The sequence below is a fragment of the Mustela erminea genome, chromosome 16, assembly GCF_009829155.1.
Source record: "Mustela erminea isolate mMusErm1 chromosome 16, mMusErm1.Pri, whole genome shotgun sequence".
NCBI classification, from domain to species: Eukaryota; Metazoa; Chordata; class Mammalia; order Carnivora; family Mustelidae; genus Mustela; species Mustela erminea.
In genome coordinates this window covers 75,487,597-75,731,389 of record NC_045629.1, presented here as the reverse complement: position 1 = coordinate 75,731,389, position 243,793 = coordinate 75,487,597, and the positions used below count along the sequence as shown (strand labels likewise).

Sequence of the window (243,793 nt, the reverse complement as noted above, 5' to 3'; positions counted from 1 at the left end):
GGACGTGGGTAGAGGGGAACATGGTGAAAAAGGAAACAGACTTTTGTATCTGAAAGACGGTGGTTGAAACACAGTACTTCCACTTAGGAGCCATCGGACCACCAGCACAGGATTCCACCTTTGATCCCTGGGCCCTGTCCCATATGATGGGAATATCTTTGTCTTTCCCAAGGGATGCTTGAGAAGGTAAAATACCAGACATGCTGCCCCAAAATGGAGGTTCCACAAGTTATACTGTTGGAAAGGAAAAATATGTTTTCTCTACCCTCTTAGGTTCATGGACTGGGGCCCTGCAAATTGAACTGACAAAAGACATATTAACAGGGGAAAAGGTTTATGTCCTATGCATATGGTGGGCCTCCCAGAAAGGAAATGAAAAGATCTGGTCAGGCCCTGAGGCTTGCCTATCATTTTAACAGAAGGATGATAAATTTGCGGGGAAGTGACAAGGACAGGGAAAGGGTTTTGAGCTCCTAGGGTGCTAACTTGTGGGAAGGTAAAGCTAGGAGGAAGCAAATGGAAGATAGGAATTATTTTGGCGTAAGATCGTCTTTGTGTGTGCAGGCCCGTTTTGGTGTAAATTTCTAGGGAAAGGGGTTTTATGACAGTCCTCATTTTCAGAAGTTTGTGGTCTTGGGGCACTTGGGTGACTGAGTGAGTTAAGTGTCTGCCTTCGGCTCAGGTCATTATCTCAGAGCCCTGGGATTGAGCCCCATGTAGGGTGCCCTGCTCAGAAGGAAGTCTGCTTCTGTTTTCTCCCTCTGCTGCTCCCCCTGCTTGTGCTTTCTCATTCTTTCTATCTCAAATAAATAAATAAAATCTTGCGGGAAGAAAAGTTTCTGGTCTTAATCAGATAAGAGAGGCTCTGGGAAGGCTTATTTCTGCATCTGCTCATTCTCATTGGCCTTTGGTGGCATCTTTGGGGGCAGCATGTTCTGATCTTTGTCAGCACATTATTATTTTTGTCAAATTGTCATATGACTAGCTTTTCTGCCAAAGCCACTAAAGAAAACAATGGTTCATGAATAATTACCCAGTAAGAGCCACGGGGAATGCACTGAAATGGTAAGTTAGTTTGAGGTTAAATTTTTGGGGATCTGATCCAGTCTTTGTAGGATAGAACTTTGAGGACTGTATTTCTACCAAATGAGGAATCTGATCTGTCCTGCTGTGGGCATGCCGACGTCTTTTAAGACCACACTTCTGGTTAAACGTACAGGTCGTGCTTGTTCTGTGCCAGACACTGTGTATTATGCTTGACCAGTAACAGATTTTAGTTCTCAGGATAATGTTGGGGAGAAACTGAGGCACAGAGAGGCTCAGGGACTGGCACAGCTAGCAAATGGCAGGACTAGGAAGCAAACCCAGGCAGCTGGGCTCCAGGGTCATGCTGGTCATGCCCTGCACTCCGCAGCTGCTTTTGAGTGAACGAAGGTCAAGTGCCTTAACCCAGACAACATCAGTCAATGGCCAACTCAAGATTAAAATCAAGTGTCTATGACCTAACCCCAGCCCCTCCTTCTTCCCTAGAGGGGCCCACGGTGGCCTAGGCTCCCCAGGGGTCATTGAGAGGGGATTGACCTTCTTAGTTTGGCTTGAAAGGCAAAATCCAGCCAGTTCTGCTGGTGTAAGCCATAGAGTGAAAAGAGCCTGCCTGGCCCCATGAACCACTGTACACAGCCTCTGTCTCTCTCCATCTTCTCATTGTTCCTTTCTGGGGTCCGATGGGGCTAAAAGCAAAGAGCAGCTTAGATGGGGCACTCAGCAACGTGGAGGTGCTTGAACAAGGAGAGAGAGCTGTCTGCAGGCTAGAGAATGTGACATTCACAGTTCTCAGCTCATGTGTTCAGTCATCGACCTCTGTTTATGCAGGAGAGACTTCCCCAGACAGTACGCCTGGGTCAGTGTCACATCCAGCCTGTGGTAAAAGCAAGTTCTCTTTAGGAAAACTCTCCCACTTTCCAAACTAGGGTCATTCCAAATATTGCTTGAGATATATTAAAGAAATTATTCATCTTTTATCTCAAATTCAAATGTAACTGGGTGTTCTATATTTTCATTTGCTTGATTTGGCAACCCCACCCCAAACACATAGCTGATTGAGCCAATGGCCAAAAATAAAAAACTAGACAGAAGGAAAAATACATTTTTCTCCAAGAAAAAAAAATCAATAAAAAATGCATCCTTAAGATAATAACTGTGTATTTACTCTTTGTAAATGGAAGACAGTGGTTAACACAGTGAAGCAGGAGTCAAAAAAAGGAAATGTATACATTATATAGATAGAGATAATTATTTTTCAACTATATATTTTTACCTGTTCAAGCCTCTGCTACCAAGTGGGGCCCCAGATAGAGATGGGGAGGGGGAGGGAGAGCAAGAGGAAAGAGAAAAAGATAAGAGAACAAAAGAGGAATTAAGATTCCCAAGTATCTACCCTAGCCCAGAGATTGTGCTAGGGACCATATTTCTTGATCTCATTTAATCTTTATGAAATATCTTCAAGGTGGCTAAGACTCTGTCCATTTTCCACACAAAGCCCAGAAAGGTGAGGTGAGTTGAGGTACAAGGAAAGAATCTTCACGAGTTCCCCATGTCACCTGCCCACCTCACCGCCATACCCCTTTACTGGAGAATGTGCTAAGTCCTGGACTCACCAGTTTGTCTCTCTGTCTGTCTCTCCCTCATCCCCATTATAAATCTCTCTGTGGAGAACATAGCTCATTTGGCCTTGTGTGTGAATTAATTGCTCATGTGTCTGTCTCCTCTAAGCTATAGATCAGCTTGAGGAAAGGGGCATGTCTGATCTGTCCTTGTATCACCATTCTGCACACAATGACTGGAATATGTATTGAGCACCTACTATGTGCCTGACGCTGGATAAAATGCTTTGGACTCATTAGCTTAAATCTTCACAAAGACCCATTTAACTAAGTTTCTTAGCCCCATTTTGCAGATGAGGAAAGAAGATTCAGAGAGTCAACAGATTTATGAGACTAAGAGGACTCCTAGGAATCCCTGGTCTCTTGCCCCCTGCTAAGGACTCTCTCTGTCCAGGGTGGCATTTAGAAAAAATGCCATTCTAGTATCTACCCGTAATTCAAAAGCATTTTAAATGTTTACCAGGATGTTTCAAGAAAATTCTAAAGGTGATTCCATCCCGAACAGACAGCAGAACTTCTTCAAATACATTTTGCTAAGAAGATGCTCAGTTCCTGGGACATTTTCCCAACCCCAGGACATTTTCTCTTGACTTTGCTCTTTCTCTCCAAAGTCTATTCCATTGTCTACCAATGGCAAATTTCTGCTCTCTTCAGAGCAAGTCTGTGCAGTCTGTATGTTAAATGGGCATTACATGAATATTTATATATGCAGATACTGCAATTACTAAGTGGTAACCTCACTTGCATGGGGCAGCATTCTGTGTGGTGTCCGACACACAGAAAGCATTCAATAACTTTTCACCATTATTCTTATTACTCTCAGCTTTGCAGCTTGAACTCTCATGCTGGTTCTGTAGAGCAAATGCCTGTCACACTGTGTTGCAGACAAGGAAGGAAAGTGAATACTCTCATGCATTAGTATAATATTTTCCTATTTATAAAGGAACAGTGATGCTGTATTTAGAAGGTATTTCCCAGCTAAACAGCCAGAAAACCCATGGAAGATACAGTGATGGGCTGTGACTATGCATACATCCTCCTCCCAGATTCTCAAATTTCTGCAGTTATGCAGGGTCACAGGCATAATTCTGGTATGGGTTCTAAAAAAAAGTGAGTATGTCACTTCCTTCCAGAGCATATATGAGTTGATGCATAATCTTCCAGCTCTGTCCGTTCCACAGTCACAATGAACCAATGAGTAAGGAGCCCACAGGGACCACACAGAGAACTACAAGGCAGTGAAAGTCCATTAACCTGGTTCCTGAGTGACTGTGTGGAGCAGAGTTTCCCACCAATTTGCGGAAAGTGTTAATATAAACAAGAAATCAACTTCTGTTGTTAAATTAAGTCAATGAGATGATGGAGTTAATTTGTTATCTCAACATAACCTAACCTATCTTAACTATCGAAAGTCTTCTACAGATTGTATTTCTAATGACTCAAGGACATTCTGCATTAATGTGCCTAGCAATCCAACCTGTTTCCTCCAAGGGCTTGCTTGCTTGCTTCTAGGTGGGCCAGAGTATCACAGACATGGCAGGCTTCCTGGTACCCTGTCCTCCAGTGAGGCTGTGTGTGGGTCTTACATGTGTCCTGTCCCTTTGGAACACAGGTGGGTCCACTCAGTGTTCAAAAAGTGTCTGTTCCGTATGATGAGTTTGGATTTTCACTAGGCTTCAGAGAATGGCAGCAGCCAATGTCTCAGGCCAGAATCCTAAATGAGTTTGATTAAAATGGCGGTGATGAATTCCCCATTTCTGATTTTGTCCTCTGACTTTTTAAACTTGAGTCCCATTTCTGCAACAGAATTATCCTCACCTCCACTGCTACAACTCTTGTCCAAACCTCTGTCTTCTCTTTTCTGGATCACTAAGAGAGCTCTCAAATCAGCCCCTGCTTCTCCTCTTGCCTCTCCAAGACCTATTCTCCCCTCATCACCTTGGGTGAGCTTTTCATACATCTCATTACGTAAGCTTCCAGGCTTCTCCTTCATTCCAGCCACCCCAAATTATGCAGTGACTTCCTACTTCTCTTTGGACAGTATCCCGAATCCTTCACATGCTGTGCAAGACCCTGCCCATCTTGCCATCACCAGTTCCTACAGTACCCTGTCTCCTCCATTCTTTGTGCTGTATCACTATTGGCCTTTGCTCAGTCCTTTACAATAATTGTGCTCACCTCAGCCCCTGGGCACACACTGTCATCTACACTCTGAATCACCCCTCAGCTACTCACATCTTATCCAAATACTGTTCAGGCTCCAGATCTCAGCCACACATCACCTCCCATGGCCATGGAAATGAATCAGACTTCTTGTCACACACCCTCAAAGCCCTCCAAAGTATTCAACATCATTTGTAGTAATATCCTTGAGTCTTCTTTTCCTTCATGTCTGCCTTAGACTATAAGTTCCATAAGAATGGAATCTGTGCCTACTTGTTCATCATCTCATCCCCAGCACCTAACACACACAACGCTTATCAAAATCCAGCCGTCAAACAACAGTCAATCATTAGCGTTGTTAGAGTTGATCAGTAAATATTCAATGACTAAATTGAATGAACAAACTATGTGTGGGATTGTAAGCAAGACATATCACCACGTCAGATCATAATTTTCTCATCTTTACAATAAGTATCTTGAATTAAATACTTTCTGATGTCAAATTTGGGTTATAATTCTCTGATGAACAAACTCTTCTTTTAGTGTCTGCTGTTAAAGGAGAATCCAAGAAGGAAAAGTTCATGACAGTCCTTCCTACAACAGGTAAATGGACAGGTGCTCCTGCCCAGATCATTCTGTCTTGGGCAAACTCCTTGGCTTCTCCTGGTCTCACTTTTTCCATCTGTAACACGGAGATTGCATCCGTAGCCCAAACTCTGTCATAGGAATAGTTCCTGGGAGTTGTTCTTGCCTTATGGTTCATGGCACACCTGGATTCTCATGATCTTATTAAATCCACAAAGATCATGACATTCTATGAACCGTGGAAGATTTCATAATGGGAAGTATTGTCATATGCCATCAACACCTTAGCAATAATTTCATCTTTCTTCATCTTTTCTTTTTTCTTTTTGATGGTATGAAATTGGCTTTACAGCAAGACAATGAATGCACTGCAACATAAAGAACACATAGGAGGCGGGGGCCTGGTTGCTTTTCCTAACTTGGTGAACAAGCAGGATAATGAGGGGGGGGCGGGTTAGGGGATTACTCTTCATTTTTAATTTTTTTTTAGTAGAGCTCGTGAGACAGAGTGTGAGCAGTGGGGAGAGGCAGGGGAGAGACAGAGAGAGAGAGAGAAAAAAAAAAAAAAACTTTAGCAGGCCCCACGAACAGCACAGAGTCCAACTTGAGGGGCTCAATCTCAGAACCCCAAGATCATGACCTGAGCTAAAATCAAGAGTCAGATGCTCAACTAACTGAGTCACCCAGACGCCCCTAATTTTTATTTAACTAGTATGCTCATGTGGTTCGAAAGGCAAAAGGTACAAAAGTGTATAAAGTTAAAATGGTCCCCAGCCAACCACTTCCCTTCCCCAGAGGACACCAGTTGTACCAATTTCTTGTGTATAAGCAGTGTAATTTTCTTCTTTTTAAAAAGTTTTTATTTATTTATTCATGAGAGAGAGAGAAAGAGAGGCAGAGGGAGAAGTAGGCTCCCCATGGAGCCAGAAGCCCAATGTGGGACTCAATCCCAGGTCCCCAGGATCACGACCTGAGTGGAAGACAGACACTTAAATGGCTGAGCCACTTGGGCACTCCTAAACAGCATAATTTTTAATAAATATTTCCCCTATTTGAGCCTTCAATTTCCTCCTGTTTAAATGGGGGAATAATTTCTGCTCCACAGATAATCATAAAGGATAAAAGGTGATTAAAACAGTAAGCAAGAAAAAGTATAAAAAGTTGCAACACCTTCTATTTTAAAGATGCTACTATGGTGGTCTTTTTTTAAAAAATTTATTTTTTATTTATTTTCAGCATAACAGTATTCATTATTTTTTCACCACACCCAGTGCTCCATGCAATCTGTGCCCTCTATAATACCCACCACCTGGTACCCCGACCTCCCACCCCCCGCCCTTTCAAAACCCTCAGATTGTTTTTCAGAGTCCATAGTCTCTCATGGTTCACCTCCCCTTCCAATTCCCCCCCAACTCCCTTTTCCTCTCTAACTCCCCATGTCCTCCATGCTATTTGTTATGGTGGTCTTTTTATCCAGAAAGAAACCAGTAGTTTTGTATTCTCTGTCTGGCAATTTCTTTGAAAATTGCTTCTGTATGACATTCCATTCAGAAATTTCTGCTTCAGGGCTGTTGAGTTCACACTTCAAATATCATTAGCAAAATCCACCCACAGGTTTGCAATTACAAAAAAGGACTGGTGGAAATGATGTTTCCTTGGTGGAAGGAGCCGTGTTCAATGACAGTTCTTGATTAGGAAGATTGCACAGGGCCCACCATCCGGGCTTTACAGGTGCAGGAATCCTGCAAGTCTCGTAGCGTAGAACAGTAGCCCTGTAACCTGCAGCTCCTGAGCCCACAGGACCCCAATCCCTCACCTGCAAGGAGATCCCTCCTTCCTATCACAGGTGAGGTCAGTGTCTGCCACAAATGTCACTGGGGCTGCGGCATGTAGACTGCTCAGGTGCAGGGCCGCTCACAGCACCAGACGGGAGAGCAGGTTGCATGCCAGCCTTGCACCTGCTTGATCATAAACATTTGTCTCTGAGTTCCTCCTGTTGTAACACAACCCACCTCCTCCAGTAACCATGTGTCAGGAAGAAGAACCATAGCCTACCTCTGACCCCAAGCCTCTGTATTTAACCAGGAAGCTTGATACCTGCTGAAAGGTCAAACTGGCTTAAACAGACAGAAGTTAACTAGATCTAAGTTCCCACAGGCTGCTTGAAAAGCCAGGGAACACCCTAAACATCCAACCACAGATGAATGGATAAAGAAAATGTGGTATGTACATACAGCGAAATACCATTTGGCCCAAGATAATCTGGACACCTGGGTGGTTCAGGTCATGATCCAGGATCCTGGGATCAAGTCCCGCATCAGTGTCCTTGCTCAGCGGGAAGCCTGCTTCTCCCTCTACTTGCTGTTCCCCCTGCTTGTGCTCTCCTTCTCTTTCTCTGACAAATAAAGAAGTAAATATAAAAGAAAAAAATGAAAAGAAAGAAAGATAATCTTGCCATACAGAACAGCGTGGATGGAGCTGGACGACATTAAGCTAAGTGCAACAAGCCGGCCCCAGAAGGATGACTACTACACAATGCCACTTCTAGGAAGTATCCAAAATAGTCAAACTCTTAGAAGCAGAGAGTAGAAAGCTGGTTACCAGGGACTCCAGGGAGGGGAAACAGGACTACCAGCTAGATACGGGATGTAGGTACATCACTTCTCTTTCCTGGGCCTGATCCTTCTAAGGGAATGCTGGACAAGGTGACTTGTAAGGGTGTTATAAATTGTGAGGCTTTGATTTCACGACACTATTTCATTCATGAGAACTTTCCTCTCAGCATCTGGAAACAGAGACGTTAAAAAGGAAAAAAGGCTGTTGTCCTCAGTGTGACAGGTAACTGGGCCAGCCTTCTCCTGACTTGCTCTGGAACTCTGGAACACATTTTTCAGCTTATCTCTGCCTTGGTTTTTCCATTTGTCCAATGGACACAAAGCAATTGCTCCCCCGGAATGTAACAGGAAACAGAATCATGGCAACAAGAATAGCAACAAATGCAGGATGTTCATAATGCCCCCCAGTCCAAAACAGCTGAGCTTTCAGGTCACTGCTTTCTGTCCCCTCCACAGGGAGGCCCTTCCCTCCCCACTAGATCAGGCCAGGCACCATGAAAGAGGAGCTCTCGGCATCCCACCATGCCCTCGTGTGCAACTGCACATGCCTGTCCCTCCTCCCACCCGAGGCATAGACCCTAAGCCCCACAGAGGTGGAGATTTGCCCCTTTCCTTCAATCTCTTTAGACCCGACACCCAGCATGATTGCTTGGCCCTCAGTGAGTGTTTGTTGAGTGAATAAAGACTGAGTGCATGCTTTAGGCATTTCACCAAAATTTCCTATGGTGGTTTCTTTGAAAGCACGAGCCCCACTGAGTGGGCATGTGGCCCGATATCTTGGAAAGGTCACTGCTCTGCCACTCTTAGGAAGCAGATACAGCCCTCTCTTGTTTAGGCAGGTTTCTTGTCCACTCTGAGTCTCGGTTTCCTGATCTGGAAAAGGGGTAGGGTAGCTTAGATCCCCTGCCTGTTTATTAAAATGTAGACTTCCAGGCTAAGATCAGTCCAAGAAGACTAGAGTGTCAGGAGAGGAGGCTGCCTTTTCATAGGGCCAGTGACTCTGACCTTCACTGAGCCCAAGGCCGCTGCATTGAGGCCCCCAAGGTTTCTCCTCAGCTTGAGCCGGAGGTTGCAGGCTCCCATGTCTCCCACGAAGCCTTTTCTCTCCCCAGCATCTGGACTTGGAGAAGAGAGGAAGGAAAAAGGGGTGACTTTTCTCGATACCACAGGTGAGTCTCCTCCCTCAGGGCTCTGTGGGTGGCCCCAGCTGCCAAGGGAGTTCCCCCACTTCTCCAGACACTCACAGTCCCCACACCCTGGTGCAGCATGTCCCCAGTCTTCAGATTGTGTGATCCACACAAGTCTCTGCACATTTAGTAAACATTGAAAACAACCATGTAAGTAAAAATACAAAGAGGAGCATTAACCACTATTTCCACCTTCTCAACTGCTCTACGGGATGTTCCGGGAATTGCTAGGAGATGGACAGATTTTAACCTAACAGTGTCTCTCCACTCAGCTGCCCACTACAGATATCTGGGAGACTGAACAATCGGTTGATCGATTTTGGTGGAGATGTCTGGGCCACATCCCAGATCTATTCAACCTGAATCTCTGAGTGCCCAAGCATCAGAACTGCAGAATAAGGGAAAAAAAAATCTCCCAGGGATGTCGGTGCCCAGTCAGAGCATTTTCTTTTAGATAGTGTCATCATTTCCAAATGCAGTGCTATTGAGAACTCGTGCCATTTACTTGAACTTTCCATTACACGAGAGCATTCCCCACCCATCCTGAATGCCTCCAAAGGCAGAGACAAATTATTCACAAAGTAAGTGTCCCTGTCCTTCATGTGGACATCTCTTATCTTAACTTGTCATGATGTATGCCACTGGCTGTCACCTCCTGAACGCAGGCAGTGACTTTCATCTTTGAACTCCTTGTGCCCAGCTGTGGATATGAGTTCAGTAAATGTCCAAAGAGGAGGCACGTCTGCCTGAGTGTCAGAAATGGGAAACTTCTGTTGTGAGAAAAGCCTGCTGGTGACATTATCTGCGAATCTCTTCCAGAGCTGCCTGCAAGGTCGGTCGATCTGTCTGCCCTGAACCTGACAGAGCTGGTGAATGGAATGCTGAATAGAGCTTTAAAAGGTAACTTTTTTTTTTAATTTAAATTCAATTGTCCAACCTACAGTACATCATTAATTTCAGGTGTAGTGTTCAGTAAATTATCAGTTGCATATAACACCCAGTGCTCATCACATCCCATGCCCACCTTAATGCCTGTCACCCAGTTACCCCATCCCCCACCCAACTCCCCTCCAGCAACCCTTATCGTATGGGTGGATTCCATCGTATTTTTTTAAATATTTTATTTATTTATTTGATAGAGATCACAAGTAGGCAGAGAGGCAGGCAGAGAGAGAGAGGGGGAAGCAGGCTCCTAGCTGAGCAGAGGCCCCGATGCGGGGATCAATCCCAGGACCTTGGGATCATGATCATGACCTGAGCTAAAGGCAGAGGCTTTAACCCACTGAGCCACTCAGGCACCCTGTTCATTATATTTTTAATTTCTATTATCTGTTTACTAATTGATGGTATTATGATTGTCAGGAGGCATCTGTCTGACGGCTTCTTTTATCTCAATATCCGTGGCAGATACCAAGAAGTTCTTCTCCTTGCTAAGCATCACTTCCTACAGCTCCTTTGCCTTCCACAAGTTTTCTGTGGCCGTTTACAACAGTAAGTGCTGCTGGACTCTTCTTGGTGGCCGTGATGGTGAGTAATAGTCCTGCAGGGCCAGGCTTCTTGTCAGGACTGCCCTATGGATCCTGTCTCTTTCACAGTTTCCAACCTGAAGACTGTGGACCCCACCAAATACCCCACCCGGTACTGCTACTGTGTGAACAACAGGACCAATGACTTGTCAGGTGGGTGGCGCTACCCGCCAGGCTTTTGGCTTTCCTGATTTTGCCTGTCCCCTTTCAGATGAGTTTGACTTAATTTTTTTTCTCCTTAGAGTGAAATAAGAAAAGACAGTGGTATCTATTATGCTTAGCTACGTACCCATCCGCTGTCGAGAACGTTCTTTTCTTGGTTTTTATCCTAGAGAAATTGTTATGTCTGAACAAAGGGGCAAGAACAACATGTTCATGCAGCGTTGTTTGAACAGAAAACTCTGAGAACCACGTAAATACCCACCATTAGGAAAATGGTTAAGTAGTCTATACTTCAGTAAATAGACACAGGCCATGCATAAATAAATGGGTGTGGCTAGATTTGGCTCACATCTGGAAACATTTCTATGCCATTTTTAATTAAAAAAAAACAGAGTTACAAAATAACGTGTGGAATATCTCTTGGTAAAGAGATACGTATGTGGGCACCAGGTAGGTGTTCACCCCTGAAAGATCAGGATGCATGTTTTGCGGCGGACGAGGGCATCCCCGGATCCTTCGATGCTAGGATACTCCTGTATTACTTTTACAGTTGAAAGTTAAAATTATTTGATGTTCCTTCTATTTAGAGAATCCCAAAAAGTAAAACTGAAAGTTAATATTTCACCACGAATCCACCCATTCAATGGTTCTTTACTGAGCACATAATATTAGCCATACTCTCTTCTAGGTGTGGGGGTACCACACTGGGCAAAGTGATCTCAGTCTGATCTCATGGACTAGGGTCTATAGGAAGGGACAGAGAATCAATGAATACACCAATAATACATGGTATGTTGGCTACTAACATGACCATGAGAACAATAAAGCAGGGGAAAGGGTGAGGAGGGAAATGGTGGTGGGCATGGCTGCTGTGTGTAGGATGGTCAGGGAAGTCTTTGCTAATGAGGCAGGAAGTAGAGAGACAGCCCTGTGGTACCCAGGGCCAGAGTGTTTCAGACAAAAACCCAGGCAGCAGGGTAAGGATGAGAGAGGCTTGCATGGCTGGAGCAGGTGGGCCAGGGCTGATGGTCATAGGAAATGAGCTCAGAGTTGTGGGGGCAAATCCTCAGGGAAGGCTCTGAGGATCAAGTAAAAGTTTATAGTCCACGGCAAGGATTTTGATTTTCACTCTGAATAAGAAGGAAGCCAAAATGATTATCCACACAGAGAAGTGGTGTGATCTAACTTATATTTTAAAAGGATCTCTTTGACTTTTCATTTAAAAACAAATAGATTGGAAGGGGAGGTGAACCATGAGAGACTATGGACTCTGAAAAACAATCTGAGGGTTTTGAAGGGACGGGGGGTGGGAGGTTGGGGTACCAGGTGGTGGGTATTATAGAGGGCACGGATTGCATGGAGCACGGGGTGTGGTGCAAAAATAATGAATACTCTTATGCTGGAAATAAAAAAAAAAAAACAAATAGATTGTAAGAGAGTAAGGAGTGAAGGTAGAAAAGCCTCCTGGTCTTTTTCTCACTTGACCCAACCTTAAAAATATTTTCTAGGATATTACAAACTCTGCAAACATTTGTAATGACTACATAACCTGGAAACATCAGCATTTTCTTAGCCATATGCTGCTGACTTTTGGATGGATTCTAGGTTTTTCTTAACATAAAAATTCCTGTATTGGACATCTTGGTGCCTAAAACATTTCCCATTTTCAGATTAGTTTCAAAGGATAGATTCTTTGAAGTGGAATTTCTGGAACAAATATTGTGAACATTTTAAAGAGAGTACTTAGTAATGTTTAATGAGTACTGTATGCCTTGCCCCGCAGCAAGTACCTCACAGCCATTACCTTGTTTAACTGGTCCTTCAAATCTTAGCAACAAAATACACGTTGGTGGACAAATGTTGTCCATAACCACAGCTTCCTCATCCTCTCATTAGTCCCTGTTGGGGGCCCAGTTTAGAATGGGCGCTGAGTCCCTGCCCTGAGTGCATAAAAGATAAAAATAAAATGTAAAAATTGGAGTTGCATCTGTAGGGAAAGAGTTTCTAACTCCCCTTGGTGAGCTAAAGCATATTTCCAAACACCTGAAATGTTTATTTGAAAATAATTGATCCATTGATCATTACCATTGATAAAATAGTGTGCTGCTCCTTCTGTAAGCCATGGCAATTTTTTTTTGTGACACATCACAATGTACCATTGTCCACTCCCCTCAGATCACTACCATGAGAGGCTGTACGCAGGTTAGCATCTTGCCTTTGCTCAGTCTCTAGGGGAAGATATATTTGTGGATACTCTTCAGACCTGGATCATTTTCACTTGAATAGTCTCAACTCTGACTTAAAGCCCCCCTGTGAGGGTGAATTTGTGTATTTTTAGTTTTTTTTTAATATGAAAATAGCTTAAATTCTCTTGATTTAAAAAAATAATGTATTATGATCTCAAAATGCCATACAATGGGGACAATATAATTTAAAAAAATCAGAAATACCTAAAATCTCAACATCCATAGGTAATCACATGACCCAAGGTGGTGTAAACCACCTCTCTGATCTACCTACCTAAGCCACCTGTCAACTAGTCATCTAACCTACTTGTCTACTGTCCCACCTGCCCCATTCATCTGCCCATCTATCTACCCATCCTACTCTGTATTCTCTATATAATTTAGTATATAAGCCAGGCTGTTACGACAAAGGACCCCAAAATAATTTGTCTGATGGAGGGTAGAAGGTAAAAGTTTTTGTGTCTGACCATCTGGGTAAACCTACCAGGGCTGCTCTGTTTGATGGTTGAGTGGCCCAGGCTCCTTCTAGTTTGTTGCTCTGCCTCCCATGATGCATTGCCCTTGTTCTCATAGTCCAGAATGGCTTGCCCCCACATCTGCATTCCAGCCACACTGGAGAGGAGAAAGGAACTGATGACATTCCCGCTCACTATATAAACACACTTCGAAACCTTCCACATGGCTTCTTCTCATGCTCTATCATCTAGAGTTTAGTCATATGGCTTCACCCACCTGCAAACACACTCAAAAATGTAGTTTTGTGTTAAGCCACCATCTGCCCAACTGAAATTTCATGTTCTTTCACTAAAAGATGGGAGCCATATCTGGCACATTTTCCATGCAGCTTTATAATCCATCTTTAATCAGTGCACCTTAAAAGCCATTCTATTCCAATGAATATAAATATGTCTCATCCTTCATATGAATTCATAGTATTGTTGAAAGAATGTACTATAATGTATTTAATTTGTCTCTTCTTGATGGAAATTAAGTTTATCCCCAGTGTTGTTATAATTATAAGCAATGCTGTGATGAATACCTGTGTACTTGGAGTACTTGCCTAATTATGCTGTAGGATACAATCCTTGAAGTAGAATTGCTGTCTGACAGGGAAATAATTTTGTAGTGATTCAAATTACCAAAATTTCCTCTAAGACATCTCCCATAAGTTTACACTTTTACTAATACTGTTTGAGAGCACATGTTTTCCACACCTTTGGCAGCACAAAGTACTAAGACACATTCTTCAGTTATTACCAATTGGATAGGCAAAAAGGCTTTTTCCCCTATTTTCTATGCATATATAAAAGTAGTCAGAAATCACTCATCAATTGCTAATATTGCTAATAAATTAGATAATTCAAATGTTCATCAAAACAAAAATGTCTCTGAGGTAATGACAGCTGGTTTACTTCCAAGCTGTATAGACAGATTGTAAAAGCCATTCTGAAGGGAGAGTTCATACAGAATGTTGAGTAAGAAATTGCTTGAGCAGCCGTGGGAACATTAGGAAGAGTGAGAGCTTTGGCCCAACATAGACCTCAGTTCAAATTCAAGCTCCACCACATCCTCTGGGACCCTGGGAAAATTCGATCATCTCTCTGAAACTTGGGCACAACCCAGACTCCGTTTTGGTGCCCTGCCTCCAGGGCCAGGGTCTTGGCTTCTGTGCAATATTAGTAGCAGATTACAGTTTACTTGTCTGCTTATGAGCTTCTCTGCCTCCCACCAATCTCAGCTTCTGGCAGGCAGCGATGGTGTCTCACACAATCCTCCAGTACTGAGCAGGTGTCTGGTGCCCTGCAAACACTCAATGAATATTAGATAAATGAATTAATGAACAAAAAAAGACATTTGGTAAGTAGGAAGAAAATAGATGGAAGAAATAATGAAATACTATCCTTCCTCAGTTTCCACAATGTGACCAAGGACAGACTGGAAAGGAGAACAACCAAGCTGGCATCCTTTTTGCATGGTTGGGTAGCCACACCTGCATGGTGTTCTACCACGCCTCCTCTCCTGGAGATCGACCATGTATCTATGCAGGTGTGATAAGATCACACCATGGCTCTGGGTCCGTAGACAAGTGTCCACTTCCTGTTGGCCTCCTGTGCTGCACGTTCCATTGGTTGTCATACATGGACCCTCTCTGGGCCCTGCATTTTCAATCCTTTGCATTCAATATTTTCAAATCAGCTTGCCCCCAACCTGAGCTCATAGTCCCATCGAGTAAAAGAAGTGTTTTCACAAAGTATGACAGGAAATTATCCAGATGACACCAGAAGCTTCTTCCTTAACTCTTTGGGGCTCCTAGAATTCACATCCTTGTTCTGGAAGCCAAAAACGCATTGGATCCTGGAAAACCATAAATGAACACCGGACAAGGTAGCACCTGTTTGCCTGGAGCTACACTGGGGAATTACACTGGTCGATGGCTCCCACCATGCCAAGCAGTGGCCTTATTCAAACCCCTTTCAGAGAGAAAGTTCACAAAGATTTGATAGCCTGAAATGTGAAATTCTCCCAATCTCCTCCCATCAGCCTTCTTAACAAGGGGGACAAGAACAGGGGTTTCTGGTTCTGTTTTGCGTAGGGTTATAGTCTCTTGACAACCCACCACTAACATTGACATTCCATTTTGAAAATCCAAAACTATGTACATTCATGCTGCATAACTGTTAGGTGGCTTCCTGTCGGGTGGACTTGGTATTCTAAAGCAATTAGAGGAGATAACAGGGGACAACAAATGAGAAAAACCATTATTCAGTAATATGGCTTTTCACAGCCATTTGGTGTTGGCACAGAGTGATTTGGAGGGAGAGGGAAATGGGAGGCAGGGGATTATGACTGTGGATCCGGAAGTTTTCTCCCTGCCTGGAAATAAGACATCTTTATAATTAGTAATATTTCTCTATATGATTGCTAACATTCCTCAACACACTGAACAAAATCAAAGTTGTAAAATCTACTCTGAAAAGTCCAAATACACTATGCTTTTCCCCTCAAGTCTCTGGATCAGAAATTTAAATCTCCTCAATCCTTCTTGCAGATTTCACGGCCCTACTGGTGGATGTCATTGGAAATTCTACCAGCTACCTCACAGAGATTTTTAAGTCAACTTCCATCCTCTCCGGTGTGTTCATCTTGAAAATGTGTGGGATATTGGAGATTTGGCAGATTTGCAGAATTTGATCAAAATCAAAATATTTTCAAAATGTAATCAAAATATAATCAAAGCTAGTGGACCACCTACCCCAAGCCCTGCCACAAAGTTGGCTACCAAGAACCTCGGTGTAAGTTTTATTTAGACAACCAGTGTGGTCCAGTTTCAACCACTAGTATTTGAAGGCTCCGTCTTTCAATCAGAGGTATTACTAAAGGTATCTAAAAAGTTAGAGGAAGAATTTAAGGCTCAGAGTTAGGGTAATCTAGACAGACTCAAGAAAACAGCTTCTACTAGATAGCTATACTCACATTTTAAAAGATGAGAAACTGAGATTTGAAGAGGTTGCCTATTTTGCTCAAGGCCAGATCAGAATTTAGCATTAGATCTATATGCAGCCCAAGCCCATGTCCTATGTGCAGTTGGGAAAGATCTGCCTCATTCAAAAGGAGCCTTCATATAACTCCCAAGCCAGTCACCTTCCCCAAGACACCCACTTTGCAAAGCACAGACCTAGTCAATTGCCCACACATGGCCTCGTCAGAAAGCTGGAGGGCTGCACAATGGAGCAACTACTGTGTTAGAAATAGGGAAAGGAGAGAGGAGAGTAGTAGATCTCATCAGCTGCAAGGACTCTTCCAGAGGCTGTCCGTGTACTCCCTCCCTGGACCCTCACTACAACCTTGTGGAGTGATTACATATTTATCCTGATGTTACAGGTGGGGAAACCATGGCACAGAGAGGTCAAGTAACTTGCCTAAGCTTATCCTGAAGAAATGCAATTTGAACCCAGGTGATCTGGCTCTAAAGTCCATGCTCTTGCTCACTATGCTAATATATATAATAACAGGCCCACATTCACAGTGATAGTTATTATTATTATGACCATTTACTGAGCTCTTCTATTTGCCAGGCACCATACACATTATCTCACTGGGTCATCATAGCTGTCCTTTGAAGGACGTGCAAGTAAATGTCCACAATACTTTGGGAAGCATCTTTTTAAAAATTTTGTTTGAGAGAGAGAGAGAGTGGTACAAGCAGAGGGGGAGGAACAGAGGGAGAGGGAGAGAAAGAATCTCAAGTAGGCTCCATGTTCAGTATAGAGCCAGATGCGGAGCTCGATCTCATGACCCTGAGATCGTGATCTGAGCCAAAACCAAGAGTTGGATGCTTAACAAACTGAGCCATCCAGGTGGCCCCGCTTTGGGCAGCATCTTAAGGGACAAGTACATTTAGTAATTCATTCACTTGCAGACTTTGGCAGGTCTAACAGGGCATCTATACCACAGACGCTGGAACATCGCCATCAATTGCAGCATGCCGTAATCAAACACACTCATTCGTTTAGCAACATGGTCCTTTACACTAAACAGGTCTGATAAAGACTGTGAATAGCCTCCCATCTGTCAAGTCAGGTTTCCCACCAAATAAGTTTTGGTACCAAACTCACACAAAACCTTCCATCTTCCATTTCAGAATTTGGAAATCTCAAATGAGGGACTGTGGAATTTGAATGGTCACGATTTTATAGATGGGTAAACTGATTCCAGAGACATCAAGCAGTTCGCTCATGGCCACATAGCTAGTAAAAGGCAGAGTTGATGTTGTAACACTAGAAGCTGACCCCATAGGCTGTGCCCTTTGCCATTACATTATACTGTATCCCTCCCCCCACCAAAAAAAACCCAGAAAATCAGGGCTCTCTTAAAAGTAAGGAGTTAGCCTTAAATTTCTCTATAACATCCTGAGCTAAGGATTTTTAGCTAAATTTTCATTTCAGCCAAAGACCTATAGCTTCAGACCCATTGCTAAGTCTTGTGTACTGGTTTGTCTTATAGTGAGTCAAACAAACGAATCGGACTGCATCTTCATCTGTGTGATGACAGGAAAGTCAGGTGAACCATCAGACAAGCTCTCGGAGCTGAGAATTAAACAGAACCCTCTAGCAGGTGAACCCAAGATTCGATCCTGTTGGTGTGGTTTTTGTAGGAAGAGATCTTTCTGACTTCTGGGAGATGGCGGAGAAATCTCCTGTTATCAACTACACATTCACCAGCAGCATGTCTGGTGTTCTAGGTGAGTGGAAACCCCCACACTCCTACTATAGTCTCCAAACCAGGGTCCCAGCTAGCAAACTGAAGACCGAATGCTGCCCTCAGGTATTTTATTTAGCTACACTGTGCTAAAACCAAAAGATTTAACAATTAAAATTAATCTCTGGATTCTCTTCCAAGAGAAGATATGGTGACTCCACGGGAGCTGAGCAGGCACTGCTGCCATCCTACCCATTAGGAGAGACACATTCCTCTTTTCCATAGCCCTCTCTGCTCCTTATAGCCTGACACTTGTTTCTCATATTAACTACCTGGCTTTTGTAGGTAATTGAATTAGTGACCCTGTTTTAGACATTGCCACTCTACAATACCCAGCCCTTACCCAAGCATCCTCTCCCTCTCTGTACACACTCCCACCCATCTGCTTGCCTTTTCCCTGGCACAAGTGGTATTTTTGGAACCACCTTTGAGCTCGCTTTTGCCCCCTACACTTAACTGTCACTTTAAGCTGAATAAAGTTTCTAGAATCTGGCTGGTCCTCCAAGATTATTTGCTGCTGCTGTGATTACCTTAGTAATCTACCAGTCCTTGTCATCTACCTTTGACCTGAGGTAGCCTCTGAACTAGTCTTCCTTGACCCAGTTTCATATTTCTTTAAAATGTCCATCCATTGCCACAAGAGCAATAGTCTTTAAAATACAGTTGGGTTTGTCTTCTTACTACTCAGAGCTAAGTCAGGAACAGAGGGTCCAAAGACCTTAGCCTGGAGTATACACTGCTCTGTCAACATGCCTAGCCTCATCTGCTCTCTTTTTCCTTGAATCTTCTGCTAAAATGACATTGAAGCTCCTGTCTCTTCTCGCAGATGGCATCTCTCTGCATGCCTGTGCCACTTCACTCGGCCTGGAACTCCTTCCCTATTTTTCCATATTTCAGAGCCCCAGTTTGTCTGTCAATCACCAGCTCAGCGGCTGCCTCCTCTTTCCTCAAAATCTCCTAGTCAAAATTTGTCTTTTGTCGTCTTCAACTCTATAACACGACACCAGTCCATCATTCGGACTCGGTGTTACTCCAGGTTGGAACACAGGTGACATTCCATGTGTGTCTCCTCACTGAATGGCCCTTGAAGGCAGACATCCAAACTCCTTCAGCCCCCCAGTCTGCTCCCCCCGGGTGTCTGCATGACACTCTGTGCATAGTAGGTTCTTAATTAGCGTTTCTTGGAGTAAAGTAAAATTTACAATAAATCTCCAGTTCCGCTTCAGTGGGCTGCCTTGATTTGAGTTTATTGGAATTACGTTTATTTATCTTAGTTTACCTGAGGAAGGATCCTCAACTTGTGTGGAATGAGGCTTCTTGTTGTGGAAATGAAATGGGCATTTGGTGGGTTCCCTTTACCCACTCGATTCTGAGGACAGAGCCGAGGATTGAGTCAATGTCATTTCTTTAGTCTTCCTGTGACCTTCCCAGACCATCCCAATTGTACCTGCCCTTGGTGCTCCCTTATGAAGGACAGATGCCTGGGAAGAGAGAACACTTGACAAATGGACACGTATTTGTGGAGTACGTATGCTCGATAGCCAGTCACTTGGCTGAGTGATGGTTTGATCAAGCATAGGTCAAGCACTTAGCCCTATGTCCAGTTGATTTGGAAACAACTACCAGACCTCTCAGGCGTGTGGGGACTACTGACCCCGTAAGTGAAGCAGGAGAGAGAGATGAGGCAACAGGACACGACTTGTACAGGATGTGCCCTGCACAGTGATCCGCCAAAGGGGTAAGTAGGGCCTGGAATCCACTGGTCTACAGGCAGCCCTGGTCAACCCAGAAGAAGGGACCCATGGGCTCATGGGAGCCTGTCATCCTAACATGCATCCGTCACCAGCAAAGGCTGCCCAAAGGGAGCTAGAAGCTCAAATGAACACTTGAGCCTCTTCCTCCCTGTCTTCATGGAACGTCCAAGGGCACCGGCTGGATCTCCCTCCAAACTGAGCCTTCCTGTTATCTTAGCTGTGACCTACCTGTCTTTCAGACAGCTTCTGCCCAGCAGCTTCTGATGTCCCTAAATTCTGCTTCTGGTCTCTAGTCACATGCACAGGGCACATGAAGCCACCCTGTCCCTCTTCTAGGAAAAAGTGCCATCAAGGGGCTGAGGGCTGTGAGCTGGGCAAAGGGCCTGGATGAATTCGGGTTCTGTCAGGAAACATGTCGAATGCATGGTACTTTGTGGTCTGACAGCTTTGCATTCTGTTCAGAGCTTCCCCGCATAGTGTTTTTGGAAAATGGTATTTTAGCTTCCTTTGCTGTTCCAAAAGAAACACTCCTTTTTGGTGACATATGGTATTGTTCCAAGTAAGGTTTAAATTTCTGCGTTCAGTACGTTTGCTGTCCAACAATCTTTCAGTGGCTTGACAAGTCTGTACTCCAAGTGTCAAGCATATAAAACCTGCCTTTGACCATCTCCCTGAACGTACAGCTCCCAGGGGCACAGCTGTGACTTCAAAACTCACACCCACGAGCCAGCAGACACTACCGAGGACAAGCCCCCTGCACAGAGCCCAGAGCACCAGGGCACCTGCTCCAGGGACCTCTCCCTGGACAGAGACAACTCCTCCTGCAGAGGGAGAGCCGGCCATGAGCACGATCAGGCTTTCCAAGCTCCACGCCAGGGCCACAGCCATGGCCACGCAGGGTGGTCCCTCTCCCACCCTCCCAGCCTTGGGTAAGAACATTACTCGCCCTTTCCCTTCCTGTCCTGCGTCTCCCTCACATAAATAAGTGAAGCCGTTCCTTTATCCTTTTTCCATCGACCCTTTCTTCTTCAGCATCCCTGAAATTAGAGATCGACATGAGCCAGTGTGAGTTTGATACAGACGAGCAAAGGCAGTGAGCATCTTTGGCATAAGATCCTGCCAACATTTATTTGTATGATTTTTCTTATTTTGAAATAGTTTAAGACTCACAAGACATGATAAAAATAGTACAGAGAGCTCCCTGATCCCCTTCACCCAGCATCCCCCGATAAGAATGTCTTACATAAGTGAAGTGTATTGTACCATGATGCATTTTTGTTTCAGCAAAGCATTTAGCAATGTCTCTCCTGAAATGAACCCTGTGTGGTGGAATGGTGGTGGGTATTAAGGAGGGCACATATTGCACGGAGTACTGGGTGTGGTGCATGAACAAGGAATCTTGGAACACTGAAAATATAAAATTAAATTAAAAAAAACATTTTATGATAGAGTGAGGTGAATTTGTAGCTGGCTAGATAATGATGCCAAGAGTATGTTAATGACTTGAAGCTAGCACGGAGAGCCGCCACACGTGGCAGGCCAGCCAGCGAGTTCCTCCTTCCCCACTATCTTTGTGGGCGCCATCAGTAGTGTTGTCACAGAAGACGAAAAGACATGCTCATGCTATTTGGAAATAAGATACAACAGAGATAACGCTTTCATTAAAAGCCAATACTGTCTCAATGAGTTCCGACAAGGGACCAGAGTCATAGAATTCATTCATTCAATCATTTACTCATCGAGACATGAATTTAATACCAGACTCCAGGCTAGCTGCTAAAAGCACAGCTCTATCAACATTCCCTTTCGTTCCTGAGTGCACAGACAGGGGAGGGAGACACGAGCAAGTAAATTGATAGTTATAGTCTACCCTACAAAGAGCTGTTGTCTTGGTGAGCCCAGCAGGGGGCTTCCTGGAGGAGGTGAGAACTCATAGGAGTCCAGCAGGCAGGAAAACAAGAATGTGGAAAAGCAATCAATGTCACTAACCAGAAACCCCTCAGTACACTCCAGTATCGTGACTGTTCTGCATAATTAGAAAGTTTCCCAGAATAATATGAAAAAAAAAACCCAAAAGATATGATTGCTAGTGGCAAGAAAAATCAAAGAATACTTAGCTATATACCTAGCAGGAAAATTGTTGGGTTTTATATATGAAAAACTCTAAAACTTTAGGGAGAGTAATAAGGCATATTTAAATAAATAAAACAATATAACACATTCTGGATGAGAAACTTGATTTTTTTAAAGATTTTATTTATTTATTTGACACAGAGAGAGAACACAAGTAAGCAGAGAGACAGGCAGAGAGAGAGGGGGAAGCAGGCTCCCTGCTGAGCAGAGAGCCTGATGCGGGATTCCATCCCAGGACCCTGAGATTATGACCTGAGCTGAAGGCAGAGTCTTAACTCAGTGAACCACCCAGGCTTCCCAAGAAACTTGAATATTTTAAAGATGGCAATCTTCCCTAACTTAACATACAAATTTAAAAATTTCCAAGAGGGTTAGTTTTAAAAAACTGAAAAAAAAACTTATTTTCATACCTACTATGGAAATGAATGAGAGAACCTATAGAATTGTTTGAAAGAACAGCCAGGGAAGATTGGCCTTTGTCCCAATCCTGTGATACTGCATTATTGTTGTTAGCAATATGATCATCCCCGTTTTAAGGGGAAAGCTAAAAATAAAAGTGAAGCCACTTGCCCCTAAAGTCACAACATGGGAGAGGCAGGAACAGTTTCCTCTCTGGTCTCTTCACCTCAAACCCCATAACAATTTTACTGGGTCATTTGATGAGAAACGTCCTCTGAACTTTTTTAAAATAAGTAGTTAGGAAAATAAAGTTTACTTTGGTCCATTTATTCTAGCTCAAGGTAGAGCTTAGGTCCCTGAATTACCTGTTTTATGCATGCACAAAGCATTTTCCCTTTGATAACATTTCATTGTTTTGGTAATTTTATACCTGAGTCAAAAGGGTCAAGAATGTAAGTGGCCTGTTACTGTCCCATGTGCAGCTACCAGGAGGGTGGCCAGGACCCCATGGGTGACAACCAGCAGTCAGGCGTGGACTCCCACACTACCCATGCCCTGGGCACCTGCAGGGCCTCCCTGGGAAACACTGTCCTCCACACCGTCATCTCCTGCAGGGACCACGGCCACAAGGAGCTTGCCCAGGCCTCCAGCTAAGACAGCGACCCCCCACGGCAGCCCCTCCCAGGCCCACTCAACCTCAGGTAAGAGAGGATGCTCACTCCCACCTCCCCCATTTCTAAACTAAATTTAGCGCTCTGTCTTTAAAACGTTTTCTGAATTTTTGAAATACAACGCACAGAAAAGTTGTAAAACCCAAGTTAGCTTCATAATTAATAATCATAAAGTGAACTCACGCTTCCTTTTCTTTATTCCAACCCTTTTCTTTCTACCTTGAATGAATGAAGGAAGGAAAACCCCCTCTTTGCAGGAATCTTCCACACCCTTTCTCTGCTAGGTGCCCTCCTTTATGTGCCCATTTAAAAATTTCCGATTTCTTTTTAAAATATATTTTAAAAGCTGTTACTTACTTATTAGAGAGAGAGACAGAGAGAGCACAGGCAAGTGGAGGGGAGAGGGGGAAACAGACTCCCCACTGAGTAGGCAGCCTGATGAGGGACTCGAACCCAGGACTCTGGGATCAGGACCTAAGCTGAAGACAGATGCTTAACTGACTGAGCCACCTTGGCACTTTAGAAATTTCCAATTTCTTTGGGGCACCTGGGTGGCTCAGTGGGTTAAGCCTCTGCCTTCGGCTCAGGTCATGATCTCAGGGCCCTGGGATCAAGCCCTGCATCGGGCTCTCTGCTCAGCAGGAAGCCTGCTTCCCCTTCTCTCTCTGCCTGCCTCTTTGCCTACTTGCGATCTCTCTCTCTTTGTCAAATAAATAAATAAATCTTTAAAAAAAATTTCTAATTTCTTCTTTTCCCTTTTTCACTGTCCATCAAACAAATGACCACTAGGAGCTAATACTGTTCTCTCCAGACTGCCTTTTTGGCATGGTATTAGTATGTATTAATATTATTACATTAATTGCATATATAGTGTATATGCAATGTTATGTAGCATACCTGTTAATTACACACACAAATATAATGATATGTACATTAATACGTAATCATGTACTATAAGGAAAGCCTGAGTTATAAAAAGCAAGAAAAAAGTTGTCAAATGTGATCCCAAGTCTATGTATCTATGTGTATTTACTTGTGTGTAATAAATATACACAGAAAATAGGAAGTAAAACAAAATGAGACTAAAAAGAAGCTCACAACATATTAACCTTGACTACATCTGGGAAGTAGATAAGGTTTTTACTTTCCTTCACTCTGTATTTTCTATTCGTGTAATCAAACAAAAAAGCTTTATTGCTTTTTTTTTACTAGACATCAGGGAGATTAAAATTAAAACTACATTGAGTTATCACCTTACACCAGTTAGAATGGCCAAAATTAGCAAGACAGGAAACAACATGTGTTGGAGGGGATGTGGAGAAAGGGGAACCCTCTTACACTGTTGGTAGGAATGCAAGTTGGTGCAGCCTCTTTGGAGAACAGTGTGGAGATTCCTCAAGAAATTAAAAACAGAACTTCCCTATGACCCTGCCATTGCACTCCTGGGTATTTACCCCAAAGATACAGATGGAGTGAAAAGAAGGGCCGTCTGTACCCCCAATGTTTATAGCAGCAATGGCCACGGTCGCCAAACTGTGGAAAGAACCAAGATGCCCTTCAATGGACGAATGGATAAGGAAGATGTGGTCCATATACACTATGGAGTATTATGCCTCCATCAGAAAGGATGAATACCCAACCTTTGTAGCAACATGGACGGGACTGGAAGAGATTATGCTGAGTGAAATAAGTCAAGCAGAGAGAGACAATTATCATATGGTTTCACTGATTTGTGGTACATTTCTTTTTAAAATCAATTTCTCTGGCACCTGCAGCTAGAGGCCCTTCTTTCAAGCTCACCGCAGTCGTAGATGGTAAGACTCCTTACTACTGTGCTTAGTGTCCATTCCCTGACCGTCCTCCCTCTCCTTAAGAGCCTGAGTCTTTAATCTCCTGTTCCATGAAATATAGCAGGCATTCCGGAAACATTTGCTGAGCCACCTAAATTTCTTAAGAAATAGAGGGTATAAAGGCAAAGTCTTGACTCTAGGCTCAAAATCAATTGCACCAACAGATCTGGGAATGCAATTTTGACAGCTGTCATCAAGGAAATCCCTCTCATGGTTACATAGGAAAAGTAAAAGCTCCCACCTTGGGGTTTGACCGGTAGGATATCAGCGGCCAGCACAGCCCTGAGGCTATGCACTCTGGTCTTTATTCCAGACACAGCAAGGTTGAAACCGTGACTCACCTATGCTGTCTGTCCTTGGGCCCTTCTCTTGATCTCTCTCAGCCCTGGCTTCTTCACCTTCAGAAACAGGGGAGGTGATACCTACCTTCAGAGTGGCTGTGAGGAGCTTCAATAAGGCGTTCAGCTCAGCACGTAGCACCCAGGACACCCTCAGCCCGTGGCAAACACCTACCGCTCACTTGTCTGGGGCTTTGCTTATGCTCTTTGCTCTGCTCTTACGCTCTTTGCCCACCTTGGTAACCGCTTTTCTTGTGTCTCAGAGACGTCACCTGCCCCCAGCCTCCACCTTCTCCCTCCCGTGCAGGTCGGCCTCACCCCTCTTCTCCTCTCCCACCTCATCCCACGAGTGAAATGACCTGTCCCATCTCCCTCTCCCTCAGCCCTACAAGGGGGCTGCTTTGCTGGTTCTGCCAGGGACCAGGATCCTGACAGCAAAGATCACATCCTGAAGGGGTCCTTAAACCAGGACTTTACGAAGGATCAGAAGAATTGCTGAGATGAGCCCATGCTCTATCAGGAAGATGACAGTGTGTCAGGGTGGAGATGGAGTGAGTGTGCGCAGACTCAGATGAGTGAAAAGCCTCATTTTCCTCACCGAGCAGCAGCCGTGCTTGCTCCTTGCCTGGGCCACGCCACGCATCTCCCATGCATTTCATCACTTCTTACAAGGATTAGCTGATTTCCAGTGGCATCCGACACAATGTATCACAGCTACCCCTGGGACTTGCCGGTTTCCTCCTCTACTTGATGAGCCTCCACTGCGGGTTTTATCTCTTAACTCAGTTCTGTATCCTCACCTCCCTGCTGGGTACCTGACTTAATAACCACCACTGGTTAACTAGGGCAGGACTAGTGGCATGGGGCTTCCTCTCCCTATAAGGCACCCCAAGAAAAAATCCCAGGCTTACCTCTCCCTCACTTCTTCCCAGGAACCTCCACCCGTGGCACACGAACCCCAAGCCCAACAAAGGCACCTGCCCCGAAATATCCACAGACAGGTAAGAAGGTTTAGCTGGAAAGAGAAACCCAATACCTCATGGCTTTGGTGTAGGGGCTCAGGGTAGAGGAACAAGGGTGCCAGGAGGCTGACTAAGCTGGGCGTTGGACTTCATTGGTTCTAGCAGGCAGGCGAAGTAGTTTAAAAGCCTTGTTATGTTGTTAAATTACCCCATGATTTGCATAAAGCTCTTCCTTTTCTTGGCTACAATTCCCTATAGACTTTGAAAACGCTTTATCCTTAAACTGCTCTTATTCCTTCGTCCTGTGTTATCACCCAAGGCCAGTTCATGCTGACTTTTGCACGGCCACTCATACCCCTTGCAAGTGACCTCCCTACAACATGGCCACTTACCCCTAAAGAAGAGCCAGCCTTGGTCCTGGGACTCCACCAAGTCTCAAGTACGTACCGGCAGCCTGCTGCTCTGTTGCTCTTGTTTGTTTGGAACAAGGTTGTATCGTGAAATAAAAAGAGGTTTGTTTGATTAAATTTGGATTCAGACTGCTGGGATTAAATTCTAGCTCTACCATTTACTGGGGAGGGGGTCTCCAGCACTCGGCTTCGGGAATTCAGCTTCCTCAACTGGGAAGCAAGAATAATAACAATTATTGTGGGCACTAAAACTGTCTTTATTCTCCCACGGCTTTGTATTGAGTAAGATAATATGTGTGGAAGTGATTTGGAACTACAGAGCTCCACATAACTTAATCCAATCAGCGTTTATTAAGTGAATACCTATTGAGCAAGGCACTGTGTGCTTTGCAAACAGAGGCTGTTCTTTTCATGAGCCTGATGTCAGCCAAGGCAGCAGGAGGAGGAACGGATGACTCCAAAATTCAATCCTCATTTGCTGGGTGCAGTTTACTTTTGTTGCATTTTATTTATTTATTTTTTAAAGATGGTATTTATTTATTGGAGCGAGAAAGAGGGCATGCACGTGTGGGAGCGGGGGAAGGGACAGAGGGAGAGGAAGAAGCAGGCTCCCTGCTGAGCAGGTAGCCCAATGCAGGGCTCCATCCCAGGACACTTAGATCATGACCTGAGCTGAAGGCAGACACTTAACCCAATGAGCCACCAAGGCACTGCTACTTTTTGTTGCATTTTTAAAGGACTTGTTGCCTTCCCCATCCCTGACACTTAATTTCAATGGAATTCTAGAGGAAACCATGTCCTGGGTTTATGGCTGTTTTTTTTTTTTTGTTGTTTTAATTTTTTATTTCTTTTCAGTGTAACAGTATTCATTGTTTTTGCACCGCACCCAGTGCTCCATGCAATCTGTGCCCTCTCTAGTACCCACCACCTGGTTCCCCAACCTCCCACCCACCCCCTTCAAAACCCTCAGATGGTCTCCTCACAGAGGTTGAGAAAAAAATGCCGCTTTTTGTTTTTCCCCCATTTTTGGATGAAATTGATACAGAATGAGTCCTCCAAAGCTGGTTGAATCTTCAGGGCCCTCCCACTCCTGGATGCCTTTCTATCCCGTTTCCTGAATGTTCCTGCACCATCCAGGAGTATGTCAGCAGGGATTATTAAATTCCTGGAGACGACACAGTCTCTTTTTTCATACACTGAAGATTTGCCTTAGCCCTACTCCCAACCTGCAGTGAATGGACCTTTCAGACACAAAGCCTTGATTATCCTGCCGAAAGATATTATAGCCATGTTTCCCCCAGAGGTTGGTGGTGCACAGGGGGGCCGTTTTCAGACCAAGTTTTAGAAAACAAGCTGGGTATATAACTATCTGTATTTATGTCTACTTACACGGCTCTATCTATTGTCTCTCTCTCTTTCTGTCCATCCATTGTCTACCCATCCATCCATCCAATAAGAAATCTAAGTCTAAAATAAAGGGTTTTGACAACTTCCAGCAAATGATTCTTCCCATTCACAAAGAAACCATACCCACAAATCCTTTGAGACTGACTCATTCATCCGTTCTGTGAATGTGTATTGAGGTCCTACTGTTTCCCAGGCCCTGTGCTAAGCCTATTTTTACTCCATAATAATTCCGCAAGGTAGGTAATGTTCTCTTCATTAAGCCATTTCAGTGAGCACTACAGTTAAAAAGTAACTAAATTTTGAGCCTTCGTTTGTCTAACTTCAAAGCTTGTGCTCCCTCCAGCCCGGTATGCTATCTATCCCAAGATTCTTCATTTGTACAAAATAATTGCAATTTGAGGAAGAAACTGGTAATGTTCCTAAGAGAAAAGGCGGTCAATGCTCCGTGCAGCCAGAGGGGAGGAGATTAGCTCCATCTGGAGGGACTTCTAGAGGTTTTCCTTGACAAAGAGAGAGGCATCTGAGCAGGGTTGCCTTTAAATATACATTTCAAGCAGGGCCACAGCTTATGCAAAGGCACAGAGGCAGGAAAGGGCTGAAGATTCCCAGGAGCCGAGAAATTCCTTGTGCCTGGAATTCTGGTGCTACAAGAAGGAGTGATGAGGAGCGAGGGAACAGAAGCTGGTGGGGGTGGGGGTGGGGGCGCACGTGGATCCCCAGGGCCATGGAAGAAGTGTGGACCTCTTCTGAGACAACTGACATGGGCAGATTTGTGGTGCAGAAAACTTTCTCTGGCTGCAGAGTGGAGACCAAAGAGGGGAGGAAAGGAACAGGGACACCGGCAAGGAGACTGCTATATGCCAGAGATGAAGGGAGCTGGAACTAGGAGTTAGTTGTTTGAGACTTGACTCATCAGGGAGACTTGGATGGTGTTCAGCAATCAAGAAATGTGATGGTGGAATGATCAGCAGGAGGTAACCAAACATCATGGCCAAGTTTGAATAATTGAGAGGGTAAGTGCCCTTTCCTGAGTTGGAGAAGCATGGGAGAGGTTGGGAAGGGGAGAGGGGCATGGAAATCAAGCATCAGGAATGTTAAGGATGTCCAAGGAGTAAAGCATGCTAGTATGAGCTCCAGACCCAGATCTTGCCAGAGTCACTACCTGATCAAACCACAGAGTCACTCAGACCCTCAGTGTCCTTTTGTATAAAATAGATACCTACATTACGTGATTTTATGAGAATTAAATGAAATCATGTTTGTAAAGAACTTAGAAAAGCACCTAAGTCCAGGTGTGTAATAAATGTTAAAGTAAAAAGTCATAGCATATTTACAAAAATTGATAAATATTCTGGAGGTTTTACTATTCTAACTGGCTCAGGATAGAATTCAAAATACATTTCCGTCCTACCCTTTTTAACTAATCCTATCCCTAACATATGAGCCCTCTCTCCACTTTAATAAATTTATAACCGATAGACGAATGGATAAGGAAGATGTAGTATATTTACACAATGAAATATCAGTCACTGAAAAGAATGAAATCTTGCCATTTGCAACAACATGGACAGAGCTCCAGAGTTTAATGCTGAGCAAAATAAGTCAGTCCGAAAAAGGCAAATACCATCTGTTTTCATGCCTATGTGGAATTTAAGAAACAAAACAAATAAACAAAAAGGAGAAAAACTAAAAAGTCGACTCCTAGCTATAGAGGATAAGCTGCTGGTTGCCAGAGGGAAGGCGGGGGAGAGGGAGCACAGATGCAGCAGGAGATCTAATGAAGAATGTACTTGTGTTGGTGAGCCCTGGGTGATGTATGGGAGTGGCAAATCACTACATCGTACACCTGAAACTAATATCACGCTGTAGGTTGACTATACTGGAATTAAACATTTGAAAAATAATAATGATAAATATAAAAATAAGTAAATAAATCTTAAACTGCTCAATTACAATTTTCAAAAAAGGTAAGAAAATGATTCATAAAAATATGAAATTAGCACATGTCAGAGAGATTATTCAATCATTAATGAATGAATGAATGAAGACTGGCTCCATGGAGAGTTTGAGGAACAGGGATTTTTATGGTTAGTCCTAGGAATTTGGATATGAATTTACTAACTCATATCCCACAGCAAAGAATTCTTTTTCTTTTCACTAGACAAAAACCAATTGCATCTTTACCAGACGAAATTCATTCACATTGCTCACCGGCAGGAATTATTTGTGTTGCTCTCAGATAAGAGTCATTGAACCTCTTCAGAGTTGCAAAACCACCAACTCAATCAGTCAATCAAAGATACACACTCTTATGGAACCAGAAAATCCCCACAGTATCTGCTAGATAATACCCAGAACTTATTTCCAGGTTTTAGATCATTTTTCTTGATAGTAACTAGTAAAGCTTTGTTGGAAGATCATTATCAACATCCTAATATAACCTTCAGATCACTAGAAGTTGCACCCTGTAAGAGGAAGCCTCTTTTCCTTTTTTTTAAGATTGATTTATTTATTTGAGGGAGAGAAAGAGAGCAGGGGGAGAGGGAGAGGGAGAAGCCCTAAGCAGACTCCCCACCAGACGGGGGGATGGGCTTAATTTGAGGACACCAAGATCATTACCTAAGCTGAAACCAAGAGTCCGCCACTTAACTGACTGAGACACCCAGGCACTCTGTCTCTTTTCCTTGTGTTTATGAGTTGTTGTATCCTTTGGTCTGTGAGCGCCCAGTATGTAGTGAATGCTGAATACATTTTGTTGAGGTGGGGCAGAGTGGGGCAGAGGGAGAAGGAGAGAGAGAGAATCCCAAGCAGGCTCCACACTGAGAGGGGAGTCCACCATGGGGCTTGAACACAGAACCCTGAGATCACGACCTGAGTGGAAATCAAGAGTCAGACATTCAACCGATGGAGCCATCCAGATATCCTATTCAATACATTTTTAATAAATCAGTAATAATAACTATTATTTGTCATTTATTCCATAGCAGGAAGTTTGCAGTATGCTTTGTATACATTGTCTCCTTAAGTTCTCCCAGTGATCTTCAGGCAACTCACACCCATCTACTTGCACAGCCTATACATATGCCTGCCCACACATGCAAAATGCATATATCCATGTGTGCACAGACTTACACATATGCATGCACACATATGTCTACACACACACGCTCTCTATCATCTAATTATTCTCCATTTCCCTATCAGCAAACCATCCCCTTGCTTGATGCTAGGTCCCCACATACCTTATCTCTTCCACTGGAAATACCTCCACCTGACCCACTTCTGTCTAATGTTTTAGATCCCTTTTTAGTATTTGCTATCAGTGAGACCACCTCTGATTTCCCCCCGGGAACTGGACCCCACCTTACTCCCCCTGTCTCTCGGACTCTCCCAACAGCTTTCCCGGGCACTGAAGAAGCAACATTGTCTGTCTGTCTCAGAGCCACCTTGAGATCAGGGCCAGGACTCTATCCATCAAACACGGTAACAAACAGAGGGAAAATGCTTGCTAAATCCTTGTTGATGTCAGTGGTCTGGGATTGCATCTTCCAGGGTGTCCTGAGCTGCTCCTTGAAGAGGGGGCCATCACCGCCGCTCCCCTCACCTTGGCCATCCAGAAGTTCAACCCTTGCCTGATGGAGCTGTGTCGCTTTTTCCAGCAATGCCTCTGCATGAGCCAGAAGAGAGAGGCTAGAGCAGAGGCCATGAGGTAACCGGAACCAGGTGTCCCTTTCCACTGTCAGCATTTTGGGGCTGCTTATGCTATGTGGCTGCTCTGCAGGCCACAGGTGGCCAGGAACAGGCAAATGATAGGGGTACGTCAAGAAATAGACTCTCTGGAGGGTCTTCTACTAGACCATCACCTCGTTGAGAGCCATGATGGAACCTCATTTATTTCTGGGTCCCCAGAACCCGTTTCAGAGCCAGACACAGGAAGTGCAGCTGAGTTGAGTGGAGGTCAGCTAAGTTGATGTGAATTGAGCCCAGCTGAGTACTACCTGGTGGAGTGACCACACAGGACTTCCGGTGATCCTGGAGCCCTCTCAACTTTAGCCTGGTGACATCTGCCAGGACTGAGTAATTGGAGGACAATGTCCATCTATACCCCAGCTCTTTCTAAATCCCTAGAAGTCATTTGCTGGTCAAATGAGAAGATGATAAAACGAAATTTAGAAGGCAAGCCCTGCTTCATATTAGAAGTTCTAGACATGGTAATAGCTTCTTGCCCTCTAGTGAAGACATTCTTTTCCTTCTTCGGCAGTTTGTCTTGGCTGTAAACCCAGAACCAAACAAACATGGATGACCACTTCTGCTCCAGTGGTCTGGGGGTCTGGGGCCAATCCCCCAGATCTTTAATATTCCTTTCCAAGTCCATTCACAACTCTTCAGCTTTTCAAACCTCCATCACCCTCTGGCTCTGAGCCTCAAGTCCAGCTTTAAAACCACTTTACATTACATCCTGGTCTTGGACCTCTCAATCAGTGTTTGAGGGAGTGTTTCCTCCTCCCAGAGAGGGAAATGAGAAAGGTCCATAGACCCAAGGTGTGAGCAAATGATGTGGAAGCATGTCCCCACCACACATAGGCTCATCCTAAAAAAAGAGAAAATTCTTGCAACATGATCAGCCCACTATCAAACCCTCCGCCAGTAACTTTTCAAATCAACAATGACTTGAGTCTCTCCTGGTCACCTGTTATACACAATGCTGAGCCATGGGAATTGAGAGTTGAATCAGACACAGGCCCAGAAATTGAGGATTTCATAGTTGGGAGGAAGAAATGGTCATAAACCCAAATTAAAATATGACATCGTAGGGGACAGAACCAAGTCATACCCAGAGGCAGTACCTATTCCTAGTATCCCCTTGGAGAAAAATCACATTTAAAAAATATATATTGCAAATGCCAGGGGGAAGGATAAAATGGGGAAAGCAGAAGTTTCCAGAGAGGAGTTTTAAGTTAAAATTTAGAGAAATGAAACATGGAGGAACCTGAGCTTATCCCTTTTCTTCCCTATATTTTACTTAATAGTGAACTGCTCTATAATCTCATACTAAACATGAGTACAGGCTCAGAATAACAGAGTGGGAGACTGGCTTTACTCAGTGTGTGTTGAACAGCACAGTCCCTGTGATCAAAAAATCATGCTTGAATGGGAAAGCTGGCCACACAGAGAAATTCCGAAACAGTAGGACAAGCACTGTAGCAGATCCCAGTATGCCCCATAGGACCCCAGGGAACTAACTAATAGGGCCTGATGGGGGAATAGAAGCTTCCCAGGCAGGAAATGGGAGAGGCCACTCCAGGCAAAAGGAACAGCAAGTACAAAGATGAAAAGTGAGAGGCAGCCTGGAATGTCATAGGTCCACCGAGATACGCACAATGTGGCTGCAGCGAAGGCCTAGGTCTGTTTTCAGGAAAGCCTTGCTCCTTCAAGCACCTGGCGAGCTCTTGCAAACAAGTTTGAACTTTCCCCCTAGAGCTCCAGCAGCTCTTCCCGCTGTGCACTTTCTCCTTCATTCAGAATAGGTGGAACCTATATTCCCCAGGGTCGTTTGATATCCTCTCTGTTCTGGAAGCTTTCTAAGCAATTGGTCTGTGGGTCTTAGAACATCTTGTCACACTTGCACACTTCAGGCTAGCTGAGGGGAGATTAAGGATTAGGTCACAGAACTGGGATTTTAAAGCTAGTGGGTAGCTTAGTATACTGTGTGGGGCATAAGGTGAAACCAAGCCGACCTGCGTTTAAATTTAGGCTCTGGACTTACAAGCTCTGTAGGCTAGTCTTGTAGTGTCTCTGAGCCTCAGTTTGTTATTCTGCAAAATGGGTATAATCTTACTAGAATGGCAGTGCGTTCTGGCATGAAGTGGATTACCTGAGGGAAAATCCACACTCTCTTGAGGGCAGTGAGTCCTCAGGCAAATCAGTGCATCTCTGTGCTCTAGTTTCCTTAATTTAACAGTGTCCTGGAAATTGAGGGTGCTGGAGCCTGGGGAATCTTTACAGCTAGCTGTACTCAGGCAGTTTGTTGCTCCCCAGGGGATGCTAGAATCACAGAGTGGTAGGGATAGGAGGGAAATGGGAAAATGTTTAGCCCAACCTCCTCATGCATCTGGCATGGGATAGGCAGGGCGGTGAATTCCCGGAGTCCCACAGGGAGCCAGCGGCACAGCCTGCCCAGAAAGCTCTTCTTCCTAATGATGTTCTTGGTGCTCTCCCACTGAAGCCCTTCAAAGCCATCCCTGCAGCCCCAGCCACGAGCAGGACATTCTTTTGCAAGTATTTGCTTCCTTGTTAACTGTAAGAGCCCTGTGTTCTCAGCCCACCTCACACACAAAAACAAATCTATGAACATAGTCATTGCAGAGCACCTGCCATGACTCTTTGGGGAACTTGACATATGTTAGTTCACTTAATCCTGGTGATAACCTGTGAGGGTAGGTCCTAGGATTGCCTTTTGAGTGCATATGAAAAATCTAAGGCCCAGAGGAGGGAGTGCTCAGCCTGAAGTCACACATCCTGGTGAGGAATGAGGCCAGGACTAAAAATACACTTTTCTCACTCCAAAGTCTAAGCCTCTCCCCACTCAGCCTCATCCTCTGCCTCTTCTCTCACACCCAGTAAAGATGGGAAGGGGGTCCTTGTTGTGAGTAGTTGGCCAGGATGACTTTCTAAATGATGGCTGTCTTCCATTCGCCACAAGGGATGATAATCGCTTTCCACTCTCATTGGAATCTTTAGGTACTGTCTTCAATACTATTCCTGGTTTCTGAAGAATGCAACATACATCTGTCAGAGGGTAAAAAGGGTGTCCCACTCCCACAGTGAGTACACACTTGACCGTGTTGTAGCTTGACAATAAATGCTTTGTATGAAAGGGCTCTAGAACTCACTGATTGTCCTGCCTTCGTGGGGGACAGTCAGAGTGGGTGCAGATCATATAGTCTCATTAATTTTAGACAAGAAAAGTGAAAGGTATTTCTGATTACTCTTCAACTAACAGTTCAGTGTTTGCAATTAGGTATAGAAAAAAAAGAGAGAGAGAGGAAAAAAAGCAGGAGTCAACCCGACCAAGCCATTTTGCTTTTTATATGATCTCAGGCAACTTTTTTATCCTCCCTGATTCCCATATAAGCTAAAAATACAAACAAACAAAGAAAAACCAAACAAATAGAAACACTCAAACTCCTGACCAAAGCAAAATGAATACAAATAATCCAAGAAAAAGCTTATTTTTGTTCTTGTTTTTGTGTAAGATATTATTTTTCAGTAATCTCTATACCCAATGTGGGGCTCAAACTCGCAACCTGAGTCACGTGCTCTCTGACTGAGCCAGCCAGGCTTCTCCAAGTAATACAAATAAAGAAAGCATCATGAGGTGCTAGGAGTAGAGTATATGGTACCCTCTTCTGGACCTAATGGCATCAAAGCCCCATTAACTCAGAGAGGCCAGACATAAACTTTGTTTTTCTCCCACTCCCACAGACTAAAATGGCTGATCGGGCCTGGCTGGTCTCCAAGCTAATGGTCTGACCATCTACCTGGACTATCCAGTCAAAGGACTCTGACCTTCTAAAAGTCATGGAGCTATATGGAACTTACATTACCTTCATTCTGCAGCACAAAGGCCAAGCATTTAGGGGTGGAGGCTTTGGGTGGGGGGTGGTTGCTCAGTTGTCAAAGACAGCTATCCCTTTGCCTGGGATAAGCAGAGGGAGCAGGAAATTTTACAAGCTACTTACACTTAAATAGCTCTTCTTTTGTCCTTGGCGCCTTAAAAATCTCCATGCAAACAACATATTACATTTACTGAAAAACATATTAATGGGGTTAGATTAGCTTTCTGCAAACTGGAGAGATCAGGTAGATATCGGGATATTGGATATCGGGAAACCATCACTGGGCAGCGAATGCAGAGCTGAATGATGTTCTCTCAACTTGGCTGCTAATGAGGGAAGGTCTTGCCCACACCCTTCCCCCTCTCGGACTCCTGAGTCCCTGCCCACCCCACTGCCCTGCCTGCCCCACCCTTGCCTTCCAGAGGAGCCTGGCCCATGGCTGATGTGACCTGACTTTATGCCCCTGTAGCATTTACTTCTTTCTCACTACCTTGAATTCCCTCTTCTTTTTTCCTTCCAGCGTTAAAACAAAAATGCCTCCAGAATATCTGTCAGTCAGTGTGAGACCTTGAAAAAGCGATGGGACCTGATGATACACTGGTGGAGGCTCTTCACCTGGTCCCTGGCCCAAACTGACTGTTTTTGCAGAATTCACCAGACTTCAACCAGATCATCAATCAACCCAAAGAGGTTCTTTCTGGAACTCGCATTTCTTTCTCTCCTGCGAATCCTGGGAAGGTGGAAGACCAAGTATCTGAGGCTGCACTGAGACCTAAATCCATGTCTAGGGAACCCCCAGGACGCTTGCAGCCATCCTGAGACTGGAGAGATGGGGCGAGGGGTGTCGCACTAGCAGGAGCAAACTGGTGCAGGTTCCGGGACTCTGACTCAGTACCCAAAGTGACTTAAACTTGGGATTTTAGGAAGACAGCAAGATAAATAAGGAAAAGTTAACTCATACCATGGAGAGATTTCAAATAGGATTTCTATATACCATTGACTCACACTCAGTTTTGTACAAACTAATCAGACTTGCTGATTATAGGACCCAGATAATGTCCCAAGCCCTCTGAGTAGGAGGTGATGAGAACCTTTCCTCATAAGAAGTGTAGAAAGTTGTGGGTTTTTTGTTGTTGATGTCTTGACTTGAATCCTTATCTGTGGATCCCACTGTATATGGGGGTTTCCGGGAGCATGCTCTAGCTCAGTGATTCTCTAATGGGACTTATGAACTCCAAATAGCTGTCACACTCACATTTACTGCTTATTACGGCAAAGGGAGAGAGATTAAAGTTGGTAAAGGTAAAACAGGCAGAGGACAGGGCCCAGGAGTACCTGGGCACCAGCTTCCAGCTGTCCTCTCTAGTGAGGCTACAGGGGCAGCACTGAGTTCTTCCAGCAATGACACATGACAATACATATGAAGTATTGTCAACCAGAAAGGTTCACCCAAGTCATGGAGTCCACAGTTTTAACTGGGGATTGGCCTATAGGCATAAAGTGCCCACATAGCTGACTTCAGTTACTCAGTCTCCAGGCTCTCCAAAGGAGAGGTCTCCAGAGGACTCCAGAGGTCACAGTGACATGGCGTGACCCAAGCAGCCACTATAAATCACATTTTTAACTTAGACTCTAAGTCTGGCATGGCCCAAATCTCTAGCTGGACAGACACTCTTGTAGGGCAGGAGACTCCAAGGGTTCAGAGGTTAGCCCCCAGGAGCTGTTCAAGGACAAGACTATTCTTTGGCAGATGTAGGGCCCAAACACCTGAGTCCTGCTGAGTCAACACTTGCCTGCACATCCATAGGCGAAGGTGTCCCCTTTAGTCAATTCAGGTCCCTTCTAACCTCATCCAAGTCTCCAGCTGCTCCAACACCCCTGTGAATGCCAAGTCTTTCTGCAGAGCATTCCTGAGCAGGCTTGCTTTTTCCATGGCCGTCGGCAGACCCCCAGTTCCTCACTGCTGTGTCTGGAGGTCTGGCTCCACTTTCTCACATTAGTAGGCTGCCCGGCCATCAGTTTTCCACCTTTGTGATCTATGCCTGCCCCAGTAGAGAAAACTCACTTTCCGTTTACAGTCCAAGTTGAACCAATTTTCCCCCATTGGAAGACACTTGAGCGCCCTTGGTCTGACTCCCTGTGAACAACAAAACTCTTAGAAAGGTAGACCTGGAACTTTGGAGAGAGAAGCCACTAGACACTTCCCTCTCTGATCACACACAGATTTATTTTTAATCTCCAGAATACTCCAGAGACCCTCAAAGTCATGCAAATGTCAAGCTCAGGAATGAGTATTGTCATGATTCTTGGGGCCTGCAGAAGGCCCTCTAGTCTGCAAAGCTGAGAGGGACCCAGTAAATCCACTAGGACAAAGAGACCCATATATGGATAAGAATCAAGAAAACAGCACCATTCATCAAGTATGGGTTAATCTAACTAGACCTTCTCTAATGGATAATGTGGATATTAATGAAGGATCTTTGGCAAGAAAAGATCCCAGACATCCCTCAAAGAGTAGTTTATCATCAGGGAAGGGGGACAATTGACTTGATCCCAACATCCTGGCTAGTCACTTGTGGGGAAAGCCTTAGGGATAATGGCTGAGCATGGCTAACTTTGAAAAGGCCACGTCCAGAGGACCTCGGAGGCCCATGGAGGGGATCTGACCTTGCCGCAAAGACAAAGGTTCAGAGGTCCACACAAGACCAGTTTTCTAGGGTCACACCATCTGTCGTAACAGCAGTAGTAGCAGGACGAAAACAGGACCCAAGAGCAAAGTGACCAGAGCCTGGGGTTCACGGTCTGCTGGAGGTCAAAGGGAGGTTTGACTCCTCCTGAGCTTAATAAGTCCCGATTTGGGGTGTGCTTAGGGCAATGATGAGGCCTCAGGAGGTGCTGCCACACTAGAGTTCTTCGTGATTTGTGCATATGCGGCCATCAGAGGTTCCCTGAGGAGGTAAAAATGATGGGGCAGTTACTGCGTGCCTGCTGGTGGAGGAGACTGCATTTACACGTGTAACATCACCAAACAGTAGGCAAAGGCACAGGTGCATTCCTGTCTGTTTCATTCATGCCCAAAATGCAAGCCAAAGGGGCAGAAGCAAAGGAAATGTGTAGGAAGGAGAAGGGAGGGAGGAAGGGGAGGCAGGAATCTTGGCTCCAAGCCATCTAGCCTATTGACCTATCAGTTTAGAGATGAGGGGTCTCCTGTGCTGGTGGGTGGGTGAAGACTAGGGCGGCGTACCTTAGCTCGTCTTCGGTGCTCATAAGACACTGAACAATAACTAATGACCCATAAACAAAAGCTTCCATGCACAAGGGCGACTAATTATTTGCAGAAGCCTTCTGGTGGATTCTGTAAAGCCTCAGGTCCCCCAGATTTAATGGTCAGCTGAGCCCCTGTGTTCCCGCAGGTGGGTGGGAGGTGAACCATTCGGAGTGCTCGCAGCCAGGCGACCCTGTCAGCCACAAATGATCCCATCACGGTGAGCTCGGACAACCCCCCCACCTTGGCACCAGCTGTCCTGACTGCTGTGAGTGTAGGATGAGCAGATCAGCTGTGGTGGTGTAGCTGTAGGGACGAGAGGGACACAATCCCATAAAAACTCATGTGGCACCTAAGAACACTCAGGAGATGTTTGCTCTCCTTCTTAAGATCTGGAAAGGAAACCTGAAAGTCTGGAGGATCTAGGATCACAAGCCCCTCCACGCACTGGCTTGTCTTGTTTGCACAGTCCCACTGGGGTCATCCGCATGAAAAGCACACGTGAGCCAAGCCTGAGCAGCAACAGGTCAGCATCCCATGCTAATGAGTGGGCGGGGCTAGCACCTGACCCTCGCAGGTCTGATTATAAAGGCCCCATCTCACCCCGCCCACAGCTGGAGCAGGAAACCCCTGAAGGAAAGACGCATCGAATTCCCAGGCCTGAGGTCAGGAGCATATAGGAAGGACACCCCAGAGATCCTCTCGGGGAAGAATTAACGAGAGCAGACAAAGCCAGCCCTTCTCCTTGTGGGAGAGCCCATGCCACTTTCATCAACTTTCATCAGTCTCCCCCCGCCCCCCCCCCCCGAGTTCCCCTGATGACCCCGAGACACATTCCCTGGGCCTCCAGGTCTTTGAGATGAGGTGGGGGATGGGGAACAGGGGAGCCATTGTTCTCTGATTAGAGCCTGGGTCTCCTCTGAGGAGCACGTTGGGCCTCTTAATAGGGAGCCTCACCTGCTCCAAGCCAGAGCATTAGGATGTCCCCCTCCCCCTCAGAGGCCTCCCACCTGCCCATCTGCACAAAAGGCCATCCTCTCCACGTGAGAAGGGGGAGGGCGATCACGCGACCAAGGGTCTTCCCTTGGGGTATAAAGGACGCAGTCACCATCTTGCTCAAAGCTGAGCATCTTTCATCCTCCTGCTTCTGAGTGGACCTTCACGGTAGGCACCCCCTTTCTCCTGATGGGTAGGGAGCCAAAGTGGGCAGGAGGGAGGCCAGGAGGGGGAGAGAAAGGGACGGACGGACGGAGGGACGAGGGAAGGAAGCTACCGACGGCAGAGGAGAGGGAGGGAGGGTGTGCTCCCGGGCACCTGCGACCCGGACGCTAACTCGTCCCGGATGGAGCTGGAAACCAAATGCACTCTGCCCTTATCCGAATGAGGAGATGCGATGCCAGAGGGACATCACCCGCTCAATGTACCGGGGAAAAAATCCACTACATCACATCAGTGAGGGCCCTGCAATCCCGTGTGAGCCGCTGTCTCTCTCTAGGGCGCCTAGTGTGAAAATACGGTAATCATCAGTTATAGGACAGTCTGCCTGAGCTTAGTACACAGCAGGCACGGTGCCCCCTTTAACCCTCATGACTCCATGTTGAAGAACCACCATCTGGGCATTTTGCTGCCCAGAAAAACGAGTTCCAAGCAGCTTTGGTACCTGGCTCAGGGCACTCAGTATGTGAAAGCCAGAGCCTTCCCCCCATCCTCACCCGTGGCCTGTCCGCTAGAAAACCTTTGCTCTTAGACGCTTCCCACACTGCATCAGGATGCATGAGTCGTGCATCAGGAGACAGTTGGACGAGCCAGGACCCCAGAGAGTGCCTGCAGACCAAGGCAAGGTGCAGGGAGCCCTCATTCCCACAAGGACAGTCAGGTTCACTCTCAGCCCCATAGGCCTCCTTGGGTAAAGTAAGAAGAGGTGGTCCTTCCTCTAGGTGGACACAGCTCCACACCCAAGGGCACGTGGCTTGGCCAATAGATGGCTGCTGGACTTCAGCAGAGGCCCGCTGCCTCCCACCTGGAGACGGTGGTGTGCATGTCCCGGATTCGGGTCTCCCTCGCCAGTGTGCGGTGCTGATCCTGAGCTGTCACCTCTGGCTGTCACCCAGATCTCCCTCTCTTGTTTCTCAGCTAGGGACTGTCAACTGCAGCATCACACGACACCTGGCCGGTGGCCAGCCACTCTGAGGGGCCTCCTGAGCAACCATTACCTAAAATCATGACAGCTGTACAGTGAATGACGCCTAGGCTGCTTGTTGGGGGTTTAACGCTCCGGGTAGCGGTTTCTGGTGGGTACCATACGTGGCTCGGAGACTTACGCTGAACCAGAGGCTCGGTTTGAACTCTGCATTTGGGGCTGCCGTGGCCTTCCTGGACCTCTCCGAGCCTTGGCCCCCATGCAGAGAACGAGACCTGTGCCAGGAAGAGTCCTGGCGAGCCAGTCCAAGGCATAAGCTTGGTGACTCACTGACAAAAAGAATGACTCCATAAATGTAAGGCAGTGTTTGAAGGAAGAATGTCCTGGAGTGTATAACTCACTTTGCTTATAAGTGTGGTAAAATATACATACTACAAAATTTAGCATCCGGACGATTTTTAAGTGTGTGGTCCTGTAGCGTTACGTGCGTTCATGTGTTGTCACCTTGATCATCATCTATCTCTGGAACCTTCTCATCTTCCCAGCCGAACCTCTGTCCCCGTTCAGCAGTGACCCCGTCCTCCCCCCCACCCACCCCCTGGAGCTTGCTTTAAGAGAATACGTCAGAGCTGAGTCATGATTTCGTCTGTAATAAGGTCACTTTTGCTCATTTGTCTTCTAATAAATACACACTTGAAAATCCAATCAACATATTTGCAGTTCCCACGAGCGTCAACCTCAGCCTGTCTTCTGGGCCCGTCAGGACAACCTGGGGGGCTGCCTCCCTGAAGGGAGTGTTGCAGGAGCAAAGGAACAGCATCCACTGCACAAAACTGACCACCCTCCTTCATTTCATCAGACAGGGGCTTCCACTCAAACGGGGAACGGGGGCCTTTATTGCAACAGCTGCTGTTTCTGGAGCCTTTACTGTGGGCCGAACGCAGTGGCTATAGTTATGAGTGCTTCTGAGCCACTTCTCCCCATCACGCACTGTCTCCAGTGCCCTGGGCGGAGGAGCTCATTCCGTCCCCACAGTGACCTCAGAAGTAGTACTGTTCTCATAATGAGCTCTGGACATTTGGCAAGTGGGACACTTGAACCATAAATGGCCAGTCTCTGAGGCTCAGTGAACTCACCTGTTAAATGAGTTTGAGCACGGTGGTCCCAGCGCCTTCTCGGAGGTCAGGCATCCTAGCCTTCTCCCCTGGTATGCTGGTGACCATAGCAAATCGGACTTAGTGAGTGTAGGGTAGTGACACGGGTCTGACTTCAGTGGGTGTGACCTGCTGGAATGCCTTCAGCCACTGGCCCACGGGGTTGCCAAGGCAGTCACTCTGTACCTGGAGACGTCCCAGAGCTCGCCCTGCATTTTCAGTCTGGTTTCGTGGCCTTGGTCACAAGTCATTCAGATCCAAATCTCTGCAGAAGATTCAGAGAGCCCGTCCAGCCATTAATGTTAACTGCTTAGGAATTTATGTGGCTACCAAAAGTTAAAGCAGAGCAGCACACCCATCCGATGGTAGCCAGAGTACAAGGAGATGACTGAGCCAAGCCCAAATCCCCGAGAACTCACGTTCTACCCTCGTTCAACAAACATTTGCTTTATGGCCACCAGAGGCTGGGCTAGGCCCTGGGGAAGGTTCACACGGCAATGATTCTACAAGCTACAGATGTCTTCTCCTCTGGGACACCTTCCCCAATATCAATCGCTGCCCACAAGTTACGGTGGCCCACCATGCCCCTGGGGACATCTGCTGGGGCACCAGAACACGCGGCAGCCTTTGCCTCTGGAAGAACAAACTGCAGAAAGTGCTCCTTCCTCCAGGTTGATGCAGCCCTGCAGAGGGCAAGAGGGCAAGCTTGGGAGTTGAGCACTGGTTGCATTTCAACCCATATAGGCTCCTCAGTGCAACGCCTTTGCACAGTGCACAACATATACAACCCTATTCAGCAGCCAGGTGTTCCAACCAGGGTAGTGTGATCATACTGTATTATCATTCACACTTCGTTCTAAAAACCTCCTTTACAGCAGAATATGCACAAGTCAACCACCCATAGGACAGTCTTTATGGAGTTATATTCCTTGGGGAGCTAAGATTATTCTAAGTTCTCTCTGGTCTTTAGTGTTTTTCCTTCCCTATTAAATACATGGTTGGCCTGCTTGAGTGCATGAAGTGCCTTCCGAAGTTAAATATTTGCTGAGCTGCTCAGATCGCTGGGCAGTGACGATTGAAAGGTGGTAGGTCCTTGAACCCTGCCCCCTGGCCCCACACCCCGCCCTGGAAGAATTACCTCTTGAACCCTGGGACTGCAACCAAGTATTCAAACTGCTCCGAAACGTCAGGAAGGGAAGGAAGATGGAGCCCCGGCGGAAACACTGTTTGCTAGCAGGCGGCGCCACCATGCGGTCGCCAAATTTATTCCTAGGTCAAGTGATGGCAGGAAGGCTCCAAGTCAAACTGCTAAAGGTACGTATTCTGAACGCCGCTGATGGCCCAGTGTATGGGGTTTTGTACAGTTCGGTCTACAGGCCAAACTACAGCACTGGTGCAACTGCCTCCCTTCCCCATTAGTCTGCGAACGCCTCACAGATGAGGAGTATTTCCTCCCTCTCTTTGCATTCCCGGATCCTTGCGATGTGCCCGACAGACAATAAATGACCCCCGGGAAAATGAATAACAAAATGAGACCAGATCTGTGTCCTCATGGGGTGCCTGGTTAAGTTTCCCCCTTACAAATGGATGGACTGAATCCCAGAGAAAGAATGTGATCTCCTGAATGTCGTTGGTTACCGCCGGTGAGCAGTAAAGCTGGGACAGAAACCCTTTCAGGGCTTCTTCCTGTTTCTGCACCGCGCGGCGGGACACAGAGCTCCTGGGGGTTCTTATTTCCCGGATCTCTGAAAACATCCTCATCGTATTCCGCTGACTTCTCTCCCAGGAGGCCAATCCAGTCGATGCCTTGGCTCCCAGCCTTTGCCCTCCCGCTATGTTTGTGCTTCTCCTCCTAAGTATGCTGACAGCCCTGCATGGTGGTGAGTAATGGCATTTTCTACGAAATTTCCGGCTTGGTCTATAATTAATATGAACAGTGGGGAGGATTGTCAAATGTCATCTGATTTGCTTATGACTACTTTTATCCCCTTGCCTAGGAGTGATGGAAATCAAACAGTAATGGTAAGCTACGGGTTTAGTTCAGCTGATGCTTCGAGCACCCTATCCAGGGCACGATGAGGTGGGGATCCAACGAGAGCTAAAGGCACCGAAGGCACCGCTGGGTGACCAGTTGGCAGCCATCCCTCTCCCCGATAGTGCATCCCCTCTTCTCTTTGCCACTGTTCTGCATTCGCTGGTTTCCTTGGAGTGAGGGTGTCAGCTTCTTGACATGCAGCAGCTCCCTTTCCCCTATGTTGGTGTGTCTGTTGGAGAGGCAAACACTTCTACCCCACCAAAGCCTGAGGACACCTGAGCAAGCTCCTTGGCAGCCAGGGTAGTCATTTCAAGTTTGCATGGAGTTGTGTCTACAAATCTGAGACTTCTGGCTCCTTATTTTCTTTTTTGTGGGCACATTGGTGCCCACAAAAAAGTCTCAAACACCCCAACTCACTTCTTTCCTTCCTACAGCTGCTCAGGCTCCATTGTGACTGATATCACTCCTTTATCCAGACAATTTCTCTTTTCTTCCTCCTGTCTGGGTCAGCTCAGAACCAACACGCTGAGCCTCCCTCTCTGCGGTTCCCTTCTAAGCTCAATAGTGAGAGTGAGCCACAGTGAATCCACCAATACTGTTGACAGTGTATTGGGACGATGACCCAAGTTAGTGGATTTGCAGAGGTTTCCATGTTCCCCAGAATCTTGTGAGCAGAAATGACAGCACTTCTCAGAAGATGGCAAGTCTTTCCTTCAGGTCCCAGTGCTGCACCCAAACACCATCCCAGACCTTCCCCGCTGGACAGATGGACAGCCACTTCCAGAAGGTGCTGGCTTTCTGTGGATTATTGATTTTTTTCAAGGATGACTTTTTTCCCTTATTAAAACCATTTTGTCATGATGTAGGTTCTCAGGGATGATGCCACCGGCACTGATGTGCCAGGGTCCAATCAAATTCCTACTGTGGTCTTGACTCTCACCCCCCAAAGCCCATTCTTCTAATTTTTCAAACTTACTCTCTTTTATAACTGACCTTTTCCTCTTCCAAAACAATAAATTTCCTTTTGATCAAAATTACCCCTTCAACACCCACCAGACACCTTTTACGCATATCTGTAAGTGCTTTATTTCTCTATAAGATTGAGGCAATGGTCTCCTGTTATTATAAATGGTCGCAAGCATTTATGCATCTGTCCTGGTAGGTTTTATTCTCAGACACAAGCAGCGAGAGTCCGAAAATTATAGCCAAGAAAGTTCAGGTGCAAACATACGCATGTCCATGTGGATTTAAATGTGCCATGCCTGCAACCCCAACTTCGCAGGTCTGAGTGTGTGACCCCCACAGAGACAACACTGCCCACCCAACAAATGCACCACGGCTCGAGCCAGGCACTGCAGGCAGAAAGGGCTATTTCTGAGGCAATGAGATTAGGAAGGGGGAGAGTCAGATGCTGTGCCAGCGAAGGCGGGGCATCCGTGCTCTCTGTTGGGTCTGAGGAGCCCTTGACAAGGACACCAGGGAGGAATCCATCAGAAGATTCCCTTGTATCCCAGGAAGAGGTCCACTGAGGATTACCTGCTGAGACATTGGCTGAGAGCCAGTGCAAACCCTGTCTGGGGCTTCAGAGCCCCCCACCTACAGATCTGGGGCTCTGCTGGACACCTTCTTGCAGCTGTGCCCCAGGGCTATCTGACTCCTATTTCAAGGCAAGGTTTTGGGTGTGTTGACAATGTGGAGCATCTCTGTGCCCTACCAGACCTCTCCCTGGGATGTTTCTTTGTCCCTGTGGTAGGAGTGGGAGCGACCTCTATGTCTGCCTCCTCACACACAGCCAGGCTGCCCTCCTTCCTGTCTTCACTGAGAGCTGGCTCATGACTTCAGAAGGCAAGCATTGCCCCGTGGGATGGAGGTCGGGCCTGTGTTAGGACAGGGGAATCCCTTCTCCCTATCCCACATGCTTCCTTCATCGGAGAGCTCTGCACCAGCCCATATCACACAGCAAAATTGGTTCTCACTCCCCATCGTCCTCTGCATGTCGATCTTCCAGAATCTCTGGGAATAGGGGCTGGGTAAAGGTAGGTTTTGTGTATCTCTGGTTGCTCTTCTGGGTAGAACACTTCACACTATGAAATACCACTCATAACCACCAATACATCTTACCTTTCCACAACCTCAAGAGGACATCTCCTAATTTCGCTTAAACTTTACAAGGCTGGGACTCTGGTTCTAGTGGGCCATCACTCATTGGCTGATAAATTGACCATTGATGGCATGGTTCAATCACTGTGTGCTCATTAAAGCTCTCATTAAAGAGCTGTCTACTGAAGTGTGCTTTAGTGTGTTAGTGGGCTGAGCCTCAATACGTTCCTAAGGTAGTGGGGGAAACGGTCACATAAATAGATCATTCCAACACGGGGTCATAAGTGCACTGAGAGAAGGATACTTGTGCGTTACGGAAGCCATGGAAGGTCTCCTTACCCCGGCCTGTGGTGGGGTTCCAGTAGAGCTTCTTGAACTTTGCATGGAATCCAAAAACATTTCAGTAACGCAGAAGGGAGCAGGTCCCCCAGGCTCAGGACATGGCACAAGCCAAGCCAGGTTGGCAAGAAGTAGTTTAGTGTCTAAAAAATGATAATCATCTTAGAAGCATGAGGTTCAAAGAGGGAAATGGTTTGGCAGAGCTAGGCAGGGCAAGTGGAGGGTAGCCTTAGGTGCTGGGGCAGAAGAAGCTAGATCTTCCTCCAAGGGTCTTGGCTTTACTGCAACAGCAGAATGTGCCCCACAGCACTGGGCACAGCACTGGGTTTGAGGAGCTGTCTGCAAAACTGAGCCTGGAACAGAACGAATGCTAGCTCCCTTCTCTAGCGCAGCACTCCTGCAAAGCCAGAACTCTCCCTTCCCCACAGAATTCTCACCCACCCCCACTGCCACCCTCTGGAGCCAACTCAGTCCTCTGGGATCAGCCATTTCAAATCCAGGGCACTACTTTCATTGCTAATGAAATGTGTGGGTGTCAACACCCTGAAAGTACTATGGGTGGGGGTAGGGGACACACATCCTTCTTAGCTGCTTCCCAGTGAGCAGACCACCTCTACCTGCCAGGATGACAAGGAGATACCAGAGAAGTAGTCACCAAGGACCAGGCGATATTTCACAGTTGCTGCTTAAGTGGATAGTGGATATTCTTAGCTATTGGCTGATATGCTAATTAAATCCTTCCTGAGGCCAAATATGGAATGCACCGGTGCAATTACAGGGACTCTGTGATGGGCTTACTTGGAGCTGAAGGAAGTCCTGGGTCCCCCCAACTTCTGAGCATCAGCAGGGCACGTCCCTGTGCAGCCCAGGGCTCTTGGGCTGGAGGGAATGCCCAGTGGGACCATCCCTCCGTGTTTAATGGTGAGAAATCCGGACCACCAGAGAGGCTGCTCCTGGCCACAGCCACCGAGCACATCCAGCTGGGAGGGAGGCCGGTGCTGGGTGGACGTTGTCATGAGGAAGGACCAGGGTGCAGTGCCCAGAAGGGCGCTGCCTCCCCCTCCAACCTGGCCGAGGAGGGCCTAACAGCAGAGGTCCTGGGAGCTGCCTGGACCCAGGGCGAGCCCACAGGGTTTGTAGGTTGGAAGGGTGCTCTCCTGCAGACAAGCACCTGCTGAAGTCGTCTGTGTCCCCGAGATAAGTCCATGGTGATGAGGAGGAGGTGGGTGAGGAAGTGAGGTCTGGGCAGTGCAAACCACTTGGTAGTATGGACAGGAAGGAGGCAGTGAGTGGAGGAAGTTGGTAGAATAGTCATAACAACAATGAATGGACTAGGGTAACGTTCACGCGTTCACGGCACACTTGTCAAGGCTACTTAATCCACTCTTAGATGCTTCTTTGATCCGTGATGTCAGATTTTTTAAAAGATGTTATTTATTTATTTATTTGAGAGACTGATTGAGAGAGAGAGAGAGAGCGGGCGCACATGAGCAGGGGGAGGGGCAGAGGGAGAGGGAGAAGCCGACTCCCTAGTGAGCAGGGAGCTCTACAAAGGTCTGGATCCCTGGACCCTGGGACCAAGACCTGAGCGGAAGGCAGATGCTCAACCCACCGAGCCATGCAGGCGCCCCCATGTGGTCAGATGTTGGAAGCTCAGGTTCATCTACCATCGCACCATTGCTCCAGCCCCTCCTGATTCCTGCAGACCCCCTGCTTCCTACTGAGCATTCAAGACCCCTGGCAACACAGTCCAGTCCAGTGACCAAGTCTGGGAAAAGGTCAAGTCCCACTGGCCCCCTGTCTGAATATCTCACTCAATTCAAAACTTGCATCCTCTCCCCATGCCTCCACTGTGGAAAAATGCAGGGTAGGGGGCTACTTCTCAGCACTCGTGGACCCCTAACAAAATTGATCATTTTGCACGCTGATAGTGTGAGAAATGTGGAAGTGTGAGAAAGTCCTGTCCTCGAGGATAAGCTCCCGGGGGGCGGGCAGCCTCTCCTTGCCCGCACCATTCTTTCAAGACATTCCAATCAAACATGTGATCTAAATTAAATTGGTGTGCTTCCTATGCAACAACAGCTTCAAGAGGAGTCCCCAAACTTTTCCATCCTCCACCAGAAGGCTACTCTTAAGGCCAACCCATTTGAAATACTGAGTCCACCTTATTTTCATCAGAGACCCAGCACACAACAGGTCCTAGAAATATACATATAGAACTGAATTTCCCTGCATGCCCTCGCCTCCTGACTGCCCCAAGTAGCAGAGCTCCTGCTAACCCTTCTCTCCTCCTTGGTCACAGGGGCCCACCCTTTGGACACCCCACACCTTCCAGGGGAGCTGCCTCCGGGACTCTCAAAAAATATCAGTAAGGATTCTTTGAACGTTTCTTAGGTGACCTCATGGGGTAGAAACTTGTCTAGGATACTGGCAGGGAGAACGACCCCTTCTAAATACAGCACTCACTGCTGGGGCTCTTGTAGGCAAAGGCATTCAAATAAAACTCCAAAGCCTCGCCCTCCACTGTCCTCCCCTGTGTCTACCCATCCCTGCTCTGTCCTCTGAGACAAAGTATTACAACTTCCATCAAAACATGAAGGTCAGCTGAAAGGGGCACAGGGGATGGAAGTAAATGGGCTGGTTGTGAGGGTTAGATGGTCACAGTATTTCAGCTTCAGATCGAGCTGTGAGCCTCCTAGAAGGCAAGATGAAAAGAGAAAGACAATAAACTCCTGGGCTCTACTGATAAGAAAGGAGGAGCCATAATTGTTCCTTTGGGAAGGGGAGGTTTTCCTGGTGATAGACTGTAGAGATTTCTCAGGTGGGTTCCTAGCTGGGTACTGCTAAAGACCATGATGCATAGTGAACCCGCGGGTCGTGTTAGCCCTGAATTTAGGGTTCATTTCCCACCTTGCAGAGAGGCAGGCTGAGTCAACAAAGTTCTTTGTGCATGAACTCATGCAAGCAAAGTAATCAGTCTCACCCAGACTCAAATGACCCTCTGACTTCTCTCAAAATGCCATCGGCCCCGTGGGAAGTGTAACGCCCAGGCCAAAGAGAACTTCTAGTAGATGTTAAGACTCACAGGTCGCACTTGGCACTGGGAAGGATCAAGGCCAGGAAACCCCGGGTGCCATCAGGCCATGCCCATCATTCCTTTTCAACAAGAGTGGCCGTGGGGGTGATCCACAGATCTCCCTGCCTCCAGATAGCAGCTCCGGGATAAGGGAATGGGGCTCCCATGCGGCAGCCACAGGACACGCCCTGGCCTAGAAGCTTGTCTCTATTGGAACTAGTATATCTAGTAACAGTTTCATAGGCATGACTTCTGGGATGCCCAGAAAAGACATGCTTCATTTGCAAGAGTTTTCACACTAAGGGAGCCCCAGACAATGACTTCCCGCCAGGTGTTTATAGTTCGCCTATGGTCCCTGACAAGGCCAGAGACACCTTGCCATCCGGGGTCCTTTGTAGCACTGAGCAATGTTGCCTGGTAACACAGTTCCCGGCTCATCTTCTCGGGTCTCCATGGTAACCTGTGTTACTAGAAAGTTAGTCCAAGGTCAAATCTATCCTTAGAGAAAGGATACTCTTCACAGGGGTGGGGCAGAGCAAGGAATCAGGGCAGGGGGTAGGACAGAAACCACAGCTCTCTGACTTGTTTTCTCTACCTTCCACTTAGATATCACATCCTTCCCTGGCGTGTTTAAAAATGTGGAAAGTGTGGCTGCCATTTTTGGTAAGTTAAATACGAAAGTGCTTCTATCCACCCGGTGTCAGGGCATGGGGTGAGCGTGGGAAATCTAAGCAAACTACTAGGGCCTTGGGCTCCCCTGTTCCCACCACCCCAGCAAACTCTGAGCTGTGGGATCCAGGTCCGACGAGAGGAGTGGTGTCTTTTATTGCAGGGTGAGTCACCCACCTGCCAAGCACCTTCATAGTCCTGACTTCTTTGGTCCCGACTACACCACAAACTGACTGGGAAGGGAAAGGTACCCCTGTTGCACAGCAGAGGTCATAAGGGGGTAGCTCCCCTCTGTGCCCAGACCTTCCAGACCCTCTTAGTCCCTTCTACCAAAGTTGTTGGATTTTTTCTGCCCAACTACTGCATATACATGATAAAATATACATACATAAAGCCTAAGAATGCCAAAGAGTGTCAAGTATTCCATTTCTCAATTATGTATCGATCATGTGGCCAGCGATTGCCAGGCACCATGGTGGGTCCCATCATTGCTTTCCAGAAGTGACCCCCAAGTAAGACTGTCACAGGATTGACAGGAGCAAGGGGTGCCGAGCTGTTACTGGATTAGACAGTGCTGGCCAGAGGCCGCTAAATGCAGGTGCCCCATACGTTTTTGAATGAAAATGCATATTTATATAAACACACACATACACGCGCACACGCACACACACACGCACGCACACACAAACACACACCTTAGAGTGACTTTTTCCTTCAGTACAGAATAATTTCTTCATTTTTCTGATTAAGCTATGTGGAAATAAAACACAAGAAAGGAAGTTTGAATGGAGTAGGAGAAACTAGAACAGTCTGCGTAAAACAGTCTTTGCAAACCAATCCTTGACCTCTCCAGGTTCCCCGACATGTGACCCCAGGCATTAGAATCAAAGCTGTGGGGTCACCCCATTAGCACTTAACAGTCCTCTAACAGTCCTCCGGTCAGAAAGGCCTAGAAGGGGGAGGGTGAGCAGGCAGCTTAAAGTAAAAAAAAAAAAACAAAAAGCAAACAGGAAATCATTCTCTTGCCAGTTTTCTTTGCAAGAGCATTCTTCTTGTTTAGGGCAAATCATTACCACTGGTTGATACTCCGGCAGATCACTGACCTTCAGTTTCCTTATCTGTGAAATAGAAGTGACCAAAGAGCACCTGCCTTGCAGGATAACATGAAGTTTAGGGGGTGGTGGACAAGTGAATGTTTTCTAAAACGTGACTCATTAACAATCTTAACCATTGTGCTATTTTAAGCACATATCTCAGTTTCTGCCACACAGTAGGGGTTCCAAATTACTAATGTCTGTATCCCTTCTCTGCCTGCAGGGGGTTCTAGTTCCCCAGTGCTGGGACTGTATTGTTCGGGATCCATTCCGCAGACCCATAGGGACTTAAATAACAGACATTTAATTATCTCACAGAAGCTGAAAGCACCAGGATTGGTGCAGTAATTCAATGCAGGTATCAGGGACCCAGGCGGCTCATTCTTTCCTCACTGCTATAGCTAAGCCTGCTGGCTTTTCAATGTTAGACTCGGGGACTCGGGGTAGCAAAGTGGCTGCTGCGGTCCCAGCCAGTGTATCCTTACCCATATTTAAGGAAGGAGAAAGGGGTAGCTCAGAAGGATCTCTTTACATGCCATTATTCTTTATTATGAAAGAAATAATTCCCAAAAGCCTCTAACAGACTTCCCCTTAAGTTGACACAGATCTGGGTCACATGCTCAGTAACAGGCCACTCACTGTCATGGAAGCTGGGATTCGCGTGACCAGCTGAGAATGAGCATGTCAAACACCCACAGGGACTTAGGGAGGAGGCTCACCTCCCCTGAGTCCCTTTCAGCTTTGTGGATTAGGGAGGATGATTAAATGACTGTTTGTTAGGGGGACAGCCAACAGGGACCACAGCTTATAAACCTGCCTCCCTTCAATTGTCCAGAATGGCTGTGAGTACACAGTAGGGGTTTAGTAAGTTGCTGAGGTGTGGGAAGTCCCAGACAAAGGGGCTCCTTCCTCGAGCCTGGTTCCCAGTCCCCAACGGCTGTCCCCTCCCTGCTGCCCTCTCCCCACAGACTGCCTGGGCTCCCACTTCACCTGGCTGCAGGCTGTCTTCACCAACTTCCCTGCGCTGCTCCAGTTCGTGAGTGGTCTGAAGTGTGTGGCTGGTCTCTGCCCCCGGGACTTCGAGGACTACGGCTGTGTCTGCAGGTTTGAGATGGAGGGGCTGCCCGTGGATGAGACTGACAGGTGAGCCACACCCACAGGTGAGCTGCCAGAGGCCCGGCTGGGACCTGGGCAGAGCATAGGTGTGGAAAGCTTTCAGGAGTCTTGATTCTCCTTACCTGCAGAGGGACTTGTGGTCTCAGCTTCAAAGTGCAATGTACTTTGTGATCTTCTCACGTCCTGGATGTGTCTGATATGCAGAATGTCTGTGTAGGGTTTCTCCAGGTTGGGGTCTCCAGGGTCAGAACCACCTGGATGTTTGCTAAAAATGCAGATTCCAGGGATGCAAAAGTGGCATCCAAGTGACTAAGCCCAAGTGGCTTAGTCAGTTAAGCATCTGCCTTTGACTCAGGTCATGATCCCAGGGTCCTGAGATTAAATCCCGCATGGGGGTTGGGGGGGGGATCCTTGCTCAGCAGGGAGCCTGCTTCTCCCTCTGCCTGTGGTTCCCCTGCTGCACTCTCTCTTTGTCTCACTCTCCCTTTCTCTCTGGCAAATAAATAAACAAAATCTTTAAAATGCAGATTCTAGGGACACATCCCAGACCTACTGACTCAGACTACAACTAGCTAGACCCTGGAAGTCTGAATTTCAGACAAGCTCCCTAGTGACTCTTAAACATGACAGAATTGTTCTTTATTCAGACAGTCTTGGTCACCAGAGGTAAAGCAACCATGCAGGTTTCTGTTTAATTTTCCACAAACATGGGCCAATAACATTTGAACATTGTGCTTAATATAAGCAGAATACTATCCCCACTTTAAAAAGGTAAACACCTAGCAAGGAATACGGAGAAGGTACAAGGGGTCAGTAAAGATGTGTGTCCTCAGTATTCACAGGGAGGGGAAGTTAACACAAGAGATCCACTTTCACACATCAGATTAGCAATAAAATTTAAAATCTGAGAAGCATCAAGTGACAGCAAGGATCTGGCAAATAGATGCTGGCAGTGGGAAGGCCAGTTGGAAAAATTGGGTAGAATCTGTGTGTTACAGTTGTTACCTACGACCCTGTAACTCTGGCTCTCTGCTCCTTACAGATGGGGTGACCCCTGAGCAAGTTACATCAATTCTCTGTGTTCCAGTTTCTTCCTCTGTTACATGGAGGAATAAAACCATCTTCATAGAATTATTATTTAGGATTAAATAACCAAGTATACAGTACAGTGACTGGAACTCTGCTTGGCTTACTGAGTTCACTTACTGAGAGTATTAGCGATCGGTAGCAACAATAACAGGAATAGGAGGGCTAAGGTAGGTCGTGGTGACAGTGGTAGTAACAGTCATAGTAGCATTCATAGTAGGACTGGAGGAGGAGGAGGAGGAGTAGCAATAGCAGCAGTAACAGTTGTCATAGTAGGTATAGTAGTATTAATACTAACTGTAGCAGTAATTGCAGTAATAGTAACACCAGCAGCAGTATTTGCAGCAATAGTAGAAATATTATTAATGCTATAGAAGTAATGGTAGCAATAACAGCAATAACAGTTATCACAGTGGCTGTTGTATTAATAGTAATAGTAGTAGTGATGGTCGTAATAGCAACAGCAGCAGCAGTATTAATGGCAGTTGTAGCAGTACTAGCAGAGCTGTAGTAGTGACAGTAATGGTAGTAATAACAGTAATTTCAGGCATAGTGGCGGCAGCAGGAGCAGTAGTAGGAAAACAGGAATTTGAACCCATATCTCCCAGTACTCGGACCCATGGCCCTGCCTCACTGTTGTGATACCTATGCCCAAAGCCAGTGTGATGGAAGGTGTGCTCTCATAGAACTGGAAAGGACAGCCCATTGTCCTTTGCAATAGATTGGACAGTGCTTTATCTGCCCTGGCACTTCCCCATTAGGATGCCCTCTTTGAATGCCTTGCACCCAAGGCACAAGGGCAATCTCCATGCTCCCCCAACACCTGTGCTTCCCTGTCCTGTACCTGCCACATAGGACCATGCATGCACACGGTCTGTCTCCTGTTCCACCTAATTTCCTCTAAGGGGGGTTCTGCACCCTGTTATTTCTTTGGACCCGCATCATGAACCATAGCATGGGGCATAGTAGGAACTCAGCAAATTGACTGACTGACTAGACAGTCAACCTCCAATTGCTTTTCAAGTTAGTTAATTAATTGAATAAAAAGGGATACATCCTTGATTGCTCAGGGATAATGGGTTTGGAATCAAGCAATAGACCTCTCCCATGTCCACATCTCCAAGAGAAGGTATAAGTTGCCTGTGGATCAAAACAGCATTTTTCCACGAGCAAACTGCCTCCTGGCCCCAGCTGGTTGACATTCAGAAAGAGAGAGGGTGATCCTGAGTGGAACAGAGTGTCAGGACCATTTCTGGGAATATGTTTCCTTTCAGGTCCTCCCTTACCACTTTCTCTAATTATTAGAATAACCTTGTCAACCTGGAAGTCAAAGAAATGAAGCGGTAATTCACTTTCTGAATGGTGAAAGTACTGATGGCCCCAAACTGGCAGAGTGATGAGCCACATCCAATTTCTATGACTTTTCACAGTTCAGTTGATGGGGTGCAGATTTCCAACAACCTGGAAGACCAGCCATTTCCACCTTGAACCAGATTCAAACAATAGTCGCTATCATTTATTGAGTGCCTGCCTCAGGGCAGGATCTATATAGATGTTTTCTTGAATCTCCCCAAATTCTCTAGTTAGGTATTTTGAGAAATTGAGTAGCTTGCCCAAGGCCATCACCAGCCTGTATATTGGTTCTTCTTTACATTGGTCTCCACTGACCTCCTGTGTGCCCTGCAAGAGCCTCCTGACTCCCATTTCAGTGTCAGCCTCACTCTGTGATGGACTTTGACCTTGGCAAGTTGCTGAGCCCTATGCGTCTCTGTCTCCATGGGTGTAAATTCCCATAATGATAATAGTATCTGCTGTGTAGGTAATGTAAGTCAAAGTGTGTGTGTGTGTGTGTGTGTGTGTGTGTGTGCATGTGCACGCATGTGTGTGCGTGTGTGTGCACATGAGAGTGCTATTTGAAACAGGTCACTGCCAGGAATCATCCACAGACACAACAATCACAGACTCCCCTCTCTTAATCCTCCCGCTGCTCTCACTTTGACCTCCCCTACCTGCCCCAGCTGCTGCTTCCAGCACCGCAGGTGCTATGAAGAGGCCGCTGAGATGGACTGTCTCCAAGACCCTGCCAAGCTCAGCACAGATGTCAACTGCATCAACAAGACGATCACATGTGGTGAGCATCTCCAGGTCCCTGGGACCGAGCTGAGAAACTACAGCTCAGGAATCCCAGGCTTGGGCCAGACCCAGGGCTCTCAGGGTCCCCCCTCATCATCACAGCCATTAAGGACATCATCACCTATACTCTGAGCCCCATGAGGGCTGGATCTGTGACATCTGTACCTTGCATGGAGTAGATGCACAATAAATGCTTTTTGGAATGAAAGAATAGTTGGTGGGCAGGTTATGTGATTTACAGTTTTACACTGCAGCAATCCTGGGAGCCTGGGGAGGCAGATGGTTTTCTACTGATACATTGTGTGATATGGGAGCACTTACTCAACAAGTGGGAATCTCTACATGGGTAGGAGAAAACCTGCTTCAGAGATTTGTCATAAAAATTATACAGTGCTTCAATGTAAAACTGCATTACACTTGTTAAATGGAAACAATGCTAAATGTAAAACAGTTAACACCGGGACTGGCCTATGTGAAGAAGTCAGTGTTGGGAGCGGAAGAGAGGCAGGGATGGATGAATTCGGTTTGTGGTTGCTGCTGTTTGTGAGAATCAGACATGCATAGATGCAAGTCTCAGCTCTCACCACCTTACTCACCATGTGATTCGAGGGATTTTATTTTGAGTCTCTGGGCAATCCTAGCAGAAGAATTAGAAGAGACAAAGGCACAGAGGAAAGAGGCACGTGGCACCTTGGGGATGCTCTATGAGAGCCACCTTTATGAACACCTACCATATGCCATAGCCTTTATACCCTGCACGTGCAATCATCCCAACAATCTTATGAGATGGGGTCACTAGTCCCAGTTTTCAGATAAGGACAGGAAAACTCAAAGAAATTAAATAGCTTGCCTAAAGGCACATAAGCTGCTAAGTGGTAAAGTCGGGGTTTGAGCCCACGTTCAACTGACCCCAAAGTCCAGGTAGCAAGGACTGGCTGAAGTATGGTACATCGGGGAAGAGGTGAGGAGAGGCATGGGCATACATCACTGTATGGTGAACATACAGTGAAAGGACCACCTACCCATCCCTCCAGCCAGCCAGCCAGCAGACACATACTGTGCAAGACAATTGTCTAGATATTGGGGAAATCCTGACCTTCTGAAACCTCCTCCTGGCTGCCAGATGCTGGAAGTATCAAAGGGCTAGAGTATGTTAGACAGTGACAAGAGCCGTGGAGGGAAGTAAGCCAGGGGAAAGGTAGAGAGCGAGCTCGGGGGGAGGGGGGAAGCCCCCCTGAGCACATGCCCAGGAAGAAAAGACTGAGGCGTGAGGCGGAAGCAAGCCTGTGGCTAGTAGGGAGGTACGTACACCCTTCGGCTCAAGGCGCCCAGAATGCTTGGGAAAGAGGACAGTCAGTCAGAAAGGGGGTGAGGGGTGGGAAAGAGAGCAGGGACAGCAGCTTTTACATTGATTAGAAAGTCGTTGGAGGGTTTTGAAACCCCAAAAGGACATGGTTTGCCCTGAGTCTTGGAAGGCTCGTTCTGGCTCCTCGATGCGAGTGGACAGCAGCAGGGGGGAGGCCACTGACATAACCTGGGCACGACTGGTAGTGGCGTGGAGGCGGAAAGTAGATCAATAGGATGGCCTGAAATGTCGGGTGTGAGTGTGGCGTAAGGAGTGGGCACCACCCCCAGACTGCGTCTATGCACCAAAGCTCACGGAGCCAAGCTGGGTAACAGGAGGACGCCTGCAGGAGGAGTGTGGCCTCAGCAGGCAGATCAGGGTCAGTTTGGGAGCTTGCATTACCTCTTGGGATTCCAAATGAGATTTTCCAATCTGCTCTGCTCTGCCCTTGCCCTGTGCACAGAGTCTGGGGACGCTTGTGAGCACCTGCTGTGTGCCTGCAACAAGGCTGCCATAGAATGCTTGGCTCAGTCCCGGATCAACTCTTCCCTGAACCATCTGGACACTTCCTTCTGTGTGGCTCAGCCTCCAGGTGGGAAGAACCGGGCCGTGCATCAGCGGTGGGGCTGACGATCCGGGGCAGAGGCTGCTATGGGGGGCGTAGCTACGGTGCACCTTCAGTCCGGCACCTTCTGACACTCCCCAGACCCGCTGCTCTAAACAGGCTTTCCAATGTGTCTCTCTGCAGAGACAACCAGCACGGAAGAGCTGACGACATCTCTGCCCAGAGGTAAGGTCTTCTAGGGAAGCTGCTTTTACTTGCACCACAGCGGGCCACTCTACAGAGGAAGACACCACTGCAGGGCTTGTTGGCGTGACCCACAGCACTGGCAATGTCTCTGCCTTTCCCTGGCCAAGGGGAGGCCATTAAGTCTGATAATCCCATCAAACACCCATCCAACAGCAAATGGCCCTCATGCAAACATTGTTCTTTGTTACATGAAGAGGTGTGCATTTAATCCAATGAGGAGATAGACCCCCATTCTCCTCTCTTGCTCTGTGGTCAGGCCACTGGTGTACGGTGTGAACAGGACCAGGTCTAGTGCTCTGACAGAGAAAGTCCTCTCTCGTCTGGTGGAGCTACTGACCACCAAGGCCACCTGGGAGCAAACTAGCTGTCTCCCTCCTCGGCCTTCTGGAACCTGTGGCAGAAAGAGCAGCCTGGACCCCAGTGGGGGTTCCTTGAAGGAGAAACTGTTTTCTGTGTGCCTCCTTTCCAGACAGGGTGGGCTTTTAATATCTGTCTACTGAAATAAGTGATCATTTCTACTCTAAGACAGGCATCTTATGGAAAATGTGAGAGTTCTTCTTCTGCCTGTCATTCCTGGTACACCAGTGTTCAAACGATCTCTCAATCCCAACGGAAAGTTCTGGGTGCATGTTGGCAGAGCACTTCTCGTTCCCTGGAGCTGGGGTCTCCTTCCCAGTGCTGCAGCATGTGTTGAAGAAGCTGATAGGAAGAGAAAGAAGCCGATATGGGTGTGTGGGGCGGGGAGCACAGGAGTGTGCTGGTGTAGGTGTGTGTATGTGTATGAGTAGGAGTGTTTGTGTGTGTCCTATCTCTATGTGTCTTCTGAGTCCGGTATTCTTTATTCTGCGCTGTCTGCCTCCTTTAGGACATGCCAAGTAGGGATGTCCTATTCCACAGCCACAAACCCTCAGGGTCTGCGGGCCTTTCACTGCCACAGCCTGGGTCTGCTAGTGTCACCTTCCTGGCCAGAACCCTGCTGGAGTCGCTCCTGGGGACCTGCTGGACACCCCACAACCCGGCAGATGCATGAGGGGCAGGAATCCCAAGACAGAACCAGCAGCCCTAGTCTGGCAGCACCTCTCCTGGCGCTGCCTTTTCCTCCCTTGGTCCAGCAGTTCCAGCCTGTCCTTTGGGACTCGTGGTGCTTGGTTGAGACACTGTGTTCCATCAGTCACTGATTTGGGAGCTTTCTTTTTCAGTGGTTCCTGTGGAGCTCACAGACACCAGTGCAAAGGCCCTTTCAGGAGAAGGTGAGCACTAGGAGACTGGTGTGTAACCCAAATACCCACATTTTGATTGTACTATCAGCCTACTGGCTGGAATTAGCTTTCCTAAAATGCCCCCTGCCTGGCTTCTTATTGAAACTGCCCCGAGATCATTCCAGAGCCACCCTTCGTTCCTTCTGACCCCCAGATCTCTTCTCTACATGCTCTGCTTCCTCCCATACCCCTACTCCTACCTCAGGAGAAGTGCCAGAGGCAAGACATTCATCCTCAACTATCTGAAGGTGATTTCCAGATGTACAACAAACACTTTCTTAGCATAAGTATGTCCCAAAAGTTGCATGGGATATACTTATACCAAAAGTTGATTGGTTGTTCATGTGAAATCTAAATTTAACCAGCCATCCTGTATTTTTATTTGCCAAGCCTGGCAACCTTATGCCTCCAGGAGATCCCTCTGCACAACCACCTCCCCAGAAGTGTGTATATTTCTCTCCTCTGCTGCTGCTTTGAGAACAGAAGCAGAGCTCATGGTGCAGATCCTCCCTGGCTGTCCTCTGTGACCAAGGGCATTGCATCCCCAACTACTCCTAGACAGCCTGTGCCTTGGACTCCATGTCTAGAAAAAAAAAGAAAAGAAAAGAAATGGCACCTACTCCAAGCCAAACCTTCACCATGTTCCCTGCCAGCACAGCAACCATTCCCAGCAGGATTCACAGTGGCCACTTCCATCCTAAACTGAGGACAAATCTGTCCTCCAACACACACGTACTCACACTCATGACCTAGCAGTGCCCACAAACCCCCTCCAGAAAAGGAGGCCACCCCAATGCAGGCACAAACATCAATTACGAAGGAAAAATAGGGCTCGTGATTGTTCTCACCATGTTGGAATGAAATAATTATGTTTTGGACTCAGGCAGCTTTAGGATGGAATCCTGCCTCTCCCATTTTTCAGCTGTAGGACTCTGGAAGCATGGATCAACCTCTCAAAGCTTCAGTTTCTTCATTTTGGACAGCAGGGATTGGCAATTATTTTTTTTCTGTAATGGGCCAGAAAGTAAGTATATTGGGTTTTGTGGACAGTCTCTGTCACAATGACCCAAGCTGCCATCACAGCAGGACGACAGCCAGGACAACCCCTAACTGGGTGGGTGTGCCTGTGTTCAATGGAAGCTTCATTTATAAAAACAGCCCGAGGGCTGGGTCCATGGTGGACCAACCCCTGGAAAGGGATGGGTCCTTCAGGGCAGCAGGGGGTTAAATGAGGGAGAACACGGGAAGACTCTGCAGCAGCATCTTCTTCAGAAATGCTGGCGTGACACTAAAACACAGCAATGCAGTCTTGAGTCACATGCAGGACCCTGGACAACTTGCTTAGAATATGTCCTCTCATTTCTTGCTCCCACAACCCTGGGAAATCATTGCCATAACCTCCACACTGAGACGGTGAATGGAGCTGGAGAAAGAAAGCGTCCAAGACTGGGAGCTGGGTGGCAGGGCTGAGGTTCGAGGGCTCCACGGTGTCTGTCTTTACCGCTAAGCTGGACTCCCTCTTCAGCTGCGCTCCCTTGTGGACCAGCTCTAGCAAAGGAACAGGGTGGACCTTTCCCCCAGAGAGAGGTCTCATCACCCAAACATCGGTCTTATGCTAATCTGGCCCCTTGTCACTGAATCGGGACCAAAGTGTCAATCACTGTTCCTCGTCAGACTGCCATGGGCTACCTCTGCTGGGCCCCCAGTCCTAAAGCTGCCTTTTTGCAGGGGACCCTGCCTGGCTTACGAGCTGAGCTGGGTGGGTAACTGCAGTGGAGTGGTTTCTTTCCACAGTGGCTACTGGGACTAGTGCCGCCCACTGACCAGTTCCTCCAGAACAAGTAAGCAGGACAGACCGCACAGGAGCACAGCACGGAATCCAGTGGAGACCTGCCTTCTCAATACACATGTTTGGCTCTGATGATCACTCTTCGACGGGGCTCAGAAGAAATACCAGTAGACCTACTTTCCAGATGAACGGAGGACACTGAGGCTCTGGGAGGTTAAAATGTACAGGTGGTCCAGCATGAGACCTGCTGGACTGGTCTCGAACCTCACCTCAGACTGCAAGACTGGTTTTGTCTCTGTGATATGGTAGTGACTCACAGGGAACAGCCTCATACCTGAAAACATCTAGGCCAGGATGTCATCAGAAGTGACCTAACCATTTACTTTGCTTATGGCGATGAATAACAATGGATTCTTTATTAATAAGCATAGATCACTCATAATAACTATTTACCAGTTACTAAGAATGAAGAGATAAACAAGTGGATTCCTCGATTAAGAGGCAAGGACACCAGGGAGGATGTTGGTGGACTGGTGTGCTCCTAAGCCCCTCCATATAGCCTCTGAGTTCTTCCCCCGGCCCTAGAAGGCCCATACAACAGATAAAGGAGGCAGTCATTTGCCTGGGGGTAATACAGCATAGGATTCCGTTAGTTACGAACCTGCGCATTTTACTCTGAAGAGAACCATCTGCCTGGCTTAGAACCGTTGAGGTTCTGTCTCTTTGCTGGAGCGTTTTTGTGTGTCCACATCATCCGTCAATTGTAAGCCTGATTTCCACAGAACACCATCATAATCTTGATCTTTGACACATTGAATTCAAGGCAGTTCCTCCCTTCCCCAAGCCTGCTGGAGTAATCATTGCTAGCTCTCTGCGGTATAGTCAGAAGAGAAATGGCACCCCAGCTCGGTGGCTAGGGTGGTCAGGGGTTAGGATGGGTCACTTTAGCCCTGGTTTGCATTCTGCCACTTCCTAGCTCCATGAACAAGTGACCAGTGTGTTCTGTGTGTCCCCTTTCTCAACTCTGAATAAGTGGTGAGCCTGGTGTTAATTCGTGGGGTTTTTGCTGAGTCAGTACAAGCCAAGTGCTTAAAGCCATATCTGGCATGTAGTATGTCTTCATCTGTTCCAGCAGCTACAACAAAATATCACACACTATATCACCTGTGAACAACGGAATTTCTCTCTCGTGATTTCTAGATGCTGCAAGTCCAAACTTAAGACACTGATATGGTCAAGTTGGGCGAGACCCACTTCCTGATTCATAGAGAGCCGCCATCTTGCTGTGTCCCCACATGGTGGAAGGAGCCACAGAGCTCTGTGGAGGCTCTTTCATAAGGACACAAATTCCATTCACGAAGCCTCCACCCTCATGACCCAATTATCCCCCAAAGGCCCCAAGACCACTGACGATTAGGTTTCAGCCAATGAATTTTGGGGAAACACAGACATTCAGTCTACAGCATTGTAGGAGCCTAATAACAGTCAAACAACAGACTCATTTTACCAAGAACCAGGGCTCAGTAGTCTTTTGGGAGCCACAGAGCAAGGAACTAGAATCCACAATTCTGTTGCCTTGTTTCTCTTTGTTCAAAAATATGTGATTAATTTTTTTGTTTGTTTAAACTCTAGAGACGTCTGCTTTCCTAAAGTATTTCAAAGATGCAACTGCTTCTAGCCCAGCAGGCTACAGCTGCCTTTGCCAGCATGTCTGTGTCTGGGGAGGGGAGTCTTTTTGACTTAGCAGTGACCCTGACATCACCGGCAACACTGGGAGGTGATGAGGGGCAGAGCAACATTGCGTTCTGTGCCCAAAGGATGGGAACTGCTTCAGGACACAGGGGTGGAACAGGCTGGGGTCAACATTCACCCTGTCTCTTTTCTTTCATGGACAGAAGTGGGCCAAGACCAGGAAGGCACAGAAGCCACTAGGACCACATCCCCTCCAGGTAAGCACACTTAGCTTCTCCCACCAGCACACAATGATTGTCCCTATATGTTTATGAGCTCAAGTGTGTTCTAAAACATGGAGGAATCATTGAGACCAATTTACTTTTATACCACCTCCCCGCAAAGTAGACAAATGAAGTTAAAAGGTAGATCCACGAATAGGAAGAACTAGAAGCCTACCTGATAAAGAGATGCATTTAGAAAAATATGGAAAACAGTGTTTTGTTTTCTATTTAAATCACCTCTACTTCCATGTTATACAGATAGTCACTTCTAGTATCTGCAGGTGCTCCCTTCTAACGTCTCCCGCCTGCCGAGCATACCGTGAATGTAATTCAAATGCACTAAAGATCACTTGGCACCATGGCTTTGTAGTCTGAGCTGTATCACCTAAAGAGTGAGCTGATATTCCCCTGACATTAAATACCTTTCTATAACATGATTTTTAGTGGCAGCTGTACCATGGTTTCTGGTGTGGAATACCAAAGAGCATGAGCCAATTATTTCCTACTTTGTTCTTATAAATAATAGATAAACGCTTTATACCCATCCACTTCTAATTTGTCACAATAAATGCCTAGAAGTTGGATTACTGCACAGAGGGCGTAATCATTGCATGTATCCATGCAATATGTATGTATCCATATGTTACCAAATTGCCCTAAAGAAAAATCAAAACAACTTATCCTCATACCTCTCTCCCATGGCTGATACTGTGGACCACTATTTAAAAGCAAGTGAACAAAACCTCTACCATGTTAATAGGAAAAAACCCATAGTAGCTCATTTCTCCTCTTTTCCTCTCTGATGGAAATTGAAAGTTGGTGTTTTTTGTACCCAACATGGGCTGGCCTCTCACTCTGGGAGCTTTGGACCAGGCCTGGACAGAATTCCCACATCTTAACTGAATTTATGCTGACGGGTCACCAGTGTCAGAGCTAAGAGCATTGAGACTGGGGCCAACTTTGCCCTCAGGTGCACAGTGACCTTCTCAGCCTTGGGGAGCGAGGGCAAGAGGAATTTGTTCGCCAATGGGGCGGCCATTCAGGCAGAGTGATAAATGCCGCATGCCCTCATCTAAGGGGATGAGGTAGGGGGTCTCATGTTTGATTAGCACCAAGAATCTACAGAGTTCTTTCTCAGAGGGTGAGGGCTTCTGGAAAGACACTCAGACTTGGCAAGGAGCACACACGGGCTTCTGGGGCTTTCTCTGCTTGTCGAGTTTTCCACCTGGAGAGTCTTTAACCCCAAATCAGATGTGTCTTCACACTCACTGAACGATTCTAAGGGCTGTTCTTGAATTTTCCCTCCTTGCTAGGCATTTAGCTAGAGGGATTATTCAAACACCAAAACAAGTATTATTAATATAGTCTTACAAATGGGGAAATCAAGATTGAGAGAGGCGAGAGACCTGTCCAAGGTCACCCAGTTAGTACGTGGCTGAGCTAAAACGCAAACTCAGATTGCCTTACCTCTACAACTGAGTTCTACTCCTCTCCACTGACTAGGTGAGTTCTCTCAAAAAGAAACAGAGCTGGCATTTGTTAATGGTGAAAAGGCTGACTCTACTCGGGTTTCTGTAGCAGGGAAGAGAGACTGTAGGGTAACCATGTTTGACTCTCATCTGTATGCAAGTGACTGGGACTTTTAGAGGGAAAATGGGACGGTGGACAAGAGGCCAGAACTCCAGCAGGGTCAGGGCAGGGGAATATTCCAAAAAGGGGGCAGGGGTCTGTTTTCTGAAAACTTAGGCAAGGCAGGTGTTGGGTCAGCGTGGGTCTCAAGCTCTAAGTTCTTTGGGCTGTCTGGAGCTTTCTTGGGCAGGAAGACAAGGGGAAGCAGGAGGCTGGGTCATCCTGGGGAAACCAGGCTGGGGTTGGTCTACGTCTCCTAGCACAGGGGCAGGGCATTGATGAAATAGTCTGTGCTGTGAATTTGTAGTTCTCATAGGCCACGTTTGAGGCCTGGTTGAGAAGAGGGCCCAGAGGAGCCTGGCTAACGTCTGGTCAAGGAAAATGTCTGTCCGTTCCAGCAGTCTGGAACATGGTGGAAAGAAACCAGTTCATGGGTTTCTGCTGGTGGGATTGGAGAGGAGGTGAGGCATGATGTTAGACCCAGAGGACTGAGAGAACAACAGGGCCTCTAAAGCCTTGCTGCCACCCCCCAGGGAACAGAGCATTGAGCAAAGACTCAGGAGCTCGGATGTATGAAGCAAACCAATATGGTGGGTCTGGGAGAGATTGCCAGTCAGGGGTCCCTGAGATGCCCAGGCTTCACCCTATGCTCTGGGTCTGTAGATGGTGGAGCAGAGCTTACCAAGGCCCCTTTGGCTGGACCAAACAGGGTTGGAGGTGTCACTGCTTCTGGCCAAGAGAACAGGTGGGCCAACACAGAGCAAAGGGAAACCTGGATAGCGCCAGGGAGAGATCCCTGGCAGCCTTACTGGCCTCGGCGAGGACCTGGCACTTAATTCACACGATGGTGAGAAGGTCTTCCAGGATTCCCAGGAATTCGAGGCAGGTTGTGCTTGCCTACATCACTGAGCACCAGGAACCAGCTTCATTTTTCCACCATTCTTATCTCTTCACTTGTAACCACCATGCTAGGGCTCCACTTGGCGGGTGCATGGTAGTAAATATGACATGGGCTGGGGCAGTTCTGGTCGTGAGATGTCACTCAACTGGTCTAGCAGGGGCTCTTGCCCAATGTAACTTTATCACAGAGTATTCATGTATATGTGTTTGGTATATTTATGTTCCATTTACTTAATATTTTAGCACATTTTATTTTTTGTTTTAAATTTTTATTTAAATTCTAGTCAGTTAGCATATAGTGTAATATCGGTTTTGGGGTAGAATTCAGTGACTCCCAGCCGGTGCTCATCACAAGTGCCCTCCTTAGTACGCAGATGCCTTCTAGCCCAGCCCCTGCCCACCCCTGTCCATCAATCCTCAGTTTTCTTCTCTATAGTTAAGCATCTCCTATGGTTTGCTTTCTTCTCTTTTCTTTTTCTTTCTTCTATGTTCATCTGTTTTGGTTATTAAATTCCACATATGAGTGAAATCAGATGGTGTTTGTCCTTCTCTGACTTATTTCACTTAGCATAATACCCTCTGGTTCCATCCGCGTCATTACACATGGGAAGGCTTCATTCTTTTTCACGGCTGATTAATATTCTATTGTATATACACCACATCTTCTTTATCCATTCATCAGCTGATGGACATTTATGCTCTCTCCCTAGTTTGGCTATCACTAATAATGCTGCTGGGAACATTGGGGTTCATATACCCCTTTGAATCTGTATTTTTGTATCCTTTGGATAAATACCTTGTAGTGTAATTGCTGGGTCATAGGGTAGTTCTATTTTTGACATTTTGAGGACCCTCCACACTGTTTTCCAGAGTGGCTGCACCAGTATTCATTCCCACCAACGGTGTAAGAAAGTTCCCCTTTCTCTGAGTCCTAACCAACACCGTCATTTCCTGACTTGATAACTTTAGCCATTCTGACTGGTGTGCGGTGGTATCTCACTGTGATTTTGATTTGTATTTCCCTCATGATGGGTGATGTTGAGCATCTTTTCATGTGTCTGTTGGCCATCTGGATGTCTTCTTTGGGAAAATGTCTATTCAAGTCTTCTGCCCATTTCTTAACTGGATTATTTGTTCTTTGAGGGTTGAGTTTGATAAGTTCTTTATAGATTTGGGGTACTAGCCTTTATTCTGATATGTCACTTGCCATTATCTTCTCTTATTCCACTGACTGCCTTTTAGTTTTGTTGATTGTTTCCTTCTCTGTATCACAGAGTATTTGGAAATTTTCATGTAACATTTGTGGATCCCTGAGACTCTGCCCTCCCATCTGCAAGCCCAGATTGAGGATGCTTTCCTAACACTTTGTTCTCCTGAAATATCTGCATTTGGGCTTGAGTGTGTGTCCATCTGCAAATCTCTTCCCGAACTGCCTATTGAATATAAGCCATGACGTTGTGTGTTTTCAGGATCTGCAGAGATTGCTGCCTCAACAAAAGGAGTAACCATGGTCCCGGCCGGTTTGAAGTCTTTGGGCTTAGCTGCATCATCCACCAAAAGTGGCCTAGAGGAGACAACTGGAAAAGGTGAGTGGGAGCAGGCAGAGAAGCCTCTGTCCTCTCTTGGCCTTGAGATTCTCTGGGTGGGTAGGTAACAAAGGCCTTTAGGCCATGGTGTCAAATTGTGACCTCTTCATATTGGTGCGACTAGAAGGAACCATTCCTTTCCAGGGGAAGTCATGGGACACAGAGGGGACCTGACTTGCCCATGGCCACTCACCTGCTGAGCCAGGGAAAGGGGCCTGCTGGCCTAATGTTCCCATCGCTCTTACTGGCCCCCAAGGGAAGAACTTGGCACCGTGCACATGAAGTTGTTGGAAAGAAGGAAATATCTGGGCTTTCACTCCCTCTCCCTTCTCTCTCCTCTTACCAGGGGTTGCACCGGAGGCCCTGCCCCTGCAAGGAGCTACAGACCCAGGGGAGGGCTTTATTAGTACCAGGCCAGCTCTCTACAGCATGCACTGCAGAGTGATGGAGAAGACAGCATTTGAGAGGGGGGCTGGGCTGAGAGCCCTTCGCAAGGCCCCCGGCTTCTTGGTTCCCCACCCCCCGCCACTGGACCTGTGATCATGGGGTCAGCACAGTGGACTGTAGCTAGTCTTGGCCAACATTTCTGGCGGAGGAGGAGGGGACAGGGGTAGAGAGGGGGTGCAGGAGGGCAGAGGCAGAGGTAGAGAAAGAAAAATCGAGGGCTCTGAAGGCGAACCCAGGCAGAGTGCGCTAACCTGCTGGAGTCAGGACGTCCACAAGCCAGGATGCCCCCAGGACTCCGGGTGCTGCAGGGCCTCAGTGGGACACGGTCACTCTAATCGGCAATCACGTGTGGCTGAAGAGCACCTCTGGTCCCGATCAGCCCCCCACACTTCAGGGGGATTTAAGCAGGAGTCTGGGCAGAGCCACAGACACCTGGCAAGGAAGACATGCTCTCTGAAAGCTGAACCATACTAGACAGGGTGTTAGACGGGGGACTAACCCGCAGCAGTTTTCCCAGAAGGGCAATGGAGGCAAGGACACGGGGTTCCTCGGATGACCAGTACCCATCTGCATCACTGCCTGCCTGTGTGAACTCTGTCCCAGTGTCCCCTCCTCTCCTGACAGCCCTGTTTCTGATCAGCCTGTGACAGGTTCACCTTCCTGCACCTGGGAAGTAGGGACAACACACGAGTGATGCCTCAGCTGGGAGAGATGCTCTTTTGTCTGACATCCCGGTGCCCAGAAGAATTTGAATCTTATGGGTGTTACTGTGGGCAAGAAGGACGAGGCGAGCCAAGGGATACCCTGGACAGGTAGGGATGGGCGAGGGTGGCAGGCCAGGGGTGCTGACACTGCCCGAATGAGAAGTGATAACTCTCCTCTCCACTGGGGACAGCTTCAGGCTTCACACAGAGCACGGCCTCCCGCGGGGCTGCGGCTCAGGGTCATGGGCAGCTGAGGCTCAGACTTGTCTGCAGTTATTCAGTGGCGAAGGAGCAGAGCCAGACAGATGCTGACCTGTGGATATGGTGCTCCAGAGCACCTTCAGCTCTGAAGCACCATAGTACTGCCGATGGCCCCAAGAGAGTCCATCTGCAAAGACCTTTCAGGAGACCCCAAATCTGCCCCAAGTACTAACCCCAAGTACTGCCGATGGCCCCAAGAGAGTCCATTTGCAAAGACCTTTCAGGAGACCCCCAAATCTGCCTATTTTGCAACAAGGAACATGTCGAATTGGCACACCCACCCAGTTTGCCCTGCAGGTGACCACAGGAAAGTTACTTCCTCAATAACTTTTTTAAAAAAAAATTACTTATTTTTTGAGAGAGACTGAGAGAAAGAGAGAGAGAGAGTGAGCGAGCAGTGGGAAGGGGCAGGAGGAGAGGGAGAGAGAGAGTCTTAAGCAGAATCCGTGCTGAGGGCAGAGCCCAACAAGGGGGTTGATCTCAGGACCTTGAGATCACAACCTGACCCAAAACCAAGAGTTGGACACTTAACTGACTGAGCCCCCCAGGTGCCCCAGCTTCTCAATAACTTTTAACTGCTCAATTTTATATCTGCCACTTTTGAAAGAATTTTCAGTGACCTCGTGTCTTGGTGAATCCATTCATTCATTTATGCACCCGCCCCACCCCCCACCACCCACCCCAGGCTGGTGCATTCTACCCACCTTTCTTGAGCTTTTGCTCTGTGCCGGGCCCTATGCTGGGTGGTGGAGACACACAAATGAGCTTACACCTGAACAAAGCAGCTCGCAACAAACTGCCAGTGCCCCAGAGGATCTGCGTGGTGCAGGAGACGGGCATGTCAACCAAAAGACCACCAAGATCATAAATGCAGCGGTCAAAACAGGGAACAGTGGAGGAGCCAACCTAGACATGAGTGGAAGGAATATTCCGTGGGTGGAGTTGATAAGATGTAAAGCCTGATTGCACGCGGGAACTGTCATGGCCCCTGGCCAGCAGGCTCTGCGCTCAAAATGCATATCCCTGGGATGGTGGGGCTGCTGAAGGAAAATCCACAGCTAGAGTAGATACAGGAGACAGGGAAAAAGACAAGGCATGGTGCCATTAACACACAGGCTGGAGGGCCGGCAGGACCACGGCGCATGTCACTTGCAGGTCAGATGGTGTCTGGCTGGCTGTGTCTCTCCCCCAGACACCCACCTCCCTGGCCTTTCTCCCCTTGCCACTCAACGCCTTCCAGCCCTATCATCTGACCAAGCTCCGCAGGGCATCCAGTGGGGAGGAAGCTAGGGGCTCTGCTACACAGGCCACCTTCAAAACTTAGCTCCCGCTGGGTGACAGTGAGGACGCATCTATTTTAGCAGAGTGTACACCACACTGGAATCATACGTGTGTCTACATTACAAGTTCGACAACGTGGGCTCCACTCTCGGAACAGTGTAGATACTCCCGAGGCCACAGCACTCAGGACACAAGGCAAGAGGTAAAAGTCTAGCAGTAGTCACTGTGTCCTGTCGAACCCCATGGAAAGACAGTGGGGTTGCTCCTGACCCCTGGCCATATTTCACAAAAACATGAGATTTGACCAGCAGGCAATTAAGTTACAATATGGCTTCCCTGACCTTCATGGGGAAAAAATTAAAACAAAGCCATTGCCATGACCAAGGAAGAGTTACTCAAATTGATTTCATTTTCTGCAGGGATGTCTTTTCAAAACCATGCATACTTTACATTCTGGGCAATTTGGGTGACTTTTAAGGGTCTTTTGATCATATGTGATTTCTGATTCACTCGCTGACTTCAGATTTTCACTGAGATTAGCTTTTCACCACCACCCGCCCCAGGCAGGTGCACACACAGAGTGTGTGGTTCAGCTGAGCAGGGCGACCATTTGTAACTGACGCAGACCTCCAGCCATCGGCCACTGTGGCAGGCACAGTCGTGGGGCTCCCCCCATCACTGGCAACGGGGGAGGCCGATTCTTGGCTGAGCACTAACTCCACAGAAGGGCAGCCGGTCCTGGTGGAGCCCTGCTCTGGCTGTGGCCTCTGACACCACGTGAGAGCTATCTGCAGATGGATGAGTGGCAGTGAGAGGGTTTGGGGACAGTGGCGGCTCCTCTGGGCTGGCACCGTCACAAGATTCCACTGGGTATCTATGGGCTGGGCACAGTGGAGACGGTGAGGCTTTATCAGGCCCAGATGGGGGCTGTCTATAAAGCAAGACACCGATTTGTTCCCGTATGGCTACGGAGGCCCTGCTTCATGCTGGACGCTTTCTTAGATGTTCTTTATTTATGCTCAAGGTCATTACTCTGCTCTCTCTCAAGGCTAGGGTCCAAAGGGGTGCCCTATGGATGTGAGATTAATCGTTCTATTACGTAAAAGGTCAGAGGGGGCAGGGCCACTGCTAGTCCATCTGGTAGCTTCGTGTAAACTAAAAATGGTAACCTCTTCTCAAGCTCTTTTTTTCCATCTCAACAGATGCAAATTATCATAAATATACAAATCATATTTGCAATCTACAGAGTCATAATAAGAACACAAAGAATTTTTTTAATGGCAGGATGCATTCAGTGTGACTGACACGGTTTCAGATGTGGTATCTTTGTGAAGTGCACAAGCTAAACAACCATACATGGTGGTTGTGTGTGTGCCGGAAACAGAGGCCTTGGCTTCTCTCCTGCTGTAGGGTTTGTGGGAGGGGCAGGCCTTGAAGGAGTTCCCGAGTCCGCTTGGTTTTGCTTGGTCGTAGGTGCTGTTTTTCCCATCACTGCTGCGTGGAGCAGGTGAGACGCCTGGGCTGCCTGCTCGGGAGGCTTCCTCGGTCACCAGTGCTGTGCGTGGACGGTACAGCCAAGTGTAAGTGCTGGGGGCCTTCTCAGAATCACATGGGGTTCAGGCCTCCCGATGCTGCCCCAACCATGTCTTCGTCTACGTGATTTAGTACTCTTCTTAGCCGTGACGCACACTTACTACCGATCCTGCCGAGGGCACGGAAGTTCAAGAGCTAAGTCAGCTGCCAAAAGTCAGAGCTGGGTAGGAGCAGACCAGGAGCAAGTGGCTGTGCTTATGGCGTGCCTGCTGCGTGCCAGCCGCAGCTCTCAAGATGGATGAACAGAGTTAGACGCCCCAGGGATCCTGTGTGGAGGCACCGAGTCCTCCCTTTACAGAGGTGGCGGCGGAGGTCACACTGCAGAAAGAAGTGGGTGGTGGGAGCAGGAGTGGGGCCTGGAAAACCACGTTGCCTCAGACCCAGAACCCAGTCCTTGTGCTGGGGGCTCTCATGGCATTGTGTTATCTCCCTGAGAAGTGGAAGCCCTGTCCTGAGTGATACCTCCCAAGGAGCTCCACAGAAAGGGAGCGGATCTGGCTGAAGGCAGTGGACCCGCAGCCCCCGTCCACCCTCTCCTGGAGCCTCCTCGGGGTGTCTGAGAACCAGCACCCCTGGGAGCGAGTGTGAAGCTCATGCACCCCGGGGCCAGCTTTCCATGTCCAGCCCGCGGAGGCAGTTCCTCTAGGCTTTGCAGCTTCAAGTCCCTGCTCCCTGGAGCAAGTCATGAGAGTCCTGCGAGGGCTTGTTCCCACCCTTGTGTTTCCTCCATGGAGGCCCCTCCCCTTCGTCTGCCCTCCCTCAGCATCGGCGGGCCCCTCCCTGCCTCCTGGAGGTCCGCATGCACCTGTCACGCCCAGGAGCCCCGTGCTCACGCGTCACTCCTGACTCCTGCACTCACTCCGTTATCTATCCCACACACCTCTCTTGGGAACGTGGGAACTCTCAGACACAATCCCTGCCTCAAGTGCCCCGCAGCCCGGAGGACAGACAGATGCGCAGGTTCCTGCTCTCATCCCGGGTGGAAGTGCTCACGAGAGTGCAGGTGCCCTGGGACCCGAGGAGGGGGTCTGAGCCGGGAGAGCAGGGCACAGGGTGCTGAAGAACTGAGCAGTCGGAAGAGGGGGCAAGGAGGGATCTTACAAGACGTTGTCAGGTTCCCAGATGGCTACACTGGGTGTGGATGTTCCCGGAGAAGGGAAAAGAGGAAAACTAGGGTATTTGGGGGAACTTCTGGCAGTGTAGGAACAGAAGGGGGCGCTGGGGGACGGCTGTGGCCAGGTGCGGCAGGGAGCTAGACAGGCACCAGATGATCACCTGAGGTTTGAACTGCTGGGGCATGAGGAGCCGGGACGGGTACAGAGCCACAAGTGACAGGATCAGATTACTGTCATCATTGGCTGTCACCACGCCGTGGGATCTCACCTACTCAGCTGAGGAAGGCTCTTTCGCTATCCCCGCAGCCTCAAGGAAGCCAGTAGCACGGCCTTGGGGGCTGAACTCCGGTGGGGCTCCAGGGACCCAGGTCAGCCCTCCGTGAGCGCAGAGCAGCGTCCTGCACCACACACGGTGCTGGGTCATGAGAACAGGGCAGAGCCTGCTCCGTGCTGCCTCCACACGAGGCCCAGAACTGCTCGGGGGAGCAGGCTCTCGTGTGTGTCCACTCTGCTCTTGGCCCCACGTTTGCCCGCCCCTTCTTTAGTTTCCTTGTGTTGGAAGGCAACAGTGTAGGAATTTAGAGGGTCTGTGTGCTGAGAAAAAAAAAATCTGGCTGATTTTTTACTTCATGGTTAGGTTCAGATGGAAAAAAGTTGGAACAAATACTTCTCTAGCTTCATAGAAAACTACAGGTAAGAAAAGTATTTGCAGGAGGCGTATCTAAGTACCTTCAACACATTACTTATCTGACTCAGATGACCTCCATCCCCACCCCCAAGGCAGGCAACACAAATATTCAAGAAATCAGGTAGGGTTGCCAGCAAATAAAAACACACTAACTAGAATTTCAGATAAACAGAAGTAATTGTTCAGTGTAAGTATGCCCCAAATGGATATACTTACATGAACATATTTATCTGAAATTCACATGTAATCAGGCATCCCATATTTTATCTGGCAAGGTTAAAATAGATTGCACAAGAACTACTTCCGTATGACAAAGGGGAAAGGTCTGGCCCAGAGAAGTAAGGAAGTAAGATATTTAACAGTTCTGTCCAACAGATATTTTCCGAGTGCCAACTCAGGAAATAGGGGTCAAGGACTGACTGAGGTGCTTGGAACACATGGGCTCTGCCACCAAGGCTCTCCATCCAGCGAGAGGGAAAGGTAAACAGAGACACAGACGATTCATGCAGTGTCATTAACACGCAACCTGCTGGAGAGAAGGAGCCATAGGTGGGATCGGATGGGAGCCCAAGCGGAAGGTAGTCCCCTTACCCTGGGGCTCAGGGAGGCTTTTCTGGAGGAGGGGATGCCAAGGGGAGTTTTGACAAACCGGTGTGAATTCACCAGGAGAAAGTGAGACTATTCCCAGCAGGGGGATTACACGGACGCTGAATGCTGCGAGGTTCCCAGATGGTGGGTGTTAGGACAAGGCTGAAGGGGCAGTCGGGCTGGCCACAGGCCACCTTGCATTACATGTCCGCTACTCTGTTCTTGTCCTCTAAGGTGTGGGGCAGAGCCTGTGTGCAAAACTGCTTTGTGCCTGTGACCAGACGGCGGCCGAATGCATGGCCTCTGCCTCCTTTAACCAAAGCCTGAAGTCATTGGGCGCACAAGAGTGCCAGGGGCCCCAGCTGTCCTGTGAGGACGGCATGTCTGGGGCGCCTGGGGCTTCCTCCCCTGGTTCCAGCTCTGAGGAGAACAGTGAGGAGGCCATGCCCCGCACAGAGGCCCTGAGAAGAACCAGAAGATTTCTGGGAAAATCACTTGGCCCTGTGGGGACCAGGCGACAAGGCCCCAGAGAGATCCCTGGAGAAAGCAACAAGCGCCCCCCACCGTCGGTTCCTCCCATTACTGTCCCCTCTTTGCACCTCTGTCTGTCCTCCCGTCCTCAGCAGGGGCTCCACGGCTGAAGAGCCGGCGAGCCCTGTGCATTGTGACGCTTGTGAGCTCACATAGGAATGTGTCCTGTACTTCCTTCGGTGCACACTGGGGGCTAAATAAAAACTCCAATCGGTGTTGGCTTTGGTTTGTTTTGAAGAGATGCTACAGAGACTGGTGTGTGAGTAGATGCCGGACGTACGATGATGGAGCCATGGAGCCAAAGTATCTCCACTCTCTCCTCACTGAAAGCTTCTCTCTTCTGTTGGGGGGAGGGGAAAGGAATGTATTTAATCAATCTTATAAACTCACTAGTGGGACACCAATAACCCAAGGATATGTGCCAGGGACTAATGACAGCTCTAGCATGTGCCCCTAAAAACACACCTGCCATTTGAGTTATTCAAGAGGCAGATTAGTGTCATGGTAATTGTAAGAAGCCTGAAATCACACCCGTCCTTCCACCCACCCACTCAGCGACCCACTAGAGATGCTCCTGTGTCATCAGGCAGAAAGTAGTGTGCTACCAGACTCTCTCCATATTCGATAGGAACACAAACTCGTTGGCTCACATCACATCCTTGGCTCTCAACCCCTATAAATCACAGGTCTGGTGCTGAGATGGGTAAGGGTCCCTGCCTGCTCCTCAGACTGATGGGAAAGCAGAGCTGCTAGAGTTCGGTGTGGCTGATCTTGCGGCAGGAAGATATTCTGAAGTTGGCAACGAAGTTAAGAAATGAAAAGGTGCTGATGCCAAGCCAACAGGAGACATCCTTCCTTGCTTTCCAGCATGTGATGAGCAACTTTTTCCTTTGAAGACTTTTCATTTATCTGAGAGAGAGCAAGCAAGCAGGGGGAAGGGAGAGGGAGAAACGGAGAGAAGGAAGCCTGATGCGGGGCTCCCTCCCAGGACCCTGGGACCATGACCTGAGCCAAGGCAGCTGTTTAACCCACTGAGCCACCCAGCACCCCATGATGAGCACCTTTTGATGAATCCAACACATTCGTACCTTTTTCACCAGGTGACCTTAACTAACAGCCAAAGCTAGGTTCCCCCAGAAGTGAACCCTCTGACAAGAACTCGAGAGCAAAATAGGGCAGGAAAGGTAGCCAGTAAAGGGTGTCTTCCCGAGCCAGTGACAACTAGAATACACTACACGCTGAGAGACTGATGGGGATCAGCTTCTGACAGATCAGCCTTTACTCCTGGAGAGGGGGACACCTCCTTCTGGCCTGCTGCACACAGGGGCAAATCCGGCTCTCGGGCACAGAGAGCCTTCAGGCAAAGAAGTGCAGGTGCGAGCGACCGGCTGTCAGTGGCAGAAGGGGAACTGGCTTCAACTATGGCATGGCTGGCTGGCTCCTCCTACCTGCAGCCAGAAGCAAGGTCCCAAAGGTCCATTCCCAGTGCCAGGCTGGCCACCTGCGTGGTAACTGCGCCTTCACCACATCTTCGCCGGTGACGGCTGGCTGGGTGTTGCTCAAGAGAGCGACAGAGCTGACCTACTCAGCTCTGGCTCCCAATCCGAAAACCTCCTGTGGACGACCAACCTCTTCTTCAAGTGTTTTCTGCTCTCCAAGACCCCGCTGGTGCTTCATCTCCTGTCCCCCAACCCCTGTACCCACAACCTTGTACTCAGCTCGAGACTCTGTAGGAGTGTGAAGAGTCTGAGATCTCACCTTCCTTTCAACTCGTAAATGCATCTTTGTTTATGGATGCTGGCAGAGCACACGAGGCACCCCCAGGTCAGAGACAAAGGCTTTATTGTCTACAGTAAAGGCAGTAGCCAGAGTCTCAGTATTTCTGCTGGTCCCTCAAGCTCTGGGGCACCATAGAGGGCAAAGTGACACCTGACACAAGGTGGGCTTCCTTACCCAGGAGAACCAAGTTTAGGGATCCGAAACTACATACTGGCTGTTAGCCTGCTTGACTGTTAACCCCAGAACATTTCTTTAAAGCAGGCTCCACAACACAGGGCTTGAACCAGCGACCCTGAGATCAAGACCTGGCCACTTAACTGAGCCACCCAGGCACCCCAAAACACATCATCTTTATACATAAGACTTTATATGACTCTACAAAGTGCATTACCTGATCAACTTACTTTACAAGACTCTATACCCCATACTTTATAGGTAAGTGAGGTCTGCCCTTGGCTCCAAAGGGTGACACCATTCCTACTTTCCTAGAGTCAAATCCGTTTGCTAGAATACATGAAGATAGTCCAGAATGAAGGCTGTTGGTGTCTGCATGGTCACAGGACATGCACAGATCCATGGAGAACTGTCTGGCAATAATGGTCTCAGCTAATATTTCACTGAGAAAATGGAAGGTTTCCTCTTTCCTGCTGCCAAAGCTACAAAATTACTGGCAGTCTCTCTTCCTTCTTGTTACAATTAAGTGTTCTTTTCTCAGATCAAAAGTTAATCCCTTCGGGCGCCTGGGTGGCTCAGTGGGTTAAGCCGCTGCCTTCGGCTCAGGTCATGATCTCAGGGTCCTGGGATCGAGGCCCGCATCAGGCTCTCTGCTCAGCAGGGAGCCTGCTTCCCTCTCTCTCTCTCTGCCTGCCTCTCTGACTACTTGTGATTTCTCTCTGTCAAATAAATAAATAAAATCTTTAAAAAAAAAAAAGTTAATCCCTTCAACTGCGCTCTGTGTATAATGAGGGTTCTATTGCCTTCTCTGGTTTGATTCTTGCAAATGTTTCCTTTTCTTTAGTGAGAGAGAAAGCATGCACATGGTGGTGGAGAGCTGGCGGGGGGGGGGGGGGTGGTGTTGGGAGGGAACAGAGGGAGAGGGAGAATCTTAAGCAGACTCCACGGCAGTTGGGGGCTTGATCTCATGACCTGAGTGGAAATCAAGAGTCAATGTTTAACTGATGGAGCCACCCAGGCCCAGTATTCCCTTTTTTAACTAATTTATTCCGCTTCTTCTGTATCAATCTAATCAGCATGGCAAACATACCCTAAAATCTCCAATCTTTAAAAATCCTTGACTCCTTTAGCAAGATGAGGGAAGAGTGGAATTGTCAATCTGATGCTCCTAGCTTTAGTCTCATCCTTAAATGCCAAACTAGATGGTGCTCAGCTGGGTACTGATGACCTGACTCGATGTCATCCAATGTCTACCTCTCACTCCACACGCTGCTGTGCTAACCAGCTACATGGGCTCTGACCTGCCTTGTTCATAGAGGTGGGATTTCACAACGCCTGCCTTCCGAACTTCTGTTCTTCTTGCGTTCTGACACAGGACTTCTCTGAGAAGGAAGCATGGGCAACTCAGCGCTCAGGCACACACAATCCAGAAATGGGGGGGAGGGGTTGCTGCCAACAGGCCAACCTTGACGATGAAAGGGTACATGCTTCCCTGGAGTTCATCACCAGGGCGGCCAGATCAGAGTTCACAAACCTCCTTATTAGAAACATCCAGCAGGGGGCGCCTGAGTGGCTCAGTGGGTTAAGCCTCTGCCTTTGGCCCATGTCACTGGTCTCAGGGTCCTGGAATCAGCCCCGCATTTGGCTCTCTGCTCAGCGAGGAGCCTGCTTCCCCCTTCTCTCTGCCTGCCTATGATCTCTATCTCTCTGTCAAAAAAATAAATAAAATCTTTAAAAGAAAAAAAAGAAACATCCAGCAGGACGGACCTCCAGTCACCTCCAGCGATGGACAGTTCCTACATAAGTCCTCTTCATGAGCCTTTTCTCCTTGCATTTCACAGTTCCAGGCCCTGGCCGGGTTTGCTGGGATCGCAACCCAGAACAATCCCCATGAGTAAGCCTTTTAGTGCAAGTTTGGTGCAAGTTCTCCTAAAGCAGAGACTGTAAAAGTAAAAGCCAAATTCTACCGCAGGAGGAGGCAGCACTTGATGCTCTACCTTGGCTCTTTTTCATTCATATGAACTTGGTGCTTGCAATCAGTACTTCTCAGAACAGCGGACGGGATGCGACAAATGAAGGCTGGAGAGACAGCATGGGGCACAGCACGTAACGCAGACTGCTGCTTCTACACCGTAGCTTCCTGGAGGTGGAATAAGCGAGCCAGGGCGGCAGAGGGAACCAGAGTCGTTCTGAACTCATGTTCCCTGAGTTCCCTTAGAGGCTTTGTTTACATTATACAGGCAGAGAAGACGGAGATGCTAACACTAAAACTGATGCAGAGAAGGCCACTGCACTTTCCCAGCTCACACTGCTGTGAGTACTGAAAAGAAAGCTCTGCCTGCGCCATATCTCGTCGTGACCGGCAGTTAGGGTCTCGAGTCTTCCATGAATGTGCGGACGCAGCCACCTGGAAACTTGCGTTTTACTAAAGCTCTTCATTTTTAACTAAAGCAAAATATTAAATAAACTTAATTCAGTAAATGTCATAGCTATTACAAATATCTGCATGTCCAGAAGTAATCTGATTTTGTTTTATTGCTTACCTATGAACTGCACAGTGAATCTTTACATTTCAAAAATTCACCTTGTTATATTTATTGCATATATTGGCATAACTAAGACAAATGAGTTCCATTTTCAGATAGGAGGAAGAGAAATGTTAATTGCTGGTCAAGTGTGGCATTACTCTATAAGAGAATGAGTTCAGAAGCATTTGGGGGTGTCTGTGTTGTATGCACATGCAGGTAAACGCCAATGACAATCAAATTCTGTATAAACAGTCGAAGTCAACGCAAATATAAGGAATGTTCATATGTTAGCTATTCAATGTCAAGGAAAAAAATGAAGCAAGTGTATGCAGCATAAAGAGAATGAGTAACAGTTTATTAAGAGTTTTAAATATCTACAAAAATATAGCCATATGGTGAACTTCAGCAAATCCTAAACTTTCAGCCTCCAAACTGGCTATAAACGGAACACACAGCCATTACCCAGCAGGAGTCCTGCAATCTCCTGAAAAGGACAAACCAAAGAAAAGACCCACTTCTTAGGAATCATTACTAACAAGACCAGTTCAGTCGTCCAGGATATATAGATGTCTACTGTGATTTAAAAACAACAACAACAACAAGAAAAAAACCTGCAAACCCCACACAACAGTTTACAAACAGACCAAGGGAGAGATGTGATAAACATTAATTCAAATGGTTTTCCTTTACATGCAATACATGCATTTTTTAAACTACAGAAAAACATGAAATTTTGTAAAGTTTGTTTGTATGAGTGCAAGTGAATATAGATCTCCTTTACTTATACTATTAAATTATATATTTTTCATACAAAAGCACACAGTGTTAATTTATAAAATGACATCCAAGTGGATGATGTTTGTTTCTGAATGTCCCCTGCTTAGATTTTTTTAAATGCACAAAAATTAATATACTTCCTTAAAAATACAGAAGGAAAAAAGAGAAATAAAAAACAGAAAACTTGACCTGTCATATGATGACACATTTTACCCAATCAAGAGGCAAAGTTACAGTGACAGCTGCATGAAGGCCATTTAATACCTGCAGTATTATTCTGAAAACAAAGTCTCATCTACCTACATTTAACACACCGCCCAGGAGGGCTGTGTATCATTTCATGGGTTTTAATGACTAGGATCTTTTGCAAGATGTTTCAAGATGCTGTAGTTCAATTCATTAAAAAAATCTGGGGTATGGTTTTTCTTTTGTCACTTCCTGACTTTTTTCTGTTTCTTGTACAGGTGCCTAATAATCATAAACACAAACTTACAACCTGCCAATCTCACTGTAAGTTTTCAAACAAAAACAAAAGATAAAAACTGAATTAGTTTTTGAGCTACAATTTTTGATATGTATTTTGCTCTTTGTAAAAAGAAACTGAATCTGGAGAGGCAATACAATTATAAAGAGGTTATTCTATAAAAATGTCCTATGAGAATTTTATAAGACTTGCAAAGAGAGTTGTTCATTTTTCCTGTTTGATGGAATTCACTAAAATGCACATAATTTTAAGAAAACACTACAGTTCTGTGAGCACTTGTGCAGGGTACATACATGACCTTGGTAGCTTAAATCAACAGAGCTCACAACTGACGATCCTCAGCACACTTGATTGCTAAAGCCACAGGCACTCTTTTCAAATGTAATAGAACAAATCCTAAACAGATGCATACAACTTAACAGTTCAAATCTTACAGATCAGAAGTCCATCTGGAGAATTTTCTGACTATGAAGATTTTAAACAATGCACAATATAAAAATGCAAATAATGTGCTTTTGATAGAACTCAAAATGTACACAGTCTTCACAGGTGAACTAGTAGCAGTTTTAAAGGTCTTTTTTTTCCTACACTAAATATAGATCTGATTTAATTAATGGAACCACAGCAAAATATTACTATAATTTTAAAGTATAGTCTGTAAACTAATACATCTTATGATATAAAAAAATATTGCACAGTTTGGAAAACCAAGAGTAAGCTCCATGCTTCTCTCAAGTAGAATGGTCAAACTCTTGGCAGAAAACACAGTATTACAAGAACTAGACACTTTTAAGTATGGCAATTTTAGGGTTGGTCATATTCTAGGAATATTACTCAACAGATGTCTCATACCATAAACAAGTTGAGGAATGCCTATCACATGTTATTATAGATCACAACATCTAAAACATGGGGACAACAAGCCACAGAACAGTTTTGCAGCCCCAAGATTAGCAATATATTTGTATGTATTTGCTTTTGCAGATAACCAAACACAAAAGCAATTCTATTTCTAAGCAGTTGTGTAGATGTTTAAGAAATACAGTAGATACCTGACACATCTTCAACCCTCTGGAGGCATAATATTTTTAAAAAATTACCTGTTTGTGAAAAGTTTAAAATATACGTTTAACTATGGAATAATGGGACATCAATATATGTCCAACTCTGAAAGCCAACAGGAACTGCAAAAGAAATGATCATGGCAGAAATCCATCTTTAAAAGTATTCTAAATCATAGACAGCTCCACCATTTCCAATGTGGTATGTGCCAAGCATTTGGTTGAAGAGAAGTCTCACTGTCATTCTCAAGAATTATGTTAATACGCATTAAGTAAACTCTGAAAACTCAGCATGGCCTTAATTTTTCGGCTTTAGATCCTACACTGAGATCTTCGTGAGCCACTCAGTACACACACAGATCTGGAAACTTCATCTCATAAACTGGGACGGACTGGTACTGGGCATGCCCAGAAGTAATGGTCAGTGTTCCTGACGGACTGGGAGGAGGGCTGTAAGAGAGAACAAGCCACAGTCAACAGGGACACGGGAAAGCGTTCATTTCTCAGAGCACTCTCCTAACTACCCGCAAACAGCAGAGTGAGACGCCCCGCTTCATTGCGGGCGAGCTACAAGGCCATATGGGGGAAAAGACCACAGTGCGATCAAGCTGTTCTTAAGTTTGAACCAGACATTTTCGTTTGAGCATGTGTGTGTATAATTTTTTCTAACAGGATTACACCATACCCATTCTGGTAAGCTTGCTCTGCTTCACAAGCAGAATGTCCGCATGTCGTCCTTTTCACTGACAGCATGGTATTTCATCATGTGGATACACGGACTGATCTAATCCAGGGGATAAATGCAGGTTCATTTCCACTTTCCAGTATTATAATGTTCAGAGGTCTTCTCTTATATATACATCCTTTTTATCCTAATTGTCTTACAAACACAATTTCTTAAAGCATACTTATAATTTTGACTTTGATACATATTGCCAGAATTCTAGTAATTTATACTTTCAACATTGGAATATACTTGTTCTCTTTTTCTTTTTCTTCTTCTTCTTTTTTTTTTTAAATCTCTGCCAATCTGGTGGCAAAAGGGGATTCATTCCTATTCGTATTTTTAATTTTGGGGTTATCAGTAGAGCTACATATCCCAAAGACATCCACAAAAGACTCAGTATCCTTTTTGTTTCTTTTAAAACAAATTGTCTATTTGAGTCCACTACCTGTATTTGTACTCAGGTGTTCTTCTCTTATCAATATGGGAAACCAACTTTTTTTTTTTTTTTTTTTGGTATGATACTAATGCTTTTCCACAATTGTACTTTTAGAGTCTCAATCCTGTGCTTTGGGTTTTGTTTTGCCAAATGCTTAAAAACTTACCAAAAAATCATTTATGATTTCTTATGACTAAAACTACAAATTTATCTGCAAAAAACTGGTGTCTTTAAGATAATAACTTTCTATTCAAAGCAAGGCATGAGTTTTCATTTGTAAAGTATTCCTATACATATCTCAGAGATTTATAGTTATTTTATATGTCCTATATAGTTCTTTAAGTTTGTTAGTGTTTTATAGTTATGAATATATGGGAATACATTTTCATTACCATTCATACAGTAATGAATTTAACTAATGTATGCACATATCTAACTTCATATACTTGTCTAACAGTAAACTGTTAACCTATTCAGTTGTTTCTGTTTTTCCGCTGGCAATTAATAATTATTTGCAATCTCCATTTCAATATTTGCAATATCCCCCCCCCTTTTTTTACTGAGGGATAATTTTCAGAGTGAAATGCACAGATTTTAAGTATACTGTATGACAAGAATCAAAAAACTTATACACTTATGTGCTCACACCCCAATAAAGATAATGAACATGTCTGTCATTCAAAAGAAGTTCCTTTGTGTCCCTAGTCAATTTCTCCCTACTCCCACAAACCCACATTCAACAACTGTGTTCTGATCTCTATTGCTAATGATTAGTATTGACTGTTCCTGAATTTCACACATTCTATTCATACAGCCTAAAAGAATGGTCCATATAAGCTACACTCTTTTATGTCTGGTTTCTTTTGCTCAAGATGTCTTCTTTCTTTTTTTAAATCCAAAAATATTGTGTTCTTTTTTATTGAACAGTATTTCACTGTATTAAGAATATCACTATTTGTCTATTGTTTATCCACTCTCCTTTGACGGACATTTGGTAATTACAAAAAAAGCTGCTATGACATTCATGAACATATCTTTCTTTGAATGTAAGTTTTCATTTCTCTGGTAAATACTGAGAAATGGGATTACAGGATCAACAGCAGGTATAGGTCTAACTTAAGAAAATGCTAAAGTTTTACAAAGTGTTTGTGCAATTTATATTCCCGTGAGCACTGCAGAGTGTTCTTCTATAATGTCCAAAATACTGTTAGGCTCATCCTATGAAATTCTTTCACACACTGTGTCACTCTGTTTTTACATTATGATCTAGTTATTTTTTAGTTTCCTCTTCTCTCCTAAAAAACGTGTATATTTCCCTTTAAATTCTTCAGTATACGTGTGTGTATTTTTAGGTCCCTGTCTACTAATTCCAATAACTGATCACCTGTGGGGCTGCTGCTTCTTACTGTATTTTCATGCTTCTTTGCATTTCTTATCATTTTCTTTATTGCACAAAGGTCGAGGGAATGAAAGGACAATGGAGACTGAAGGATAAGACTTTGGTCTATTTCTTTTCTTGAGAAAACAAGACCTTTCCTCTGTCTGGTGGTTAGAATGTAAGCAAATGAACAAGAGGAGATATATCAAACAAGAACAAAAAACTCCGTATCATGTAGGCTATCCGGAAGTACTCTTTCCTAACTAGGTGACCTTGGATAAGTTACCTAACTTTTATGTGCCTCTGTTTCTATTCTTGCCTAGCAAAATTAATCACTACCCTTGTTCAAGCTCTGTTATAAATATTAAATAAAATAATGTACTTATATATAGTGCCTAGAAGAGCATAAGTGTTCAATAAATAATAACTATCAGTAGTGAGTGCTCAATAAATGCTATTAGTAGGATCCGCAGTACCCATAAAAGAGAATTAGTCATAATCCTTATTCTAAAATATTCAATCCACATAGCTATGACGGAGTGATTAAATGTAATATGGTGGGTCCTAGCAACATTCCTTTTAAGAACAGTTATAAATTTGAATTTTGATTTTTCCCATTCAGTAGGTGAATGACCTTCAACAAGTTAATTCTCTAAAGCCTCACTGTTTCTACCTAGAAACCAAAAGAAAAGAAAAAAAAAGGCATCTACCTACTTTTTCAGGACTGATGTGAATTAGCAAAAATATCAGATAGAAAATATATACCATAAGATCCATTACAAAGTAGACCATTACTATTATAATTAACAGACACCAAATAAGTAAATGCCCACAGCCATCAATTTTCTCTCAATCTAAGGTATATTATACATCGGATATTAAAGTGTTGATTCTCTGTTCAGAAATTTTTTAAATGAGTAATTCTTAGCTTAGTTGGGGTGGCAGGCATGGTGGGGAAACGCCTAGAATAAGAGGTGTACTGATGAAAACATGCCTTGCATAAAAGGTTGAACTAAGGTTGAAAAAAGGTTGAACTAAAAAAGAAAGTGGACGACAGCATGTACCTGACTCTCCCATTATAGAGTCCTGTGCTTGAGGCAAAACAGACTTAGCTCATCGAGTTAAAAATATAAAAGATACAGCTGATGCATAAAAAAAATTCCAAAAGCTCAGCTTAGAACTATGGCTCCTCCACTGTGCCACCTCAGACAGAGACTACCATCCAACAACAGTCACAGAAGTAAGTGCATAAGCACTTTCCCTAAAGGGAACATGCTCTTGTCTCTCCCTCTGTCCTGTGCTTCCCTACTTCAGCACCAACAGACACAACTACGTAACTGAACACCACTATGTAACTACGCATGCTGAAGTCTATTAGATACCATGTGTCTGGGACATAAAGTTACAACAGGACTGAAATGGGTATGACTGAGGAAAGTTTCATGAGAGAATCCGGCTTGTCCTGGAAAGAACTGTGCGGTTGAACCATATAAAACTGTAGTTTTTTGCAGGTCAAAATGGTGAAGTATGACACCTGGTTGAACATATTATTAAAATGTGAGTCTTCCAAATTACCCAGGTTTCCTTATGGGAGCACATGGAAGGAAGGAATGATCTAGAAAGGCAAGCTAGGACAGCTAGAAGACACTAGAAGCGATACTATCAAGGTCTATCCAAATAGAATGTCCATGACAGAGGCACCTCTGTGATCTTGGGTTTGCCCTGACTGAAAAGCACTATTACTTAAACACAACCAGCCACAAATCCACAGAGGGGTTTAACAACTTCTATTTTTTATTTTATTGCTGTTGTTGTAATAAAATCCTTACCGTATGGTGAGTTCCAGTATTTGAGCAAGTCGATCATGAAGCAGATTTGCCTACAAAGGGGAAGAAAAATGTTTAAGAATGGATTTTCTGATTTCCCAAATAGCCATCTGCTACTAATACAAACGTAATTTAAAGGACAAAGCATGAGTGCTACTACGAAGAAGGCACGAGAGCTTTCATGTTCTGGCTTCCTCCGTCCCAGCCACTGGAACTTAACGTCGAGTTTCTCTTTCATCCACTTTCTCATCTCACTGGGAGAAACAAGCCAAGAGATACATAAACAAAATAACCACAGCTAAGTCCCCGAAAGCCACTGCACAAAAGGCACCACAGCAACTGCAATCCTCGACATTCAGACTGGGAGCTGCTGTCTCCACGGGCTCGTGCTATACACACAGATCACCGAGGACTCCCAGCCAGGCCGCCAGGGTTTTCAGTCCCCACCTGATACATTCCCATGTGTTCTGTGGATCTGCATAAAGTGTGGAACCTACCAACTAATGACCAAGAAAATGTCCACAGAATCAAACTTTCCCCACATTCCCCTTTACCATCTGTTCACTTACTTTGGATTCACACTGTGCTGCTATTTCTTCAAAAGGTGCTTTCTGGAATTTCTCTATCACAAGACGCCTCTTTTCCTTTTCCTGTTCTTCCATTCCACTGGTATCTATATAAATGTTTACAAAGACCCAATAAAGGGATTACAGATATTCACAGAACCCTGCCAGTGACCTTAAAAGCAAACAGTCTATAAATCAAATATAAAGGTAATTTATAGCACTAGTTTTAAAAGGAAAAAAGCAAAAGATTGAACATCCCCAAAATGTTGAGAGAGGCTAGAGAGTAGATACACAAAACATTTTTTCTAATCTAAGGGGTAAAGCTACATAGTACAAGATCCTTTCTCAAAAAACACTCCCTTTGTCTCTCTTCTCAAAAAAGCAAGAGCATGACAGCTTGCTGCAAGGCAAGTAACTTCAAGGCCTCACCTGAAAGATGATTCTTCTATGAATATTCATGCCCTGGTACATGAGATACTAAATTAAAAGTCTGCTGAACTTGATACTGAATGGCACAGCGGAAATAAAGAGCCATTTGGAACCTCCTGTTTTAGCCTTTTGCATTTATTTCCAGTTTGAAAAGACATGTTTTATCTTAAAATGATGTATGGCCTGACCAAAGTTTGTGAGATAGTAAAATAAATTCCTGTCTTAATACTACAGATCTAAGTATGAACGTCTGCTTAATATGGAAATAGGCCTACTTTATGGCTTATTTTTTAATGGTCTACTACAACCCCCGGCAATTCTTCAGGTTGTCTTTCTAGGTTGGTTTGTTTCCTGGTCAAGAATTTCACAGGTTGAAATGCACTGTGTTCAACGTTCTTTAACCCAGGCTGCTTTTCAGGTAGAAAACTGTAGGTTACAAGTAAGTAGTTTAAAAAGGTGAAACAGAAATATCAAGTAGAAAGCAAATAGGCTACTATATATTTTTCCTTTGAAACTGTGACAGGTTAACAAAATTGAAGAACTTATCCACTTCTGAATGACTAATAGAGAATTACGATCACCTCTCTGTCCTTCACTAGACCAGGGTAAGCAGCTGAAATGGCCAGAGGCCAGGCAGGACTCATAAATATTTACATTAGGTCAGGTAAAAGCAGAAGGAAATAAGGGAATGTAGACAAGATGAGGCAGATACATTCTGGTCTTATGTCCATTTCTGATGATACTTCCAACTAAACCTGGCCTGCAGGCAGCAGGTCTGTTTGCCATGTTCTCAAGCTTTTTGGGCTCAAGAGTCCTTTACATACTTGAAAGTTATGAGAAAACCAAATTGTTACATCCACTGATATCTTCCATATTATAATATAAAACTGAGAAACTTTAAAAACATTTAATTCCTTTGAAAATAATTCATTTCAGAATTATGAAAGGATTATATGTTAACATAAATAACATTTGTTTAATGAAAAAATGATCATACTTTCCGAAGTAAAGCTCAGTGAGGAGAATGGCAGTGCTTTATATTTCTACAAATCTCTTCAATGTCATGGCTTAATAGAAGACAGCTGGATTCCATCTGCAAGTGCACCCAACCCACTGCAGTGTGTTATTTTGGGTGAAGTATATAAAGAAAATCTAGCATCAGAGAGAGAAGTACTGGGGGAAAGAGTATTTTAATAGCCTTTCACAGAACGGTGATTATTTTTTCTTGGACATTACAACACAATATGAGAAGTAGTAGTTTTATTAAAAGTTAGCTATAATACAAAATTTGAAATCTTACTAATAAACTTTTTAAACTAACTGGTTATGGTAAAATGTATTGGTCTACTTTACACTTTGAATAATCGGTATTTATGCATGATTCTGTAACATCATGCAGTGGTCATGGGGAATACTGATCCAGTGATTTACGCATGTACAACTAAATGCCGCCGTCCTCGTTAGTATAGTGGTGAGTATCCCCGCCTGTCATGTACAACTAAATGTAGACATGTTTCATTATACAGTATTTCTTCAATCATATTTGGCAGGTACTACCATTGATCGCATTAGAAGAATCTAACATTTATCTCATTAGAAGCATCTAAGTATTTTTTAAATTAACATATAATGTATTATTTGCTTCAGAGGTACAGGTCTGTAGTCCATCAGTCTTACACAGCTCAGAGCACTCACCAGAGCACATGCCCTCCCCAGTGTCCCTCATCAGACACCCCAGTCCTCCCAACCCCCTCCCCTCCAGCAACCCTCAGTTTGTTTCCTGAGATTAGGAGTCTCTTAGGGTTTGTCTCCCTCTCTGGTTTCATCTTGTTTCATTTTCCCCTCCCTTCCTCTGTGATCCCCTGTCTTGTTTCTCAAATTCCTCGTATCAGTGAGATCATATGATAATTGTCTTTCTCTGACCGATTATTTAGCGTACCCTCTAGTTCCATCCCCGTCGCTACAAGCATCTAAATATTTGGGTGCTGCCAAACTCACAGGGACAGACAAAAGTCAAAATTTCAATTTTGTTCAGAGTGCAAATTTTATCATTAGAAGCAAATGCAGTGCTGACAGTTTTGTTTTTTCTCTTGGGAGTCACAGCTTCATTTATTTTCCAGAAAATGCCTGCCAAATACCGTAAGTTTTCTGTCAGTCTTTTTTCTTTCTTTCTGAAGTAAAAATGGTGTTCCTCATCAAAATCGACTAGTTCTGGGCACCTGAATAGCTCAGTTGGATAAGCATCGGACTTGATTTCACCTCAAGTCATGATCTCGGGGTCATGGGACTGAGCCCCGTGCGGGGCCTGGCACTCAGCGAGGAGTCTGAGATTCTCTCTCTCTCCCTCCCTTTGCCCCCTTGACTTGTGCACACTCTTTCTCTAAAATAAGTAAATCTTAAAAAAAAAAAATTGAGTAGTTCAGCTTGCAAATCAAGGCAATCAAATTTTTAAGTAGGCTCCATGCCCAACATGGGGCCTGAACTCACAACCCTGAGATTAAGTCACATGCTTTACCAACTGAGCCAGCCACACACCCCATGACATGCCCTATTAATCTTTAAATGTCTCAAAATATCTTTATATAATGGGTGTTCAAATTGCTTACTGAATTCAATTAATTTTATTTTGGTAAATTTGACACTGTATCACATAATTTAAAAATCCTCTAACGGATTAAGCTGATAAAGGTCAGATTTTATTTTATGCATGATGGGTGCTAGCACTCCACTTTTCTTGATACTAATTTTCTTATTCTAACAGCTCTGAAAATAATGAGAGTCATTTTCCACCATATATTGCTTTATCAGTTAGAAATGAATTGAGAACAAGGTATCATTAGCCTAGCAGTAATTTATATCAATACTTAATTGAAAGAACCATTTAAAATTTTTTAAAAAGAGGCAAATCATATGAAAGTTATTGCCATGAGGGCCAAAGGAGAAAAAAATTAGAGTAGCATTTTTGCAGTGTGAAAAGATTAGTCAGTCAAATGTGGGTATAAAATCTGGCATCAGCATTTACTACCTACGTGACCTCAGGAGAGTTTAATTTCTATGCTCTGACGTTCTCACTGATAAACCTGCAGGAGTTAACGCGGCCCTCTATCCCGTGTACCTGCTAACAATCCCAGCCAGCTCCCTCCTCCTACCCCTTAGAAATATGCTTCTAATTACACTACTGTGTGCCTGTTAAAAGCTACTCTGGGCGCACCTGGGTGGCTCAGGGGGTTGCGGCCTCTGCCTTCCGCTCTCAGGTCATGATCCCAGGGTCCTGGGATCAAGCCCTGCACCGGGCTCTCTGCTCAGCGGGGAGCCTGTTTCCTCCTCTCTCTCTGCCTGCCTCTCTGCCTACTTATGATCTCTGTCTGACAACTAAATAAATAAAATCTTTGAAGAAAAAAAGAGCTACTCTATTTAATTCACTCAGAATTATTCAGAATTTTCATTCCCCCCATCTCCTACAGAAGGAACAATCCTATTTCTCCTAAGTTCGAGCAGTCTGCATCTTGGCCATCTTAAGTAAGTGTGGCATTAAAATACACTGACGTCTTTCATAATTCCAGGAAAGTCACTGTTCAGAGAAGAATGGCCTATGATAAGACAGGACAAGTATGAAAGTCTAAAAAACGTAGCTGAATAAATCAATTACAGATCTATGCAGAAATGCCATGCTGCTTGTTTACTCTGGTACATCACCAAGTACTAAGACAGAGATAAGCTAGCAAATCATTAGGAGAGTTAACAAAAATCTCACCAATTGCTTTCTTCAATGCTTCAAAGGTGATTTCTTCAGTGTTATTTACCTAGAGAAAGGTGATTTTAAGAGTTAAGAAAAGTCGATATAAATAATACCTTCAACTAGTTACAAGTCATCTAAGAACGCCTACAAATTGTTTTTCTTCTTTGTGCTGGCCGGATCTGTGACTATCCTCCAGAGTATCAAATAATCTCCACTTCCTCCTTGGCTGAACCAGTGGCCTACTGCAGGGATTAATGTGGGCCTGGCAGAATCAGCCACCCGTGAATTACAGAACTGGATCTCCTCTCATGGGATATGCAACAAGGTCTGAGTCCCACTGGCTGAACTAGGCTTCCCTAAGTGAAGAGTGCTTTGAGATATTCAAGGCAGAGAAAATATGTAAATATAGTTCAGCTATGTAATACATGAAAACTAAGTACTCTATACCCTCTGTAATTTTGGTGCCAGGTACAGTTTACAAATAAACAATAAACTGAAAACTTTAATGGTTTAAAAGCAAGAATCACTACTTCTTTAGGAAGTGTTCAGTGAGTACAGTTAACATCTTAATCACATTCTGGGTCTTCTAAGGTAAACTTCCTACACTTCCTTTCCAGAAACACCCTTTAATAAAAAGTTTCCCTCCTTCCTTGCTTTGAGATACATAAAAGGTATGAAATCAACAGCTTTATGATAAAAAATCAGTAATAGCTTTTATGGCACCAGCACATTTTCAGGGGGAATAATTTACATAGTTTAACTAAAGCATCTCTGAATAGAAGTTAAGAAATGATACCTGAGTACTTGCCTGGGCCTCTGGTCATCCCTAATTTTAGCTCATGAGCTTCTTTTGCTATGTCTAAGGCAGCAAGACTAACGAAAGCAAGACTTCGTGCTTTGCACCTTAGCTTCTCTGTAATACAAAGGCTTTAGCTGGAAATGAAGCAGCAAGAGTTCCACTACCTCAGTTTTTCTACTGAGGGTTCATATTTCTAGTTGAAGTCAGATTAAACTTGGGAATCTTCAGTTGCTTTGTTCTAGATATTTGGAGCAGACATACAGGATTAGGCTCTGGCTCATTAATTATTTGTACCTAGCAGTAGTCTAATACCTCAATGAAAAAAACCCACTGATTAGGGGTTTTAGACTTTTGAGAAACAACTACAGTACAGCAAAAAGAACACAGAAGAACTATGAGGCCAGCCTTCTTTTTACACATCATTAATTATTACCTATTCAATCCCAGGTAAGTGAAAAATTAAAGTTCTCTCTTCCAAGAAGTCTTCTCTATTCGTTTGTGTTTTCCCTGATGTGGAGGACCGTGATGCAGTCACTGTCCCTCTCCTTTCCTGCTTTTAACATTCTTTCTCAGACTCCCTTTCAGTCACTTCTTGGTCCTGCCCATCCCGCTCCGGCACAGGCTACTGCTCTCCGGCCCCTTTCCTTATCTCCAGCCTGGCTCCTGCAGGTCCTCCGTACGCAAGCTGTATGCTATTACAAGGAGCTATTAGCTGGTCTCTCTGCCTCTGGCCTCTTTTTGCCAGTTTAGCCTGGCCACACTTCCAAGATTCCTTTCACGAAAGCATTGTCCCAGTAATGACACTGCCCAAATTTCAGTGTTTCCTTACTTCCCACCAAATTACACACAAAGCCCTCAGGCAGGTGATAAAACCTTCTATAATTTGGCTTCAATCTTGTTTCCCACTCTTTCCTTTTGTCAATCCTATTTAAAAAGGAAAAAAAGACCAACTGCTTTATATTAGTGTTCAATGATTTGTATTTTTCATAGAGTGCAGCTGTTAAATATAAGACATCTACTTTATTTGGTGCTCAACCAAACTACAGTCTGTTTGCCTCTCTAGAACACCACTTGTGTGTTCTGGAGAAATGATGCAAAGGTGCCAGCCTCGAGGAATTTCAACAATCCTTTTACTCTTGATGACTTTTGCCCTTATTCATGATCTACAACTCTAACCTAGACTATACAACACCATTGAGCCTACATAAGATCTGTTTGCCCTTTTCCAATCAGGCTAGTTGTTATGTTGCTTCCACTGATATCTTACTAATTTTATAGCACCTAGGAGAGCAGCTTCTAACTAATACTACACTAGACTTGTTTTGTTAGCACACATGCAAGCTTCTTTACTCGTATTCGGGAAAAGGCAGGAGTGTATAAATAAATGACAATTTATTTATAATAAATGACAATTTACTGTCCTAGAATAATGACAATTCTTTTTAGCCAACCAGTAACTTAATTTTGTACAAAGAAAAATTCAATATGCATTCAAAATGTAGTATGTATAGCCTCCCATCCATTCCCCAAAATAATTAAGCACTATTACCTTTGAGAAAGAAGAAATGAGTGGTGATTTCAACAGACTATAGTAAAAACCTGAGTCATAATTAGGGAAAACAGAAGTTTGCTATGATCTTATCTAAACATTCTGACTTCTAAAAAAAGAATTTTATAAGCACTAAAAGCAGATATTGGATATATCTGTGGACTAATCAGAATTATGCATTTAAAATTCCACATAATTTTGATCAAATACAAGAGTACTGTGTTTTTTTAAATGAGCAATTCTCTTATTTGATTTATTATAAGCAATAAATCTTACTCAGAGTAAGATTACTTATATATCATTAATAAAATTACTCATAGTTTGATATTTTGTTAAACCATTAACTGGTGAACACTTAACTGATATGACTTTCTCCTCTCCATGCTACGAAATTAATTAGTTCTGAAGGTAATGTTGTTTTGTCTTCTGTATGCAAAATCAGATTACATAATGGTAAATGAGTTTGAAACTCCAATGTGCTCAAGTAAATCTTATAATAAACTATACTCAACTTCTCAAATGCTCAAATATGTGCAGCATATTTGACTTAGGGCTTACAGCAAAGAGAAAACAGGGTCTTTAATAAGTTAAATATTAATGGACTTTTTTTAAAATTTAACTTTATTTTTTCAGTGTTTCAAGATTCATTGCTTATGCACCACACCCAGTACTCCATGCAATATTAATGGACTTTTAATTGCAAAATGTATGTTTAAGAATCTTCTTCCTGTAGTAAGTCTTCATACAAATGTTTTCTTCAGTTCATTTTACCAAAATAGACTAATTTGTTTGCAATAGCTTGAAGTGCTATATATATATACATATATATTTTAAATAAAAATAGTAAACAAAAGGAGAATGGAATACCACTCAATAAAATTCATTGCACTCTCAATAAACTGTAAAAACTAAAGCTTTAGATTAACCCCCCAAAAGTAACAGCAGCAAATTCATAATCATTAAAATACAGAGCTAGTACAATACTCTCCTGAAGAGTAAAACATATATAAATTAAAATGGCTTTCAAGAGGTGCATTTTTTTTTCTTGAGCTTAAACTGGCAAGAAACTACACCCGCCATATTTCAAAATGAACACTAACTGCCTCTTAACTGCTCTTGACACTACGCTGATAATTTCTTAATAAAACTGACAGGTTCTACTTACTGGGGAGTGGAACAGCCTAAAGCATGTAAGCTAGTCCGTTGGAACCTTGCCACCAAAAAGTTGTAATTCCTGAAGACTGACAGGGATTGGGGAGGTGGGGGGGCTGTGACAACATGAATTAAGACAAATTTCTTCCCCTTTTCTTAGATGGATAATCTCTTAAATTATTTATACTATACCATGAGAAAGAACGAAAAACCTAGGAAGGCAAACAATAGATAAACTTCAAGGAGGAGGCAGACGTGACATCTCAGTACTTCCGCATTTCCACTAGCCTATCAAAAAATTCTCTGGTGATTTGTGCAGAGTAGCTCCTAGACAATACTGGCTGTTTTTCTCTTTCTAAAACTCAGGTACACTTTTGTGCTCTATTAAACAGGAGGAGAGCATCAAATCTCTGACATTTCAGATAAGTCACAGTCCTTAAAGAGTAGTAGGGCACTGATACACTGCAGCCTCTATTAAATCCATTATAGCTACTATCAAACAATAAAAAATACACCCTCCCAGATAAGGCTCTGAAAACTTCCATGGAGTATTTGCCTTCATGTGAGATTATACAGTTCTCTTTATTCTCATAATCTGTTTCATAAATCTTCAAAAATAAATAGGATTTGGAGAGCCACCCAGTTTAATAACAGGCCTTATATAACACTTCTTACTGATTTTAAAAAAGTCTGTTTCAGTTCCTTTTATTACACTAAATTACAATATAAAACCTAATGACCTCAATACATAATGTTAAGTTTATGTATCTTTACTGAGAGCTGACATGAGTTTAGTAAACTAAATAAAAAATAAGCTCAAGGCTAAATCAGATTAATGGCTACTAATAGCACTGTTGATCTGAGGGATGATTTACAGTTACATTTGTTTCTGGTTTGAAAGTATGGAGGGGCAAAAAGTTCTTTTAAATTGATGTCTATCTCCAGAAAGTACCCCGCCATACACTTCCAGCAACTTACCACATCATCAGAAGGAATGCTGTTGGGTAAAATATCCACCTGAATGGATACGGTGTCCACAATACTTTTTCTTCTAGAAAGTCGATCTTCATCTAAAATCAAAATCGTTTTTCCCTGTTACTTGCTAGTTAGAAATGGTATGTCATTTAAAACCTCTACTTATTTCAGATTTCAAAAGGTCTTAGAAAATAAAGTTTTCTTTTTTGTTCTTTTTAAATATATAAAGCATTGTGTTCTCAGGCTTTTAAATTTCATCAAGCAGATTAAAAAAATAGAACTGATGGGGTGAACTAAGGTTAACAGTTTTATTTTCCAAAAAGGGAAATATTACCACTTCCCTAACAGTTTAAGAAAAAATAAAACAAAAGTCAACAGCAAAAGGAGGAATTACATAATCTAAAGTGAATATATCCATTTTTACTAACACTCACTATATTGCCCTTGTATCTTTCATTTCTCCCCTGAACAGTGAAAGCTGTGCACTAATTATGAATCTAGCACAGGAACCCATATCTGCAAGAGTTTACCACGCACCACATTTGCGGACTGAAAGGATCTGTTGCTTCAGTCAACAGCTCCTTCTCTACCCTTTCCAGCCGTTCAACTCCACTGGCTCAGCTTTTACTTAAGTCAACCACCAGTCCGGAAAACCTTGCCCTTCAATTAAATGCTCTAGCTAATCTACTTTCTCCCCACTTCTGCAAACATGCTTGATCTGAACCAAATGCTCTACATATGTCTCTACCTACTCTTCTTAATCCCTGCAGTTATAGTCCTGCACTTAACCACTCTTCCCAAAAGAGTGTGTGTCTTCCCACCCAGTAAAGTTCAACAGCTATTCCTAGGCCCACTTTATGCTTAACCATTTTGTGGAAATTTGAATTTTTTTAAATTATAATTTCCTCCCACATATTTTTTTTTAAATTTTGATTTTCTCCTTCCACAGTCAATAAATCTATTAAGTCATTAGACACCACGTTAGGTGTTAGGGACAAACTGCTGAATGTAGTCCATACTAGCTTATAGTGTAAGAGATAAGACCCAAAATAAACAAATAGTTATACAAGTAATGAAGGACTTGGAGAAACACAGGGTGCTAGAAAAACACCTCAATAGCTATGATTTCATCTGAAAAAAAAGGAAGCAAAACCTTATGTATTACAATACAGAGAGTCAGAGATGTATTCAACCACAGTTGAACCTGACAAGTACACTTTCTCTTCTGAGCTCCAGTCCAGTATTTCCAATTTCTTATTAGTCAATTCTACTCAACATGTTCTAAACCCAACTTTAACATCTCTAATAAACCATCTTTATGTCACATTGCCCTATTTTCAAGAGGGCCATCATTAAAATTCTGCATCTTTTTTGCCTGAATTCTTAGGATAGCTTCCTACCTGATCTATTTGCTCTCTCCCTATTATTTTGCTAATAGTGTTATTTTGGAAGTAAATCATTTTTAGTCTTGATTATAATTCAAAACAAATATGGCCCACACACTGATACAGAGAGCCTCCCAAGCTTTTACAATTGGGTTTAGAACACATCAGAGAAAATTGGAAGAGGCTGCTCACACTGTGGGCTCTGACTGCCCAGTCCCCAAAGAGCTACTAGAAGGGCTAAGGGTATCAATATGCGGATACATCTGGAATGTTCCCTACAGCAGCTGGAAAGCTCAGCTCTAGAATCTATGACTGATAGCACAGTCACTTCACAGTCTGGCAACACCCCATCTTTCTAATCCTATTTTATACAAACTGTGATTTTCTTCTACGGCAGGAGTCAGAATGAAGAACTACAAGAAGGCCAGCACAAATGGAGAAACTGGTTTCTTACTGACCACTCTTTTACTCACAGTAGCCATCCATGGTGGTAATTAATGCTGGTGATCAAATATGGTTGTTCACCCTCTTTCAAGGCAGAGAGGCCTGCAGTTGCAGCTTCTCTGTGGTTTAGAAGGACTACGTAACTAGTTCTGGCCAATAAAGTACAAGCAGTATTCAGAGAGCAGCTGTTCCGTTAGCCTGGAGGATGGAGTATCTGGAATATCATGTGTGGAATCTCCATCATTCCAGATACAGATGCTTAAGCCACTAAGCAACAATGATTGTTATCACAACTTAACTTAGCCAGGGTTAAATCCTGACACTACTAATATTTTGGGCCAGATAATTCTTGTGGTGTGTGTGTGTGTGTGTTGGCGGGGGGGGGGGGGGGTTCTGTGTATTACAGAATGTTTAGCTTCTACCCACTAGAAGCCAGTAGGGCTACCCCACCTCTCCTTGCCCCACAGTGATGATAACTAAAAACATCTTCAGGACTGATAAATGTTTGCTGGCATGGGCAAAATCACCCTCAGATGGGAATCACTGACCCCATCCATCCCGACAGCAGCAATACTATAATGCTACAATACTACCTATATGCCATCATCATTATTTTTTTTTTTTGCCACCATCATATCTTAAGTTTCTTAAAACACTAACCACATCACTCCACCAACCTACCTACTTTTTGATGAATTAAAAAACCATTCTGGGGTCTCTGACCAGATCTTACCAACAGCAATTTCAACCACTCCCTAATTTATCTAATGTTCAAGTAAAATGTGCTACTCTCCCATCTCTGAGCACACTTTTGGCCTCCTGCCTTCCATGCTTTTCTAGAAACAGAAACCCCTACTGGGAACGGTTTATTACTTGCCCTTCCTTACATCCTCCCACTATATAAATTCTCACATCTTTTAAGGCCTAAATGAGTATTTTAACACTTCCTTAAAATTTTAAATATTACTTTATATATTATTTCCACTTATCCCTCTTTCTTCCAGACACAAAAACTTACTATCAATTATGACTGATCTTCCCCTATCACCCTTCCATTAATATCTCCCTTCAAATATTTCCTGGGCCTTGTACTAAGACGTGTAAATTAATGCCTTATCTTGGCAATCACAGCAGGAATTCAGTGATAAACTCTCTGCTTTGCACCTACCACACAGGATTCACTTGGATTCTGCTGTAAGGCTTGAGGTATGGATGAATACCTATTCAACTGTGACACATCAATACAGATTGCTCTGCTATGGATTTCAGATTGAAAATACTTCATCTCCTGCTTGTGTCTATGACTACAACCTAGACACTGTATCCTTTGCTTCCTCGTGATCATATGCTTTGATATAAATTACCAAACATAATGACATCAATGGAGCTGCTACAAAGTAGTATATGTTCATCAATGCCGACTTGCTTTTATCTTCTAAGCTGGTCAACTGTCGAGGCCTCATCAGAACTCAAAATGAGGAATAATAGCCTGTTTCTCACACACACAAAAAAAGCCAGCATAAAAGGATTTCTAGGGTAACATACAAAGGCTGATGGGTAGCACAGAAGAGTCAGCTTTAAGTCAAAGATAAAAATAAAAGGGGGAAGAGAGACATGAGGGCAGGAAAGGAATCACTGGGTGGCAAAAATCAATGAGAACATACTCCAGAGGAAGTAGATTTAAGAAGATTAAAAATTTTTAAAGGGAAGAAAATAAAGCCTAATGGGAAACTCTAATGTTATATTCTCAGAACTTTATTCTTTTGACCTATACAATCACCTACTTACAGCAGTCAAGCAGAAAAGCCCAGGTACATCTATAATCAGATATCATGGACATTTACTCGAACATAAGGTTTCTAAAATAGAGCTTATGCACTTAATGCCCTTGGTTCCCATGGGCCACCTGTGTCTGTTCCTGACCTGCTTTTCCAAGCCTACTGAATTCAGTCTCCGTGGACTATACCATTCTGCTGTCTAGAGAACTGCCTTGTCACCATCTCAGTGTCTGATTTATACAACCTCTGGGGAAACTGTTGTTTCCCACTCTTAAAATTGGCCGGGGTCATCCCAGACACTGCTTGCTGTGCGCTCACCACTTTCCCATCCCTCCTCCTGCTCTGCGATCTGTGTCTGCTATTCACAATGGTGACCATCATCTCTTCTTACTGTTTCTAACTAGAACCTGGAGTTTGGAAGCAATTCTTAGAGCAACGCTCATTACAACCTCCGAACTTCCACCCAAACCCATCTCTGACTCTCAGCTGCCTACAAGGCACCCTACTTGGTTGCTCGCTGTCAAAGATACCCAGCAAGAGGCTGATCCCCTAAATAGTCACTTTTTCCTATTCATCTCTGTTAAAAAAAACTCCATCCTTCTATCATCCAAAATCCAAAACAACATACAGACAATTACATCTGTTTGAAATACGTTTTTCTTTCTTCACTTAAACCCTGTCATACCATCCAACTCTACCAAAAAAAAAAAAAGGGAAAAAAAAAAGCAACTGAAGCAGAAAATATACTCAGCTCTTACCCTCACTGGTGTGCCTTCCACCTAAGCATCCAAGGCAGAAACCAAGACAAATCTTTGGTTTTCTCCTGCTCCCTCATACCAATCAACTGCTTATAAATTCTTTCTTGTAGGTTTTCCTAGATTATCCACTTCTCTGCATTCTCACTCAGTGCAGGCCCCGGTCCTCTCTCCTGGAGATTACTGAAGAGCATTCTAAATGGTTGCTCCGTCTCCACTTTGCTAAAGCACCACCAGAGTAATACTTGAACAATGCTTAACCTGACTTAAAATCATTCCTTGACTACCCAGCGTTGCAGAACAGTAAAAACTATGCAACTTCATTTACAATTCCCAACCCTACTCCTCTGATTCAGTCCAAGTACACTAATTTCATACTAATTCCCTGAAGAATCATGTTTTTACCTACATTCATTCTTTCACACGTCATCACACTTCTCAAAGAAACACCAAACACCTGCTTCAGGCTCCTCCTAGGAATTGTTTCCTTTGGAAGACATCCCTTGCCCACCAAACCTGGACCAAATGCTCTCCTACCTGCTGCCTGGGATCCCCAAACTTCTCTGATCATAGCCTTGAAGGTCTGCTTTAACCGTCCAGTTATTTGTCCTATCTAAGATAAACTGTTATGAATTAGCTTCTTTGCTAATTTTGCTGGAATAAAACTAGTAAAACGCCACCACGGGGGAACTGAGAAAATAGTCACTCAAATCATCGGTGCTTTGTGGTCCACATGAGGAACCCAGTTGAGAAAGACTATCAGTCCTGTGAAAGTAGAGACTTCTACCTATTTTGTCCATTCTTGTTTCTATTTGCACAGAAGCTGGAACTGTAAATACTCATAAACATTTAATTATACAAGTTCACTAGAGTCACTGACACCTTGATTGGTCTAGCTGAGACATTACTCAGTATTACTGTACCCCTTCATGGAGGAATACTTAGCACATGCCTAGACCTACACTATTCACTCAAGTTCTAGGTTGATTAGGGATAAACGAAAAATGCTATACCATCTTACATTTATGGGCCACTTACTATATGTTGGTCACTTACTATATGTTGGTTCAATGAACTTTAGGCAGACCACTAACATTATATTTCAATCATGTGTCCATCTTCTCCACCAGATTTTAATCCTTAACATCTTTTTACCCTCAAAATCCACAACAATGTCTGGTATATAAGAGGCACTCAGTGGAGGTTTATGGAATACATGAAAAAAACAATCTGGATCTGTATGGATGACTGAACAATCTTTATGTACATGGAAAATAACAGTGTTACCTAGTCAAATTATTTAATTTCCACTTCATTACTCCCATTTTTAAACAAAGATACTACTACTACCTATTAACCTTCAAGGGTTAAATGAGAAAATGAATACAAGTGCTTGTCTCAGTGACTGGCACTGAGTTAATGCATATGAAGTGACTGCTAATATTTTCATGATGATAGGTATATGCATGATCGAGAAACTAAGTATGTTTTGCTTTTTCTTTTGATATAGTCTTCTTAAATCTCTTATTTTTAAAAATGAATATCTGGTGGTTACACAACAACAACAAAAATTTAATAACCAATCAATTATACCATGACGTATCACTATGTCTTCAGAATCTTTCTGCATTAAAGGCAGGACATATGTACCACAGAGTGATTCTAAACTACTGAATTTTAGAAATCAAAAAAACCTTATTCAAACTGAGGAATTTCTATGCAGTTACATAATTAAATATATACTGAAATATTCAGAATTCCTCCAGTCAGTAATAAATACATCTATGTGGGGGGGGGCGCGTAGAGCAAGCCATCTGTTAAAAAAACAGAAAGTACCATAATTTTCATTAAAAATTGTTACTTGTTAAGAGTCCCATCTGTTAAAGAGTTAAAGGAACAGGGTAAAAGGAAACAAGAAGGGTGAAAATACACTACGGCTACTGGGAAGGTAAAGGGAAATAACCAATGGACTTATAACTACATACAATACAGGCCACTGGCTCCATTTCTAAAAGGCAAATTTTATTAAGCTATTTTTCTAGGGGAAGGTGAGGGAAGGGCAGGCCAAACTGATACTTGGATTTACCTTTGTGCTTGTGCCTGGGTTTATGAGGTTTTCTGCCTGAAGGAAAGAGAGCTAAATCCAAATTATAAGAATGAAATATTTTTAAGGTCTTTTTAAAAAACTGTTTTAAATTACAAAATTGTGCTACTGTTTTGTTTTTAGCTCTTTTATATCCCCAACAAATTCATGAGGTATAGAACCTTTCGTATTCTAGAATGTAAAAGAAAATGCAAAAGCATTCATTAACATCTCAGAGCATTATGAACTATCATTATAATAAACATGTATGTTTTGGATCCATGTTATAAAAAAGATATCTATTTACAAAGACTGTGCTATTTTTAGTGTTTAATCCAGAAAACTACCTAACTCAAACAGTTCTCATATAGTATCCCCAAAGCAAGAACTAGTTCTTCTACCACATTTAATACTTATATGACCATGAAATGACAATAAAGACATAGGACAGAGAAACTCTGATTTTAGTTGTTAAAGTAAATACTGAATGCAAAACTCCATGCAGTTTTGCCTTTAAAAACAACGCAATTATTTGAGGCAATGAAAAGAACAGAAGGAAATACATGGTGCACAGAGGAAAACACATTCTTGAAAGGTCTGCAGGCTTTTAAAACAACAGTCAGGGCTCTTTCCAGTGAGAGCAGTTACCTGACATTCAGCTCAGTAGTCACAAATCACTCATTAAACAATTTATATGTATTTCCATAAGTCAAACACAATGTGGGTTAATGAGGAAAGATTTCTATGGGCTTCTCTGTTTGAAGTACACTAATATATCAAGTATAATACTAACAATTACTTAAGGACTACATTTGCTGATGATAAAATCCATAAGATTTACTAAAGTTTTTCAAGAGCAAAATTTTAAAGTGAAACTAAAACCTCTAAGCATTTGAAAAACTGTGGTAAAGTGTACAAACAATGAATTTTCAATGCTAACTGGGTTAATGGAAAAATTACCGGAAAAGTAATCACCAGAGTTAGAGTTCGAGTTACCCTCCTCTTACCTGTTACTTGCGGTACATATGGTACTGACAATCTCTCAACACTATAGCCGCTTCCGCCTAGTGACTCTGCAATCTTGTTGGTCAAAAAGTATAAATTTTTGTCATGCTTCTCTAAAGATTTTGGAAGCCTGTCGGGTTGATCAAAACAAAAGTCATTCAGCATTATTTAAATTACTGAGCAAAAATAAGTTAACATGCAGGCATGCTAAATCAAAGCCTAAATATAAGTATATATACAATTTAAACTGTAATTAGTGATAGAAAAATCAATGTATTTTTGGTGACCAATCTGACTATAAAAACACATGGTATATAGTCCCATATGTTAGGCATTCTGCTGTGATTCTTTCTCCAATAACGTTCCAACGGGGAAGTGAGCCTTTAATTATTCTGTGGGTATTCACACATTAAATGATGAAGAGGACTAAATTCAGCTTTAACCTTCATGCTAATTAAAACTCCAAGAGAAGAAAATCAAACTGCAGCTCAGTGACTGCTAATGAAACGCATATCAGCCAGTGAAGTGATAGGAAGCACCTGCTCAATCACATGAAGGTCTACTTTCTACTCAAACTCTGATATTATCTTATACTGATGCTTTCACTATTACACTGCTTTTATAAATAACCCCAAAGTCTGCATAAAGTATTGTTCACATATATATTCTTGTTTGAAGAGCAAGGGAGAGTGCAGGTATAATACCGATTTTCCTTAATACAGTCTCTGTCCCAAAGTTCTGTGAATGCTGTTACCTATTACTGAAAGTCTTGACCAGGATATTGTATTCTCTTAAGAAATGCTTATTTACAGATGAGAACACACTATATTTAAGAGATATATCTCCATATTAAAAAAAAAAGGTTAAGATAATTTTTTTCACCAAAGATCGACTATGTGTGTATATGAGTCTACACTTATATTGTATGAGAACTTTAATAGGAAGGGAAAGAAGTCCGATGCATTTGACAGAAATACAAAATATAGGAAAATATGCTAACAACAGTTTACTCCTTTATAATCATCACTGATTGGTTTCTCAAGCCAGTGTCCCTTTCTTAAAATGTAAAGAATTAACATACATGCACTTATCTCTGAAAATATGCTCTGGTAGAAAATAAGGAGCTTCCATAGTTCGGATTTCAATAACCTGAAAGATAGCCAAACACAAAACAAAACAAAAAAATCAAAACCCTCACTCCTCAGGATTTGGCTCTGAAAATTTGGAAAACTAAAAACACAGAAATTAAACATTTATAAAAATATCAGCACATTATTTTGGTATTTAAGCTATGTTTAGAGCCCACACGCGAGTTCATTTTATTTTAACACTTATTATTTTAAAAATTCAGAAGGTAACAAAAACTCCGACAATAAAATAAAACATGCAGTAAAAGAAAAAGTATTATATTTAATTGAACCTACTACAAAAGGATAAGAACATGTATTTTCTCATTTTCAGAATGCCACTACGTTGGAAGCCCCTTGACAAAGCCCAAGGCCGTGAGCACCCTTACTCTCCTCAGCCACCTTCTGTAGCATGTACGTGAGGTCTCAACGCACTTCTGAGGCTGGGCTCCTCTGCGCCACTGTGAGCAACTTCGGGGGGCACTCTGCTTTTGCAATGGCAGGCATCAGACAGATCGTCAGCATTTGTCTAATGAATGAATGAGTTCTAGTTCTTGTAATGCACTAAAAGCCTACATTTAAGCATGCACTAAGAGATGTCCTTCAAATTTCAGAAAAATGAGGTTCTCCTTGACCAATAATCTTTAAAGAATATAAATTACAGTGGACTTTCTCTGCCAGGTAAGTTAGAGGCTCTGAAATGCATATTAAATTGTGCAAGTAGCTACTGAATGAGTTATTGCTGAGGAAAGTTGAACATAGGTGAACGACACAAGACAAATCTCTAACAAATGTTTTCCTGTGAGACCTGGCTCAAGTAGACTGGTTTAAAGCAATAAATGAAATAGTATAAAAACTAAAAATAATTGACATACTGAGATTCATAATGGCTTAAAAGGAAAACAACCAGGTAAGAATTCAAATGACATTCTAGAAGAAAACCGTGCATTCCCTGACCACTATACAAAAAAATTCTAATAAAGGAACAGGCATCAAAGAAAATATACACACTAACTGTAGTTTTAGTTTAGTTTCAAAAGAGCTATTACTGAAAAAGTGATGCACACTTTTACAGCAGTATCTTTATAATTTGATACAAAATCATTATAATTTGATAGAAAATTAAAAACACTCAGCAGTGGAGGAAAATCAGCCATTTTTATATAAAAACCAAGTTGAAAGGTATTTTTAAACATCTTACCTTGCTAACATGTTGGCAAAATGCGGGGACAGCTATCATCTGACTTACAAAATTGAGGTACGCTGCTACCAGCGCCATGATCCCACAGCGATGGAACATTGGCAAATTATCCTCATTGATAATCGCACTGTCCTTTAATAAAAAACAAAAACGGCTGACAGATCAAGGTCTTAGACTCCATTAGCGCTTTCTCTATGATTATACGGAAAAACTATAGGGCGTTTGAAGTGCTGATAAAAATGTTACCTTCTAAGAAGTTGTTTTTTAAAGAATTCTGAAAGGATAATAAATATCCATTTACAGGAGAGTTCAAGCTCTCAAATAGCTCTTTCTTAGGAAAGTCTTTTGGGAGGGGTGGGGTGGTTAAACAAATATACACACACATGTATATATATATATGCACATGTACATATATATATCTTGCACTCAAATATATATATGACATATGGTCCCATCACATACTGTTCTTTGCACACCCCAATGATACAGCTACATATGTAATGACTCTGTAACGACCCTCTTCTTCACTAGACTGAGAGTATGGGTGGAGGGGCCATGCTGCCCCTCTTCAGAGTACTCCCAGGGCTCTGAGCAAATCTGACACATAGCTGATGGTCACTCAGTATTTGTTAAAACAATGAGTATGATCATATCCTGAAGTATTTTTCTATTTAACACTAGACACCTCCCTTTTAAAATTCATGTTCTTGGATAAAGGTAAAACCACTTTAAAGATGGTGTCTAGTTCATTAAAAAAAAGGTTTTTTCACTGAAAGATGACAAAAGCATACCTGTAAAGCAATAGCTAATCGAATGAGATCAATAACCACTTCCTCATTGGCCAATTCAATAGTTATAAGAGCAAGAGAAGTATAAAGTAGTTCATAGTTTTTCTGAACATTGTCTTCCTCTTTACAGCCCAAATATATGTGTCGATACAATTGTTGCCCATTCTGAAAAGGGAAGTGACATTGAAAAAAGATTTTTGCTTTAAAAGTAGTACAGGCAGATTTCATACACATACAACCTCTTACAGAGCAGCTCTTATTACAGAACTTAGCATGGAAGAGAAACCTAAGCTAATAATCAGATGGCCAAATTGTATCGTAAGTTATCAACATCAATAAATATGCTAATATACACAACAACAGCTAAGACAGAATTGAAGCATGAATGATAAATAAAAATAGCAGCTGAGAGTTCCAGTGTAAACAATGAAAAGCTTTTAGCGATCATCTGAAAAGACAAAAGCAAATTATAGACTGATTTGGGAAAAGGCTGAAATGGCTGGCAGAGTTATGGGAGATACTTCTGCAATACAGCCTTGGCAATGATAACAAAACACACATTTGGCTAAGGGGAAATGTAGTCAGGCTTTCCTGCCTTTGGAGGCAATCTCCTGTGAGGTGGGTGAGGAGCTGTCCAGGGATGGGCACCTGCAGGTTCCACTATACTTGGGCTATAGTGACCAAAGGCAAGCCTAAAGCCTTATGCAAGGGAGCGGTTATAGAGATACTCCAGGGACTGCAAAAGGTTTCCCCCAAACCAAACTAATCTAAATATATTAACACAGAAAGGAAAAGCCTTTCCTCCAAAGCATTCCGGGGTACAGGTCCAACTACTAAGTGAGAACTAAGAGAAATAAAAATGTGTTCTCCATTTAAAGTCACTATGTGACTTTATGTGGTTAATTACTATGTGGTAATTAAATCAACCTCTTGCATTGGTTCTCATCACTAACTGTAAGCTACAATCACTGATCAGCTGGAATGACCACCAGGACACCTCCGCACCTCCGCCCACCCTCAATATGATTTAGCTGGTTAGTGGTGAAGCCCAAGTATTTTTGAAGCACAAAGCTCCCCAGGTGATTCTACTATGCAGGAAGGGTTAAGGCTAGGGGTCTATTCACTCATACGTGGAGGGACTTCAGCTTAACCCCCCGGGGCCTGTTTCTCAGCAGGTTCACCTTCTTGTTCACTTTAGGGGAAAGGACTGAACAAGACCAACACAGTCTTCTGAATCCAGAGTTTGCTTCTCCCAAATGGTTCTATACTTGGGTGTGTAACAATGGTCTGTGTATTGGGCCCTCTCCAACCCTATTCTTAAATCCTATGGTTCCTAAACAGTATTAACATTAAAGCTTGCACACATGGGAGTTTAGACGTCAGGTCCCTTAAGTAATTCAAGTTGATTTTGTACCTACTACATACATACCCATCAGGTTAGACAACATTAAAATCTAACTATAATACATTATAATATAATATAATTATAATATTACATTATAATAAATATAATTATAAATAAATTACTATAATAAATATAATTATAATGCATTAAAATCTTACTATAATGATATAGTGTAAGTTGGTGTGATGACTTCACAAAGTGGTTTGGAATTGTCTAATAAATCTGAAAAACCCATTACTTGCCAATGCCTCTCCTGTAGGCCTTAGAGAAATGGGAGTTACATGCAGTACACTACGTGTACAAGAATGTTCACAGCAGCCTGTCTGCAACAATTCAAATGCCCCCAGCAGGATAACGGATAGCTTGTGGTATATTCGTGTTATGCAATACTATAGGGCTACATATATGAATAAATTTCACCAAAATAGAGCTAAATGAAAGAAAACATAAAAGATCATGTAACATATGGTTCCTTTCACACAAAATACAAAAACTGACAAAACTACACTGTATTGTTCAGGGATCGATAGATGTACACTTAGGTGGCAAACTGTAAAGGAAAAAAGGAGTCCATTTTCATGAAAGCATGGGGATGACTACCTGCTGTGGATGACACGGAGCTGTTGAGAGGCTGGGCATGTGGGGGGCCTACACCATTATTCACTTCAGAGTAATTAAATAACCCATGCATTCTGTATTTCATAATAATTGGTCCTTTTTTTTTTTTTTTGCTAAGAGATTCCCTGAATTGCTGAGACTGTTAACAAGAGCCCTTTCATCTGGTGATATTCTGTGAGGATTACAGCTTTGGGAGAGGAGCCCCCCCAGGTGAGACAAAAGAAACTGAGCAGCAGCGGCTTCCCCTGCACCTGCCAGTACAGCTTCCTTAGAAAAGAAGATGTGAAGGAGCACCTCCCAGTGCAAACGGTGATGGCCTCCTGCCAGGACAGTCTTTCAAACAGAGACCTGGTGTCTAAGATATCCCTAAAACATTCAGATGGAGCAGTTTTAGGCTGGGTAGTACTATCCAAAGGGCAGTTCATCATCCCCTGACTACAGAACCCCAACTTTTTTTTGGTTAGGTCTTTGCTGAAATTTCCATAAGGTGCCAGTTAAAGTTGCCTAAAAAAACCAAACAGCATTTTGACTGATAGGATAAATTCGAATGTAAATGAAAAAGGGTGTCCAATTATAAAGATAAAATTTGATTTTAAAAAAATGAACAGATTGCACCAAAAGAAAAACATACCAAAAAGAAGTAGTTTATACTAACAGTAACAAATGCTTAGCCAGTTATTTCAAATTATAAAATCGAAGGATAACTAATTCAGAGAACAACTTTAAGAATTTAAAATTTAACATGGAATAATAGTCCAATATTTTGGTTCAACTGGACCCTTTTAAAATTAGTTGGCTAGCAAAATTAAGGAAAGAGAAGGATTATTTCTATCACTGTCATACCAGATAAAATAAAATGAATCCAGTCTCCAAAATTCAGTATCACTAATGTCATTATATAAAGTCAAAACCTACAAGTTAGTTATCAGTGAGTTTTCAAATTTCATTCTACTAATCATGATTAAAAGTTCTTCAGTTATGAGAAACAACTTCTTTCACTAACTGGATAATATAAAGGAATACTGAAAAAAATAAAAGTTGGAAAGAGCTAGAATTCCTTTGCCCTATTTATTAACCACTTTTTTCATACACAATAAAGCCAAACTTAAAGAAGTATTTTGTTCACATTAATTTAGTAAATGTTATTTTATAAATCATTTTTCAAATGAAGTTTTGAAAGTGTGGGGACATTAACTTGAAACACAGCAATCAATAGTAATAGAGCAAAATAAAAGATGGTGACAGGGACAAATCATGGTCTAGTAATGAGCCAAAAAAGAAAACAGATTATAGATATCTGCACCTGTCTTCCTATGGGACTCTCTATCTGTTATTCCTTGCAACCCTAAAGACCACGGCTCACTTATCCACCATGACTGGGATTATCTTGATACCAACTGGCATGTGTGTTGTGGATACTGCCGTATCTCAATGCTGAGCCAGAATCTGGCAAATACTTAGTGCTCAAGCTTTGGATGAAGAATACACAGAAAGATTATTCAATATGCTAAATTACTTTAGGTATTATGATTTTCTAAATTCAGCCACTTGCCAACAGACGTACAAAATTCAACTAATCATAATGAAAATTTGGCTACATATTATGTTTAAGGGCAGAGATCCTGCCTACCTCATCTTTACATCCCAAATAATGACAGAACAATGCCAAATACAAAATAAAAACATAAAACACTCATTATATTTATATATTTAATGGTGATAAGTATTTTCAAAAACTTGAAGCCATTAAAAGTAGAATCAGTGTGTGCGCCTGGGGTGGAGAGGAGTGCAAGACAGAAATTACAGGAACTTCTTACTCAAAAGAACCCAGAACTATTGCAGCATCCATCCACCAATGCTGAAACATAGGCTGGAAGAGACACTGTCAAGAACATCGTGGTAATGTGAGAAGGCGAAAGACGGCAGACAGATTTCCAATGGCGCAAAATTCAATGGCTTCCTTTTAAAGTCACAGGATCAATATAGAAACTACTTAACAATTTGAACAGCTATAACTTATATGCCTTATTTTTAAGAAAATCATCCTACCTTTTTCATGAAACTTGTATCTTGTCTACAAATTTTTTCTCCTTTTTATCTTTAGGTCAGCTACATCTGGTATTATTCTAGAGACAACATATAATTTTTAATGAATAGCACATTTAATTATAAAATCATGTCTTCTTAGGCAATCATAGTTATACTTAGGAGTTTGAACAATATAACACATTTCAATGAGCATTTGAAATAAGCCTGTATGTAATGATACTACTGAATTACCAAGCTCAATTAAAAGGAATGCATAAATTCATCTTGACTCCTGTCATTCCAAACTTTAAAGACAAATCAAAATAAAATTCATGTAACTAATAACTACTTGTAGATGAGACCTCTGAAAGTACATTAAATGATCTTCAAACATTTGCTATCTTAAAATGTAATAAATTATCTAATACCGATTATTATTATTTTTCCCTTCCAAAGATCTTATTTATTTATTTGACAGAGATCAAGTAGGCAGAGAAGCAGGCAACGGGTGGGACAGGGCAGGCTCCCTGATGAGCAGAGAGCCAGATGCGGGGCTCGATCCCAGGACCCTGAGATCATGATCTGATCCAAAGGCAAAGGCTTAACCCACTGAGCCACCCAGGTACCCCTATTTAATACCAAATAAATAAAACTTTGAATAAAACTTAAAGCTCTTAGATTAAAAAAATTACAATATTTGAATACATTAATGTGGGAATTTAAAAACATTATCACTAAGTCTATTTCAAAATGGCCCAATACCTGATCCCTCGAAGTTTTGCCCTATTGTCATGGCGATCCATGAGATTATGCATGACTTCCAAGACTAGCTGTCTCAGTTCATAGTCTTCCATGAGAGATGGTGATAACAAAGGATCCAGAAAAGATCCAGGCAGTGCAGTAACAATTGTCTTTGCTTTGTATCCAGAGGTCACCTGATCATGGGGAGGAAAAATGAACAAAAAGCCTTTGTCATGAGTCCTTCTTCAGTAAAATTCACAAACCAATTTATAAAAACCATAAACTTAGAGGAACAGCAAGTATGAACATAAGCCTGAATGAAAAACAAGAAGGAAAATTATAAGATAATGAGGATTTTAGGACACCTGGGTGACCCAGTCGGGTTAAGTGTCTGACTCGTCGTTTCTGCTCAGGTCATGATATCAGGGTCACGAGATGGAGCCCCACATCAGCTTCCATGCTCAGTGTGGAATCTGCTTAAGACTCTCCCTCCTTGACCTTCTCCTTCTACCCCTCCCGACAGTGCTTTCCCTCTAAAATAAATAAATAAATCTTTTTTAAAAAGTAATGAGGATTTTAATTTGCAAAAACATAATAAAGAGAATAAAATTAATAAAAGCACATATTTACTGTGCGCCAGGCACAGTCTAGGTACTGTATGAATATTAACTTCCTCTTTAACACATCCCTATGAGGTGAGCATCAGTGTCTATCTCCATTTTGTAATAGAAAAGAGGCTCAGAGAGGTCAAGAATCTGTGGCATAGGTAGTCGGTACTAACTGCACACAAGGTATTAGGTAGCGAATAGTACAGTATAGGTAAGATTGAAAATTTTTAACTTAAATTGTCAAATTATTCTTTTAAAGTAAGCAGTTTGGGTTAATAGGAATACATTTTTAATCTGGAAATCTGTACTTTATTCATTACTTGATTTGACATTTCTGAATATATCCCTATCCTCTAAATTTAAAGCTTTTAAAGAACATATATGTATATGCTAGTAAGCATTTTGACCATACCACAAAGACATTTATTCAGGTGACTCTGGAACAATTAGGAGAGACAAGATGATTTACTCAGGGTATTTGTTTAATTAAAAGGCTTAGACACAAAAGAATTTCATGTGGAGAGTCTGTATTTATCAGGGTTACAAGCAAATATGGGTATTTATATTTGGGCACTTATTACAGGATCGAGGTGATTTTATAAGTGAGCAAGAAAATTGGTTAAACAATTGATACCTGCCTAGAAGAGTTAAAAATGTATCTAAGTCTCACACCACATACAAAAGTAAACTTCAAATATCTAGCTATGGAAAGCCAAATTCTAAAAACTTTTGTAAAAAAATATATAAGCAAAATGTGCTCATAAGAATAGGCAAATTTGCGACGATGTGGATGGAACTAGAGGGTATTATGCTTAGCGAAATAAGTCAATCGGAGAAGACAACTATCATATGATCTCCCTGATAGGAGGAAGTGGAGATGCAACGTGGGGGGGCCTGGGGGGTAGGAAAAGAATCAATGAAAGAAAATGGGATCGGGAGGGAGACAAACTCTCAATCTCACAAAACGAACTGAGGGTTGCTGGGGGGAGGGGGGTTAGGAGAGGGTGGTGGGGTTATGGACACTGGGGAGCGTATGTGCTATGGAGAGTGCTGTGAAATGTGTAAACCTGGCGATTCACATACCTGTACCCCTGGGGATAAAAATACATTATATGTTTATTAAAAATTTTTTTAATTAATTAAATAAAAGAATAGGCAAAAGTTCTTAAAATAAAAAAGCATAAAATACATATGAAGGACTGATTAATCTGACTATATTATAAACTTCTGTATAGCAAATACCATAACCAGAATTAACTATGAAACACAAAATCCCTAGGTATTAAATATTTATTTTTAAAAAAAGGGGGGTCACCTGGGTGGCTCAGTTGGTTAAGCATCTGCCTTCAATTCAGTTATAATTTTGGGGTCCTAGGATTGGGCCCCCCATTGGGCTCCCCACTCTGCAAGGAGTCTGCTTCCTCCTCGGTCCTCCGTCCACAACCCCTCCACGCTCTGCCTGCTTACTCTCTCTCATGCGCTCTCCCAAATAAATAAAACCTTGTTGTTTTTTTCAAAGGGATCATGTACAAAAAAGATTTCCTAAAAGAAATTTTAAAGATCTTTAAAGACTTGGAAAGGACACACATTCCAAATAATTAGCTCCTACTTTGTTCTTGGTGCTATACTAGATATAGTTAAGATATAGTTAAATAAAAGATGAAAATGATTACTGTAAAAGAACCAGAGGACTTTACATTTTAGGTATGCTTTTCCTTTTTGTCTCTTTACAGTTAAATTATTTTCAAAAGGAGAAGTCATTATTTGGGCAGTGTATGAAGGAAATAGCATGATCTGTACAAAGAACATGGTTTCCCATCCAAATTCTAGTCTTCATCTTACTGACCGTGGTGAACCTCCGCCCCTCCTTCCACTCCATGTGTCCGAGCCCAGGCATCTTTCTGTATAAAACATAACACTTTCTATCCTCTGTATATGTCAATCATTATGAAGATCAAGGAAGATGACACAAGTGAGGAATAAATAGTAAAAGAATAAAATATTTAAATATATAAGCCATAGGAAAAAAGCTAACCATAAACAGTATCTTACAATATAGAAAAACCAGATAACATGAAGTTATTTGTTCCTCTTCAGTAATGTAAGTTTATTCTTCACTTATTTTATCTTATTTTTTAAAAGATTTTATTTATTTATATGGCAGAGAGATCACAAGTAGGCAGAGAGGCAGGCAAAGGAAGAGGGAGAAGCAGGCTCCCTGCTGAGCAGAGACCCCCCATGTGGGACTCAATCCCAGGACCCTGAGATCACAACCCGAGCCGAAGTCAGAGGCTTCAACCCCCTGAGCCATTCAGGTGCCCCTATTCTTCACTTATCTTTTTTTTTTTTTTTTTTAATTTATTTATTTTCAGCATAACAGTATTCATTATTTTTTCACCACACCCAGTTCACTTATCTTAAATGACTTACCATAAGTAAAGATCTCAGCAACATTATCTGAATCCTCCTGGTTCCCAAATCCCTAAGGTATATAAAATATTAGTATTATCTTATTGATCATAATTAACATTGACATTATTTCATTTACTTATATAACTACTTGATTTTAAAATTCTATTCATTTTGATTAAATAGATTGTTTCCATACTAGCTAAAGTCATGGCTCACTTTATACTCATCAATTTCATATGAATTTAAGAGTTATATGTAAGAAACAAACAAAAATTCAAACAGAAAGTTAAAAAGCTATTGGCTCTCAAAGAGAAAGATCTACAAATTTAATGATGTGAAAATTCAGTAATTCAATCATGAACACACAACGAAACAACCCCAATTTAAAGACACCGTAAGAATATATTTACCATGAATATAATTGACATAGTATCTATTTTACATTTATCAATATACAGACAATTTTTTAAAAAACTAACAAATGGAAAAGGATTATTTAATTAGTGGTCACAGAAATATAAATCAAATAAGACTATCATTTCTTTATGAAATTAAAAACACACAAAATTATTTCTAAACTAAAGCCTTAGCATGTTTAAAACGAGGGAGCCAAAACATATCTTTAAAATCGCTTTCAGTTCTAGAATTCTAGGAATAAGTCAACATTCTGGCAAAACTAAGTTTAAAATTTTAAATTTCCTATACGATTTTTATAGGAAATTTGAAGCTTTACCCTACCTTATGTATATATACATAAGAGAATGTCCAGGCCAAATAAACCTTCAACCCAGTCATTTTAAGACACAGAAAATTTGAGAATTTACAATATACTGAAAACTGATTCTAAAATCAAGCAATGTTGATACAACTGCTTAGCAATGTAGTGCCATAAAAACGATTCCATAGGATTTTTATTACAAAAGATTAAAAAATTAAAACATAAAAAAAGAAAATAAAATATATTACAACATTAAGATGAAATTTAATCCAGGATTACATTAAGATTTATAGTTTGAGAGCCCAGGAAAACTACATATGCATACCCTAGTTGACTGATATCCAAAGTATGGGTGGATGTTCCAAAAACGGGTACTTTCCCCATAATGAACATCATTATTTCTGACCTCTGATAATCTGGCAGGTTACTTCCAAAAAATCCTATGAAAATATTAAGAAAAAGTTAAGATAAATTTTACAAGTTGAAATTTTATTTTTCCATAATAATCATAATGTATTTTTAACCAAAGCTTTCAATGTGTGGTAAAATGGTGTCTTTAAGTTACATACGTAACTCTAAAGTCCTTTTCTGTTAGCTTACTTGCTGGCCGCACGCGCCCCTGTGCTCCTTGTAGCCATGCCTGGCTGAACTGAAGAAATGATGGGCTTTCTGCTCATGGCCAGGTGAAAGGATGCTACACCCGGCATATCAAGAGAAGTAAGGATAACATGAAGTCTTAAAGCTCAGTGCAGCAGATACCTTTATAGCTCAGTCCTCACAAAGACAGAGAAACTAAAGCAGTCCCTGCCCCCAGGTTTGGCAGTGAAGGAGCTGAAATGAACGTGGCACAGTGATTTGAACTGTATTAAAATTTTAAAAATTCAAAAAACAAAACTCTAAACAGATATTCTAATTTCTTCTGTTCATTTACTCATATATAAGATGTACAGAACAGATTAATACTTGATAAAACAATACATGTCTAAAAATCTTTTGCACATGGTTTATAAGATTTATAAAAATCATTTGCATATGGCAAACCATAAAAAATTTGGGTTGGACTTTTAGAAAAGGGAAAAAAAAAATCAACCCCTCGGTAGCATTTCTGATGAAACTCTTTTTCACATATTGTCAGCCCCAATTCTTGTTCTGGTAAGGAAGTCAGAAATTGGGCCATATTTTGGTGAATAGGTCAATAATTAGGTCACTATTTTGGCTTCAATTGCTGAAATATTGTAATATCTCATTACAATGAGCCAGGTTTACTGTCTAATCCAATGGGTTAATTCAATGTATTATTCAACTAATGCAAAAAAAAACACAAAACCTTATTTACTTGTCATTTTTCTCACGTACTCTTACGTCTTCTGGATATTTTAAATTTATCTGCTCTAACCTTTAATGGTTTACTTCCTAGTCTAGAAGATCTAGAACATTAAATTTTCACTTACTCAAACCTCAAACTGTCATTTCTTTGAAAGATCATAACAGGTATTGAATTATGCTGATTTTGTTCATTTCTCAAAATGCAATATGATCATTATAAAAAACTCATTTTTAATATTTAAGAATAAATTACTTTTTCAATTTAACTCTTAAGCTTCTATGATTGGAATTAATAATCTATGCAAACTCAAACTGTTCTATTTATCATTGATTGGACCTGGGAATAAAAGTCACTTTCCCTTATTGCACACTTCTGTAATCAAAAATCTCATCATCTTTTTTTTAAAATAAGGAAACTATAAACCTCTATCTTTCATGAATACAGATGCAAAATTTCCAACAGATTAGCATCTCAAATTCAACAATGTACAAAAATTTTATGCCACAAACATATGAAAAATCTCATGATCCTAACATTTACACAATCCACGAAAAGCGTACTATTCTAACTAACACTTCAGAAGCACTATCGATGGGGTTAAGAAACTACTTTGTACTGGGATCCTCAAAATAACCATATGAGTCTAGGAACAATTTTTTATTAACCTCAGTTGCCTCTTGTGGAAATGTGGATTAGAGAGGTTAATAGCTCAAACCAAAAAACCACACAGCTAAGAGGCCTGAGGTGAAGGCTATTCATTTCCAAAGCCTATATTATTATTACCCTCTCCTTCCTCCCTGTAAGGTACTTTCAACTTTGCAAGAACCCAATTAGATATGTTGCTAATCACCATGCAAAACTAGACACTGGTTTTCTGTTCCAAGCAAGCCAGTTATTACCACGAAGGCATAGGTTTCCAACATAATCAACTGCCAGGAGAGCCCTGAAGGGAATTTATTTTCTGTATGTTTGTACTTGAACCACTGAGTGGAGGTGCTGAAGAGCCCCCCTCACCCTGAACTGCGAAGAAAGAAAGAATACCGCAGGGGGTTAAGTTCTTGATTACTGTTAAAAAAATGAATTTGGCCAATAGCCTTGTACTGTCAAGTGCCAAAGGCATAGCAGCGCTGCTCCCTAGTCTCCTAGCGATATCTACGTGATCTAGTAACTACCAGAGTACTGAGAATTTCTAAAATACTGAGGAAATCAGAAGGGTGACTAAATAAAAATCTTACTCACTGTGCCACACTGCCCTTCTTTTCTCTCATGTTTTAATTTTTCACATGTTATTTTGAATGTGTTATGTCACAGAAATATTGCTTAAGCCTGTTATATCTATATTGTATATTATAAAAATATATTAACTAAAATAAATAAATATAAAATAAATTAATTAAATGTTCTGGAGTGAAAGAGTACCACTGTATTAATTATAGGTCATGAAAGCAATTTAATTCTCTGAAAACAAGCACAGTTGATTTGATGTCTTATCTTAAAACATCACAAAAATTCTACAAATAATCCAAATAAATTTGAGTCACCATAAAAATTAGGTGTACCACACACAGGTCTAATTGTTTTAAGGAATATCGAAAATGTCTCTGCTATACTGAGAGTCCATGGGAATACTGGATTTCCATTATGCTTTGTCTTTTCACTCTCTCCAAAAATCTTAAGCACCTACTATGTGTTAACAGTACTAAGTAAGAAACACATGGGGCTTTGCCCTCATGAGGATAATTTCTGTGCACATAAGACTGTAGCTAGGTGAAACAGAAGTATGGCACCAACCAGATCAACCACATGCCTCCAACAAGGGGAGAACTACATGCACCACAAAATCCTAGTACGGGGCCTTCCGAATATAAACATTCAATATGTAAGTGTAGAATGCTGATGTATCATGCATATATATATGCATATCCATAAAACTTTACAAAGAATATAAAGAAGAGAAACTTTGTATTACATATTCCAAAGGATGATTACAAATAAGTAGCCTATACATAAGAAAGGTATGCAGATAAAAGACACAAACTGGGCTCCAAAATAAATTTATGCATGACTCTATTTTTTGCAGAAACTATTAGCACCATTAGCACCAAAAACTATTAGCAACCATTAGAAATTAGGTACTAAGCCCCAGAGATAATACTCAATTTTGAAATTATTGTAGCAATCATAATTCCATTAAAACATGATCTGGATATTCTAAAGATACCGGGAGGGGAAGGTTAAAGGGGAATAGGAGTTTGCTTACTTTAATCCGTATTTTACTTTAATACAGTCAGATCATTTTATTTCCCCCCCAAAATTCTCATGGCTTTTTCTTTTTTAAAGAACGTTCTTAACCCTTTTGTTGTAATTTAACCATGTTTTTAAAGAAAAAAAAAAAAAACACGTGAAATTAAAGCCTAAGGTGGTGGTCCCCCCAACTTGGTTTCTAATACCATCCCCCAGTAAAAGAAACCATAGCACTCTGAGAAATGAGATTCCATGGCTGGGACAGGAAATATAAAATGAGCGTCGAACAGCTTAAACCAGTAAGGCTGTGCTCAGAAGAAAGGGAGGGTATTACAGAGACATGAAGGATGGGAGCTCCCGCTGCCCCAATCTGGGACAATTTCAGCACCCAAATACAATAATAAATACAGAATGGATTATGAAGCATAAATATAATAAAGATATAAATACTTGCATAAATATAATAAAGATATAAATACTTGCATTCCTACACATACACAGGGAAGAAAAAGGGACTCCTGCTCATGCAGAACACAAAGTGCCACCTGCCAGCTGTGGAGGGAGTGCCAAGTTTGAAAACCATCCATTTGCAACATTAGTTTGGTAAAGACAGGTTCAGGAGAGATTTATAAATGGTTACTAAACTCAGGGGGAGGTATGGGTGAAAAGCAGAATATCCACATGGTCTAAAAGCATATCCTCAGAGACTGCGTACTGTTTGCAAGGATAAAAACTGAAACCGTACAACAGAGAAACAGAACACTTTGAGAGATCAAAACTTACATCACCAATGAGAAGCAAAAGTACACTGTACACCTCTCTGTATGTAATACCCCAAGAGGAACGTTATCACTTAAGTGGTATCCAGCCAGGAATGAACACCAGACAAACCCAAATGAAAAACTTTTTTAAAAAGGGATTTTTTTTTAAGGGAAATTTTTTTAAAAAGGGAAAATTTTTTTAAAAAGCGTGCTCCTAAAAACTCCCATATCAGAACTGAAATGTTCCAGACTAAAGGAACTCAAGAAATATTACAACTAAATGCAATTTATGATCCCAGACTGAATCCTGGATGTAAGGAAAAACATGCTCTAAAGGAAATTCTTAGGTCAAATGATAAAACTGAAATATGGAAGTCTGATTAATGAATACGCCAATGTGAAATTCACTTATGTTGGTAACTGTATTCTAGTTATGCAAGAATCTTACTCTTTGGAAAAGTTCTCTGTGGTAAAGGACCATGATGCATATGTACTTAATCTCTAGTGGTTTAGGGAAAAAATGAGAATATATGTATATACCTACCTCTTTCTATACATTTATATATGCACATATATGTACACATGCACATACATACATGCACACACAGAGAAATGGGAGAGAAGGAGGGAGAAGAAAAGACAACATAAATGATAAAATAAATGGCATAAAATATTAATAGATGAACCTGAGTGAAGGGTATACAGTGTTCTTTGTCCTACTCTTATGTTTGTTTCAGAATATCAAGTTTTTTAAAAGTCTGAGCCATCATTCACCTTTGACTAATGTACTCTAAGAGACAAGTAACTTTCAGTAAAAGCTCTTTTAATCACTTTCACAAAATAGTTTGGAAAACTTACTCACCTATTGTTTGGATGATAGCATTCTGCACAATCTTCTCATCATTGTCTTTGGAACTTGGGTTTAAATTAACACTGCCTACGGATCCCCCCTGTAAATCATTTGCTTCAAATTCAACACTGAGACGCAGATGCTTCAGGAGGGTGTTAAAGACTTCCAGCACTGTGGGTCCTGTAAACAAACTCTAAATGAGTTTTTCCAATGTTATATAATCAAAACCAATTCTCACATTTCTCAGAGATTTTTGGATATTTCCAGAATCGTAAAAAAGTAAGTGAGAAATCCCTAAGTAAAAAGTCTCCTAGCTATTCCAGCATTTACTGGGCATATCACAGCAACTGACCATTTGAACCTCTGGTACAAACCACACAAATGTGTATTTGCATATAAAAATTACAAAAACTTGGGCGCCTGGGTGGCTCAGTGGGTTAAGCCGCTGCCTTCGGCTCAGGTCATGATCTCAGGGTCCTGGGATCGAGTCCCGCATCGGGCTCTCTGCTCAGCAGGGAGCCTGCTTCCCTTCCTCCTCTCTCTGCCTGCCTCTCTGCCTCCTTGTGATCTCTCTCTGTCAAATAAATAAATAAAATCTTTAAAAAAAAAAAACTACAAAAACTTTCCATCTATATAATCTTATCCACTCAAAATGACATGTAATAGGACAGTATTTAACTTGCTTGTTGGATCAGAACCCACAGAATCACAATACCATAGCTCACTGTAATGTCGGAAATTTATTTTGCATCTTTTGAAGATGAAGAAGGGATAATTTGCCTCCGTTATGAGAAAGAAACTAGCCAATTTATCATATTCAGGTAAATGAAATTTGTTTTCTGCTTTTAGTTCTATAAATATTCTGCTCCTGTTTGTCACACTATCGGTGTTTTTTACTTCTGCTTCCAACTTTTAATTGCAATCTTCTCCAGGACAGGCAGCCATGGTCAAATACTTCTTCAAATGTACAGAGCTTAGTACATAGTACCTTATACATAAGAGACACTAGTGTGATAATTCAACGTAGTATCTGTTTCATTTAATATTTCAGATTAAGTAACTTTTCAGTTAAACTGATTCCATCTCTTTGAGATAAATTATAAGTAATAAAAAGTCCATATGCAAAAGGCCCACTCCTATCTGACACTGAATGAGCACTAGAGTATTTTAGTAGCTAATGTATTTCCACTTTGATTCTGAAGCAAAAAAAACATAACCAGATTCTTCTACTAAGTTTAGTAATTCTATCATGGCCTCTTCCATTCTTCTAAGGACATGCAAGTGAAAAATTGACCTCTGATCTGTCCCTTCTCTTTGTTAACCCTATAGTCAGTCATTATCCAATCCTGTTTACATTCCCATTCCTGTGCTGCCATTAAAGGTCAAGTTCTTTCCCTTGTGCCTACAATGCTGGTAACCACTTGTTATTTCTGAAGTGTCCTACGTTTTTCAGCCAGATGAATTATTTATCCTACAGCACATCTTTGATAAAGATTACATTAAATAACTAAGAATACCAATCAACTGTAGAATTACATCCATGATTTGGCTGCAACTTTAACATTTTAAATTTCTCTGACTTCCTCCACACTACCACACATTCCAGCCAAATGGGCTATGTAATATTTTGCTCTTACCAAGCCAATTTCTATCCCTGGCTTTCTGAAGAAATGTGAGCAAACCTGCCCTGAACACAGCATTAGGTAAAGTTGTCTAACTTCAAGTAAACTCTAAGTTTCCTGCATGTATATCTTCCCAAACGCCTAGCACATAATTGGAATTCAAAAATCTTTTTCATGTTATTTTTTAAATTTAAATTCAATTAATTAACTTATAGTGTATTATTAGTTTCAGAGGTAGAGTTCAGTGATTTATCAGCTATATATAAATCCAGTGTTCATTGTATCACATGCCCATCACCCAGCTACCCCATTCTCCCACCCACCCACCTCCCCTCCAGCAACCCTGTTTGTTTACTATGATTGAGAGTCTCTTAAGGTTTGTCTCCTTCTCTGATTTTGTCTTGTTTCATTTTTCCCTCCCTTACCCTACACTCCTGTTTTGTTTCTTAAATTCCACAAGTGAAATCATCTAATTATCTTTCTCTGATTGAGAAATACTCTCTAGTTCCTTCCATGTCCTTGCAAATGGCCAGATTTCATTTTTTTGATGGCTCAGTAACAGTCCATTGTATATACCTGTCACCTCTTTTATATCCACTCATCTGTTGATGGACATCTGGGCTCTTTCTATACTTTGGCTATTGTGGATATTGCTACTATAAACATTGGGGTACAGGTGTCCCTTCAGATCACTGCATTTTTACCTTTAGGGTAAATACCTAATAGTAAAAATTACTGGATTATGGGTTAGCTCTAACTTGTTTTTTATTTTTGTTTTTTTTTTTAAGATTTTATTTATTATTTGAGAAACAGAGAGAGGGAACACAAGGAGGCGGAGTGGAAATGGGAGAAGCAGGCTCCCCACTGAGAAGGGAGCCCGACATAGGGCTCGATCCCAGGACCCAGGGATCATGATGTGAGCTGAAGGCAGACACCTAACTGACTGAGCCACCTGGGCCCCCCATTTTAACTTTTTGAGGAACCTCCATCCTGTTTTCCAAATGGCTGTACTAGCTTACATTCCCATTAGCAGCATAACAGGATTCCCCTTTCTCCACATCCTTGCCAACATTTGTTGTTTCCTGAGTTGTTAATTTTAGCTATTTTGACTAGTATGCAGTGGTAACTCACTGTGGTTTTGATCTGAATTTCCCTGATGCCCAGTGATGTTAAGCATTATTTCATGTGCCTCTTGGCCATTTGTATGTATGTCTTCTTTGGAGAAATGGCTGTTCATGTCTTCTGCCCATTTCTTAACTGGATTATTTGTTCTTTGGGTGTTGAGTTTGATAAGTACTTTATAGATTCTTCATACTAGCCCTTTATCTGAAAAGAAATTGAAGACAGCTCCTCCCATTCTGCAGGTCTTCTTTAGGTTTTGTCCACCATTTCCTTTGCTGGGCAAAAGCTTTTTACCTTTTTTTTTTTTTTTTTTTTAAGATTTTATGTATTTGATTGACAGACACACAGCGAGAGAGGGAACACAGCAGTGGGAGTGCGAGAGGGAGAAGCAGGCTTCCAACTGAGCAGGGAGTCCAATGTGGAGCTTGATCCCAGGACCCTGGGATCATGACCTGAGCCGAAGGCAGACACCCATTGACTGAGCCACCCAGGGGCCCCAAAAGCTTTTTATCTTGACGAAGTCCCCATAGTTCATTTTTGCCTTTGCTACCCTCTTGTCTTTAGAGACGTGTCTAGTAAGAAGTTGCTGTGGCTAAGGTCAACAGGTTGCTGCCTGTGATCTCCTCTAGGATTGATGGATTCCTGTCTCATATTGAGGTCTTTCATCCATTTTGAGTCTATTTCTGGGTAAGGTGACAGGAAATGGTCCAGTTTCATTCTTCTGCATGTGGCTGTCCAATGTTCCAAACACCATTTTGTCTTTTTTCCATTGGTTATTCTTTCCTGCTTTGTCAAAGATTAGTTAACCATAGAGTTGAGGGTCCATTTCTGGGTTCTCTATTCTGTTCCTTTGATCTATATGTCTGTTTTTGTGCCAGTATCATACTGTCTTAATGATTACAGCTTTGTAAAAGAGTTGGAGGTCTGGCATTGTGATGCCACCAGCTCTGGTTTTCTTTTTCAACATTCCTTTGGCTATTCGGGGTCCTTACTGGTCCCATACAAATTTTAGGATTATTTGTTCCAGCTCTGTGAAAAAAGTTGATGGTATTTTGATAGGGATTGCATCAAATGTATAGATTCTTCTAGGAAGTATAGACATTTTAACAATATTTTTTCTTCCAATCCATGGGCGTGGAACATTTTTCCATTTCTTTGTGTCTTCCTCAAATTCTTTTTGACTGTTCTATAGTTTTCTGAGTACAGATCCTTTGCCTCTTTGGTTAGGTTTATTCCTACATATCTTATGGTTTTTGGTGCAATTGTAAATGGGATCGATTCTTTAATTTCTCTTTCTTCTGTCTCATTGTTAGTATATAGAAATGCAACTGATTTCTGTGCATCGATGCTATATACTGTCACTTTGCTACATTCCTGTATGAGTTCTAGTAATTTTGAGGTGGAGTCTTTTCAGTTTTCCGGAGTCTCATGTCATCTGTGAAGAATGAGTTTGACTTCTTTGCTGATTAGTATACTTTTTATTTCTTTTTGTTGTGTGATTGCTGAAGCTAGGACTTCTAGTACTACACTGAACAACAGTGGTGAGAGTGGACATCCCTATCGTCTTCCTGATCATAGGGGAAAAGCTCTCAGTTCTTCCCCATTGAGAATGCTATTTGCATGGGCTTTTCATATATGATTTTTTTATGATAGTGACGTATGTTCCACCATCCCTCTGTGGAGAGTTTTAATCAAGAGAGGATGCTGTACTTTGTCAACATCTATTGAGAGGATCAGATGCTTCTTGTCCTTTCATTAATGTGGTGTATCATGGTGATTGATTTGTGGATGTTGAACCAACCTTGCAGCCCAGGAACAAATCCCACTTGGTCATGGTGAATAATCCTTTTAATGTATTGTTGGATCCTACTGGCTAGTATCTTGGTGAGGATTTTGGCATCCATAGTCATCAGGGATATTGGTCTGTAATTCTCCTTTTTGGTGGGGTCTTTGTCTGGTTTTGAGATCAAGGTAATGCTAGCCTCATAAAAAGAGTTCGGAAGTTTTTTCTTCCTTTTCTATTTTTTTGAAATAGCTTCAGGAAAATGGATACAAATTCTTCTTTAAATGTTTGGTAGAATTCCCTGGGAAGCCATCCAGCCCTGGACTGTTCTTTATTGGGAGATTTCTGATTACTGCTTCTATCCTTGCCAGTAATGGGTATGTTCAGGTTTTTTATTTGTTCCTGTTCCAGTTTTGGTGGTTTATACATTTCTAGGAATGCATCCATTTCTTCCAGATTGCCTAATTTGTTGGTATATAGTTGGGTCATAATACATTCTTATAATTGTCTGTATTTCTTTGGTGTTGGTTGCGATTTCTCCTTTTTCATTTAAAATTCTATTTACTTAAGGCCTTTCTCTTTTTCTTTTTGATAAGTCTGGCTAGGGGTTTATTGATCTTACTAATTCTTTCAAAGAACCAGCTCCTAGTTTCATTGGTCTATTCTACTGTTCTTTTGGTTTCTATTTCACTGATTTCTGCTCTAATCTTTACTAATTCTCCTCTCCCGCTGGGTTTAGGCTTAATTTGCTATTCTTTCTCCAGCTCCTTTAGGTTTAAGGTTAGGTTGTGCATTTGAGACCTTTGTTGTTTCTTGAAAAGGCTTGTATTACTATATACTTCCCTCTTATGACTGCCTTTGTGGCATCCCAGAGAGTTTGGACAGTTGTGTTTTCATTTTAATTTACTTATTTGAACTTTTTAAATTCTTCTTTAATTTCCTGGTTGACCCATTCATTCTTTAGTATGATGCTCTTTAACCTCCATATATTTGTGTTCCTTCCAAATTTCTTCCTGTGATTGAGTTCAAGCTTCAAAGCACTATGGTCCAAAAATATGGAGGGAATAATCCCAATATTTTGGTTTAGTTGAGACCTGATTTGTGACACAGTATGTGATCTACTCTAGAGACTGTTCTACACGCACTGGAGAAGAATGTGTATTCTGTTGCTTTAGGATGAAATGCTCTGAATCTATCTGTGAAGTCCATCTGGTCCAGTGTATCATTCAAAGCCCGTCTCTTTGTTGGTCTTCTGCTTAATGATCTGTCCACTGCAGCGAGTAAGTCCTCTACTGTTATTGTGTTATTATAGATGTGTTTCTTCAATTTTATAATTATGGCTTATATAATTGGCTACTCCCATGTTAGAGGCACAAATATTTATAATTGGTAGATCTTCTTGCTGGACAGGCTCTGTAATTATGATATAGTATCCTTCCTCATCTCTTATTACAGTCTTTGGTTTAAAATCTAATTTGTCTGATATAAGGATTGCTACCTCAGTTTTTCTGTGATGCCCATTAGCATGATAAATGGTTTTCCATGCCCTCCAGTCTGGAGATGTCTTTGGGTCTAAATGAGTCTATATCACTAATTCTCTGTTCTGCCTCATTTATCCTAGCAGTGAGAGCATATTGCATCTCATTAATAGCCTTTTTGATTTCAGCTTGTTCAATTTTAGTTCTTTCATTTCTCCAGAAAGGAATTCTCTAGTGTCTTCTATGCTTTCTTCAAGTACAGATAATAACTTACAATCGTTATTCCGAACTCTAGTTTCAACATCTTATTTCTATCCATAATGTTTCAGTCCCTGGCAGTCAGTAATGCCTCCTGTTGTCTTTTTTTTGTGGTAAGTTCTTCCATCCTGTCATTCTTGAAAAAGTGGTCACTTCTCTATTTGTAGAATTGCAGCAATTCTTTTCTTAGATCTCCAATTGAGTTCACAGGTGTTCAGAATGATTTAATAGCTATCTAGCTGAATTTCAGGGACCAGATGAAACTAGGGTCCCCTATGCCTCTGCCAACTTCCTCCTCCATCTAAAATTCTTCATTAGAAAAAAGGAGGAGGGAGAGAATGATATAGTGGAAAATGCTTAAGTATACACTAAACAAGTCTGAGAAATTCCAAGAGAAATTGTAGCATATTTAAAAACATTATTTTTAAGGAGTTTTCCATACACTGCTATATCTACCGAGAAAAATTCTAGAATAGATTAAAGTATTAATTTTTTTTGAGTTTTTTTATTTTGTTTTGTTTTTGTGCTGACACTCACCTATGGAACCTTTAGCAGCAATGGCAACGGCCTCTAACAGAACCTGGATGATACCCGCTCGAACCCGTGGAGAATCTTTTTTACGAGCATCAAGGTGTCCCAGGATCTCCTGAATTACATGGTGAGAATACTGAGCCTAAAAGAAGCAAAACAATACACAGAGATGTATGAACAGTTACATGCATACTGGCTGGATTCTTAAGAATGGAAAACTATGTGTCACTTAAATGTCCAACTATAGGAGACTGGTATTCCTGTTACAGAACAATATGTAGCCACTACAAACCCATGCTTTTTAAGACTAAATACAAATACTACAAAATATTTAGAATGCCCTGTATAAAAAAAGCAAGTTGCAAAAACTACAATTAATAAAATTCACTCTGTTCTTTAAAACAATACATAGGACTACAATTATATACACCTAAATATTGACAGTGGCTAGGATTCATTAGAAGTTTTATTATCCTCACAATTCTTTGTAATTTCAAAGAACATTTATATACTCTTATAATCTGATAATAGGACAAATCTTCAAAAATAAACAGATATAGCACTTCTCTCCTACCCAAACTAGATAAATATTATTTCTCATTATGGACTCCTAACAACACTACATAGTCAAAACTCCTATCTCATCAAAAGCCACTATCAAAAGGAAAATGTTATTGGTGTATACCTGATTAAATTTAAATCAAGGCAATATCAGAAGATCTGCAATTTACAAAGGCAATTTTATCACAGATATATAAATCTGATCACAATGAATATTAAAACCTGTATCTAAAATAGGATAGCTAGAGAATGTTGAACTATATTGAATATATATATATATTTTTTTAAACAGAGTAGCAAAGTTTTGTTTTTTTAAACTAATAATTCCACCCAGGAATCATGAGTGGGTCTACTACCAGTTTGTATAAATCCAGCAACAAACAAAATAGGCAACGGCCCCGATCTCCACATCTGTGTTTGCTCTCAGGCCCCACCACTCTGTTTTCAGACTGGTTACCTCTCTCTCCTTTGGAATGGGTAGCCTTTTATTAAAAAAGAAATGCCCAATACATAATGAATCCTCTGCTCAAAAGCAGAAAAGAACTCCCCTCCACCTCTAACAACATAACCAAATTCACTGCCAGGTATTTCTGGTATTTCTGTCATAACACAGCTAGTTTTTTAACAACCCAAGGTAAGCATTTTCACCTTTACTTTCTACAGTGTTAAAACAGAGGAATGCCAGATAGACAGATACACACGTACATAAAACTTGAAACTGAACTCCTTGCCCAGGAAGCTGTATACTTCTGATGTGTGAACCTCATGCAAACAGAGCCTTACAAACAGGATGGCAATGTGACTTATTGTCTAAACCAGGACACTTCAGAGAGTGAGAGTATTAATAATTATATAAAGCAGGGCTATCCTAAGCAAAGCATAGCACCTGTTCACAACAGCTCAAGAATTCCACCATAGATGAAAAGCACATGGAGTGACAGGAACAAATTGCAATGATGTTAATTATACTCTTATACCGAGTTTCTGACACAGGTTTACCAAGCTATTGTGTACCTGTGGTAAAACTCACCCTCACACTGAAGTTTAAAGCAACAGTAATGGATGAGTAGCTTTAAGAAGCAACACAAAAGGGTGGTTAAGTACATCTGTAAGCCTTAGAGTCAGATTTGCCCAAATTCAAATTCAGCCTCCATCATTTAATAGCTTAATAGAGTACAGCTTAAATAAGGACTACGTAACCTGTCTGTACCTCAGTTTTCCTCATCTACTATATTTAGAAAATAAAAAAAATTATTTTGTAGGATTGTTATGGCACTTAGATGAATTCATTTGTGTAAAGAACCTAAACTTGTGTCTACCACAGGAAATGCACTCAATCTAGCCATTATTACTTACTTTTAAAATGGTGACTCCTGGGATAATATGTTACTACTAAATTAAACACAACAAAAATGACAACAAAAACATCTGATTCAGAAGTAGGTGCCAGGCACTGTTCTATACACAGTATGTGTCCAAACCAACAGTTCCAGGAAGCAGCCTAACTCAATCACGCTGTGTACGTCACAGTGCAAATGAGGCAGGTTTTTAAGGAACTTGTCAAAGTCATGCATAAACTCTAACGGAGAGCCTAGCCGTGAATCTCAGCCCAACCTCAGAGTCCAGCTCATGAATACAGTACCTTATAACCTGCAACAAATCAATTTAGCACAAAAGATAAGCTTTAAATATTTTCTCTTTACCACAAATGCTCTATTATTTTTGAAACTACCTGAAACTATATCTATGTAACCCCTTAGGGATATAATACCGGTCAGGCTAGTTAATGTTTTGTGTAGAGAAGAAAAAATGTTCCCCAAGAATGATTCCCATAAATAATTTTGATAGTAAACAGCAATTAAAGTAAATTTATCAGAAGTTTTAAATGTATTGGGATAGTTCTATGAAACAGAAATTCCCATTCTACTGGGTTCTACCATTTAATTTTTGATCATGGACTTCATAAAACATATGCTACACTTAAAGCTATTTCCAAAGAAATGCTGTGGACCAGGAGTTTCTGAACATTGAATCAACCAGTATTTACTGATTCTTTAAGTTTCTTTGACTTTATTTATTAGTTTACTTCATCCAAAAAAATTTCATTTAGTAACAAAATCTTAATGAGGAAGGCAAATTAAGAAACACAAGGTTACAGAAGACCAGGAGAACAGTCTTAACTATACCTACAGACTGCAAGATCAACTTCTTAGCTACTAAATTAAAATTAAATTAAAAGATCCTAAAAGTTCTCATAAGAAGGAAAAAAAAATACTTGAAACTATGTGAGGTGATGCATCTTGAATAAATGACTACAGTAATCATTTTACAATATATCCAATCATTGGGTTGTATACCTCAAACCTAAACAATGTTACCTATCATTTACAACTCATAAAAGTATAAAAATAATTTTTTTATATTATCCTACCACATCCAAACCAGCTTTATAATAACTAGTACTTATCAAAAACCCACATTACGGTACACTAGTGTTAACCTACTCATTGATTTACCCCAAAACTTGTGGAACAGAATACCCAGAATTTGAATCCTGACTACACTTTCTACCTGTATGCCTTTCAGTGAGGTACCTGACCGCTCTAAAGATCAGTTTTCTGATCTGCAAAAGAGGAACAGTAACAATATCTACTACATAAAATGAGAATTAAAAGCAGGAAAGCAAATAGATTATGTGCACAGTACATAGTACAGCTAGCATGTGATAAATTGGTACTTTTATTTTAAAATATAAATGAATCACTCAATGCAGGCATTAAAGTTTTCTTTTCAGAAATTAAAAACTAGAACACAGAGGAATAATTTGCCCAAGTTCACACAACCGTAAACAGCAGGTCTATGAAGGGAATCCTGGTATGACCTGCCATGTTCCTTTCTTACTCTACCTTATCTCCTTTGAATTAATGATGACTTTGTAGGGCATAAAAAAACAAAGACCGTGTTAAAAAAAAAAAAAAAAAAGACTTAAAATCCCACTTGTACTAAGAGCTATGTGGGTCTGTTCAGGTTTCAAAGAGAACCAAGGTGTGGTGCTCTGCAGTAGATAAAAGTGTCTCATTGTGAGGTTCTATTATAGGCTAAGGGAGTTAATACATGTACTATTACATAGTAAAAGCTCAGTAAATGCTATTTATTATCAGCTATAAGCTACTGTAATAAATTTCAGTTCCAATACCAGTTTATCAATGAAATATATATACACAATAAAAATATTCAAATAAATTAGTAATAAACTGCATCATCATGAAATCTTTTCTTTTTAGTAAATATCTTTTCATATTTGCAAATAAAAAAAATAAGTGGTAAGTAAAAATGAAACAAAAAACAAAATAAGAACATGTTGCATATCTTACAGTGTTCTACATCTCTGATGACAGAGACATACAGAATCAAAATTACTTAAATATGATAAACCAACACTTACCTGAATGGAATACATTATAATTTTAAAGCAGTGAACTGCAAATTCATTGGGATCCCATAGTTTGTGATGGTCTAGATGCCTGTAATTAACAAGAAAATTAGTTTAAGAATTCCCTTTTTCATTCCGTGTTCTTCCTGTAGAACCCTTAACAATATGTAAAATTGTATTCTAAAATGTAGCACAGAGAAGCAAAGGAATGAATGATGTGTTAGAGAGCTTAAGAGCCATGAAGTAAAAATGGAAAAGACCTTAAAACACTTTTAGCCAGGTTTTCAGAAGAACAAGCATCCAATGAGAGTGAGCTCCATTTGAGGAGCCAATGGCTAAGAAGTTTTCTAATTAAAAACAATCAACCAAAGACCAAAACCCTAATCCTCAGGTTTAGGAATCCCATCAAGATAAAGAGAAGGTTGGGACACCTGGGTGGCTCAGTTGGTTAAGCAGCTGCCTTCAGCTCAGGTCATGATCCCAGCGTCCTGGGGTCGAGTCCCACATCAGGCTCCTTGCTCGGCAGGGAGCCTGCTTCTCCCTCTGCCTCTAGCCTGCCACTCTGTCTGCCTGTGCTTGTGCTCTGTCTCTCTCTCTCTAACAAATAAATAAAAATTAAAAAAAAAAAAGAAAAGAAAAGATAAAGAGAAGGTTAACAGGAGTCCAAGAGGAACAACAACAGCTCACCTCTAAAGGAAACAGAACTGGATTCATAGATCCCTCACCAGGAGCAACAACAGAAAGCAGAAAAGAACAGAATAATACTCTTAGAGTTCTGAATATATTAATTCAGCTTAGTATTATACACTGAGCAAAACTTTCAATGTGGATAAAATAAAGACATGCGATAAAGCCATTTCTGGAGCACTTACTTCAGGAAGAAAGAAATAAAAATGATCCAGAATAAAGAACAGAAAGGCAAAAAGGAAAGCTGAGCAACGAAATTGAACAATATACAAGTTAAAATACACACAAACACTGAAAAACATAATACTTAATTTGTGAAACTGAAAAACATACTAGCTGGAAGTAGACATTAAGACAAAAGAATTTAACCTTGTATTCCTAAAGGAGAAAAAGAAAATATTAAACTTTACACCAAAAAAATGAGTGTTAAACTTTTAAATTTTATATAAAAATGAATGTTAATTTCCTAAGAACACTCAAAGCAGAAAAATTATGTAAAAGCAAAAGCTTGTGATTTTAAAAACTGACAGCAAACTAGAAATAAGACAGAATTTTCTTAAGCCAAGTTCTCTATCTAAGAAATAAAAAAAGCCTCCACAAACATCATGCTGAGTGGTAAAATGGTATGGGATTCTTGAAAATGGGGTTAAGTCCCGGCATTTGAATGCCACGTAGGAACTGTCACTTCAGACAAATGACCTCACCTCATGAATTTCAGTGTCCTTAAAGGGCTGCTGGAATGATTAAACAAGAACTCATGTAAAAATACCTAGCACGGTATACGGCACAGAATAGGTAATGAATGTCAGTATTTATGGCCATTCTCTAGATAATATGAATCATTAAAAATGATCATTTAAAACCAGTGACTTAGCTCTGGTGGAATTAATTTAAATTGCTTTGGTATCAGAACTTCATTTTCTTACATTTATTTTGTCCTTATTTTAGTTCAGTTTTCAGAAAAGAAATGGTAAATTTGGTTGAATAATTCTTTTGGTTTTATGGTCTTTCAAGCCATTAGTCTATACCCTGGCAGGTGTTTATATATATATTTAAATTTATAACTAAAGGCAATGTTGATTTAGGCTGTCTAGGACAAGCAGCAACACATCACATGGAGGGAAAAGCAAAGCAACGTTACAGGTTCGGTGTGCTTGTTACCTTTGTAAGAAGAGCCCCACCAAGAGCTACTGGCTCGAGTAGCAGTCAGACTGCAATGGAACCCACGACAACTAGATACTATTTTTTCTAGTAGTTTAGTAGTAAGGGGAAAGGAAGAGGGAAGGAATTTCCAAATATAGAACCAGTGATTCTCAAATCATTTTTCTCAGACAACATGTATCAAAATCACCTTCGGATTTGGTTAAAAACAGCAACAAGCAGATTTCAAGGCTCTCTACTGTGTCCCAGTCCCAAGAACCATGGGGCAAAAGATCTTACACATCCAGAAATTTTTAAGTACAATTAACTTCTGAAAACCACTATCCTGGACTTACATATACAATTTATTACTCTACTATCTTTGCAAAACAGGTAAGGAGTTTCAGTTTGAGCGGTCTCTGATACACAACAAGGAAGATAAAGTAGAGCTATAAACTGGGTGAAATCTTTGAAAGCGAAAAAAAAAATGAATTTAACTCAATCACTTCTAAAACAAGAACTGGCACAAAATATATACAGTTCGAACAAGAATAATTCAATTCTACAGTATGGATGCTAGTGGGAGATCTATAAGCACAGTCAGGCTAAGAGGTCAGATGAAGCAAAACATTTTCATTCTTTATCTCTTTTTCCCTGCTACTCTAACACCCCCAATTTTTGCCCAAGTATTCAATGAACACTGATGTTACATCTGCTCTAAAAAGTCAGATAAATTTTCTAGGTTCAAAAATTTCAAAAAGGAATTGTGATAACTGAGTGACCACACCTTACTAAAATACATCTCTAACTACTAAATGTACTGTACTTTAATCCTAATCTATTAAATTTCTCAAAAATTAAAATCTTGAGCTGAACATATTCTGGTTAAAAAAATCAGAGCCATAATTTATAAAATATGAAACAGGCAATCCTAATCCTAATAATTTAAAAAGAAATACCTTCAACTACGTAAAAGTTAAAAATCTCTGCATATAAAAATTGCCATGGGGCACCTGGATGGCTCATCCAGGTTAAGCATCCAACTCTTAATCTCAACTCAGGTCCTGATGTCAGGGTTGTGAGTTCAGGCCCAGCATGGAGCCTACTTAAGAAAAAAAGGCAAAACTATTTTACATAGAAAATATGTTATTAAAATCACATTTGCCTTCATGCTAATAAATGTTTCTTTCAATGCTAAATTAACTTTAGAATATATAAAGAAGTATGCACTAAGAATAGTATTTTCAATGACATATTAAGTAATTTTTTAAGTAAAAATAAAAATGAAAACAGTGTAGCATACTTTGCATAATTAGTACCTCACAGAAGTCTTCCAGAAGTAAGAAGGATTCATCTCCTAACAAAAGCATTTTATTTCTAGTTAATGAATGACTACAAAAAGTAGCTCTTAAGAAGAAAAAATTGCCCTGGGAAATTACTTGCAAAAAATGCTTTAGTGAGACACTAAAGTAGGTTTTCTATTTCAACCATTATTTGATCTAGTAAGAAAATAAGTGACTTAATAGAAATTTTGAATATCACATTTTTAATAAACAATCAATACAACAGGATACATTTTTCAGTATTTAAGAATAGTACATAAAGAAATAATGTTTCCCCCCACCCAAAAAAAAAAAAAAATAGAAAATTGCAGGTTTAAAGTAAAACTTCCTAAAGTAAGTCATTTAGCACTAAGATAAGCTGTAAAATTACCTGAAGTTAAAATGTACCACTATTGTTCTACGAAGTTCAAAATCCAGTTTGCTAAAGAGGCAGAAAACTGAACTTTATTTACCTCCTCTAGCATGGTACCAATTACTCCTGGTTCTTGTACCTTCTTGTCGAGAATTTTATTATTGTAACCTACTAACACATTGGCCCTGGCTCAAACCCACCTCAGAGCTCATGTGATTAACTTTCTCAAAGGGCAGTTCTGGCCATTTCACACCTTTGAGCTAAGATCATCAATTCCTTACAGATTTAAATATAAAACTGTGAGATCTCTATGGTGTGGCTTGAACTACATTTCTCTCATCTTACACCAATCAACCCCCTTCAATTCTGACACTCCAGCCAATGGCGTCAACTAATCTCTACTTCTCAGAGTCCACACTTCTTTGCCTCTGCTCATGCCTCTCAACCAGCTAAAATCTACTTACCCACCTAAGTATCAAAAAAGATCACCCCCAATATCCTAAATTTGACTTGAATTCTTTATTTTGAACTGCTATAGCACTTTTTTACCTTTCCTCATAACCTTCATATGACAATTATTATGCATGTAAATTATCCATCAAAAGTTTGCCAAGGACAGGACAATTTTATCCATGTATATATTCTCCAAAATACCTAGTATCTTACTGAGAGAGGGCACTTAATATTTAATTATCTCACTAAATAGCTAACATATAATTAAATATTTAATTAACAACTTAATTAACTAATACATGATCAAGATTTAAGTCCACTAAGTTCTACATAGTGAAAAGCATGGTGGCTTCAGGTTACCCAACTCAAGCAGAGCTAATTCAGGAGCTTCTTTCTCTCAGGATCCCTCTCTAGATTTTTAAGGGCTTATACAGAGTACCTCCCAGCTAATAGGAGTATTAAGACAAAAACCTAAAATCTGAGAAATTAAATCAGTAGGCCTGGACACTGAACAATAAATCTGCCTTTAGTTATATCTGATATAATTTTACTTCCTTACTAGCATTTCCATAAACCCAAAGAGTCATTAAACAGTAGACCCCAATTTTTTTCGGGGGGGGACAGTGTAAAATCATGGATCCCTTTGGAAACCTAATGATTCTCTGATTTTTTAATATAATTTTGTGGCTTATAGACTCTTATTAACTAAAGCTCAACTCTGAGCCCAAATATTTGCCTTAAGTAAAGAATTCTGGTATATTATACTACTTTTTATATGTGTCATCAAGATGTTACAGTAGGGAAAAGAAAACGACAAGGCAAATGATGAGCAAAAACTAGCAAAAATGGCCAGAAATTACAAAGAATATTATACAGTAGATCTATCATGTGATGATTGAGTTAGAACACAAAAGCCTGTGGAGAAACTCAAAGTTCACAAATGTATTTTCCTTGAGGGAAGACCAGATGTACCAATGAGATATTCAATATTCCTGCTCTGGCCAGTCAAAGATAAAAGGTGAAATTTAGAGATGTGAACATGCACCCAGGCAGTCCAGCCACAGGAGAAAGAAAGCCAAGAAACAGAAGCGAAGGACTGGGACGAAATGACCACAGAAGCTATTAAAATGAGACACATCACACTTGGACACTGTTCAGTATCTTACTGTGCATACACATTTCAAGGTCTGGGAGGAGAAATTCCTGGTAAATGATGCACAGGATATCAAGCACGTGACTGTATTTCATTTTTAAGGGGAAAATGCTGATGCATTGGCTGAACAGTACTCAAACACAGGATGTCAGGCTCACTCCTTTTCTCTTCCCACAATGCTACACTTTCCACTAATAACACACTCATGCCAGCAAAAAGCATCCTCTGCAAGGAAATGAACACAGAATCAATACATCACAGTCACAAATAACCAGGAAAATACTAAGTCCTTACGCAAAAACTGGTCTAACAGCATTGTTCATGTTCCCAAAAGTTGCTCGACCCAGCAGTTCTCTGAAACAGTTTTCGGCCAGCACAGCGGGATTCTCTTCTTTGTCAGTGGCAGGAGGGGAGGGAGGAGGACCTGTGCGACTGGTAAATAAAAGGGAAATGAAGAAGGCCACATGAAAGAACTTTAACACCAGTTTTAACAGCTAACAGAACAGACCTGATTCCACAGAAATGTTAAAATGTTTTCCTTTTCTCCCAAAACAACCTAAGAATAAGAAACAAACACAGTCTAACCTTTTGTTTAAAAAAGTGAATAGCAATTACGATCATTATTATTTTGGTTAGCTCTAACTGCCTAAGAACTAGCATCCCGGGTCTCTAAAGAATAACAGATGTTCAGCTGTGATTTCTATTTCTCACACTTGCAACTTTTAGTATTAATTCAAACAGCAATTTGGATGCTCAGCAACAAGCAGCAAGTGTAAATTTACTCTAAAAGAAATAAAACCTTAAATGTATGAGTAAGAATCCGTGGTTTACTAAGCCTAAAGATGAATAATTTTTTCAGAAAGGAGAATATTTAAACTCATTCAAGTTTATGAGACTACTTATACAATACTAAGGACAAATTTGCTCATCCTGGCAAGCAAGCCCACAAACACATATATAAAAATAACACACCCTCAACCCCAGTATCTTTATTCCATACCTGTCAGTCTCTTCTATCTTTTGCATGTTAAACAACAGAGATGGAACAATTTTATCCATATGCTGGGGTTCCCAAATGGTAGCCCGAAGTTCATCATTAACTGTTTTGCGAACCACTCCTTGAATACCCCTGATTCCAGCAATTCGGATTCTATAAAAAAGAAAAAACTGAGTCATGAAAAATATTTAACAAGTCTGCCTATTTAGCTAAGAACATGGATGCCAAGTAAATACTGTTATCGCAAGTCAACAAAATGAAAATAACACAAGTCTAAGAAATTAATATCTCAAAAATCTAAGATAGAGATATGGTAGTTCTAAAAGAGATTTACTTTATGTGTTTTTTTTTTTTTTTTTTTTTATTTAGTTTTTTAATATAATCGTTACCCCCCAAATGCAGGCAGGGCTCAACCTCACAATCCCAAGCTTAAGAGTCGCAGGCTCTACTGACTGACCCAGCCAGGTGCCCCAAGATTTACTCTGAATACCATCTTTTAAAAATCAGTATTTAAAGTTTAAAGGGACTGTAAAGTATAATAATATCAAGTTTATTTATTATTTTTTATATAAAAGAATTTAATCAAAAGCATTAGGTTTTCCTAAGGGGTGACGATAATTTAAACTCGTATGAACTAGATTCTTTCCATTTCTTGCCTGGAAGTCTCAGAAGCTGAGTGAAAACAAGATCTCACTCCTCTTGAACTCCCTTCAGTGCTTTCTCAGACTTTTTCACTGTTTGTCCCCAAGGACCTCTCCTCTCACTTCCCACAGTCCACAGAGAAGAAGACTAAGCTGGTTCCCATAAAGGTATTGTGACAAATGAGAACTATCAAAATGGGAGTACAGACAACCTCTGCCATGTTTAAACATACAGACCCAAGTATACTAACATATGTACACACCATGTATATGTGTGACTGAAAATCCACATACGGAGAGAATTCTCTTGCCCTATTATCCCATCACAACCCACAACCCACAACTTCCTCAAGCTTTTCACTCCTCCTCACTCTTCTTTTTTTCTTTTTTTCTTTTTTAAAGTCTACAGGTTCAAGAATGAAAAGAAAAAACATTAGAAAACAGCATATAAAAGCCGGGGAGGAAGAATCTCAAAAGCAGAGCTAACCTGGTCACCCATTTGCCCCCAAACAACTTCTTTCTGGCCCAATTTGATTGTTATTTACTTCCTTTTTTTGCTACTACCAAAATATTCACCAAGAGAGTTTATTTAGCTCACCCAGAACAGTCTTCTAAAAGTTACAGATTTTGAAGAATGAAAGCTATGGGGAAGGGGGTGACTGTGCTCACCCAAGAGGATATAACACAGGCATTCAGGAATGGCAGATGGAGAAAAGGATAACAGGATCCTAAAGAGGTAAGAAAGTGAACAGGAAACAAAGACAGATGTTGCCTATTTCAAAGCTGTGTCTATACACGTCACTTTCTAAAACAAAGCCTTAACAGACTCTTGTACAGCTATCACAAGCTGGCAAGACTAACATTACTATCACGGTGTCTGCTTTGTGTGCCTGCCATCACTCCTTGGGTGATGAGAGGACTAAGCACAAGGTGGCACGGAGCACATGAACAAGATGCCACCAGGAGGATGGCTGATGCCTCATGACACAGCAGCCTAAATGGAGGGCAGCAGATGGTGATGCCTTTGTTCAAAAGGAGGAGGATCTATAGCTACTAGAGATAAACAGCTGGCATCCAATTCAGATCTAGATCTGGCCTAACCAATATACACTAGCCATGAAGGAATTTTGCCTAAAGCACAAGAATATTGTAAGGATCTAAATGAGTTAATGAGCTAATTCATTACAGTGCTTACCCAATAAAACATTAAACTGGCACACATTACTCAGTAAGTGTTAGCTGCTCCTGCTATTGTTAATCATTATTATGACAAAGATGACTGCTACCATAACAGAAGGTTGCTTAGGAAATTAGAGTTTAATAATTAAGATTATGATGTACAGGGCCCCTGGGTGGCTCAGTTGGTTAAGCAGCTGCCTTCGGCTCAGGTCATGATCCCGGAAACCCAGGATCGAGTCCTGCATTGGGCTCCCACCTCCACAGGGAGTCTGCTTCTCCCTCCTATGACCTTCTGCCCTCTCATGCTCTGTCTCTCTCTCTCAAATAAATAAATAAAATCCTAAAAAAAAGAAAAAACTTTATAAAAAAAAAGATTATGATGTATGACTTTACAGGTAGAACCTTTCTGCAAGGCAAATATGTTAAGAAAATCTTAAGTTTTCAGCACCATTTCCTAGTCCCCTGAATTCTATTTGATACAGTTTTGCTTAAAAAAAAAAAAAAAAAAAAAAGGGAATGACAGATAACTCAGTTATGCCTGAAGAAAACCAAAAGCACTTTTATTTAAAACCAAGTGGAAAAAAACAAACCTTGAATCTTAAAAGCTTTTTAACATACTCATTTATCTCACTGATTCAAACAAAATGTCATTTTGCAACTTCAAATATATAATTCTGGAAATACTCAGAAAAAAGTACAATAAAGCCTTTCATTTGTATTTAGAAAATTTCAAGTTTCTTTTTATAAATATTAGTGGAAAATGTTAGATGAAAATGTGTTCAAAAGACAAGATCTTTCACTAGGGGGCAGTACATACCTAAAAATAAGGCATCTTAAGTAATAAATTTTGAACTTTTTTTTTTTTTTAAGGATTTATTTATTTATTTGAGACAGGGGTGGGAAAGGAGAGAATCCCCAAGCAGACTTCCCACAGTGCATGGAGCCCAATGCCCAGCTCAATCCCAAGACTCTGAGAACAGGACCTGAACTAAAATCAAGAGTGAGCCACTTAACCGAATGAGCCATACAGACACCCCTAAATTTCATAAATAACTATGGATAGCACAAACACTTTTCACCTACACTGGTTTATATGTGAAACTCACGTCAATCAAAATTTGAGAAATATCTGTATATTTAGTAATCCTTACGATACTAAACAAAAGAAATACTACATTCGATATATTTGCCATATTTTAAAAGAAGACAATTTTGTTTAAAAGAAAACAAAATTGTCAAAATCTTTAAAATCTATCCTTTCCTTTAGGTAATCTTTATACCTTTTTGCCCCATTAATAAGTTAACATCAGCCTTTGAGAACAGAGAAAAATTTTTTTTTTTTTTTTTTTAAGATTCATTTGAGAGAGAGAGCGTGTATGTGTGTGTGTGCAAGCTGGAAGGGAAGACAGAGAGGTAGAACCTCAAGCAGATCCCTTGCTGAGCCACCCAGGCAGCCCAGAAGAGGGGGAAATTGTATTTAAAAAAATTTTAAATGTACTTTAGGGAGGGAAAAAAAGGATTTTAATGTTAACTGGAAAAAAGGGGAAATTAGAAAGACAGTTACAGTTATCTCTACCTTTCTAAGGCTCTACACTCATAATAAAGAGTAACCGCATAATTGAAATTGGCCAATACTAAACTGAGGGGAAATTATACCTACGACATGTCCAGACAATGTGCTTGTATCTGAAACAACTAGTAAATCCTTCTCAGCTTTCTTTCTTCATGTTAAGTAAACTTTTACATTGTTTTGCTTTGTATAAACCAACATTGTAAGTTGCACATTAAAGCTAGTTATATTTCTGCACATCCCTTATTTTAAAAGAAAACTAAAAATTACAAACATGCTAAATCTTGACTTCAAACTGCCTACAATAACTCTCTGAATTCAGGTTAGTTTCTTTCTTTTCAGGTGTAGTATCATAAAGCTCATCTACTTTTTATTTACCAGATTCATTTTGATTTCAATTCCTAACTTTAGTTTCTCATTTCCACATATATATCAATCTATAGACTGTGCCTGCAGTTTAAATATTTGATTCCAGATACTGACAAGTATCCAGAAGAAATGTTTAAAAATACCCAAATCAGTTGTTAGGATAAACTAAGACTGACAATGATTCAGTAATATTCTTTCATTCGTTCAATTTACGTATGCATTCATTTAAAAAGAACTTACTGAGAGCCTACTATGTGCTCGGCACCAAATTCAAAACATAGTGATACACCAGGCCTCAAAACAAGGACCCTGTCCTCTTGGGAGTTCATATTCCATAAAGGAACAAGAAACAAGAGATAAGAAGAAGATAAAAGACTAAACTGAAAAACCAGTCTCAGTTGGACTACTTCAGCCAGTCCTTTTAACAGTGATAGAAAGTCATATTTCAAGAAAAAAAGTGTGTATTTTCCAATTTCCTTGGTAATTGTTATGTAATATACTATTATGTCTTATGGTAATCAAAACACAGAACTCATTAATAAACTACTCTAGGACTTTAAGTCACAGAGTAGGGATGCCTGGGTGGCCCATTCGGTTAAGCATCCAACTCTTGATCTCAGCACAGGTCTTAATCTCATCAGGGTCCTGAGTTTAAGCCTCCATGCTGGGTGCAGAGTCTACTGAATAATAAGTCAAAGAGTAAAATAATACATACTCTGTTCGTATTTCTGGATCACTGTGACAGGAATGACACATGGCACTGAAGCGAGATACAAAAAAGTCATAACGTCTGTGATAGGATGGTGTGTCTTCTTCAATATTTGCAAATTTGACAAACTAAAAAAAAAGCACAAAAAAACCCCAAAAATATAAACATGTTATCACCTTTGGAATGTTTGGAACACATTTATTTTCATCCATTATTTGTTACATTAACAAGAACTATCCAAATAAGCATCAAGCGAAACATACAAAAATCATAAACACTATATACATACAAAAGAAATTTTTTAACAAACGAGAAGAATCAAGAATATAGCATTGTAAATATTACCTTTAACACTTTAACCCAGTTTCTTTTGAGTGAGTGAGCCCACTCTCTAAAAGAAAAGGTCTTACTCTAAAAGCTCTTCTCCAGGGGCGCCTGGGTGGCTCAGTTGTTAAGTGTCTGCCTTTGGCTCAGGTCATGATCCCAGAGTCCTGGGATTGAGCCCCATGTTGGGCTCCCCACTGAGTGGGGAGCCTGCCTCTCCCTCTCCAGCTCCCCTGTGCCTGCGTTCCCTCTCTCACTATCTCTGTGTTATAAATAAATAAAATCTTAAAAAATAAAATAAAATAAAAGCTCTTCTCCATTTCCTAGACACTGACTGTGCTTCAATGATAACCTCAGTTAGTCCCAAACCTGCAGAAAATTTTATTCCTCAATCATGGGCTGTATCACAGATTTCACAAGAAGCAAAAGAAAAAGCTAGAGAGTGCTTTTGTTTTTGTGTTTTTTTATATTTAAATAATCTCTATACCCCAAGTGGGCTCAAATGCACAACCTCAAGACTGAGTTGCACGCTTTGCTGACCGAAAGAACCGAAAGAGCCAGGCACCCCTAGAGACAGTGTTCTAATCATCCACCTTTGCATTGTTTGTCCACATCCCCTGACCAGAGCATTTGTTTTTATCAGGTGAAAACATTCTAAGAAGAGATCAATCTAGATATGCTAATTAACCTGAAAGAGAACAGTTCTACTCACAGAATTTGTTCCAAGAACTTGAAGTTTTGGTTCCCCTGATTCTAGCAGCTTTGCTACCATATGAAGAAAGCTTTCCACAAATGGCTTGATGCTCTGAGAATGGCAAGCCATAAGAAGCTGGTCCAAAGCCTCCATAGCAATTAAAACATACCTAAGTGTAAGAGAAAGATAATGTCAAAAGATTACTAGCTCTCCAAATTCTCTTAGGTGCTTCTTCATTGAGATAATCAAATGTAAATGCACAGAAAGGAAAAGGCAAACTTAGTAGTTCCTAAGTGAAATCTTACTTCTCACAAACAGTAATGATCTTAGATTATATAATAACCCTCATACGGAAGTACACAGAAACTATACTGTGCTACCACCACACAGTCTCCTTTCCAAACTCTTCTAAAGCTTAACATTAGCTTTGTGTATATTTTTCTTTGGAAACATGGACATTTTCTATTTTCCAGATTTCTAACCATCTATCTTTGTATCTGACCCAAAGGAGTTACTATAAGCAATGTGCCCGAAGTTTCCAATATAATCTATATGTATTTGTAAATGAGTGTAAAAAACGTCACCAGCAACAACAGAGTCTCATAAGGAAACATCTCATAAAGTTAACCTTACAATTCATCAGATTTTAAAAATTAAAATTGACTTTCAATAACTTTGTTTCAATAACTGTAAGACTTGCTAAAATGTTTTAAGAGGTAACCACATGGAAGTAGAGAAAACAAGTACCACTTGAAGAATGGAGTACTCTAAGAAACAAGGATCATAAAATGAATATAGAAAAGTACTTATAATCCAAATTATCCAAGTTACTATTGTTCAAGCATAGAGAATGGAGTAGGACGGCAGACCCTGATTTATAGGTAGGTATACAGCTAGCACAGCTCCAAATCAACATGCTTACATTCTCTGGACCTCAATATCTAAGCCTAATGTTCTCTTTTATTATTCTACCGATAGGTAAAAACATTAAGGGAGTCAATTTTCTATTATTTTCCATTACAGAAATATTAGAATACCAAATATCAATGGATGCTTAAGCTAAAGGCAACTCTGTTAACTCACATGTCTATTCTTAAAACATGACCATCAGAAAAGTAATAAAACCTGCAAACATCTATACAGTATACATATTTCCTTGTAACATGTTACAAGGTTTTATCTTCCACATATCATCTTTGCATGACTCGATGACCAAAAAATGTACAGAATTATTTAACTTAGGAAGAATTTTCAGAGACATAGTATTAGCAGCAATTAGTTTTCTTACCCAGAACGATGTCTGACAACATCCCTGCTCAACCTTTCTGCTAAGTAAGAACCAATTCGGTCCAGTTTCTCTGGAGCAGATACTGCATAAAATGTCAATTTCTCCATGTCGGCTTTAACAAGGCCATCCTAAAAATAAGAACGGCAAGATAAATAGGCTATCTATATTTTCATAGTTATTTTTTACTTCTAAGCATTGTTTGCTTCACATGTCCCCTTTTGGGTTTCATGATTAATCCATTATTTATGCTGAACCTTTCTGGCTATAACCTCCTTACTGTAAATAGTCACAATTCTGGATACAGAATTTCCAGAAAGTTAAAGAAATGCCCTTATTCAGGAAGAATATTTAAAAGTACCTTCACAAGCAATGAATTGTTCTAACACCTTCCTAAATAGAGAAACAGCTCAACTAACTACAGTATATAGGGAATGGGATGTATTTTATTTATTTATTTTTTAAAAGATTTTATTTATTTGAGACAAAGAGAGACCGTACAAGCAGGGGGAACAGCAGACAGAGGGAGAGGGAGAAGCAGGTTCCCCATGGAGCCGGGAGCCCCATGTAGGGCTCGATCCCTGAGCCAAAGGCAGACACTTAACCAAATGAGCCACCCAGGGACCCCAGGAATGGTTGTATTTTAGTGAAAAGGTCTCAAACAAATTTATTTCGATTTTAAAATTTTACACTGTTGTTAAGCCTATTTTACTCCTTTATATATACAACAGTGAACATGTTAAAATGATTCAAAACTTGTTGATATCATTATAAAGCCTTCTTTTAATTAATAACTGAGAAGATATTAAGAATTGCATGAATCTCTGCTTAGCCAACATATTAAAAAAACAAGAAGAGGACCCCAGTGTGGGACTGGCAAATTTTCACTTGTTTCTGCCCTCTAAAAGGTGACAGGCCACAGGTCTTATGGTACTCTCCATCCTCAGACAACAAATCAATTATCAGCCTAAAATGTTTTGGTCCTATATAGTCCAAGTTAACTAAATGCTATTTAGGATTGCTAGAGGAGATAGGAAGGGAGATAGAAAAATTATGTTAAATGATGAATCTACAACTAAAAATTTTAAAAAATCTGCATTTTCAACTGACCCCTCCATATTCTCTGGCTATTTTGCCATTGCTCCATCACCAACCTATTTTTTTCTACTGGGTTTTCCTCAAACTTGCTACTTTGCCACCTCTCTTCCCTCTCTGACATCAAATGAGCTCTTCTCCTTCTCAAAGATGGAAGCCATCAGATTAGGATTTACTGGCAAAAACACCCCTGCTTTCTCTAAACCAGTGGTTTTCCACCACGGTAACTTCACTCCCCCAGGGCAATGACTGGAGATATTTTGGGTTGTCAAAGCCGGGTGGTGGGTGTACTAGTATCTGTAGTAGAGGCCTGGGAGGCTAATAAACATCCCACAATGCACAGGATAATCCAACAGCAAAGAAGTAACTGGATCAAAAGGTCAACAGAACCTGAAGAAACACTGCCCCATGCAAAGTCAAAGTGCCCTATTTTTGGAGGACTTGTCTTGGAGAAATCAGTTTGCCTATGTTCTTGCTGTTTGTTTCACATGGGCCAGGATCTGGCTCCATTAAGTCAGCCTCTCTCTTTCCTGGTTTTTTAACCTCTCCCTCTGTATTAGTTCTTCCACATCATTACTTAAATCTGACGTCCTCTCATCCATTTTTTTTATTCCTAATTTTATTGAGAAAAAATTTATACACAATAAACTATACCTAAGTATATAATTTGAACTATGACAGCTGTTTATCAGTGAAACCACCACTAAAAAACAAGATACAAACATTTCTATCATTTGCAAAAGATTCATCATGCCCTTTGCAGTGCATCTCTTCCTCTCCAGGCAATCACTGCTCTGCTTTTCAGCATTATCAACAGCAGCAAGTGACGGAATCATACAGTCTGTATGACTCCTCTCACTCAACTCATCTCTGCCTGGGGATGCTTCTCTAGCTCACCTGGGTAACTCCTACTCATCCTGCAGGTCTCAAGGGCCTCCAAAAAGCCTTCAATGCACCCTCCCAACATCCTTTCAAAGACTGGGTAAGAGGCTCCTCCTATATGTTCCTTTAGCTCACTGTACTTATCTAGATTATATTTTATCATTCTATTTCTCACTCATTATCACTGTTTCTCACTCATAAGTAAATACTTGTCAAGCGCTAACTATGCGCCAGGTACAGTCATAGACACTAGGGAAGAAAGCATGAGCAAAGAATTACATTAACTCATTTAATCCTCATGAGAATCTTATGAAATAGGCACTATTTGTAATTTCTATTTCATGATGAGAAACTGAGGTATCTGCCCAAGATCACAAGGCTAGTAATTATTAAGACCTGGTTTGGTCCCCCTCATTAGATCACTCTTTGAAGGCAGGAACTTAACATGTAGACCTCTGTACTCTGGGCAGTATGCCTGATCTATTTGGGATCTACTACATGATTTTTTATTGTTGATCAATAAATTAAAAACAACAAATAAGGTCAAAGGGTTATAAATGCCACATGTATGCAAGGTTTATATATATATATTTTTAATCTTACTTTACAGATCTCCATTTGAACAAATCTTATCTAAATACTTGGCAATCAATCAATACTTTACAAAAATAAAGATTCTTTCCTTTCTATAACCATTCTCTACCTGTCATCACTAATCTAATCTACCTGTCATCACTCCCATGGTCACAAATGTTCAAAACTCTCTCACTGCCTAGGAGCTAAAGTAGATAAAGGAGAAGCTTTGTCTGTCACTCACTTTCCTCCATAATCTGGCCTCCACCTTATCTTCAGTAACCGTATGCCCTGGCCTCCTCAGGACAGTGATCTGAATATTCAGTCTATTAAATGACATGACTGCAATTTCAAATCAGAAATCGTGGTCGTGATTACCACCCATTACCCTCTACAATGAGGCTATATAAACCTCCATTTGAAGGCTCTTAATCTCAAATGTACCCCTTGCTTTCTCTTGCACTCCTTTGCCTTTTCTCTAAAGGCCCCTCACTTGCAACAAAGAGACTAATCTCACTTCTCCAGATGGCAACACATCCTTCAAAACCCAGCAAATCTCATTTCCTCAGAGAAAGCTTCCCAGAGATTGCCAAACCACAGTAAAACCTCTCTGCTTTAAAGGCAAAAACTTCACTACCTGTTTTACTTAAAATTTTGCTTACTGACTTTTGCCTTAGGACTTCCTATTTAGTATGCTGTTGCTTCATGTCAGTCAATGGATGGAAAGCTACTAAAGATGGGTACCTTATCTTTGGTCTCAATCTGCCACAAATTATCTAGGCACCTGGAAGCCAACAGTATATAACAAATTAACCTCTTCTAAATGGCTGAATATTTAAATCAAATCTGATTAAAAAATGAGATATTTCACATATCATGAAATATATAAAAGTTAAGATAGCCAAAAGGTTTCTGTAATTGGCTATATTTTATTTATTTTCTTGGCAAACATTTTTTTAATTTTTAAGTAATCACTACACCCAACGGGGACTCGAACCTACAGCCCAATGATAAAAAATTGTATCCTCTATGGACTGAGCCAACCAGGTGTCCCAGCTACATTTTAAAATAAAGCAATTAAAACAATCTAACATTTTTTTGTTGTTGTTGTCATATCCATTTAACACTAGACTAAAGGAATCTTGGGAAACCCAGGAGAGTGCCAAACAAAATCATTCAAATTCAGTTCCTCTGAAAACAGTAATCTTCCATAATAAAGTAATGGCTATAAAAAATGTACAAGCATTTAAATAAAAAGAGAACAAACTGTCTGGAATATTATTCCTTTACTTCTCAATTCTCCTTTGAAAACTGTGTGGCCAAACTATTTACTCTTCAGATCTTAGCTTAGATTTCATTTCCTAAAGGTCTCTGTTCTCCAGGCCCACATCAGGCATCATTCTGACCTACTCCAGAAGCGCCCTGTACTTCATCTCTCTATTACAGCATTCTTTCACACAATATTGTAATTGCCAATTTCCTTATCTGTGCGCTAAGCGAGAGCAGAAAACCATCTCTATGTTCACAGTTGTATTCTTAGCATTTCGTACAAATAATCTGGCACTAGGTTCAAAAATTTCTGAAAAGTATTTCTTAAATATAGGAACCATCTAGACAAGAGAACACCATCTGTCCATCATTTCAAATGTACAGTTAATCTGTAAAAAGGTTCTGAAAATTAGACAAGCAAGCATGGGTCATTTTAAAGTAAAATAAATAAATAAATAAATAAATATAAAAATAGCACTGTACATGATGGGATTTAGGAGTAAAAGTAGAGAAATGAAATTAGGGAAACCTTAGGGAAGTCAGCAGGGGGTAAGGATGGGTCAGCAAAGAGAAGGATCAGTAGATGTAGATCAAATTACTTTTGGATCTTCAGGGAATATGTTGTCCACCAGGCGTTTGTAGCGAGGACGCAGAGCCGAACAGCAGCAACACACTCCTGGTCAAAAAAAAATAAAATCACAAAGTACAAAGATTATTCATACTGTAAATCTGACCTAGAAATTCAGATTCTGAATATTAATGAGTTACTTAAAAGAAAAAGAAAAACTGCAAATTGGCACTAACAGAAAACAGGAATGCGAATTCTATTACGGACTAAGAAATGAAAAACGTCCTCTCCCCTCCCCAAAGACACCAGGTCAAAGTGAATATGTTCATGAATTATTCCAAAATTCCAAATCAAATAGTTTAGGGGTGTGTGTGTGTGTACAGGTGTACACACACACACACACCCTACCAAATTCACCCTATAAAGCTAATATCTATTCTGGACCCCTTCACTTCCTTTCTAATCTCATCTCCTACCACCTTCTGTGTCCCCAGCCTTACATTCTCATTTCCTGGCCCGATCTACTCACAGTCCCAGCCACATTGGTCTTGAGGAACAGTCCGCTCCCTTATGCCTGGTGAAAACAATTAATACGTGTATCTACATAATGCTTCATATGAAGAACTATACTAGAGGGGGAAACAACCTCAAAGGAAAGTCTAGGAATTTCAAAAATGCTCAAAGCTGTTCTTCATAGTTTCAGTTATGGGTATCTTGGTAAGAGCAATGGACTGGGATCCAGAATATCTGCGTTCATTCCAATTCTTTCACTTAAATGACTAAATTGCCTTGGGTAAAGCACATCAGTTATCTGGAAAGAACTATGTAAGTGAGAGCAATTAGTTTTCTTGTCCTGCAAACTAGTAACAGGAATGCTGGTCTGGAGTCACTATAAAATTATTCCCATGATTTATGAAACTGGAGGATGTGTGTCTCTGTGTAAGTGTGCCTTTGTATGTATTTAGAAACCAAAATATAGTATGAAATACTGCTTTAGCTAGAAATTAAAAGAACTCAGATCTAAGCAGACTTCTACTACTCTCTCACACAGTAAGGTTATGCAAGAGACAACTTTTCCAGATCTCACTTTGCTCGTGAAGTATGCACCATTTTTGCACACAGTCATATAACAAATGTCAACCAAGTGTCCAGCACTGACCAAAACAAGTTAAGACGGTCCAGATTTGCAGTGGAGCAGAGTCAATAAAGTGATAAAAACAAGAGAGACTTAAGATTTGTAGGGCATCTTTAGTGATCATAGAGGCACTGTGCATATATAACATTTCTACAAAACCTAGTGAAGTATTACTACCATTACTTTACAGGAGTTGGAAGTGCAGCAGAACTGACCAAGTAACTTACTCAACAACATTGTCTGAGTGAGAACCCAGTGTTTAATTCTGTAACCCCATGCTCTTCCCACAGCACCACAGACACTAGTGGTCAAATCAGTCAACATCTAACTATTTCATGTGTACTGATTATGTGCCTAACTAAGACCATGCTAGATGCCATAAATACAAAAAAGCTAAGAGACAAGATCTCTGCCCTTGAGTTTATGAACTTATTAAAAAATAGGGAATTAAATTCAGCAATATATACTTGGCACTATGTGCTGATAATATAAAATGCTACCTATTGTTCAGGATGTTTTCTACATTAACAGAAGAAAAAAAATTCCAAAGAGTTCACTGGAAAATTTTTCAGATTAAGGAACATCAAAACACTTGAACTCTTTTTAGAGTCCAAAAGCAAACACTGGTCCTATTACTAGAGGAAAAGAAGGGGCAGGCGAGGGAGAGAAAAGCCAAGTAAGCAAAAGTCATACTTCTCTGTCTACTATGACAAATATAAAAATACTTCAGATAAATATTAATAAACTAAAATAAATTAAAATCAAATATGTATTGAGTGGTTATTATGCAGAGCACCAAGCTAGGTAGTGAAATGATGAAAAAAGCTTGCAACCTGGTAAGAAGATTCAAATGAATGCTCTGCTAACACTAATGCAAGGCCAAATATAGTACATTCAAATTGTATCATGGCAAAGAGACCAGTAAGGGATGGAAAAACAACTCTTCCTGCTTCAAATTCCCTGTCAAAATGGTAAATTACGTTATTTTCAATAAGAAAAGACTCTTAATAGCTATTAAGTTTCACTTACATTGACACTTTCAGAAATCATACATTGCTTTTAGGGTTTTTTTTTTATTTTTATTTTCAGCATAACAGTATTCATTGTTTTTGCACCACACCCCGTGCTCCATGCAATCCGTGCCCTCTATAATACTCACCACCTGGTTCCCCCAACCTCCCACCCCCCACCCCTTCAAAACCCTCAGATTGTTTTTCAGAGTCCATAGTCTCTCATGGTTCACCTCCCCCTTCCAATTTCCCCCAACTCCCTTCTCCTCTCTAACTCCCCTTGTCCTCCATGCTATTTGTTATGCTGCACAAATAAGTGAAACTATATGATAACTGACTCTCTCTGCTTGACTGATTTCACTCAGCATAATCTCTTCCAGTCTCGTCCATGTTGCTACAAAAGTTGGGTATTCATCCTTTCTGACGGAGGCATAATACTCCATAGTGTATATGGACCACATCTTGCTTATCCATTCGTCCTTTGAAGGGCATCTTGGTTCTTTCCACAGTTTGGCGACCGTGGCCATTGCTTTTAGTTTAAAGAGTTTTTAGAAAAGATGTGAACTTGGAATACATACCACATCCAGCTTCTACTTTCAGAAAGCTTAGGTCTATTGAGAGAAACAGGAGTAAAAAGGAAAATACCAAAGAGGCAGTATGGGGTTAAAGGACAGGGTGACCCCAAGATCTCTTCCTGTCCAGCAGGTGGGCAGGTTACTTTATCTTACTACACCTATGCTTCCTCATCAGTTACACTTTCTTTGTACCTACTGGGAAAATTAAAAATGAAAAGAGTAACATATAGTAAGCATTCAATAAAATGGTAGCTATAGTAATGCAATAAAAGATACTACAAGGGGTAAGCAGGTGTTTGAGGGCCCTAGAGATAATCTTCCTGACAGTAGGAAAATCTATGCTGTAAACGAAACATTTAAAAGTCACACCTGAAACTAATGTAACATTGTATGCCAACTACACTAGAATAAGAAAAAAAAAAAATTCAACAAATTCTGTATACGGTTCACAATAAGTTTTCAGAAGTAGTATCAGTACCAGTTTGGGGGGGGCAGTAAAATGTCATTTTCTGAGCATGATGTGCGCACCATTATATTAAGTATTTTCTGACATCCCTCACTCATACACCAACTCTCTGAAGCAGTTAACATCATCTCCCTCTGATAAATGGGGAACAGGCTTAGGGAGGCCATCTGTCCAACATCACCCAGCTAATAAGGAGCAGAGCCCAGCCCACATCAGATGACTTCAAAGGGTAACTGCCATAACACATGCAAGTACTAGACAATTTCTAAACTAAACATTTTAGCTCCCCACAAATCACCAATGACCACGACTGTAGGAATGGGGCTAACTCACACTACAAATGCACTACCACGCAGGGAAGTAAATGATGACAGTGAGTTTCTCCAGAAAATCCAAAATGAAACAGAAACACCCTCCTGACTAGTTACTACAAATGAAAAGTTACCAACTATAGAAAAGATACATGAAAACAGAATTAAAATCTTTCAATTTACTGAGATTTCTATAAAATGACCATATAGTGACGATAATGTAAGTTTTAAAATGACCTGTGGTATCAGTAATTATGAAAGAAACACTATTAGCAACTTTAAAGAAGACAATTCTGTACTTGTAAACATCTTAAGAACAAGAAAAATGAAATCATTGGACCTACTCAGCCACAGAAATGGGTTTGACTCCCTTGCTGAAGTCAATTCATAGGGCTTGTCGAGTTCCGATGCAGGAACTTGAATGTAGTCTTTCATGTTGCAAGAGACTATTTTCTAGTCAATCTTCCTGCTTCTAGATCCTTTTCCTACTGCTCAGGAAATACCTAGTTCACTTCACTTGTAATTAATTAGCAGAGGGTACTAATGGACTGTAACTTATCTAACTGGTTGCTGACATCAAGGGTAAAGCTATCAAGAACTTGATAATATCCATATCAAATTCTGCTGCTAAGGCCAAAGAGCTTAAACAAGATACTACAAAAATGCATGTTGCTAGTTTACTAAAAGCAGATTTTCAGTTTAATAAAATAGGAAAATAAAACTACTTACACCTTTTTTCCTTAAAGCATTCCTTCAATTCCTCCTCATCCCTGCTTCTAATCCCTCCCAATAAACTCATTTGAGCGCCAGACCACCCTATTTTTGACCACTTCCCAACTTTTCTTCCGAAGTACTAGCATATCACAGAATGCCTCAAGCAATAGGCAAGTCTGAGCAATCAACAGGAATTCTTCCATTACATTTAATTCTAGTATACAAGGAGAAGGAAGTCACTGCTCTCCTGCAGTGGGTGGAATTCAGAGCTTTGCTTATGATATGTCAGTACAAACAGCAAGTCTCAAGTGGGATAACTATAGAAAAATGGAACATGGGCACCACTGAAAACAGAAAAATTAGCCCCAAAAAAGTAACAAGCTACATATTAAAGTAATGTAGAGGCAGGCTCACGGAGCATGTTCATTAATAGGCCTTCTGAGTACTACCTCTCTACCTACCTTTCAGTGTTAGGGGTCCTAAATCTATATACATATGCAGTGTCTACAATGTAAAAGCCATGAAATGCATTTCTTTAGCAAATTTTGCATATTTCTAAATTAACCATTTCTTCTTTAAAGACACCCAAGATAATTTCTTCTCCATAGTTCCCCTACCATTATTCTCATGGGGATTCATCCATGTCTCCTGGTCCTCATCTCAGGCAGGAATGAGCTGTACTGACCTCTGGCAACCTCCTTCTTCTCTGATGGTAAGGTGCTAAAATTAATTTCCATCCCACCCTGGCCCACAGAGGCATTCACAGTCAGAATTGAGTAGCTGCACAGAAAACCTCACAGCTGAACTGAAAGTATGATGAATCAGGCACAGGAGTGCACAAAGGTGCTGTGAGAATTCTGCTTAATGGGTCAGTATTCTAAGTTGTTGGCCCACTGGTGAGTACTTCCAAGTTTGTGATAATATTTGCTTTCCTATGCAACTCTGTGAGTGTGGGGGGTTGGATAATTAATAAAGACTCCTTTAAAAATAAGCTACTTATATTTTCAATAAACTGTATAATCTAATCATAAGTTAAATCTGACTAGAAATATTAAAGTCTCCCTTATTAAACTATTAATGTCTCTATTATTTAAGACCAATACAGCATTGGGTACTTGGGATAAAACTATCTTCTGAAACAAAAATAAGTTACTAACACTATCACTGGAGTTGAAGAACACTCAGATCTATTACAGGAACCAACTGTATAACTTTAAATTAAACCTAATTTAAATTAGGTTTATTTTATGATTTATAGAAAGAGAATATAACGGTATCTGTATCTTCTACACAGCAATTATATTATCTCAATTAATTCTTACAAGTAATATATTGGGAATTCACTGGCATATTTAGGGCTTACTAAATTTCATACTTTTAAATGGGAATGACTGATTACAGGATTTTGGTTCTTTATGCCTTCACTGTATATTTCTACAACTGTAACAATTTCTTATACTTATTTATAAACATGTCTCCCTTTACCACTAGGATATGAGTCCCTCCAACATAAAGTCCATATATCTTATTCATTGTTGTGCGTGGCTGGTATATACTAGACATTTAAACGCTTTTTCATTAAATGAAGACCCAAAGTTCACTGACAGATTAAACAGATTTAGTATCTGCTCTGATATGTGCTATAAGAATAAAAATAATCATCAAGAAAGTACACTGTCCACCACAAAACACTAAATACCAGAACAGGATTTCTCTGATAAACAGAAGAAAATGTTGACTGAATCACTTTAAACAATTCATGTTTTATTTTTAGGCCTAATAGAGTCAATCCGTAATCAAGGTGAAAAAGGACAGACTATTTTTTCTACTGGAAGATTTTAAAAATTCACCACTCTGACAACTATAGTTCTATGGTATCCTGAATCCTGGAAAAATGAGAATCACATATATTTTCCCCACAGTTAAAATTAGAAGTCAAGTTACTTTTTCAGCTAGTGTTAGAACAATACAATTAAAAGGATTCAGTAATATTACAGTCCCACTAATATATACCCCTCCCAAGTACCAAAAGCTTAATATAGAAATATACATATACACATACATGTACATGCTACATATAAAGTCTATAATACAGATATTATTCCTGTACTTCCAAAATGTATACAGCCACTGTGTGAAGAACTACAGGGGGTTAAAAAGGTCACTGTCTACTTAAAAGACAAGGTTTAAAAATTGATTTTGAAATAAGATTTGCACAACATCTAACAAGGGATATCCAATGTATAAGGGTCACCCACAGAAGTTCAAAAGAGAAAGAAAGCACTTCTAGCTCAAGTGAAGAAAGGTAATTATCAAGTAAAGGTTTTACGAAGGACCCAGGATGTGAGCTAAGCGCTCCTATGAAGAACAAATAAACTGAACTTTATTATAAAGATAAACTGGGGACAGGGAAGGACAATTATAGTCAGACGGAACAATGCAAACATCACTATGGAGGATGACACCTGGAAAAACCAAAACGCATTTTCTAATGGCCCGCAGCTTAAAAAGGAAGGAACGTGGGAGGTGGCACAAAGGAAGCATCAAAAGCGTTTTGGTGACTAATTAGATACGGGGTCAGAGAAACGGGAACAAAGTAGTCTGATCTTTAGGAAAGTGCTCCTTTTAAGAGGATTTTAATCCATTAGAGGAATATTTTATTACACGATTCTTTCCACTTGTAATTCTATACCTTCTCTCCTTTCGTTCTCAATTTCACTACTTGTTCTTTATTCCCAGGCACATAAACATTATGGAAAAAGAGGGCAACAAAGGCAATAAATGGAACTGAAACGTCAATCCTATTTTTTAAAAAGATGCTCTTTCCATTACATTGCAATATTTGGCTGTACAATAGGCAATATGAAAAGAAATCCCTGATATACTTTCAAAACCACACGGAGATACATACGGTCTTCAGGGGGGGTAAAAAGCCTTCTTCTGAGTCAACAAGTGTCTGGTCTATACTCAACATCGATTTACCCCCCACTATCACAATTTTTAAAGAAAAGTAAGTATTAGACATTCTCCTACTTAGTCAACTTATAGATTTATACTTAATTTAATTTTATAGTATACTATCATACTTAAATATAATTCAGCAGTTATCCAAAACAGAAACAATAAAATAAAGAATAATCCTGGCTTTCAGAAAATGTAATTCTGCATGATTCCATTTGAAAATCTTCTGGAATCATCTTATAAAACTAAATTATCACAAATATTAAAATCAGAAATACCATTCTCTATTCATTTCATCTGACATTGGCTTTAACAACAAATAAGAAAGGATCCAATGGATGACCGAAACCAGAGCTGCAACCAGGTAAGAAAAGTACTCCTACCTACCTATCTCCACCACAGTTAGGACGTAACCCGTGGTGCATCCCCACTTCTAAGACTGCACGTATCCCTGGACCCTGCATGCCACGGACATTCTTCAAAAATGTGCTCAGGTGGCAGTCTTGCAAAGGGAGTACAGCACTCCTGGTCCCAATTTTCAGAGGTAAGTAATTAGACAAGGCAGAAGTGAAAACTGAAATGGTATGTGATTCCCTTATTTAATATATAAAAAGCTGACTAAATATCTTCTATGAAAATGTCAATAGTATCTTAAAGAACTATAAAAAGAGAGGTATCTGGATGGCTCAGTCGTAAGTATCTGACTCTTGATCTCAGTTCAGGTCTCTATCTCACGGTCCTTGAGTTCAAGCCCCATGCTGGGGCTCCATGCTGGGCATGGAGACTACTTAAAAAAAAAAAAAAAAAAATATATATATATATATATATATATTTTAATATATATATATATATATTAAGAATCACGTTTTCTGCATGTATAAATGTTTAAAAGAGAACAAATAGTCTGTGAACAACAATCTTCTTCATAAAAACCATGGTACTGCTATATGGATATTTACTTTGCTAATTAATAGGTTTCAGAGGAGGGGAGAATTATAGAGTGATTGAAGACATATTTTAAAAATCATAATTAAGAGGGAGAAAAATAGAGGACGGGCAAAAGGTGAATCAGACTACAGAGAATTTATAATGCAACTGGGAAAGCAAAATACTAAGCACTGATGTGTTTTAAGAGTCTTATTTAAACCATAGTCTAACAAAGACTCTAGCTGACCACAAAACAATAGTAACAACAACAAAACCCTAATTGTCAAAAGGAGATTGAATGTTCAACTAGGGAAATATGTGGCCAAGTCATTATGGATTCTGACAGTTTTCATCTCTGGAGTATATTTCAACAAATTGATTTCAACAAATCGAGAGCTGAAGCTCTCCTACAAAAACTTACTTTCCACTTCTTAGAGCAAATCTTGGTAAATACACAACAAAGATGGACAAAAAGTACAGGAGCATCTTACTGTAAGGAGGAAAGGTATTCTTGAAAGATAAACAGAAATGGAAATCTAGGTATATCTAAAGGACTAATGACAAGCTCCTTTAATTTGGAAGATGACAAAAGAAACTGCAGTTATAACTTTCCTTTAGTTAGAATTTCTTGAAAAGAATTCTTAGCATGAACGAGTATTCACAAACACCATGGAATATGGGCTTTTATGACTTTTTGGAAACTGTTTTTGTGCCATGAATGCCTACACATAAGCAAATGGCCCAGGAATTCTCACCCATTTAGAAACCATTCTAAAAGGTTCTAAAAGGGCAAAAATTTTTTGAAACAGCCAAAACATTCTTCAGTTTAAAAAATAAGATTAAAAGGGACGCCTGGGTGGCTCAGTGGTTAAGCCGCTGCCTTTGGCTCGGGTCATGATCCTAGGGTCCTGGGATCGAGTCCCACATTGGGCTCCTTGCTCGGCGGGGAGCCTGCTTCTCCCTCTGTCTCTGCCTGCCATTCTGTCTGCCTGTGCTCGCTCTCTCTCTCTCTCTCTCTCTCTGACAAATAAATAAAATCTTTAAAAAAAATAAGATTAAAACAAATTAAAAATCCCACATAAAAACACAAAAGTTCTCATTAAAAATAAAGATGCTATTTGTGTTTTTTGAAGGGGATGCTGGAACATGATGTTAACATGTTCCATGTGTTAACAACACCACAAAGATAGGCCTGCAAAAGCGAGAAGGACCTCTAAGGTGAAGTGAAGGCAAGAACTCACTTTGCAAATCACTGATTTAGATGCTTCTCAGGTCCAGAGGTGCTTAATACTTGAGTATCTTTAGACTGACTACAGATGCCATTAATAATAATTATGCCCAGACCAGTGGTAGATCTGTCCCAGGCAACCCAGGACCTGCAGTTTTCCTCCTTACTCTTTAAGAGTAAGTACTGGGACATGTCTAAGGGCACCTACAAAGTAGTCAGATTTCCAATTATAGCTGCAAAATAAGGAAAAAGCAGCAAAAATCCAGGGAGAGAAAAATGAAGAGAAATGTAAGAGGAAAAGGAGAAACAGAAGACTAGTAAAAAAAAAATTAAATAAATAAATAAATAAATAAATAACAGATTTTTAAAAAAATAGAGCGTACCTAGCTTTAATTTTCCTCATATACGACAATTACTACCTTAATATATCATCTGTTGCAATAATTTTTGTATAAAGCTCATTACTGATAAATTCCCTGTCCATTTATAATTAAATGTTTTATAAGATGCCTACTACAGTCAACGTACTAAGCTAGGCATCGTTGAGATGTTATTTCACAAAATTGGCTTCTAACATCAAGACTTATAAATAAATGCAAGAGGGGCACCTGGGTGGCTCAGTCGTTAAGTATTTATCTCTGCCTTTGGCTCAAGCCATGATCCCAGGATCCTGGGATGGAACCCCACATCGGGCTCCCTGCTTGGCCCTCTCCCACTCCCCCTGCTTGTGTTCCCTCTTTCACTGTCTCTCTGTCAAATAAATAAAATCTTTATAAATAAATAAATGCAAGAGTATAAGAAATCAAAGTTACAGAAAACAAGGATTTTTTAACCAAAAACAAGAGACAGATACAAACCAAATCATAATTAGCAGCAAGTGAGTGAATTCACCCTCATTATATATACCCAATTATGGTGATTTTTCCACGAAAAGTTTTCACAAAACTTTTCCACGAAACATTTACCGCCATCCTCAATTTCCCCAACAAAGTCACTAGTCACAAATTTTCTACTGTATCAATATATTTATTGTCTTCATGAAGTTACATCATAAGAAATCCTACATAAACAATGCTTCCATAGTACAATCAGTGCTTTTCTTAGGGTGCTTTACAAGCCATCTGAAGAACAGTCTCCTGGAGTATTTTTTTTTTTACTATTTTATTTATTTATTAGAGAGAGAGAGAGAGAGATCACCAGCAGACACACAGGCAGGGAGCAGGCGAAGCAGGCTCCCCGCTGAGCAGAGAGCCAGATGCAGAGCTTGATCCCAGGACACTGAGACCATGAGCCGAAGGCAGAGGCTTAACCCGCTGAGCCACCTAGGTGCCCCTGGAGTGTATATTTTTTTTTTTTTTAAACATTCTCTGGCCCCACCCAGAACCTTCCGAATCAATCTTTAGAAATGGATACCAGCATTTCTATTTCTAAAAATCACCATGGCTTCCTACTGTGACCCTCATGCACATCCAAATTTGAGAACCACCACTCTAGAGAACCATTCCCCTCATATAATAATTTAAAGAAGCATATGACTTTTTCTGTGTACTTTAGGTACCTGGGACATTGTCCTTACCTAAGTTATGCAACAGACAAAAAGTTGTAATCCAGGCTGCACCTGAAGATCTCCTAATACATTACAGTGAATGAATCATATAAAGCACTAAACACAATGACAGAAATGATAAATATGAGGGCATTTGGAAACCATTTCACAGAAGATGCTGCTGACATGATAAAGACATATCACTGCCAACAATGAGCCAGTGTCTGTGGCTGAGATCTCCAGAATTTCCTCATTACTCTGAAATGCTGCCACCATAGCTCCCTGTGGACTAGATTTTCTAAGTAACTCATATAAATGAATATTTGGCAGACCCATGCTAGAAATAAATCAGGGTGACACACTAAATGGCCTTGAAGATCCCAAGTATTGTAAGCAAAGGAAAACAAATGATCATGATCAGGCTTTGCAAATTTTCTGTACAACTAACAAGACCTTTGAAATTTTCCCATAAAAGACTGTTCTGGTAAGCTTTTCTGTATTTCATGCCACTGTGTCCTTAAAATTACCACAGTCCTCAGAATTATTTTACATGAAACAAGTAGAAAAATAGCTATACAGTTTGCACAAATGATTCTATTCTCTTCTCCCCACCTTTTCTAGAGAAGACTTCTATTACAACAAAGAATGACTTTTTTTTACTGGTGAGTCCAGATGAAGGAACTGAGCATGCCCTACAACATAAGCCCCCAATCTCTACCCTTTGCACGCTTCCTTACACAATGCCCAGAACATAATGAGTGCTCAATATCTATTTGTTGAATGAATGAACAAATGAACCCTTAAGGGTTTCTTTTTCAGATCTGCTTTCTCTAAGTCACTCTTTCTGCATCTATGTGGTAAGTGTATTTGGGTCAGAAGCCAGTCTCTATGTGGCCACAATGGGGTTATGAAGTTGGGAGTCAGGATGTTCTCCTTGAAGAAGGCTGGCTAAGTATGTTTGCTCTGCCAACCTGGGATGTCCCTTAGACACACTGTTGAAAAATCTAGATCCGGACGACAAATAGCCCTTGACAAAAGTCATCTCACATTCTCCAACCCAGCTTTATTAGCAACAAAGCTAGTATTTTAACTGGCATTAGATTGATGTTTACATTTCTCTCAGTTGGTTCCAAACTCAGAAGTGGACGAGGGTGTACTGCAACACTCTTAAATAAATCAACAAACACCTATACCTCAGAAAATACATCTGATTGGGAAAATTTCATATACCTAATCACATTTATTCTTTTTAGTCCTTAATAAGAAGACTGCCAAGCCCTAGTCTGAGTGCAGAGCATACAAATCCAGGTCACAGTCTCTGGCCTTCAGCAGCTCATGATATGGTGTTGGAAGATAATCACACAGAAAACTGTAAGTCTGTGTGGTAACAGCCACGGCACACCAGGATGCTCTGGGAGAACAGCAGCACAATACCTAACCTCCCTGCAAGAAGTAATAACTAAGTCTTGAAGAAAAACTAGGAATTAGGCCAAGAAAGAGGATTATCAATCCAGGTGGAAGGAGCCAAATATGTTAAAGCTCTGAGGTTTCAACAAGTGTATGTTTTTAATTTGGAAACATCCATAAAGTCCTGCAGCCTCAGAGAAGGCTAGACAAACCTGCAGGAAGTAGACCTGGAAAACCAACCAAATGTAGATGGTAAGAGGACGAAGGAGTCAAAAGAACAAGGTGATGGGACAGTTCAGAGAAATGACTGGATGGTGCTGTCACTGACAACAAGGAACAGAGAAACGTACATTTTGAGGTAGGAGGAGGGTATCAGAAAGGAGAGAAGAGAATTCCGTTTTGCAAGCATTCAATGACAACCTGAAAGTAGGAGATCTCTAGCAGGCAAGTGATCTAGACCAGAAATATAAATGTAAGAACCAAAAACATATAAACCAGAGCAAAGCAGCTAGCTGGGGATCACCAAAGACAAATGGGAGGGAATTAGGGAGAACCCTTGGGAAAGTCAACACATAAGAGAAGACCAATCAGCAATGGAAGCAGTGGAAGAGAAGACAACTAAAGAAACAGAAAGAAAACTATAAAAGAATAGTGTTAGAGGGGCACCTGGGTGGCTCAGTGGTTAAAGCATCCAACCCTTGATTTTTGCTCAAGGTCATGATCTCAGAATCTTGATACTGAGCCCCCTGCTGAGCAGGGAATCTGCCTGAGATTCTCTCTGCCTCTCCTTCTGCCCCACTCTCTGTGTGTACCCACTGTACCTCTCACTCTCTAAAGAAAGAAAGAAATATTTTCTAAAAAATAGTGTTAGAAAAACAAAGGGGTTTTCCAAATCTTGTACCTTCTACAAAAGTACCAATTACATAGATAAAAGAAATAAGGACTTCAAACAATACTCCAAAAAGAAATTAAGATTATTTTTAAAACAAAAAAATCTCAGATTTAATGGTAATGTGAATTAAAATTTCAAGATGGATTAAATATTTTGACCAAAAATAAATCACAGCAGTGACAATTTCAGAATATCCAGTCTGAAAATCACTGTTCAAGAGACTCTATACTTAATATGGGAGAAAAAGAAACTGATCACAGTTTATGATTATAGGTTCTTACTAAAAATGACAGATAATACAAAATAGCCCCCATAAAGATCTAGTACTATTTTGCTACCGTTTTAGTCAGTTTTTAGTAAGTTATAAATCTTCTACTTAAACTACAGAACTAGATTATGTTCTATAATTTTGATTAAATAATGAAGGATAAAATTATTGACTAGAATGAGATAATCACAAAACTACAGTTCTACTAAAATAAAGATCAGAAGAAGAAAATTCTACATCTGCGGAATCCCTATCCTTCATTTGGCACTTAGTGTTGAATGTATAACAACAACAGAGATTTCTTTTTACAAGATCAAGAACAGGGCACTGGTCTTACTCTGTTTCATTTGGGGGGGGGGATGGCACTGGTCTTATTCTAATAACAGATTCATTTTAACAGAAGTTTGGGAATTTTTCCAAGACAGACATTCAAAGAACATTTTAACTGTTTCCTATGACTACTAAACCAAGCAAATTAGGTTTATAAGGTGCCTTCTACATGTAAGGTGCCAGAAATGCAAGAGGCATATATTCACTCAATTTAGAAAGGTAAGATTCAAAATAAATTCTAGTTGTTGTGCTGTATTTATCATCAACAAAGACAATTTTAAGATTCTGGTTACAAAACTACTGTCAGTAACGTCTGGGAAGTTATGATGAACAGGAAGTTCTAAAAGGCTGAGAGCTGATAAGGCTCGCACAGCTTTGCAATCTCACATCCATGACTGTTCTCTCACTTGTTCTCATATGTTGCTGTAATTCGAGTTTCCTAAGACCGGAGCTCTATCTTACTCACCTACCTAACAGAGCTCCTTTTTCCTTTTTATTCAAATAATTAACAACTAAAAAATCAATTTCCAATAAGCAGAGATCAAAAGCACAAATCAATAAACACCAACCATAAACAAAATTATAAATTAACTAAAGATTTGTGAGGGTTTTTTGTTTTGTTGTTTAAGATTTTATTTATTCATTTGACAGACAGAGATCACAAGTAGGCAGAGAGGCAGACAGAGAGAAAGGAGGAAGCAGGCTCCCTGCCAACCAGAGAGCCAGATGCAGGGCTTAATCCCCGGACCCTGAGATCATGACCTGAGCCCAAGGCTTTAACCCCAGAGGCTTTAACCCACTGAGCCACCCAGGCGTCCCCAGGATTTTGTATTTGATCAAGAGTCACATGCTCTATCTACTAAGCCAGCCAGGCACCCAATCTGTGAGTTCTTAATACACCTATTCTGGTTCCAAGATTATGTTTCACTAAAAGCCATTTTATTTTGTGTGAGTATATGCAGCCACCTAAAACCAAGTAATGACACATTGATTTTGGTGACCATGTTTACTTCTGTGTCTAAAGCCACACTGGCACCAAGTTAATCATATAAAGTTTAAGAATATTAAATTATTCATACAGTATTTTTCAACCTAGGATGTACGAACATTGTCAGGGTCAGAAATTTCAAGCTGGGGAAACAAAAACCTAAAAGATTTCCAATCACTGCCATGAACCTCTGAATTTAGCTCTAACAACTGTATAGGTTAGATATAGAAAAAGCAATGTTCTGCATGTCACATCTTCAAAAGCATTAGTAAATTAACATATATGAAGAAGAGGGCAGGCTTCTCTCTCATGGTTCCCTTCCCCAGGCAACCTACTCACCCTCCTGCCTCAGCCTGGCATTATTCATCAAGGAAGTTTCTGGTGACCACCTGATGCTGAGCACAGCCCACTCTTCTCTGCCATCACAAGCACCACTACATCTTTAAGGGGCCGAGGGATCCATTTCTCCTAGAGGTCTATAAACTCCTCAAGGACAGGCTGTGGTTTACTCATTTCTGAAAGACTCAGAGGGTGAAAGATTTTGAAAGGGTAAAGATTCAGAAATGTATAAAAAGCAAGCCTACAGTGATACACATTTTTCCTTAATGTGAAAGCAAAATGAAATCTTGGAAATTTGGGAGTTTTCTCTGATATATCGGAATCAGAAAATCTTTAAGACTGTATCAGATGTAGTCAAAATGCTACAACAGAAAAAGCATCTGACTCCCACTTAAAATACATAAAAATTGAAAGTGGATGTCACAGAAACTTACTGATATGTTTCTTGAGCTGTAGAGGAAGTAAATTTTGACAGCAGGCAGGTATACAGCTTCAAAAGAATTTTTAGTATTTGGCACCATGTGTATGCCATGATACTTCATTTTGTAGTACTGCAACACAACAGACCTTTAAGGCTTTGATTTCATGATCGTAAGGTACTAACACTTATTTTCTCTCTCAAGTTTGATCATTGTTGAAATGTGGGTACTATAATATCAAAAAGAAGCACTATCACAGTCTATTGATCTTAATTATATTAGTATATAATATATATTTATAAAGAAGTTAAACTTGAAATCACAGAAGAGACAAACTGGTCTTTAAAAATCAACAGAATATATTCTGGGACTCTGACTAATACACTGCAATCTAAGATCAATAACTTAAGCCTCTGAAACAGCCATCAGAATATCTGAACTAATGTTCTATTCTATACATTTCATGATTTTTAAACCATGCACAATTTTTAAGCCATGCTGCATATCAATCTTACACTGGTATGTTTACTGTATACATTATCGTTCTTTGTTCTGTGCCTTAATAGCAAAATCTGAGGAAAAAGAGAGATGATCTGCAGCTTTTGTGTGTTCTAAAGTTCCTTCAGCAGAAGGGGTGCCTCGCTGGATCAGTTGGTGGAGCACGTGCCTCCTGATCTCAAGGTTTTTAGCTGAAGCCCCACACTGGGGGCAGAGATTACATTAAACAAATAAAATCTTTTTTAAAAAATTATAAAGTTCCTTCTGCTACAGAAAACAAACCATTTATTCTTTAGAACTTTTCCATTCAGATTTGCATATTCTTTAGAACCTTTCCATTCAGATTTTTGCAAAAGAGTATTTATATCCTTTTTAAGTTTGTTTTCTATTTAACAACTTTGAAATCAAATTTCTTTATAATAATTTCTACATAATTCTCTGCATGCTCTTCATCACACTTCAGTGGTCAGAAATGGGGTACAACACATTAACTGCCTGCAAGAGCTAAGTAGGTATTTTACTGTTAACTAAAGAGTGGTTTGCCCTGCTTCATGGATTCCACAAAACTGAACTGCTGTGGGTTCAGTTAGGCCAACGCCTAACTGTAGATGGACTGTAGTACGGTGTATGTGAAAGCTGCTAAATGCAATTAGTAAGAATTAACAAAACCCTTCCTTTCTTTAGTTAAAAAAATCTTTAACACAGAATGTCACACAGTAAGTGTTCAATATCAGATATTACTCAAATATTGAAAGGACATCATGTAAAAAGTGATGGTATCATGGGATACCCACAAAGAACAGAACTTACAATAGAAGTAGGCAAATTATTGGTAATTCCCTGAGAGCTTCCAAATAGGATCATCTACCAGTTCCTGTCAAGACTCAAACTGGAGATAAAACTAAGTAATCTAAGATATCTTCACTCAAAATGCACATGACATTCTGTCTTAAATGCAAACGAACATTAATGAATACCAATTATTTGAAAGGTACTATAAAAGGTACTTCAGAAGTACAAGAAAAGACCAGCATTTGCAGTGGAAAATATTACTTAGGGTGCCTGGGTGGCTCAGTGGGTTAAAGCCTCTACCTTGGGCACAGGTCATGATCTCAGGGTCCTGGGATCGAACCCTACATTGGGCTCTTTCTCAGCAAGGAGCCTGCTTCCCCCTCTCTCTCTGCCTGCCTCTCTGCCTACTTGTGATCTCTCTCTCCCTATGTCAAATAAATAAATAAAATCTTAAAATATATATATATATATTACTTAACAAGGACTCAAATGTTTGAAAGGGCAGAAGACAGACCCACATGCAAACAATTTAATAAAATGTAAGAGACATGAGGAATTAAATTCCAATGAGAAAAGTCTAAGATTCCTTCTTAGAGGATGAAAACTGTGAGTTTAGCCAAGCATAAATGCAAAGTAGATGATTCCTTAGATATCAGAAGGAAAGGTGAGAAGTTTCACTTTGTATACAATATAAACAACCCAAAATGTGTGAGCAGTGAAATGGCATTATGAAACTATGTAATTATGAGTTTAGTCTGTTGAATATGTCAAAGGATTAAAAAAATTACTTAGTGAAAAACTTTAAGATAGTTACATTCATACCTATGAGGGAAAATGCAGAATCTAGGACAAAGTACGGAGATCTATTAAAATCTGATTTAAGACAACTGTGCTTAAAAAAGCATTTATCTTGATCAAAACTCTTCAGAGTGTAAAGATAGAGGGTACAAACCTCAATACCATCAAAGTCACCTAGGAAAAACTCACGGCGACTATCATTCTCAATGGGGCAAAACTGAGCTTTTTCCCTAAGGTCAGGAACACGGAAGGAATGTCCACTAACACTACTGCAATTCAACATAGTACTAGAAGTCCTAGCCTCAGCAATCAGACAACAAAAAGAAATAAAAGGCATCTGAATTGGCAAAGAAGTAGTCAAACTTACTCTTTGCAGATATGATACTTTATGTGGAAAACCCAAAAGACTCCACTCCAAAACTGCTAGAACTCATACAGGAATTCAGTAAAGTGTCAGGATATAAAATCAATGCTCAGAAATCAGTTGCATTTCTATACACCAACAGCAAGTCAAAAGAAAGAGAAATTAAGGAGTCGATCCCATGTACAACTGCACCCAAAACCATAATATACCTAGGAAGAAACCTAATCAAAAAAGCAGAGAGCCTGTACTCAGAAAACTATAAAGTACTCATGAAAGAAACTGAGGAAGACACAAAGAAATGGAAAAACGTTCCATGCTCACAGATTAGAAGAACAAATACTGTGAAAATGTCTAAGCTACTTAAAGCAATCTACACATTTAACACAATCCCTATCAAAATACCATCAATTTTTTTTAAAGAAATGGAACAAATAATCCTAAAATTTCTATGGAACCAGAAAAGATGCTGAATAGCCAGAGGAATGTTGAAAAAGAAAGCCAAAGTGGGTGGCATCACAATTCCAGACTTCAAGCTCTATTACAAAGCTGTCATCATCAAGACAGTACGGTACTGGCACAAAAATCAGACACACAGATCAATGGAACAGAATAGAGAGCCCAGAAATGGACCCTCAACTCTATGGTCAACTAATCTTCGACAAAGCAGGAAAGAATGTTCAATGGAAAAAGGTCTCTTCAAAAAATGGTGTTGGGAAAACTGGACAGCCACATATAGAAAAATGAAACTGGACCATTTCCTTACACCACTCACAAAAATAGATTCAAAATGGTTGAAAGACCTCAATGTGAGAAAGGAATCCATCAAAATCCTTGAGGAGAACACAGGCAGCAACCTCTTTGACCTTAACCACAGCAACTTCTTCCTAGAAACATCGCCAAAGACAAGGGAAGCAAGGGCAAAAATGAATTATTGGGACTTCATCAAGATCAAAAGCTTTTGCACAGCAAAGGAAACAGTCAACAAAACCAAAAGACAACTGACAAAATGGGAGAAGATATTCGCAAAGGACCTATCAGATAAAGGGCTGGTATCCAAAATCTATAAAGAACTTATCAAACTCAAGATCCTAAGAACAAATAATCCAATCAAGAAATGGGTAGAAGACATGAACAAACATTTCTGCAAAGAAGACATCCAGATGGCCAACAGACACATGAAAAAGTGCTCAACACAACTCAGCATCAGGGAAATACAAATCAAAACCACAATGAGCTCGCACCTCACACTAGTCAGATTGGCTAAAATTAACAAGTCAAGAAATGACAGATGCTGGTGAGGATGTGGAGAAAGGGGAACTCTCCCACACTATTGGTGGGAATGCAAGCTGGTATAGCTACTCTGGAAAACAGCATGGAGGTTCCTCAAAAAGTAAAAAATAGAGTTATCCTATTGTACTTCTGGGTATTTACCCTACAGATACAAATGTAGTGATCTAAAGGGGCATGTGCACCCAAATGTTTATAGCAGCAATGTCCACAATAGCCAGACTATGGAAAGAACCTAGACATCTGTCAACAGATGAATGGATAAAGAAGATGTGAGATAGAAAGATATATATATATATATATATAGAGAGAGAGAGAGAGAGAGAGAGAGAGAGAGAGGGGAATACTATGCAGCCATCAAAAGAAATGAAATCTTGCCATTTGCAATGACATGGATAGAACTAGAGGGTATTATGCTTAGTGAAATAAGTCAATCAGAGAAAGACAGTATCATATGCTCTCTGATATGAGAAATTTGAGAGGCAGGGCAGGGGGTTGTGACGTAGGGAGGGGAAAAAGGAAACAAGATGGGATCGGGAGGGAGACAAACCGTAAGAGATTCTTAATCTCACAAAACAAACTGAGGGTTGCTAGCGGGGTGGGAGGGGTAGGGATGGGGTGGTTGGGTTATGGACATTGGGGAGGGTATGGGCTATGGTGAGTGCTGTGAAATGTGTAAGCCTGATGATTCGCAGACCTGTACCCCTGGGGCAAATAATAAATTATATGTTAATAAAAATAATTTTTAAAAAAGCATTTAATGTGCTAAACACAGCACAAAGAGTAAAGCTTAAATACTATGATCAGATTTTCATATTTATATTAAAATAACTTTAGTTTCAAAAAATAACTTTAGTTTCTTAATTATATGTAAAGTGGTATCATTTCTGAGTATATAAAATTATTGATGGCAGGATCTGGAAATGATTCCTATGGTTTAAAAAGCTAATTATAAAAAAATTTTTTTTTTAAATAAGTATCATACTTTGGTAATAAACAACCTTTACACTGGTCCTTCGCTCTCATGAGAAACAATCTACTAAACATTCTTCTCATGACATATACTTTTATGGTACCTGAAAAAGCAATTCAGATTCTTAGCAGGATGTACCAATAACAGCAAAGCAAGTCAACAGGGACTTAAAACAAAAACTAAATGTCAAAAATGTTCACTGTGCTGCTGGTTTCAGATTTTTAATTACTCAAAGAAAGAACAAACCTACCAAATATGTATCAATGACAATTTCAAAGTCTATCTCATTCACCTATGCTTGCTACCATTCCCACACTTCCTTGTAAGTTTAAGGACACTGATTTTTTTTTTTTAAAGATTATATTTATTTACTTAAAAGAGAAAGGGAGCACACAAGTGTGAGTAGGGGTGGGTAGCAGAGGGACAGGAAGAGAGAACATCCCAAGCAGACTCTGCAGGGCTCCGTGTCTGATCCTGAGATCATGACCAGGGCAGAAATCAAGAGTCAGACATCCAACTGACTATGCCATCTAGGCACCCCAAAGTACACCGATTTCTAAGGAAAGCTGAAGATACACTGGTTTGTAGGACACAGTTCTTCCCACACAGCACGCTGACAAAGGTTAGTTAGTTGACCTTAGCTAGCTGATGTAGGCTGCCATTTCTTCTTCATTTTCATGCTTTAATATTTTCTTTCTAAATTAACTTGCCACACAGGTAACAAGAGTCCCCTGAAGTTTTTGGTTCAAACCTAGACTCACAAAAACAGCCTTTATTCCTCCTAAGAAGCTGTGTGAATGTGGCATTTCCAGTTTTTGAAAGTGAAAAAAAAAATCTGACATTTTCCATATGCCTTTAAAAAGGCTGTGAAATTTATAAGGCAAAATGAACACATAAAGAATATGAGTATGAAATATTTCATTATATGTCAGAAATATATTGAGAATATAATGGAAAAGATGACTAGTATAGTATCCACAATTAGACAATTTGTAAGATAGAACATACCTACAAAAACCGAAATCACTTATTTTATAAAATATACATGATTTAAGGGCCTATTTGAGCTATATACACACATTTATTTAAAGATTTTAAAAGTGGGATGCCTGGGTGGCTCAGTTGGTTAAGCCTCTGCCTTTGGCTCAGGTCATGATCTCAGGATCAGCAGGGAACCTGGTACTCCCTCTGCCTGCCACTTTCCCTGCTTGTCCCCTAGCTCTCTCACTCTTACACTCTCTCTCTCCCTCTCTGACAAATAAGTAAAATATTATAAAAAATAAATAAATATTTAAAAAGTAAAGTCCATTGTACTTTGCCAAAATAGGGATCTCTCCAGTTTATTTATGCTTCATTGCCAGGTTGGTCTTAGAGGCAAACCTGGGCACACAGGTTCTACCTTTTCAGCCTTACTTCCCAAATAAATCATAACATCTTTCACAATAAAAACTGTGACTACTCATAGTTTTCAAACCAAGTCCCAATCTTTCTCTTTCCCGTGCACTTGTTCATGCCATTCTATCCATACAGAATAAGCTATCTTAAAAAAAAGTGGTATAGATGATATGAGTTCAGTAGTGAAGTAACAGGCATTCCAACTACAAAAGATTCCTGGAAGTGAAATCTCCTACACAGGTTATAAACTAGTCAGTTCATCCACTTCAAACATGACTCATCAAAGAGTTAATAAAGAAAGTATGAGACAAAAGGAGCTTTAGAAAGAATTTGCAACAAATTGTTAAAACAGACAGTCAAAAATAAAAGCTAATGCTGTACCTAGAACAGCAAGGCAATGGGTTAACAATCAGGACAGTGGGAGAGTTTGGAGCTGTCGGGCTCCAATACATTCATTTGTGGTAACAAAGCTGTCCATTTACTTGTCAGGAATACTTAGAGGATTAAAGAGACAAGTGAAAAGTGAAACTAACTTTTTTTTTTTTTTAAGCTCTTGTTTATTTATTTGACACATAGAGAGAAAGAGATCACAAGTAAGCAGAGAGGCAGGCAGAGAGGGGGGAAGCAGGCTCCCTGGTGAGCAGAGAGCCCGATGTGGGCTCTATCCCAGGACCCTGAGATCATGGCAGAGCTGAAGGCAGAGGTTTAACCCACTGAGCCACCCAGGTGCCCCAAAGCTAACTTTTTAAAGCAATGAACAAATGCTGGGGATGAACTCTGTTGCTCAAAAAGATGTGCTGAAGTCCTAACCCCAGTACCTACAAATGTGACCTCATTTGGAAATAGTCTTTGCACAGCTAATCAAGTTAAAACAAAGTCCTACTAGATTAGGGTAGGCTCTTCATCAATGACTGGTGTCCTTATAAAGAGAGAGACAAACGGAGACACACAGGGAAGGCCAGGAGAAGACAAGAAGAGATGAGTGATGCGGCCACAAACGAAGAAATGCAGGACTGCCAGCAACCACCAGAGCTAGATTATAAGAAGGAAAGACTCTTCAGAGCCTCAAGGGCAGCAGGGCCCTGACCACAAATTCGTAACTTGCAGCACTGTGAGAATACTCTGCTGTCCTAAACCATGCAGTTTGTGCTACACCTTGTTACACCAGCCTTGGAAAAGGAATACAAGTAAAATTGCATATAGCCTGTAGACCAGTGAGTTCTATAGTTATCAGATATGCACCATTCCTACCAAATCAACTCAAATGCCAAACTGATTTGAAGTCAGCTCCCAGAAAATGTAATTCATCCCTTGATATTCCAGTCATTCGAACTCAAACATTCTTTCCTCATCCCAGAAGCATACAAAATGATAGAGATACAGAAAGAAATTTTTGCTCAATTCTTTTTTTTTTTCTAAGATTTTGTTTATTTATTTGACAGAGATCACAAGTAGGCAGAGAGGCAGGCAGAGAGAGAGGGGGAAGCAGGCTCCCTGCTGAGCAGAGAGCCTGATCCATGATCCCAGGGTCCTAGGATTGAGCCTGATTGGGGCTCAAGCCACCCAGGCGCCCCAGAATTTTTGCTCAATTCTACCAAATTTCTTTAGATGCTACGTATACTTGAGTTTAGGTATACGAATGTTTGGTCTTGGTAAAAGAAAAAGCAACCAAGCCATCAGTTTCCATCAAGGTTTAATAGATAAGCACAGTTTTTAAAACGGAAACATTGTAACTTAAAAAACTTTCACCTTCATGTCTCAAACACATCTATTAGAGGGTCAACTTATTTCCCCTGGTTCTATGTTCAAGTCCTAAATTCCGGTGCCTCAGAATGTGACTTTATTTAGAAACTGGGTCTTGCAGAGGTAATAAAGTTAGGATGGAGTCATCAGAGTGAGCCCTAATTCTATATGACTGGTACCTTGCTAAAGACGTGAAATTCAGACACAGACATGCATAACAGGGAGAACTCTGTATGAACATGTAAGTGACCGTCTATAAGCCAGGGACAGCGGCCTGGAAAACACCCTTCCCTCACAGCCCTCAGAAAGACCCTGCTGACACCCTGATTTCAGACTTCTGACCTCCAGATCTCTGAGCCAATAAATTTGTTGTTTAGGCCACTCAGTCTGTGCTACTTTGTTAGAGCAGCCCTAGACAACTAACACAACATCAAAGACTAAATGCAAATTCCATTAAGACACAAATTCTGGTTTCATGGATATAGTGCAAAATATAGTAGAAAACCAGAAGACCTAACCAAATGGCTACTTTACCCCAGGAATTCCCTGCTTATTCCTTTTCAGTCAGTCAAGTCTTTCAGAATGTATTCAACAAACATGCGGGTATCTACTATACCCGCGTGATTTTATCTTCCTTTATGCTCACAACCTTATGAGGAATCAATACTTACAGGTTACAGAGGGAATCAGAAAGGTAAGAGTCCAAGGTCACACAGCTAGAAATGCTGGATCCAGTTAAAAGCCTGTGCTCTTTAACAGTTTATGCATTGCACTGTCTTCCTGAAATGGCTTAAAAACAAAGCAAACAAACAAAACACCTGAGCTGTTTCGTTTGTGGAGACTAGAGCCACAGAGTCAAAATATTACGCAGCTGTCAAAAAACTATACTATCACTACCACGGTACAAAAGTCAGATGGCAGAGAATGGAGAAATGACACCCAGCCTGAGAATGTGTCAGATTACAAAACATCCCATTTCTAGAAATTATCTTCTTTTCCTATTTATGCTACTCTGAACTCTGAAATACCCCCCCAAGAACACAAGAATATGTATGAAGAAAGTGAGAAGCTTTTGTTATGTTCTTTGAGTGCCTCACCAAAAAGTTACCACAAATCCTCAGCATACCAGACAACATGCAAGAGCTGCACGGAGCACTGAACCATTGGGAAAAGGGGGAAAGAACCCCGGGAGTTCATAAACTCACAGCCAAATGACAACTGCTGCCCAGGACTCCTTAAAGCTTTCCTACTCACTGTGCGCTGTGAGTTTCTGCTTTTAACAACCCAGCACTCTAGCACAAGTGTCCCAAAACCAGTAAGGAAACTAATGGAAGCAATTCTATGTAACTTTTCACCAAAGCCTAGCAACAAATGCATACTTGAAGCAATTTTTGGTTTTGAAACTATGGCCCACTATTCCTTTGTAACAGGGGAATCCTCTGGTTTATCATAGTTTGAGCAGGCAGAGAAAAAAAAAAGTCCAGTGAATTCTCCCCTCTACCAATATGACTGTCGTCTTATAGTAATCTGACACTGGATGATCTCAGATTTTTAAACTTAAAGATATACTACGTTGTAAGTTTAAAAATCCACAGATTATAAATATCTTCTTCACAATGAGGAGATTAAAAAGAAGTGGAATTTTAAATCTTTTAATTTTACCAAGTCTCCTAATACTTATTGAAGTGTAAGTCTCACTGAACCAAATCTGGAGGGGAAAAAAAGTGAGGCTTCTTGAAATTCATATAAGCACTGCTCAGGTAATTCCTAAGGTTTTTGTTTTATATAAAAATCAAGTCTTTTCTACACACTTAAAACAGGTAAATTGTTTTGGAGATGCAAATTGTACCTCAATAAAGGTGTTTTTAAAAATCAAATCTTTTTTTTTTTTTTAAGATTTTATTTATTTGACAGAGAGAGATCACAAGTAGGCAGAGAGGCAGGCCGAGGGAGAGGGGGAAGCAGGCTCCCCGCAGAGCAGAGAGCCAGATGTGGGGATCCATCCAAGGACCCTGAGATCATGACCTGAGCCGAAGGCAGAGGCTTAACCCACTGAACCACCCAGGTGCCCCGCACCCCCCAAAAATCAGTTCTTTCCTTCATTATACCTATTGTGATCTTAGTATGTATCTGTTATAATAAGGTCGTGGTTTAAAATCCTACTGCTACCCTACTGTAAGCAGTGAAAACCTCGATAAGGAAAAGGATAGGGATGAGGGTTTCTGAAGATTTTTAGATCAGCTCTTTTTCAGAGCACCAACAAATACCATTTCTACCTAAACAAACTAAGGCATGCCCTTAAATCCAGAGATCTTAATTTGTTACCCATATGAGCATAAAGAGGCACATAGGTACACAGGCAATGACTGAAACATTTCTCAGTTAGGTTGATATGAGTTATTTTTAATAAAAGTCCTCTGAACATTTCACATGTAGGATATGAGTTATATAAAGCAAAATTCAAAATAGCTTTAAAATTCCCCAACTACTTAAATTTTAACAAATGTGTATTTCCTCATTAGTCATAGAATAACAAGTGTTAAATCTGTTGGGGATGTTTGTAACTTCCAAAATTATTTTTAGAACAAATACATTTAATATAACAACAGCACTGAGTCTCCTTATAAATTGCACAACACCCACAGCGTCTATGCCATATGTTAAAGATTTTCATTTGAATTGAAATGATTAAATTTTCTGATTAAACAGTTAAGGAAAAGATAGGTAGCACTGTAATTATGTACCTAAACAGAATGTATATTTTAAGTTGTTTTTTTTATCCCAAGTTTAAAGACAGCAAAATAATAGGGCTTGATGATAAGCCTTGCTAAGTACAAAGTTGAATAAAAAAATATTAAACTACTAATTTAAACTGTCAAAGTTCAGTGTTTGATACAGTCTCCCCAAACTTCTAACTAAAGCAGACACTAAACATTTTGTATTCACTTCATACACAAGATTTTGGTAACACAAAATCAAAAGCCTAAGACTTCTTCTTTTTTTTTTTTTTTTTTTTTTTAAGTTTTTATGTATTTATTTGAGAAAGGCGGGGAGGAGCGAAAGGAGAGGGACAGGGGGTGGAGATTACAAGCAGACTCCCTGCTGAGCACAGAGCCCACCTCAGGGCTTGGTCTCAGGATCCTGAGATCATGACCTGAGCAGAAATCAATAGTCAGAGAGGCTTCTCTGAATGAGCCACTCAGGCGTCCCTTTTTTAATTTATTACACACATACCTTATGGTCATTATGGTTAGTTTACACAACTGATTTTTATGTTAATCAAAACTCTAAGAATGCACTCTAATATTTTCTAATATATTTTAATGAATCGAATATTAAAATCTGATGCCATAGGTTTCAATGTGTTACTAAATCTTCCTCAAGTTCAAAGATAAGACAGTATTACACGCATGGAAGAAAAAAACCCAGCAACTTTCTGTGATGTTATACACAAAGAACAACCTGTAAATATATATACATTTGTACTATTCATTTTATTACTGTAATTAGTGAAACTTATTTACTCTTGAGAATTTAAAACAATGAGTGGAAAATTATATTTTATGGAAATACTTAAATTGTTTAGCAAGGTTCAAATACAATGCAATTTTAGGTTAAAAAGAATTAAGACCGGTGGAATCAATTTTAGGTTAAAAAGAATTAAGACTGGTGGAATCAACTGCCACCCCAACAAAAGCTCAACAGCCAAACCACACTAAATTGTGTCCTAATGTCCTCAGAACCACTGGACACAAAGCTTTTAAAACTGTCCAGCCCTTATGCACCTCTATGTTTACTGCAGTATTATTTACAATAGCTAAATTATGGAAGCAGCTTAATTGTCCAATGACAGATGGAGAAAGAAGAAGATGGGATACATACACACACACACACACACACACACACACACACACACACACACACAATGGAGTATTATTCAGCCATTAAAAAGAACTAATGCTTGACATCTGCAACAACATGGATGATCTGGAGGGTATTATGTATGCTAAGCGAGATAAGTCAGAAAAAGACAAATACCATAGGATTTCACTCCTATGTGGAATTTGTGAAACAAAACAAAGGCGCAAAGGGGAAAACGAGAGAGCCAAACCAGGAAACAGACTCCTGACGAAAGAGAACAGATGGTTACCAGAGGGGAGGTAGACAGCAGGATGGGTTAAATAGGCGATGGGGATTAAACGGTACACTTGCTTTGAGCGCTGGGTGATGTATGGATTTGCTGAGTCACTATACTGTAAACCTGAAACTAACAGAACACTGTATGTTAACTATACTGAAATTAAACATTTTTTAAATTGTTCGGCCCTTAGCCAGCACGTTGCTGTACCCTATCAGGGCCAGCAATGAAAAGAGCAGCAATATTTCTATGCTGCTGAAACAGAGAATAGAGGCTGCTTCCTGAGTTACACTGAGTCAATACACAGAGAACAATAGACGTGGAGGGAAAGAGGCGGATTAGCTGTGTACAGCGAGAAAACAGTGCCAGGAGCTCAGGGAGCTAACAGAGGTGCTCAGGGGACAGCTCAAGGGCCTATGCCTCTCACTTCTGTGAAATAAAGCAGTTCCTCAGTCAGTTAAGTTTGTATCTGCTGCCAGCAAATCATTCAGTTCTTTCACAAATATACATAATAATGAGACTCCCAAAAAAGAGAGCAAAAGATAAGTTAACAGTTAAGTTCTACGTGAAATATTTTATAGTACATATGTGGAGCTGCCTTAATTTTCACTTGCAAACTGCAGAATTAATAAGCAAGTCTACACAGGAGTTATAGAAGAGTCTACATCCTCTCAACCAAGTATAGTAGGACACTCTCCTCCCCCAGCTAAAAATCAGTACAAGACAGTTAAGGACGTAACTACAGCACAGTACATACCATGGATAAGACACATAATCATCTTTGGATCCCCAAGCTTTAAAATAAGATTTTTTTTTCTCTAACACTTCATAAATTATTGTCATAGCATCAGATCAAACAGTAAGAGATTATCCAGCTTTGTTTTTTTCTTTTCCTGCTTACTGGAATGTTTGAAATGCTACTATAAATGCACTGCCATTTTGATGAGGGAACAGAAGGCTGGCTGAGGACCAAGCAAAAGCTGACACCTTGAAACCTTCCCCCACCCCCACACCTGGGTGGGACATATGTGAGGAATATGTTAGGAATCTCCCAACAATCTTAACTCTTAACATTAATACCTTGCTAAGAAGGAGATAAACGACCTTGACAATGGCAAGGCCTCTGGTATCTGGTATCCTGTAGGTCTTCTTTAGTTTATGAAAGTCCTACTGAAACCTCCCTCTTTCTTTACCTCCCCAACCCCACTGTACATAACCTGCCACCCCTCACAACCCGGGGCAGCAGTTCTTTGTGCCCACAGGTCCTGTCCCCCATGCTTTAATAAACCACCATTTTGCACCAAAGATGTCTCAAAAATTCTTCCTTGATCATCGGCTCTGGGCCCCACCCCCCACTGAACCTCACTCACATTCTAAAACTTCATCAATTTGAGTCTTAAACACAGTTCTTGTCAAGCATTTGTCCTGGGGGTATTTGGTTTAGCAATGCCCCACCTGCTTCGTCTTTGGTTCCTCTGCCTACTCCATCCTTAAGAGGACACGTTCCTCCAGGATCATCTTGTGTCTTGACAGCCCATCCTAAGAGGACACGTTCCTCCAGGATCATCTTGTGTCTTGACAGCCCATCCGTTAGTCACTCTGCCCAGTGTCAGCTCCTACAGCGTGCTCCGAACGGCCTTTCAGGCATCGCACACTTACCACAGCCTAAAATGGACTCGACACCCCATACTGATTTCCCCAATTGCTCTTCCTCAGAAAGTCCCCATATCAAACTAGAGCCATTCGCCCAAACAACCACACCTGAAACTTCAGAGTGAATCCCAACTCCCCTTCTCCCTCCACCCCTCATCCAATTAATTCTGTCACCTGTACGTCCCCAGCAGGATACAGACTGGTCCGCTGCAATCTACCCCATTGCCATCACCCAAGTCCATAGCCCATCACTCAGATGACTGTACTTTAATAACCTCTAACTGTTCTCCCTCCAACCTCACTTATGTGTTTCCATAGCAACCAATGCTTCTCTTTTAGTAATCTGAGTCATGCTACAAATATACAAGGAATGTGTACCATGCGCCAAGCACTGTATCAAAAGCTATGTATGGAGGCAAAGGAAACAGGTACAAGTGCTTATAAAGCTCCCTGTCTGGTCAGTGTAATTATGTGTTCTTGACTTGTCTTCCCCACCAGACTAGGCTTCAAGAGAGCGGGCATGACATCCACAATGATGTCCATCATGTTCACTATGAGGATACTGCTGTGTCCTCGGTGTCTGTAAAAACGGACACATAGCAGGGACTGAATAAATGCGTTAAGACAAAATTACCACACACACACACACACACACACACACACACACACGGCCTTAAAGCTTTCACTTTCCCCAGTGCCAATGACTTACTTCAACTGCCTGCTGGTTATTTCTACCTGTATGACTCACCTGAAACCCAGTCCCCAAATTCAAGCTTCTCCTATGATTCCTCAGGCTTCCGATGCCATCTTCTACTCACATTTCCCCTCCAGTTTCTCCTCTAAACTCCACGGCACAGTTGCTAGGGTGCTCACCATTTCCTTCTGTGTGTTACAGCCATCTACACAAAGTTCTATAGACTTCTTAAAGCCAGAGACTGCTTTATTCATCTCTATATTCCCCACCCAGCAGTGCACATGTAGACACTAAAATAACTTGCTGAATGATGTATCTCTAAGAGAAATCCAAACAGAACACAAAAAAAGCTGAAAAGCGACTGCAAGAGCACACTGACGGCACCTAAGACCGAAAGGACTACAGGAAGAGATAAGACAACTCCATTCCTGGAGATCATCAGAGCAAAACATGTGAGACACCATTAGCTCAAATAGCTTTGGTGTATCACTAAGCTTTTGATTCTAAATTACCTTGTGTTTTTGTCAGAGGGAATATTCTTCTGAGACTACAAATTTCAAATTTTTTAGAAGCAGCCAACATTATTTCCCTATTGAAACCAAATGCAGAATCCCCCCGTAAAAAGAGCCACTTGAGCTGAAGCTGGGTCAGGCAGAGCAGCCCACCCACTCACAAGTCTGTATTATATGTCCACAAAAGACACTTGGGAAATTTGGGCTCTAAAGGCAGCTCAAGGTTTGTGCCGCCCTCCAATATGGATCAAGAACAACATGGAATTCTCAGGACCTAACAAAGAGGATCCTGTGCCAAGGAATGGAGCTTTCATAAAGGCAATATAAACAGAACTGACCTGGAACAGGCATCTAGCACTCTCTTCTTGCACCTGATTTGCTGCCATTTCATGAACCTGTTGCAGGAAGACAAACCTGGGAGAGCTTCCCACTGTTAGAAGACCAAGCAAAGAATCAGGATGGAACCAAGGGAAAAGGTGGCAAGGAGTAGACAAGATGCTTAAGTCTGTTTCTAACTGGTACTTCGAAGTGAAGAAGAAACTGCCCTGCTGAGGTCCACAGAGTACAGCCCAGCTAAGAGAACAGGGAAAATGCATAAAGGACTTACACCCCAAATCCCTGCTACTGTACATTCGCCTGGAGTGCTCTTCTCTCCACAGAAGCCCTCCTGGAACCATATATAGCAAATGGCAATAATCCAAGACACAACTGTCTTGTCCTTACAACATATTGATCCAGATAATATGTTCATCAAGTATTTCTACCTCTAATGTACAATTACATAAATCCTACTACATGTAAGTATCTCTTAGTTTCCACTTAATACAACAAACACCCAGTAAAAACACTTATAACTAAGTTCAAACATTAATTTAAGTTATATGTCATAAAAGGGCCACTCATTTCAATTTCTAAGCCAGACCTTTGGCCTGACACAGTACCTTCTGCAAAGTTTATGAAGCTCGAGGAATTGATGACAGCAAACTTGAACACTTTGTATTTCATTTTCTCTGCCCACCAGGAGTGAGATCCATTTAAAGTTAAGTACAACCACATCACAGAGAACTTTGTAGCAAACTGCCAAGACAGCTGTTCAAAAAGCCAATTAAGTACCAGAGGTGTGAAGAACACTTAGCATTACCCAGAAAACTACCTCAGCAGGAATACCCTGGAGTTCAGGTAGTAAAAATAAAGAGGTACAGCTAAATAACCCACCAACTACAAATAAAAACAAACAAAATAAATAAAAAGCATTTAGAAGGACAAGTCTTCTTGAAGATCATATAGCAAAAGATTTAGTGCCTAATTTTAGAATACAGCAAACTCTTAATTCAGAAGTACAATGAGAGCGCCTGGGTGTCTCAGTCGGTTCAGAGACTGCCTTCAGCTCAAGTCTTGACCTCAGAGTCCTAGGACAGAGTCCCACATCAGGCTCCTCTGCTCAGTGGGGAGTCTGCTTCTCCCTCTGACCCTCCCCCTTCTCATGCTTTCTCTCTCCTCTTTCTTTCAAATAAATAATAAAAATAAATGAAATCTTAAAGAAAAAAAGTGCAATGAAAAAACCTGTGTAGCGACTCCTTCTTTAATAAAAATAGGATCACCCTATCTCCTAAATACCTGAAGCTGAAGAGCAGTAAACACATGTGCAAAAGGAAGACTATGAAAGCCTACAAAGAAAGAAAAGTTATAGTAGCTCCCATTTGCTTTAGAGCATATGCAAGAGCAGGCTCATCTCAAGAACTGAATGAACCTGACAAATACAAATGATGAGAGAATTTTGACAGGTTTGACATATTAATCATAGGAGAAAATGCTAGCATTCATTTTACATCATATTTGCCTAGAATCATGTTCATTCTAGAACGCACAATTGTTTCAAACACACACACACACAGACACACCCCTACAAACGCTCCATAAACTGAACCCACACATAATGATTCATCTTAACCTTTCAGGTTTTCATGATTGAAACCACCATTTAATAAATCAGATTATTTCTTCCTCCTTTCAGAATAAAATACTAATGATAAAAAAAGCCCCATTATTTTACTTCCTATTAAAAAACAACATTATTCACCAACCACTGCTCAAAATAAGTCAGAGCATTTTACATCACCTAGCACATGACAGCAATAGCAATCACACAACAAATAAAATGGTTTCCCATATACAGTCAATACTTATTTGATCAATTAATCAAAATTCATTCCTTGAAGGCTAAACAAACAGCCAGTTCAGGGCAATATTTTAATGTTAAGCATTCTTCTAGGGAAGAATAATCATGGTGTGCATCAGATTCTCAACAGGATTCATTTTGCAAAAATATTTAAGAATCCCTAACCTAGACAAACATCTCATATCTTTGCTATTGGTCTACCCTTTCCTCGTTCAAGTGGTGGGGGCATACTGGGATTTTCTGTGCCCTCCTCTTCATTTCTGAGAATGTCAGGGACCCGTTTCCTACAGTGTTATCAATAAAAACCTTCCTGTTACCACTATAAAGAGGTACTCCCTTCCTACACAGGGCATCCTCCAGTGGAGTTTATAACAGAGCTGCTTGTTCATACACAAAGACTATGATTCAGAAATACAATAAAAATACCCACATAGGCGGGTCCTGTCCCCGTGCTTTAATTAAACCACCTTCTTTGTACCAAAATAAAATAGAAATAAAAATACCTGTATATTGATTACTCCTTTAATAAAAACTGGAATCATGTTACCTAATAATACCTAAAGGTAGGCAGCAGTAAACAAATATGCAAACAGAGAGCATGACAGAGTACATGAAATCAGATTTGTCCTCAGCAATCCATCCCATTCCTACAGAAACCCCACTAATGAAAACTGGGTCGTTCCATACCACAGCAGAGCAATATAATGGGTAAAATGTAGCTTTCTCCTAAGAACTAGGACCCTCATTTTTGACTAAGGGGGAAAAAAAAAAAAAAAAGGCCTCTGCCCCCCTCAACAAAGGACTTTTATTTTCCTTTTAGAGGGATCTGTGGGCTGAGGAGGGGACAGAGAGGCAACACTGAAAACCACTGAAGTTGTTTTGTTTTAAGCTGCTAACCCCAAATCAACCCCCAATGGCAGGCAAGTTCCCCAGAATGCTGGGCTCACTCTCCACCTACCCCTCTGTCTCCATAGTTCAGCTCCGCAAAGTTACTTGGAACTGTGGAAATCCAGAGATGGAAAAGCGAGGTATGGACAAAGGGGAAGCAGTCTAGGCTCCCTAAAGTAATGTTACCTGAGTCAAGCCCAATTTAGGGTCAGGAAAGACCCTGCCCTGACCCAACAGGTCACTGCTGACTCAATCATCCCTGCATGCTCCTTTGGGCCTTCAGATTGAGAAGGCAATCTCTGAGGAGCAGGCTGCAGGGACCCTAGATGGCAAAGCAGAGCTCTGGGCAGCAGGCAGAGCCTGATCTACAACATTTCAATCTTTAAACCAGTGGTTCTCAACCCAGGGACAGTTAGACCTCCCCACCCCTACCCCCGCCCCCCCCACCCCGCAGGGAGCATCTGGCAATGCCTGGAGACAGTTTTGAGAGCCAAGACTTTAGGGAACAGGGGAATTTACCACAAGCCTCTAGTGGGTAAAGGCCAGAGTTGCTGCAAAACATCTCGCAAAGCACATGACTGCCCTTACCTCCCGAACAAAAAATTATCCAATCCGAGACATCAACAGAGCAAAGTTTGAGAAATCCTGATTAAGACTATGATTTGCAGGCTTCCATTTATATTCTTGTCTCAGGCCTCACAAATGTTAAAGGCAGGCCTGCTAAGAACTTAATCATAACTTATAGCACTGTTTTAAAGGGAAAAAGTTTATTTCAGGTTTTGGTGTCCGAAGAATAACTTCTGTGACTCCAGTTAAAATTCAATCATTCATTTATTCAACATTTACCAAGCACCTATTATGTAATTAAGCACAGTGCTAAGCAAATGTAATGGTGTTAAAAAAAAAAAAAAAAATTGATGGTATCTGGTAGATTCAATCCTGCCTGGCTCAGAGCAGCATAGTTAGAAAAAATAACGGGGACTCAGAAGTTAGATGCATCTAGTTCTGACCCCATTTCCACAATTTGCTATCATTTACTATCATTATATCACAATTTACTATCATAGGCAAGTTACTTAACTTTCTTGAAATTCAATCTATTTCTTTGTTAAATTGGGCCTCCCACAAAGGAAAAGATAATTAAATAAAATAATTCATGTAAAGCACAAAGTATACTGTATCCAATCATTAATTCTCTATTACTAATAGCAAGTTTCAGTTTTTATAAAGTAATCAGTATGCTAGAAATGGCTAATATGCCTATAAAAAGGACAGTCACCATTACTGTGATTGTGACAGACTGAACACAATTTTAGTCAAGCTCAATGCATGGCATATAAGATCCTTCAAATTCTGGCTCCTAGCTCCTCCAGCCTTATCGCCCACCACCTGCATCACACCTTTACTGCCACATGTCCCATGAGTGGGAACAACTGAAAGATGAGATCTGCTAGTAACCAGTGTCAAGCCGAAGGTCACTTTAAGAAAATTCTTTAGCTATCATTCTGGCAGTACACATAGGTACTGGGGGGAAGAGCAAGGAAGGGCATAGAGAACAAATGAACACAAATGGCTCCCAAGCCAGGAATAGGTCATTTGCTTGTAATGCATTTCTAAATGGAAACACCTCAACCAGCATCCATCTTTCACTTCACAATTCATCAGTATTTTGCACCTCTTTCATAAGAATGGACTGAAAAATAAGTCAAATATAATCAGTCTCATAAATGGGAAAAAACAAATATAGAATGACCACGTTACCACAGCCTAACAAATTTGACTAGATATCAATGCCAACATCTAAGTGAGAAAAGAAAGCCTTAACCACAAATTACTGAAAGTATAGTTATATAGAGCAAAAAATGGCTAAGAGTTTCAGTTCCCCTTAGCCATATACAATACCTTTACATAGATCCTAACAGAGCACATTTTACTGGACCTGTTTTTAGGCAAAATACCAGCTACAGAACCTCTTTCACATTACTAGTTAACGAAAAAGAAAGTCTGCGGGCCTATGCAACCAGCTCTCTATTGAGCACGCCAGTGAAATCCTCAGCCGTCTTCCCCCAGACTCCTGTGACAAGACTGAAACAAAAACAATCATGGTAAGTTTTCTTGCAAGCTCACATGTCTGACTTGAGTTTTGGCTAAGTTTACTTTTGTCCTTGAGTAACCTCACAGAAAAAAATTGGAGGGAGAGGGTAAACTAAGATCAACTTTGTGCTAGAAAACCAAAAATAAACTCCATCTATGCTCCTTGCGGTTAAGGATTATAGAGCGGAAATCTGCGTTCAAGCCAGGTGTGACCTTAGTCAAGTAACTGAAATTCATTGAGTCTTAGTCTCCTGATACAAAAAAGAAAAGAAAATGACTGGATTAAGAAGCTTTAACATTTCTTTCACTCAAATTCTGATTCAGAGTTTGAAAATCTTTACCATCAAAATGTTTCTTAATGGTCCTTTGAAACTACAGGAAGAAATAAAGGCCTCTAGAGAAATTATGTATCAAATTATAAGTTTGTAGATTTGAAAAGATCATTTAGTGAAACACTCTTGAAATCTGTGCTTAGTGATTATTGCAAACTACTGGCTGAATACAGAGTGACACAATCACAGAACTGCCCCTGTGTCCGTAGCACCTTCCCATCAGACATTCTTCCAGGTAGTTGCTTTCTGAAAAAGAGCATGGCTCTCCAAAATAATTCCAATGAAGCTACCATTAACATTCATGAGATAATGCAATTGCTTAGCCTTCAGAGGTGTACCATGCTACATAGATTCTGCTGATTAACACCAGTTTCAGTGATTTGAGAGTATCAGTATTCCAAATAAGCAACGTAACAGCAATAGTAGCATCATTTCAAGACTTGGAGCAATGGTCACTTTCAGAATTACAGAATCTGAGAGAGAGAGACGCTAGTGATCATCTCTAAGAGAAAAGCATTACCTTTATGCACTAGAGCCTTAAGGATTAACTAGATGAGCTTACAGACAAGCCTCTGAACAACACTAAAAAAAAAAAATCACTTTATTTGGAGAGATTACATCCTAAAACCATCCCCAAAGACGAAAAAGAAAATTCCCAAAGTAATAATTTTGCTGTCTCTTCTTAAATTGAAATTTATTCTACAGGCAGAGTTTCTGAGAAGTACTACTCTCTGCTGAACTATCCCAGCAATTTCTGGAGGTTCTGGCCATAAAAGGAGACAAAAAGCAACCTGACCACCACTTCACAGGAGTACTACCAGCTGGTACCACTTTCATGCAGTCACAGAAACTGTACCATAATAAATATTAACAGTAATGACAGGTAATTCAAACATTTCACTTGCCTTCCAATCAGGTCATAAAATCTGCGTTCTTAAGTATGCAAACACAGCATGGTTCATTTTACACTGTAAATCATATATTTTAGTGCCTGGGTGGCTCAGTCGGTGGTTAAACAGCAGCCTCTGGCTCAGGTAATGATTCCAAGGTCCTGGGATTGAGTCCTGCACGTGGCTCCCTGCTCAGTGGGGGGCCTGCTTCTCCCTCTCCCTCTGCTTGCTGCTCCCCCTACTTAAGTGCTCACTCTCTCTGTCAAATAAATAAAAATCTTAAAAAAAAAAAAAAAGAAAAGAAAAGAAACAAGTTTCCTAAATCCACTCCATGAAGCTCATCTTAGAACTAAAAATCTGGTCTACGGCCATACCACCCTGAACGCGCCCGATCTCGTCTGATCTCGGAAGCTAAGCAGGGTCGGGCCTGGTTAGTACTTGGATGGGAGAACTAAAAATCTGTTTAATTTCATAACATATTTATCTTGTGATTTTACCAATAAATTCCATTTGAAGCCTTAACTTTCAAGAAGAGGTTTTTATTCCCTCCCTTTTTCTTTCTCAGACAGTAAGAGTAGCACAATACTAATCTCAAATATCCCTGAATGACATGAATTTAGAAATTGTAATTATAATTATGATGATATTCCTCTAGTCTAGAGGAATACGATGAAAATCTAAACCGCTGACATATTAAATGAATACAAAATTCAAGACCATGAATTAAGGGCACACATTACTGTGTTCAGAAAACAAAATCCACCTTACCCACACATGTAGGAGCGGTTGAAAGTAATCGTTTCATCAAGATCATTCACAGCATTACATAAACCTTTCTAATATCCGGAAATAACTCTTTACCCTCAAAGAGACAAAACATGCATTTGGCTGACCTGGAAATCCAGTGTCTCCTATGCCTACCAAAATCAGGACGGTGAAGAGTTAGGAATTTAAATAACATGAGCTAATTAGGAGCTATTTACAAGTGTTTACAGATTTTACAATATGGAACACTTACTCAAAAGCGCCCTAATTGAAAACAATCTCTAATCAGTCATCCTGCTTCCTCCTGTCCAAGATTAGGGAATCTCTTTAGTTTGCACAGATCTATTTACGGGCCACTGGGTTTAAAGTCACATGGTAATTCTCTGGGTCGTTCCGAAATGGGTCATTAGTAATACTGCTTACCCGGTTTGTCCAAAACGTCCCCCAAATCCACTGTTTTCAAACTTTAGTGTCCCTCAATAACAGCAAGGCCACTTATTAAGCACACAGATTCCGGGGCCCAAGCTACGGTGTCTCAGTGCCTAGGGAGGAACCCTAAACAGCATTTTTAATCAGCAGCCAGGTCAATCTGATGCAGGTGCTCCAACAGCCACATTTTGGGGCACAGACGCCTAAACAAGTCGGAAAAGAGCACCTACTTCAGCCACCCCCGCGCGTTACGGACAAGGAGAAAGTCAGGACGGCTGCGGGAACTTCGCGTCCCTCGAGGAAGAGCTCTGGGCTGGGCCCGGATTCCCCGGAACCGTGCGTCCCACAAGGCGATGCCTAGTTCCTGAGGAAGTGAGTAGGTGACACGACCGCAGTTATCTTCAGCATTTCCAACAAGTCCCCACTGGCTCTGTAGAGGACTGCGGAAAGAGCGTGGACTTCGTGAAGTCCCACAAGTCTACGTTACTCCAGTTCGGCCACTTACTAGCCGAGCGTCCTTAACGCTCGGGCCTCAGTTTCCCGGTCTGTGCAACGGGCTCACGCCACCCTGCGGGAAGGCTAAGCCGAAACGAAAGTAACTCAGCGGGTCGCGGGCACTTCCTGGCTCTCCCCGGCCGGGCCCGGCTTCCCCGCCGCCGCAGCGGGCACCCCGGAGTGCGCGCCGAGCCGGCCGCCGCTTCCCAACGCCCCCCGCCCGGCCCGACCCTCGGCCGGACACTCACGGGTAGGCATGGTGACCCCGAGCCGGGCTCGGCGCCGCACGGAGGCTCAGCGGGGCCGCGCAGGGCTCGCCGACCGCACCATGGCGGGCCGGCGCCGGGCCGCGGAGACCCGGACCAGGCGAATGACGAAGGGCGGAGGGAGTGGACGCGGACCCGGCGGCTCCCGCAGCGCGAAGCCAGCGACAGCAGCCCCCGCCGCCCCAGCTGTGCGCCGGTCGCCGCGTTGGGCGTCCCCGCGCTCTGACGTCATCCCGTCGCCTACGCGCCGGCCCCGCCCCCGCCCTGCGGCCGAGCTCCGCCCAGGAGCGGCACTGCGGGAGCAGGGGGCGGGGACTAGGGGAGGGCCGTCAGCCGTCTAGAATAACTTGGGGCTCTGTTTTGACTGATTTGAGTCATACTCCTTTCCACGAGTCCCTGCTCGCGGTGCATTTTCCGATATCCACGTCTTACACTTGCACCGCTTGATGATTTTGTGAGGGTGTGCATGATTGCTTTAAGTGCATGGAATACCTGGGGGCTTTTTTGTATGAGCTGTTGAACTCGCATTGCGTTCTACTACTCTGACAGCGTGATCGGAGACGCCCTGGGGTCATTCGGGGTGATGGCAGAGCGTTTTTTGAGAGGACAGAAATGTAATGTTCTCTTCCCCGCGGGTGACTTTCAGAGTTACGCCTGAGGAGTCAATCTCGGGATAGAGCGGTTCTATCCACTTGATAGGGAAAAGCGGAAATCCAGCGCCCTGGATTTTTCCAGACTCAGTGTCATTAATAAACTCGTATCTAACAGTCACCGAAATGAGCGTTCAGCAGAGCGCACACACTTTGCTAGGCCCCGGGGGCTGTGGACAGCGTGTATGGAGAAATAGGAGAAAGCCTCAGAGGCCACAGTGTTTCTCAAAGTGGTTCAGCATCTTTTGGTGCCTGATTCACTTGGGAACCTGTCGAAAAGCAGATTCATGGCTCCTGAACCACACCCACTGAATCACACGTATAATTAATTCAAATTAAGTACTTATATTTGAGAAGCTTTGTCCTAGAGAGTAGGGCCAGCATTCTGGTTAGACAATGATACCACGCAGTACTGAAAGAAGAGAAAGAAGATGAAAATAAGGGGTCAGAAAGCGCTTGGGGGAAATGAGTTTGGGGTGGACTTGGAGAAAAGCAGAATCGGAATTAGCCAAGAATTGGGGAGCCCTTGAAGAGGCTGGGGAAGGGTGGAGGGCAATAAAGAGCTAATCACAGAAGCTGGTGGAAGGGGAGGAGAGTGTGTGCAGAGGCTATATACCAGACCTTCTCTTGCTAAGGGTAACAGCCAAACTACCAAATACTCAGCCAACACTTAACTTACCCTTCAATGCACTTTTGCATATTTTTATCATCTACAACATCTTTCTTGCTCCCAGTTTTTGCCCTGAGACATTTTACATATCTTAACTTGCTTCTGCTGTAGCACTTTTCCCGTTGAATCTTAACCAGACTGTCATAAGTGCTCACATTCCACCACTGGACTATGTACTTTTCAGAAAATGGCAAATACCGTAGTCCATATTTATGTATCCCTACCTGGCACACAGTAGGGGACTAGAGCATTTTTGTTTAGTAACTATTTAACAAAGTGTGTATTCATTCAGTGACTATGGAAAAAAAAACAGGTAAAATAGAATTAGTTAATGAACAACCTTGCAAACTTGGAATTTGTCCTTTGAGAAACCATTCTAGGTTCTCTATGAGGACAGTGGCATTGAATAATCAGAAGTAGGGTTCTGCGTAGTAGACACCATGATACAGAAACCACGGAAGGGAGTCCTTAGGATTGACACTGAAGGGAATGTTAGGTGCCTGGTCTTAGTGGTGACTATGGAAAAGGAATGAGATGAATCTTACTGCAGCAGAAGAATCCCTGGGATTTGTTGGCTGCTGGCTTGGGAGCAAAAGAGAGGCATCTGTTAGTTATGTAACTCCAAGGCTGAAAGAAGAAAATGAATGATACTGCAGTAGACAAAGTTGTCTAAAGCAGTAGACAAGTTGGGAGGGAATGCTGTTTTAGGGAAGGGGTGTGAAGAGAGGATGTGAGTTTCTCTTTGACACATTAAGCTTGAGGCAACATCCAAGGGAGACATTCTAGTGAATAGTTCTAAAGGCAGGTGCGCATACCAGGCTGAAGGCAGATGGAGGTATCTCAAGGTTGGAGATTTGGGAAGCTTTGGCCCACAGACCAGAAGCTAAAGCCAGGAGTCAGAGAAACCCTGCTGAGGGAGGGTGTGGAGCCAAAGAGAGAGAGATAGAGGAGATCCAAAGGGCACAGTGCCCTGTAAGCCAAAGGAGGATATGATTCCAAAGGACAGACATCTCTGTTTACATCACTCAAAAAAAAGATGCAAATCCCAAAGGTCCTAAGATAGTCTGGCCCATAATGAGTCTGGTTCTTTTTTTTTTTTTTTTTTTTTTAAATCCCCTAGGCTTTTTGGTTTGTATCATTGCCAGAAATTAAATCAGCAGCCAAAGATTCTGGGAAAGGACAGCTGAAAGTCAAGAATAATAACTTCATAATTGTTATTGATCACATACAACATACCTAAGTGTTTCCCGGGTTTACACATGGTCTGGTTTACACAGAGACCCCTTTTCCCTATCAAATCCTCTGGATCACCCTCTGTTTGTGTACCCCCTTCTCCTTTTCTCTGAGAGGACTAATTCTGCTATCACTTTCTTTAGACTTGATCTAAGACTGGTAGCCTCTCCTGAACCACCTCTGGCTTGCAAACACCCATCCATCCCTTCTGCCAGTACTCCCTTTTTGAAACTCTATTAGGGCTGGTAGGAAATCCATCTGTCAGTCCTCACACTGCCCAGTACTTGTACTTGCACACCCTGTCTGGCTGACCCAGAAATGGGTCAGATTCCTCTTCCAGAAAAAAAGCCTGCCTGATACTATCAGTTAAAACGATATTAAAAAGATTGTCATTGGCATCCTATTGGAACATTAGCTTTTGGTCAAATTGCCCAAAATAACTGCTTCCAGTTTAGTCCATTATTTGTTCCAATTTCTAAATTGGGCACAGAGACAATTCACTTTTAATTGGCACACGTTTTAGTGTTCCAAGGTAATTGCCAGCAAATTGACAGTTTATAGGAATTAATTGCAAAGATATTTATTTCCCCCAAAAGTTTATTCCCAAAAGGTCATCATGATATAATCTGATGCTCTCATTGCTTAGTTTTCCTTCTTGATCAGTATTTATACCAAGGATATGCCCTTTTTGTGTCATTTCATTCCATTTTATTTCTGTCTGCCATTGCTTAAGAGTGACTCAGGGCTTTCCAGCTCTCATGAAGCATAAAAAAAGCACAGACATTGGATTTAGCAAACCTGAGTTGGAATCCTTCCTGCCTTCCCCTTTACCTGACCTTTTGACAATCCATGGCCTCTCTGGATTTACTTTCCTCAAATCAAAATCAAGAGACATTCTTTTTGGTTGTGATGCTCTGTGAATCTTCTCAAGGTAGTAGTTCTCAAACTTGACTGACCTCTGAACTAATTGGGGGAGCTTTAAAGAATATCCACCCCCAGATCCTAGTTCCAAGATTCTGACGTAGTTGGTCTGGTGCATGACCTGGGCCTGGACCCAGTTTAAAAGCTCACCAGGGGTTTTGGGGCAGCGAGGCTGAACTCTATTGCCTTGGGAAAGAAGTAAGCAAGACGAGGTTCTAATCCAGAGTCATACACCTGTCATTGGGCCATTTCTGCTATCAGATAAGCTCATGCATTTTGAGATCACTGGCCTCAGAACTCTAGAGTAATTTTCTTGCTCATGTGCTAGTCATACTAGTTGCAAACATACATGAGAACAAATGGGAAGGATAAACCTCTAATCCAAAAGGTCATTACCAACCTTTCTGGGCCAACTGGAACACAGTGCAAGGCACAACCTCCTGAACATCCCATGAGCCAAATATCATAGTCCTCTGTGCTTTGTAAAGACAATTGCAAATAGATAGAGAGCAAAATTCTGAGATAATTAGGAGCTGTTGATTAAATCAGCCAAAACAGCTGGAAACCCTTTCTTAGAAACACTATCATTTTAAACAATTAGAGGAAAGCATTATCTCTTATTGTTACTTACTAAACTGCTTTAGCACTTAACACAGAATGTAGTGGAGCTGCTAAAAGGAGAGAAAAAAAAAAGTACTCCTTTAAATGTGGTGGGATTCTGAGTGGTGAGTCCTGTATGAGACTTTTACGACAACTGGAATCAAATCTTATTTATTGCTGTATCTCCTATATGGGGAACATATTGGGTGCCAAGTAAATATTGGAGGGAGGAAAAGAGGAAGACAGGGAAGAAATGGAGAGAGAAGCATAAAGACATAGAGACAAGAAGCAAACAAACAAATACATCAAAGAATGGAAGAAGCCTTTTGTGGTAGACCGGAAGCAATAGCCTCCCATTCTTCCCCTGACTGTGCGCATACTCTTGCAGGTGACTCCTCCCAAAAGAAGCCCACTGTCTCCACTCCAGAATCTGGGCTGGCCTTACAACCTTGGCTAATAAGACAATGGCAAACTCTGCATAAGCAGAGACTTAGAAAATGTGAACATTGGGCTCCCTTTTGGAGGAGAGGCCCCAATCATCCCAGCCCTTCCAAATGAGGCCACCATAAATTAGGCAAAACCAAGTGATCCACCAGTTCAGCAAAGATTGAAGAGTGAGTATAACCAAGACCAACATTAAGACTGCCTCTCTGAGGCACCTTGATGGCTCTGTGGGTTAAAGACTGCCCCTCTGAGACCAGGCCCAATTGTCAACCCACAGGAGCATGAGATAAATCGGTATTTTAAGCAACTCATTTTAAGTTTGGGGGTGGTTAGTTATGCACTCCATAATCACTCTTACTAGTTATCATTCCAACTGTAGCTAACTAATCCCTATTTTATAAAAATCATTACAGTGTGTGTGTGGGGTGTTGCCTGGGTGGCTCAGTCGGTTAAGAGTCCAGCCCTTGATTTCAACTCAGGCCATGATCCCAGGGTGGTGGGATTGAGTCCTGCCTAGGTTCTGCTCTCAGCGTGGAGTCTGTTTGAGATTCTCTCTCTCTCTCTCTCTTCCCTCCCCCACCCTGCTATGCTCTCTCCCACTCTCAAATAAATAAATCTTTTAAAAAAATTAATAGGAAATTGGGGTACCTGGGTGACTCAGTGGGTTAAGCCTCTGCCTTCTGCTCAGGTCATGATCCCAGGGTCCTGGGATCAAGCTCCACATCAGCTCTCTGCTCAGCTGGCAGCCTGCTTCCCCACCCACTCCCACCCCCCACTTCTCTGCCTATTTGTGATCTCTCTCTCTGTGTCAAATAAATACATAAAAATATTCTTAAAAAATTTATAGGAAGTAAATTTATCAAGATCTTAATTTGTTCCAAGTAGCATGCTAAGTATCTTACATGCATTTCCAGACATTAGCCTCACAAAACCTGAGTAGATAAATATCCCCATCGTTTTAATATGAGGAGCTTAGATTAAAGTTGGGCAAATGGCCCTGGAATTTGAACTCAAGTTTGTTGGCCCCCAAACCCAAACTCCTAACTATAGGTAGTACAAAGAATCAACTGATGAGGAAATCAGAGGGCTGGACAGGAGACGGTATATTTAGATTGAAGTGGAGCTAGCAACAATTGTCTCTTTTCCAGTTTTCCTTTCAGAAAAACTGTGAAATCCTTCAGAAGAAAAATTATGTTTTCCAACTGTTTCAAAGATTTATAAGAAAGTCAATAGTTTTTTTTTTTTTTAAGATTTTATCTATTTATTTGACGGAGAGAGAGAGAGAGTGAGGCAGAGGAAGAGGGAGAATGTGGCTCCCCGCTCAGCTTGGAGCCCAACATGGGACTTGATTCTGGGACTCAGGGATCATGACCTGCGCCAAAGGCAGAGGCTTAATCAGCTGAGCCATCCAGGCATCCCAAAGTCAGTAAGTTTTTTGTTTGTTTGTTTGCTTTTAGATTTTATTTACTTATTTGACAGATGGAGATCACAAGTAGGCAGAGAGGCAGGCAGAGAGAGAGGAGGAAGCAGGCTCCCCGCTGAGCAGAGAGCCCGATGCAGGGCTCCATCCCAGGATCCCGGGATCATGACCTGAGCCGAAGGCAGAGGCTTTAACCCACTGAGCCACCCAGGCACCACCCAAAGTCAGTAAGTTTTGTATCGGTTTTTTTTTTATAGGCTGGAAACTCACTTGCAATTAGAGTCAGGTGCAGGAGTGCAGGAACACCTGGATCCAGGGGTCCTAAACAGACCAGATCCAGCCACTAACAACATCTAAAGGTAGAGACACAGTGGTGGTACAACAAGAAAGGGATTTCTTTCAGCGAGGCTTCCACCAGGAAGACAGTAGACTAACATCTCAAAGACTGTCTCCATAGTGCCAAAAATACTTTCAGCTTTATAGAAGGAAAACGTGGGACAAAAGTCTGTGGGTCCCTGCAGGTGGGCAGTGGAAGTCACATTGATCATTGTCCTGGGGTCACCTAGAGTCTTGCTGGATCAGGGAAGTCCTTTTTGTTTGAGGGGGTAGTTTCAATTCTGGTGACAAGATGCTCTGCCCCTGGGGTCTTTTACCTGAGTTAAGAGATAAGCCACAAAGGCTCGATAAGGAAGTTTGAGGTCAAAACCGTGGTAGGTAAAGTCCTCTTTCACAAACACCACATAGTTGTCAGATTTCCTCTTGCTTGAGAAGATGGAAATAAATGGTGACAGTTTAATATTGTTCTCAAATAAGTGAAAATAAGTTTTAAACTGTTGCATCCAATGGGACCTGTAATGCTTGTGAAGTTCCTATGAGAAATATTTGTGCATAAATCGTGCCATCCCAGAATTTCATGTAGCTACTGAGAATGAGAGGCAAATATAACAGTCTATGAAATTTGTCTCACATAAGGTAACAGAGTCGCAGATAATATCACTGCTAGTTGTGTTTACCTTGAATCGTGAATGGAGGAAAGGGTAGTTAGAAATAAAGCCAGAATTTTATGCCTTTGATGCAGAAACCCTGTTGCAGTCGAGCCCTACTTATATCCAATGAAATGAGGAATGGGAGCGGCAGACCTGCTTGGGAATACTAGAAAGGACAGAAGGAAGGAAGGAAGAAAGAGAGAGAGAAAGGAAAGAAAGGAAAAAGAAAAGAAGGAAGGAAGGAAAGTAGGAAAGAAGAAAATCAAACATCTTACGAGTAGGTGGCTGAAACCAGTTGTTGTGTAATACCAGAATGTTGTATAACACTTTTTATTGGAAAATAATGGGACTGTATTTTGAGTAACAATTTGAGTGGTCTGTAGGTCTTGTATTTTCAACTACAGTATGTATTTATTTTATGAGAGCAAGAATTAGGGGTGCCTGGGTGGCTCAGTAGAGTGTCTGACTCTTGATCTCAGCTCAGGTCTCGATATCAGGGTTGTAAGCGCAGTCTACTTAAAAATACATATATAAGTAAATAGGTAAAATAAATAAGAGAGCAAGAATTAGGCCTAAGCTAGCATTTTAGGTAACACTTTCGAGGGGGAGGGTTGGGGAGAAGACATGGGAAAGTTTCCTCACATCAACAAGAAATTCTCTGGACACCAACTGGGTGTCCTACAATTCAACTCAATTCTGATACTACCTGGAGATAATGACCGTTTCCATGAGTTAAGAATTTGGTCCTACCAGACTGTTCCCCATAGTGCACCATCCCCAGCTATGGATGCCAGCCACCAGGGGCAAACCTAGGCTATTACCTCTGCTCCTGCCTGACACAGGGAAATTCAAGAGACTCCATGAAAAATGGCTTTTTCTGCCCCTTCCCCACTTTTATTCTTTCTAGGACCTGCACCTCTGCCTTATATATATCTTATAGAATGGATAATGTCCTCCTTGTCAAGGTCAATGGCTCAGTGATGTCTTTGGAGTCTTCCATCCCTATAGATACCCTCTAAGGAGTGACTGGGTGTTATCCTCATGAACTTTCCAAGACCACTGACTCATCAGACCCCTGACTCCAGGGCACAAGTGACTTACCGAGGACACCTAAACACTGGTCTTTGTTTTTGGATGCCTGAGAGGAACTTTCGTTTCTGAATCTCCCGGATGCTCTATTTCTCTCTCTCTCTCTCTCTCTCTTTGTGTGTGTGTGTGTGTGTGTTTTCAAAAAACTCTGCTCTCACTTCCTCTGAGCTCACATTTGATTTCTAACCTGTGCAAAGCCAAGGACCCTCTTGGTTGGTCCTACAGGATCCCCTCTGGTCCTGGGCCATAGCCTGCCTGTATCATGACCACCCAGCTCTAGATGAGGAGTTCTAATGATCCCTCCTTGGCAACTCAATTCAGATGCCAGTTGCAAGTCCACATTATTCCGTGTACTTCTGACCAACTGGCTATACATCAAAAGTTCCCATGACCCTTCCTTGGGTTTAATTTGCTAGAGTGGCTCACAGAACACAGAGAACATTTTACTTACAGCTCACTGGTTTCCTATAAAAGGATGTAACTCAGGAACAGCCAGATGGAAGAAATGCACAAGGTGCATTTGTGGAGTCGAGTATGGAGAAAGTGTGGAGAAAGAATTCAGAGCTTCCATGACCTCTCTAGGCATACTACTTCCCCCAAGTCCCCATGTGTTCACCAACCGAGAAACTCCCCAAACCCAGCCCTTTGGGTTTCTATGGAAGCTTCATTACACAGGTATGGCTGATTAACTCACTGGCCACCTGCAATTAAACTTAATCTCCAACCTCCCTGCCCTCCACAGAGGTGTGGGGTGGGAGACTGGAAGTTCCAACCCTCTAATCACGTGGTTGGTTCTCCTGGTAACCAACCTCCACCCTTAGGTTATTTGGGGCTTTCCAAAAGTCACCTTATTGACATAACAAAATACATTTTTATCTCTTTCATCACAAGAAACTCCAAAGATTTTAGGAACTGTGAGCCAGGGACTTAGACAACCACCAAAGAGAATATATCGGTCATCTGAATGACCAAATATTTATATTTTTAATAAATCACAATATCACACTGGAGAAATTAATTCCATGTATTTTTGGTTAATGCATGACTCAAATGACCGTGCTACATCTAAAATGTACACTAAGCAAATACAGCAGTGCTGGGAGCATCAGAGAGAGCAAATATATCCTGCCATGGAGGTATCTAATGTAAGATTGAAAAATGCTCAGGGCTCAAAAAATTGAGCTATAAAATCAGAGCACCAGATTTGCTCACTTCTAAGGTGTATGGTTTTTTGCTTTTGAATGTTTCTGGAGTAAGGATCCACCTGATGTTTGATGTCTGCTGCAAGGGCCCAGCCTTGGAAGGACAGGTCTAAGTTTCTGCCTTAATCCAATAGATCCCAGGCAATTGTTCCAGCATTACACTCATTAACAGGACCCCATGTGGTCAAATTTTAATGTGAATTTTCATTCCTGCTTGTTGCTTAGATGAGCTCAAAGGACTAGACTAGAATGCAACATTAAAGCAAAACCTATCATGTATGCAGGTCGTAAAACCAAAAACAGTAGAAATGGCCAATCTCCTCAAGTAGATCATACATCTATTTAGAATACTGATAATTACAACAATAATGAGACGTTTCAAGGGGAATTAGTGTGACAATATCGCGCAGCAAGCTATCATTCGTCATCCACAGTTCCATTTGTAAATGCTTCCAACTGGTTCTGAGAGACACTTGTTTACTTTCAGTGAGAGAAAATGCAACTAAGCAAAAAAATACACACACACGATGCTGTTGATGAGGGATCCTTGAGCTCAACGGTCAAGACCATAAGAGACTCTTAATCTCAGGAAACAAACTGAGGGTCGCTAGAGGAGAAGAGGGTGAGAGGGATGGGGTGGCTGGTGAGGGACATTGGGGAGGGTATGCGCTATGGTGAGTGCTGGGAATTGTGTAAGACTGATGATTCACAGACCTGTACCCCTGAAAAAAAAACCATATTATATGTTAATAAAAAAATAAAATTTAAAAAAAGAGAAAGTATTATTGAGACATTTTCTGGTGCAAAAAAAGTTTATTTATTTATTTATTTGTTTTTTATTACAGCGTGAGGACAGGACCCATGGGCAGAAAGAGCTGCACAGGGATTATAAGGAATGACTGATTATGCAGGGTTTTTTATCCTATGGAGGGGAAGGTGATGTTAGGGCTCCAGGAAATTGAATCTGTAGGTTCCTGGAGGCCTGGCTATTCTCAAGATTGTGTTTTTCTTGTAAATCATTAAGATAGTGACAAACTGATGGAGCTCCATGTCCTCCTTGACTGTAATCTTTATCAGCTGACCATTTGTTTTTTCCTTACTTTGTTCCTGCGCAGTCATGAGTGCCTGAGAAATACCACACATCTCCCACTCCCACCTTAGGGAGGGTTGTGTGGAGTGTCACTTTGCCTTTTGCCCTCGGATTGCCTTTTGTTGTCTCATCACTATGAACTTAATCAGATAGTAAATATAGCTAAAACTCTCATATACTTTGACTAGCCTCAAAACACTACTGTCAAAGCAAAAGTTGCAATAGAGGCCAAGATCAGGTTCATGAAAATCAGCATGATTATCCACATAGCTCTTGAGAGACAAATGTGACTCAGAAGAACCTTTGGATGCTAAACATGAAGAAGGTTTAAAGTCAAACTTAGATTGTGAAATTAATGAGAAAGTACAGTATAATTTTATAAATAAATGTATGCTCTATTCATTGATTTTTAAAATACAAGTACATTCATTGAGTTTCTTGTTTCTTCCCACAACACTATGATTAAATCAATAGCTTACTTGGCAGTTGATGACATTTTACAAGTAGAAATGCAATGCATGAAATTATGTATGTAAGGTGTATTAAAGACAAAAGTTTTATGGGGTTGGGGTACCTTGCTGGCTCAATAGGTAGAGTATGTAACACTTGATCTTGGGGTCTTCAGTTCAGGCCCCACATCAGGTATAGAGCCTACTTAAAAAAAAAAAAAAGTTTTATTGGGCCAAATATAGGAAAAACAGATTTACCTATTATCTAATCGATGGAAATGTAGATCTTAGAACTACTGCTCAATTAAATACCTTCTCAGTACAAGACAATTTGTTGGATTAAAAAAATCTATAATTGAGCATATCTTATTTGGAAGTATCAGAAATCATGTTAATATAGTCTTAATACATACACACAAAGAGGAAATTTATTATGAGGCTCTAACAGCAGGATGCAGCAAGCTCAAAATGACTTACAATTAAAAGGAAATTCATCAGGATCATTAATGGATCTTCCTCATGGCTCTCTTGCCCATCCCTCTGCAGATTGATTGTTTTGCTATGCAGTTCACACAGCTACAGATGGTCATTCCATAGCTCTTGAATTTTATTATTTGTCGTGTTCAAAAATACCAGCAACCCGCCTTGAACTCTTCTGTGTTCATTCTAGTTCCGAATTCCCGGGACAATAGGGTTGGTGCCGATTTGAGTAGGGGATACCTCTTGTTTCAATCAACTGTAACTGCTACACAGATGGCACATCGGTTTTGCTGGCGGTGGTAATGCTACACAACACACCGCACCAACCCTCTGAGGCTTAAAACAGCAGCTGTGCGGGGCGCCTGGGTGGCTCTGTGGGTTAAGCTGCTGCTTTCAGCTCAGGTTGTGATCTCAGGGTCCTGGGATCGAGCCCCGCATCACGCTCTCTGCTCTGCAAGGAGCCTGCTTTCCTCTCTCTCTCTCTCTCTCTCCCTCTCTTTCTGCCTACTTGTGATCTCTCTCTGTCAAATAAATAAATAAAATCTCAAAACAAAAAACAAACAAACAAAAAAAAACAGCAGCCGTGCATATTTCTCATGAGTTTTTGTGTCAAATGGATGGTTCTACTGATCTGGGGTCAAGCTTGACTGAACATGGCTAGATGCACCTATGCAGACATGGTCTGCTGGTGGGTTACTGGTGAACTGGCTAATTTAGGTTGGCCTCGTCTGAGACAGTTTGGATCTGATCCACACTGTCTCTCATCCTCCAAACAGACTAGCTTAGGCTTATTCATGTGGCAGTGACAGGGTTCTATGACAGAAAGCACTAAGGTTTACTTTCTCAAGCCATGGCACGAGTCCAGTTTTCTACCACCCAACTGGCCAAAACAACTCTCATGATGGAGTCCAGTTTTAGAGTGAAACAAGCTACAATGTTGCAGGGAAAGGTGGTAGATACAGAGAGGCCATTAACTGGGACTCTCAATGCAATTAATTTACCACATATGGACAGAGAGTACACACCTCACTGCCGAAACCACACCCATGGGTGAAAGACACAACTGAGATGATTACTGCAAGTTAGGCCACTAATACTCAACACAGACTTTTCTAACACCACATGTCACTGAAGTCTTATATTCACCCATGAGATAGGAAACTGAGGCATGGAGGCATCAGGGTCAGGATTCTCTACCCCATTAACTTACAAGAGAATTTTAGCCAGGATGGGAAATGATTGGCAATGTTGCATAGGAAGGGGGAAATCAAAGAGGCCTGTTCGGCAGACTCCTATAAAATGGTCTCAGGAAAAGGTGACCCAGATTCAAAGATTCAAATACTCTTCGTGTTTCCTTTTGTAAAGATGGGGCATTGCTGTTACCTGTCCATTCCCTCCCTTTCCCCAACCATTAGGGACATTTTCCAAATAAGTCACTATATTGTTAAACAACTGAAGCACATCCCTAATTCTCTTGGCTCCAGATTTAAGGTTCACTGAGCACTCTGTTTGGTTTCTTACCTATATTTGCTACAAACAAAATGCACTGATAAGGCCAGTGCAAACTCATGGCCTTCCTGACAGTTGTATTTCCTATCACACGGACATTTGATTTATATACTTCAGTCTCTCATGTGAGTAGATTGTCCAGAGCACACCAAGTCATGCCACATCACTGCTTTTTTTTGGATTAATTAGAAGCCGGTATTACATGATCTCATCCCCTGGCCACCACTAACTAGACAAGACTTTAACTTATTCATTCTTGCATGCATTCATTCATTTTAAAAAATGTATTCAGTACTTACTACATGCCAGGCCTCCAATAGGTGCCGGGAGAGACACGACCATCACTAATTCATGGTGATTGCAGGCTAGTAGGGTCAACAGTAAATAAGTACATGAACAAATATCTAATTATGGATTGTGTTAAGTGTTGTAAAGCAAAGAGTATCCTGTGATAAAAAAAAAAATAGGAGTAGGGAAAAGGAGATCTGCTTATCAGATAGAGGGGTTAGGGAAGACCTCTATATTGGCTTACCAAAGTCCAGGCAGTGGGTGGGTGTGGCTCTTCACAGATACAGGCTATAAAAGGAGGCGTTCTTTAAATTGGACAACAATTTAAAAAAAAATTAAAAGTGTGTTTTCTAAAAAAGAAAAGAGAGAGAGAGTGAGAGAGAGACAGAGAGGCACCTGGGTGACTTGATCAGTTAAGCTTCCAACTCTTAATTTTGGCTCAGGTCATGATTTTAGGGTCATGAGATCCAGCCCCTCATTAGGCTGTGCGCGGGGTGGAGCCTACTTAAGCTTCTCTCTCTTTCTCCTTCTCCCACTGCCCCTCCCCCCACTCGAGTGTATGCAAACAAGCTCTCTGTCTCTCTCAAATAAAAGTGTTTGCTTTTCTTATTATCATGTGCTAGCTATTATAAACAGTGTCAGTGATAAAATATTCTCTGAAAAAGTTTTTTTGTTGGTTTAAGTTCTAATCAATTACTGGGAGTTCTAATAATTTATATGTAATGAGCACATTTTTATAGCTTACATTTAAGAAACATAATATTCCATATGGAATACTTTTAAGAACTACCAGTTACAGAAATGGATGTGTCCACACACATACGGAGACAGTTAGTTATACATGGTCATTCTGAGAGTGCATTCAGAGTGATTCTGAATTATTTGAGCTAGTTTCTAGTTCAATTCCTCCCTCGAAATCCTGTGGTACAACACATCTCCCTAGTCAAATAGTGAAACTGAAATGAATGATAGCACCATGACTGTGAAAAGTAAGAGATGGAACTTGAGGGACTCCAATGCTAAATGACAACTTGGAGTTTTTATTTGTGTTTAAATTTTAAAACAGTGAACTCTGCTACATAATATTGTTTGGAAGTGCACATTTCAGTTGATACATGAACTATTTTATTTTATTTTTTTTAAAGATTTTACTTATTTATTTGACAGACGGAGATCACAAGTAGGCAGAGAAGCAGGCAGAAAGAAAGGAGGAAGCAGGATCCCTGCTGAGCAGAGAGCCGGATGAGGGGCTCTATCCCAGGACCCTAGGATCAGGACCTGAGCTGAAGGCAGAGGCTTTAACCCACTGAGCCACTCAGGCGCCCCACATGAACTATTTTAGAGATTTTGTATGATATTTTAATTTTGAAGATCCTTTTTTTTTCATTTTATTTATTTTCAGAAAAACAGTATTCATTATTTTTTCACCACACCCAGTGCTCCATGCAATCCGTGCCCTCTATAATACCCACCACCTGGTACCCCAACCTCCCACCCACCCCCACCACTTCAAACCCCTCAGATTGTTTTTCAGAGTCCATAGTCTCTCATGCTTCACCTCCCCTTCCAAAGATCTTTTTTAAATTATTTGCTTTACTTTTCCAAAAGATTTTTTTTGAAGATTTATTAATTTTTTGTTTGAGAAAGAGAGAGCATGAACGCATGGGGAGAGGGGCAAAGGGAGAGAGAGATTCTCAAGCGACTTTCCAATGAGCTCAGAGCCCAAGGACACAAAGCTCGATCTTACAACCCTGAGAGCAATACCTGAGCTGAAATCAAGTCAGATGCTTAACCAACTGAGCCACTCAGGCATCCTTAAAGATTTTATTTTGTTTTATTTATTTTTTTAAAGATTTTATTTATTTATTTGACAGACAGAGATCACAAGTAGGCAGAGAGGCAGGCAGAGAGAGAGGGGGAAGCAGGCTCCCTGCTGAGCAAAGAGTCCGATGCAGGGCTCGATCCCAGGACCCTGAGATCATGACCTGAGCCGAAGGCAGAGGCTTCAACCCACTGAGCCACCCAGGGGCCCCAAGATTTTATTTTTAAATAATCTCTTAGACCCAATATGGCTCAAACTCACAATCCCAAGATCAAGAGTTGTGCACTCTACCAACTGAGCCAGCCAGGTGTCCCTTAAATTAAAAGTGAAAAAAAAAAAAAAGGTCAATCAAAATTATATTTGATTTCATTGATTTTTCGATTGTTAGTAAAATTATTTTTGTCATATAGAGAAAGACTGTTAAAAAAATGATCATCTGCAGGTGGAAACACTGGAGCCATGGGTCTCTCTGAGTGAGCGTCTCTCCAAGAGGAAGGTAAAATTCAGGAGGACAAGGGTGAAGGCTTCCAGGTCTGGCTTCCTTAACCATCTGAAGTTTTTCCCCTTCAATTGTTAAGCTCAAAAATTTGGGATTTACTTTTTTAAGGAAAATGGTGGTCTCTAACCCACAAAAGTCTCTAATCAGGAAAGGAATAGGTCTTTGAGTTTGGTGATTAATGATGATAATTAAGGATGGAGAGAATGTTTTTACATGAGCAGTTTAGAAATGAAGAAAATACAAAGTGGAGAGGAAAGAAGTCTACAGGAATAGACATTTAACAACAAAATGAAGAAGAATCTACTCTCCCCAAGAGGGGATTATTTGGCTGATGACCCTAGTGATTCATGAAACACGGCAAATGGAAATCCCCATTTTGCTATTAAGCTTAGCTTCAAACTAATTGTCTAAAACCACAGTGAAGTTTGTACACTTTTAAATGGTACCAGAAAAGACAAGCTTGGTGGGATGCAGAAGTATGAACATAAGGGACCATGTGATGACTCAGATAAACAAACACAGCATGAAGAATGAGCTACAGAGGAAAAGGAGAGAGAAAAATGTCATTGATTTTGTTGATATGGTTGTTTATTCACCATGGAGGTAAAGTAATACAATTTTATATAACTAAACAGGTGCCAAAGTTTATACATTTAATAAGTCAGTTTTAAGATTGCCTAATTTAATTGCAAAAATCTTTTAAGAATAGTTTCCCCCATAGTTATTTATTCTAATATTCAATAAAATTGTTCCTCTCATAATCTGACCTACTTTACTTGTTTTATAATTGTGCTAACAATAAAATAAAGCACATTTTCCCCAGTCATATTAAGACATATGATGTTAATAACTTTAGTATAATCTCATATAAACCAACTACAATTTCCAAGTGCTGTTAGAATGATGCAGAGTAGTAGAAAATAGTTTTGGATCACAGGAACCAAAAATCTTTGCGGGTTCCAAAGATTCCAGCTGGAGAGTAAAATACAATCTGTCTAATGGAAAAGATGTTTTTAAAAAAGAGATACATGCCAATTATAGAGAATCTGGAAAACAGAAAAATATGAAGAAGAAAATACCAGTGATGTCTAACTTACTTCCCTCTTACTCATAAATAACCTTTTGCTTTAGTTTCAAGAGAAAGTCATGCGGTGGACTTCAAGGGACTCTACATGTGCAAAAGACAACAGAACATCAAACGTGTTTTCATTATTATCTCATTGATTTCTCCTTCTTTGGATTGTGACCTCCATGCAGGCAGTCACTGTACTTGTAATTACTATTGCTAGCATGCTGGGCAAAGATCAGCATTAAGTATGCAATTACTGAATGAACAAAGTTCTGTTTCCTTAACCATGAGGCATTTCACTTCTCATGACCTCTGTGTTTGTGTCCTCCGGGTGTGACATCTCACTTCCTGCAGAATTCTCATCTGACATTGTGCCAAGGCTCTTGGTCCTTCTGGTCGTCTTCTTCTCCTTCCTTTGTCTTCTTTTCCCTTGTTCCTGCTGCTTTTCCTCCTTCTCTTCCTCCTCTTTCTTCCCCTCCTCTTCCTCCTCTTCTTGTTGCTCTACACCTTCTGTGTCTCTCTTACAGTATCATTCTCCCAACAGAATGCGTTGTTCCAAGTACTGCTCTGGATGTGACAATAATCAAAGATGACGCTGACTGAGGTACTACCTTGCAAGGAGCCAGACACAGTACTCAGGGTATTGCCTACATTCTTACCATTTTTAGGCTTCCCTGTAATCCTGGGAGGTGCACACTAACATTTCATCTCTTTGGAGATGAAGTTGCTGAGACTGTGGATGTGTGCTCTGGAACTCACTCTTTCAGCAGACTTCCAAAGTGCTTGAAACTTTTTTTTTTTTTTTTTTTTTTTTTTTTTTACTTCCTGTCTTTATGTGGTTATTCCAGGCTCTATGGAGAACAGAGGCAAATGAGAGATTTCAGCACACGAGATAGGAGGTGTTTTCCTGCAGCAGACTTTGTGGTCTGGCTGTCACTCATTACATCATTCCACCATACTTTCTCTGTAAACAGATGATCTGCCGATTCCCCCACTATGAGGCATTTATTTATTTATTTATTTATTTATTTCATTTTTTCATTTAAATTCAATTAGCCAAGGTATAGTACATCATTAGTTTTTTATACAATGTTCAGTGATTCATTAGTTATGCTCAAAACTGTGAAATTTTGGAGGAATACAAGTATTATTCTATCCATTTCAGTGCTTCTCCCTTTGTTTTGTTTCGCTATGAGGCTTTTAAAAATGGGTGGGGTTGTATGTATTGCATGGAGCACTGGCTGTGGTGCATAAACAGGGCTCCCTGCTCATTGGGGAACCTGCTTCTTCCTCTACTCCCCTCCCCTGGTCATGAGCTCTCTCTCTCTCTCTCAAATAAATAAATAAAATCTTTTTTAAAAAATGGGTGGGAGGGAAAGGATGGGAAATTGATGGCTGTGAACCTCTGCTTCCCGAGTCTCCGTGTTGAGGACTAATCCCGTTAGAAGGTCCAGATCAACTAAGGAAACCAGCTCTAGTTTTCCAAAATTCAATTTAAATTGCAACCGAAAGGCTTTTACCAATCCTGGAAAAAAGCAGAAAGACAGTATCTGGATTGCTTTTACCATGAAAACTGCACGTCAGTAACGTGTCAGAGGTGTGGGGAAGTCAAGGTGGAAGAGACAGCAGGTGTCTGCAAGAAACATAACCCAAACGGTTACCCCCACAGGCTGATGCTCCTCAGAAATGCAACAACGGGTCCCTGAAGATAGCATTCTTTGTGCCTAACCATTTGGTTTTCATCTTGACAATGTTCTGTGAAAGAGGTCCCTGTGGTCAACAAGTAGGGAGCTCTCAATTATACCAGTGAAATGGGAAAAAAGTCAGCACAGAACCCAACATGGCGTTTCCCAAAGTGAACGTTGGAATGAAATGCCCAGTGAGCCAAGGTCAGAGCTTAGAAATGATTTTGAACAAATGAAAAAGTCTTAGTACTGCCCGCATATAATTTTGTGTGTATTGGCTTTAAACTACAGGGAAATTATCTATGGAGTGTGTAAAAAGAAGAAAATGCTTTTTAGAAGTAGTTGTTAGAGAAAAATATTCAATTCATTTTGACTGACATGTATTGCCTCCGGTTTGCTGTTTTTACTTTATTTCAACCCCCATCTGTCCAGAAAGTGATTTAAGTAGGAACATGTATCAGTTATCTGTGCAATAGTAACACCAGTTTTAAGAGGGGATTTCAGGGTTGGAATCGGCCCCAATCTCCCAAGATGCTCACCACATAGAAGAAGAGGTTCCATGTCTCAGTTCTCATTTGCAAGAACAAGAGTCATTTCTTTTGGTTATCTCTTGTTGTCAAATACATTCCCCCAAAGCTTAGTGGCTTAAAATAATAATTCACTGTTACTGCTCATGTTTCTATGATCAGCTGGCTCAGCTGGGGACCCTGGCTTGGTCCCTCATGTAATTATGGTCAGATATTGGCCGGGGCTCTACTCATCTGAGGGCTGACCAGGCTGGACATGCAGGATGGCTTGTTCCCATCGCTGGCAGCTGGTACTGGCTGTCATCCGGGACCTTAGCGGGGCTGATGACCACAGTGCCTGCCCATGGGAAGCATAATTAAAAACAAAATCTTCTAACCCAGAAACCTTTTCCACAAATGTAGAATAAGAAAACAGTTTTATTGCATCAGTTTTATTGAAACAGTTTTATTGAAGCAACACTAAATCAGAATGTGGTGCACATCCGAGGCAATCTGCTAAGAGATGGCAAAAAGAAATCTCACCCTTCTATGTGGGGGAGCAGACAAACGTGTATTACGTACCCATTCTCAAGGCAAACAACAGCTAGTCTTTGGGTCAGAGGACTCGATGGCCCTCCTTGTCACACACATTTCATCCTGTCTTTACATATTAAGGGGGGTGAATGTCTGTGTGACTGACTGGTTTTGTCCAGAGGAATAAGAAATTTCTGACATCTTTATGACAGGAGATGATTTTGTAACTTGGAGAAGGCACCCACTCAAGTTATGTTCCCACCCTCTAAAGGAAACAGAGAGAGAAAGAGGTGGTGGGATGGAGAGGGAAAGAGGGAGAAGAGGTAGCAACAGGGACACGGGAGAGGCTATGTCCCTTGATGTTCACATATCAAAGAAATGACTCCCAGGTCCTTGAGAAAGACAGTACTGGGTCATAAAGCTGACCAAGTCCTATCTTGTTTTCAAAGGGCTTTTATACCCTTCAAAGACAGGAGCAAGTACTTAAAATTACACATTTTCTGAAATAAATTCTCCAAGATTGAGAACAGAAGAAGCATTCTTTATTTTCAGCAGGGAGAATCTGGCCTCATCTTTTCCATTTGATTTGTTCTGACACTACACGGCCTCTGCATGTGGCTTAAGCTTCTTACAGTGTGGCCGCCGGTTTCCAAACCCGGCTTCCCCAATTGCGAGCAATCCTAGCGGCACAGGCAGAAGCTGCAAGGATGCTAGTGATGCACCCTTAAAAGTCGCAGAGTATCACTCTGTCACATTTTGGTGTCTCTCAAAGGGCTAGTCCAGGTTTAAGGGAAGGACAACACCAGGAGGTGAGTCTCACATCTGGAAAACTCAATTCCATGTGGGGGTAGCCTCTTTCCATTGTTCACTTTTTTTTTTTTTTAAGATTTTGTTTATTTATTTGACAGAGATCACAAGTAGGCACAGAGGCAGGCAGAGAGGGGTAGGACGAAGCAGGCTCCCTGCTGAGCGGAGAGCCCAATGTGGGGCTCCATCCCAGGACCCTGGGATCATGATTGAGCTGAAGGCAGAGGCTTAAACCCACTGAGCCACCCAGGCGCCTCTCCATTGCTCACTTTTTCTATAGATGCCTTCTTCTGGTGCATCTGAATGGTAGAGCTTAAGTCCCATGGCTGAGTCTCACTCATAAGGAGGCTGTGACAATATGATCCTTCCTTCTTTTCTTGGGTAGATGGAACTCATAAAGTGTTTACCCATGTCAGATTACACAAATCTGATTGCTAGAAGTCTGTGACTTCTGTCTTGCTCTGCCTCCACATCCACTTTCACAATCGATTCATAACAATTTTATGGAAAATAACCGTCTTCCTCATGCTCGTTGCAAAGTCTTTGTGCACGTACAGATGAAGCTTGCCTACTAAGTAGGATGATAGTTATTGATATTTAAAAATCTGCTAATTTATTCTATTGTTTTAAAAATGAATAGTGGAATGGCCCCTTGCCATCTGGTGGGTCCACCCTGTTTATTGAACTTGAGACCACTTTTCTTTGTCTCAGTAACCCCACTGGTTGAAAACAGGGTGTGGACTCCCTGTCCTCTGAGATTCTTCCCCACCATATCAATGAACAGGTTTTTTTTTTTTTTTTTTAAACACCAGGGAACATGGGGAAAAAAAGCAGGAAATCTGTGTCTGAGTTCTTATAGATTAGACAATCTTCGAATGCAGAGATTTGGTGTATTAGTCAAGCACTAATCCCCTTTTCACAGAGATTGGACCTGAATGCACTTCAGCCCTGCCAGCTGAGGCCATGCCTTTTTTGTGCTTTGCAGTAAATCAGTATTGTCAGAATTTCTGATTATCATAACTTCCCAAAATAGAAGCTCATTCTTCTCTTCCCATTCCAGGCTTAACAAAATTGTGTCTGATTAAAACTTTATAGGCAACAAAGGGAGTCTTTAGCTATTTTATCTCCACCTGCTGTTTAGTATATTCTTCTTCTTAAAATTTTTTGTATGCATCAGAGCTTTTTTTTTTTTTTTTGTATTCCATACAGCTTTCATTGGTTATGAGAGATGGTTAGACTATTAAAAAGATGTTGTAAACCTTTTATTGCCCTATTGTGCTGCAGGAAGTTAAACAGCACAATGTCTTCTAATGATTCTCTGAGAGCTGTTGGACTCAATGGGAACATCTTTGTAGAAGAACAAAAGCCTATGGGCATCTTTGTCATCAATATGTTCTCACCTTCATTGAATGAGAAGAAAGAATAAAGCTACAGTAATGAGAGTACAGCCTCACAGCAGTTTTATTCTGAATGGTATCTCAAAGGATGCTCTGGAAGATCTCCCTCCAAACCATGTATGAAGATATTTTTAGTCTGTGTATATATTTGTAATCTTGCTACGATGTTATTGCACTGTGAACAAGGATAATGAGATCTGACCCACGATGAAGTCTGACCATGTTTTAACAGTGGAAACCTCCAAGAATTTAGTAAAAGAATAAAGAGGACTTGCTGAGGATGTTGAGATTCAGGAATACTTTAAAAATGTTTTCTTCCGTCCTCTAGAGGAACACTTGTTGGTGGGTGATGTGAAGATTGGGGTCCAGAAGCGAATGACCAAGAATTTTTGAGAAGTCTTCAGTGCAAAAAGCAAGAGGACAGGACCCGTGAGCAGAAAGAGCTGCGTTGGGGTTGTGAGGAATGACTGATTATATAGTTTTAAGTTGGGAGGGGGTTAGAGATAGGATAAGTCTCTAAGGAATTCGGAATTGAGGTTTCCAAGATCTTGAGAGACTAGCTGTTGTTAGGATAAGGTCATTTACTACTATCTAGTAAAACCTTAGTCATGATACCCTTCAGATATATATGAGTTGGCCATATGTTTGGAGGATGATTGCTAACATGTATCTTGGGGGGTGGAGGGGAGAGATAAAGGAAGTCTCCAGAGGGAATTTTACATGTTAAAGTAGACTTACAGGATCCTGGGGGGTCAGGCTAATGTCAGGCTAAGTTTGTCTTTTCCTTCTAGCAAAGTATTCACGTTGAGGCAGTTGGGTTCCTGGAAGAAGGTCCCTCAGCCTGTCTCAAGGACTTGTAATGGGCTGCAAGTTATAAGGAAGTTTAATTTTTTTCTGTATTTCTTTTGTCTTTGTTCTCTGTATCAGTGAGAATGAAACTGGGGGGAAGAGGAGTCCACATCACCCAGAAGAGGTGTCAGCTGCTTAGAGTAAAAGTTAAGGATTGTAATACATTCCCAGAAGTCAAGCAATTTTCCTGAAAAGCATATGTTCAGGGTTTTAATAGAAGTCCAATAACTTAGTAATTTTTCAAAAAATGCATATTAGCTGGGCCTCACGGGTGGCTCCCTCTGGTTCAGCCTGCTCAGATCTTTTCAGAAAAGTATATTCTCCTTTTACATTTCTCTTTTGACAAAAATTTATTGAACACCAATTATGTCCCAGATATCTATGTTCTAGATACTAGTGAAAGGGGAGTAAAAAACAAAGTAAAAACAAAAACAAAAACAAAATGGATACGCTCTCTGCCCTCAGAGAGCTCATAGTCTAGTTAATGGATAATTAAGAATTTAATATATAAGACAATTTCAGATATTGATGAGTACTATAGCAAAAAAAAAAAAAAAAAGGAAGAAGAAAAAAGAAAGAAAAGGAGCACTTTCCTAACATTGTAACATTATATCTTTATTTGCAGAAGAAGGATTTTACTATCTACTTAAGTAAGTAATAGATGAAAATAACCTGAGTGTGGTGAAAAAATAATGCCCCCCCACACACTTTGTAATAATAATATTATCTCAGCATGATCTTAAAGCAAAGGATGGACAAAGATATCCAATTTGTGCAATACAGTTTTGTACAAATAGCTATAATTTTCAAGACTCTGCTACAAAGGCATTAAAAAAAAAAGCACTAGAAATGGTTATTGACTCATCCCCATAACATCTTTGCTGTGAGGGGACACTGGAGATACTAGCCAGCCCCTCAACCATAGGCCCAAGAAATCCAGTGCTGCTTTGGTCTGTCCCCACCTGCACACATATGGGAACCATTTATTACAATTTATTACACATTTGCTCCAAAGAACCAGGCACTATGACAGGCACTTAACGTGTACTCTTTTAGTTAATCCTTATAAGAACCCCCGAGGTAAGGAACATGCCCCTCCTTTTACAGATGAGGACCTTGAAGCCCAGAGGGCTAACAAACTGCTTCACGTGTGGATAATGAGTGACAACTGTGGGACCAGCACTCAGGTACGTCTAACTCCAAAGCCAGGTGCTTAGTCCAGGCTGAGGGCATGACATGGCTAAAAACCATGGAGAACAGGAATCATGGGATTCTGGCAAGGTAAATTGGTGGTCTGCCAATGGAACAAGTTTTTAGCCTATTATCCTACTTATTTTGGCTTCCACGGTTACCTACCAATGGGTCTAGCAGCATTTTAAAAGGTTGTTGGGGGCACCTGGGTGGCTCAGTTGGCTAAGCGACTCACTCTTGATTTCAGTTCAGGTCATTCTCTCAGGGTCATGATCTCAGGGTCGTGAGATCGAGCCCCATACTAGGCTCTGTGCTGGGTTCGTGCTGGGCATGGAGCCTGCTTAAGAGTCTTTCTCTTCCTCTGCTCCCCACCCCCACGCTTGCTCATATATGTACTCTCTCTCTCCAAACATAAAATACATACATACATACATACATACATACATAAAAGACTCAATAGACACTAGAATGATCTGAATTCCCTTCAGCGTTTTTGGAGGAGAGGTACTTACAGTGATAAAAGATTGGCTTTGAAGCCTAGTAATTGTGGGTTTGTAACCTGATTTTATTGCTTGTTTGCCAAATGACATTTTCACATCTAAGGTTCACTTTGGTCCCCCGTACAATGGGGTATCGCGTGCCTGCCTCCCAGAATGGTTGTGAAGATTAATAGCACTGTCTGTGAAGCATTAAGCACATTCCTTCATTTCCCCTGTATTTATTTAGAACCTAGTGGGTGCCAGGCACTGTTCAAAGGGCTGGGGTTACATGGAAAACATATTTCTATCCTCAGGATCTGATGTCTTGGGACAAGACATAATGAACTAATGAATAAAATGTCTAGCAAATTACATGGTAGGAAGTTCTATGGAGGGAAAGCAGGAAAGGGATATGGGGCCCTGGGTTAGGGGTGGTTTCAGTGTTAACTTGTGGGATGAAAGAAAGCCTTATTGTGAAGAAGGCATTTAAGCAAAGACATGAAGGGTGTGAGGATGGGAACCAAGTGAATTTCTAAGGGAAAAGAATTCCCAGCTTGAGGAAATATCAGTGGAATATTCTCAAGGCAAGAGTGTCCTCGTATATTCTAGAGTGGCAGAGGCTAGTATGACTGGAGTGCTGAGGAGGTTCAGGAGGAGATAAGATCAGAGGATGGCTGAGGGAAAACGGGAAAGCAGCCATATCTGTTTGTTGAGAAATAACTTTCATTAATAACTGTCTTAATGTACATTCTTTCAGAATTTTAGGCATGTGTACATGTGGGCATGCATACACATATGCAGATATTTTTCTCTAATGTAGGAAAGTTTTTTATTCTTACTTTTAGAAACCTCATGCATTATGAACAGCTCTCTAAGACAATAAAATACTTGCATATCAGAATTAATATCCACAAACATAGAGTTGTGAACCAAAAGTAGTCATGTGTTTATTTGCTTATTAATTATCAAATTGCTTTCAGAAAGCTTATAATAATTTATCCTTCCATCAACTGTGTATGACAATCCAGTTTCCCTATATCTTCACCAACACTACACTATCTTTTTTTTTTTTTTTGCGGTTTTATTTGCCAAAAATATATTTTTTAAAGATTTTATTTATTTATTTGACAGAGAGAAATCACAAGTAGATGGAGAGACAGGCAGAGAGAGAGAGAGAGAGGGAAGCAGGCTCTCCGCCGAGCAGAGAGCCCGATGCGGGACCCGATCCCAGGACCCTGAGATCATGACCTGAGCCGAAGCCAGCGGCTTAAACCACTGAGCCACCCAGGCGCCCCGCCAAAAATATTTTTTTATGGTTCCAATTTGCGCTTATGGTTTGAGAGGATTAACACTGATTTTCCTCCTCTTTCACTTCATATGCATAATCTGTGCAGAACCTTTACTCAGGCTCTCTTTTGAAGAGTTTGTTCTATTTGTGAAACACTCCGTTTCTCTTTTTATCTTTTTTTTTTTAAAATTTTGTTTATTTATTTGACAGACAGAGATCACAAGTAGGCAGAGAAGCTGGCAGAGAGAGGAGGAAGCAGACTCCCCACGGAACAGAGAGCCTGATGCAGGGTTTGATCCCAGGACCCTGGGATCATGACCTGAGCTGAAGGCAGAGGCTTTAACCCACTGAGCCACCCAGCCGCCCCAAACACTCCGTTTCTTAAGTACATGATATTTCTAGTGTGTTTGAGCCCAAATGAGCATTTGTCTAACAGCTGGAGAAAGAAGTGGAGTCAGTTTCTGGATAAAATAAAACCATGGTAGGACACAGACCGGCTGAGAGAGTGCTGATGCGTGGCACAAGGCAGCATGAGCTCGGCTGCCACGGAGCTGGCTTCTGAGTGACACACATGTGGGGGCCATTCTGTGTGAAATTCCACTGTTTTCCTCGCAGTGCTCCGTTGGATCTGGAGTCTCTCTGATCTATTCTCCCTTTGCCCCATTGAAGACAGATCACCTTGAGCAAAGTGAAGAACTAGTTCAATAACTCAACTCTTTAGAGGAAAGATAAATGGGAACTTTTCGTCTTATTCCCATGTTTGATCTGTAAGGGCACAAAAATTTGGTTGTGTAATTTTGCTATTAACAGAGATAAGTCATATTTACACAGAAAAACAGTATCAGCTGATTGCTGCCAGTGCATCTGAGCTGTTTTTGAAGACTGCTATTCTAGTGGCCTTGTTCCTACACTATCATCTAAATGCAATTGTCGGGCAGGGGTAGTTTAACTGGGGAGAGCAAAATAGTTTTTGTAGGGGTTCCTGTCGCGCCAACCAGGGCACAATTTTACTCTTCTGACCAATCTTGGGAGTCTCCAGCAGGTGTCTCTTGTGCTCTAACAAACGCAATCATCTCAAAGATCCCATGGTGTCAGCCATCTTTCTTTTGCTCCTGGCTTTGGGGAATGTCCTCATCTGATGCTCTCATGTTAACCCCTGAGCCCTCAGGAATAATGGGATCCACCATGGACCATTTAAAGTGAACATCTCACTGGGCTGGAATGAAGCCACACCTTAGTGTTATAACCATCAGCTCCTAGGGGCCGTGTAGTTGGGTTGGGATGATAGGACTTAGGTAGTAAAAAGATTACATGGCTTGGAGAAAAGTATGGATGCAAGGACACGTGGGAGGTTGTTAATTTAGTTTATCTTGGGTCTGAGGAAAAGAAGTGAGACAAGTCCCAGAAAAAAATGAAAGTGAAAGAAAAGAGTACCAAAAACCCCAGCAAACCGAACAGAAACACAAACAAAAAGCTCCTCCTCTAACCCTAATATGTATTTGATTGCATTTATATAAAATTATGTTTTTGTACATGTACATGTATTTAAAAATTAGGAAACAGGTATAGGTGGATTGGTCTCAGCTGATTTTTAGTAATACCCATGTTTTTTGTGACAAAAGCACATTGCACAATGAGTATAATATGAATCTTGATAAAAACAAAGGCAGAGCACATGATTATATGTAGATACATTGTAGGTCTAGATGAAAGCAAGGAGAAGGCTGTGGAAAGATACAAACGTGTATTAGTTTGCTACCACTGCTGTAACAAAATATCGTATACTACATGGTTTAAACAACAGAAATTCATTTTCTTTTTTTAATACTTTATTCATTATTTTTATTAACATATAATGTATTATTTGCCCCAGGGGTACAGGTCTGTGAATCATCAGGCTTACACATTTCTCAGTACTCACCATATCACATACCCTTACCAATGTCCATAACCCAACTGCCCTCTCCACACCCCACCTCCCCTCAGCAACCAGAAATTCATTTTCTTACAATTCTGGAAGCTGAAGTCCAGACCAAGTTGTTGGCAGGATTGGTTTCTCCCAGGGTCTCTTTCTTTGCCTTGCAGATGATTGTCTTCTCCCTGTATTTTCACATAGTTTGTCTTCATCTCTTCTTCTCATAAAGATACAACTCTCATTGATTTAGGGACCCCGACCATGACCTCATTTTAATTTAAATTACCTTTTAACTTTATTTATGTATTTATTTATTTAAGAAAGCAAAAGGGGTGGAAGGGCAGAGGGAGAGAGAGAATCTCAAGCCAACTCTAGGCTGGGTGTGTAGGCCAGTGTGGGGCTTGATCTCAGGTCCCTGAGATCTGGACCTGAACTGACATCAAGATTTGGATGCTTAACTGACAGAGAGACCCAGGTGCCCCTTAACTCAATTACCTTTTAAAAGATCCTGCCTCCAAATACAGTCACACTTAGAGATAGTGAGGATTAGCACTTCAGCTTAGAATTTGGGGGAGACACAATTCATCTCATAGCAGCATTCATCTGATAATTTCAGAGGATGGTATGGGAAGAAACATAGAAGGAGCTGATCAGCTTTGTCATTCGTGTGTGTGTGTGTGTGTGTGATTATTATTATTATTATTATTTTACTATTTCTCCTGTTTCCACGAGCATGTATTCCTTTTCTAGTTTGGCAAATAGAAAACTGGTTTAATCCATAAAGGGCTTTTATTGGCTTGTAAGACAGAAAAGGTCAGAATTTGTGCTTCAGACAGTCTGATCCAGGGGTTTATGATATCATCAGGGCAGGTCTCTGAACTCTGCTGTTTTCTATATGTTTCTTTGTCCCCCACATGTCACCTTGTATTATTTATTCTTTAGCTCATGGAAGTAAGAATTCTGGAACATACAGCTTCAATCTGGATATCCATGGGAAGAGATGTTTACTTCCCCATGGAAAAGAGATACTTCCTGCCCAGAAACTTGAACAAATATTTCTTCCTGCCCTACTAATTTGAACAGAGTCACATGTTCTTCCAAAAACCAGGGTTGATGGCCAAGGGGTCACAAGTGGATTGCTTACTTTTACTGAGGAATGACCCCTAGAGCTGTCCAAACATGGTTGCTGAAACTGGAGGGGGTAGTTCTCCAGTGAAAAACTTGTGTTCTTTCAATGGGGGTGGGAGGTGGATGCTGGGAAGCAACCCACCAAAGCCTTCTACAATTCATCAGCCCCTCCAAGGTGATCCCCAAAGTTCTCTTGTTTCCACCTTTATGTCTAGCAACACTTTCACACAGACTCCATATGATTCTTACTTCTCAGTGCATTCATTTCACAACTAACAAAAATCTCCTATTAGGATGTAAGTTCTCTGCTGGGCACGTGTTTCCATAGCACCTGGAGCAGTTATTAGCATTTTAAAAGTACCTACAGACTAGATGAACACACAGTTTCTGAGAGCTGTCTGTTATTTCTGAGAATAGTCTGTTAGGCTATTCTAAACACTGAGGATCCAGTGATAAAAACCCTATGTCCCTGTTTTCCTGCAGTTTACATTCCAGTGGAAGGAGCAGTCAAGAAATAAACATATTGTCAGACTAGCCATATGTACTATGAAGAGAAGTATGAGTTGCAATAGACCGAAATGGGGAGACAGAAGAGTGCCATTTTATTTTATTCACCAGTTTTATTTTTATCTTATTTATGATTGACAAATAAAAACTATATATATTTAGGTCACATGATACGATGTTTTGATATACACATACCTTGATGATCACAATCAATATAATTAACATATCGATCAGCTCACATAGTTACCTTTTCTATGGTGAGAACACTTGAGATTTATTCTAGAAGACTTATTTTATTATTTGTTTTGTTTTGTTTAAATTCAAGTTAGTTAACATATAATGTATTATGAATTTCAGGGGGAGAATTTAGTGATTCATCAGTTGCATACAACACCCAGGGCTCTTGAATGATCCCTGGTTCGGTTGACAGCCTTAAATCTGTCTACTAAACCCCACAAACTGAATACTTCTTCCCTTCCCTCTTTTTTTCTTTACCCCTCTAGCTTTTTAAGAACTCTATACAGAGACTCCCCAACCCTATTCTCAGACTCTGAAAGATCTGTTTTCTTTAGGCTCCCTTCCCGTGCTGTTTATAATTTGATCACATAATTAGTCTGTATTTTAATTGTCTATTTTTTTTTAAAAGATTTTATTTATTTATTTGACAGAGAGAGATCACAAGTAGGCAGAGAGGCAGGCAGAGAGAGAGAGAGGAGGAAGCAGGCTCCCTGCTGAGCAGAGAGCCCGATGCGGGACTCGATCCCAGGACCCTGAGATCATGACCTGAGCCGAAGGCAGCGGCTTAACCCACTGAGCCACCCAGGCGCCCCTTTAATTGTCTATTTTGAAGTTGGCCCGGGGAAGGCAAAATCTGTATCCCCTTCAGCTCTGCACTATTATCAGTACTCTTACAATGCAAGGCACACCTTACTGCTAGGTTCCATTGTTTTCATACTGAGTTAAATTTAACTTCAATGTATTCACAAATTTATGTCTTTACTCTGATGTTTCTTCCTGCCCTCCTAACTAGAAATAAAATGCGTCTTAGATCAAATGTGTCACTTTCACTTCTTTTGGCATATTCTAACGCCTAGTACATTGCTGATCTCTATTTCTCTAGGTTGTGAAACAGCATCAGTTTTGTGGGGGGAGAGGTGGAAAGAGCTCCTAGGCAGGAAAGCACCTTTTTGGAACGGTAGGTGGTGCTATAAGCAAGGCAGAGACGTGCAGTACCTGTTTCTGGCTCTTGGTTGTGGGTGGGGAGAGAAGACTTCATTTTCACAACAGATACCTATTTCCTCTTACCTGTAGTGTTCCTGTGATTGTTGATTAGGACATGGAAGAATCTACAAATTCCAGTATTAGAGTTGAGAAATATTTAATTAATTAATTTATTTATGAATTTATTTATTTTAATTTGACAGAGAGAGAGAGAGAGAGAGCGCGCACAAGCAGGCAGAGCAGCAGGCAGGGGAGAAGAGGGAGAAGCAGGCTCTTCATTGAGCAGGGAGTCCGATTAGGGGCTCGATCCCAGGACTCTGGGATCATGACCTGAGCCGAAGGCAGATGCTTACCTGACTGAGCTGCCCAGGTGCCCCAGAGTTGAGAAATATTTAAATGTGTGTTGTGCACCAGCCAGGAAAGCATGGGTGCTATTGAGAAATATCTTTGGGATAGAGCTAGCCTGATCTTCTGCCATAATAATGCCTTCGGAATCCTGTAGAGGCAGAAAAACAGCAAATCGCCTTCAGAAAGTGCAAGAATAGCCTTTATTGCTGTCTGTAATAAATATCTCCCTGACCTGCAGTTTTTAGCCACAACCTATGAGCACCTTCAGGGATACAGCCTCAGACTGAAGGCTCCGGTCTCAAACCAGGGCTCCGCAAAGAAGGGTAACTGGCAACAGAAAGTGTGCTATCTCCATATGGGGGTAACCTGCTTGTTCTTCAGTCTGAATGATCTGCTTGTGACAGCTGTCACCCCTGATGTCTAGCAATAAGTCATTTATCTGGCTGGTGGGAGGGATACATGCTTTGATTGGTCCTCGTTGCTCCAAGGACATCTGGTTTGATATCCTTCAATGAAGAGGGATAGAAGTTCTTCAGCCAAGAAAATGAAACTCTTACTTCTTTGAGATCTAGCTCAAAGTCACTGTTTTCAGTGAAACCTTCCCTGAAGTCTCCTCCATAATAGGAATTCATATTTAGTGAATATCTGTAGGTGTTAGGTATTGCGTTAGGTTCTTCCAAATACATTTTTGAATGCTTGCAATGTGGTGTGGTCGTTATTACCATTGTCATTTTCATGGAGGAGACTGAGGCTCAGAACGATTGAAGGTAAGTCATGTTAGGACCCACAGCGAGGGAATGGTAGAGATGGGAGTGGGACCCTGGTTGTCTGGCCTCTGATTCTAGTATTCATGTCAAGTTAATTGCTCCCTTCTCTGTTCCCACAGACCTTGATGTGTATTCTTATCGTGGGTTTTTTACATAACTACCCCTTGTGCTCCCTGTGCCTTAGTACAATGGGTAGCTCACTACATATTCTCCATTTAACCTTGCCCAACTGAATGACAGCTCTCTGCAAAATTAGAAGCCTCTGAGATCTCCTCTTTGTGCCAACTGTGTCTCTTTACAGTCTCTGCAAGGCTGTATTCTGACCTATAACTGGAACTCTCACCACCCTCTTACCCTCTTTTTCTTTTCCAATCCATCCTTCCTCTCTCAAGGCATAAAATGAATGACTGTATCATTTATACTTGGCAATGAATCAACTGTTTATACTTCAGTCTAAGATGTTTTAGCTTAAAGACATTCTCAAATTCTTTCATTCACGAAATATGTTAAGGGCTAGACAGGTGCATGCTACAGAGCACTGGGGGGCACTGTTCCTCTTCAACTGGGATATCAGTGACTGCAGATAAGGTCCTTTTGCTTCCCTGATGTGCTGAGTCCTGAGCCTGCCTCTGGCATCCAGCAGAATTTGTTCACGTAGTAAGTAACTGCTGACATTTCTTCTAGGAAGCAGGAAAATCATTGACGCAGAAGCATCCCTCCTGTGCCCTCCCTGTAATGAATGACCCTATGGCCTTCCCATCCTTTGCATGGGGATCTAATGTCCATGGGGCACTCTGTTTCCCTCAGTCTGTGCCTTCCTTGCTCTAAAAAAAAAAAAAAAAAAAAAAAAAAAACTCCCACTTTAGGGGCTCCTTAGTTGGTTAAGTGACCAACTCTTGATTTCAGCTCAGGTCATGATCTTAGGGTTGTGAGATCGAGCCTCTTGTGCAGCCTGGCGTGGAGCCTTGCTCTAAGCTCCATACTCAGTGGGGAATCTGCTTGAGAGTCTCTCTCTCTCCCTCTGCTCCTCCCCCTACTCTCTCTGCCTCACAGTGCTCTGTCTCCCCCAGATTTTTTTAAAAAAAGCTACCATTTCATGTGGATAATTTCCTTATTTCAGGAAGATTGAGACTGCATTTCCTGCTTTTCTCTCCTTATTGCCTTCTCTATTTTCTTTTCTTCCTATGCATTTTCTTCCTTTTGCCAGAAAGACATTCTAATGCTGCCCAGTGCATTTCTAGCTTTCTCCTTGGTCCCTGTTAACCTTCTAGGAATATCTTTCTTCTCAGTCAGTCTTTAAATTTTGTTCTCCACAGCACATTCTTGGACCTCAGTGATCATTCATGATAAGGACACAGAAGGTATAGAAGGAATCTAGAGGAGTCCCAGATGCTATTGGAGGAACAGGTAGTGTCTCCAATGTGATGTTAGTGTTAGGACTTGGCATGGAGTTATGAGTAGAATTTGTTCTTCTGTAACATTTTTTTTTTTCCTTTTAAAATGCTACTATACGCTTCGCACAGATGAGAATACTAAGGCCCACAGTGGTTTAAGTTCTGACTTTAGACCATGAAGTTAGGAAGCAGCAGAACTCCTACTGATTATGACTTAAGTACGTTCTTCCATCATCCATCCATCCGTCCACCCACACACCCACCCATCTTTTATCCATTAGAAGATTTAAGTCCTACTTAAGATTGTGTAATAAGTAGAAACACTCTATTATAAGTTTAGCGAGTTGTTTCCACCATTCAGTCATCCATCATTCATTCATTTGTTCATTCGTTCGTTCATTCATTTGTTGAGAACCTATTTTGTGTTTCATACTATGCACTAGACATATAACTGCAAGCAAAAAACCTAAGTCCCAGATAGAGCTTGCCATTTGGGGACAGGAGAGGAAGAAACAGACAATAAACAACAACAATCAATACATGGTAGGTATATCAGGGATGGAAATCACACTCCGATGTGTGTGTGCATGGGCATGTGTGTCCTCCTTTCGTGTGTGTCATTGGGGTAGATGTTAAGGAGGGTGGACTAGAAGGACAAATATATGCCCCAACAATTGTAATACCAACCTTTCCCCTGTTACCATGACTCATTTCGAGGAACTGCTTTGCCTGCTCTTTGCTGCCCCTCCTCTCCAGAGGATTTCAGTGGTGAAGCTACGGAGGGCCACTTCCTTCAATGCGGTATGCTGGAAGGAAGGGGTGGGAGTGAGGGGTTGGCCAGCATAGCCCTGCAGGAGGCAGGAAATCGTTCACCATAAATTCTTAGAGAAGAACCAGGGAAGCACTTATTAGAAACAATTTCCCTGATGGGGTTTGCTTTTATCATTTTCCCCACTTTTACTTCAAAATAAAGCAGAAAAAAAAGTCTGAGAATCGAGGTTTCTGTCAGTGGGTTTAACACTAAGATTTCAGTGCTCCTGGCTGAGAACATTCCTTCACAGATGACGACTTTACAGAGTGAAGGAAGTGGGATGCAGGGCATTATTGGCAGAAGAAACAAATATGTGTGTGTGTGTGGGGGGGTTGGTGCACATAAAGGGAGAAAGGTGACAGGCATCCAAGTGGTAGGAGAGAAAACTGGTATTGTTGGGGCTGTGAAATTGGGCAGGCTTTGGTGGCGTTCTAAGGCCATGAGGGATCGCTGGTTGTTTGGAAATTGAGTGATGACCTCTTCTATAGATGGGTCATCAGACCCAGAGAGCTGGCTTCCAAGCTATTCACTTGACTGTCTCTGTTCTTTTGCCCCCAGGATTAGAGGTAGGGACAAAGGAGAGAGTAGAGTGGGGCAAAGAATCCTCAATTTCCAGTGAGAGACGTAAGGTCACCTGGTAGACACAGTGGATTAGTGGGGTGACCTCTGACACCCCACACTTGGATCTTAGTTGATAACTAATGTAAAATCAGCACAAATGTGCAAAACCTTATATTTTGTTCCTGGAATACAGGCTGTGGTCATCTGCTGTCAGTGACCTTAAGCCCTTACCTCACCATCTGTGGACCATTTTCTGCTTTCCTTACATTTTCTGCTAGTTTCTAGAGACTGTACTCTGTCTGGTCATGGCTGCCCTGAGGTTTTTCTCCTGGCAGACTCTTGTCTCTAAATCAGTTTCACCTTCTGGGGTGGTTCTTTATCCTCTATCCTTGCTGATTCTCCCTCAAAAACACATTACCCATTCACACCAGTCATGTGCGGGACTCTGGAGGATGGGGGCTGTCCCAGTTACTCCTGCCACATAACTAATCACTTGGAACTTAGTGATTTGAAACAGCCATAACTTTATTATGCTCATTTTATAAAAACCAGGAATGCAGACAGTGCACTGTGGAGAGGGCCTTTCTGTTCCCCGATATGTGAGGCTTCAAATGGGGGTGACTCTTTCAGTAGAGAGGGGTGGGGAGACCCTGAATCATCCGTGTGTGACTCAAAGGCCATGCCCCGCTGGGACCGTCTCCTGGGACACTTACCCTTGGCTTCTCCATGTGGCTAGTGTTTCTTACTCAAGGTGGCAGAATTTTAGGAGGGAATGTCTCCAGAACAAGCGTTTGAGGGAACCAGTTAGAAAGCACACAATCTTGTGTGATCCAGACTCAGAGGTTCTGAAGCCTCACTGCTGCCAAACCCTACTGGTCAGATAACCCACAAGCCTGTACTTTTTCAAAGACAGGGAATACAGTCCCCCACCTCTCAATGGGAGAAGTGGTAAAGAACTCATGGCCATTTTTTTTTTTTTAAACCACCAAAAGAAGGATACAGTGCAATGGTGCAAATGATAGAAAATTTAATTTTATGCACCTTTGTTCTTAAAAGTCTTTTGGCTTCTGTACTCCCAGGCATTTCTCCCTGGACACTTTTCTCCACAGGCTCCTTCCTGCCTCATTGCTATTCCCATTACCCACAAATTTCTATTTATTTTTATTCATGCATCTGTGAGTTCATTCTTGTGTTCAACAAATGTTGACTGAGTACCTAATATGTGCCAGGCTTGGTTTTAAAGGCTTAGAATACATCAGTGAACAGAAGTTACTACTGTTATTTTTCTTTGCGGGCTTATATTCCAGGGAAAAGGAAACAAAATAAGTTGTAAACATAATAAGTAAATTTAACAGGATGATAGGTAGTAGTGCTACAGAAAAAAGAAAATGCAGAACACGGTAAGAGAATAGGGAACTTGAGAGGGGTGACTGCCACTTTCAATAGGCAGTCGTGGTGGGGCTGAAGAAGGTGGCACTGGAGGAAAGACATATGGAGGTGAGGGGGTGAGCCATGGGCTTATCTGGGGAGAAATAATCCAAATAAAGGGAACAGCTAGTATAGAGGTCCTAAGGTAAGAGTCAGTCAGGAATATCTAAAGAAGAGTAAGAATGCTGTGGTGGCTGGAATAGAGTAAGCAAACATGTTCAAGGGAGTGAGAGAGGCCCTGGTCGTGAAGGGTCTTGAGGAAGGCTATAGTAAGAAATTCCTAGGAATCCTAACATTGGGACCCATAGGAAGATTTTGAGCAGGATAGAGATTTAGTCTGATTTAATGTTTAAAAAGGATCCTTCTGCTTCCTGTGTTGAGAATTGACTGTAGGGAAACAAATGTAGCAGAAGGATAACGAGTTAGGAGACTATTACCACCATCCAGTTGTGAGGAGATGGTGGCGTAGACCAGGATGGCTGTAGTGGAGTGGTGAGAAGTGATCTGATAATTGGATATATTTTGAAGGGAGAGCCAATAGGATTTCCTGATATTGCATGTCACATGAGAGCAAAAGAAAAGAGTCATGGGGGGGAACTTCAATGACTGAGAAACCAGAGTGATGGGTTTGCCATTGATTGAGATAAAGAAAGGTAGGTATGGAAGTAAGTGTTTTTGAAGGGGGATAGGAAAAATTAGGAATTGAGTTTTAAACATGTTGGTTTGAGAAGTCTTTTGTACAAATCAGTGACAATGTGACATTGTCTATACAAGTCTAGTGTTCAGAAGACAGGCTTGGGCTGGAGATATGAACTTGTGAGCTCTTGGTGTGTGGCTGGCATTTGAAGCTACAAGACAAGGTGGGGATCAGGTGGGAGTGAATGAAGACAGAGGAGAGAAGGAGACCAAGGTGGCAGCACAAGGAAACTCCAGGAAGAAGAGGTAGGGAACAATGAGTGAATAAGACTGATAGGAAATGATCACCACGTGAGACAGAAACATGAGAGGGTGTGGCCAAATGAAGGAAGAAGCTTCAAAAGTCAAACAGGAAGAGGTGACAAACTGTGTCAACTGATGCTGATGGGCCCAGTAAAACGCTGACAACTGACCACTGGATTACCAATGTGACTGACTATCTTTGTGTGGCCGTGAAAAGAACACTTTTGGTGGGGGGAGGAGGAGTTGAAATCTTGACTGGAATGAATTAAAGGAAAGAAAATTGAGGCTGCTGTGAAAGAAAGCAAGGTCATAGAGCACTAGCTGCCCGGGATAAGGATCTAGAGAAGAGAGAAGTTGATTAAATAAAGGTGGGAGAGATGTTGTCAGGTGTGTCTGCCAATGGCAGTGGTCTAGGATGGAGGGAGAACTGGTGAGGGAGAGAAGTGGAATAATGCTGTAGGGAAGGTGAGGGGGATGAGCTCTAGAATGCAAGAGGAAGATTCTGCTTGGATAGGATCATGGGAAGTCCACCCATGGTCACCCACTAGATGGAGATGCAGAAGGATGTGAGGGGGTGGGAATTCTCATTTGATTACTTCCATTTACTCAACACAGAAAGCAAGCTTAGCCATTGAAAATGATCTTAGGGGCAGTGATGACAAAGATTTGCTGAGAGAAGAGTTTCATGGTAGTGCTCTAGGAGTGTGGAGGAATGAATAGACAAAGGAAGTATAAGATAATTGTTGAGCAGTGTGAAGGGCCCTCTTGAGTTCCTAGTCATAGATTTAAATTGACATGTGTCACAGTGGTTGGGTGTTTTCTTCCAAGTCTGTTCAGTGGCATGAGGGCAAGTTTGAGTGGGTGAAGGGGCTGATTTTAGCCAGGTTGTTGTTTTTCTAGCAAGGAAGGTGAGGGAAGAGAGGGAGTATCAAGGGAATGGAGGAGACCTCAGGCCAATGATAACTGACTGTAACGTTGAAGCTGCTTAGAAGGACAGAATGTTAAGGGCTGAAAGTCAGTGGGAAGGTCAGTGGAGTGGGAGGCGGGGGTATTAAACCAGTGAGTGGAAGTTAGCAGGTGGTGGTCAGAGGGTGGAAGGCATGAAGTAACCAGAGTTGCCATTATGGGTGATGATGAAGTTGAGGATGAACCTCCTGGTTTGAGTAATGGAGTTGGGATGGGATCATTGGAGGAGAGAATTTCAAGGAACTGAGAAGCCAGTATGTTGGGAGAATCATCTAGATACCCCCTGAAAGTGCCAGCGGCTAAGTTCTCTTGTCCTGTAGGCACATCACTTAGCACCATTCACCTCCCAACAACAAATGTCCTAGACATAATCTTCTTTCCTTATTTGCCTGCTTAACTAGGTATGTGATACACATTCATAGGGTTGAAAGTACTGCATGGTCATTGGTCTTACCAGTGCCTGACTTTTCTGGCTCTGCTCACTTGTGATCACTGAGGTTCTCCAGCACGGGGTCCCACTCTGCTTGTTGTAGCCAATTTCTCACCACCTCTACTTTCTGGGTTCCAACCAGTAGCAAAGAGATGAGGAGCCAAACAGTGATCTCACCATTAGCCTTAATGATACAGGACAAAAAGAGAGGGAGGTGGAGGACAAAGAACTCCCTAGCCAAGGATTAGAGATTGTGACTTTGTGTACCAACTTGACTGGGCCAATGAGGTTCCACATAGTTGGCTAAGCACTATTCTGGGTTGTGTTTGAGGGTATTTCTGGATGCAAATGACATTTAAATCTATGGACTGAGTGAACCAAAAGCCTGCATAGAACAAAAAGGGGAAAAGCAAAAACAATTCTTTCTGTCTGACTGTCTTTGAGTTGAGAAATCATTTTTTACTTTTTTTCCCCCTGCTTCTGCATTTGGACTTAAATTGGATCTTATACCATTGACTTACCTTGTTCTCATGCCTTAAGACTCAGAGTGGCCCTGTACAATTGGCACCCTACAGTTCTACTTGCTCACTGTGGAACATGGGACTTCTCAGCCTCTATAATCGTGTGAATCGATTCTTCAAATAAATCTCTCTCTTTCTCTGTTCCCCACCTCCTTCCAGATCTAAATGTAAGGACCCTGCCTCTGGATTGGATTTGTACTCTTACCCATCCAGGTGTATGGAGAATTGTTAATTTTGTTTCACAACCCATTTTCAGGAGAACAGACAATAAAGAAGATGAAAGAAAAAGTTAGAAAATAGGTAGCTCTGGTCTAAAACATAGCACTATTTCTGATCTCACAGTCTTCTCTAGGTAAAAGGAGAGAGATTGACCAGGTCAGATGTATTCTCTCCAACACTTCTGGAGCTGGGGTAGAAGTTAAGGTCTCCTTGTCAGCCTGAGGGCCTAAGTAGGAAAGTAGGTCGAGAAGGAGTCAATGTCTTCCTGTCAAGGATAGAAGACATTGACCACCTCCCTCTTATATTCGAATGAGGTATGGATTGGTTTTGATGCCCTACCTGATGACTATCCCATCTACTAGGCATATTCACTGTGTTGCTATAGCATTCTTTTCCCCAGCCAACCACAAACATGTTTCTATCCCAGATCTCTGACTCCATGATAGATACTCACAGTCCATGGGGACAAGGCTATCATGGACCAATGCACAGGACAGTGGAGAGAGGCCTACTCTGCAGGCACAGGACCGAATGATAGAACAGCTGCAACATTTTACTATTTCAAAGATGATTATGTGTATGTTGTCTCGCTTGATCCTTATGCCAACACTGTAAGAAAATGACGTGTATTATCCTGTTTGTCAAATTTCGTGATGATAATTATCAAAAGGTAGAAGAAGGAAGGTAGAAAAGGAAAGAATATTGGGATCCAAAACTCGTACCCAGAATGATGATTGCAAGGTGAGCTCATATATTATTTAATGCTTACAAGAAGATGTTTTGTGATGTTTTTATGAGTATTAAAGAAAATCTGTCTCTACAAAATATAGTGAGTCAGTGAAATGGTAAACATAAAAAATGTGGAATTAGCTCAAATCTCTGTGAAGCTTTGCAAGAATCTGATTTAATGAGCCAAAATGACCTTCTTAGTTTTCTGCCATTTTCCCAAAATGCTAATGTTTTAGATCTATGTGTAAATGTTACATGGGCTCTATCATTAGGTAGATATTTGATCCTGGATGATGATGACATTTTTCTTTCCAATTTAATTTGATTCTATTGCAACGACAGCCAATGAGGAGCAGCCCTTGGAGATGGGTGTTTCTAAGTGTTCTTATGGATATGACATCTTGTTATATGGAAAATAATTGCCAACAGTCTTAAAAGTATAGACTCAGAAAGGAAAATATTAAAGGCCATTTCTCAGGCTGTGGTATTGGATAGTAAAACTAACTAACTCTTAGAGCTTAGAAAGTTCAATACTCCATTCTTCGGTTTCTTCTAGCAGCTTGTAAGACCTCTTTCAAATGCTGAGCTCACAAACATTAAATATCCCAGCACAGAAGTACAGAAGCGTGTCATCTGCCATTCTCTATGCTTACGATGGTGTGTCCATCCTGCCTTTACCACATGCAAGTGGCCTAGGTTTCAATACAAAGATGTAATTGGGTAATAACTCCATGTTTTCCCTTTGCTTCCTTGTGTCAGTGATCAGCCTTACAGTGGTCCACCTTGATTCTCTCTCTCTCTTTTTTTATTGCATTTGGAACAATGCTATATGTTTAGCCTGAAGAGTTGCATTTTTTCCCCTTGGGTACCCAGGAAGACCATATTTCCAAGTTTCCCTTGCAATTAAACTGAGACTACATGGCCAACTTCTGCACGTCAGAGTGTATGCAAAGGGGATGATGCCATGCCTGCTCTATATTTTCCTTTCTCTATGTTCTCTTTCTCTTTTGTAGAAATTCTAAAGACCAGTTGTTGAAGATGGTCAGACCACAAGATGAATGAAGCCTGCATACGTGAATGACTGTGTGGAACAGATTTTCCTGTGTACCATATTGGACTAGATGGTGAGGAAATAAAAGTAATCATTGTGTTGTTTTTGCAGTGTTTAGCCAATTTTAATACATTGACACTCCCCTTATTTGTATTATACTACATATTTGGACTAACAAATTAATAAATGGTCCATTCAGTCTGAGTGGTATCTTCCAATTTTATGAAAACTTTGACCAAACATAACAGCTATTCAAGTCACCTGGGTCAAAGATGAGAGATTGGCATGTCACCTCACCAAAAAAATACCAGCCTCTGATATGGTGATATTCTTTTTTGGTGATATTCTGAGGCAAAAGTGTTAGACTATTAAAGACTTCCAGAAATGTAAGTAGAAAGCCTTGGAAGGTGTGTCACCAATGACAAAAGTATCTACAGCAGAAATTGTCTTTGCTAAATGCTTAGTGTTCCCTTGTTCTGCTAATTGAAAGAATGCCTCTCTCTCTCTCTTTCTCTTTTTTTTAATCTAAGTGACAGGTGGTTAGGATTGTTATATTTTCTTTTGGCAAACCCCATAGAGAAGATGCAAATCTTCATGCTTTTGAGCTGAGGGTTGCTCTAAATATAAAGATATGGTCATAAGCCTTAGCAGCCACAAATAGATACAACCTCCTACCACTACCCTTCCCTAATCCTTCACCTGTGATTCAGTAATACTTAACTATTTGGAGTTTCCCCAGGAACCGCATGCCTCAGCATCTTGGTTCACAATGTTTCCCCCACCATCAGGAGCTTCCATTCTGATTTAGGTGGTGTACTTTTTGTCTTCTAGCACTCAGATTGGGCATTATCTCCTTTGAGAGCCTCCTCTGACCCGCAAGCTGACAAAAGCTCTTCCTATTTGAGCTCTGATGGCATCTGTACTTAACCATTTCCATAAACATTATCAGTCTGCATGACAACTGTTGTCTTCTAGTAGGCTAGAAAACACTGGAAAACAAGGTTCAATTCAATTTATTGCTGCATACCAAGGGCTGGCAAATGCCTGGTATATTGACAGTGCTGTTAGTTCTTACTGAATCTAATGGAGCTGACCAGGTTACAGAAGTCCCAGAAACAGAACAATTTTAAACATTATCTAGAATCTACGGAAAAGGAACCCTACAGCATGGGAGAATAGAAAGACATAACATAGAAGTGTAGCTGCTAGTTCTTTTTTATGTAATGTAAAGAGAGCTTCATCTTGATCTCGAACTATAGTCACCCAGGATACAGATATAACTGTCTAAAGCTCACTTGAATGTGACCATGAGCATTCTGTTTGTCACTATGGACTAGGAGTTTCTTGAGGAAGACATCATTCTGAGCAAAGGCAGAGTTTGGATGAAGGATTTTTACCTGAAATACAATGGTTTATATAGTAGAGCAAGGTCATTCTGAATGGTACCCATGCCTGCCACTCAGGTTGTTCATGACCTAAGAACCACATTCTTGCCTGATCCTAGGAAGAGGGAATTGAGAATAAAATTTGAAAGTAAAGCACCCTAAAATGCAAAGTCTCTAAGGCAGTGCTCTTTGTGCCTGTTCTGGCAGAGAGTTGCACCAGGATTGGGAATTTTCCCATCTTGAGTTACTCCCCAAGCACTGTAAAGACTCAGCCACCTGGGAGTTGGCCAAACTAACTTATTTCAAGTGGAGGAGTGGTAGCCAATGTCACCCTGTAGTGGCTATTAAGAGAACCACAGAGGACATAAGGCAGCTTCATGGTGGTCTACCATGTCTAGAGACCCTAGACCTTTATGAGGTATTTTAGGAAACCTCTTTTCCTTGGAAAAAGCTTGAGTAATGGTTAGGAATTTGATCAGAGAGCAAGGGAAAAGAACTTTAGAGTGCTCTCACATGACCATGCAAGAGCTACCAAAAACTTTCTGGAGAACATTGCCATTCTCCTCCAGGTCCTACTAATTTGGTCTTTGCAACTAGAGTTATGGACCAAGTTCCCAGTCTAAGAAAACAAGGTAGGGATGCTCAGTAAAAGATAAGACAAAGGAACTACCCTCCTGTGAAGTATTGCCCTAGACATCTTTGATCATTTGATTTCTATTGTAATCTTATGAGTACACATAAACAGTCAGTCAACTTTGTAGATGGTAGCTGCCAATGCAAGTCCTTCTCAGCAGTCTAATTAATGGCCTCTTCTTTCCTCCTAGCAAATGAAAGAATACAATACCACACATTTCACCTGATCAAGGTATCACTGGCCAGGGATCACTCTGTATGATGGGCATCCAAGTTTGCAGAAATGACATAAAAGGTGTCATTTGGGGATGCCTGGGTGGCTCAGTTGGTTAAGCAGCTGCCTTCGGCTCAGGTCATGATCCCAGCGTCCTGGGATCGAGTCCCACATCAGGCTCCTTGCTCCGCAGGGAGCCTGCTTCTCCCTCTGACTCTGCCTTCCACTCTGTCTGCCTGTGCTCGCTCTCGCTTGCTCTCTCTCTGACAAATAAATAAATAAAATCTTTAAAAAAAAAGGTGTCATTTGGTTGGAGATGTTGGTGTCAGGGGACATAAATACTTATATCATCCTGCCATTGGAGCCCTGGCCTCTGCATTTCCCTCCGTGCTATATTTTGGGGAAATAGATGGCAGACATGTTGAGTCCTGTACTGTAACAGATGGAATTGGGTCACTTGGGCAGGACCCCAGCAATCCATGACAAGTGGGGACATCTCTTTGCTTTGCGTTTAATATTTTTGTTGTAACAACATTCTTCAGCTTAAAAGAATACAGTTTTGGGGCACCTGGGTGGCTCAGTCGGTTAAGTGTCTGACTCTTGATTTTGGCTCAGGTCATGATTTCAAGGTTGTAAGATCAAGCTCCACATTGGGCTCTGGGCTGGGCATAGAGTCTGTTTAAGGTTCTCTCTCTCCATTTCCCTCTGCCCCTCACTTCCTGCTCTCTCTCTCTTTCTCTCAAAATATATATATTTATGTATAATATAATATATATCATTATATGTTATATGTCACATATATATGACATTATATGTCACATATATATGACATATAACATACATATGACACATATATAAATATATATACAATATATTATATATGTATATATTTATAATTCTTTTAGCTGAAGTGATTTAAGTGGTTAGAGTTCTTTTGTTTCTTGAGTTATTCATAAGAGGAAAAGTAAATCCACATAGTTTGAAAGGAAGTAAATGGGCTAAAACTGACATTTGGATCTAATTCTTTAGCAGGCATATCCTGATGAATTTAACATCATATTCCAAGGGGTCAGGAAATGCAAGGTGACTGAAGAATCTTCCGTGAATTGGAAGTAAATGTAATAAAGTCACCTCTGCAGGTCACCCTGAATAATTACATGTGACTGGACATGGCGTACGGGAGAGATTGCAAAACCCAGGTGAGAAAAGTAGGGAGTAGCTGGATTATGGAGGTCTCATGTATTCTATTCTGGGACTCTGCAAGCTCCTCACCTTTATGAAATCTTATTTGTACTGTGTTCCATTGTTTTTTGACACCTTCTTCCTGCACTCATTATGCTATTTATTCATTTCTTAAACCCTTTTTGTTGATATAAAATATGCATGCAGAAAAGTGAAAAACTCAATGAATTTTTATTAGTTAGGTAGGGCCCATGTAAACAGCACCAAGATGAAGAAACAGAACATGAAAATCACCCCAAAACTCTCTGGAGCCCCTTTAGTTTTTACTCCTCACAAAGAACAAGCACAATCCTGATTTCCAATACCAATTAATATTATGTTTTGGTCAACGGAATTGAACAGTATGTGCTCTTTTGTGTCTGGTTTCGTTCAGTCCACATGAGTCTGTGAGACTCGTCCATATTGTTACATGTAATTATAATTCACTTATTCTCACTGCTGCACATTATTTCATGATAGAAACATGGCAGTCTCTTGACTCAACTCTAGATGGACATTCAATTCATGTTGAACCTTTGGCTATTATGAACAGTGCTGCCAGAGTGTACTTTCCCCCTGGGTATATGTAGGCCTTTCTGTGGCATATATGCCTAGAAATGGAACTGCTAGATTTCTGGTGATGTGTATGTTCAATGTCAATGGATACCACTAAACTCTTTTCCAAAATGGGCATGCAATTTATAGCCTGAAGAGCAGATTATTTATTATTTATTATTTAGTTAATTTGTCACATCTTTATGTGAGTCTACACTGTACATGATGTTAATCTGGGCAGTGTGAGGTGGAGAAAAAGAAAATGAGGCTCCTGTCCTCAAGCAGCTTAAAATTTAGTCAGAGACCCAGACATCCAAGCAGTTGTAACCAGGTCAGATTGGGGGGAATAACTGCTTTAAAGGAAGTACAACAACATGGCAGGGGAGGAGGGGCCTCTCAGAGAAGATGAAGACTATAGATAATATTCATTGAATGCTTGGCTGTTTACTTAGCACTTTTCAAATGCGATATTTCACTGACTACTTATAACTTAATATAGACATGATTCTTTTTAAAAAATTAATTAACGTATAATGTATTATTAGCTCCAGGGGTACAGGTCTGTGAATCGCCAGGTTTATACACTTCACAGCACTCACCATAGCACATACCTTCCCCAATGTCCATAACCCAACCATCCTCTCCCTACCCACCCTCCCCTGGCAACCCTCAGTGTGTTTTGTGAGATTAAGATTCTCTTATGGTTTGTCTCCCTCCCGATCCCATTTTGTTTCATTTTTTCCTTCCCTACCCCTAAAACTCCCATTTTGTCTCTCAACTTCCTCAAATTAGGGAGATCATATGATATTGTCTTTCTCTGATTGACTTATTTCGCTCAGCATAATACCCTCTGGTTCCAACCACATTGATGCAAAAGGTAAGATTTCATTTCTCTTGATGGCTGCATAGTATTCCTGTGTGTGTGTGTGTGTGTGTGTGTGTGTGTGTGTGTGTGTGTATCACATCTTCTTTATCCATTCATCTGTTGATGGACATGTAGGTTCTTTCCATAGTTTGGCTATTGTGAACATTGCTGCTATAAACATTCGGGTGCACGTACCCCTTTGGATCACTATGTTTGTATTTTTACTACTGGGTAAATACCCAGCAGTGCGATTGCTGGGTCATAGGGTGGCTCTATTTTCAACTTTTTGAGGAGCCTCCATGCTGTTTTCCAGAGTGGCTGCACCAACTTGCATTCCCACCAACAGTGTGGGAGGGTTCCCCTTTCTCTGTATCCTCACCAGCATCTGTCATTTCCTGTCTTGTTAATATTAGCCATTCTGACTGGTGTGAAGTGGTATCTCATTGTGGCTTTGATTTGTATTTCCCTGATGCCGAGTGATGTGGAGCACTTTTTCATGTGTCTGTTGGCCATCTGGATGTCTTCTTTGCAGAAATGTTTGTTCATGTCTTCTGCCCATTTCTTGATTGGATTATTTGTTCTTAGGGTGTTGAGTTTGGTAAGTTCTGGCCCTTTATCTGTTATGTTGTTTGCCAATAGCTTCTCCTATTCTGTCAGTTGTCTTTTTTTTTTTTTTTTTTTTTTTACTATTTCCTTTGCTGTGCAAAAGCTTTTGATCTTGATGAAGTCCCAATAGTTCATTTTTGCCCTTGCTTCCCTTGCCTTTGGTGATGTTTCTAGGAAGAAGTTGCTGTGGCTGAGTATAGACATGATTCTTTTAAAATGAAGAAACAGATTCAGGAGGTTAAATGGTTTCTCATTTGAGCTGGTGGGTGGTGCAGTCTGTTGTCTACAAGGTTCTATGAAGGCAGTTCTTGTACTGTTGCTCTACGCATACTCTGTTGTCTCCAGAATGCATCTCCAAGGGCCCTTGGCTGGCTCACTTGGTAGAGCATGGAACTCTTGATCTTGGGGTCATAAGTTCGACCCCCACATTGAGCACTGAACCCACTTAAAGAAGAAGGAACCTTCTGAGAATAGTCTGGAACATAAGACAGGCATGTCATGAGGTGGAAGAAGCATAAAAGATCAAATCATAAAAACTGGCCTTCACATACAAGGTTTGAGATCTCTCAGCTCTCTAAGAGATCTATTTTCTTATTCATAAGAAAAGGACAACAGTGATGACTACCTCACAGAATAGTTGTGAAGAGTAAATGAGTTAATATTTGGTAAACTATACAGTCCATTGACAGGTAATAGGAATTCCAACAAATGGTGTTTCAACCTAAATTTGTTGAACCTGACCAAAGATAGATTCTTTCTAATTAATATTGAACTGGTGTGAAATAAATGCTCAGTGGTTATTAACTCAGTGACTCACTGGCTGGCTGCACTGTCAAGGGAGAGTGAATTTTCTTTTCTTTTCTGGAGGTTTATGGAAAAGAACAGACAAGGATTTTCTGGTTTAGTGTTTGAGTTGGAAGATGACAAAATGATCTCTTGTGTCCCTTCTCCACCCCCCAGACTTGATGATTCAGAACCATTTCAGGGAAATATGATTCCATTTTAGCTGATTTCTTTAATTAGTGATTCTGAAACTTTCTGTGTATCTCCCCCCCCCCATTATGGTTCTATACTGGGGATCTTCACATTTCATAGTTCTTTCAGAAAACTTTATTGATTTTTTTAATTGAATCTTTACAGAATTTTTTGGTTCACACACATAAAAACAAGCAGGGAAGTGCAATTTGTCTTCTGTTTTTAATCTTTACCAAGCATTGGAAAGGAAGGAAAAAAATATTTTATGAAAGTAATAAGCTTTCCTGGGGCTTTTGCTAAGGGATTTATTTTGCTATTGTTCTGGAGAAAAAGCACATTCCTCCTAATATAACTGTCCATTTGACTGCTCATTGCAGAGACAAATCTGTGTACCTTTATTATACCTCCTCTAAGAACTTTAGAGGCATTTACATTATATTGATCTCTGCATTTCCCTCCTGTTAAGGATCCCTGACGCCCAGGCACAGAGGTAGCAGACATTTTTCTCGGTCCAGTTTCCAGACTTCATGCTGATAGAAACCACAGTTTGGTGCTTTGACTCGGTGGACTGTTCACAGGGCCATGGGATAGATGTTCCCTGTTGAATATCAGGTGCCAGATTCAGGGGCAAGAAACACGCTTGTTTTTGAAACACACTTTAGGATTTTGTAGCAAGGGGCTGCCAAAGTCTGCTTATCCAACTCAGGTGCAAGATTTTACCATCCAACCTCTTTTCTGCCACATCCGGGCTGTCACCTTATATTTATTTCTAGGGGGTGCTGGGACAAGCTACCACAGACTGGGTGGCTTAAAACAACCGAAATGTATTCCATCACAGTTGGGGAGGCCAGAAGTGCAAGGTGTCTGCAGGCTACTCTCCCTCTTTAGGGTCTAAGGAAAAATCCCTCCATGCTTCTGGCTTCTTGGTGGCTCCAGGTACTGCTTGGATTTTGAAAACAGCTCTCATCTATGCTTCTGTCTTCACTCGACTTTCTCTTTTCTGTGTTTCCTCTTCTGTCTCTTATAAGGACTCTTGTTATTGGATTTAGGGTCTGCCTGCATAATCCAGGATGATCTCATCTTGAGATCTTTAACTTAATTATATCCGCGAAGACACTTTTTTTCAAATAATGTCACATTCATAAATGCTGGGCATGGGTGTATCTTTTGGGGGGCAACCATTCAACTCATTGCACACTTTTAGATAAGAAAAAAGGTAAAAATGGTAAGGTGCAGGCTGTGTATTTTCTCCAGGGAAACGGGTTCAGAACTGTGTACTGACCAGGGAAGAACTGGTCTTCCTTCCTCTGATTCTGCTTATGCCTACCATTTATTGTTTAGTGCAGTAGGCACTGTTTTCAATATTTTTCACAAGCACATTATTTCCCAAAGTGTGACAATTGTGTTGGGATGGGAAATGTTTTTAAGCTGTAGATAGCTGAATTTTGTTGTTAGTTTCATAGTTGAGTACTAACTTTTTCTTGAGGGTTATGACACAAAATTTCCTTTTCAAATGATACTATTTAGCTAAAAATCACAAATTGAGCTATAGAAAACTCTAAAGAAAATATTAGAAAAAAAACAATATAAGGAAAGCTCATGAGGTGGTTCTTGAATGACTGAAGTTTGACAAGAATTGAATTATCTCATTCATCTTAATCTTCTGTAGTTTCTTTTTCTCTCTTTTTTTAAGTTTTTAAAATTTATTTAAGTCATCTCTACATACAACATGGGGCTCTAATTCATGATCCTGAGATTAAGAGTTGCACATTCTTCTGACTGAGCCAGCCAGGTGCCCCAAATCGTCATTAGTTTTATTTTAAAAGTGAATGATATCAGTACTATTAGGTTCATTCTACAAATAAATCAAGGTCATAAATTGTTTAAATGTGGAGGATGAAACCCTGTTTTCATTCTGGCCATTAATGATAGTAAGAAAAGATCTGACCCACAAAAGGCCAGGAGAACATAAACAGAGATGAAAAAAGGATGCCAACAAAAATTCAGAAGATGGGAAGCAGATGACAAGACTATCTGGAGACCATATCAGAGAAAACTGAATGCTAAGTGTCCACAGAGGAGAAAGCCAGAATGCAAGTTAATTTGTACTGTTGAATCCTGGCTGGAATGGCTTGGGACGTATAAGCCACACATAGACAGGTCGGAAAACAGGAAGTTGATTAAAAGTGTTTTCTTCCTTTCTCTCTTTTTTTCTTTTCTTTTTTTTTCTAATTAAAAATATTTAATTTTTTTATTAACATAAAATGTATTATTAGCCCCAGGGGTACACATCTGTGAATTGCCACATTTAGCTTTTCTTCTTCTTCTTTTTTTTTAAAGAATTGTTTGGCTTGTTACATTTCTCCCCTTCCTGGTGAAAGATGGTTGGCAGTAAACTCTCTGGAGGTATTCAACCAGAAGGATTTAACTCTGGAACATCAGGCCTGCTGAATTCAGGGATGCTGATCTGAGACAAGGGGAATTACATGAAAGTTTTCATCCTAAACAGTGAGACCTCAAACCATTTCCCTCTTAGCTGTGAGAATGCTAACAGTCAGGCTTATTTCTCTTGGGCTTATTTCTCTCTGAGAAAACTGTGTCTCTGCCACAAAAACTTGGAGACAGTGATAGCTGAGGCTTCCAGATGAAAACCCCAGGCTTTGCTCCATCATCCTGTGGAGAGTCACTACCCAACAGGCTCTGTGCAATTACCTTTAGTGCCTCATTCTTCATGTGAATGAACAACCAAGGATCACCAGGTTTGGAGAAAAGCTCAGACAGAAAGAGATGTAAGAAGAAAAGTGATACTTGGAGGAAATGGCCAATTCTGGGAATAGAGAAAATTTAAAAGAAGCAAAAGTTATAAATAATAGTCTCAGAGAAATAAGAAAAGGAACACATCCTTGAAATAAGAGCAGCGTGCTTTGAAAAGGAACAAAAATGAGAAGTTATCCTAGAAGTTAAAATAAGAAATCTGAAATAAAAGCTCCAGAATAAGATTGCAGAATAAAGTTGGGGCACCTGGTGGCTCAGTCAGTTAAGCATTTGCCTTTGGTTCAGCTGTGATCCTGGGACTCTGGGATCAAGTCCTGCATCAGGCTCCCTGCTCAGTAGGGAGCCTCCTCCCCCCTTTCCTTTTGTCTGCACTTGCCCTGCTTGTCCTCACATTCTTTCCCTTTCTCTGTCAAATAAATAAATAAAATCTTAAAAATAATTGCAAAATAAAGTTGAAGGAATTTTCCAGAAACTAGAATAAAAAGAAAAAGAGAGGAAATTAGGAAAGATAAGAAAGTAAGTACATTTAGGACAGCAAGTCCAAAGTATGAGTGACAGTTTATAATTGGAAATGAGGCAAGTAGAGATGAGGAATTTACCCAAGAAGAGTTTAATATGTTTCCCAGAAAGGATGAGTAAGCATTCTTAGATTAAAAAGAATATGGATTACTAAAAGAAACTAAAAGCTTCTAATAATTATATAGAAAACAAATAGACAAAAGCCCCCAAAACAGTTTGCATAAAGAGAGAGTAAGGAATCAGAAGGGTGTCAGAGTTTTCAACCTCAGATCTGGTAGTCAGTAACTAACTGGATAATGTATTTTTTCTTATTTTCACCTTACAACGTGATTACAATACCACTGACTAAACTCCCTATGCTGTAATGCTTTCCAAAGTTCTAGGGGTGTCTTGGTGGCTCAGTTGGTTAAGCATCCCACTCTTGATTTGGCCTCAGGTCATGATCCCAGGGTTATGGGATTGAGCCCTACATCAGGCTCCATGCTCAGCAGGGAGTCTGCTTGAAATTCTCTCTCCCTGTGTCTCCATCTCCCTCTTCCCTTTCACCCCTGCTCTCTCTCTCTCTCAAATAAATAAGTAAATATTTTTTAAAAAAGCTTTAAGAAAGAACCATTTTCTGTTTAGAGTTTTTTTGTTTTTTGTTTTTTCTCCTAGTAATACTACCAATTAAGAAGAATAGAAAAAAAAGACATTTTTGGACATTCCAGATATGAAAAAGTTGCCTTGTATGCCTCTTCTTTGGGATACAATTTGAAGATGTGTTTCTCCCCAATGCAGATATAATCAAGCTTTAAAAAGACGCAGTTGAACAAACAGGTTTCAACAACGAGCAGAAGCAAAGAGAATCCCCACATTGCTGATGAGGAGCTGTCTCAGGGTGATAGCTCAGCAACAGGCCTGGAAAGAGATTTCTCTAGGCTAGACTAGGGAGTGGGTTTTCCCAGAAGGTGGCGTCAAGGGAAAAAGAAGCTTCTAGATCACAGGATGTGTTGGACCCACTGAAAGATGAATATACTTCTGTCAGTGTTTATACCTGAATAATTAGACATCAGCACAGAAAATCAAGCATATAAAAAAATGAGGAAAAACAGTCAAACAACCATGAAAGTGTAACTGTATGGTATATAGTGAATAATACACACACACACACACACACACACTACACACAGTTTTCGGAGTGTCTGGCTGGCTCTGTCGAAGCATGTGCAACTCTCGATCTTGGGGTTGTGAATTTGAGTCCTGTTTGAGTTTGAGTTTGAGAAAAAACAGTCAAACAACCATGAAAGTGTAACTGTAGGGTATATAGTGAATTATATATGTATTATTATATATATAATATGTATATATATACACACACACATATACTTTTTAAAGTGAGGAAGTATATATATATATGTGTGTGTGTGTGTGTGTGTGTGTATACACACACATACTTTTAAAAATGAGCTCTATGCCCAGGGTGGGGCTCAAACTCATGACTCCAAGAAGAAGAGTTGCATTTTCTACTGACTAAGCAAGCCATCCTGGTGCCTCGTAATCTATAATTGTATTATGTGATCAAACAGAGTGATAATTTAATCAAGAGTTGAGACATGGATGGTACAGAGGGAGTAAGTGTCTCTGTATTTGGGGCTGGCAGTGGGGTGGAGCAGGGAAGCAGAGACTGGCCATATGGGAGGAGGGAAATTGTCATCTTTCCTAGTAGGAAATTCCTGTCAAACAGGAAGGATTAAGAACTTTCAGGGGCACCTGGCTGTGTCAGTCAGTGGAGCATGGGACTCTTGGTCTCGCGGTTGTGGGTTCAAGCTCCCCTTTGGGTGTGGTAATTACTTAAAAATAAAATATTTACAAAAATTTTTTTTTTTAAAAAGAAGAATTTTTAGTGTGTCTTAGCCTTTGGAAATACAGATGTAAGTGCCCAGAAAGTTGAAAGCGGTTTCCTTTAGGATGAGGGATAGAGCAGCTGGACGGTTGTTAGCTGTGTGAAACCATCAGAATTTTTATATCCATACATGATGTGGGTTAAAACCAAGTAAATAAAAAAATTAAAAATGAGAAGTAGAGAGTCTGAGTGTTGACAGGGTCACAGGTAATAAACAGCAGAACTGTGGGGTACAGCGCACTTCAAAAACCCAAACTAGGGGCACCTGGGTGACTCAGTCAGTTCAGCTTTGAACTCTTGATTTCAGCTCAGTTCATCATGTCAGGATTGTGAGATTGAGCTCTGTGTTGGGCTCCACCCTGGGAGTGGAGCTTGCCTGGGATTCTCTCTCTCCCTCTCCCTCTGCCCCTCTACCCTCTCTGTGCCTACATATGCTAGCTCTCTTTCCAATATAAAAACAACAACAACAACAACAGAAAACCAAAAAGCCCCACAAACCCCCCAACTATTAAGCTCTTCCTCCTCCCCTTCGTTCCCTTCTCTCATCTCTCCGCGCTCCTCTGACTCCTTTCCCACGTTCTATCAATCATTCATCTTCCCATTCTTACCCAGGCCCCTCCTTCTTCTCTTTTCCTACTTCTCTTCCACCTCTCCTCTATTCTTGTCCTTTGTCTCAGGTGCACCAGAGCTCCTGACCTTTTGCGAGGCTCTCTGCATCCCTGCTGGATGGGTTTGATGACCTCTCCAGCCATTGCTGGGTGTCTTCTGGGTCCCAGCTGCCCTAGCCCAGCACCTGGCACAGCCCAAGCATGTACACTTTCCAACCTGATGATTTTTCTTCTTAAATTTAGGGTTGGCATTTCTCACCTGTGAAGTACCCTGCAGGGTATTATTTTTGGACATTTCATTTTAGGAGAAGGCAAAAGCCCTGTTCCTTTTGGGTGGATTTCATGAATCTCCAGGAGTATCCAGACAAAAAGCACTAAGAGATAATTCCACTCTTGAGTGATTTAATACTTTCTTGGCTCAGCAGGTACATTATTTTGGTAAATTAGAAGGAAAAACTCCTTTTCTTCCTGATAGCAAAAGTAATAATAATTTCTTGTAAGAAAAATAGGAAATATAAAAAAAGCACAAGGAAGAAAGTGGAAACATATGTAATGCCACCTTCTGGAGATAACCAGATTTAACTCTGGTGTCTATCCTTCCAGTCTTTTTATGTATATGTGCACATATATCACTCTTTAACAAAATTGAAGACACTGTATATATTATTTTATAAACTTTTGTATTAATATTTTATAAACTTTTTCTCTAATATAACTTTTTTTTTTTTTTTAAGTAGGCTCCATGCTCGGAGCTCAATGCAGGTCTTGAACTCATGACCCTGAGGTAAGACCAAGAGTTGGATGCCCAACCAACCAAGGCACATAGGTCCCCAATCTAATATAACTTTAAATTTCTACCTAAGATTTAGTTAGGCAGACAGATATTCTGCAATTTGCATTAATTTAGTATATATTTGAAATGACTCAAAGACATTTATTTTTGAAGAGTGATAAACATTCATAGCGCTCTAAAAAATATTTTATACTTCTTCCCAATAATCACGTAGAAGAGATGACACTCATGAATTCAACAAATCTTGCTTCTTAGTCCTCCCTTCAATGCCTGTGGATAACTATATTTTCCAGTTCCCCTCGAGGTTAGGTCAGGTCATGGAGCTGGTTCTGGCCAGGAGTGTGAGTGGAAGTGAAGTGTATTCCTTTTTGAATGGTGCAGGGAAAAGCACCTTTGAAATTCTCCAGTCTTTCTTTTGCTGCCATGGTACTCATGGAGGCCTTGATCTGGGATGGTAAAGTCACAACATGAAGCATTCTTGCTCACTGGGTCACCGTGTGGAACACAGGTGCTCTGGAGAGTTACCCAGCCTATGACCTATGGATAACTGGAAACGTGAGAAATTAATAGGGGTTAACACCAGAGATTTTGGATTATGTATTTGGACCATACATAGAAGTGATCTAAAATGATTTCAAGCACCTCTGATGTGCCTGGGTACACAGCTGGATAAATGTGTGACTTTTGGTTTCAGCTCAGGCTGTGATCTTGGGGTCGTGGGATAGAGTCCGTGTTGGGCTCCACACACACAGTGCGGAGTTTGCCTGAGATCCTCTCTCCTTCATCCTTTACCCCCCCCCCCACATCAAATCAATCAATCAATCAATCAATCTATCTATCTTTAAAGCATTTCTTCTCCAATATTCTACAGAAACAGTGATTTCCTGATTATCATTCAGCATTTATCGATTGGGGATCTTATATGCAGGCCAAGTGTCAACCTCTAAAAGGACACAAAATAGTGAGAGACATAATCCTGACCCCCAAAGCAGCCAAATGAGGGTGGCATAGATTACAAAAGTTAAAACAGTGGGAATGTTCTTGTAGAGATTGCACAACTTCTTACAAAGTCACAGCAGATAGGATAACTTTGGGGAAGCATCCTGAGAACTTTCAGCATTGACTAGGAGATGTATACGTGATGGAGAAAGATCTTTCTATGGAATGGAGGCAGCATGTGCGAGTCACAAGATACATGTGACATGACATGGCATATTTGGAAACCCAAACTGTCCATCGGCAGGGAATGGAGGACAAGAAAACCATGTTATATCTGACAGTGGGAAGCTCACTGCCTTTCAAGATAAACAGTCTCAGTCTTAAATGGATCTGACCATCAAGAAAATCTTTCTTGGGTGAAAGAAAAATATTTCATCTCCTAATTTTTTCATGACTTGGCCATAATTTTCTTCTCTGGATGTGTTGAGATGAAAACCAAGCTCTTTTTTGTGTGATAGTTCTTCAAATATTTATGATGCTTTTTATGTCCCCCCAATCCTGTGTTGTTTTCTTTTCTTTTTCAAGCATCAGTTCCAATCTTTTTTTTTTTTTTAAGATTTTATTTTTATTTGACAGGCAGAGAACACAAGTAGGCAGAGAGGCAGGCAGAGAGAGAGGGGAGGAAGCAGGCTCCTCGCTGATCATGACCTGAGCTGAAGGCAGAGGCTTTAACACACTGAGCCACCCAGGCACCTCTAGTTCCAATCTTTTAAAGGTTGTATGTAAAGTCTTATGCAGAGCCTGGCATATGATAGTCACTCAGTGTATGTTGGATGAATGAATACTCAGGTCAATTCAGAAGTAGTGAGCAGAAGTCTCTTCTCAGTAAGAAATTGTGAAAGAAAATAATTTAGTATACCTAGTCGTTAGAATTTATGGAAAACTTAAATTTTTGCCAGGCGATTTACCAAGTTCTCTACATGCATAGCAGCTCCTCATCTTTGCAATAGCTCTGTGATATAGATACTAATATTATTGCTATCTTAGAGAGGAAGAGGAAGTTTGCAGAAGTGTAGTACCTTGCTTGGTCACAAAGCTCATAAATGATAGAGTTGGGATTCAAACTCATGCCTGCTGAAATTCAGAACCTGTTTTTAACTGTTTTCAAAGGGTCCTATGATCTCATCTAACTCTCCAGCCAATGCTCTTGGGGGCATTTCACCTCATTCATGTTTCTGAATAAAATATTGAAAAATTTTTAATTCCACTGTAGTGAACATACTGCTTTTCACCTCATTTTACATTTGCATGTCAAGAGAGTCAACAAAGCTGAAACACAAGGTCACACAGCGTGCCCGGTGTGGAGCTAGGATTTGTTGACCTTCAACAAATCAAATTTCAAAAACTTCAACAAACTTCAAAACCCATGACTGCTTGATCCTTTCATACTGTTTTGGGGAGAGAATGATTTAGGTTGGAACTTCCTCAGGATTTTTCCGAAGAGACAGAAACTCACTTCTCTTCCCTTTTATTATTTTGTTCGAATCAACACCCAGTGAACAAATTAAAAAGCTAGGAGTACAGCTGCTTAATGTCATTTGAAAAAGTTTACAAGTATCTGTAGCTGAAGTTTGAACTGAGAATCACCTTTTCCTACTGTTCTTGGATTTGCTTGTTTCTGCACAGTCCCTGTCAGGTTGGGGCTGCATGAGATGTGGCACAGCGGAAATCACCCCTTATTCACAGTAGGAGACTTGAGGTCTAATCCCTGAATGGTGATTAACTGGCCTTGTCACCTTGAGAAAAATCACATCTCTTTTTGGGCTTCTGTTTTCTTTTCTCTAAGGGGAGCAAACTAATGAAGTAGTAACAATGCTCGTTTATACAGTCTTCCTCGCCTCTGATTCCCTGTCTCAGACTATAAGGATGTTCTCTCCTCTCTTGGTATGGGGAGGACACCTTCACAAGAGAGATTTATTATTTCCTGCTTTTAAGGGACCAAGGAGGTCAGAGTGCCCTTCTTGTATCACCTGTTTCTTAAGTAAGTAATTTTAATTCAAAATAATATGCCAAGGTGCTTCCTCTTTTCCTTCTCTAGTAGGAAATTAAATAGTGGGACTATATAATTGTAGTTACCAGCTATTACCTATTTTATTTATTTTTAAAGATTTTATTTATTTATTTGAGACAGGCAATCATAACCTCAGCTGAAGGCAGATGCTTCATGGACTGAGCCAGTGAGGTGCCCCTATTACCTGTGTTATATGTAACACGCACTCTGCTGAACTCGTTATATGTAGTCTTCATGGTAATCTGACAGAACGACTATTATTACTAACTCCATTTACTTAATTAATTATTTTTAAAAAGATTTATTAAATTATTAGAGAGAGAGAGTGTGTGTGTGTGTGAGCAGGGGAGGGTCAGAGGGAAGAGAGAGAGAGAGAATCCTCAAGCAGATTCCCCAATATGGGACTGGATCTGAGGACCCCGAGATCATGACCCGAGCTGAAACTGAGTCCTGCACTCAACAGAATGAGCCACCCAGGTGCCCCTACTAACTCCATTGCAGAGACGAAGAATCCCAGGATCAGTATTACTCACCCAAAGCCATAGAGACAGGAATCAGATGAGGTTCAGCCGCTGCAACCGTGGCACCGCTGGGGTGTGGGCGGGGCAGCCGTGAGACTTGGGGTTTGGGGCACGGAGGTTGGAGTCTGACCTCCACAGACCGGTTCAGGTAGCTCCTCAAGCCTCTGCCCCTCACCTGGAACCTAGGGACAGTGGAAGAGCCTGCTTCACAGAGTTATTTTTCCAATTAAAAGAAAAAAAAAATGTATACTGTTCTCAACTACAGGGCTTAGCACAGGGAAAGCAGTCAAAAGCTTTAGTTGTTCTACTTAGTTTTAGAGCAGTGGTTGAGTGGATACTAACTTCTCCTTTGGTCATGAATCTGATGACAAATGTTTTTCATGATGTGAAAAACAAAGGTCTAAAAAATAACCTTACATAAACTCAGAGATTTATGGTGAGGGAAAGAATAGACCACCCCAAACACTCTACCTTGGCATATTGATTTTTTTGAATTAAAGTTATTTAAGAAACAGCAGATACAAGAAGGGCACTCTGACCTCCTTGGTCCCTTAAAAACAGGAAATAAATCTCTCTTGTGAAGGTGTCCTCCCCATACCAAGAGGGGAGAGAGCATCCTCATAGTCTGAGACAGGGAATTGGAGCTGGGAAGACTGTATAAATGAACATTGTTACTTCCCATTAATGTGCTATGGCAAGCCCAGACCCCTCTGTTTTGTCAAATCATTGTTTCTTTGTCTAAAAGGCAACAAAGTGGCCTGTTTTGGACTCTCATGTTTCCAGGAGCTCCTTTATGCACAAAATTAAATTTGTGCTCCTCCTGTTAATCTGTTTTACGTCAATTTAACTATTAGGCCAGTAGAAGAACCTAGAAGGGCAAAAGGGAAAAGTTTTCCTCCCTTACCGTGGATTCCAGTACATCTGCAGGCATCTAAGGGTTAATAAATCCAAGGTTAATATTTCCTGCGAAAACAGAATCTCCCAGATGGGAGATTTTTAAAATGGATGTTTTTCTAAATGTTTCTCTTTCTTCCTTTAAGGTAATGACTTAAAACAAAAACACAAATACAAA

General features: G+C 41.4%; 3 protein-coding genes across 4 annotated transcripts; 2 read left to right on the top strand and 1 right to left on the bottom strand.

Annotated features, from left to right (window-relative positions):
* Positions 1–4,196: 4,196 nt before the first annotated feature.
* On the top strand, positions 4,197–36,513 carry HHLA1 (HERV-H LTR-associating 1). Its single transcript, XM_032316015.1, has 17 exons — positions 4,197–4,275; positions 5,370–5,429; positions 9,139–9,195; positions 10,033–10,113; positions 10,621–10,704; positions 10,809–10,892; positions 16,197–16,280; positions 18,152–18,208; positions 18,303–18,392; positions 20,841–21,089; positions 21,193–21,225; positions 23,307–23,393; positions 26,484–26,565; positions 26,879–26,952; positions 31,883–32,039; positions 35,072–35,154; positions 36,470–36,513. The coding sequence occupies exons 1-17, from the start codon at positions 4,197–4,199 to the stop codon at positions 36,511–36,513; spliced, it is 1,485 nt and encodes a 494-aa protein (XP_032171906.1).
* A 3,834-nt stretch (positions 36,514–40,347) lies between these two features.
* Positions 40,348–75,584, top strand: OC90 (otoconin 90). Of its 2 annotated transcripts, none has more exons than XM_032315550.1 (14): positions 40,348–40,378; positions 44,295–44,388; positions 49,285–49,350; positions 50,665–50,721; positions 52,790–52,964; positions 56,042–56,154; positions 57,965–58,093; positions 58,250–58,291; positions 59,512–59,562; positions 63,256–63,309; positions 67,314–67,430; positions 68,518–68,689; positions 71,597–71,703; positions 74,342–75,584. In XM_032315550.1, exons 2-14 carry the CDS (start codon positions 44,343–44,345, stop codon positions 74,746–74,748), a joined length of 1,536 nt encoding a protein of 511 aa, XP_032171441.1. In that variant the 5' UTR covers positions 40,348–40,378; positions 44,295–44,342; the 3' UTR covers positions 74,749–75,584. The 2 variants fall into 2 exon arrangements, with proteins under 2 accessions (XP_032171441.1, XP_032171440.1); XM_032315549.1 differs by lacking the exon at positions 40,348–40,378 and adding an exon at positions 43,527–43,822.
* A 3,862-nt stretch (positions 75,585–79,446) lies between these two features.
* On the bottom strand, positions 79,447–186,306 carry EFR3A (EFR3 homolog A). The gene is given in 24 exon segments (XM_032315547.1): positions 79,447–81,891; positions 85,812–85,861; positions 86,378–86,481; positions 90,558–90,606; positions 95,021–95,112; positions 102,470–102,597; positions 103,549–103,616; positions 104,796–104,927; positions 105,587–105,748; positions 109,656–109,694; positions 109,696–109,732; positions 110,397–110,569; positions 113,414–113,465; positions 114,439–114,553; positions 119,308–119,475; positions 126,096–126,231; positions 130,096–130,174; positions 135,506–135,643; positions 136,212–136,361; positions 140,683–140,804; positions 141,713–141,863; positions 142,983–143,110; positions 147,398–147,474; positions 186,050–186,306. Coding segments are annotated over 24 exon segments (2,466 nt in total). The 5' UTR covers positions 186,060–186,306; the 3' UTR covers positions 79,447–81,785.
* Between the last annotated feature and the right edge of the window lie 57,487 nt (positions 186,307–243,793).

What these genes read in the sequence shown, in the direction of transcription:
- HHLA1 (XM_032316015.1), top strand. Translation starts at nt 4,197, where the DNA reads ATGGCAGGCTTCCTGGTACCCTGTCCTCCAGTGAGGCTGTGTGTGGGT. An exon ending in GCTAGAGCAGAGGCCATGAG is followed by an intron (nt 32,040 to 35,071) that starts GTAACCGGAACC and finishes TGGAATCTTTAG; the next exon opens with GTACTGTCTTCAATACTATT. An exon ending in AAGGGTGTCCCACTCCCACA is followed by an intron (nt 35,155 to 36,469) that starts GTGAGTACACAC and finishes TTTTCCTTCCAG; the next exon opens with CGTTAAAACAAAAATGCCTC.
- OC90 (XM_032315549.1), top strand. Translation starts at nt 43,712, where the DNA reads ATGGAGCCCCGGCGGAAACACTGTTTGCTAGCAGGCGGCGCCACCATG. An exon ending in AAGTGTGGCTGCCATTTTTG is followed by an intron (nt 50,722 to 52,789) that starts GTAAGTTAAATA and finishes CTCTCCCCACAG; the next exon opens with ACTGCCTGGGCTCCCACTTC. An exon ending in AGAGGAGACAACTGGAAAAG is followed by an intron (nt 67,431 to 68,517) that starts GTGAGTGGGAGC and finishes GTTTCTGATCAG; the next exon opens with CCTGTGACAGGTTCACCTTC.